Genomic DNA, 226,077 nt, shown 5'->3' with positions numbered 1-226,077 from the left:
TTGCGTTCTTCTTCTTCATCCTCCTTTAAATATGACCCTTCCATGACTCCCTCAGGCTTACACTTCAGTCTAATTGCCTGGGAAAACAGGAAATTGTGGTTCTGGAAAAAGAAATATTTATTCTTTGTTCATGTTTGCATAGAACCCTTTCAACTCCCAGCTCTTAATATTCCTATTGGATTTCATTTTTTTATTTTTCTTTAACTAAGGGGATTTTTCTAACTATAACCCTAATTTTTTTTGTTTAGGTTAACCATGGACTTACCTCTCTTCGGCCGCAGTAGCATCACTGAGGAAATCTGAAAGCATACATCTAAGACTGATTCTGTCTGATGTGTGAAAAACCCACTTCCACTGAATACAGCCCCATTTACACTACAATTTAAAACAGTGCTGAGATCAGTCCTAGCCCGCCAACTAAGATAACTGTTGAGTGTAAATGGCAAGCAAAATTGAACCGAACCATTCTGAAGTAGTTCATCAGTAGGGCTCGGCGCGGGTCAGATAACAAAGAGTGCATGAGCAGACCGTGTCATCTCCTTCAAGTCAGCCTCCGTAATCATGTAATTTCAGACATTCATAAAAAAACTAGCTTCCCTATAGTGCAACATGATTTCCAGTGATTATTCTGCCTAGCAGTGTGTTGAACCTCAACTCTTATCATTGTTTTCTGCATCTGTAAGCCCTGATTAGACTAGTGTTTGTCGTATCAACTTACCAAAAGCCGACATGCTGCCTTTTTTGCCTGATGCTCCGCAAACAATGAAATATCACAATTATAACCAAACTTTCTGAACGTTAGGCCATGTTGATTTCATTGTTTCCCTCTAGAGAGCAGTAGCACCGTAGATCAACTCTAGGAGGCTAGGAACCGTGCTAGCGTGGTGTGTAAACGGTCGTAAGCATTTTCGCCACGGTTAACTGATCCGAACTCGGTCTGATTTCGGCACGGATCGGTTTGAGAGGATAATGTATGGGTCTTATGTTAGCTCAAGATTTGCCAGCTACCATTACCTTATGTTATCTATACAGTACATATAAAAGTGATGCAACTACAATAGTTTGAGTTGGCAATTACCCTGCAGAGCACTTCCTTTTTTGGTCACCCTACCCTCCACTCCTCACTTCTTCTTTCACTGTTATGTCTGCAGTTTCTGAGACCTGCTTATTCTTTTACTCATTTCCCTCTTGTAGTCTTCATGCAAACCCCCATCTTCTAACCCTCTTATTGGTGGGATCTCAGCCCACGTCCCAAGGCTACCTGTAACACGACTGCCCAAATATCTGAACGCAGCCATCAGTCATGCCGCTCCCTTCCTCTCCAAAGCTATTGCTCTGGCCTAAAATCCTTAGTTCACATTTCAGGGATCACAGACGATCTGCATAGTTTCACACAGTGTTTTGTGGATATGTGTGTGTGTGTTGATGTCTTTGTGTGAATGATGCACAGAGACAGAGCAGGGTAATGTAATCTCTGGACATCTCAACTGGCTGAACTTTGCTTTTTTGTCTTTGAAGGAAGAAAAATGGCAAACAGTTAAAGACATCTGGAGCCAAGTGCACCAATACAAGATGCTCAGAGTTTGTTTCTAAATCTGATCCAATGCCTTCCTTTTGATGCCAAAGTTAGCCTGTGAGCCTTTCAGGTATCAGTTTCTAAAGTGCTGACAGTTCCATAATAAGAAGACAAATTAATGCCATGAGAGTTAACAGTAGGGTTTCTGGTTTGTTTTATTAATGCCGAAAAGGGATTATGGGTAGTTTCTTTGGACCCTTTTAATATGTTGATCCCACACATGCTGAAAATGAAAAGGACTTGATCCAAATGCAATATCTGTCATTATTAAAAAACAAAAACAAACACACATTAGCAAACAGATTTTGTGCAAAATCCTCCTCCTCCTTTTGAAACAAGAGACAGAACAGTAGGCCTGTGCAAACTATGAGTTCACACTCTCAGAAAAGCGTTTAATAGCAGTATTGATGTAACTCAAAACATAGGCAGTGTTATGTAGGAGTGAAGTGGTGCTAAATAACGAGCTTAGATAAAGTATCTATACTTCCTTGCATTTTGAAACAATATATCTACAAACTTCAATGTATTTTATGAAAGACGTCAACACAAAATAGATTTTTTTAAGTGTGTTAAAATGAAAATGGTTCATGGTTTAAAGTGCTTTTGTGTTTAGCCCAGATTGCAAAATTCACCAGAACCAGTTTAACATTAAAAATCTTGGGTCAGAAAATTCCATTGCAGGTCTCCCTGTAAGTTAAGGGTCATGATACACATTGCATAGATCACGCCGAACAATGGAGTTAAAAAAAAAAAAGGTTTTATAACGTTTTGATATTCAGATCGAAAATGTCTTCATTATGTGCAAAGTAGAACTGAAGTTAAATTCTTTGACTAGGTGCTTGAACTTGTCAAATAAAACAAATTTAATTTACTTATATATTTTTTAAGAGGTGGAAATGTGTGCAGGGGAATTACTGTGGGAGGAAGTTAGAATAAAATTTCCATGAATCCAGACTATGAGCATCTTTAAAAAGTTGTTTGTTTTGAACTTAACAGGTTTTATATGGAGGATTTTTTCTGCCAAAAATCAAGAGCATGAATTTTCATTTTGAGAGCAGCAGAAGATTTCCTCTTCTTGCACTAAAAACTTGTAATGCTCTCAACGCTCTGAAACATGCAACACACATTTTTAAGGTTCTGGACCAGTGGGCTACACAAAGTCTTCCTCATCATCCTTCATTTACTAAGCAGGTGAAAAATCCTCAATCTAATAATATCTATGTGTGTTCCATGATCACCAAGATCCATTTGCTCCTTATGCATTCTTCAATAGGGCTAAATTCAGCTAGCTGCTACATCCTGACAACTGCTCTTCTGCACACCTGGCCCTGTCCCTCAGGTTGTCTAAATAGCGATCACTAAATTGTTTTAGTTTGTTTGTTTTTTTCTGTGGTGGGGTTATACATTTAATGTAGACCTAAATGTAATATTTATTAAAAAACAGTTGGAAGATGAATGAATTTACACTGAAATAAAACAGATTCACTTATAAAAGTTTGATATGATGGAATCTATCATGGCCTTGTATAACAGACACAATGTTGTGCTTTTATATGTCGGTCTGTGACACATATCCATTTACTGAAATGAAGTATATCAACTTGACACAGCAATATTCAACAGCTTCTTTAGAATATGTTACCTCAAAGGAAAAACTTGTTTATTTAGGCCACTGGATTTAATTTAGTATTTAAACTATTGAACTTTGGCTATCGAATTACTCATAAATTTATTTAACTAAAATGTGCCCTCACTTCTGTTAAGTGTAAACTTGAATAAAACAGCTAAAAACGGATGGGTTGGAAAGCATCAACTTTACTTCAGGCAGGTATTTTCCCATGTTCCACTGATGTCTAGTAAATGGCGTGTGGATACATGATGGTCCCGTGGTTCCCTTGGATTTGCATACAAATTCAGAGATTCTTTTTTTTTTAGCTCAGTGGGGGAGGGACAGATGAGGTTTAAGTGGTTGCACCAAGTTGGTTTATGCAGTAGGTCATGATTTTAGTCTTTGGCAAAAGAAAAAGCTATCATTAGAAGCTTAACAGGCTCATGGCTTCTGCACACTGATGACATACCAGTCTGCTATGGTCTGATGCAATAAAGCAGCTCAGTGAGTTTGTTTCCAGGTAGAAAACGCAAACATAAAATCTTTTCTTCGTTCTCCTTTAGAAATATTGTACAAGTACTGATTATAAGGCTTTGTAATAGAAAAAAAAACATGATATGTCGAGTTAATGCCTGACACAAGTCCAAAATAAGACAGAATTTGTGATCATGCAGGAGATTAATCTTAATATTAATCGCTGGATTATTCTTAATCCAGCTCTCCTGGAACTGGTGGGGTACAAAGATTAGTAACGCTGACAATGTCTGAAGGAATTACAACAACAAAACAAAAACAATGTGACAGAGTTAAGGATATATTACCAAACATAAACCTGAAATCCAAGTAAAACTGTAGGAACCAAGGAGCAACATCATTAGTAGCTGTGTTTCCATCAGCTTTTTCTAATGCAAAGGCAAAGACACTTAAAACTAAAAAATAATGCTCATTGGTGACAGGCTAGTTGGTTGATTTAATGATGTACTCCTTTTACAAATAATGTCCAGAATAAATCCTGTTGTTGATCCTTCTGAGGAAAGGATAAAAGAGTCACTACATACTGAATGAGAAGAGGCCTTTGTTGTATGTACAAGTTCATTACAGTGTATGGATACAAGCTGCATTGCCTCCTACCACGCAGAAGGAATTGCTGTTATTCTGTCTCTGTAATGATCTCAGAATGTTGGTTTCAGAATTCCAGGTGAGACAGGCAGTGGGAAAGTTCAAAGCGTTTATTAAACAAACAGGTATGCGGGGCTGCTCGTCTGCTGCGGGGCGGATCTCTGCTGGGATGGGAGAATACAGGTCAGTGACTGGATGTGGAGCTGAATACGACTTGGAGCTAGTCACTGACCTGATTTAAAGTTCAGTCCGGTTGCGGAGAACACAGCAGAATCCAGGAGGGAGGTGTGATCGCAGTTGCGGCGGACAACGCCCCCAGAGTTCCTAGGGAGCGAGCGGAGCGGGCGCCAGCCGACGCTGAGCAGCAACGGAGTCAAGGAAGGGAAATCCAAGGCCGAAGTCAGAAGACAGTTCCAGGTTCAGAAGCCGGTAGAATCCAAGAGCAGATAAGGCAAACAGAGCAGACAGGGGCAAGGCAAAAACTAAATCCTCAGGGCAGAAACTGGTCAAAATCAGGAAAACAGACAGACTACAGAATGCTAGCGAACGTCTCACAAAAACACACGAATAACCTGGCGCTAATGGGAGGCAAACACACAACCTAAATAGTAGAGGAACCAGGTGGAAATGATCGGTGATAATCAGCCGCAGAACCAATTAGACAGGGGAGCAAGGAGCAAAGAAAAAAACCAAACCATCAGCGCCAAGATCCTTCAGGCCTGTGGCCTCATGGTAGCTCACATTATTGAAACTTTAACAGTTTTTTTTGTTTCAGTCTCCCAAGTAAAAAAAGCCATTGTTTTCTTACAGACCTATAACCCATTCCTACTGGCCGAAAAAAAAAAAAAAATTTAACCCAGGAACAATCGACTTTTAGTGGCAGTGGGAACAGCTCATTGACCTGTGTCTACCTGGGTCAAATGACTTGCCAAGCAATCTGTGTTAAAATCGCTTCACCTCTGATCGGCATGCTGCGGGATCACCAGACCCGGTTCGACACGTTAATTTACACGATACCCTTGAACACAACATACGGACGTCAACACGTTGCGCCAGTCATGTCTGATCTAGCAAGCTGAAAGAAGTATGTTTACATTTGATAAACATAGCACAGCACTGGTGATAGGGGTTCGGACAGATAATAGTTTAATAAGCTCAGAAGGTAGGACCCAGAATTCGAGATGAGACAGACAGTGATTGCTTAAAAGGTGCTTATTGAAAAACATGAGACTCAAGGAGCTATGGATCTGCAGCGGCTTTGGGGGGAGGCGGAGCACCGGCCATCAGTGCCAATTCTGGTTAGAAAGAAAAAAAAGGTAGGTGGCCATGATAATCTGACAGAAGATGATTATCCATGTGAGTCACTTACCTGGATTAACAGTTAAGTCAGTCTCCTTAGAGTGAGGTAGGATCCAGCTTATAGACTGCCAACGAGATGCGGCGGGCGGTGAACAGAGTGTACCAATGCAGCAGCCCCAGTGAACAAGCAGGAATCTGAGCCAGGTCAGGGAAACAGTGCAGAACAGGTAGGCGCAGAGATCCAGCAGTCCGTAACCAAGTCTGGGGTTCCGATCAGAACAGGAACAGGCAGGTCCAAGGTTCCAGGAGTCCATAGAGAGTGCAGGCAGGTTCAGTGTTCAGATGGGAACAGGAAAGCTCAATAATTAGAGGTAGAACAAGGCAGGATATCAGGAAAATTAAGGTGCATTAAAGCTTGCTCCCTCCACTGAGCCAAGACCAGGAACAGGACACTCTCAGTGGAAAAGACACAGGGCATGATCAGGAACACCACAACAATAATAAAAACTTCTCTCACCACTAGCCTTGAGGGTCAGACCTAGCTTTTTTCGCCAGCGGGAAAAGAGCCAATGCCGATTGTATCCGGTCAACCCGTGTTTGAAAACCACAGGTTAACCTGCTAATTTCAAATCCGAAGTACATTACATTTAAGGTGAAAAATAAATGGTTTTAAATACCTTTATGCTCACTTATAGCGGCTTTGATAGTTTCCCAGTCATACACATGCTTTACACTGGAAGGACCCAATGCACTCAGAAGCTGTTGTCCCAGCTCACTATAATATTTGCAGTGCTACACATACAGTGTCACTATGGCGAGAATGTAGCCTTGGCATGAGGCCAGTCTGACTAAAAGTCAGTTTCTAAATACAGAGACATAGAGGTGCTACGGGACGGCAGGCTACTGTATGATGTATACTTCCTACTAGCTCATTACACCATACCCAGACTGGCACTGGGAGTATTCCCGAAGCGCAGGCCTGGGATTGGCCTGCTGGCCTGCGTCTCTTTCTCTCTTTCGGTGTGTGCAGCTAGCGAGCAGTGCAAGTGAGGACAAGAAGCAATGGACTCTGTCCTAAAACGTAGAAAAAGGAAGAGGGACGGCGGCGCAGAGAGGGAGAGGAGCAAAAAAGAAAGGCACTGGCTGGAGGAGCACGGAGCCAAATGCAAAACAGTAACAGATTTGTTACAGCTGTAAAATTATTGTAGATTCCAACCTTAGAAATTACAGTAGGTCCCTCTAGATCAGTGTTTACCAACCTTTTTTGACTTATACCATGAGTCCCCGTTTGAGTCATAAGTAGTGAGGATTGTCCAAAAGTGGAGCGTACAATAACTGAAATTAAGTTTTTTTTTATACCTATTCTATTTAATTTTTATAAATGTATGCTTTCCTTCTCAAATAAGAAAAAAAAAACACCTAAATATTTAAACTTGATGAATTGGGAGGCTAGAGGAGGACTGGTTACATGACTGACTCCTGGCATGAAAACAATATCGCAGTCCAGCCCTTTATAACGCTGGGGTACAGTCTCAGCTTGCTTTGAAGAGACATGTTTACATTCTGCCAGAACATTTTAGATTTATCAAATTACAGATAACATTCTTTATGATCTCAAATTACAGGATAATTGTATACTTTATAGATGCGTTTACAGTCAGAGTCCCTTGTGGTCACACATTAAGTGTGCTGCGTCTTTAGTGGTAGCAATCTGTGGTGTGTGTTTACGTTTACATAGATCTGTGTGCTTTAAAGTTTGCATGCTAAAGGAAATAGAGCAGTGGGTTGTTTCCTGCCCCATCAGCACCTTTATTGCTTTTCTGTTTAGGATCTCAAGAGGGGTTCAACCTCATTGTTGGCTATAAACATAACAAAAAAGGTCTCAGCCAGGCCCCTTCCATGCACACATTTCATGGTTAAACACACACACGCACACACACTAATTGGAGCAACTCCATTTAAATATAAATGTACACTATTATGCGCTGCTAGGTAAAATGCATGATCCATTAGAAAGAGCATTCTTATGTCTCCTTTAATTACCACTTATCTTTGTCTTTCTTGCTCCCTGGCTCTTTCTAGGCTCTTATTGCTTAGTGAAGAATTTTTCCTCCACGAATTTTAAACTGTATCATAATAATCAGTGGCATGGTATTAAATTAGCCTAATCTGCAGTCATCCTTTTTGTAAGAGAAAAAACAAATCACAATTTATTATGAGCATATTATAAGGAAACTATGTTTAAGAAATGACCTGATTAATATTTAACAGGTTTTAATGCTCTGCAGCATTTCTAAGTTGTTTATAAAATTAAAATCGGCCATTCCTAATTATAAAGCAAAACATTAATGATACTTATTTAGGCAACAATATTTAACAATCAACCAACTTTTGTACCTCATCATTTTTAAAATAACTAGCAAAACAAACTGGAAAAAATTTATGACAGAATTAGTCAAATCTAAAAGTATGATTTAGAAAAAAACATGTTAAACTTAATAGAGTATGTATATGTCTTCCCTAGTAATCAAGTTTGAAATGTGTGAGAATGTGTTATAGTAGTATAGTTTATTTTGCAAGTCTCCATGCCCTTGGGAGCTGAATCATTTGCTTCCTGCTCAGCAGCATTGTGGGCTTTTTTATCTACCTTATTTGACATGCACCAGCAGCTACAGCAGATAAAAGGACATATACCATATGTTGCACTTATCTAAAAAAAAAACGGTTGTTATTTCTTTATTTTTTATGTTTTATCTGTGTCGATGTTTTCAAAGTCTTTAAAGGTGGATGACCTCCTTGCCATCCTACTAATATAAATACTAATATACTATACAAATAAAAAACATTCATTTGTTTGGGGAAGTTTGTTTTTTAAATAAAAATTCTAAATCATGTATACATTATAGCCTGTAATATCACAAAATATAGGAATATGTTCTATTCCACTCATGGAGTGAAGTTGGTTTAAAACAGGATTTTAACACAAATACAAAGCAATTACAGAGTTGATGTTTGTAAATACAGCTAGCATGTTAAGCAATGCTTGCACTACTCCCACAGCAATCTTCAAACATACACCTTTAGTATTAACTCTTTACACTAAGATTTCCATAAGGCTGCCAACATTTTCTAAACCAAGCATTTTTTATGCAATCTACAGCCCAAATATTTCTCTTAACATCATCAAGAAAATAAAGTTCCCTTTTAGATTGCCAGTTAAAGCTCCTGTCATTTTCAAATGTTTTAACTGGTATAAAAATAATAAAAACTGAGTTGATGTGCATCAATTAAAAATCATCTAAAACTATAGCTTAACAGAATACAGTGATCCTGCTGAAAAAAATTGTTTTTCTAATAACTAGTCATCTCTTATTATGCTGAAGGACTAACATTGTTAGGTCATTTAGGCTAAAATAAGTATCAACTAAACCCACTATATAGCAATCCTTCATGACATAAGGAATAACCATTCTAAGGATAAAATATATAATTAATAAATATATATCATATTATAAGATCTAATTAATAAATATATATCCTATTATCAGACATTTTTTTGTTTTATGAATCTAAGTCTAAACAGCTGCAAACATTTCAAAAGGTTCTCTGCCAGCTTAAATTTAATGGTATGATATGTTTACAACATGCAATACATATGCTTTAACTCACACATATAAACCACTGTTAAACCTACACAAAGATCTAAGCAACCCCTGTTATCCTTTATTATAAATAATAGCAGAAGTAATTTCCCTCTTAAGTTAAAGTTTAATCTCAAAACTTCCCTTCCTGCTTAAACAGACTGAGCCCTTGAGCACATTCTGGTGACAATCCCTGACAATTTCCTTTCAGAAAACCATTTGTTTACTTTTTACTTCAAAACTCTGTTTTATTTTTGCAAGCAAATTGCAAAAATGTAGAAACGTAGAATTTTAATTAAATAAACCCAGTTTAAAATTAAAATAAAATAAGACTAGTTTAAGAAATCAAAAGCTGGAAATATTTTACATGTATGTAAAAAAAAACAAAAACATGACAGCAGTTCATTTTAGAAAATAACAAGCATTAGAAGTATGAGCAGTTTAACAAGAGAGCACAGCTGGCTTGTGAGTGTAATAGTCCTGCTTGAAAAGCAGCGTGAGTTTTCACCCCCAAAAACCTGAAACACATGTAGAGTTTGTTTAGTGAAAAGTTGCTGTGACTAACAAAATCACTTCGGAAAATGCACTCCAGATTCTGAAAATTTCATCCTGGAGAAAAAAAACCTTCATCTTGCAAAAAAAAAAAAAAAAAAAAAAAAAAAAAAAAGAACTTAACACTGCAGTTGTAGCCTTTTCTCTCAGACTGACATTCTCTGAATATACTGACAGGAAAAAGCAGTTGAGTTATCTCCCTTAAAGCACCAGGAGCTGTGCAAAAATGGCAGAAATGTGTCACTTTTATGTGAATTGCATTTCATGACACGAATAGTTGATGACCGGCAACAGTTTGGACTACGAAGCTGACACTTCAAAGAGATCTGCTTTCCTCGCTCGTTTATTTCCAGTTCCTCCCTGCAATGGGTTTTTGGTGGTGTGAGGTTGAATGAAGAAGGAGGGGAGGAAGGAAGACACACACACACACACACACACACACACACACACACACACACACACACACACACACACACACACACACACACACACACCCAGTGAGCATTTAGACAGAGTGCTTGCACTTCAAACAAATGGGACTTCATCAGTGAACATCAGTAATGGTTCCAGGCTGCCTCAACAGCTCTAATCATTTCCAGAGGGAGACCCTGAAAGAGAGACATACGGAGAGACAGAGCTTTTTATTTATTTAGTTTTATCTAAAAGCTCACTTGCAAAAAAAAAAAACTGTGAATAAAATGGTACAACATGTGCAGTAATAGAATAAATCCCTAAAGAAAAACAGATGTTAAAGACATGTTTTTACAAGCTTCCCTGAATGTGCAACATTGACATTACCCGATCTAACTTTTTTATTTAACTTCATACAGTGCTTTGCAAAATTTCTACCACTGTCATTTGTGTACTTCGTCAATCATCTGAAAACAGAAAAAATATGAAATAAATTCATACTCTCTTATTCATGACCTGCCATCTTAGTAGACAAGGAGAGCATTAACTAGATAAATCTCCAAGAGCTCCATGGTAAAGCTGCTCGCCCTGTAGAAATAGGAAATAATAGAACAGATGATAGTCGACCACACAACAATTCTGCCCAAGTCTAAAACAAAGACATAAAAAACATATTTACAGTGTAGCTAAAGCTTTCGTTTAGCATACAGAAACAGCAGATGTTCTTGATAGAAGAAGCCAAAAATTAAAGTTTCTGACAACATGTAAAATGGTGTTTGCAGTGTCAGAATAACCCTAAAAAAATAACTTTGGTATTGTGTTTTGGGATATCTGCACCATGGCAGGTGAGAGATGGGTGGATGCAGCATAATGCTGTGAGGATGCTTTTCAGCATAATGGACCGCAGATTTGGTCAGGACTGATGAGGAGATGGTTGGAGCTAAACATCAACTGGGATGAAAACCTTTCGAAGGCTCCAAAGATTAGCAACTAGAATCCAGATCTATGATGTAGTGGTTTACAATAAAGTAACAAGAATTGAACACTGACCCTTAGACGCTCTTGTTCCAGTCTGACATGATCTGAAGTATTTTACATGGGAGAATGTCTGAAATCTCTTTCCCAAGATAGAGACTACTGGTAGAGACTAACTGCTGGAAGATTTGGAGGAAAAATAGGTGCACATTTCTCAGGCTATATGAAAAAAAACATCATCTAATCAATAGCTACGTTTACATGGACACAACTAATCGGATTGAAGGCCTGATCAGATCAAAAATGTTTCATGTAAACATGTCAGACTGAAGATTCTAATCCGATTCGGTCCGATCGGAAATAAATTTAATTCCGAATGAGAGAGGTGGTTTTTGCCGATCGCCATTCCGATTGGCGTCCATATAAACACCCATTCGGATCTGAAGAGTAAAATGATCTTCACTGCGCATGTGTGCGACGTCAGCGTGACGTTTTTCTGCCTTGTCAACAACAGGAAACCACCGGTCGCTCTCGCTCTCGCTGTGAACGCCATGGCGGGAGGAGTCTAGGAACGCCGACTTATACACTCAAGTTCATTTAAAGCTGCAGGAAGCAGGAATTTATCCTCCTCCTCTTCCTCTTTTCTCTCTCCACAGCCCACTCGCTCTCCCACGCCGGTTCAATCGCTCATTCTCTACATTTTCTCTCGTACATTTCGCTGCCAAGCGCTTTTTTCCTCCTCTCTCCTTTTTTCTTTCCGCTCGCTCCGAGCGCATCGTTTGTCAGGCCTCCCAAAAACCAGACGCAGACAGTTTGGCAGGAAGTTCTGCGCATGCTTAAAAGATTTAATCTAATCCAACGCTTGGTACATGTATACACACGTCATGATCGGATCATTTCATTTAGTGTCCATGTAAACGGAGATTTTGAATTTCCGATCAACCAAGGTTCGGATCGGATCGGGGAAATTTTGCGCATGTAAACGTAGCTAATGTCTCTCCACTTCTGCAGCATGAGACATTAGCCCCATTTACACTACCCTCCGCTGAGCATAGATCAGTTAACACACCTCGCTAGCATGGTTCTTCGCCTCCTACTGACGATCTATGGTACTGCTGCTTTCTAGAGGTAAACAAGCAAACCAACGCGGCGATGTCCGTAACATTCAGGAAATCTGCAGAGAGTCAGGCGAACAAGGCAGCCTTTGGTAAATTTACTTGACAGATTCAGAGTTTTGGAAGTGGATACGACAAGCGATAGTCTAATCAGGGCTTACAGACACAGGAAACAACAACAGGAGTTTAGGTTCATCACACTGCTAAATAGAATCATCAGTAAAAATCATGTGACACGGTAGGGAAGCAAGTATTTTTATGAATGTCAGAAGCTTTATGATTACGGAGGCTGACTGTAAGGAGATTCCTTTTTTTTGACAGAGTCTGCTCATGCGCCCTTTGTTATCAGAGGACCCTGCCAGAAATGAACAATGCAGAGCCTTTCTGATGAACTAGTACCATGTTAAAAAGGTTCCGTTGTGTCTGCCGCGGTCCGGTCCGGTTGTGCGTGCCATTTACAATCAACAGTTATCTCAGTTACTTTGCTCAGACCAATCTCAGTTTCAATTCAAAAGGGTAGTGTAAATTGGGCTATTGTGACTAGGTTCAAAGGGAATAAGGAACACTTTTGCAAGGCACTGCAATACCCCATAATTATGGTAACCAGCAGTACATCAACCAAGATATTAAAATAAAGAGTGGTTGCAATAAAGAAAAGAAAAAAAAACAAAAGAAAAAAAACAAAACAAGATCTGCATGCGTGCAGCTTGGAACAAAAGCTTAGCAGGTTTGCCCTGAATGGCGATATTTCATCAGTAGGGATCTGACTGAAGCCAAGACGTTCTTTACTTTATGTCCAAAACAAACAGGCTGTTTGCTGTTGCTCGGAAGGTTAATGCAGTGTGAATATCCAGAGCAGGATTGCTGTATTTAGAAACAAATGAAGCTGAAAATGGCCAGGTGCTGTCAACATAAAACACAAAGCCATCAGTCGGGTCAGCGCGGGGCTGAAACAAAGACGGCAATGATGTTTGTGCACCTGTGGGAAATCTTTTCAAAGAAATCCAGAGTTTTTTTTTTGTGTCAATTTTAAGCAAAGAGGAAACTCTTTTACATTTTTTAGGAAATAGGTTCTATGACCATCTCCTGCATTCAAGGAACTGTGTGACGCTCAGCAAGCACTGGATTAAACCACTTGGTCATCTCAACATAAAGAATGCCTTCCATTGTAAAAAAAAAAAAAAAAAAAAAAGACCCTCAGAACATTCTGATCAAAAGATTGTGACGAGAAGTGGAACATCTTTTCCCTCTCAGATGATAAGGATAAACAGATGAATTGTTTTCTTTGACACATGGGCATATTTGAGAAAGAGTGGGGAGCATGTGTGGTGACAGTTGGTCCATTCATGTGAGGTCCTGTTGGCAGACTGCAGGGATATGGGAGTGGTGGTTGGCTGGTTCTCATTGCCAAGTCACCCTGGATTGGATGGTGGGCAATGGCACAGACACACCTCTCTGCTTGGAAGCTAATCTTTAGGTGACAGCTTTGCAAAGAGACAAGATAGGGTTTAAGAGTGTTTCCTTTGTATATCCGCATTCACCGTTTCAAACTGTAATATAAACACACAAACAAAGCAATCCCTAATGACGCCAGCAAATCCTGACTCGCTCTGCTCACTATGTTTGCACAAACAGACACACTAATGTTCATACCCCGAAACACTGATGGAAGCAGCAATGTGGGAAGTAATCCATAGCTGAGATTCCCTGTGATCATTTTGGTCACTTTGCATTGACCTTCCACCACAGACATCTGACAAAATACATCCTTCCATGATGCAATCTAAAAGCAGATTCCAAACCCTGACACATAATTTGTGGTTCCAGCTTTATCTTGTCAACAATCAAAACTTAGAAGTGTTCTTGACAGAAAATTGATGCTTAGTTTGGAATGTGGAAGAGTCTGCTCTGCATCAAGCGAGAAATGACTGACTATAAAGCCAGAGAAATAGTTAATAAGAATTGGATTTCTGCAGATAAAAAAGAGTCAATTTATAAACAAAAAGTTATGCTTAGGTTTCCCTTGTAGAATATTAATTATCTGATCTTTTTCACGTTTGCTTGCATTATTACCACATACCTCTGTAGCCTGGTTTTATGCACATTTTGACTTTTTTCACAAATAAAGAAATTGAAAAGTGAGGGATGAATTAACATTAATCCTCCCTGATCCAATACCTTGCAAAATAACTTTTACCTTCATCAAAATTGCCTCAAAATGTTGGAGACTGGCATCCTGGACCAAGATGCACGCATACACTTGGAAGTAGGGTTGCCAACTTCGTGAAAATTAAATAAGGTGGTGTCTTCCCCTGTATCAACACTATGAATATATATTTCCTTTACCTGTGTGTGTGAATTTATTTAGTAAACATTTAAATCAACCTGAATTTTATTATTTATTACCTTATTTGGTTTCTTAACATGGGAGAATTCCTTTTCTTAAAGGACAGTTGGCAACCCTACTTGGAAGCAGCATGGTGATGTAAAGGATTGTAATAAAAACAATGACAGTAATATTGGAAACAGAAATGGGTGCAGGATGTAAATACAATAAAACCATCGACAACCAAAAGCAAACTCACGGCCTAAACAGAGAACAGATGCAGTCTAAAATTGAGGAGACAAAAGCAAATGGGATCTACAAGGTAACTGGTGGAGCAAACATAACTGTAACCAAACAGAGCTACAAATAAATACTCTAACTGAGAAATCTAACAGGACTCCAAATAAAAAAAGAACAAAAATAAATAGAAAGCTGTGAGCATGTAAATGCACAAAGCCTAAAAAGAATTAAAGTTAAGATGAGAAGAAAACTGATAAGACAAAACATGAATAGCAAAAATTAAGGAATATGGCAAAAACTATAAATCATACTAAACAGTAGGAAAGCACTAAAAAAAAGAAAGATTATAGAACCATTACCAAAGACCTGGGAAACATTATAGAGTATGCTGTTTGAAGAGAGGTGTATACACTACATGTTGGGATCTGGAGATTTACCACCTTTCTCCAGCAGAGTGCGCTGTGGGTCTCCTGGGCTTGAGCCCTCCAGCACACCTGAAGCTCATCAGCCCATCAGGAGACCTTCCTACATGAGCAGCAGCCAGACCTTCCTTCAATGCCGCAGTGTTGACCAAGTTTGGTTAGCGAACCTGAGCCTCTGTTATTCTGATAGAATCTTAGTTGTCTCTAGAGAGAAACCTGATTCTAATCTGCCTCTGTCTTCTTGCTCACAGGAAACCCGTCTAAGTCTAAAGCTCTGGATGAGCTTTGCCTGTAAACCTGCCTGCCTGCCTGCCTAAGGGAGCCAAACCTGAAGATCTCAATCTGGACTCCTCCTGCTGCTCTCAAGGAAGAGCTGGAATCTCAAACCAAGGTCTGCCACTCACAAGTCAGAATCTAGATGCTGCTGCTGCTGAGCACTCTGCTGAACCAACAGTCTCTGGACCCAACCAGTTCCCTCTCTCACAAAGATCAGTCTTGACCTCTTCAAGGTATATTCTGAATAATCTAAATTCAACAAACCATCTGACTGCCTGGCTAATCAAACTATCCGTCTCTGCAGACATCAGTGAATCCAGTCCTGGACCAGTGCCTGAACCAGTTCATGTTCTTTGTGTGAAAACCTTCAATAAACTCTGTTAAACTTTTACTCTGCTTCCAGTGGTGTTCTGAATGTGGGTTAAGTCTCTTAAGCCAATCATGACACTACAGGAAAGTCAATTGGTCCAAAAGCAGACTTTATGTTTATTCGTTTGGTATAGTTTGCTTTTACACGGTACCTTTTGCAAGTGGAAAAAAAAAAAAAAATGAACCACACTACACTTTGTAGACTAGATTTTGTTTCAGGATGTACAAATCTGTACTAAAGATATATACAAAGAAGAGAAACTGGTTTGCATTCTAAATGTGTCAGATGTTTAAAAACTCCATTGTGAGACAAATGGCCGTGCTTTATGAAGACATTATTTATTTTCCCATTTCATTAGAAATAAGGCATTTCAGGCCTGTCATATACGCTGTGACATGCTAAACAGGCTTCTAATATAGCAGGCTTGTGCTACTGGCCACAATGCTCTAATGATAAGGCCAGACCCCTGGCTATATGAAAGACAGGAGGAAGACAGACAGTTGAAGGCCGTTTCCTGAGAGCAATATTGATCTGATCATCTCCTCTTGCGCTCTTCTTGCTCCCTTCTCACACAGACCTCATAGGAAATGAGTGATAAAGACAAAGAACAGGATAGACACTGAGAATAGTGGTGGAGACAAGGAACAGATTAGAGTCCCTCAAGAGCATTTCCCATTTTTTAGTGCTGTACAGCAATACTCGACGGATTAATAATATATCCACACAACCTGCTGAGACTCTAAGCTCTTCATCATAACCACAAATGCACAGGCTTCAGTAAAGCACTTTAGTGAAAAATCCTTTGTAATGCTCTATCTGTCCATCTAAAATGCAAACCTCCCATGCTCAAGTTCATTGCCATCAATCAAAAGCTATTAGCTGCAGTGGTGGGGGGGAGGACACAACAGGTAAAACCCTTGCAGAAGTGCCTCTTAATTGATGCTCGGTCCATTCTTCATATCCCTGTGGTACAGAGCTGACGTGATCTACAAGCTCATCAGGAGGAAATTAACCAACTCTACAGCCAGTGTTTCATCCTGTGAGATCAATGCAATAAATACCCTAAAACCCTCTGACTGCTCAGATAACAGCACCCAGCCCAATTCCTCATACTTTTCCTACAGCCTAGGGGACATTTAAATCAGTCTACATTTTAGAGCTTTAAGTGTCTACATTTTCACTTCTCTGTTGCTCTGCTGCTACTGCTTTAAGTGATTGGGGGCAGCACAATGATATATGCTGAGATGTCATTACGCACACAAAACTATTTTGGTCCTATAAGGGGAAGGATGTTGACCTTTATTCCATTTTTTCCCCCCAAATGGTACGTTTTTCTGCCCTTGCTGGTATTTGCACTAGTGTTTCCTCATTGGTGGTGTAATAACAGCTATACATAGAATCAATCAATGAATCAGTTATTAAAGGTCCTATATTATGCAAATTTCACTTAATACACATTTTGTAAGTCATAAGGGTCCTGAAGCCTGTGTATGAGGTCCACAAATGAAAAAACACACTCCACTTCTTAGCTAATGTACTGAAAACGCTCTGTTTAAAAAGCATTCCCTTTTATGATGTCATAAGGCGGAATGAGTTATTCAGAAAGGTCTGTAGCAGCCGATTGGTCAATCTATGTCCTTCATCTTAGGTATTACTCCTTGCCCCTAGGCTAATTCTGACTGAATTCTGACTGGTTGTTATGGTGGCGGGATGTCGGGGCTTAGCCTGCAGAAGAAAGGGGTCCTTGGAAAGCTAAAATAGCGTTTACAGATGAGGGCTGGATAAAGAGATTTTTGGTAAAGGTCATCTTCCTAATCTGAGAGGAATTTTCTTGCAAAAACTTGTTCTGGGGGCCTCAATGATAATATCTTCAACTTTATATTATATTTAAATATTTTCAAACGTAGAATAATATGGGACCTTTAATGATACTGTATAGTTCAAGATTAAAAGAAATAAGCATGGGTGAATTGAAGTATGTAGGTTTTCATCAAACTAATATGCATGCTCTCCATCCATCCATCCATCCATCCATCCATCCATCCATCCATCCATCCATCCATCCATCCATCCATCCATCCATCCATCCATCCATCCAACACACTGGGCCTTAGAATCTCATTTTAGCTCAGAAATCTTCTGTTTAAGAAGTATTTGGACATCCTTAGATTCTGATTTCTTTTCTAATGCCCTATATCATTATTGTCATCATTATTGGTTAGGGCATTGCGCTTGCAATCCTGAGGTTCATAGTTCAAGCCCCACTCTCACGGACTTCCACTCTGGGTCCCAGGGCAAGACCCTTGACCCGCAAACTCCTCTCCGATTGCCACACAGTGGGAGCCCACTGCTTCCCAAGGTTAAATGCAGAGAGAATTTCTTTGCTCTGCACTTGTGAAAGTGTAATGACAATAAAAACACTTGAAATGCAAAATCAACTTTTTAAAGCTCGTACTCGTACTCTCCCGCTTTATCCAGAACCGGGTCGCGGGGGCAGCAGACTAAGCAGAGACTCCCAGACTTCCCTCTCCGCAGACACCTCCTCCAGCTCTGTTGGGGGAAGCCCTAGGCGCTCCCAGGCCAGCCAAGAGACATAGTCTCCCCAGCGTGTCATGGGTCGTCCCCTGGGCCTCCTCCCGGTGGGACATGCCTGGAACACCTCCCGAGGGAGGCGTCCAGGGGGCATCCAAAGAAGATATCCAAGCCACCTCCACTGACTCCTCTCGATGTGGAGGAGAACCGGCTCTACACTAAGTCTCTCCCGAATGACCGAGCTCCTCACCCTATCTCTAAGGGAGAGCCCAGCCACCCTGCGGAGAAAGCTAATTTCAGCCGCTTGTATCCGGGATCTCGTTCTTTCGGTCATGATCCAGATTTCATGACCATAGGTGAGGGTAGGAACGTAGACCGACCGGTAAATTGAGAGCTTTGCCCTTTCACTCAGCTCTCTCTTCACCACGACAGACCGGTGCAGCGTCCGCATTATTGCAGCGGCCGCACCGATCCGTCTATCGATCTCCCGCTCCATTCTTCCCTCACGCGTGAACAGGACCCCAAGATACTTGAACTTCTCCACTTGAGGCAAGGACTCTCCTCCAACCTGAAGGGGACAAGCCACCTTTTTCCGGTCGAGAACCATGGCCTCGGATTTGGAGGAGCTGATTCTCATCCCGGCCGCTTCACACTCGGCTGCGAACCTCCCCAGCGCATGCTGTAGGTCTTGGCAGGAGGGAGCAAGCAGAACTACGTCATCCGCAAAAAGCAGGGACGAGATCCGCTGTTCCCCAAACCAGACCCAGACTTTTTAAAGCTTTTAACTACATTATAAGGCTATGCACACAATTGTATTTTGCTTGATTTTATGAATCTTTGGTTACTCATGAGTTCTGCTGTCTGGGCGGCAATTCCTTTCTGCCTAACCAAAAAAGCAGTTGTAAAATATCTACGTAAGAAGGCTCTCTCCAGGAAGCAGCCTCTTTCACTGGGCTGTGCTGGCACTAGAAACAAACGTCCAAATTCTCTGATCAGGCACGGCTGGATCAGGGAGTGGGTGAACTGAGGCAGAGTGTGATAATTCATGTTCAAAGTTAAGATGAAGTGGCTCTTTTAGGAGCTAATCTGCACAGAGGCAGCAACTTTTCTTTTTTTAGCTAACGGCTAAGTCATAAAAAAAAAAAAAAAATCAGTTTTAGGACCAACAGAGGTATTGGGCTTTGTTGAGCCTTCAAAAGTGGTGTAATATGGTAAAACCATGCAGACAGACAGCACCCAGACAGACAGGGAGAGGCAGCTTTGCTTTGAAGGCTAATGTTTTTCTTTCAGGTTGGAAGAAAACAACTGTATTTCATAACAACTTAATACCCACTTAGTTCTAAAAGCATTACATGATATAGGACCTTTAAAAACCCATATTTACCTTCAAAAGATAGGTCATCAACTTTAATACCCTAAGCTCAATCTGAGTGGAGAGAAACAGATTTTGAAGAACTTTTTCATATAAAAATATGAAATCTCTGGTGTGCACAGCATTGAACCACCTGCAGTAAAGTTATGCTTAACTGTTTACTAAAGCCTCACAATCCTTGATGTTAGTTTTGATCCCTCTTTGTCTTTGTACTCTTCATCTACCCCAGACTTCCTGAAAACATGAGTATGTCCTCCTGCTGCAACAGGCATACACGCTTATGGCCTGTAAACAATTACTGAAAGCACCTTTTTACATTTCATGAGGTGAAAATGTATCGTTCATGTCAGGCGGGAGCAAACGTTGAACTAGAAAGACAAAGCAAATTGAATAAAGGACATAAATTGGGCAAAAGACATTTGAAAGAGATTTAAAGGAACAGTGGGATCTGTACATTTGATAGCTGACATCCCATAATTCAGGAGCATATCTTGGACACTGATGCTGTTGAAGCAAGATGAGATGACCTGAAATAGAGAAGAAAAAAAAAAAACACTGGAGTGATGGGTGGTGGTTTCTTTGCTGGGACCTACCACCCCCTTAACTGACAGCAGTGCTTGGTGTAGTAATTGAAAGTAATGATAATTAATATCACCCTCTTAATTGCTATGCGCTATTCAGGGAACATGCCTATCGCACTATTTGCTAAGAAAAAGTGAATCCCATTAACCTTTTAGTTATTCTAATCCGGTTTAATTTTCAGGAAACAGAAAAATGTTTCCTGAGAACGGCAGGATGGTTATTAATGAAGATTTGAATAGAATAACACAAAATTACATCCAAGTACTTTTCCCCTTCACTGAACTGAGAATTGATCTCAAATCTAGATAAATTGGAATTTATGTCAAGGATAACAGATTAGTATTAAAACAGCCAAGGCTCCTTATAAAATCAGCCAGTAACAATCATACGGTGGAGCATTTGAGAGGCAAATTAAGCTAGTCAAATATACGGCAGGAGATAAGCAGGGTGCTATGACCAGGAACAAAGTAGGCTCTCAATTTAAGGCTGCATCTGTGTGTGGTGATGCATCAAACCCTGCTGATATTTTCAGAGTTTCAGCCGAGTGGTAAGAATGGTGTCAAACTTAGAATAAGTGGATGCATATCATGAATATATAATCTCTTTTTGCTGGATATTTTATTCTTTAGCAGAGGAAATATGAAAAGACTTTAGTCATATTATGGATAACAGAGGGCAAATTGGGTAAACTTAAGCATTGGGGCTAACCTCGCAAACCATTTTCTGTATATTTCCCTACATCAACTGTAGAACCTCTGTATACCAGAAAATCTGCAGCATATTGAAGGTGGCCCCTCAGGGATGGCTTAGAAGACAAACATTATTCACCTCATACACCTTCTCTGGGAAAAAAAAAGAAAAACACAACCTATAGTTATTCACTCAGTTCAAGTACAATTACATGCTTTTCAATTGCAAATCAGAGCAGAGCTGTGAAGCTGAACAGACAATCAAGTAGGGTCGTTTCCATAAACACAAGCTCCATGTTAAGCCAACTCCATATGGACATATGGAGCCAAAGGACATATGTAGCCAAATTAAAGCGAGCACCCAGGGGACATGCAAATGTGAAGGACCTCCAGCATGACTTACGTTCTTTTCTTTTTGTCATGCAAAAGGTAATGTGATAAGATTTGTGTGAAAAGTATAGGGGTTTTGGTTTTGGTGTTATTTTTTTTTTTGCTGAAGGGGTTATCAAAAGCTTTTCTTAATAATATGCAACTCCAACTTTAGTAACAACAAAAGGATTAATTAAATTGTCCTGATAACAGTGGCTGAACTGGAGAAACTTTAAAACAGACATGGTGAAAATAAGAAAGATAATGTGGAATAGTCTAATTGTCCACTCCTTTTGTCCAGTTTATAGCTGCTATGAATAATAAGGTTCTTTTGGAGCTCTCAGAATGAAAAAAGGTCAAACTTATTAAATTTTTTTATTCCATTTTAAGCTTCTTATCATTCGCCGGGAGTCTGTTTATGAACAGAGGAAGCCACTAGACAGATTTGAATGGCACATCTCTTATTTGTCCAAGAGGCTATGACTAATTGAAAATGCTGCACTTATAAAGGTAAAAAGGAAGTCTGGTTAGTGCGGTTTCTTTCAAAAGAATAATTCATTTTCAATGTGTTTTTTTTTTTTTATGATAAACCAATACAAACAAGTGGTTAATTAGGAAGTGGAAAGATAGTGGATGTTGAAACGTGAAGTGTTAGGTTGTAGCAGGAGTAAAAAGCAGAAAGGAAATCAGAAGCAGGATGATAAATGATTCATTATTAACAAAAGACAAAATTACAGCAAGGACAACACCAATAATACAAGAAAATAAGCATGGACTGGAAAATGGCACAGGTACCGAGGAAAAGCATATGTTGCAGTTTATGAGACGAATCCTGCAATGAATAGTGAAAACCAAAGAGCTTAAATGCTAAGAGAAGTGTGGAAAATGACACTGAATGCAGAGAAGTCTGTCAAGATAATGTCAGCCTGTTGCGATAGAGTGAAAGCAGGGAAAAAAGGAACAAAATATATTGAAACTATTTAACAAGGAAAAAAAGACTATTAGTGACCAAAGGAGGAAACATCACATATAAAGGGAATTGGACATAGCAAAGGTCTAAGAAACCAAACACAAAGGGTTGAATTAGTATGGTGAAATTCATCTTGATTCCTGTAACATTCTTATACCGCTTTTTTATACTTTATTTGCATATTCCAAAATGCACTTTTGTTAAGTGGATGGTTGCTTGTCTGTGTGCAGCAGAATCTATGGGACTACATCTAACATAGAAAAACACAACATAAAACTTGGGATCTTAACAAGGCAGAGAGTAAGTCAATTAAATTTCACATAATACTTCTTTTAAACATATTTGATTCCATGTAATAAAAATTACATGGAATATCAAGGCATTTCCTGGCCTGTCACAGTCCTTTAACTTTTCTAACATTTTGCTGCACAACATTTCCATCATCCCTAACCTGCACTGCAAAAACAATCTAGAAATAAGTAAAGATTACTTAAATTAAGTGTATTTACCCTTAATTTGAGTAGGTAAGTAAGAGGATTTGCCAAATAATGAGTATTTTTACTCTTAAAATAAGATAATTAGATAAAATGCACTTGAAATAAGACAATGCAATAATTTTTTCTTATTTTAAATGTAAATTGTCTTGTTCCATTGGCAAAGTGTCTCACTTACCTCCTCAATCCAAGAAAAAATGCACGTATTTTAAGAAATAAAGACTTATAAAGATTCAAATTTTTTGCAGTGTGAACCCTCTTACCATCCTTCATTCCCACTTATTTCTCCTGCAAACTCACACCCCCTTTATTCTTTCTCTGTTTCAGACCACCCAGCCTGCCCCCCCATAACCCCCCAAACCACCACCACACACACACACACACACACACACACACACACACACACACACACACACACACACACACACACACACACACACACACACACACACACACACACATACTCCAGCTGTTTCCCTGCTGTGGCTTGAGTTTGTGTTACTTTGTTTCCGCATGGCTGTGACTGAAGCAACCCCCTCCCACCCCAGCCCTTCCAGCTTTATTTCTTTTCTCTAGTGCGATCCTTCACCATGTGTTTTTGCCTCTCACTGCACAGCTTCTAAAAGAATGGAAGAGGGGCTGCTTTTGTATCCAGCGCAGGTGCCTTTGGTGGGTGAAAAGGGGCTGCAGAGTCTTTGGCTGTCCACCATCAGGGGGTAAACTTCGGATCTCCCCCACACCTGGGGCAGGTCTTGACCTACAGGAGTAAGCAAGTCATTCCTGAACTAAGGAATCTTTGTTTCTGATTGTCATGTTTTCTGCAGGTCTACAAACAAGATCCCATTGCACTACTACAGTGCAGCTTCCTACTTTTGAGATGATTATCTTTTTTTTTTTTTTACATCCATCACAAACGTTACATCATTTATCAGTTTAGCATTAAAATTGGGGACACAATTGGTGAACAGTGAGATAGTGAATAGGTACAATTGCTTATCTATCAAGATATAACAAAGGTACACCTCTCTTTGAATTCTGAGGCTTTTTTTTTTTCAATCATCCTAAAACCACCATATATATTTCTTTTCACCGCTAAGGGAATACAGCCTCTAGCAAATTAAGTACATATTCCGTGTCCTATTTATTTTCTTGATGTAATCAAAACGAAAGATGAATGAATAAAACAATGGACAGGTGAGGAGGTAATTTAGCTATTTGGTTCAGATGTGTTGGTTCAGGGATATATCTAAATGTTGAGTTTGACAACGCTTAAGAACCGAAAGAACTCTCGCAATCTGCTGGAAGTGTGGCGATTGGAATCTTCCTTATTTCTGTTCAACTTGCAACTTTGGCAGGTATTATACGGTAACTTGTAGCGTTATCTTCACACTTGAGACTATTTTTTTTGTTTTTCTTTGAAAAAAAATGAAGTGGTTCTGATTCGTTGAGCTAAGAACACATACCTCTCATTTACATTGACTGTTTTTCGTGTCTCCTCCATCATGTCTTCTTCCTGCTAATCCAAAGTAGCTAGAATAGCTTCTATTTGGGATGCAGACCAAAACTCATAGATATTAAGGTGTGTCTCAAAGAGGAGTTGCTGCACTGAATAACTCTTCACCAGTGATTTCAAATAAAGATAAAGTGACTGACTAAACATTAGCTGCTAAGAGCAGGTACAAATTTAACCTGGGAAAGGTTAAAATATAACTAAGAAATATAACTAATGGAAATGGGATTGAGACAGGAGAAAGACATGCTGCATAGGTTTCAATAGTTCGATACTCACACCCAGGGATAAAGCTTGGTTCTTGCGCTCCAACTTTGCTGCATCCCATACAGTTTTACTCTTAAAATGGTGTAAAGGCTTTAATAGAGAGCTATGTTTGAACCTCAACATTAAACCTTTTAAAATCTACGTCTTCTTGAAGTCTGCCGTTGCCCAGGTTAAAAGCAGATCAGCTTCAAAAGCCTGGTGAACCCAGGTGAACCTGGGAAGATAGACGATCATTAGTGGATCACAACATGAGCCCCGAGGGCAAAAATTAGGGCAGGCCATTCCTTGACTCTGATTCCTTAGACAGTTTTTCCTTTAACTTCCAGGTTGGTCAACTTGGGGCACAGTTAGTAACATGCCCTCAGGACAACGTAACATTGGAGCCTGAGGGCATAAATATTCATCCTGTTTGTACTGTTGCACCACTCAGTCTAGGAAGTAGATTTGCACTGAATGCGAAATTCACATTGTGAATAGAATCTGAAAACATGTGTTAAACATGCATTGCATATCTCACAATTCGCACTAGTTTAAGATTTCACAAAGCTCTTTCTTTCTCTGTCTCATCCTTAATATTTGACAAACCAACTATGAGCGTACACAGCTGGTACCTGTCTTAGTGCAGCTGGGGATTTCTCTTGCTGAAGGTATCCAATTATCCACGGTGGTAGATTGGGGACTTTCAAAGTCCCTTCAGAAAGGGGAGGTGTATGTCTATGTGTGTTGGAGGGGCCTCTGAACAATAAATTGTGTTTGTGATCCCAACGAGTCCCTGAACAGCACAGAGGGCGAGGTGGGAGACGGGGGGGAGGTTAACTTTACTTTAATGAGTACTTCGAAGATTCAAATTTCAGCTGGGGTTAACTCAAACCAATGCAACCTCCAAAGTGTCTGTCATCATCCACTCTAGGGCAAAAAACATTACAATGTACTGTGATTGCAAATTAATGTAATTAATAATAAAGTGATAAATAAATATCCTTTTGAACCGGTTTTCTGGGTTGGCTCTGTTTAACATGCCTTGAATTCCTTTCTTATACCTTAAAAGTGTCTTCTTTTCTTTTCTTTCCTTTTATTTATTTATTTCTTTAAATCAATATACATGCACTCGTCATATATTTTAAGAACACATACCAGGAAATGCTTTCCCCGTTCTGTCATGTGGTCTGTCATAGAGCCTAACTTCATCCTGGAACATGTTCTTCATTTAGTTTATATTTAGTGTAAACTTCACCGCATTGAGTGTAAAAAAAAAATAAAAAAAAGACAACTTGAGTGTGAAGAAAAAATAATGATCATATCGTTCTATTTATGGCACTCTATTTGGATATTTGAAGTTGATTCCCATTTTTTTTATTTTTTTATATATCATACCGTAATAACAATGCTTGTGACCAAAGAATGCAGTTTGGCTTCAAAAATGGCTTAGCTCTTTTACCCTCCAGCTCCAAGACAACAGTCCAGGGTACAATGCCAGATGGGGTTTTTGGACTCAAATTTGGTTAGACATTGAATACTTTTGTCAATTACCGGGTAGATGTTAGCTCACTGGATTCATTTTAATTACATTTTGTTGACTTGACGGCTTTTTGATGTTAACAATGCTTACTTAATGTTACCACATCCTCCTGTAAGACTTCCTCAAATGAACTCCACATAGAAATTATACCTTCCTTATAATACAGACTCAGTTAATTATTTCTCTGTGGTTCTTTTACAAATGTAGAGTTACCTCAGTTATGTGATTAGATGTGGTGGCTCATATCTAATGACACCAATCGTATTGATTAATTAACCTAACCTAAAGTAGAGCACTGCATGTCATGTGGTGCTCAAGTCCTGCAGACGTTGCTCAATACACCCAGTAATGCACCTTCCTTTCTTCCATTACCTCCATTTATTTATAGGAGATAATGGGAAAAATGGTCCTGTGAGGAAATTTTAAATCTGCCAATGACCATTTGGATGATCCAGATGAGTCATGGACGAAAGTCATGTGGACAGATGAGACCAAAATAAAACTCTAACCTCTAAAACTCTACAAACTGGGGATGTTTTTCTGCACATGGGACAGGGCGACTGCACTGTATTAAGGAGAGGATGCCCGGAACCATGTTGGGTCTTCCAAAATGACAATGACTTAAAGCATATCCAGGATAACCAAGGAATGGCTCTGAAAGAAACATATGAAGGTTCTGGCGTGGCTTAGCCAGTCTACAGACCTAAACCCAATAGAGAATCTTTAGAGAGAACTCAACCTACGTGTTTCTCAATGACAGCCCAAAAACCTGACTGATCTAGAGAAGATCTGTGCAGAGGAGTGGGCCAAATTCCCTCCTGCAGTGTTTACAAACCTGGTGAAAAAACTACAGGAAACGTTTGACCTCTGTAACTGCAAACAAAGGATACTTTACCAAATATTATTATTGATTTTCTCCAGTGTACAAATTAAAAAAATAGTTAAAAAATCATATTTGATAATCGATTTGACAATTTCAGACTCCTACGTGATTTCTAAGTGGGAGAACTTGCATCATGGCAGGGTGTGTCTTTTCCACCTTTTCTTTACTATTTACAGTTTAAACATACCACCATATATTTAATAGTCTGCACTTACAGGAGTGAGCTGTAATAGCCAGAGTTATGGCTTCTTCATCCACCCACAGTATCATGCAGAGCTAGTTAAATCCAACCCTGAACCACATACTTCTAACCCATCTTATCGAACTATAAACATTTTTTATGAACCTAGTTTACAACAAGTTTAACAGGAATACAATAAAGTACAGACGGAAGCCCATTATTTGCTTTGTGAAAGACAAGAAGCAAAAACAATTATTCTTTGTCTGGTGACTTTTCTAGGCTTGCTTTTTTTTGTCTGCCAACATTTTAAGACTTTCGTGAACACTTAATTGCAAATAAATGCTACTTGTAGATGTGTCTGAGCTGTTTTAGCTATAAATGTGTAGTGAAAAGGGATTTGCTTTAAAAATTTACAATGTAAAAAAAAGGAAAGAAAATTAAATTTAATATGTATCTGAACTATCAGTATCCTAAAGAGTTTGAAGGACATGGTATATTTAAATAACTGTTGTTTTGATTTGGGATCTCAAACTGGTTCAGTAATTGATGGACGGAAGAAAAATGACATGATAGAAGGACAAAGATGACCATTGGACCCCCTCAGTACTGCCTCTGTATATGGGAGATGTCATATCGGGGATATTCAATTATACTGCCATGCTGGGAAAGCCAAAAATGATCTGCCACATTTATAACAAAATCAAAACCAACCCATAAAAGGACATTCCTTGCTCAGCATCCCTCCAAGATAAGCCATAACAAAAGGAATCAATAAAATACAAACATATTCCCGGTTACATAATATAAAAATCTGTTACCAATACTGAGGAATGATATTCCGAATTACTACTAGTATCATTGATCTTTCTCTCACTGTCTTGATTGCAGGAAGTGATTTGGTATTGATGCTTGCCTCTGGCACCTGCTTGTAGCAACATTTGGTGTAAATTTTATATTTCCTTGTGTGTTTCATCTTTTTTGTTTATTTTATTTTAAGTAAACAAAGCCACCTAACCGTTCAACAAGGGTATTTAAAGACAGATATGCTGTTGTTCCTGTTTCAAAATGAGATGACTGTTTTTATAAAATGAACGAGTAAAGAATGTCCAAAAAGAACTTTAAACTTATAAGATCACTTTTAACCTAAAAAGGTGTCCAAATACCAGAAATGAAATATTAAATACAAAAAGGTGACATGAAATTGTGTCCTTCCATGTAATGGTTCCTTTTTTTATATCTTCACCAGATGTTTTGATGAAAGCTTGATTTATCCTTTCATTTTAGGATTTGTCCTTTGGGTCTATTTCAGCATGTGTGTCCAGTATTCAATCTTTCAACATTAATTTGGGATTTTTTTTATTTATTTTTTAATGTGCCAATACCCCTCCTTCCCTCAAACACATGCTCGCAAAATCACATCCTGACTCTCCCCTTCTTGGCTATCGGACATCAATCTAGGTAGCACCGTCTGCTAAGCCTCACTGGGCAATTAACCGCATTGAGAATGAAAGCTCTAATCAATCCCTGGCCTTCCCCGTCACATAAACACAAAGCACACACATATATACACATGAACACCTTAAATGGTGCAAATTATTCTGCCATTTATGTAGTCCAAACAGCACTTTAAAAAAAAAAGAAAAACTTCTGGCACTTTAAGGACAGACTCAAGCAACCCAGACATAAATACAATCTGTCTGCTGTTCTCCTGCTGAGATTAATTATGAATAAAACCTAATCTGCAAAGTAAGCCCTAACTTGCTTTACACTAAAATGTTTACAGCTCCTTTTATGAGCATCATACAACCTCCATTTGCCAGTAAATTAAAAGTGTTACAGATCTAGATAAATGATTAAAGCTCTTCAATACTAGTTTTAAATTATAAAAGCTTTACTAGGAGGATAAATCTTACTTAATAAAGCTTAAAAGATTCTTTTTTTTTTCTTTGACCCTGTAAACTATTCTGTCTGTGTTTAGTATGAGCTAAATGTGAGCCATGTGGGGGGCTGCTGCAAAATTAAGGCACCCCACCAAAGCTTGTTCCATTGATTCATGTGGGCCTTAATGTCAGCACCAGCAGGGCAGAAGGCCTCTTGAGAACGCAGGGTGATGAGGGACTAAAAGCATTATGTTCTGTAGCCTCATCTTAAAACGGCACAATCTACTCCTGATGCTGCTAAAACAAAAATTGCAGATTTACCAAAAAAAAAATTTAACAGAAACATTTCAGAGGTTGACATCTACCCGGCATTTTCTTCCCCCCCCCCGGAAACATTTATTTTCTAGTACAATTTATCTATTCTTCACGTGCTAAATAAACATGTGTGATAGATACTTGGAATTATTGACCTATGATCTATTGATTTGACATTTTTGTTCATGCATTCATGGGTAAGTTCAGTGCTTTGATCATTTGGTTGAGCTATGCTAAATCTACATCAAACACAGAAAAGAAATCAATAGCTGCTTGTAACATGAATGAGAATGAAATCAGCATGGTTGGGGGGTGATTATCACATATATGCTGCTTCTTTTTCCTTTCCATTTCTTGCTAATGCTTGTGTACTAGTTTCTTTAAATGCAATTCTTATCAATAGATGTATTTATATGTGAGCTTTCTTTTTTTAATCTAAGAGCATGCATTTTAAATTTGAGAGAAATATTCATTATTTTCACTCTCAGATGCAAACTCAACTCTCACAGTCCTTCAATCCTAATCTCAAATTCTGCTACTCACATTCAAAGTGCACTGATGGAAATGATGCTCATAGCACTTTTTTTTCTATTATTCTGTTTTCTATTATTAAGGGGAGTGGAGGCCTAGTGGTTAGGGCATAGAGTTTGAAATCCTGAGGTTCTGAGTTTGCACCCTACTCCCACAGACTGCCACTCTGGGTCCCTGAACAAATATCCTTAACCCCAAACTGCAGCCTGGGCGCCTCACAATGGCAGCCCATCGATCCCCAAAGGTTAAATGGAGAGAGTTCCCTTCATTGCTCTGTACTTGTGAAAGTGTGATGAAAATAAAAAAAATCTAACTTTTTAAACTAAATTTTGGTCCCATCCTTACAGCTGACCGGGGCAGCATGTTTTGCATTGTGCGCATGAAAACCAAGAAAACAACAAAAGCAGAAGTAGCTGACCAAAATGAAGTTACAATGAGTAAGCTGCATCCGGGGTCAAATCTTGATAAAATTCAGTGAAAGACATTTTGCTGACTAATACTTCCATCTCAACCATTAATCAACAGACTGAAACTGTGCAAGTTTTACTACATTCCTGTCATCTTTTTTGTAAATTTGTAAGATTGGCTGCAGAAGATCAGAGTCAATGCCTGCATCATTTCTCTATGTGCAAAACTTTGTAGCTGTCACCCCATCCAGACAAAACCTGGTTTGGGTGTATGTAACAAGCTTCTTGGTTGCTTAGGGGGTCACATCACAATTAAGCTTTAAACCAGCTCCCGGACTGGGTAAGTTGGATACCCCTATCCTAAACTCGCTAAATACTGCCCTTGCTTGTGCACACAAGCCAATTGGTGTGTTTCCATCAGCTTTTTCAGATGCACATTTAGAAGCATCACATGGAAAAAGCTTGATGGAAATGACATTTGACAAAACTTCCTGGAATAAAAATGTTTTATGCTCTCTTGAGGTTGTTTTTTTGGCTTCTGCGAAAGAGGTCAATGTGAAAAATGGTAGTTGGAAATATATGAAGTCTGACATAGTGCACTTTTACCTTACATGACTGATCACCTATTTCTGTGGTCACCGTCTTCGGGATGGTCCTATTATGCATGCAGACATGGCTTGAAGCAATGCTGCTATTATTAGCTGACATGTTAATGTAAGAACAACTTGCCTAATAGCAATTATTCAATATAACTTTCTTCAGTTGTTCATCTCTGGTCAGTGCTAGATTGCAGCCTCTTCTTCCTGTTTATTACAGCCACGCGTAATATCATAGACTAGAATAGAGTCCCCTAGGGGAAATTTGTCAAGGACCCAATTGCGCAGTGCGTACTTGTAGCTGGCATTAGAAACAATAAATACAAAGGAAAACAAACACCAGCTAAAAAACGCACACATAAGCTACATACACACTCATAAGAATTAAAAATTAATGAAAAAAATAAATAAAAATAAGGAGAGCTTGTTGGTCCTCCCCATCACTTTCATTGCAGTCTATACCAGGCGCTGCAACTTTGATTTTGACTGTGTGGAGAGATTGCCGAACCACAGTGTGATCCCATACCTGATTATACTCTCCATCAGTACATGTTAGAATAAAAACATGATGTTCTGATTGACACCGAACACCCTCAGTCTACGTAGAAAATCTAACGTGTGAAACGTATGATGACGATATGCATTGCCGTGCCTGGTTAATTCACTTTAAACAAAATGGAAAGACCACAAATTTGCATTTCCTTTTTTTTTTTTACTTTTAAGAGTTTGCTTAAAGTTCAAATTCTGTTGGATGGAGACATGCTAGTGTAGTTCTAACCACTTTTAAAACACTTGAACTGATATAAAAAATAACAAAAGTTTTTCTATTTTAGAATCTATGTTTTAGATGCTTTTGGATATTTTGTGGACTTCATCCCTTTCACATCTTACTTAAACGTTACCTCTACTGCAGTTTCAGAGGGTTTCATCTTTACACAAAAGCTTTCTGTGGTGACATTTACCGTAATTTGAATTCCTGTTTTTTGTAGATGAAAAAACATGTTTATATAGAGAGATGACCGAGGCTCCACAAGTAGTGAGTGTAGAACCCACAATGAATTCTGTAGCTTCTGAAACTTAGATTCTAAAATAGAACTGCTACCTTGAAGTCTGCCAATGCTGTTGTTTGCATCAGCACATGCGCATTAAGGGTGGGTTGGGGCCACGTTTACTCTCATGTGCGCCAGCATGTAGCTGGTAATACGTATAGGGGTATCATGTTGGAGACATTAAATGGAGCAACTTCAAACTTATCCATTGGGAACTGGTTTCAAATGCAATAGGTTTTGTGGCCCCTAGGTCATAATGGGAGCCCTGACTGACAAAAGAGTTTGTTATATACACTTAAACAATGCTTTGTCAGAGGAAGACATAAGAGAGTTTGTTCCCACATCAGTGTTAAGATGCAGATTAGAGGTTATATCAACAAACTGTAGATATGCCACAGGATGTCTTAAAGCCAATTTGGCAAGTAGGTGTAATATGGGGGGAGTGTTGAACCAGTGGTGCTGGTCTTGTCATGATGGCTTCATTTTTGTAAGTACACGTGTATCATTGCAGGGCTAGGCATTCTTAAAGAACTTCAGCTGAATGATTGCTTCCATTGGTACTGACATCTGACCAGGGACCCAGTATCAGGATCAGCTGTACTGCATCAGGGTTATGAATCAACCTCTGGTAAATGTTTTAACTTAAAAAAATTCATCCTACATCACAGACACATCAAGTCCCTGACTGATGGATACAAAGGGAATTGACAGAGGTGTCCAGATTGTTCAACCACTGCAAAATTGTTCATGTGCTCTATCTGTGCATCAATCCCGTCTACTCCTAGTGCCATTTTACATAGCATGTTGTCATACAACTTTGCTATCTATGCCTGTCACCATGCAACTTCCCTATATGTGCTTATCGCTCTGCCTCTTAGCTTCCCATGTGTCTACTCCAACTACTTCCAGCGCTGCTTCCCTTTTTTTTGTCAAATTGCATCATTGGCATCGCTCAAAATGCTTCCTTTACACCGCCAGTCATTTTGGCAGTCCTGAACAGGCCTTAACCTAGGGATAATGATACATAGGGATCCACTCATGTTTTGAGTGAATGTACCTTTAAAGGTTATTTGTAAAGAGATTTCTCTAGTCCAGTGACCCCCAAAGAGCTGTACACTTAATTTATGATTCACCTTTTCACACATGTATTCACACGCTTATGGTGGAAAGCTGCACTGTAACCACAGCCGCCCCAGGGCACGACAGAAGTGGGGCTGCCCTAAACAACCACTAGCAGGCCTCTGACCACCGTTGTTGGGCAATGCGGATAAAGTGTCTTGCCCAAGGACACAACCATTGAGAATACCCCTTACCTATTGGCCGAAAAATCTTTTTAAATCCAGAAACAATCGGCTTTAAAGGCACACTATGCAACATTTTTCAGTTAATTAGTTCCATAACGTTTTGGATGATTAAATGAGTCATTTCAGGTTGAACAAAGGTATTCTCGGCCGCCCTGGTGGTCTGTGGGGGAAATACCGCACTTGCAATTGCAGGAGCACCGACCCGCACCCACAGGCTCAGAAGTCTCGCGAGAGTCGGTCTTGCTTTACGGCGAGAACTGCTACACCCCCCAGTTAAAAGCATGCTCGTTGCTAGCACAGTGGCGATCTTTGTGCAGTGCTGCTTTCACACCGGACGCAGCCAAATCTCGTCTGCTGCTTCATTTTTACTGCTTGCACCAGTTAGTTCTGACGCGCGGCTGAAGCAGCTTTGCTGCTCTGGCTGCGCGGTCCAAAAGTGTGTCTGACGTGCGTTGGGCGGAGCTTCACTATCCTTTCTCTCCCTTGCAGCTATATTTGCTGTGATCAGTGGGAATAAAGTAGTTTTAATATGTTTTTGAGTGAGAAAATACACCTGAAAACGTAATCGGTGCAGTCAGTTCATTCAGATTATCATCCTGCCTTACACATACCAGCCGTGCGCCGACAGTAGGAATCACTTCATCAGCAGCCTCTGGCCGGGTCGCCTCCTCGCGGTTCACCACGGCAGCTGGTAGGTGTTTTTCATCTAAATAATCCAAACTGCAGGCAGCAGGATAATAAAAGCGAACATATTCTGCCGGCAGATTTCTGCATTTCAAGTTAATTTAGGCGTCAATAAACTGTTTAAGAGGAGTCATCATAGCGCTCTGATCAGAGCTGTGTCTCTCTCCCTGCCAGCTCCCAGATCAGCTTCTCTGATTGGTTGACGCGGCGCGTCGAGCAGCAAAAATTCAATTTTTCCATCTTGAGCAGCAGCGCGTTTGCGGCGCGTCACGCGCATCAGATGGTCTGCTAAGCTCAAAACAACCGCGCCTGGCTTGACGGAGAAACCAGGAGAACAGCTGTGCATATTTACGACAGTGCACTTTTACTTTCGCCCTCTGGGGGGAGCCTCGCTGGAAAATCAACACCGGTTGCATAGTGTACCTTTAAGTGGCAGTTGTAATGGCTCACTGACCCATGTTGACCCGTGTCAAACAACTCCGCAAGCGACCCATCTTACAAACGCCTTCAAACAGCTTGCTGAGAAAATTAACAGGTCATGAGAACAACGTATGGATGTCAACACATCGCGCCAGTCACTTCTGATCTAATGCTAAATTTAGACCGGACGAAGCAGAAGGAGCAAAAATACGCATGCTACTTCATTTTTGATGCCAGTACAAGTTTAGTTCTGACGTGAGCCTGAAGCATCTCTCTGCTCTAGCTGTGTGGTCGAAAAGTGGATCTAAACCTCACTGGGTGGAGCTAGCCTATCCTTTCTGTGTTTAGTTGTAGAGATCGGCTTTGCTCTATTTTCTGTTATAAGTGGGTAAAAAGTAGTTTTAGTCCGCCTGAAAACTTCATCTGTGCAGTAAGTTCATCCAGATTACAATCCTGCCTTCAAATATCATTTAGCTGTCGGAGCCGCTCAGACCCCCCCGTACAGCTGCGGTTCTCTGTCACTGGGAATCCCGTTCAACAGCAGCCTCTGGTCTGGTTGCCTTTGTGGTTTTTCGCTACTGTTCACGGTTGCTGGATGCACTGCTTCAGCTGCTCAGACGCGCTGAAGGACCTTTTTGCTGGGCCTTGATGCGCGTCAACCATTGACTTTACATGTAAAATAGCTGCTTCTGCAGCGTGCGGTCTGAATGTAGCTTAACAAGCCAAAAAAAAAAATAAAAATCTACTTACATTTGATAAACATGGCCCAGCACTGGTAAAAGGGATTCCGAGGGGGGGAAAAAAACTATTTACTACGCCCTGGCTCATTTCAGTGTAGCTTTCCATTGTTTACTTTCCTGATTTTAGTCCACTGGTGACATCATCAACGCTAAAACCCGGCGTTTCACTCCAGTGGGCTTCGTATTCCCCTTCTACTGGTTTGGCTTCTGGATAGAGGAGTCAGAGCAGCTCCATCCCAGTGCGGAGCTGAGTCTGACGTGGTTTTTAGTCGTACAGTGTGAGCAGGTAGCCTAAATCGCATCAGAGCGTCGGTCCGAACATAAATCGTGAGCTGTGAGCTCTCACTGTACGACGAAACCCTGCGGTTGGCCGTACAGTGTGAGCAGTAGCTGCATGCAATGACTGAAAAGAAATCACACAGTGTACGCACGGCTTTACCCAGCTGATGGGTCACCACACACCTAACAATGGGGGGGCAGAGGCTGCCCAGGGTCAGAACCAGCATTTGTTGCCAATGGAAGGGAGCCAAATGTCGAATGTTTGCCGGTTGACCCATGTTCGATAAACCTGCGTAAACCCACTAATTTCAGTGGTATGGAGGCTAGACACTAGGGGTGTAAATCACATCCATCATGGCGATTCGATTCAGTATCGATTTCCTGAACCAACGATTCGATTATTTTCGATACTCAAGAATACACCACGATTCGATTCGATTAATCGATTAATCGGTTATTTTTTTTATTATTATTATTTTTTTTTTTTACACCTTACAGGCTAAACAAAGTTTCAAGTTTGAAATAAATCAATGAAAGCTGTAATATCATTATGCATTTTCTTTAGAAACAACAGCAAATAACAGAAGTAGAAAAGTTGCATCAAAAAATACTGCAAAAATACTGCACAATATCAGTGTAATGAGTTCAATGCAATACCTCGGCTCCAGAGAAACTGTCCAACATATTTTTTTAGAATGTAATAAATATACTCAGGAAAGAGAGATGTTGCGTAGAGAGTTAGACAGGAATAAAACTAAACTAGATATAAGGAAATTGTTTCAAAGGTCATCTGGGGATGTAGTTTTTGGTAGTATTTTTAATTTTCTAAGAAGAACGGGTATTTTAGGGAGAATATAATAATTTGTCTGGTCCATACTCCATTCTGGAAGGTGGCGGTAATGCACCTATAAGTTGTTTGCCAACCGCCATTAAATAAAAGAAGAAGAAGAAGGCTCCAGTGTCGACGTCACCGCCCCCTTGAGAGACGCTGCACCTCTCCCAGATTGTAGCTGATTGCAAACAGTGCCGCAGACAGGAGGCCGGCTTGTTTTGTTTTTATGACCGAAATTGCGGAAAACAACTCGTGAAGTTCGACCCGCTAGAAGAGCGAGGTGCGCGAGACCGCTGGGACCCTTTTTCCAGCTGAATCTCCGCTCTTTTTGCCCCATTGTCCCTCCGTCGTCGGACTAAACTCGCCCCCACTTCCTCATCGCCTCGGCCGTATCTAGACCCACAGCGTGTAGCCCAGACCACGCTTCAATACTGAGCATAATTTAAAAATGTCTGTGTCAAGCTTGCTGCAACAAACTGCTGTAAGAGTATAACCAGGAAGAGCGGTAGGAGGGCATAATAGGTTTAGCGCCACCGCAGCACGGGAGGGGGAATTACACCCAGGAGCAAATGGATAAAAATAGACCGGAGGAAAAAAAAAACATGAATCGATTCTCTTGCGGACGTGTCGATGCATCGGATCGTCGGCTTTTGGATCGATGCATCGATACAAAACGATTATTATTTACACCCCTACTAGACACAGAGCTGGGTTTTAACTGCAACTTTCCAGTTTTAGACAAACTTATTTATTATGCTACACGTCTTATAATAATATGACAAATCATGGTGATTAAAAACTAGAGAATAATGTATTTAGGCCTATTTCAAACTATTAAATTGTTATTTATTTCACCAAAAGCGTGTTGTTCAGGGATAAAAGCATGCAGAGCAGCTACCTGAGTGGTGTCCTCAGTTTACTCTCTTAGAATTTTAAAGCTGCCGCTTGGAGGAGGGCTGTTATTGGCTGAAATCTGGAAGAAAGGAGCTGAGCTCGCTCAGCAGAGCAGTGCCGCTGGAGAGCTCTCTTGACAACGCAGGCTCCAGCTCAGAAACAAACGCGACGCCAAAAGCCTTTTATTTGTTTCTTTTTTTTATTTATTCATTTTCTCCCTCCGGTCGCCGTTACATTTTAAAACAAAGATGTGACTCGGCGACATTTCAACCCCTATAGTGGTTTTTATCTGTAGAAGCCGAGCCATTCGGGCGAATGGAACTTATTGTTACGCGTTTGGTTGCTTTTTTAATTGCCTCCTTTTCTTTTTTTTGTGAAGAGTATGTTCTCTCTGAATGACATCGGCTACAGTCCTGCACCCATGCTATTCGCAGACGCTTGAATCTTTGGATTTATACATAAACCTATAAGGAAAAGGAAGGATTCTGCAAAAGCCAGCTTTTTTCTTTTTTTTTTTTTCCTCCCAGAGCCGGGGATTTAAATAGTCAGTCGGTGGAGCCCCGGAGAGAAAGAATAGAAATTCATGTGGCCATTCTCTTTATAACCAAACATTTAACTTTAGGAGGATTGCATAATGACCAAGGAAAGACCCAAGAGGAATATCATCCAGAAGAAATACGTAAGTAGGACTGATCTATTCAAGTTTGCCTGCGTAAAAACGCATAAACTTTTTTTCCCCTCTTTTAATCATAGTCTCTGCAGGCTCCAATCATCTGTGTGAAACAGTTGAAACAGTGATGCGTTTGCGATTTAACGAAACTGTTGTTTATTTAGTCCCAGAGCTCCAGTTGGTTTTTAATCGACATCAGACATGTTTTCGTGCGCTCTGCGGCGCTTTAAGGTGGACTCTTTCTATTCGTTTCCTCTCTACTAATGAGGTTCCCTGCTTTTATGTGTTGTCATAACGTTTGAAAATGTTTCAAATTAACCATGTTTTATAAAAAAAAAAAATAAAGCTTCATGTCCGTTTTTTTCTGTTTTTTGTTCGCTCCTCGCTGATCGGAGAAGAACCAGTCGGCCATAGCTCAGCCTTCCATGTTCGGAGCGTCTCTATCTTCACAGCGATTTATTCACCTATTAAATACAATCTAATTGCAGCAAATTGCACACACATATATTTTTTATTTTATTATTTTTGGAAGTTAATGTATTTATTTATTATTTTTAAAAATATTGACTTGTTTTCCCGCTGCAGGGGCGACACGTTTCGCTATGGCTCTTTAATTTCTCCGCCATAGCAGCAGGAAAAGATACCATTCTGCATATTTCCAACTCTTTAGCAGAATGAATGCCCATGCTTATATTTCCTCTGTGAGGCTTTTTGTGGTTTTTAAAACCCCATAACGCTACCATGCTCCGTGTTCTTCTCCCATCTTCTCTGTGTGACCTCTGTGGAGAAGTAGATATTGCAGCAGCACTACTCCATTTTTCTTCACCCTGTAAAGCTACCCAGAGACAGGCTTAGCTCACCGGGGTCTGGGCCGCACATTTTAACGAGAAACTGGGCTTTAGTCGCTCCAAATGCTTTGAACGCTGTGTTCTTTTGTAGAAACCGAGGCTGTGTTCGGTTCAGTCGCATTGCAGAGGCTTATGCACGAAGCGACCATTTTCTTTCTGCTGCTTTTTATGGGGAAGGGGGTCTGTGAAACGGAACTATTCCGCCCTGTGTTGGCTGTTTTTTTACTCTTATTTCCTGCTCTTTTAGGACATAAACGTCCTTTAATCGATTTCCACGTTGCAAAGGCGAATATATCGACATTTTGTTGCAGCGCCCCTCCCTCCGGAACGGAAGATTTAAAGTTTGTAACACTTGTTTTCCTTTGAACCAGACCGACTGGATACAATGTTGCATCTATGTGCAGTAGAACAATTCATTCACGGATTCGAATCTCTTAATAGAAATGAATCATAATATTGCTTTTTATACAAACAAATAAAACTTGTTTTAAAAATAAAAGCTCAATGTTTTAACACAAACGCATCATGTTTTGCACATCTTTGTTTAGAAAGGATACAAGACCTTAGTGTTTGTTCTTCTTTTAAAAAACAGCCACTCGGATGTTGTGAAAGATGCTTAAACATGAGCCTCAGGTAAAGTTGTGGCCTTCTTTGTCCACTATAGGGTGGTGCTGTCCATAGAATGAATTTGAGATATAATCCTTATACAGTTGAATTTCTTTTTCAACCTTTTGTGCTACAAAGGCAAGGGGCAGTCTTCCTCAAAAAAGTCTATGGCTTTCCTTTTATTTATATTTTGCTGTGTTTTTGGTGGCTTCACAGAAATCAGATGGTATGAATTGTTACCCCATTTTTTTATTCCTTATATAGTGGCCATACCCAGTTATGCCAGCTTGAAAAGGGTGAGCAGAAAAACAATGTCTCACAACAGAGGTCTGCTACTTTCGATTAAGAAGTTCTTCTTTTGCAGCCTGCTTTGCTTGCATGCTGCAACAGCCTTAACCCCATCCCATATGTAATCCCCATTTCTTCTTGATTGAAATCTGGGGTCTAATATTGTGTCTTCCTCCTTGCAAATGCAGAGTCATCCTCTTGCACTGTGTTTGGCGAGCTTCTGCAAGCTTGGAAGTATCTTGCCACAAGTTTGCCTTTTTTTTTTACTTAGACAGCAAGTACCTGTCTGCAATGTTTGTATCAGCAATACAAACTCCCCTGTAAAATCTGAAACAAAAAAGGGGAAAAAAAGACCCACATTTTAATAATGGCTTTCTGCAACCAAAATGTTTGTCCTCCAGACATTAAAAACCTCTACTTCTCATTGGGCTTTCTTAGCCGAGTGTCTACAGCTGAGATAGCAGAAAACTGTTCAAAGAACCGCAATCATGCTATCTCAATCTCATATGTAAGAGAAGCATGTGCTGCCTGCTAAATTTACATCCATATAGTGTCATTTGAAGTGTTTCTGAAAAGGGCCAGATATAACAGGATGTTGCCCCTGGGCTACAGAAGGTTTAGGTGTCTTATCAACAAGGAATGGCCACTTTTTTGTATGTATGCATTCAGTACCATTTGTTATGCTGTTCTTTTTAAATATGCAGCTAAAATTGGCAAATTGATTGTTTTGTAAAGCAAAACTCTTTCATTCTGAAAGGGGGGGAAAAAGGTGTCAATAATATCAGTAACTGGGCTGTCATTGCTGAGTCAAAGGAGGCTCGATTGAACTGTTTGAAAATCTCCAAATCTATAAATTAGTAATGTGACAATTTATGTATTTTATTATTTTTTTTTGCGGGCATCTCTGCTACTGAAGAATCTACACTTTGCTGGAGTTGCGTAATCAGGTTTGGTTATGCACATTTGGTGGGACCTGTTCAATATTTTTCAAAGGAATTTAATTATTGGAAGCAGCCTCTATGCAAATGTACAACACAGACTAAGCAATGTAGTGCACGCACTTTCCTGCCATCTGACAGTTGTGTCCATTTCTTTTTTCATTTTAGTTTCAATGCTATTTAAGTAAGGCCTCCATCCACAAGATGGTTATTCATTGAAAACTGGAACATTTATTCTATTTTAATACATCACAATTGACTGTTTTAATCCCAGTCTAAGTGCATAAGACACTGGTAGAAATGGTAGCGGTGTAACTTCACTGCCACACCACTAGTTGGCGATATGTCCTTTAAAACTCAGCAAAATGCCCATGCGTACAAATAATATCTGCTTAAAAATTTGCAGGAAACTCTTGGATCTACTTGAAGGATCATGTAAGAATGCTGACTGAAACGGTTATTAAGTTGTTGGAAAAATTGCATATAGTTTCACAAGATAATCTTATTATTATTCTATTAATTTTATTTTGTAATAACGATATAACCCTACTTGTCAAAGCAGTTACTGTAATCCTTGTCAATTGCAATAGATTTTTAGCAGGGTAAACAACATTGGTGCTTATAGGTCCTTGACTTTATTAAAGCGTGTTTTTAGAAAGGTTTTTATGCTACAGATCAACTACAGTCTAATATTATCAATGTCAGATTTGCACGTGTGCTACCTAAAAAGTAAACATCACAACAGATATTCCCAAAATAGCAACCTTTTCTTTAAATATTACTCGCAGCCAGAGTAATATTTTCCATATAACTGTTTTGCAGTTTTTCCTCCCCAAATAGTCAGTAATAAAAAAAAAACGAACTGATGGTTTAAAGTTCCCTACATATAGTTTGAATTAACCAGTTCCTTTTTTTTAAGCAAGTGTAAAAAATACTATCTTTTTACAGGGATTTAACACATCTGTATGCATGACCTCTTATGGCCACCAGATGTTTTTTGTTTCCTTTCAGCACCTCGGTGTCAGTAACACAATGTGCTGATGTATCGGCCTTTATTGGAAAGCAGCACAAATGTGGGGCGACTTGAAGGAGACAGATGTTTGGAAAGGCTGACATAAGAGCAGCTTGATCTTTAAAAAAAAAAATCAGTTTTAGTGTCGTCATCTGATACGCTAGAACTAAAGCTGTCGACTGAACAGTTTCATTCACAATAGTTGAGATTCAACCTTAATTAAGCCTGGCTGCTGTTTGTTAAAGGAGTGGTTTAATAATAGCGAAGATCAAGTTTTTAAACGGGCCAGGTGTGTAAATCTTCCCTTCATCAATAGAAACCGGATGTATGAGGAAACGATGAGTCACTTAAATCCATTTTTAACGTCATCCAGAATAGAATAACTATTGTCACCTTTTCTATAACAGACACTTTTTTTTTTCTCTTAAGCTTCAGACATTTTTTTTTTCTTTTTTTTTTGCAGCTGTGGTTGATTCAGTCTCAGAGTTAAACCAAAATGGATCTAAAAATAAAATGAAAAGCTTTCTGTTTACATCAAGCTTGTGGATTCCTGTTCCAGGAGTCCCTTTGCAGATTTTCAGATGTAACTTGTGGCCCATACGGATCACTCCAGCCCTGCTCCCTCCCTCTGCCTTCTCCTAATTAGCGTAAGACAATTATAAATGCTTGGCTTAACCATTTCCCCTGAAACACAAGTGTGAGTTGTTGCCCCTTCACCCCCACTTTGTGCTCCCAACAAACACTTGCTGTCTGCGACTGATATTAAAATTTAGAATGATTTAAAATATAATTAAGGCAAACAGGGCTTGGCCATGATTATGATTAGAAACATTAATACCCCCTGAAGTAAAATGCAGAGCCAGATTAGCAAGTGTTTCTGTCGGTTCATAATCTGCACTTTTTTTTTTCTTTTTTACATAAAAAAAAGGAAAAAGCATGTGGTTAAATAGTATAAACTTTATCATAAGATGAATCAAGGACTGATACTAACAGAACATGGCACATATTGTGTGCTGAGTCGTGTGAGCTAGAGTTGCAGCGAAGCGCAGCTCAGCATGGCCAGGGCCATTTTGTGCCGAGTCGGCTCTTCCTGTAGGCCTTAGCTCGGGCTACGCCTCCGAGTTAAATCTTGTAGTGCTGTGTGTGTTTGTGTGTGTATGTGTGTGTGTGTGAGACTAGCCCAGCTGCTGCAGGGGCCTTTAGAAATGTAAAGAGGCTGTCAGTGTTTGTTTCATCAGGGCCCACAACTGATGAGGATGAAGTTGAAAAATCCACTGCGCTGCGAGTGCGTGTATGTGCACAAAAAGAGGAAACAAAAATAGTGAGCAGAGGGATTGCAAAAGCGCAGACTTAACCTCCCCCTCTCTTCTCCTTTTTCCTCTTTTTATCTCCGTGTCCCTCTGTCTCGCTCTCTCGTTCTTTGGCCTGTCCAAATGAAATGTGGGCCTTATGCGGACCCATGAAAGAGAGGGTCGCAGGGTTGTTTTTTCACCGTGCTCTAGCCTCGGTGCGCTTCATTTAACCTTATGTTTCAATGCAAATTCTTCCATTATAATCTCTCTCCTCCTCACGTGTGCAACATGGCAGGGTTCACTTTGCAACCCCTTTGTCACTATGGCGACTGGGGCAAAGCTGAGTGCACTTTGGCAGAAGAGGTGTTTTACAGCCTGTTTATTTTACTGCCATACAATCACTATGGTTACTATGGCACACGTGAAAAGTGGTTATGAAATAAGTGTCATCCTCGCACGCCTGTTTTTGCTCAGTCAGTGTTCACATTGCGGTGTCACATTTGTGAGGGTGAATGAAATGGGTTACCTAGAAGACTTAAATCTGTTGAGTGCCAGAGGATTAAAAAATAAAAGTGCAAAGTAAAGCTCAGAGGTAGCGAAACAGCTGACTCTTCTTATTTAGCTACTACTGTTTAATGATGAAATTGGTCCGCATTGTGAACATCACTATTTTCACTTCATATGAGGAAGCAGCCTTCCCACGCTGCAGGCCCAGGCTCTGTCGCTGCTGGTGAGAAAAGATGGCCTGCTCATAGCTCCAATATCCTAAAAAAACAAAACAAAACAAAAAAAATAATAATTTAATTTAGATATTTTCTGAGAGTGTATAAGTAGAGGAAATGTTTATATCCTACTCCATTATCTTAACCATAAAGATCCCATTTATCACAAATTCGTATTTAGATTCTTTTTATTTATTTTTCAAACAATGAAATATGAGAAGGAACAATTTTAATCTAGTTCTCTATCAGAGATGGACAGTTTATTTGCCCAAATATCTTAGCTGCTGAACAGGTTCAAGTATATTTATATATACATTTATATGTAAATTTCATTTTCCTCTAGAAACGGTAGACTTTGCAACTGAATTGTAACGTCTTGTACTTTGTATTTCTGTAAATGACAGTTATTTATACAAAGTGTTGTATTTTATTGTCAAGGAACTCCTGAGAACAAATGGCATCTATTTTCATTCATTGTGCATAGCTCTTTTGAATAAATGTGTAAATGAAAATAAAGGTCAACGTTTGGTTTAAAAAAAAAAACACAACTTCTGCATATTTTTATTCTAAATCATATTCTAGATTGAGAGGTTTTATTTAATTTTTGTTTTGTTTAAAACAATGTGTTATTACACAACAGAATCAAGCATACAGCCAGTCAAATGGATCCATGTGAACGTTTTAATAGCTCATATACAGATTCTTATAAACCTGTCAGGAAGACCTAAAAATTTAGTTTGGAAAAATTTGCCATTTTGAAGGGGAGTTAGTTAGGTGGGAGTTGGCTGGATTCCTTCTGCTACTCTGAGCCTAACGGCTTCGGTTTGGAAGGCCAAAAGAGTTTCATTAACACTGAGTACCCTTTGCTCTCCAAGTTGTCCGCATTATGTAATGCACAGCCCAGTCTCCTGTGATGCAATCCATCAGATGATGACACACGCAGGCATAGGTCAGTAAGTGTGCAGCCTCAGTCAGTAGGGTAGATGAATAGACTTTAAAGTCAACTTTACACCATGTCACGCATATGTGAACAGAGTTGGCTATTTGCAGGTGTAATGCTCTAAAACTGGGCGGGACTTTCTTTGTCGTAAAACGTTTTTGTATCAGATTGCATATGTTGGGTTGACTGCATATGCTCCAGTAGATAATGCAAGGCAAGTTTGGACTCAGCAGTGTAGGTTTGTGTGTGTCACACACAGCGCTTGTGTTCCCCCTGTGTGCGTCTCCATTCGAGTGATTTATATCCTCCAGCCTCCCGTAGCTCTGGATGGGGAGGGGGTGGACAGCTGGTCAGGCTCTGAAAGGCTGTTTGCATGTGTTTGTATGTCTGTGGACACGCATGCTCACGTGTGAGTGTGTGTGTGTGTGTGTGCGTGTGCTCGTGTGGGTGGTTTCTGCTGCTTATCCGTTCAGTATCCTCGTGAAGCTGAATCGCCACTTTAGGTTTGTCTTTGCTGTGGCCTTGTGGGCCTTATGGAGGCCTTTAAAGGACAATTCAGCAATTCTGGGGTCAAATGAGAAGATCTTTATTTTAACAGTATACTTAAAAGCGCTGCAGGCGTTTTATTTACCCATCTTAGAGGGAAAAAAAGTTGGATTCAAACATTATTAAGCTTTAACTCATGTCTTGGCTTGTTTTCTAGCCTTTTTGTATGGCCATGCAGTTGCAGCCTAGACCAGTAATAGCTGTTAATAACCATTACAGTCGTCTTTGGGACAACGTCGTAAGCGATCTCCGCTCACCTTCACTCACACATCCTCGTCTCTGCGACATCGGTTTAATAAACACAACTCACATTTTCATCCCTTGGTCAATCCCATCTGATCCCCTATTGTGACTGGCTCGTCTTTAAACATCCAGCGAATTAAGCCTCCAGGGATGAAGCACAAGAGCAGAGGCTCAGTGGAGTATTGATCCCCCTCTCTTACACGCTTTCCTCTGTGCCTAAAATGTCACAGATTTGCTGTCAAACCCACGCGTCTGCTTATATGTGAAATGTTTAACTGTGCTTGTAAGATCAGGAAATCCCAGCAAAGTTCTGGCTGTGATAAATGCTGACTTGCTTTGTTTTCCATGAAGATGGCTGAGTATACAGAATCAGGAGTTCAGTGGGGGAATCGTCATAATCTTACTATTTAGAGCACAGTCAGAAAGGCTCTTGCTATGCGTTACAATCTGACAAGCTTTCTGCTAAGAGCAGTAATCTATAAATTACTGCTTCTATGATGGAGCAGTTTGTCCCTTACCACTAATAACCTGATATTCAGTTTAGTTTTGGCACAGCTTTGCTCTGGCTGACAGATCAAATTCAGGTTTTAAGGAAATTGACGCAATATTTTGTAAATCTCCTTTTATTTTATTTTACAGATTACAATATCTTGGTGCTGAATAATAAAACCAATCTATTGATATTTTCAGCCAGTTGTGGCCTCAAAGTCTTAATGGTTAGCATGCCATTACATTTTTCTTAGTAAAGAAAACACATCTCTCACATTCATACAGTGTATTTACTAATTATATATGCTTTCATAATTCAGGTTTAATGAATTAAAGCAAATTTAGAGTTATCTGACTATTATTCTACATAATATCCATATGATGGATGCCAGCCTAGATCGTAACATTTGTTAGCCCAATGTTCAAGTGACTGTTACATATGTTTATTGCAACATAAAATGCTTTAATGCTGCAGATCGCAATGAAAAATAAATCAGGTGTTTCTGTAGCTCATTCCCCTAACAAAACAATTCCATTGCCCTACATGAACAGAACTTAAAAAATTCCTTTGCACTCATTGTTTTCTTCAACTGCTCCTCTTCAAACTGACAAAATCCCACACAGATTCAATTGTTTTTACTATAAATTAGAAGGAACAAAGGGGAGAAAAGGCTGTTTCTTTTTGCCTGTCCCTTCATTTTGGGCTCATTTACGCTTTAGGGTTTTTAATTTGCTGATTGAGATGAAAAAGGAAAAAGAATCATAAAGTAAAAGGTCCGTCTCATAGATAAGTTGGGACTAAAAACTGATTTTGCATCAACTGCCTCAATCCTATTTGTAAAAAACGTTGTTCCACTGACCTACTATATTCTTTTGCTATATTTTAGATGAACTGTAGCAGTAATTGTAAAGGCACCAGGGTATGGTTCTCTGGTCAATGATTGGTTTCTGGAGTGAGCGATACTATTGTTAACACGAGTGTTTTGTTCCAAAGGTTTGATGCCAATTCACTGTTGGTTAACAAATAGATGAGCTCAAAGATGTCCTCCTTTTCTACCCGTCTATATATGCATATATTTTCCATACCCAGCCTATCTGGTTTTCCTGTGTTGCATGGAGTCAACATGATGTGCTCTTCCATCAGCTTTAATGGTTTTAACTATTAGGATTTATAGCTAAGCTCTAAGTATTGTTTTATCCTTTTTAGATGGAAGGTATTTAAAAAAATGTAAGAATTGGCCAATCAGACTAGCAGTATTGATTCTTCTGCTTCCCTTTTTGCCTATTGATTTCTTTCTTCAAAGCAATAGGTAATTCTTAAGCATTTCCACAGAGAGGTGCAGACTTGGTGTAAAACGTATTGTTCCCCCTGCTTTAACCGCGGTTCAATAGATAAGAGCTTTTTTTTTTTTTTATTCTGTGAGCAGCGTAATTTCCTCCAGGCCTCACAGCAGGGAGCTATAGTGCAAGCTGCTCCGAGGGAAGGGCGCCAGGGCCTATGCTTGAATGTCTGGCTGGCCTCCTCTGGCCCCGGATCAAACATCACACGGCCCCGGGTAGGGGTGTAAATCACATCCATCATGGCGATTCGATTCAGTATCGATTTCCTGACCCAACGATTCGATTATTTTCGATACTTAAGAATACACCACGATTTGATTCGATTAATCGATTAATCGGTTAATTTTTTTTTATTATTATTATTATTTTTTTTTTTTACACCTTACAGGCTAAACAAAGTTTCAAGTTTGAAATAAATCAATGAAAGCTGTAAAATCATTATGCATTTTCTTTAGAAACAACAGCAAATAACAGAAGTAGAAAAGTTGCATCAAAAAATACTGCAAAAATACTGCACAATATCAGTGTAATGAGTTCAATGCAATACCTCGGCTCCAGAGAAACTGTCCAACATATTTTTTTAGAATGTAATAAATATATTCAGGAAAGAGAGATGTTGTGTAGAGAGTTAGACAGGAATAAAAATAAACTAGATATAAGGGAATTGTAAGTTGTTTGCCAACCGCCATTAAAAAAAAGAAGAAGAAGAAGGCTCCAGAGTGTTGACGTCACCGCCCCTTGAGAGACGCTCCGCTGCTCCTCTCCCAGATTGTAGCTGACCGCAAACAGTGCACCAGACAGGAGGCCGGCTTGTTTTGTTTTTATGACCGAAATTGCGGAAAACTACTCGTGAAGTTTGACCCGCTAGAAGAGCGAGGTGCGCGAGAACGCTGGGAGCCTTTTTCCAGCTGAATCTCCGCTCTTTTTGCCCCATTGTCCCTCCGTCGTCGGACTAAACTCGCCGCCACTTCCTCTCCGCCTCGACCGTATCTAGACCCACAGCGTGTAGCCCAGACCACGCTTCAATACTGAGCATAATTTAAAAATGTCTGTGTGAAGCTTGCTGCAACAAACTGCTGTAAGAGTATAACCAGTAAGCGCGGTAGGAGGGCAAAATAGGTTTAGCGGCACCGCAGCACGGGAGGGAGAATTACGCCCAGGAGCAAATGGATAAAAATAGACCGGAGGGGGAAAAAAAACATTAATCGATTATCTTGCGGACGTGTCGATGCATCGGATCGTCTGCTTTTGGATCGATGCATCGATACAAAACGATTATTATTTACACCCCTAGCCCCCGGGGTTGTGGGCCATGCCTGGAATTTGCAGATCGCTGGGAAGCACACCCGGAGATGACGGCGGTAATCGAATTAAGCAGCATCTCGTGTGAAATATCTGCAGTGACGACATTTGTATAAGACGTACCTTTAGACAGTCGCCTCAAAGGCTGATGTAATGCTGCAGTGTATTGAGGTTTAATTGTTCTAGAGTGTGAAAAAGGAAATGATCTAACCGCTTATCCACCCTAACCAGCTGACTATCGCACATTAAAACTCATTTTTTTTTTTTTAAATATGATAGATAAAAATTAATTGCCTGCTAAAATATTTTATACTTAATGTTTTACAGTAAGAGTTCCTCTCTGCCTAATGTCGCCCGTGTGAATTAAGGTACTTTTATGCTCCACCGACTCACTGGTTTGAATGAAAGACAATGTATGTTGATTAGGTTTCTTAGTAGGTAAACATCCTTCATCTTCTGCATGAATTTTTGTTATTAGATTAAATGAAATTCTTCAGAACTCCTATAAAGTAGGGAAAGTTGTTAGCAGAAAACAGAATGTCTGATAATTGGAGAAAATCATCCCCTTTCAGAGAATAGAAAACGCATGTTTTGCCAATACGGCTCTTCGTTGAGTCACCGGTTTTCCTCGTATCGCCCAGATGTGACGAATTTTGAAAGGAAACCGAATTAGTCATAAGAAAGTTAACTTTCGCAGTTCTCGACGGCGCATTGTTTCCTGACAGTGAGCCTTTTGATTGAATTTGCCATTGTTGACAATGATTTTCGATCTGAACAAGCTGCCTCATTGTTTAAGAGGTAGAAATTGAGAGTGGAATTTCAGATTAGTCATAGCGAAAAGTCACACATGACGTTTTTTTTTCCTGTTTTTTTATTTTTTTTTTATTTCTCGTCATGTTCCATTGGATGGGAAAAACAAAAACAGTTGGGTTTTACAGATTGAAATGTAAATCAGCTAAATCTGAGAAGTAGATGATGGTTAAATGGTGGCGAGTAGATGTCTCTTGACATTCGAGTTCTTTGTCTTTATGACTGGTAGATCCAGGGATGAGTTTCCTGTTTGTATGTCGGTAAACAATTTAAATCATTCATTATGACTTGTGTCTTTTGAGTCAAAGCATCTTGTCCGAATTACTTTGCAACCCCAGACTTAAAAAAGAAAGGGGCGGAAAAAAACCCATATGATAAATGTTGAGTTTCGCTTTTATCTCTTGAGACTTTTGGGGGGGATTAGTCCCTCTGTGGCTTATTTTTTGATGTTTTGAAAAAGAGAAAACCCCATGATTTAGTCTTGTTTAGTGAAACATGGTAGATGTAGTGGCACTGTTTGTAAGATGACTTGTTCTTTGTGAGCATTTACACACTATTAGCCATTTAATCCAGGAAATGCATCCAGTAATGTTTGTTGTTTTCTTCCAATTAGCAACTAATATCATGCCATGCAGACTTAAAATCAAACTAAAGGCTTTGTTTTAATCAACTAGCTAAGCTAGCATTGCAGATTAAGGTTATTTTAGTTGAATATTGACAATTCATCAGATATTATTCTGTTTTAGTCTGAAAGTAACGCAGTTTATTTCCTGATTCTTGCTTCCTCTTTGGTCATCATCCCCCAGCGCTAGTAGCTACTATAAAACAGGGAGGGAATCGGTCTTGTTTTGCTCCACGGATGCCATCTAATTGCCCCGCATGCATTAACTTCGTCCTTTGTCCCCACTGTATCAGAGCTGTTATTAATTACCTCTTTCTTAGCCTCCTTTGCTTTCTGTTCTTGCCCTACTGCAAGCTTCACGTTTGAGTTTAAAAGCCTCTTTATCCTTTCGGTGTGTGCCTCCTTTACGGTTTGCTTTTCTTGGACTATTTAAGTAATAAAGCATAAAATTTTTCATGACTGAAAATTAAATTGGTGGAATAAAATGCAGGATGTGATTCCAAACTTCAAGCTAAGAAATGATTTGATTATTTCTTCTGTTCCCTTAGTGCAAGCTTCAATGGTTATCATAATCTGGAAGTGTAAGGCCTCTTGGCTTTGCTTCCTAAATGTTTTTGTCTGGAATAAAATCTGCTTTTATATAAAACAATTCCTACTGAGACAGAAGCTTGATGTTTGATGCAGAATACAAAAAACTGCAGGATCCAACTTAGAAATTCACCGACCATAGATTTAAACTCTGCCTTCTCTAATAACTTATAGACAAGGCAGATAGATTTCTGACTACTGAATCATTTTAATTTAACATTTCAAACAAACTTTAGCATCCCAGTTTTTTAACGGGTTTTAAGACATTTTTAACCGTAAACATCTCTTCTTGTTCCCTCGAGAATGCAGATTTCTATCTCGTAATATTTCTTAAGGCTGCCTAGTTTTTCAAAGCAATGATTCTATAATGGAGGTTAACAGTTTAAAAGGATAAACCAAATCCACTTTGCTTCATAAAATGCACACTTCCTGTTTGGAAATATTTGTCACTTTGCATCTTTGACCAGTTGAAGACTTCAACAAGGCAGGTACACATTGTCCTGTAGCAGATGGCTCCTTCAAAGGCGAGACATTTCTACAAAGGCGATTGCTGAGGTAGCTTCTCACAACTAATTTTATGATAAAACATCCCTCTGCTTTTTAAACTGCAAGTTTGAAACCCTCAGTAGCATCTTCTACCTAGAAGGGTAGTGCTGTCTGTGAGCTTGGGAAGCGTTTCACTTGTTCAGAGGTTGGAAGATGAGTATTTTTAAGCTTTGCAAAGCACCCTGCATCCTATTTTTTAGACTTTATCTTGATGTATTGTTAGAACCTACAACTAGGTGAGATGTTTAATAAGTACTGATTTTTGAATTTTAGTTTTTATTATTTGTTACCATTTTAGATGATAGTTTCAGGATTAATTTAAACTGTTATTTGTTCTACATAGTTTCTGTCACTGCAGCTTGCTGCAGCTGGGTTAACCCCTGAAACTGTACTGTTTTTAATCATGAGCAGCACCTTCTTTAGCAGTTTTCTTGTTCTGTTACTTTCTGTGTAAATGCATTCATCTCCTTGGAAAAATAATCCACTTGAATAAAAGAACTTGTGGTGTTCTTGTATTTATTTGTTTTTAAGTACATTTTTGGGGACGTTTTAATGAACAGATCTTAGCCGTGTGCTTGAATCTAACCAACATGGCTTTAAATAGAGGAATCTGTGGCTGTGCATAACGGGTCTGATTGCTAATGGTCCCCATTCTGTGCTAACCCCGAGTCTCCTGGGTGAACGTCCTGCTTCAGCTGCTGTCTCTGGAAGCTTCCATTAACCATTACACTTGGTGGTTAATCTTATTTCCCTCACAATCTCCATTAGCCTCAGCCAGCCTCCTGTTGACCTTCAGAACACCACTTTATGGACCATAACTGCTGTTTCGGTTTGGAGTTAAAATTGGTCTTATGGGGTTAAGAAGGCAAATCTTTGTTCAAGCTTTTGCATATGCTAACTCATAATTAGAAATAAAAGGAAATCTTTTGCTGCCTGATATTTCCAAGTTCCCTCTCCCAGCAGCCCATTTGGAGACAAACAGCCAAGCATGCTTGCAGGCTCTGATTATCGCCTTGAAATCAGCCTCCCTCCCTCTGTCTGTCTCGCTCCCACTCCCCTTTAATTTTACCCGGCCGCAATATCCTACCTAGAACCCTGATTGTTGTTTTTCCGTGAGTGGGAATGGTGTTGTTGGGACATAATCATTTAGTCTCCCTCCCATGGCTCTGGCAGACTGCATGCTGAAATCTATCCACTGTTCATTTTCATGGGGGGGGGGATTTTCCGAGGCTGTGACTGCCGCTGGCTCGCCTTTAACGCTGGATTTGCTTCAGTGGATGACAGAGATTGGAGAAAGGGAACATGCTGCAGTCACATTTTGGTCATTCTTGCAATGTTGATTAGCAATTTTTGTAAATGTTTGTATATTGGCATCGATGTAGCTTATGCAACATTCTGCTCCCTGATCAGCTGCTTGATCACAAGTCAGGCCAGCAGATTGTTTAAGTTTTACCCTGAACAGTCCCTGCATTGTCCAGTACTGGAAAAACATAGGCGTCAGTTCTAATGGGTATTACTTTAAAACTTCAACTCACTGACCCCGAATGGTGGAGGATTCAGCTAAGCTAGTTAACCTGCTGCCTTATTCTTTCAAATGGAGCTAGTAGCCCAGGTGGTAGATAAACCAGGCTTACTCACTTCCTTTCTTTTTTTTTTATTACCGTTTTCATCCACACACTTGTTATACTCTTTTAAGTCTCACTTTGCAGATCTCTGGTGGATAACAATGCCTGCTACTGTCTTTTACATGCATTGCTGTAACTCCTACTGAATTGTTATTTTCCATGTTCTGCAGAAAGGGTCACCTACATGTGGAAACTGATTGATTTACTGTACTCAGAGGTGCACATGGGCCTCATTACATGATGGGGATTAGATATTTATTGTTTCAGATCCAGAGTCAGCAGCTGACATGAGGCCCAGAAGCCTTGACTGTGCATGTGCGCCCCTCCCACCCCCCCTCAGCTGGTTCTGCTTGTGTAATAGTGGGTGTATTTTTTTGTGTGTATAATTGAAGGCGACATTTTACAATATCTCTGGCAGTATTCGTTTTTGTTTAAAGCCAAAACCAGATTATTCCTATTATACAAAGTAATCATACATGTTTTTTTCTTTTCTGTTACAATTGTTTTATTTTTTCATTTTGGTGCACAGATTTAAGCAAGTGTATACATCAAACACCCACCAACTTTGGTTTTATCTTGAAAGTACTTGCATTGTAGGATATATTGCATAAATTCTGTTGCACTTACATCACAAGTAAAAATGTTAACAAAGTATTCGATATAACCAGTTAGTGAGTAAAAAAACCCCCAAAAAACAAGACATGTACAGATCTTAAAAGAAGTTGTAAGAAATATAAAAGCTGAAATATGAAGGTGTTGTGCATAGGGCATTCGCAGTTAACTCAAGTATAGGAGGGCAATGTAGGCTGGTTGATTAGTCAGGCTATCTGCACAGAGTTCCTCCTATCCACACTGCTTCAGATGATGCATCGATTCATTTTTCCCGATATATCGGCCGAGTGCATCGGCCAATACTGGGTACCCATTTGATACTAACATTGAATGAATTATTGACTTGTTTATTCTTCAAATGTGCTGCAAATGATAAATGCTTGATACCAGTAAACAGTCCGTGCCTAAGCTTACACAATTTTAGAGCTCTCCTGACTTGTGAAGTTCCACATTCTTAAACAGTGTTGGCCAAATTATTGATCTCTATGCTTTTGCTTTGCAGGTTTTAAAAACGATCGTGTTTGTGGTAATAAATTTAGTCCAAGCCTGGCAGATATGTCCTTGACAGGCAGTTTGAGAAGGATTTCTATAAATGAACTTGCTGATGTATGAGTAACCTGTCGGAAGGATTGATGTTTGAATTCGGCTCCCACTCACTGCCACAATTTGTGACCATGCCCAGCATTAAACCATCATGATGTGACTCCCTTACTGACTGATATCAAAGTATTCTTTCTTTCTTTCTTCTCTGTCTTATAGACAATTTCTTCTTATTGTAGAAATGCAACAGTTCACTCTGAGGAGTTTTTATTTTCATTTTCTTTCAGTGTTTCCCTGATTTTTTTTTTTTTCAACATCTCTACAACATCTTGCTGGTAGGTGTGATCAGTGCAGCTGTCAGGGCTTAGAGTATAGGAAGGCCTCTGAGGCCCTTCTTAAAATGGGCACATGCTTTCCCTCTGTTTTGGGCTTCCTGTATCACAGCTCTGTCTATGTTTTACTGCAAACCTTTGTACATCTGGGAAGCACTTCTCTTTCCATGAGAATATTCAGCAGGATCCATTGCAGGTGCTTCAGTAGCATAGTTTAGACTTGCAGGATTAGACTCCATAGTGCTTCTAATTAAACCACAGCTGCCTCCTGGTTATAGCTCAAAGTATTACTTGCAACTACAGCTTTTACCTAATTCCACAGTAGGGGGATCCATCATCCACTTAGAATTGATAAGAGTAACTAAAAAAATACATGAAGTGTATATTTTTCAAATCCAGATTTTTAATTTTTTCGTTCTCCATGTTTTTTGACGTGCCCCTTCTCCAAGACATGGTTAATTTAAAGTCAGCATGTCATTCTGTGGAGCCCTTGAGATCTGCATTTGGACACTCAAGAATGGCTTCTTTTTAAACTCTTAAAGACTATACTGATGTTATGGTTGGTAAATGTTGGAGTCTGAACCGTTTTATTGCATACCGATTAGTCAGAATTTCTACTTTCTGTTGATGAGTTTTATTGAGGTGTTGAGGTTCAACTTGAGAGGCTGGTGCTGCAAGCTGCAAATCAGCTGGCTAAAACTAAGCTGCTGGACTTTAACTTGCTTGAAACCCCCCCCCCCCAAAAAAAAAAAAAGCGACAAACTCAGCTGTTCAGAGAGGTTCTGGTCTGAAGTAACCTAGACAGTGGTTTTATGAAAACCAAAGGCACGCATCATAACCCTTTACTCTTGAAATAAACAGGGTGTTTGGCCTGACAAATGAACCAGCTAAATATCACTTTGTACTTGTGCTTTTTCTTGTAATAAGAAAAGACCTTAAGGTTTAATTTTAATCACCTCTGCAATTAAATTAAATTATAAAATGATTTATACGTTCAAAATTATTCCTTCGAAATTCAAGCCACTTTTACTCTTTCAACATTTTTAATATATCATGTAAATAACTTTGAAAAAAAAAAAAAAAAAATAGGAGGAACATGACGAGAATATATATATATATATATATATATATATATATATATATATATATATATATATATATACATACACACATTCAGAGAGCTACTGTCATAAAAGTGTTTGTTTTTAAGCTTAATTCAGTCTAAATTTTATATTTTTTTCAAACTGACTGAACTCAAAGTTTAAAAAGTGCTAAGTTGTTAATTAGAAATGCTTCCTGGTCATTCCTCTCTTTCATTCATGCGTTTATTCTTTGCTTATCAGTCACACATTCAAACAAGATGGCTGCTGAAGCTGGTTGGTTACACCACCAGCTTGCACAAGGGGAACCTTTTTTGTAGCCATTTCCCTGTGAAAATAGAAGGAGGCGGGGCTGTGCGGATAGGGGGCCCCCTCTTGTTCCTGAGCCCTTGCATTATGCAGTAGAGCAGCAGCCTTTATGGCTGGCTCCCTGGCTGAGTTTATATGGAGCGTAAGCGGACTCTGCTTTTGCCTCCGAGTGACGATAAAGAAGTAGGTCAGCAAAGAGACCCCGCTCAACCCGAGCTGAGCTGCTAATGCGTGTTTAAGTGCAGAAGTGTGCGTACACATTTTGCACTAGTGAGGATATTAGGCACAGCGTGTCGATGCTTTCCTTTTCCCTGCAGCGACTCCGACCTATCAGACGTCAACGACAACAGCACACAACTGGGCTTTTTTTTGTGAGCGTTTGGGTGACAGCTGAAGCAGTGGGAGAGCTCTGTCAGCAGTCGTATACAGACTGGCGAGTGAAGCAGGGGGAGGAAAGCACTTTCTGAGATGGAACAAGTGTGCAGGAGAAATGCAGAGGGGAAAACGGAATGGCTCTGGCACGGGTCACAAATCAAAACTGAGGAGAAAGAAAAAGGGAAAAACTAAACGCTGCAGAGGATGAAACTGGATGAGTGAATTCTCTCCATCGCTTAGACTCATTTCACAGATCACTGCTGTTGTTAGGAAAAGGCTTTAGCTGCTCCACCCTATTTCCCCCCATGAACCAATCTACTATCTTGCTCCTCTTCATGCTGACTTCTGATTGGTGGGCTCTCTGAGCTAAAAGGAACGACACAGGATTGATGGGTAATCATGGGACTGGAGCAGGAGGCAGAGTGGTGGGAGCTCGGGGCAGTTCTGAGGTTGGCCCAACTGATTTATCGAGATTGTCCCGGGGCTAATTGTGGTGAAAAAAGCATTTAGGTTTCATTATTTTAATTCAGTCTTTTTCTTTAATATGCCCCTTTCACTCAATGAGTCGACTACAAGTTCCAGAATATCTTTCTTATAAAACTCAGAGTTTTAATTTCTAAACTTTGTATTCCTCTTTTATTGTTAAGATAAGGTGAACAAAAGCTCTCTTTGAATTACAGAATGAACACTTTAGATATGAGCGTGCTAAGTCACAGTAGCACTTAACATTCAGACCCTTGGATACAAAATGGTCTGGAAACGCAAAAATCATTTCATACTTAAGTGTCTCTTTTTTTAAAAAATTTTTTATAGCCAGCTACGCAAAAAAATTTCAAAATCCATTCTTTCGTAATTTTCCAAACTACTCAGAGGAAACCAGAGTTAACTCTCGTTTCTTAATTCATTAAGGAAAGATGCACAGTAAGCTTCTCTTAAAAGAATCTCAATCATCATTAACCGTTTTTTTTAAAAATCGCTCTGTTTCCTATTAAGATAGTTGAACATGTTCAGGATAATTGTTTCATTCAAAAAGCAAAATGTCAAACAGGTTTACAGCAAATAGAAGGGAATATAATAATAATAATTGTTATTATTATTATCATCTCATGCTGGAGAAATGTACCTCTGCATTTAACCCATCCCCTTAGGGAGCAGTGGGCTGCCACTGTGTGGTTCCCGGGGAGCATTGTGGGGTTAAGGGCCTTGCTCATGGACCCAGAGTGCAGGCTGTGGGGATCAAACCAGGTACTTGCAACCTTCTCAGAGCACAAGCGCACTGCTCTAACCAGTAGGTCAACACTCCCCTCAAACTAGTCCAACACCCCCCTCTATAGGGTCTGAGAATGCTGACATATGTGTCAGGTCCTTTAGGAGGCCACCTGGCTGCACAGTTGGCCACTGTCATGGTTCCTAATGGCTAATGGGAAGTGAAACCACGACTGGAGATTACTCTGCAATAGCTTCTGAGACATGTCCTGTTATTCTACACCCATGAAAATGGGTTGGGACATACATAAAGAGAGCTGTATAAGTTTAAAAATTTAAATTTTTAAGTTTGCAATCAAATAACCGTTAAAATGCCTGATAATCTGTCTAATTGGCTAAATTTGACTTTGTTGTATTAAAGAGGTAATACCTTTAGCTGACTGACGGTATGCAGCACCAGGAGGGTTAGTTGCAGCATAGGGTTACAATCTGAAATGACATCACATACAATAACTCATCACCAGTAAAACTAATTAAGAGGTAATTTTGGTTTTGTAGAGCAACTGCAGGTCAGGGAAAACCTTATTTTTTTTTTTCCAGCTTCATAAATCAATGTGACACTTTTTCAACCCAATGTAGCTTATTTTAAGGACTGCCTTTCTTCCTTTCATCTAGACCGTCTGCTACCTTGAAAACTTCAATGTGGGCTGTAAAAAGATCTCATTCATGCTCGTTGAGTTCGGAAGACTTTCAGAAGCCATTTACTGTAACTGTTTCACAATGCTTCCCATTACCACTGCATCAGTTCTGCCCATTTCTCATCATTTCTGCATTTTATTTACTCTTAACCCGTCATGGAGGCAAAAAAAAAAAAAACAAGAAATGCGTACATAATTAGCAGAAATCCCCATGTTTTTGGGTAACCAGGAAAAGATCAGAGACGGTGTGCATCATTCTTTCTCTCGTGTCTTTTCTTATTGAAATGACACAGTCGCCACAAACCACAGACTTTCACTCTCTGGAGAGAGGAGAAAGTGTGCACCGTGCCTTCACACAGCACTAGCTCTATGTTTTCAGACAAAATAGGAAGGCTTTCAAAGGCGAAAGTCTACGGTTTACCAATTAAGAAAAAATACTAGAGGATAAAGGGATCCAGAGTAAATTTTTTAGACTAGCATTAGATAGGCTTAGCATCACCTTAGAGGTTGAATAGGGGCCTCTCTGTCAGCATCCTGCAGTTTGGAGATTTATGCTACTAAAAACTTAAATGTTATTGATATCATTGGTTGCATAATCAGAATATGCATCTCTGAAGGATGCTTCACGTAGTTTTTAAATCCATGTCATCTTTACACTTTCCCCTGCACCGCCCCCTCCTCCTCCTCAGCTGTACTGACAGGAAGGCTACCTGATTTCAAAAGAGTTTCAAGATGACAAAGCCGACAAGAAAAGGCCTCCATCACTGAAGAGCATTGAAAGCTCACAGAAGGGGAAACTTGCGATGATGCTGCTGGTTTTCCAAAAGCAAGTTGCATGAGAAACCTTCGGCATTTTTATTTTTTGGCAGAGGTCCTTAGAATGACACAGGAAACAAACCTCTGCTCAGTTTGTTTAGTAATATCTAATTGGCATAATGGAACTAGGTTTTTTTTTTAAACATGTGGTGCAGGGCTTTCAAGAAACGGGGAAAAAAACTGTCATTTTCTAGTTCTAATTCTGTTTTTATCATCTTGATTTTATAAAAAGCGCTCTGGCCACCTCTTGTTGTAAAGGGCCATATAAACAAAAGTCTTTTGATTATGATGGAATATGAGTTAAACGTAGAAAACTGCTCAAAACCGGCAACCATCAAAGTGAGGATGAAAGGTCAGTTCAGCATTCTGTGACAATTTGGATTTGAAATTACTGGTATTAGGAAGGTGCAAAATAAACAGTGACAGGTTAGCAGTTAGGAAAAATTAAAACGTGTGTGTTTTCTAAAACAAAAATTTATATTGTTCTTGTGCAAATGTTTTTTGGGCCATTTTTTTTTCTGAGAATATCCAACCAGCCTGTTCACTTTGAAAGTTTACAAATATGAAATTCTACATTGTATTTACTAAAGGCTCTTTTTGCCCTAGGCTGGGGCTTCAAAGGCAGCGGAGGATATTTTATTTTGGAAGATATCTAAACTACTACTCCAGAAAATCCTTTTCAAACTTGGCAGAAATTGTAACACCAGGCAAGAGTTTGTCAATGCATCAAATGTATCTCAGATTTTATGAAAACTGTGCTGATCTGTTATATTTTAAGGGTTTTGCCAGGACTCCACATCTTTCTATTATACGTGGAAAAAAAATTGCTTAGGGTTATAAGTTCACAAGAAAACAGTTTGCTAAATTCAATCATATCGATTGACTTGTTGTGAAACTGATGTGTCTTTTTGAGGAAAATATTCAAGGCTAGAAAAATTTGGACAGGAGCAGCATTTGTATTGTATGCCGGAAAAAAATGTGCAAATGTCACTATTTGTTTTGGTTAATCATGATATTCTGGTTGCCTTTTTGCTGCAGAACAGAAAGGTATAGTTAGTTTTATTGACCTTTTGCAGAAGTGCAGATCACATGCAGACCATGTACTGTGTGTGGGTGGCATATTTCTCACAAAGGCCTCAGTGTCTGTCCTCGCTGTCCACGACTCACACAGAGAATTATTGGATCTTTGTGAGAACACCTTGTGAGGGAGCCAAGATGGTCAGTGATTATGTACTAAAAACCGGGGGAGCATTTAAAATCGTCAAATATTCCACAGTTTCGAATTTAATGATCTACTTTGGGGAAAACGGGGAGGTCTCGTGAGATTTGCATCATACGTCAGTTCAAGGGAACTTTGTGACTGCTTGTGGGAAAGTATTCTTAGGGAAAGCGAGGACAAGAACAAAAGATCTAAAGGAAGCATTTTCATGTTGTTTGCATGCACACCAACAAGTCAAATAAGCTTAACCGCCACACAAACCATAGGTTTACACAAAGCAGAAACAAGACTTTGGTGGTGGAGCTGTTGGCTGAAGCAATCTGTCAAAGAAAAATGGCAGTGGAAGACATTTAAAAGAAAAAAAACTTTGCAGGGAGACATATGGTAGGAGCAGGTGAAGTGAAAAAGCCAATACACCAGAAGGAAAGAGGAGGGAGATCAATGGCTGTTCTCTAAATTAACGGATGTTTGAGGGGCGGGAGCTCTTTGCAGCGTCTTCCGCAGTGTGCAGACACTGGCACTTAACCTGTCACCAATGCACAGCAGCATTTCTCTGTGCAAAACGAACACACATAAAGACATTCCCCTGTGGCCCTTCCTGTACTAATTCTGCTGCTTTTCCCTGTGGATCTGGTTAGACACTTCGTTAGCTCCAGACTCCTTGACTCCCCCTGTGGTCAATAAATCCCCAAGCACCTCCTTGGACTGTTTTTAGTATGTCAGAGTAGCTTTACACCCCCAGTTCAGCAAGTGTGTGGATTTCATGCCCAACTTGCCTATATTGGCTTAAAGCTACAGTGTGTAATTTTCAGCGACATCTAACGTCCAGACTGCAGACTGCAGCAACATGAACGTCTCCCCCCCACCGCTTCTCCCCCCCAACAGTACGGCGAGCGTTACGGGACAAAATGTCTTCCACGACGTCGGAATCACCTACCTTCTCAAGTGATGAGGTTTGTTTACATAGATAATTTTACAGATAGTATTTCATTAGTCTGTGTAGGGTATAGATTTCATGTAGACTTAAGATAATAAATATACCCGTTATTTTTTCTACATCGTTGTGACGTTTTGGTGAGCTGCTTTGCATGGTGATATAAACAGACGAAGGAATTGTAGTCATTAGTTTAACAGCGAGATTGTGTTCGCTGGAAGAATATATATTCCCTGTTTACAGAGTCCAAGTCTTGTTTGTTGCACGGGGGTTACAAGGCGAGGAAGAGGAAGAGGAAGAGGGCGAGGGCAGAGAGGCCGGGGTGGGCGTGCAGCTAGGGCCAGGCGAGGGAGGGGTGCCAGCGGGGTGAGAGCAGAGGAAGAAAGGCTTGAAGATCTCCAAAGGAGCCGGAGAGAAGTAACCGAGGTATATATCCAGAAAATTATTTTACAGAAAATTACTGAATCATTACTTGTGAAACGTCAGGGACGTTGCTGAATAAGTATACTGGAGAGTAACAGCATCATCACGCAGCATGTTATTGTCTTAGACAGGTCTGAGCATCCTGTACTCCAAAAACTGCAGTGATATTAGACAATTGTGTGTGTAGGATTAATTACCTGTCCAAGAGAAAACTGGCAACTTGAGCGTCACTTTGAAAACCTTTTTCCTCCATCAGTGACTTCCATCGTGTAAATGCCGTGCCAATGTTGATCCGTGTTTTTTGTCGTTTCTTGTCACGCTTGCGTTTATTCTCGTCGTGTTTCCGCTTCTTAGATGACGGGGGTTCGGTGTCCGCCGCTTTTCGTTGTGATACAGAGTAGGCATGATCCTCCATTCGTCTGATGTTTGGCCACACAGTGCCAAACAGTTTGCAAAGTCACTCACGCCTGCCGCCTTGTTCACCTTTCTTGTTACTGAGGCGCAGTATACCTGCTTCTTCTTCTTCTTTGGTTTCAGGCAGACTAAACGCTTCTCAGGCATAATACTGCCATCTACTGTTCAGTACCGTCTCAGTTAATCTCTCTCAACTTGCCGTAGTTATTTTCGAGCGTAATGGGAGATCTCGCAATCGCTAGTTTGTTGGCTCTGCGCTTGCCGTAGCGCAAAGATGTCAGCCTCCATGGCTGCGAGACCCGCTCCTATGTAATTATAAATAACGAATTCTAAGGCAATGCAAATATTATGGTTAAAAGGCTGAGCTCATAGGTGATGATAAATAACATAGTTATGTATAATATATTAAATTTCTGACTTTATATCCCTGTAATTATTACACACTGTAGCTTTAAGTGTGAGTAGCACACGTGTGATGGTTTGTGTTTAGCAGTGATGACTCTTATTAGATTTAAATGCCTTTTTTTGTCAAATTTTCCTCCACTGCTAATATTACTGTGGCCTACCAAATATCTTAGCCATGGGAATTCCTGGAATGTCTAAACAAACACATCAGCACACACCTATTGCTACGTCATTCTCTCAGAAAAATGGCTCGTACATGACTTAAAACATCCTCCGAGCATGCAGGGTACAGTGTTTTCAGGAGATTCTAATGATCAAGATTACATTTTACTGTTATGTCTCTTTACTATAACATCAGTTCCTTTTGTGCTTACAGTTGGTTACATTTTTAGCAACATTGGTTCATGTGAAGTTTTGCTTCTGTTGAAACTCTGAATGAACTTGTATTTATTTGATGTATTTCTATTATAAATGGTGCACAACTTTATAACCAAGACTTTCTTATTGTACAACAGTATAGTTTAGATTTGCCTGGTCCATATATGGCTGTTTTTCTGCCTATCAAGAGGTGTTAGATGGGTTGCCTTGTTTGATTTTCGTAAATGGAGTAAAAGTTTCATGAATGAGTTTAAATTATTTCTGGTCAGTGTAGTAAAGGTTAAGACATAATGAGACTTAAAAAGTCGCTCTTGTTTTAACAAGGACAAAGAAAAATGGGGAAACTGTTTCCTTGATCAAATAAGAAATATGAGAAAACCAGTTCAATGACAAATAAAGGCAAATGTTAAATGAAAGGTGGAGCAAGAGATGGAATTAAAATACTTCATTGAACATTTCGCTGTTTTTTACTTTGACTTTCTTTACGTGTAATGGTTCACTGTTTTTCTGATGAGTTGAGTTAACCTAATGATGGAGTTGTCAGGCGTTGCTGTGGTTATTGTGTTTTTTTCCCTCTGGCAGACAAAGATATTTCCAACAATTGTGCTGCGATGACGTGTAGGTTCATACTGTGACGTGACCTCTAATGAGGCGCTTTACAGATGAACTTGATAAATATGAAACCAATGCTTTGGTTAAAATGCCTTTTCTGGTTTCGATATTATAAACCCTGCGGTTTGACATTGTGGCTTAGACCGTCCTCTTGAATATTCCCAGCTTAAGATGAGTAGTAGTTATGGTTAGAAGGGGGGGACTCTGATTGGGTGCTTTGCAGAAGACAAACCAGTGTAGAGATGCAAGTTGAAGCTCATCCCTAGATTTTTGTTTGTATCAAGGAGCTTCGCTCTGTGGTCAATTTTAAAAAATCTCTTTTGCATTTCAAAGTGCTTCTGTCTCTTGTAACTTGTCTGAGTCACAACAAGCTTTTTTCAGATTGAATTGCAGAAACACCACCTACTATTAGTCACACAAATGACTACTTGATACAGCGATTTGAAAGACAGCGAAAGAGGAATAGAGCGAGGGAGGGGATTACTTCAACATGCCTTTTACTCTGGTCTCGGTTGACATGCTGTGCTTGTAGACCAGACAGCTCCCCCAGTGTTGACTCAAACCTAACCTCAGTTTCCACTTCTTCTCTCACTCCTCTGAAAGGGGAGGCTATACTTAGTCACTGGTGATGCGGAATACGTTGCGGTGAAGCGTCACACCAGTTCTCCTCGTTTCAGGAAGAGCCCCTTCGGTCATAAAGCCCAATAAAGAGGTCTTTAAATTGGATCAAAGGGGTTTAGTGTAGTTTGAATGTGACTTATGAGACGGTGCTCTTTTAATTGCTTAGTTTTTGTTTTTCTATGCTTACCTCTCCCACTCTACCTACAATTTCCATGTGGTAGAAAAGGTGGGTGAAGAATTGCCGTAGAATGGGTTGATAACGTGTTGGGATGTCTGTACATTATCTTTACCATATTCAATGGTCTTCAGTTTGGTTTTGTTAGCTTAACCAAGATTAAGACTCTTTTGTAGGAAGCTATTGTTAAGAAAAAAATTGATTCCATAACATTGAGTCTGGGGCTGAATTCGGAGTTTGTTTTCCTTGTTTTAAATTTTGGGACAGCATGGGGGAGTAACTGGAATGCAGTCGACACAATGACAGAGAAATCACGATGCTCTTATATGGATTTATAGCAGGCAGCAGAGCTCTAAGCGCATTTATGGAGGATTATATGAAGGCCTCACGTTAGCTATGGGAATGTAAAACAATGAAAGTTAATTCCCCTAAAGACGGTTGAATCAGAGTTCTTAAAAAATAGCTGGACTATATATCCATTGACAGGGCAGAGGCAGATACTTAAGGATCAAACTCAATTAGAGGTCAGAATATCAGAGTTTAGGATTCCTTTCACAAGCTACAAAATGTGCATGTTGTCCTAAGCATAACTTATTGATGGGCCAGCAATCAACCAGTCTATGATGTTCTGCTCCTGCTTCCTAGTTCCTTCTGGGAATGGACTCCATGTAAGGATCAGGCAAATGTTAAAAATAGACGGATATAGACTACTCCTTCCCTGCTGAAGGAATTGAGACATTCAGGCTTAAAAAAATCATTACAATAATGTAAGAGTGGGTAAAAGGGCGAACAAGTAGGTATTGTGCCACAGAGCATGATGAGAGCCAGTAATCGTAAGATTAAAAGATACACCAGTTTTATTGATTTCTGCTTGACCTTCTGCCATTGTGCTCTGTGTTTTTATGCATGCCTCAGTGAGCATATCCGTCTGACAAGTTATGTAGTTGGTGTGATGAAGGCACATTTGCTGGCTGCACATCAAGATCACTTTTCCCTAACTCGGCCCGGATTCCTCTCTTTGTGCCTGCTCATCATCCTGTCAGTCTGAACCACACAGGTCTCCGGCACAGATGCCTTGGCTAGCTTTCCATGTGGGGTAGCATGTTTGAGCGAATGTGTGTGTGTGTTCACCGCCTGCTAGCCCTCAGCAGGACTGCCAGTCAGTTTGTGACTCCACTCCCACACAGCTCAGTTATCTCTTGTTTTCTCACCAGTTCTCTCCTTCCTTTTACTTGTTCTTTTCTGCTTTTATGTTTACCGTCTTTTAGATCTTTGACATTGAAAAACTGGAAAGTTAAGACTTGATTATGTCATTCGACCACCAGTGCATAAAGGGCTAGTATGTTGAAGACATTGGTGATAGTTTAAGAAATACTGTATATGTAACACAAGGTCCGTGCTCCAATTATTAATTCTTTTTTTACAAAAGCATAATTTATGATGAATCCAGCTATACTGTGAACTTCAGGACAAAATGACCAGTTTTTGAGTTGTAAAAATCATTGATGTATGGCTGCCTTATGCATTATGTGTTGTCTGAAATGGTTAAAACATTTTCCCCAACACATTGGCAGTCATAGTACTCTAACTTTGATTAATGAAAGTATTGCCACAGCCTTCAGTATAATGTATAATATGTACAGTACGCAAAAGGCTGACTGCTACATGTAACACATGTACTACTACATCTGCTGCTAATGCTGGTTTATCCTCTGGTTTGGTGATTGCGGTGGTTTACCAACTTGCTTCTGGGAGACTAAGTGTGAGCATTTTTCAGGCTGTGTAGGGTGTTTTTGGTTTTAGGCTCAACCACATGATATAATATCTGCCAGACGGATAAAAGGAAACCAAGTAAGCAGCCAGAAAGGTATATTTTTCTAAGGGTAGGAAAATTGTGCTACTTATTTATGTCTCACAGATACTCTTCACTAGAACACAAAAAATAAGACAGGACTTTGTAACCAGACAACAGCAGGCTTTGCTTGACCCCCCCCCCCCCTGGGTAATGTTCTATCGACCTTCTCTGCTTTGCAGAACTTGTGTTGACCGGAGGCCCCATCCTGCTAAGTACAGCAAGTATACGTGCATGCAGACTGTGACCGCACTGACCTTTTCAGCTCACAAAACGAGACTTGATTTCCAATATGGCTTTGTCTTCTAGCAGTCTGCTCCATCCTTCCTTCCTTTCTGCATCCTTCCTCTAGTCAGTGTTAATGTGATTAAGCGTGTATGCCTGCTTCCCGCATGCTGTTTTCTTTTGTCTGTCTTTCTCTCCCAGTTATTTTTCCACTGTCCGCCTCTTCAGGCCTCCTTCCTCCACATGCTGTCAAAGATGAGGTGATGTCTCGCTGGGGTTCTTTGCTGTAGACTCCTGCGTTGAACCAATTCACCAAGTCATTTGATCAAAGCTCCATTTTTATAGTTTTGCTCTAGCGTTTTCCTTCAGTACTAAATCCAATCATTCCCAGAGTATTGCTCTTTCCTCTGTGAACACATTGTCATTTTCTGTCTAAAATGGATACATTTAGCAGGGCTGTGGCTGTCACAGCCTAATGAATTGCAGAGCCTACTTAAGCTGGAATATAGGTTCAGCAATTAATCGTGATATGTTTATATGCATGAAAATGAATCATTTGGTCACATTGTTCTTACTTCATCAGAAAGTATAAACCTGTCACACTCTGCCAAGACCATCAATGTTGTCAGGATTTTTTTCTTTTAAACTTGGCAAGCCCTGTTTCACCACATGTTTGAGCTCACCTTTTAAACTCCTCAACTTATTTAATTCCTCTATACAAGGAAAAGCCACCAGCTGCTTCTTGTCACGGCATTTATCAAAAACCCACGGCTACGAAATTTGAAAGTGAAAATAAGTTTATTGAAATAGAGATTGCTGATTGCTTCGGCTGTAATGCTCAGTCGTCCTCCTCCAGCGTTCCCAAATCTCATTAAGCAGTGGATGGGCCCCGTAGGGTTTTTTTTGGTGCTGGTTTTTACAGCTCTAGAAAAGAAGGGGGTGGAGAGAGCTGATCATAAATGGCTTCAGCTTATATTTATGTTCCATCATCCTGGATAGAGGGGCGCTGACTGAGATGTGCATAAAAATGACAACTTGCTTAGGATTTGCTTTGTAGAGGAACCCTGGAGCCTCACTGTTAACTCTGGCCCTCAATGCTGGGATGTGTTCAGCTGCAAATGTGTGAAACTCTACATATATTCGGACCATTAATTCAAAGAATGGCAGACTCTGGGCAGATAGAATGGCAGGAGGTTGGAAAATGGTTAAAATGTCTCATTTTTGATGTTTCTGAGTCAGTAAACTACTTTCCTGTTAGAGTCAGCAGGCCTGTTTGGCCAAACAGATTTGAGTTTTGTACCCCAGCCAGCGCTGGCTGCCTGCAACAATATTTACAGCTGTTTTTTTGGCAGGTGCGAGTCATTGAACAAGCGATTTGTTATTTGGCATACAAGTCTTGACTGCCTTGGCTGTAAGGCTGAATGAATGAATGCTCCTCGTGCTGTCATTTTTAAGGGGTTGCTAATTGGACCACATTAAAACAGCAGCTGTAATACCCTCAGATGGTGCTTGGTATTGCCGGTGACAGCGTGACTCAATAATTTTGCATATTTATTTCACATCTTTATCGACTAGACTAATTAAAGGTTGGATTTCAGTGACCAGTTTTACAGAGCTATGCAGATGCTGACTTTTGGCCATGCCAATGTCTTTTGCAGAACTAGAATTGATAACTAACTCATCCACAAAGAGAAAATATATGTATATTTTAAAATTTCATTATTTTATAAAATAAAAAGTGAAAATCTGGAAAGCAATAGAAAATCTGTGAGGAAAAACAATTGCTTGATATTTGAAAGAAAAAGCCCCTATTTACTGTTATAGCTTTGCAGACAATTTAATAAAGTGGTTGTTGGGGTCTCTAAAGAGCCCTTATGTTCATATGCATAGTCCCCATATGTCTGAAATGGAAGCTATCCATGCCATTAAGCTGCTTTCTTGGTCAGCAAAAGCAATTCTTACAAACATTCATGAATTCCAAACAAAACAACAAGAATTTTTGTATTGGTCTCAACCAATATGCAAGAGAACAATGCATTTGCAAAATAACTGCTGTTATACGGAACCAAAAAATCTCAGACAACAGGGATAAACCAATCTCTGATATCTTACAATGGCACTGTTAATTACTTAGTGAAGACAAAGAGTTTATATACAGGTGCTGGTCATAAAATTAGAATATCATGAAAAAGTAGATTGATTTCAGTAATTCCATTTAAAAAGTGAAACTTGTATATTATATTCATACATTACATACAAACTCATATGTTTCAGATGTTTATTTTGTTTAATTTTGATGATTACAAATGACAACAAATGAAAATCTCAAATTCATCATATCAGAAAATTAGAATATTACTGAAGACCAATAAAAACAAAGGATTTATAGAAATGTTGGCCAACTGAAAAGTATGAACATGAAAAGTATGAGCATGTACAGCACTCAGTATTTAGTTGGGCCTCCTTTGGCCTGTATTACTGCAGCAATGCGGCGTGGCATGGAGTCGATCAGTCTGTGGCACTGCTCAGGTGTTATGATAGCCCAGGTTGCTCTAATAGTGGCTTTTAGCTCTTCTGAATTGTTGGGTCTGGTGTATTGCATCTTCTTCTTCACAATACCCCATAGATTTTCTATGGGGTTAAGGTCAGGAGAGTTTGCTGGCCAATTAAGAACAGGGATACCATGGTCCTTCAACCAGGTACTGGTAGCTTTGGCACTGTGTGCAGGTGCCAAGTCCTGTTGGAAAATGAAATCTGCATCTCCAAAAAGTTGGTCAGCTGCAGGAAGCATGAAGTGCTCTAAAACTTCCTGGTATGTGGCTGCGTTGACCCTGGACCTCAGAAAACACAATGGACCAACACCAGCAGATGACATGGCACCCCAAACCATCACTGACTGTGGAAACTTTACACTGGACTTCAAGCAACGTGGATGAAGTGCCTCTCTTCTTTTCCTCCAGACTCTGGGACCTTGATTTCCAAAGGAAATGCAAAATTTACTTTCATCAGAGAACATGACTTTGGACCACTCACCAGCAGTCCAGTCCTGTTTCTCTTTAGCCCAGGCAAGACGCTTCTGACGCTGTCTGTGGTTCAAGAGTGGCTTGACACAAGGAATGCGACAGCAGAAACCCATGTCTTTCATACGTCTGTGTGTGGTGGTTCTTGAAGCACTCACTCCAGCTGCAGTCCACTCTTTGTGAATCTCCCCCACATTTTTGAATGGGTTTTGTTTCACAATCCTCTCCAGGGTGCGGTTATCTCTCTTGCTTGTACACTTTTTTCGACCACATCTTTTCCTTCCCTTCGCCTCTCTATTAATGTGCTTGGACACTGAGCTCTGTGAACAGCCAGCCTCTTTAGCGATGACCTTTTGTGTCTTGCCCTCCTTGTGCAAGGTGTCGATGGTCGTCTTTTGGACAACTGTCAAGTCAGCAGTCTTCCCCATGATTGTGTAGCCTATAGAACTAGACTGAAAGACCATTTAAAGGCTTTTGCAGGTGGTTTGAGTTAATTAGCTGATTAGAGTGTGGCACCAGGGGCCATCAATTTTGAACCTTTTCACAATATTCTAATTTTCTGATATGATGAATTTGAGATTTTCATTTGTTGTCATTTGTAATCATCAAAATTAAACAAAATAAACATCTGAAATATATGAGTTTGTATGTAATGTATGAATATAATATACAAGTTTCACTTTTTAAATGGAATTACTGAAATCAATCTACTTTTTCATGATATTCTAATTTTATGACCAGCACCTGTACAATGGAGGAGGCCTGAAATGCTTGGATGCATATACAGGTGCTGGTCATAAAATTAGAATATCATGAAAAAGTAGATTGATTTCAGTAATTCCATTTAAAAAGTGAAACTTGTATATTATATTCATACATTACATACAAACTCATATATTTCAGATGTTTATTTTGTTTAATTTTGATTATTACAAATGACAACAAATGAAAATCTCAAATTCATCATATCAGAAAATTAGAATATTGTGAAAAGGTTCAAAATTGATGGCCCCTGGTGCCACACTCTAATCAGCTAATTAACTCAAACCACCTGCAAAAGCCTTTAAATGGTCTTTCAGTCTAGTTCTATAGGCTACACAATCATGGGGAAGACTGCTGACTTGACAGTTGTCCAAAAGACGACCATCGACACCTTGCACAAGGAGGGCAAGACACAAAAGGTCATCGCTAAAGAGGCTGGCTGTTCACAGAGCTCAGTGTCCAAGCACATTAATAGAGAGGCGAAGGGAAGGAAAAGATGTGGTCGAAAAAAGTGTACAAGCAAGAGAGATAACCGCACCCTGGAGAGGATTGTGAAACAAAACCCATTCAAAAATGTGGGGGAGATTCACAAAGAGTGGACTGCAGCTGGAGTGAGTGCTTCAAGAACCACCACACACAGACGTAAGAAAGACATGGGTTTCTGCTGTCGCATTCCTTGTGTCAAGCCACTCTTGAACCACAGACAGCGTCAGAAGCGTCTTGCCTGGGCTAAAGAGAAACAGGACTGGACTGCTGGTGAGTGGTCCAAAGTCATGTTCTCTGATGAAAGTAAATTTTGCATTTCCTTTGGAAATCAAGGTCCCAGAGTCTGGAGGAAAAGAAGAGAGGCACTTCATCCACGTTGCTTGAAGTCCAGTGTAAAGTTTCCACAGTCAGTGATGGTTTGGGGTGCCATGTCATCTGCTGGTGTTGGTCCATTGTGTTTTCTGAGGTCCAGGGTCAACGCAGCCACATACCAGGAAGTTTTAGAGCACTTCATGCTTCCTGCAGCTGACCAACTTTTTGGAGATGCAGATTTCATTTTCCAACAGGACTTGGCACCTGCACACAGTGCCAAAGCTACCAGTACCTGGTTGAAGGACCATGGTATCCCTGTTCTTAATTGGCCAGCAAACTCTCCTGACCTTAACCCCATAGAAAATCTATGGGGTATTGTGAAGAAGAAGATGCAATACACCAGACCCAACAATTCAGAAGAGCTAAAAGCCACTATTAGAGCAACCTGGGCTATCATAACACCTGAGCAGTGCCACAGACTGATCGACTCCATGCCACGCCGCATTGCTGCAGTAATACAGGCCAAAGGAGGCCCAACTAAATACTGAGTGCTGTACATGCTCATACTTTTCATGTTCATACTTTTCAGTTGGCCAACATTTCTATAAATCCTTTGTTTTTATTGGTCTTCAGTAATATTCTAATTTTTTGATATGATGAATTTGAGATTTTCATTTGTTGTCATTTGTAATCATCAAAATTAAACAAAATAAACATCTGAAATATATGAGTTTGTATGTAATGTATGAATATAATATACAAGTTTCACTTTTTAAATGGAATTACTGAAATCAATCTACTTTTTCATGATATTCTAATTTTATGACCAGCACCTGTAATCAGGGTTTTTAAGGACCTTATAAAAGATGTCAGAACTCTTCATATAAATAACAAACTTCTGGTGACTTTCAGCCAGTTACAATAACATAGATGACCGACCGTTATTGATGATGTTCAGGCCTCATTTCTTCCATTTTGGATGTGCCTAAACTGACACAATCGTTAATAACACTAAAAATAGCCATGTTGAGTCTTTCCTCCTTGGTTCCAACTTTTCCACTGAGGTGTGTTGTTGTTTTAGGGTTTAGTGAAGGTTCATTACCTGGTTGGAAAACTGGTTTCGATATTTTGACTGCCGCAACTAATGGGCATCTGTTGCACATCTGAATCTTTCTTTGTTTCCATGGAACATTGAAATGCTCTTCTTTGGTTTAAATGCTCTGCATTTGTCACTAAATGATGTTTTTTGGTGTTGTATATTTTAATGTATTTTTTTAATCAAATATTTTAAAAATGTTATACGCTATTGGAGGAGTTTCATAAACACCGCAAAATAAGTTTGTATAGGCCTATGTTGTGTATTCTTGGCAGCCCTTCTGAGGCTTTTATTTTGTTAATATCAATAGTGAAATGACATCATGGCGGATTAAATTGAGGAACGTATCAAACTTCTAAGTTAAAGCATAGAACTGAAGATTAGAAACTCCCTGAGTTTTACTGATTTTTCGTGTTTTAATGAAGAAAAAGGATGGAAGCTTGCTTTCATTTCAATTCTAATTTTAGAGTGTAGAATTTTCTTCAAGGTAGGGTTGCACTGATTCCAGGTTTCTGGCCGATCACAGATTCCTGATCTCTGAAAAAGCTGACATGACAATTCTGATTTTGATTGATTAAGATTTTATTATAACAAACACTCTCAGATGTTATAAGATAAAAAAAACTTAAATAATTTAATGTTTTCTCACTGAAAGGCATTATTCAGTACATGTGAAACATTAGAAACTTCTGAAAATACCCCTGTCAAGTATAAATCAAAGTTTAGAGCATTGATTTCAGACCATTGCAGAGTTAGAAGACATCTTTGGAAAAGATCAGTTTCAGCCGATCACAATACTTATACATAAAATCGGCTGGTCGATCACATAGTGCGCCCCTACCTTATGAAAGTGTTGCGCACGACTTTTAAATCCAGCATTTTAGCACAAAATTTTCCTAAATAAAAACTCCACTTTCACCTCCTTTTCTCTTACCTTAGTGTACACTTTTTTTAAATTCCCTCATATATTTTAACACAGTGATTATTTCATATTGCTGTAGTTTTCAGCGCACCTTTTTGTTAAAGTTGCACAAAAGCAGAATTCATACTAATTGCAAGTGCGATATATATTTATGTCCATACATTTCCTCTGTTACTGCTCTGTTACTGCTTACTCCCACCTCTCTTTTTCCAGTCCAGTCCTATAAACGCCAAAGAAGAAATAGGGACGCTGACAGTTTCTTGCTGAGCTACTACAGTGGATTGATTGTGAGCTTTTGCTTGCAGAACATCAGCTTAAATTAAATGGCACATTTTATAGGAGCTCCATAAATCAGCCCAACTTTGGCCAAGTCTTTAAAGACGCAGTAAGTTCAAACACCATGTTGGATACAATTAAAGGTACTCTAAGCTGTTGTTTTTGGAAAGATGCTGCAGGTAGATGAGGAAATTAATCTTAGAACTGCTCAAGCTATTCAGGTAGTGCTTGACTCAGCAGGTTTGTATAAAGGAGTCAGGTTTCTATTGGTGTGTTTCATGGTAAAATGAAGCGTCTTTTGTGGAAAGCCGTGTTTCACAGACAAAGGGAAATGAGGACAGGGTGTCACTGTGCCATGAAGCCGAGAGGCAGTATGAGGAAACAGAGCCAAAAGCAACAGCTGACCCACACTGCTCACAAAGAGCAACACATTCTCTCTCTGCTAGCAGCACAGAGAGCACGCTTTTCTGCTGACTGCCTTTTCACATGTACGTCTACATCAGCTGCAACTGCTCCTCAACCCACACAGTGCATTCTGTTCTTTCCCTGCACATGTGTGTGTGTGTGTCCTGGAAGCTGTGGGACCTAAAAAAGCCCCAAGTTGTTTAGCACAGCTTGTCTGCTGATTTTATGTGACAGGTGCATTCTACTGCTGAAGGTCAGAGCTGGAGTCTTTATTATTATTTTTTCCTTAAGTACATGAATCAGACAAAAGCCAAATTTTGATGACGCATGCATACGCATACCTAAAACCAGTTTAAGTAATGAGCTCAGCAGCAGAGGCCGGAATCTTAACCGATGGTGCGCCATGCATGGATGGGTGTCGGTTACCAGGCTGTCTGAAGATAAGTCGGGCAGTTTAGTAGATAAGTGCGCATCTGGGTCATAAATGCAGTTTGGGGAGCTGAACAGGTGGAACTGGAAGGTCTTGTTTTTACATGCGGCTGTTATCTTTTCAGGAGTCAAGGTGGGTTTCCAGAGTATGTGTTCCTGGTCACAAGCAACGACATGTCTACTTCGTTGGCAATCAGAGCCATGATTGCCACAGTTAAATGGGAAATGTGTAAGGAGGAAAAACTTGAGCTGTATTTGCTATCTGAACGTTCCTTCCTTGCTTCACATGTCGCACCCCATAGAGATATTAAGGATTCTTGAGCAGCGTAAAACATTTCTGCTGTAAATTTTTGTTTTCATTTTTCAAACGGTATCTAGTGTGTGGAAATGAACGTCTCTGCTGGTCAAATATCATTAAGATGGTTTTCTTTTTCAGAAAAATGGGAAGATTTCTTTTTTTTATTTATTTTTTTTTTTACCATGCTTTAAATGCACAGACTCAGATGCTGAGGGTATGCACACTCTTGCACACACATTGAGCCCACCCCTCCTCCTTGCAGACTCTGTGGCAGGTTAATAAAATAAACATACATCCACCAGTGGCAGAGGAAGGCATGTCAGGCTCCCTTAGCTGTCATCAGCTAGCTGTTATTTGATGCATGCGTGCGAGTCTATTTCCAACACGGTCTGTCACTTTCAGCCGAGGGTTGTCTGTCAAACACCAAGTCCCCCCGCCCCCACCCGAACCCAACCACCTTCCTCTTCCTCTGTTAGCACCAGACCCTCAGGACATGTTGAAGCACAAATCTAACTGTGCCTTCGCTCAGCAAATTCCATACCGGTCCAGTTAGAGGGTTCATCACAGCCACTGGATGGTGTAGTTGCAGTGATAGGAGACCAGTGCTAATGTTATATGATGGCATTATATTTTTTAACGCTCTCTTTTCTGTAAAATCACATTCACAGTCTTTCTTACAGTAATGATAATGTTAATATTTTGGATGTTTGGGGTAAGTAGTGAAATTACTTGGGCCTTTTGTCAAACATTTCTATCTCTCACTGCCAAATTCAGATTAAATTGATCAGTTTCTTTCACTACTCTTAGTTACATTCTTTAGAGATCAAGTATTGCCTCGAAGTAACTGTGTGTGTTTGTTTGGTGGTGAGTGTGTCTCTGTGTGTGTGGGGCTCTTGTCCTCTAAAGGCTTTGTGGTATAGGCCAAGCACAACACAGCTGCCCACCCATCCAATCTGTCTCCCTCTCCTTCCCTCCCGCACACACTTATGCGCACACACACACACACACACTCTGTCTTTGAAGTTTGTCCCAGTCCAGTAGAGTGGTGCCGGGTCAGGATGGAGAGGAGGATTAACGAGGCCCCTGGTATAGAGGGATGAAAGGATGGTTGGATGAATGGTCTTTACGAAGTGTTAGATGAGAGGAGGGAAGGCCAGGTGATGATGGCGACTAGACTTTGGGCCTCAAGCAGACATGGTGATAAGAGAGCCCAGATCTAAGGTTTAGATTAAAGATGGGATCAGTTTTGATATCGGCACTGGGTTCAAAGTCTCTCCCTCGCTGTGTTTATAGCAGTGTCTAAATGCTGCTGTTCCGTCTCGGTCTACATCTCTACAGGTCTGAGGCACAGCTTGTAGGATTGAGGAAGTTACATGTATCCAAGTTTACAGATGGTTTGAAAAGTTGGGCTTTTTAAAACCGCTCCTCCTTGCTGCTTTTGTGATGAAATTGTTTAAGTGACTAGAATTTTGGTCGCAGTGTGGAGAATAAATTATGCACTGTTACCCCTCCCCTACCTGTTGCTGTGAAATGTAAGAACAGTATTATCCTTTATCAAATGTAGACAAATTAGGCTGCTTAGAAATATTTTGGGTTAAATAAAGCATAACCATGTGAGTGTGCCATGTATTCTTAAGATTTTGTTTTTCTTACATAAGGTTATCATACTTTAATAGTCTCATATCCTCCATGGCTAATATTTTCTTGGCTTGTGAACAAACTTGGCCATAATCCAATAACTAAATGCTAAAAATATATATCTCTTCCTTTTTGTTCGTCTTCCAAGCCCATGAGTAATACTATGTTGAATTTTCGGATAGTAAATTAGCTTTCCATTAGTGTTTCTTAACATATAGAGCAATAAACAGTACAATTATGACACAATTTGTCTTGTTTATTATCAGGGTTGTGTATAATTTTGTGAGGAAAAGCCTAAATTGGCTAATTCAGTATTGACAAAGGTTGAATATCAGAACTGGCCTAACAAAGATACCTCTGCAAAAAGTGCTTATCCTGGTTATTTAATCATTTTAGCTGGTTTTATGTTATGGAAAGAAGTAGGGTTGTCTTGGAAAGAAATGACATGAGGTCTGTACTGTTCACCAAACCAATCCTTATATCGAGCATGCACTGCTGTGAATATATGCAACATACCATCCCTCTGGGTTAAGCCTTCGCCCCTCGCTGCGTCTGCGCTGTTCAGCATTAAACAGACAGTGATTGATCCGCACTGTAATTGTTTACTCTGCCTCTCTGTCTGTGATGGATGAAGATTTGTGTACGTTTGAGAAGTCGGTGTGAAATATGGTGACGAGCAAAGGCGCGGATGCTGAAGCTGTAATGCCTGCAGAACTGTGGGCCGACCTTTTAAAATAGCTTCAGCCTTTATATTCAACGCCTTCCTGCAGTACTGCGGAAACCTACTCACTCTATCGCCACTCTGACGTTCTTGCAATTATTTAGCATTTTTTCAAAATGTATTATCCTCCAAGGTTATTCAAGAACATCGACATCCGTTCAGCGGCTAATGTGGCACACCTCTTTGAAGTGTTGCAGATTTTTTTTGGATTCACTTGGCTTCTTTTCCTGTGCAAATGCCAGCTGACTGGATTCCTTAATCATTACAAAAGAACCAACATACGAAGCTTCCCTCTGTCTACATTTGACAGCAGTGAGACATTTCTGACACCCTCTTAGGTTACCCTCTTCCCAAGAGGCCAAAAATGAGACATGGTGAATGAATAGAAAAGGAAACGGGAGACACAATACCTACCTGTTCTCTCTTTCTCCAATCAACTCTCCGGTGACATCCCTTCATTTCCCCACCTTTTTTTTCTCCCCAACAACTTTAGTTTTTAGATTTGCTTTCACATGGGCAGAAGACTCCAACTATGAGTCAGACTTTCAGGAAAAAATCAAAACCCCAAAACCTCAATTGTTTTCATTGTGCTAATACATTCCCCTCTTTTCCTTTTTTTTCTCTTTCAAAATTCTTCTGATGGGAACTGATGTTTTGTTGGTGTGCCAGTGTTTGCAAAAGCATGTTTCCCCCTCTACATCTTGTTTCTCCATTTCATAAATGCTTCTTTTCATGTACCAAAAAACATCTCTCTGAGGCTGGGCTCATTTGAAGACAATGGGAGGCGTTTTATCCTGTCCTCTTGTCGTCGAGCTCACAGCTGCAGAGTTGGTCGTAATGCACGCAGTACAGTAGCTTAGAGTTCAAAGCAGCTAATCAAATCCATCTATACACTGATCTAGTGTATAATGTTTGCTTACATAATGCTCCGGCTGCCTCGAAATAAGGTTATTTTAAGGCCTGCAGCTAAAACCTTTCAGGATTGTAATTCATAGATGATAAACAGTGTTTCAGCTTTTCAGCCATGTCCATTCATGCTGGTTGTACTTTCAAAAACTGCATATCAAAGCATCTAAAATTCCTTTTTCACCTTTCAGTTTTAAATAAGAATCATGTGACCACAAACTCTTATGGTGAAGGGGATTTGCTTCACATTGGCAATTGAAAGAAAGGCCTTTCTTTCCCTCTCCCCCGTGCCTCCATGGCACTTTGTCATGTAAAGAAGCCCTTATCTAGCTCCGGTTGGGGGTTAAAGGAGCCGGAGAGAAATGGCTCGCTGGATCCCAGGGGGACAACAGAAATCAGCTTGCGGTAAATAAGTGACTGTGACTGACGGGTCCTTTTGAGAGGAGCAACTAAGGCCTGCCCACCAATGTGCCCGTCAGGAGGTCAACTTTGACCCCCCTCCCAACCAGCTGTCCGCCCCCAATCTTTGACCTTTTTTTAGCTGGACTTCCATCCTGAAAGGTCTAGAACTAGAGGTCGATAGGTGGTACACTGAGCCAAATGGTGAGTGAGTGTGGGCCAGGGTAGAATCCCTTCTATCTCCTCTAGAGCATAAGAAAGTTTAAGTCTGTTTTTTCAGGAGCAGAGGAGCCTTTCACTCCAACAGAATCCCCTAGGCTCCAAAGAGGCTGAGAAAAAAATTCTAACTGAAGACATACCGGGCTGAAAAATTCCCAAAGAAATATTCTCATGTCTTCATAAAATGCAGCTGTTGCCTGATTTAAGTTGATTTTTTGTCGTTTGTGGCCTCTAATATAGTTCTTCAGTGATTTATTGCAGTATTTTTTAGGCAAACATAATTCAAAGCACCCTGGTCCTCAGAACCCACTGTCCTTCAGGTTTTGGATTTGCATTTGCTCCCTGACCTGAATCAAATGATTGCCATCAAGGACTCATGTTGCAGGAGTGTGTCAGCAGTTCCTCAAGGTGAAGCAAGTTATGGACTGGCCTGCGAGTTCCCCAGACCTGAATCTGATTGAGCACATCTGGGACATCGTGTTGAACCACAGACTGTCAGAGTTGGCGGTTGCTTTAGTCGAGGTCTGGGAGGAGATCCCTCAGAAGACCATCATCAGTAGCATGCCCAGGCATTGTAGGGACGTCATACAGGCACATAGAGGCCAGACACAATAGTAAGCCTCATTTTGACCTGTTATAAGGACTTTATATCAACGTTTTTTTTAGGCTATAGTGTATTTTTCCACTTTAATTTTGTGTGCGACTTCAGATCCAGGCCCCCATTGATTAATACTTTGATTTATATTGATGATTATGTGATTATTTACTTATTGGTTGCACCCTGTTGGAACTGTTTGCATATAAGAACCATTTAAGTATGACTGTAGCTGAAGTTCTGTGAATAGAGCTTGCACTGATTTTTTTACTTTTTTTTTTAACCTTTTTTTCCTTCCATGAATAGTTATTTATTGATAGCAAGAAGCTGGTTGCTTTGTCTGGTGTGTCTAAAAGACTTACCAAAAACACTTTTGTCCTATAATCCAAATTTTGACTCTAGTATCCAGTTTGTATTCATCTCAACAATGAAAAGATGACTGAAGCCACTCAGTAAAGATTTAACACACCTGCGGTGTAACCCTCTTTTTTATATGTTTTTATAATTCTCAGCACATCAAATGGTATTGACTGGCGTTCGCTGCTGAATTCCCAGAAAAGACTCCTGGATGCGTATCTGGGATGGGGAAAACCACAGAACCAGCATTTTGTTGAAGCAAACACTTGGTTAGCTCTGTCTCTGTTTGTGTGTGGGTACATAGTGAAGTGTTTGCACATGTATAACCAGCAGGAAGCCCCACTTGCTCTGCAGTCTGTCATGTCTGACACATGTTTTCTCCAACTCCAGTTGTTCTCAATTAATGCAACTTAGCACATGTGGGTTTGGGATTAAAATGGTAGACTTTATGGTGCTGTGCGTACACTCAGCGGAGGTGAATGTCATGAACATGACTGGGAGGTTAAGACAGTTGCTCTGTCGGTGCCACACCATGCAAGTAATTATTTGCTTTTTAAACTTGTCAAGTTTGTAGTAGCTTATACATGTACGGTATTAATAGGTGGAAATGGAAGATGATATATATTCTTTAAAATACAGTTTTTATTGCCTTTATCACTTTCTAGGATTGCTCTCATCACCGCGGACGATAAGAGCTTAAACTACTGATCCAGTCTTTTTACAGTCACTGAAACGGCATTGTGAAGAAATCAATTTAGAGTTTTAATTTTACTGTTTTACACGGGTAGATATGGCAATATGTTATACTTGTATGTGTCTATTTATGCATTTAAGGTTATTATTCATACCCTCTTGATAAAATTTGACCTAACCGTTTTTCCTTCTTTGACCAAAAATGATGCTGAATTTCCCCCTAAATCTAGTGAGACGATGTACAATTTGGAAGGCATTGCTGTTGGGGTAGGTTACTTTCTTTTCAAATGTAAACGCTGTGGCATTTTTAAAAGTATTCATGCCCCTCAAGAATCATAAGCCCCAGAAACATTTGATTAGATTTTCATGAATAGACTTCGGTAAGTGAATTGAACACTTGTCTGGTTTTCTGGGTGTCTATTGCCCAGATAATTAGAACTCTGAACTTTTCTTTTCTAGATTAACACCAGTTTAATGAGCTGATATTAACTGATTAGTCAGTCTATCTGCTCAGGTAGCATGCTTGCACACATGGCACTTGGGTGTTTACTGATAAAGGTTCTGGATGATGACTCTTAAGTTTCCATACTGGAACTCAATATGTTTTTATCAGTCAGAAAGCTTTCTAATCAGCTGCTTTGGTTCTTTTATAAGCAAACAGATGGCTTAGTAGCCTTCTGTCAGCCAGCTGACCGATGGTCAGCAGTGCCGTGCACCATTGGTCTGGTAGTCAGTGTCTGGTCAAATGCTGGAGTACCTTTATTTCCTTAACAGCTGGAGAAACCCTGCTTCCTTTTTTGGTATATCGTTGAATCACCTTTTAAACTGTATAAACTTAATGGTGGTAAAATTAAACAATTGGTTATAACTTGGTACCGATATCGGCCAAATTGTGCCTTAAGCTAATATTTTGGCTCTCTGTTGCAGTTGTTTTGTATTTATACAGATATATCTGGGAAAAGTCTGCTTCTGAAGTTAAGTTACCTTTTAAACCATTTTCTTTCTTTCTGTAGCTAATTATGAAATTTAATGTTAAAGGCTGTGACTTTTGGGCTACATTCACACTGCAGGCCTTGATGCTCAATTCCAATTATTTTGTGAAATCTGATTTTTGTTCTTGCGTTGACGTTTCACAATATATCCGACTTGTATGTGATCTCCTGTGTGAACTGCATTCAAGCATGCGCAGTAGAGGACGCAATTATGTCACAAGCAAGCATGCTCTGTGTTTATGGAAGTAAACATGGATGGTAGTGCTGGAATGCACCTAGCGATTTTTAGACTTTCTTAAATTGTCTTTGTACTGAATTGTGCTATACAAATAAATAAATAGATTAGTTATTACATCTTGGCTTTAAGGCATGATTTTACTGTGTGTTTTCTGACCAATATTAAAAAGTTACGCATGTAAATAATTAAAACTTAATCTACATAAGTATTATTTTGAGCATTTATTTTTTTATCTTGCAAGATGCAGTAAGTTGACATTTGTTGCCGTTCATGGCTTGAGTTTTAGGTCCCGCTTACTTCGTTGCTATATGATGTGGACCCTGTTTACCAATGCAGACAGTTGTATCTAGATTTCACTCGCTCACTCAGGGTATGCGTGCAAAGTTGTCTTAAAGTCAGACCAACCCTTACGTGACTGTACAACAAGTGTGGACCTGCTTCCAGGCCAACGGAGGGCAAACCAAGACATGCAAACCTATCCAGAAAGCGCCGCCTGGTTAGGTGTTCCCCTCAGTGCCAGCCTGCCAGTCTACCAACAGTTGGGTTAATATTGCCACCAGCTGCATCAGGGTGATGCCAACAGGCCCAAAGTGGCGACACAAGGCTCCCTTCTCATCTAAAATCTCCCAGGCTTTGTATATGCACTCTGAATCCAGGCCAGTTCTGGGCCCTGTTCCATTTCTGTGAACACTACTGCTCATTTGTTGGATACAGGCATTTTATGTCCAGTCATAAACCACTTTTTGTCCATTTTTATTGGTCAATTGTCTATTTATTTTTCTGGTAGATTACTTTCTGGGTTTTTGATGTTTTTTAAAAATGGTAGCTTATAATTGAATGTCTGCGTGAAATATGATATAAAATAGAATTTCTTGCTGTACTTTTTTTAAGGAAATGCATCTAGAAATGTTTTGTCATCTGTTGAAAACAAACAGTTTTAATGGCACATATGTAGCACAGTAGACAACCAACAGTAGATCACTTTTGATCAGTTTGATAATCTTTAACTCTTAGATAAAAGCAGTACAAATGATCATTAAAACTGAACACACCTGCAGTATAAAGCACTAACCTTTCTGTGTATTTACAGGTTTTTTTCACGTGGGTGGGGCGGCAGTTGTGCTCTTGGTCACTGATTTGTGTTTGTGGTGTAAAATATGCACGTTTAGCATTATGTAACCTTGCGGTGAATAAACATGGTTGACCCCAATGCACCTGTGAGGCATATATGCTTGTGGTTCACGTTTGTCATAATCCTGATACCATACACAAGCTTTCATATTAATTAATACATTTTTTTAATCAAGCAAGAGCCGAGCTGGAGCATTTGCTGATGGTTGTCTCAATTTTAGACTTGTTTTGCTAAAGTAGATGGTTGTATTTATAGTAGCATGGGAACTGCTCACATTTTTGTTCATGACAGTTGAAACAAAGATGCCTTTATTTTATTTGTTTTTATGGAAGTGAGATGGAAATAAATATCGAAATGTTAGTTGTTTTTTTTGTAAAATTCACTTTAAGACCAGTTTGTGTGGACACTAAAGTGATCAGACAGTTGGAGCTGGGTGAATGTAATAAAATAAAGGGGTGGAGAATGCTTATGTAAAGTTATTCATGTTCTTTTACCCCAGTTGATTTCCCCCATCCCTGGTTTGCTGCGTTTACGCCAATGAGGTGCGATCCCCTCAGTGAAAACCCTGCACAGTATTCAGCTTCATTGATTTATTGTCCTCACTAGACCAGGCGGCAACTAGACTGCAGCAGTAGCAGCACACAAACACGTAGAAGGCTGCTCATTGACCTTTAGAGAACTAATTGACTCACACTATTGCACGCCTTTTGAGCTTTTCTAATTATAAGACTGGACATATTTTGGTTGTTAGGAGCGTAGGAAGAGTTGGAGAGATCCGAAGATAAGACAGGAGAGGTCTCTTTTTTTTTTTTGTGGTATGTTTAAAGAATTAAAATCAAACACAATGAAATCACTGTAATAACTGTGATGCTGTTAAAGCAAACAACTAATAATTTTTACCTTGCTCCTTGGTTTATAGTGTTTCTCATTATCTGCCTTGCTCCTTTTTCCTGTTTTCCCTTCTGATTCTGAATGTCCCCTTTCTGCAAACATCTTCAGTGTACTGGCTACAAAAATAGGACTTAATGAGGTATTCTAGGGATGCAGCACAGACTGTAGGTGCCTCTGCAGAATGTGTTGGGTTTAAATGAGTTTATAGCCCCAGGCCCCAAGTTGCAGGGGTTATTGTTATGGTAGTTATTGTTGTATAAGTGGGGCTGACTGCAATGCTGCTTGTTTACCTTATTCTGACTTATTATTTGCACCCTAACCTTAACCTAATTCCAGATGGAAACGTGCAGTCTGCTGGTCCAAGGCTAACGTAAAGGCTTTGTAGAACCGCCCCCCCCCCCCCCCCCCCCTCCTTCCAGGTGTTATCTCGATTCCGATCAAATAGCTTCTTTCCCTTAGAAGCAGCAGATGCCGTATAAACTGACCAGAGGCTGTTAGCTTTCAGTGGGTTCTAGCAAGCCTGCAGGCTGTTCCTGACAGACAAGGCACGAGGGTAATGAGGTTACTCAATTTCCTCTTTTGGTCTTCCTGTTCCCTCCTCCTGTTTGTGTGTGGGGGGAGGCTTCAGCTCTGCGGCTTTATGCACATGACAGCATAGTGTCTCCCATATGTGTATGTGCTTTAAAAAGAAATGTCACATGGGACGTCATTTGCAAAATAATCATTTTCATGTTCTGGTTTATGCAGGTTTAGGTCTTAAAGAGGAATGCCGTGTATTTACCCACAGTACAAATTCTGCATGTCTTTGACATAATATTAAAAAGCAGAAATCTTTTAAATTATGTATTTTTTAAATGTTAAATTTTTAATGAAGTGTTAATATAATTTGGATTTAACATTAAACATCATTGACTTCTGATAACAACCCAGTCATTCTCTGGGTATTTACTTGTTCTGTCAATCACATGAATGCACCATCAACTGTTTTACTCGGAGCACTCAAAATACTAACTTGTTTTACAGAATACTCCCTCAGTGATTTTAATATGACACTTTTATTAGGTGCTCTTTGTCTTTTTCTCATGTCACATTAAAGCATGAATGAAAAAGTGTGATTGCAATCTTGGCAAATAAAAGTCCTGTCAGACATTTATGAAAGCATGAGATGCAAACGCCTTATAATCAAAAATCATGCAGAATATTATCCCTGCAGCTGCATTACTTATTTAAACCTGTAAAACCTCTTTTGCTTTTTTTTTTTTTTTTTTTTTTTTTTTTATTAAGTCTCTGAAATCAAACCTTTCTTGTGTGGAGATGGAATGTAGATTTGGTAAGCAGGGTGAGCAGCATCTTTTAAGAACCCAGAGATAGAAGTGGGCAGGGTCTATAGAGCATGTCTGGGTCCATCATCGATCACATTTTGCATTTCATGCAATCATAGATATAAACAAAGTGAAATGATGTAGAAAGACAGAGCCATAGAGTCAATTGTCTGCTCTGCTCGACATGCAGCCCATGTAAAAACTATCCTGTGACTGAGTTGGAGGGGTAAGTGTGTTCAACAAGGCAGTTTATTATTGAAAGGGGCCCATTTGTTATGCAACCTGTCGGCGCAGAGAGGGGCTGCTTTATAGCATATTTTAGCACGCGGCTCCTCCATGAGGCATGTATTTCAGCCCACTGTAAGACCAGACGTGGCTCAACTCCCTGAACCTGCCAAATGCAACTTCGCAGTGTGAGGGATTTTTCTCAGCTGAGCCCTAAAAACCATGGCAACAAGACTCTAAAATCGAAACCTACCGCCACAAAGCCAAAGCTGTACTGTTGCTGTAATGTTCCGCTTTATGAGGAGCACTTAAAATTCCCGCAGCAACAATTCTGTGAAGCTATCCTTGGCTGCTTGGCACTGAATAAGCAGGAAACTGTTGCTTTGAGCCCTCTGTTTTGTGATTCTTCTTTTGGTGATATGTGGCAGGCAATAAGACTTATTAGCCTGTAAACACTGCCTCTGCTCTATTCTGTATGATAACATGATTAACTGTACAATATAGATGGGTGTAGAATATTAGCCCATTAGGTGTTTTTATCGAGGTTATTCTAAAATGACACCGAAAGGTGGCGTTATTCTCTAAATTGATTCCAATTGTAAAGATTTAACGTCTCAGAATAAATCTAATGACTCAGTTTGGTTATATATTTCTACCAACTGTCACATGTGCTTCACATATATTGTTCTGGCTAAATATTTTATTTAGCAGAGTATTGTTTTTAGAGATGTACCAGTTATTCGTGGCAGGAAACCCAACAGTTATTTATTTACTATTTTATGTATTTTGCCTGCAAATTAGCCAATTTCAACTTTTGAGAATTACTGTAAAAGAGAACAAAAGAGCAGTGTTTAATACCTTTCTGCATTTAATATGTTTTCCCAGCAGTTCAGAACAGGAAATAACTAAATAAACATCTAATTTTATATCTAATATTAGAAATTGGTACTAGTGGGATTGTTAGCATCAGTATTTGTAATTATCTGCTTGAAAATAGAGACCCTTTTCCATGACCAAGATCTGAAATGGAGCAGCTTTGCTGCACAACCTTAAGCCTTCCCGGAATGTGCTTTTGTCAGCTAATGATCAGTTTGTTCCCTCATCAATTCGATGAAATGTCACCATCAGGGTTTATAACAACATCTTGTGGCAGATTATTCAGTTTCCCCTTAAAAATAGATTTTGTTTCGAGTTCCTCCATTTCTTCTTATTGTGGTGTGGAAGGCCTGCAGAAGTGAGCCGAGATCAAACCTTGTCAGTAATGTTAATGTCCTCTGCAGTAAAAGTGCAGTAGCTATAAAGTTGTTGACATTTTTTTTTTTCTCTTTCTGGTCACAAAGGATGTTTATTAGAATCCCAGTTCTTTGATCTCTGCTGGTTCTGCTGGTTTTACCAGCAGTTCTGTGCATTCCACTTGGTCGGACTGAAAGCTAGTGTGGTGCCCCTTCGTTGGGAAGCAGAAATGTTTGGCTGGGTGGCAAATGTCTGTGTAACGTCTAGATAATTTTTTTGTATACTGTGATGCATGTTTTCAGGGAACAGTATTGTTTTGCAGCTAAATATGTGATTGCATTTCTATGTGTAAAAAGATGTGGTTTGGCTTGTTTAATCCATTGCAGCAGAGGACCCCCCAAGTCTGTAAAGCTTTATCCTCCTTGTGTCTGCTGCTCATGGAAAAAGCTCTGCAACTGTCTGGGCACTTCAAGCACAAGTAGTGTAAATAAAAAGGCCCCGTAGCTGCTCACATTCCAAAGTACTGAGCTTTTCCGATGCAGTGAGATTCTATAGGGCCTCTTGTCCACTGTAACCCTAAAAAACCTCGTTCCATCTGCATATTCCCCGAGCGCGGAGCTGAGCTAAGCATCCGGTCTACTTGATGTTGTGAGAGCTTTGGGGGGGGGAACCAGGATGTAGTTAGGATTGGAATGTAAATTTCTAGGGGTAAACGAGTGCATTGTCGGAGGACGCTTGCCTGGCTTTAGCAACTTCCTCAGATTATCCGGACTATTCTGGATTGTACTTTACCAAAGGAATCAGTTCTTCTTTAAAATGGAAAAGAGAGGCGATCCAAGAGGATCCCATGTGCTCTAGGCTGAAAGGAAAGGCTGTTAATGTTTAGGCAAGCGTAGATAATAACTTTTGCACGTGTTTTTGTTTTTTCACTGAGCCATAATCAAGATGCAACAAATGTTTTTAATCTCTAAACGCTTGGTCATGACCTTTACAGCGTTCTGCTTGGGAATGAAGTAATTAACATCTTGCCATCATCTGCCTCGCTTATGAACTCCTTGCAGTTGTGTCCTCACAGCTGGTCATATGGGGCCCATGTGTTGTTAAAAAGCTTATGTACAGCAGAGATCAAGATGTAAAGGAAGACGGGTGGGAGATGTGACCGTCATGACTACTGGATATTATAACGCTAGCAGCTTGGTTAGAATAAAATTTCTGCTCCACTCGTCCGTTCCTTCACCTACCCCTCTGTTCTCTCTCCAAGAGGAAATGTGTCTTAGACTAACAGATTTTGCTGCAGTTTTTGTAGAGCAGATCACAGCTGGCTCTCGGCCCACATTCCTTTGGTGACGTCCATGCAGTAGCGCTATTTTTAGGCCATGCAGTGTGTGCGTGCAACTACACACCTTTTGCAGACATGGAAAAAAAAAAGCTTCTATGGCTTATCCGAACGTTACTGAAATGCAAATATACAAAGCACAGTAGTCTTGGCCAAATATGGAAATACTATTTTTCGGTGATTGTCACTAATTTTGTATGTATAAATGACAAAACATGTCTGGAGGAAATGCTGCTGTGAGATCATAGGGTTTATATTTGCGGTACCATATGGTGCTGTTGGGTGTTTCTGCAGCACGCAGGTTTGGAACACAACACACAGGCTATGGGATCCCCTTAAAGGCACAGAGCACTTTCATTTCAGAGAAATTTGATATTTAATGAAGAAAATATTGGCACAACATTGCTTCGAGTTTTTGTGGTCACTGGTATTGTTGTCTTAGTGTTTGATGTATTAAATCTTAAGTCTTCAGAAGGTATAAACTTGCCAAGCAGCTCTACTGTCACGCAGCTTCAGTAAACAGTGGTTTTAGCCTTTCAGACCATCATAATTAGCTTTTTAGCTGTCTCAATTGTCCTTCTCCTTACACCAAAGAAAATCAGGTGTTCATTTCATGTGTACTGGGATTTTCAGCTGCAGCACTAACCATAAAAACCCCTATCTTAGAATTTTTCCCCCTCTAATTCTTACTAGGTATTTTTTTGTTGTTGTTTTTTTATGATGGCACCCCAAAGGAGCAGTGAATGTGACTACATGATATTGATCCAACTAGTTCCAGTCAAACAGATGGATCCGGATGGTCCTACAGTGAAAGGAATCACTCTGGTCACAGTGTAAGCAGCCAGATTTCCATACATGGATATTCCCACATTTTGTCCGCAATCTTTGCTCAATCTTCAAGACTTTATGTCCTAAAATTCTACATGCCATCTCTGTAAAACAGCTGCTTTTTACAGCTTCCCTGTGTGTTTCAAAGAATTTTGGTTTCAAGTTTGCAGAGCGACTGCAAAAGTTCACAGCGTTCCTGAGGCGCCTCCCGGTTGCGGGTTGGCGAGCCACAAAGATCCCGGCACCCATTAGTTGAAATCTCGTCACCTTGTGGGAGCTGGCTCAGGGTGTAGATGCGTGTCACGGCCAGGTGGCATTCGCTGTAAAAACTTTGTGCAAAAGGAAATCTGGCATCATTTAACTGGAAAAGTGAGGTGCAACACGTTTTTACGCCATTACTCACTCATCTAGGTGCTTGCCTTCTTCAGTCCTGCCCTACTGTCTTCATGAAGGTGTGTTTTCTCTTTAATCAATGACCTAAACTTGATGTCATGGTTTAGACTAAAGAATTAGAGGAATTCCTTGAGAAAACACTTGCCCTTCACAAGTTGGACAACTTTGAACAGTCTTTTGTTGGTTTTTAAAGGAGAGTATCAGAGTACAGAAGCTGCTACTGTTTTTTTTTCTTATTTTTTCCCTTTAGTTTTTATCCACCACTCTTTGCCGTGTGTTACAGTGCAGAAATATCTGTGGCCGTCTGCCAACAGCTGTGAGGAAACCACAGAGTTTGTGAGAGAAAAAAAAAGAGACCTAGAAAAACTTTTAGGTCAATCTATCGACTTTTTCTTTCTTCTTCTATATTCATCTGTATGCCGCTGTTAGAAAACCAAGAGATCTACTGTCGGGGTGTGTGTGTGTGTGTCTGTCTGCATGAGAGAAGAAGTGCTAGTGAGCTGTCTGGGTAATTGGTGCCTACCTGGCAGGCTTTTGCACACACAAAGAATGGATTAGATGACATTAACTACAGGGGGAAATGGCATAATTGAAGTCTTGCTCTGCCTCCCTTGCTAGTGAGCATGTGTGCACGCACACTCGCCAACAGCGGCACTTTAAGAGGCCGCATATTAAGCACAAAACGTACCCCTTTTTTGTCTTTGTTGGAGGCTAAGAAGCATCACTGTGGTGAGTGCTTTTGCCATTTTGTGTCCTTTTGGATCCTGGGAGTTTGTATTCAGGCAGACATGGCCGCCACAATCAGGTCCAGGTCTTATGATATGATATTGAGAAAAGAATGCAATAATGTGGTGATATAGATACTTGTGCTATTTAAAATAATAATGGAACCTTGCTGAAGTGTGTCTGCCTTGAGTTCACTTCAAACATCCGACCCAGATGGGAGGTTTTATTAAAAAACTTGCTTCTGTCAGACATCTGAAACATCAGCCGTTTCCTGTCTTGAGTGCTTTAGTGCCCTTAAGCAAATATGATCAGATTTATTTCGGGGAACAGAGAGAGCCAGACAACATGGTGCTTCAAAAATTAGCCACTTTGTATTGGAGTTCAGGAAGTTGTTTTGTGATGAGTCATATTGTAATATTGATAAATTGGTGATTATATTACGAAGCACTACTTTCATTATCCATTATCTAATCTGCAGCTAACATAGATCTTGGCAACAAGATCAGAAAGCTAGGGAACAGTGATGGGGAATGTAAACACGGAGAAGATTTGTTTTAATCATAATCAATACTTTTTTTTCCTAATGTAATGCAGCCTTACACTACATAAAACTATTCACTCTGGAATTAAATACTTGCTCAGTATATATTGACAGAAACCCTTATTAACTGATGTTCCATCATATTTGTCATCCATCCGCATTCTGACACAACAACCCCCACAGACATCATTTATGTGTCAAACCCGCTGACACGTTTGTACACACCCTGTGGCGAAGCTGCTATAATTAGCAGCGACTTGTCTGAACTGATCAGGTTTTTGAGTCTGAATAGACTATCAGCAGCACTACCGGAAAGGTGCTTTGGTGACGTCCATATTGGTGGCAGTGTGGCTTTTGTTGTCATTCTCATTTTTGTCATTTTTTTATTTAAGTATCCTACAAGTTTTTAGTGCTTTCATTCAGCTTCCTTGGCTGCCATAAAATACTATCTAAGGATCCCACAATATTGCGCACTGGAATGCTTCTCCTTAAAAGGGCGGCTGATCTGAGCAGCTAAGTACTGGAAAACACTTTACACTTGGCTGGAGAGAAATTGGAAGAAAAAAAAATCCTAAATTTACATTGAGAGCTGTTGGGATACGGTTTCTCTGCTTTAGCTGATTCTGATGATTGCAGTTCAGCAAAAACCTGTTAATCAGCTATCAATGAAAATAAGCTTTGCTTGAGCAGGGGCACCTTTAAAACCTGCAGGACAGCGGCCCTACAGGACCGACTTAGGGCATACCTGTTTCAAACCAGGGGATATTGAGGTCTAGTCAAAGTCCAGACCTCAAGCTAAAAAAATGCTTTTATTGCAGTAAAAAGGGAAAGCATTGATTGAATAGTGAATCATACCATCTTTGAAAGATTATTATTTATTAAATAGATGTTGAGAAGTATTATTTTCTACTCTACAAGCACACAGTATTTTACGTTGGTGTATCAAATAAACCAGAAATGGAATAAATTCCAAGTTGGTGGCTTTGGTGCGACTAAACTTTTTTGTTTCTGTGATCCTTCATGTTTTAATAAAAGTAGCAGCAGGATTTCATTTGAATTAAGGCTGCAACTAACGATTTTTTTGCTAATCGAGTAATCTGTCAATAATTTTTTCAATTTATAAGTACTCGGATAGCCAAAGATTCTATGAAATAAAACCAGGTGAGACTAAATCTTTTCCACTTGAGGAGTTCTGGATGGAGCATATGGACTGAGGTCTATATCTCTAATGTAAAATGATTATATGTATATATAACTTGCAATTTTGATGTAATACCGCACCAAAGGGGGTTGCTCTAGCAGCTAAAGGCATGTTTTATTCTCTAAACTCTGGTTAATGATTTAATCGAATACTGAATTAGTTGACGATTATTTCAATAAACACGATCAATCTGATTGTTTCAGCTCTAATTTGACTTCATGCAATCATTGCTGGTATCTGAGAGCATTTTTGCTGAACCGACCAGAGATTGGAGTCAGCTGTGCATCCAGAGTGCTGTTGTCTTCAGATCTGCCTCTTGCATTATTTGGCTTGCACTGAAGATGATGCGTTTGCAGAGATAAGTGGGCATGATCAAAAATATTTGAGGATTTTCAAGTGAACTACATTTGTTTGCTCTCCAGTTGCTTTCTGTTCTCAATCTCACCCAACAATCCTCTTACTCCATTTCATCTCAGGGAAATCTGCTTGCAGTCTCAATTACCCCCCTAATAACTTTCTGTAGCCTGGGTCCGAATCCAATTTCCTTTTGTCATTAGTGTTGTTAAACATCAAACAGATCAGAGTCATTGAAAAGAAAGTAAATGGTAAAGGGGAGCTAGAAATATTGTGATTGTTATTTGATGCGTTTTGAAGACCCTTTTGTAGCTTAGCTCTCTCCGTCTGGATGGTTTTTAAATGAGCTGTTAAAGCTCAATAAATGAGGTTTTTTTTTGTTTTGTTTTTTATAATTTGTTGCATTTTATAAACTTAGGAACTGAGGGATAAAAAATGTGATGCCTGTAATATGGTATTATACATTTTTATAGTTGTTTCTGAACTGCTTTTTTTGCAAGCATGCAGCAATCATATTATCATTCTTTAGTCTTTATTGAAATGCACGCTGTGTCTTGATATGCTCATGAACCAACATGCATCAGAGATGAGGAACAATATTTAAAGGCATTTTTGTTTATACTCAAACTTTGTATTTTAACCTTGTCTAAATCTTTTATAATAGCTCCTATATGACCGTGTTATTTGTCCCGTATTTTATCCCTTTCTTGGCAGCCTGATGCATAATGTAATTTTCACACAGCTGCAAACTAGCTGCAGTGCTTGTAAGCAAATATTTTTTCCCTGTCTCATTATATTGTTTACAGAGTGTATAGGAGCTACATTTCAGTGTGCATGTCTTGGCGTGGAGATGAATCAATGCAGTCGGGGTTATTTCGTTAAAGTCTCACTCGCCCTGCAAGCATTTCCTGACTTTCAGTTTTTCCCTGTAGGGCAGTAACAGGACAATAGAAAGCAGAAATTCTAAAATTTGAACAGAATGATTCAAATTCTACATGTGGTAATGATTTTGTAACCTGAGAAAAAAATGAAAGGGGGACTTTAATATTGTTTGTATTTAAATGATTCATACTGACCTTTTTTTTCTTTTTTCTCTTCACAGGATGACAGTGATGGCATCCCGTGGTCGGAGGAACGGATGATGCGAAAGGTGCTTTACCTCTCCCTGAAGGAATTTAGGACTGCACAGAAACGGCAGCTGGATGGCGATGGAACCACCAACTCCAATGGTGAGTTCAGAGCTGTCAATGGAAGGGTTTCTTAGGGGACCATTTATTTAGATGGATGCAGACAAATATTTTTATAGTGGTAAACAAACCAGTTTGTAACAATTTGCTTAGTTGTATACCAGCTTACTTTTTTTTAATGAATTAACGTTTTGATGAAGCAATCTAGAAAATATAATTTATAAACGTATAATCATTGTTATAACGCCAATTATTAGGAAAATTATATATATTTTAAATCCTATTCTGGCAATTTGATAGACTTTTCTTTTAAGTTATTAATTTAATCACATTAAATTGTGATTAATGATCCCCTCTTAAGCCAGTTAATAAATATCTGAAGCTGTAGTTCTTAAACAAGATATGAATTGAATCAAATAGTTAAACATATCTCTTTACTGTCCTTTAATAGTTTATTACAAAGTAAAAAGCTTACATTCATAATTTATCCAATCTGATGTAAAATTGCTTGAAAGTGGATTGTTTTATAGACAAGCTTCCCAACCAACATACCTTTATTTAGTATTGAAAGCTTCCCAGCTTTTCAGGCTCTTCTAGCATTCCATTCTACCACCATGGATTCAACATGTACTTACAAGTACAAAAATATTTTGTCTCATTATCCTCCCAGTTTAATAATGTAGTCTGTCAGGAATTAAAAAAACACCTTCTTTTATGATAAATACATGAGAATGTTGGAAATGATTAGCAGACTGTGCTCGGTGGGGAAGCTAAAGCAGAAATACCCGTTGAACTGTCCTCTAAGTAAGTTTTGTTAAATCAATGTCCTCAGGGACTCCAACAATGGATTTTTCTCTGACAACTACTAATATGCATTTCCAATAATTGCTTCTGATTGAAGTTGTGTAGTTGAAGCATTTCTTTAAGATTTTGATGTGTTACTTTTCCAGTTTGCTTTGGCTGCTGACTTTGCTACTGAACTTAGCCAGCTAGTCTGTAATCCAGGAGAAACTAGGGCTGTTTTTTTTTTATTTACATGAACCCGAGTATGGACTCGTGTCCTCGCCTAGTAGGTTCTTGAGAAGAACCCAGGAAAGTGTGGACTCGGGGAGAACGCAGCGTAAATATGGGTCAGTGGGAACAGAAGCGTACTCATGACGTCACCACACGCTTGCATACTCTGAAGCTGCATTTCACCTCCTGTTATTAATAGTCTCTAGATGATGATGCATTCTGAGTTTTTTCATTTTGTGGGGTCACAGTCAGATAAACACAAATCAAACGAACATTTTGCCAAATAAAAAAACTAAAAAAATCACCATCAGAGCCAGTCTGCTATGCCGGGAGAGGGCTGCTGCAGATGGGCTCGGATTAGACCTGGCTGCCGTTACCCTCAGAGGTCCGCTGGTAGCCGCGGTCCTCTCAACTTCGGAAATGGTTTTTTTAAATCATGCATTAAATCCATAAATGGGCCATATGGTGACGCTTAAAAGTATATGGTTTTCGCCTCAAATGATTTTAAAACATACTTTTATTGAGCAACAGAAAAGAGAACTTTTTAATTTTCAATGGAGCACTTCATTGAAAGCCGCTGCTGCCGCAGTGCATGCTGGGACAGCCGTCAATCTCAAGAACGGACAAGTCTGCTCTGATGCATGCTGGGTAAATAGGGAGGGGCGAGAACAACATCCGGGGACTTTGTCCGTTCTTGATCTGTTGCTGTTGTGAATTGGAACAGTACTAGGGCTGAGGCTGATGACGTTTCACGAGCACCAGGCACATGAGAACGCACAAGTACACATATTGAGAAACGGCTTAGAATTCAGCTCTGTTTGGTTTTTCATATTAACCAACATTCAACAGAGAATCACTTTAATTTACTTTATAAAGTGAAAATTATTGGCACATGATTAAACCTATTGCGACATGAAATGACAGTTGAAGAAAGAAAATGACCAGCACCAAAATGCACACTGGCAGAACAGGAAGCTTCTTGCAATTAGCTGGCATGTTCATCAAAGAAACCTGCTGCACAGAGCCCAACAAGAAGCCTTGGTGACCTTATTTATAGCCAGTCTGTATCAGACTAGAGGCCGTCATGATCTGCTCTGTCCTCGGAAGTGATTCAATCTGTGAGCAGCAGTTGCACTCTTGCTGAGGTCTAAAATCTTCTGACGTATTATAAAACAGTCTAAAATCATCACTATGAGGTAGGTTTCCAACGAGCGTGAAAACACTCCCCCTGTTTGTGGCGAGGGGGGAAAAATCTAAACCACTTAGCACAAAGTATTTCAAATATTCTTTTGCGTTTTCTCGTCGACCTGCAGATCTGTCTCTATGCAGCGGACCAGAAACATGTGGTCTAATCCTTTCCAGCTTGGACAGTTTCAGCCTATCCAGGGAAAAGACTTATTAAACTCCTGTTTTAGTTCCTGTGAGCACACGTTTTAATATTTGAAATTGCTTACATGCTCTGGAATCTGTCTCCAGGTGGGATCCCGCTGCTTTCACTGTTGGAAAGGAGGGGTTTTAGTGTGTTTAGGTGTGCAAAAAACCTGAACTAGAGAGTGCATGGGGAGATAAAAAGCTTTCTTGGAAATAAGAAGCCATGCATTTTATTCTTTTCTTTGTTGACCCCAACTTTTTTTGCACCACAAATCCCTCCATCAGTCAGCAGCAGAGATTTGAGTTTGTCTCTTGGCTATTCTCAACAAGTCTGATGCCGAAAGAAAGAAAGCAACTACGAGGAAAAAGAAAACGCTGACAGATGGCATTCTGTTTTGGAGCTTTTCCATACAGCAGACATGGAGACAGACTGATAAGAGGCAACTTTGAAATATGTCAGTCTTTGTTTTTGTTCTTTATAGCCCCAAAAATTTTTTTTCTCTCTTTATTTTATCTTGCACGCCTTCATTTATTTGCCGTTTCCCCATCGTACCACCTGCCTCCTCCCTTTCCTCGCCACTGCTTATATTTGTCACTCGGGGGTCTTTTAAGCCTCTGCGGGTGTCTGACCTTATCACCTGAATAAAAATGAGTCATTAAAACGTTAGCAGCGCGTCACATCGGAGGTAACGGCAGCAGCCCTGCGCCGACACAAAAGAGGGAGCTGTTGCTGAATAGACAGGGGGCCCCTGCTGCTTTAGAGCACCCTGGGTTAGCGTGGCTTCAGGAGGCAGCAAGAGCGTCACCGTTTCCATGTCTCTCATACATATTGTGGTGAAACTGTCGGCCATTTTGGAGGATCACGCTCAGCATGCTTTACATCCTGAATGGGCAGCTCCTGCTGTTTTAGAGGACTGCAGGTTGGAGTGTCTGGACTCATGTTGAGGCCAAATGTGTTGCAGGTTTTAGTTTTTCTCAGCTCTGCTGCAAAACTGCCAGCCATTCTGAGGGGCAGGATCTGGTTTGATTGGACATATTACACCTAATTTTGATCATTTATTTTACTGCACGATTAGGCAATGTCACACATTAAATTTGTCAGTAGCAATAAGACTTTAAGATGAATAAAGTAATATATAAATAATAGTTTCTGATGAAGCAATATTTCAGTTCCTACGGTTAACTGTTTTTTTTTTTCTCTTGGGCGGGCATTCTAAGAGTAAGAAGATGTAAAATGGAAGTCATTCATATCTTTACATCATTTTTCCTAATAAAATTCTAAATCATTTCTACTTTTTATTGGAAAAATGCAATATTACATAATAATCACTAAAATGCAGCTGCAGGAATAATAAGTAAATAATAAGTTGATTATGGCCAATTTCCATCTTTACTCTGTATATTGACACACATACTAGTCAAATCAAAACCTATAATATGAGTACTTTGAGATGCCAAGTACAAATCTTGCATTTTATGCATTACATCGTGTCTGTTACATACCGAGAGGAATATGGCTTTTTGCCCAGGGTGGCATGTTGATAGGGCGTGCCAGAGTGCAAAGATTAGTAGATTTTCTTTGCTCTTCTTTGTCCCAAATTGGTGGGAATGGGCCCACCTATTTGGACAGAAGAAGTGCACAGAAAGCCGTTGAATCTTTTTTTCCCCCCCTTTTTGGAACAAAATGTGTTACATTTGACCATCTCAAGTTTGGATAACCACGTTTCTTCTGAGCAATGTATGTTTCATCATTGAATAGTATTGGGATTTCAGAAGTGGACTGGTGATAATGACTGCAATGAATTGTTATAATAATGAGATTTATTTGTTTCTTTAGGAATCATCTGTCCTTCTTCAATTCTACAAATGTGTAATATTTTGTAGATGTTTAAGGTTTAGAAATTCTGTATTTTAACTCATGTTAATTTTTTACATTTTAAGTTACTTAACCTTTTATTCTTTAAACTAAAAGCTGGCAAATGGTCATTATTATGGAACAGAGTGAAAACTGAGTTCCTCTTTTAAGTGCCCATTGTTCCTGCATAATTATTTTTAGGTTGATGAGGTCTACCTTTGTCGTCTTATGTATTTCTCTCCTCACCCACTCATTGCTCTTTGTCCACAACTAGTAATCCCACCATCTTCCCAGCCTCCTCACCTTTCTTTTGGCAGCGATCCGTCTCCATCACACTTCCTGCCTCTTGTGCTCCTTCCTTGCATTATTTAACAAATTACATTATGGCCCTTTTTACATCCCATCCTCCACTAATTCACCCTAGCATCCTCCCCTCCAACCACATGGCTCCTCTCCTTTTCTCCTCCCCTATTTTCCTCCCTTCGCTTGTCCTTCCGGTTTGCTCTCCCCCGATACAGGGTTTCGTTTCACATCAATAGGACTCCGGTTTCTGCCGTCTCTGCCATCTTCCGTGTTCTCACAGTCTCCTCCATTATGTACATCCAGATTCTCTTCTCTATCGCCTGCTTCCTTCATCTGTCAGTGTCTGTTTTTTTCCCCGTCCTGTTTTGTCCTCTCTAACCTCTGCCCCATCTGTCTTAACTACCGTTACTGTCATCCAAACCGTCCCTCCCTCCTCCTGCATTTGTCCTCCATCTTCGCATTTCTTTTCCTCAGTTTTTATTTTTTATTTTTGCTCTTGCCCTCTCTAGCCGTCTGCATCTTTTTATATAGCTGTGCCTCTTCTCACCGTATCTCTCTGCTGTATTCTTCCCTACATCTCCCCTCAGATCCTTTCCTCCCTCTCCATTTTCCTAAGTGCTATTGATGGAGGGGCTGGCTTTTGGCCAAACACAATGAGGTGCTGAGGAGAGGGCTCCCTGTTCAACCATTTCTTTGGCCTGTCTCCTTCCTTTCTTTCTGTTCCTGCTGGTCTGCATGTCTCGGGTCTTGCTGTTCTCATCATCCTTCCCAGTCCGTCTGCTGATGCTGTTCATTCCTTTTTCCCGTGCTGCCAGCTGTGGCAGCTAAAACCAGACCTTAGTTCCTTTCTCTGATGACTGTATCACTTTATGGAAGAGGACATGAAAGTGTGCTACCTCAGAAAGGAGGTTTGGTGGGAAAATAAAGAAACTGAAATATAATACCTGGGCGAGGATGAGTTCAGTTGTTCTATCTTGCAGGGGAAAGAGATTACATCTTTTCCACCCTGGCTCATGCTCTCTCAATAAAAAATGAACACATTTTTGCCTTTGATGCTGCTGATTTATCTTTAAACTGTTGCAAAATACCTCATGTTTGTCAACTGCGTTGTCTGGCTTGCATTAAATCATCATATTTTGTGGTCTGGCTAATCTTGTAAAAAACAGCTATATATTTCTAAGCAATTTAGACAATTTTACCAGACATTCAGTAACAGTTTATGGTTCTGCTTTAAAAAATGTGTGGGAATGAATACAGTGGAGGACTTGTTCTTTTTTTAATGGTGCAGTTTTAAGCACATGCTGGCTTGAAGAATCCCTAGAACAAAGAATACCCTAGAGTTTTAGATTCACTTGTTTGCTAAAGGGGTGAATGGGGATCAAAGGGATGTTGTAATGCAAATTATACTGAACAAAAACATCAAAAGAGAATAAAAAGTCATCAATTATATTAATGATTACATGTGATGTCCGTTGTGTAGATCTGCTGACGAGTCTCATTCGATGAAGTGACAAATGTTTGAACCAGAACTCTGACGTATACATCGCTTTTTTTTTTTTTTTTATCCTCTGTGCACCGTTTTCTTGTATGGGAAATTAAAATTAGACTACATTACTTTAATCAGAGCAAGGATCTTGTTCTTTCCTGCAAAACTCTGCTTCGATTCTTTTTAAAAAAAAAGCCTTTGTTACTTTTTGTCAGCTTTAGAAACTTTTTCTGCTGTCAGATTTGATGCCTCTTGCTCAAACTGTACTCAAGCTCAATGTAGCTGCTTGCGTTTTTGATTCAACATCACTGCCGACAAGGTTCCTGTACTTCTATCCTGACAGAGCATTCAGGAACAACTCAGCAGTTAGGACCTGTATATTAGTACTTTACCACAAAACCAAAAGGTAACTTTGCTCTTATTTTCTCATGTTGAGAAATGCCATAAAGAACAAAAAAAAAAAACCATTCTTTCCCTAATTGATAGTTACTCTTTTAACAAACCAGCTTTAGCTCCAGTTATTACCGTGGCTTCCACTAATAGGCTCTCTCAGCTCTGTGATGTGCCATGTTCTGCTACGTACCTCTGATTATACTCCCTCTTGCTCTCTCTCTCGAGACTCAGAGGTGAACATAGCATAACGATGGGCTTAGTTAAGCTCTCCTAAATCTGATTATTTGCTGGCATCATATCTCTGCTCCAGGACATGAAGGGTAGGGACCAGGCTCTCCCTGCAGTCAACCATCCCCAGTCCTCTGCTCTCCCTAGATTCCCAGGTCTGCCTCTCAGATGGGCAGTCATGTGCAACCAGCATATGTCGAGCAACTCTATGGAGAATGGCAGGAAATGGATGGACGGATGTAGGGGGTGGAAATGAAGAGCAGGCTGTTGAAACGGGCCAATTTTTGTTTGTTTTTGGTTCTCTTGGGATGCCATGTGTCAGTCATTTTCTGAGCACAATTAAACTTAATGAGCTGTTTTGCTTTTTGAGCTGATGTTCATCAGCAAACCCCTGTCTGAAGCGGAGAAGAGACTGTTTACACCCAAATCAAACATGCTTTAATGAGATACCTCAAATGGTTTTAAACTTTCATACCTTATTTTTTTGTTTGTTCTAGTTGTTTTACATCACTGTTGATATGCACTTAAAAGAGATTTATTTCTCCACTGTAAAAATGTTAATTGTTTTGGACGCAGTTTTGCAGGACAGGCTTGTTTGTTTTGTAAAAGTCACTGAAAATAAAATCTGCATGGGGTTTTATCCAACTTGGCCTCAGACTAATGCATAGCCCTATATGCTTCTTTCATCTTGCTGTCATGTCAGCAAAATTAGAAAATATCAGATGCTATATGAGCCCTAAAATTACTAAGGTATTAATTAAATTAGTTGATAAAATATTTTAGTTTTGTATTATAATTTCAAAACTTTTTATGCATCTTGGACAAATTATCAGATCTTAAAATCAGGTAGCAAGGGATGTGTTTGTAATTGCAGAAGATGACTGAGATGATTGATTGTCATTTCACAGTGTACTAATTTAGGATATTAAATTTCATTTGAGAGCAACTAGTTTAGCAACACTGATGTTTATATCATATTAATGTTTTTTTATGGTCCAAGGGATGGTGAAACATTGTTTTATGAGTCACGATTCAAATCTGACAGTCTGTGACTTGTTTGAGATGGCTTACTTTTTGTTGTTGTTAACAGTCGAACCACAAAAAAGTAATTGCTTTGTGACATTCATTTTTAAAGCCAAATGTTATCTAGGTTTTATAAAGAAAATCCTAGAATCTGTTTTCTGTTTCCACTTTTATTGTCATCTAATATTACATTTCCCTTGAAACTTAATTGTGTGTAAACAGGCTGCTTTTACTTGAATTTTGCCTCAACATTCAATGAAAAGATCCTTTTTTTTGCCATTGACAAAGATCTACAAACACGTTTAATGTTGATTCATGAAAGATTACAGAACCTTTCGTGCCAAGAGGGAATTGTAAAGCAATGATTCACCCTGGCCTATAGACTTAGTGGCTCTTTGGTGCCAACATAAAACATTTGGAGCGATGCAATAAACTTACTCATTACCCTTGCTCTCTTTAACCCTCTGATGTATTTGATGACTCTACCTCCGCATTCAGGTACTGACCTGCCCTGCGTGTGTGAGCTAACCAAATAGTGTTCATGGGGCAACGGGAAAGTGCTTTCGTGTGTATTCATTTAGCCCTAAGCAGATGTATAACAGTTAAATCATTTTAACTTTGAAATCTTTTTGTCTCTTGTGTCGTTTTATCTCTTTATCCTCTTTCCCATCTATCAGATGAAGCGATACCCAGGCTCGTTCGGCAGTAGTAACTTTATCGACAGGATGTCACTTGAATTATCCTCATGCCAACCTTTTCTCCGCTCCTTTAATCCATCTTTAATTTGCCTTTAACTCCGGTGGTTGGTGAGACCAGCTGAACTAGATCTAAACAGCAGTAGAGAGTGAGTGTCTCATTCTTTTATCAGCTGAATGGGAATCAGTAGGCGTTTTGGGAACCCATGATGCCATCTATTAGTGACTGTGAAAGTCACCTACTGGTACTGAGGTGTTTGTGATCGAACTAGATTGAGTTTTAAGTCAAGAGTGGGAGCCGGTGAGTCATTGTAGCTCTTTGTTAAACAAGCATGAATAAGTTAGAACCATCATCCCTGTCAAGTCAAACACCATTACTGCAAAGAAAGAAATGAACTGTCTCATCTGCTTTTTCAACTCTTAATGCCAGAAAGTATTTGTCAAATATGCCAAAGTTTTTTTTTTTTTCCTTTGAGGGGGGGGCTTTTCTCCATCGTACCGACTATTTATCCAGTCCTCTTTTCTTAATGACCTCAGGCTGACCTGTGAAGTTTTCGCATCTAGAATGGATACCCCAACATTCCTCACGCCAGCAACATTCTCCAGCTAAGTCTTGTGAATGTCAGAGCTTTACTTGGCCATGAGAGAAATGTAGTCATTAAGTCTATTAGGCACAGGGTCTAACCTAGGGTTTCAAAATCTGGTTGGTCACCAAGAAAAAATCTCAAACTTGATATGGATAAGAAAAACTTATAGTGTTGATTCTGCAGCAACCATTTTGTGAATAATAATAAAAAATACAACTATTTGGAGAGTGTTTACGTTAATTATCTTGCAGTTTTGCCAAAACCCCACATTGCAAATTGCTTCTTTTTTTTTTTTCTTTTTTAACCTTCTGCGCTAACCAACATATACCTTTTGCCAGGTTAGCTCTCTTGTCAAGAGTCCATTGTTCCAGGACTTTGCTGTTGACTGGAAAAGTGCATGGATGGATTTTCACGCCACCTGCATCCATTTCTTCATTTCTGTTTGGCAGAAAACCGACTTTGAGCATGTTTGTGCCTCTTATTAGCCTGACGTATTCCTACTCAATTCTAGTCAGAATATGAGTCTGATACTGCTCCATAGAGCTGTGATTATGGGACGTGTTTCGAACAAACCAGGAAAAAAAATGCCTCTGCACTCAATTGGATAGACCTACAACCAATAAGAGCAACGGAGTGCGTGACGTATGTTAAGCGAGGCATAGTTGTTGTCAACAAAAATCAAAGCGTTCAGTTGCACGCCTAGAATAAGAAGATGAGCCTTGATCGCGTTTCCTCTTTTAAAATTAATTTGCTGTCGATATCTTCTAGAACAGACCTAATAGCAGAATCTACACACCTCAACTCTCCAGCAGCAGCCATTGTTGTTGTCACCCATGCGCGCTTTGGTCACGTGGTTGATTACGTTACTGATGATCATCTGTCCATCATCGTATAAAGCCCGCCCTGACGATTTGATTGGCCCGCCAGATATTGTGCGAGCATGCTCGCGCTACTACTGAGCAATGCCAGACCGAACTTCCCGACCTCAAACGTTGTGGGCGGGACTAAGTTCGGAATGGCACCCAGGCTAGCCTCTTATAGGACTTTAGTCTGAAAAGTTAGTGTCTCACTCTAAACGTAGCAAAACCGAAAATCAATTGCTTCTACAATTTGGAAATTTAATTTCTTTTTTCAAATGATGATTTACATTGCAAATGTATTGAACTGTTCAGTCCTACTTTAAGCCTCTAATAAACCAGACATTTTACAACAGTTTTAAGTCTCACACTGTTCCTAAAACAAGTGGGTTTCTTAAGCCGAGATAACTGTTGAGTGTAAATGGAACGCAACTGAACTGGACCGTACCGGATACAACCGAACCATACTGAATCTAGTACCATTCAACAGTAGGGCTTGACGTAGTTCACATGAACGACACCGCACCATAACATGTTTAGCAGGTTTTCCGGTGTGTCCGGCTTTGCAATTCACAGATCTCTTTACCTATTCACAACAAAAACTTCTTCTCAGCTTAATAATAACAAATGGCATCAAAAGAGCGTTGTGGGACGATGGAGGATGCGGAGACCGAGGCTCTAATTGAAATTTGGGCAGAGGACACTATCCTGGCACATAAGTTCCTGAAAGTTACTGGGGCTGCCATTTTTGTTTGTGTAATTCCTGCCTAGAGAGCTGAGGAACCGTGCTAGCATTGTGTGTAAATGGCTGTAAGAACCACATCAGATTGGGTTCAGAGGGTTAGTGTAAATAGGACATTCAAGGATCTATCTCTGAGAAAATGATTACTGCAGAATTCCACTCTGTCTGATTAAAGCATCCAGTGCCTCATGTTGGTTTTGATTTGTGTAGATCCTTGTTTTGTTTGATTGAGCTTCTAGTTAAATATTTATATTTGGGACCCTCTCCCTCTGTTGAAAATTGAATGTCTGGCAGAAGCCGTCCTTTTCTCACACTGCCTTTGGCTTACAATTACCTTAATTTGCCATCATAGCGAGAATGTCACCTCTTTGCCAGGGTAAGGAAAAGAAGTTGCTTTTCCTTTCTTCAAAAATGTATCCCTTAGATGCTACAAAACGTCATATGAGGTGCTTTCTGGCTGCCTTAGGAGATCAGTAATTTTTGAACTGTTAGGATTATTTGTGCTTTCTTTCTGTCAGCCTCTTTCAATCATTGTCGTTCCCATTTACTCTCAGCTAAAGCAGATTTACTATAATCTCATCAAAAGCAATGTTTACTGTCCTCTCTCTTTATTGCATCATCTCAAAGAGTAAAAAAGAGCTTTATTAACCCTGGCAGAGGAAAATGATGAAAACACTGTTTATCCCCTGATGATTCAAGACTTGATTTAAAAGAACATAGGCATCCAGGATATGGTAATTCATAAATAATTATGTAAGGAATTGAAGTCTGAATAATTTAACAAAGTGGATGATGAGATAAATATCTAGAGTATAAAAATCACTGTGCTTCTCTCTCTCAGGTCCTCTTGCCAATGGGCAGCTGAATGGCGCAGTGCTAAACGGCTGCCACAAAGAAGACGGATCCTTGCGCTCTCAGGGCCTCCATGGGAGCAACAAATATGGCGAGGACAGTCCTGCAAAAAAGAGGTTGGTGGTTTCATCAGTACTTCATGTTTTATTCTTGAGAATGTATGCCAAAAATAGGAAAGTATCTGGAAAGCAATTCAAAAGAGTCAACTATAAAGAAATCAGTTTTATATCGATGTTTCACTTCAAGTTGGTCTGGATTACATTATAGAGAACATTTTGGCTTTCTACTTCATTTAAAATCACTTCAGTTTCTTAATGTTTGTGGTTTAAGTTCATTTATTTTAAGGTCTGCAGCACTCTTAATAAACTAGGGCATCAGAACAGCTAGTACTTTCCTTTGGAGCCATTCTAGTCTTTATATGCTGCTGTGTGTTGGATTGTCTTGTCATTGAAAAACAATCTGAAATGGGTAAAAAAATGTAACATAATTTTATTTACACCTAATTTGAGAAGGTAAATAAGACGATCTGCCAATGGAATGAGTATTTTTGCTCTTAAAATAAGATAATTAGATGTTTTTCATTTGAAATAAGACAAGATTATTATATCTTATTTTGAATGTAAATTGTCTCGTTCCATTGCCAAAATATTTTATTGACCTGCCTAATAAAAATAAAAAAAAGCGTTTATTTTAAGAATAAAATACTTCGATTTAATTTTTGCAGTAACTTGATTTGAAAAAAGCTTCTGCTAATTGACTCTGCATTAAATGAAGGAGTTCATGGCTAGGTCAAAGAGTAAATGTTAGCCCAATCCTGGGGCTTTAAGTTGGTTAGAAGGTCCAAATAATCAGCCCTCCACATTGTAGTTGACAATAGCTATAAGGGTGTTGGTGCAGATGTTTGCTTTTCATCAGCTATGGTGCAGGCATTAAAGGAATAGTACACCCAAAACATGATTAGCCTTCATTTTCTACTCACCCCCATGCTGAACAACACCCTGGAGTACTTTTTTGATATCTCAAATGCATCTGGAGATCTGGGAGGCTTCTTGCTGTCTGCTGACATTCAAATAATGGAGGTCTATGGTGTCCGAGACAGAAAGGTCCATAAAAGTCCACAAAAAACGTGTCAATATTCCTCCATACTGCTCGTCCAATGTATTCCAAGTGTCCTGAGTGGGTAGCATCCAGAATTTACTCGAAACGAAGTCATTTAGAATGTTTTTAGAGCATAAACAGTAGTGTATAGGATTTCCTGAAAGCGCGCACATGCGCGTTCACGAGCCTACGGAAGCCGGCAGACCAAACCAGATGAAAGTGCGCATTCAGCGTCTGCTCTGCCAAGCGTAGAAGAAGAAATGTGCTGTTTACCTGTGCAAAGAAAGAAACAACGAAAGAAAAATATCTGAGGACTTCAGTGTTGAGGAAGAGCATGAGTTCTTTGCCGAGCTGAATGCGCTGGTTTGGTCTGCCGGCTTCCGTAGGCTCGTGAACGCGCATGTGCGCGCTTTCAGGAAATCCTATACACTACTGTTTATGCTCTAAAAACATTCTAAATGACTTCGTTTCGAGTAAATTCTGGATGCTACCCACTCAGGACACTTGGAATACATTGGACGAGCAGTATGGAGGAATATTGACACGTTTTTTGTGGATTTTTATGGACCTTTCTGTCTCGGGCACCGTAGACCTCCATTATTTGAATGTCAGCAGACAGCAAGAAGCCTCCCAGATCTCCAGATGCATTTGAGATATCAAAAAAGTACTCCAGAGTGTTGTTCAGCATGGGGGTGAGTAGAAAATGAAGGCTAATCATGTTTTGGGTGTACTATTCCTTTAATAGCCAGGTTTTGTGGTTTCAGTTTGTGGTACTGTTTTCCTTATTTTAAATGTGAACCTCTTGGTGTCTCTAGATGGTTACAAGTGTTGCTTATACAACCTTAAGCAAAAAAACTGCCTCTTTTAGCTACTCATATCACACACACATGTTTATCTTTCCTTTTTTCCTCCCCGATCAAGCCACGCTTTATCTAAATTTATTATCTCCTTCTCATCCTAACTCTTGTAAATCCTCTGTTAAAACATCTCCAGGAAAATCGATGTAAAATGTTTTAGTGCAACAGGCGCCACTGCACTGATTTATCAACCAATCCTCCTTGTCATATATCCCCTTCTCTCTCTGGCCCTTCTCTCCACTGAGGTTGTAAATGGAAATGTTGCAAATCTGGCTTCTTTAACACCAGTGTGAGTTAGTCTACACAGAACTGCAAATATTACAAAGCAAATTAACACCTAAGCTCCCTCCCCCCCGGCCCCGGGACGTTATGACGTCTCATTTTGTTCTGCATAATTTTACTCTACACGTTTATGTGTTAACAAAACCAAACATCTTGTGCCTCTTTAGAATCAGGCAATCCTAAAGAAAAATATTATCAGCTCAACTATGCTCGACAAACACCAACACCTGTCATTAAATTAGAATTCATAATTTCAACTCTTGCCTAGTTTTCTTCTTCTGGTGTTCCAAAACATGCTCTATCCTGGCAAAAAGGGGCTCAAAGAAGTAAAAAAGTTGATAAAAGCCAATTTTTTGTATTTCTATGGACCTGTCTACCATTTTAGATGATTTACGTTATGTTGGCTTATTCACCAATGTGTTTTTCCTCCCTATATCAAACATAAGTGAACAATCAAACTTTGACATATTTTGTTAGTTTATGAGATAAGCTTCTCAATGAACTATTGGAACTGTAGGTGTGGGCTGTATGTATGTGCATAAGAAGTGAGAGGAAGCTAGAAATAACTGGATAGGCACAGAAAATGCATGGTCAAAGCTTTGAAAGCTGAAACTTTGAAATACTATAAAATAAAGTAATTGAAAGAAAATTTGTGTAAAGCTACATGTAGAGCACTGTTTTTTTTTTTTTTTTTATTGGTCAAATTACAGGTGCTGGTCATAAAATTAGAATATCATGAAAAAGTAGATTGATTTCAGTAATTCCATTTAAAAAGTGAAACTTGTATATTATATTCATACATTACATACAAACTCATATATTTCAGATGTTTATTTTGTTTAATTTTGATGATTACAAATGACAACAAATGAAAATCTCAAATTCATCATATCAGAAAATTAGAATATTGTGAAAAGGTTCAAAATTGATGGCCCCTGGTGCCACACTCTAATCAGCTAATTAACTCAAACCACCTGCAAAAGCCTTTAAATGGTCTTTCAGTCTAGTTCTATAGGCTACACAATCATGGGGAAGACTGCTGACTTGACAGTTGTCCAAAAGACGACCATCGACACCTTGCACAAGGAGGGCAAGACACAAAAGGTCATCGCTAAAGAGGCTGGCAGTTCACAGAGCTCAGTGTCCAAGCACATTAATAGAGAGGCGAAGGGAAGGAAAAGATGTGGTCGAAAAAAGTGTACAAGCAAGAGAGATAACCGCACCCTGGAGAGGATTGTGAAACAAAACCCATTCAAAAATGTGGGGGAGATTCACAAAGAGTGGACTGCAGCTGGAGTGAGTGCTTCAAGAACCACCACACACAGACGTATGAAAGACATGGGTTTCTGCTGTCGCATTCCTTGTGTCAAGCCACTCTTGAACCACAGACAGCGTCAGAAGCGTCTAAAGAGAAACAGGACTGGACTGCTGGTGAGTGGTCCAAAGTCATGTTCTCTGATGAAAGTAAATTTTGCATTTCCTTTGGAAATCAAGGTCCCAGAGTCTGGAGGAAAAGAAGAGAGGCACTTCATCCACGTTGCTTGAAGTCCAGTGTAAAGTTTCCACAGTCAGTGATGGTTTGGGGTGCCATGTCATCTGCTGGTGTTGGTCCATTGTGTTTTCTGAGGTCCAGGGTCAACGCAGCCACATACCAGGAAGTTTTAGAGCACTTCATGCTTCCTGCAGCTGACCAACTTTTTGGAGATGCAGATTTCATTTTCCAACAGGACTTGGCACCTGCACACAGTGCCAAAGCTACCAGTACCTGGTTGAAGGACCATGGTATCCCTGTTCTTAATTGGCCAGCAAACTCTCCTGACCTTAACCCCATAGAGAATCTATGGGGTATTGTGAAGAAGAAGATGCAATACACCAGACCCAACAATTCAGAAGTGCTAAAAGTCACTATTAGAGCAACCTGGGCTATCATAACACCTGAGCAGTGCCACAGACTGATCGACTCCATGCCACGCCGCATTGCTGCAGTAATACAGGCCAAAGGAGGCCCAACTAAATACTGAGTGCTGTACATGCTCATACTTTTCATGTTCATACTTTTCAGTTGGCCAACATTTCTATAAATCCTTTGTTTTTATTGGTCTTCAGTAATATTCTAATTTTCTGATATGATGAATTTGAGATTTTCATTTGTTGTCATTTGTAATCATCAAAATTAAACAAAATAAACATCTGAAATATATGAGTTTGTATGTAATGTATGAATATAATATACAAGTTTCACTTTTTAAATGGAATTACTGAAATCAATCTACTTTTTCATGATATTCTAATTTTATGACCAGCACCTGTAGTCATAAAATTCCGATCATCCTGTTTGGCACTTTTGGTATTTTTTGGATCAATTGTGCCGAGGGGGCCTTTTGCATATAAGAAAGGTCACAATTTCAAAATGCTTATGACTAGAGATCTGCGCAGTGAGTTGGAGATTTTTAAAGTGACATAGCTCAATTTCTTTGAAACTCACAGTATTTTGTGCACAAATCTCCAGAAATGACAAGATCTTAGTTTTCAAATGAGACGCATCGCAAGCATGTGAGATTTATATTATTATTTTACTGGCATATGGATATGCAATTTATTTGTGCACAAGTTATAAAAAGATGGAGGGAGCCAAGGGGTTAAGCGAGCTGCATGCTGATGTTTAAGAGCAAATTCAATCGTTTATAATTAGCCTCTTAAAAGATCCCTGACAAGCATGTTCAAATAAATATTTAAAGAACTGAAGTAGCTCACTGTCAGAGTACAAGATGCTGTTAATTTCCAGCCTACATATTTTTGCTAATTTCTTTTTTTTAAACGGTATTCATGTAATGCATAAATAATTGACATTTTATGAAAAGTAATGATTTTTATTTTGTTTCTCAAATTTGCATAAAATCACAACTTTTTAAATTGACACCACTGGATAATTTGTGTCAATCTGTGGAAAAGCTTTTAGTTCATGCAGCTTTTAGATGGTAATCTGGAAAATGAGCTTTAGTGTAAATTATGATTTTTATATGATGAAAGGCAGATTTAAAATGACTGCTGTGACTTAATGCTAGTGTGTCTCCCTTCAGTCGTTTAGCCGTACCTTATTTTTCTACTGCTTACCCCTTAAAGAGACGACATTGGGTGAAAAATGTGTGTGTTGGTGTTGATGTTGTGCGGGTTGTGTGTGGCTCGGTCCCTCCTGCACTGTGACAGGGTGTCCAAACATCAGGGTAAAGCTGGACGTGGGTCAATGGAGAGGAGTGAGACTTGTGGGCGAGGAGGGGGCTGGACTGCAGCAGATGTCTCTCTGTAATGAGCATACAGGCTCCATTCACTGCCTGCGAAGCACCTGCTCAAGTCCTCAGAGCTGTCATTTGATACCGACGCTTCAGAATCTCAGTGTGGTCATTACAACCAACACGTTGGTCTTACCTGACACCCAAACAGGTGTCCAAAGGCCTGCTTGATGATTCATCTCAGGAGGAGCTGAAATTTTAAAAAGTCCCTGTTGGGGTTCTTAATGCATAAAAATTGTAAAATATTAACAGCTAAATAGATTAACAAGAAAAAGGCAAGGGAATGGTTATTTTGCAGGATTTATCAGTTAGATAGTAAAAGAGACGAAGCCTGATCATTGTTCTGGTTAGAAATTGATCTTTTATAGCTAATCATGCCTCCAGAATTCATTAAGTTTAAGTTTAAAAAATTTTTTATTATTCTTTTATTAGTCTTTTTTTTAGGCCACACAGGTTCAAGTCGACCTGCTTTTTGTAGCCATTAGTAATCTTCTGGCATAATTCTGTGTGGTTCACAAATAGGACAGATCTAAACTCTTTGATTCCAAAGCCAGTTTTAATGCCTTGATGGTCATTTAGCTGTTTTTGTTTTCATCTCTGCAGCTTGTGATTAAAGTTGCATTAAAGTTCAATAATTATGACACCAGTTTTGACCACATATTGGAGGAAAAACGTATCCGGATTTCTGCACTCGCATATTGATGCACCTGATGAATGCGTATAATCTCTTGCTTACTGACTACAGCAAACAAAGGGCTTTGAATAAGCAATCATTGACAGTGAAACTAAAATTAGACCTGTCTTTACACAGGAAGGACAAAACGTTTTATTTCACTAGCACTAAAATGTTCTTCTTGTATTGCTCTGCTGTATGAAGAGTTTGCTTCACACAGGCATATTAAAACAAGATGACTCTAACAAAAGGTTTTCTATCTGCTTACGGAACAATCTCTGGTTGGAGATTGCCATTGCCTTTTGCTCTTTTTCAAAGTCTTTTTAGGCATTGTGCTTTGATCAATCTGGAGCTGTGGGATAGTCGCTACTTGCTCTGTTTTTAAGCAGTGCGATGATGCCAGGGGTTTATTCATCTGGCAGTGGCCTATCTGTGGCTTATCTGTGTCCAACTCTGTGTGAAAAAGAAAAACTTTTGGAAAAGATGAAGGGATCAAGCGTAGGCTGCTTTGTGGGGCAGCAGAGAGAGACAGAAGGACAGGTGCAAGTGATTTTTGGCAGGAAGCAACGCCACCCCCCCCTTTATAAGTCTTTGAGATCAACTCTGTGTTTGTCTTCCCATGCTCCTGAGACTGCTAAAATGACTGGCTGCACTCACTCTTAAACATGCCAACTTATTGTAGCCGTCTCACAAGCATCACTTTATTCTCCAAACGGGTTTCCCCTGCCAAGCTTTGGCACTCCAAACCCACATCCACCAGTCATCACTATATTTCACCTTGGTTTACTGACCCAGTTAAAGCCCAGCTCTGTTTATCCATCAGTATTAGAATAAAGTTCCTGTCTGAATACATACATTTTTATTTAAAATGTTTTTTTGTTTTTTTATTGGCATTCCCAATACAGTATTTGATTAGTCTAGCTATGAAATGCACCGCTTTTAAAGTAAACGCTTCTTTAAATAGCGTCCTAATTTTCACACTTAGTAATCATCTGAGAGTCTGAGAGAAATGAGTCAGTTTTCAGTAATGATTTGTATTTTAATTATCTCTTATTGCTTTTTCTGAATAGAGTATAAATGGATTCTAAGAAATCCTTGAAATAATGAAAATATCTAGGGATGTTTTGGTTTTTTTTTTGTTTTGTGAAGAAAGAGTTTGAAACGTTGCCAAAATGAAACTGTTAGACTTTTGACAGATTAGCAATACAAAAGTCAGCATGGTGACATCATAGTGTCTAGTTTCAGATCTGTATCTGATAACCAGCCAGTTTTATTTTCGACCAGTGATAGAGAGGACACATTTAATATCTCAAAATGGAAAACACCCACCATTCTCTCCTCTTTGAAGTCCTCATAAAAGCATAATGTTCTTCAAATATACTTTGCTTTTAGTTCAATGAGAATAAAATGAATGTTTTTAACATAATTTGACGCATAAACAAAGATATTTTAGCTTTGTTGGTTTTGACCTTGTACTTTACGACCACTTTGCACACAGAATGTATGCAAAACAAAATTTGTTTAGTACAGGTTTTCAGACAGTAAATGAGCAACTACTATTAGTTGCTTTGAGTTTTAAAACTTAAAGTCTAAACTATAAGTTTGTGAAAGAGGATCAGAAATTTGCTGAACATTAGATAAAACTTTGACCAACCAGTGTTTGGACAAATTAGCTGCCATTTATGTTGCATTAGGATCAAATTTGATTTTGCACCATTTGAGAGAGGAAGCATTAATATATTGGAACAGAGACACTAAATAGTTCTATATTTTAAATATGCTTAGCACCTAACACGGCGTGTATACATTTATTTCTTAAGTAAATATTCATCTAAACCCAGCATGTAAGAGTATTGCCTTCCTGTTATCTACTGAAATTATCACTCTCTCCAGCAGCCTGCATGTATTGCATTCCTCAGAAGAGAATTGTGTAGCCTTAGGTTTGAGTTCTTTGAGCACATTTTATGTTATTTAAGGTTAATCAGTTCCTGGTTAATGGACCTAGAGATATTTAAAACTGTTGTCTTGGTTAAAGGAGGTTTTAAGACTTTTGAGGTACTGTTTAATTATGTTTGGCATATAGTTGTGTTAATCACACATTGAAAGACTCTCTTGGATTTAACTTTTTTGCTGCTTGCCTCACTTTTTTTTTTTTTTTTTTTTCTCCCGCTCACTTCACTCAACCCCACTTTGGACTCTCTTTGAATCTGTTCTCTCTGTTGTCTGTGCCAAGACACACTCAGCTGCTGTGGCTTGTTTTGTTTCAACTTAATGAATGCACGCTCGCGCACACCCACACACACTTGTCTAGCGTTACCAATGACTAGTCAGTAATACATAATCACCTTTTATGAGGCATTATGTGTATGTACTGTTGGTTCGCTTGCAAACACACACTGTGGATGTGTTCTAGGGCCAGTAATGGCCTTAATGCAACTATTGATTTCTCGTAGCTTGCTTTGCATGAAAAGCTTATACAGTGCGACACCTTGTTGTAGTACAGACACCTAATGGTTAAAAAAAGAATGCAAAGCATAGTGCTAATGTACAACACAGACTGCATGTTTAACAGCCAATGTGTTTCATAAACATCAGTCCTTCATGCGCCTCTCAATGATGTAAAGAAAAGTGAAATTGTCTCCTCGGAAGGTAAAATGGTCAGGCTTCTTTTTGAAATAAACCACAAACAAGTGTATAATATTATTTTCCTCATGTACTCTCTGCTCTGGGTAGAGGGGTCTGGGTATCCTCTGTGTACACAAACCACCTTCATTTAAAGGAAAAGCTTGAAAAGCTTCTACTTCTTCATAATGATTAAATTAGAAACACGTGCTTGAACGTATGTCTTTCCTCAAAACACACTCTGTCGTTTTCCGTCTGCTTTGGATCCGACCGAGAATTGAATGCAGGTTTATTTATGCTGGCGTTGTTGTCAGAAAAGGGCTGCTTGCTGTTATGTGCAGAGGCTCCTAACAAACTGATGCAGATGACGACATCTGCCTCCCACAGGCCTTCTGATTGAGAGCTGGACAGAAAACCATGAATTCTCCTCAACACTTCCGGAGCGCACCCAGTTAGGCAGGACTCGACCAGAACTCTGCAAAGGCTTAGAAACGGAGGCATTTTATCTCTCATTCTGAACTATTTAGCCAGTTATCCGTCTTTTGGGTGCTAAATTTATGTTTTTACCAAAGTATAAGAACATAAAAACTAATATTCCCACCTTATGAATGTGTTTTTCAACTAAAACAAAATGGCTTCAGCCTAATTTCTCTGGAGACTTTGAGCTTGAACCATTTTTTTCCCCCCTTCAGTAAGTTAGAGTATTTCTGGTTGCAGCATTTAGCAGAAATCCTGGACCACTCATGCTAGCATTTATTACAATAGGAACAATGTCTGACTTCTATCTGACCTAATATAGCATTTATATATTCTGAAATCAATTTCAATTTTCAATTCAATTCAGTTTATTTATATAGCGCCAAATTCACAACACATGTCATCTCAAGGCACTTTACAGTTCAACCAGATCATACAGTCAAATTGATACAAAGTTTTCTGTCTAAGGAAAACCAGTTGATTGCATTGACTCATTGACTCAAATACAATCCCTCACACTAAGCATGCTTGTAGCGACAGTGGAGAGGAAAAACTCCCTTTTAACATGAAGAAACCTCCAGCAGAACCAGGCTCAGCGTGAGCGGCCATCTGCCGAGGCCGACTGGGGTTCAAGGAGACGGAAGCAGAGACACAAAAAGCAGCTGTAAAAGGCGGCCCCGTCCAGGAAACACACAGCCAGGCAGACGAGCTCCGAGTCAGCTCCCATTCCAGAGGACGAAGAGAGCACTTCCACTCAGTCACGGTCAGAGAAACAGGACCACACTGGAAAACAAGCCGATCTCCAATATCTATAAACAAGGGTGTTGATGGAAGCAGCACAGCTGATGTTTCTTTCCAGGATGACGTCACAGCCAAACAGGAACAGACGAGGCAATGCTACTCTGAGGAAAAGCAGAGAGAGCAGAAGGTTAGAGATTGAACTAACAGATTCTGCAGAATAGAAGAACAGAGAGAGAATGAAGCAGAATGATGAAATGGGGGTCCCTATGTCCTCCAAAAGTCTAAGCCTATAGCAGCATAACTATAGAGATAGCTCAGGATAACCTGAGCCACTCTAACTATAAGCTTTATCAAAAAGGAAAGTTTTAAGCCTAGCCTTAAAAGTAGACAGGGTGTCTGCCTCACGGACTAAAACTGGTAGTTGGTTCCACAGGAGAGGAGCCTGATGACTAAAAGATCTGCCTCCCATTCTACTTTTAGAAATTCTAGGAACCACTAGTAAACCTGCAGATTGAGAGCGAAGTGCTCTGTTAGGAACATAAGGAACAATCAGATCTCTGATATAAGATGGAGCTTGGCCATTTAAGGCTTTATATGTGAGAAGGAGGATTTTGAATTCTATTCTTGATTTAACAGGAAGCCAATGAAGAGAAGCCAGGATAGGAGAGATATGATCTCTCTTTTTAATTTTCATCAGAACTCTGGCTGCAGCATTTTGGATCAGCTGAAGGCTTTTAACTACAGTTTGTGGACTTCCTGATAGTAAAGAATTACAATAGTCCAGCCTTGAAGTAACAAATGCATGGACTAGTTTCTCAGCATCACCCCTGGACAGGATATTTCTAATTTTTGCAATGTTCCTCAGATGAAAGAAGGATATTCTAGAAACCTCTTTGATATGGGATTTAAATGACAGGTCCTGATCAAAAATAACACCAAGATTTTTTACTTTATTATCTGAAATCAGTTTAATCCCATCCAAATGAAGTGACTGGCTAATCAGCTTCTTTTTCAGAGACTCTGGTCCAAAGACTATAACTTCTGTTTTGTCTGCATTCAGAAGCAGAAAGTTAAGAGTCATTCAGGTTTTTATGTCTTCAAGACATGCCTGTAATCTATGTAATGGGTTAGCTTCATCTGGATTTATAGACAGATATAGCTGGGTATCATCAGCATAACAGTGGAAATTAATCCCATGCTGTCTAATAACTCTACCAATTGGGAGCATGTATAAAGTAAAGAGAATTGGTCCTAGCACTGATCCCTGTGGTACTCCACAGGTAACCTGTGAGCATGAGGAAGATCTATCATTAACATGAACAAACTGAATTCGATCAGATAGATAAGATTTAAACCAGTCTAGTGCTGTTCCTTTAATTCCAACAAAATATTCAAGTCTTTCTAAAAGAATATTATGGTCAACTGTATCAAATGCAGCACTAAGATCTAACAGGACGAGCACAGATACAAGTCCATTATCTGAGGCCATGAGAATATCATTAGTGACTTTCACCAGAGCTGTTTCAGGTCAATATGATTTATTTTCAGCATGTGTTTCCCCTTCATCTCCTTATCGTTTCTCTTCATTCACTTCACAATAAAACTGTGGGGTAACAGGATTACATTACATTTACATAAACACAGTTGGCTTGATTATAGGTCTGCTTATAGGTGAGATTGCTGCTCAATTTCTACACAAAATGTTAAATCATTTAACTGTATATGTTATTTACATCACCATGCTTGTTGGTGTGAGCTGTACTGGTTAACATCCCAAGTTTCAGCTAAAAATGGGGGGAATAAAATAGGCTTGCAACCTAGGACCCAATTTTCATGTGAAAATCAAGCTAAATTTTTAAATAAAGACCTTTAAAAATGAACAAATTTTTATCATCTTTCAAGTTTATTAGTGAGTTTGCATTAGGGCTCTTCTAATACCCAGCTGTTATAGTCGGAAAAGCTCTTAAGTGACATTGAATATGTTAAATTTTACTTTTAAATTTTTATTGTTAAATCACGTTTCATTCTTCCTTTCCAATTATTTTTATTTTATTGATTTTTCCATCTTAGCATCTTTGCTGAAAATACAGCAGCTCGTTTGACCTGAAGACAGCCTGGAAGTGCTGACTAACGACTGTTTATTTGTGTCTGCTGTGCACATACTCGGCGTATATTTGACCCGGGTCAATAGGTTGGATTTTTTGCATGTGTGATGGCCACAAAGGTTGTCGGGTCAGCTCACTAAAGTACGATCTCCTCCCTTTAATCTTTACAGACAGAAGAGCAACAAACAGGTTAAAACCGTAGGGCATCCAAGCCCGTCATCCAGGTTTTATTTCACCTTCCTCCATATATTTGATATTTTCCTAATTTACCCACGTCTTAACCTTCTCTTGTAAAACGTACATTTTTAGCCCTAAAATGCACCAAGCTTAAGAAAAATCAAGTATCTGCTGATTTATGAATGGGTTTAATCTGAAGAGACACAACAATATAAATTTACATTAAACAGCTGAGTAAACGGTGGCTTTATTTAAACAGATGCGTCTTGTCAAGAGTAATACTCCCTTATAAACGTGCATACGCTCTTGTCCACATAAACACATGCATTTGTGAGGCCCTGGTGGGGATGAAATGGATCCAGGCACACACACGCATACGGAAAACCACGCACACATGCTTGCAAGGAGCCAGCTGAAGTGAGGTAGCATTTTATCAGGACCATGTGGGCCATCTGGAGCCAATTAATACAACCCCTAAGGTCCAGACTCTGGATCGGGGCTCCCCTCATCAAACTTTAACCTTTACCATGAGAGGGAATACAAAGTCTGATTGTAGTTCAGCCTCATGCCAGAATAAATCATACGGTATGAAGCTTAAGACTCTTCTTCAGTTATGTGGATCATATTTCTGTGAAAGACTTGAAAATAGATGCCAGATTTTCATTCCATAGGACAGTTTAAAGATTAGGTGGGTTTAAGAATAGTCGTTTATTTGGTTCTGTTGGCTCGTGTGCTACTTGACTTTCTATGTTTGGCTTGTACCTACTCCAGATCAGTCTGCTGTTTCTGCCCCATTGAGGGCGCTTTAATAGTGCCACAAATTGACACGGGGGCAAGTAGCTCATGTTCCCCCTTTCTGCCCTTATCTGAATATCTGGTTGCAGTGGAACCAGCAAAGGTTTGAAACCAAACCACTCAGGCTGACGCACATGACAGCCAGCTCTCTACAGCTGAAGATCCGGAGCGTTTCTTTATGGGATGTGGTGTTACAGTAGGCTGTAATGAAATATCAGAAGGTATTTAAGAGGAATGCCTTCAAGTCCTGATCAGTCATTTGTTAATAAATGTTTGGACATATAAAGTGTCAGTGTGGTACGTAGATGAAGTCGATGCCGTGTATGTTTGCAAGTGCAGCATCGTTAAAACATAATCTATGTTCAGTATTAGATAGGGTACATTAGTACGCTGGATGTGTCCAAACACCGGAATACACTTACCAAAGATGTTTATAACTCTGTTTTTATTGTTTTTGACAATACTTGGCCCAAATAGGAGATTCTTCTTGGCAGAGTAATGTTTCTTTAACATATACACTATATTGCCAAAAGTATTTGCTCACCCATCCAAATTATTGGAATCAGGTGTTCCAATCACTTCCATGGCCACAGGTGTATAAATTCAAGCACCTAGGCATGCAGACTGTTTTTACAAACATTTGTGAAAGAATGGGTCGCTCTCAGGAGCTCAGTGAATTCCAGCGTGGAACTGTGATAGGATGCCACCTGTGCAACAAATCCAGTCGTGAAATTTCCTCGCTCCTAAATATTCCACAGTCAACTGTCAGCTGTATTATAAGAAAATGGAAGTGTTTGGGAACGACAGCAACTCAGCCACGAAGTGGTAGGCCACGTAAACTGACGGAGCGGGGTCAGCGGATGCTGACGCGCATAGTGCGAAGAGGTCGCCAACTTTCTGCAGAGTCAATCACTACAGACCTCCAAACTTCATGTGGCCTTCAGATTAGCTCAAGAACAGTGCGCAGAGAGCTTCATGGAATGGGTTTCCATGGTCGAGCAGCTGCATCCAAGCCATACATCACCAAGTGCAATGCAAAGCGTCGGATGCGGTGGTGTAAAGCACGCCGCCACTGGACTCTAGAGCAGTGGAGACGCGTTCTCTGGAGTGACGAATCGCGCTTCTCCATCTGGCAATCTGATGGACGGGTCTGGGTTTGGCGGTTGCCAGGAGAACGGTACTTGTCTGACTGCATTGTGCCAAGTGTAAAGTTTGGTGGAGGGGGGATTATGGTGTGGGGTTGTTTTTCAGGAGCTGGGCTTGGCCCCTTAGTTCCAGTGAAAGGAACTCTGAATGCTTCAGCATACCAAGACATTTTGGACAATTCCATGCTCCCAACTTTGTGGGAACAGTTTGGAGCTGGCCCCTTCCTCTTCCAACATGACTGTGCACCAGTGCACAAAGCAAGGTCCATAAAGACATGGATGACAGAGTCTGGTGTGGATGAACTTGACTGGCCTGCACAGAGTCCTGACCTCAACCCGATAGAACACCTTTGGGATGAATTAGAGCGGAGACTGAGAGCCAGGCCTTCTCGTCCAACATCAGTGTGCGACCTCACAAATGCGCTTCTGGAAGAATGGTCAAAAATTCCCATAAACACACTCCTAAACCTTGTGGACAGCCTTCCCAGAAGAGTTGAAGCTGTTCTAGCTGCAAAGGGTGGACCGACGTCATATTGAACCCTATGGATTAGGAACGGGATGTCACTTAAGCTCATATGTGAGTCAAGGCAGGTGAGCAAATACTTTTGGCAATATAGTGTATGTGACTCGACCTTTTCAGGTCAAAGTCTCAACAAAGTTTGTGTGAGGTTGAATGTTGTGCTTTTGATTCCGTGCCCTGGGACTTCAGTTGCCTGTTTGCCTTACTTCCAGTCCAGCTACTGATAAATAAGGACTACTTGCTCCATGAAACCTAAAAAAAAGAAACAATTTAAATGTTCAGTTATCAGTTACTGAAAAAAAAAAAAAAAATTGTGCAAAAAATGTTTTTTTTTCTCAATTTGAGCCATGTGGATACTTAGAGGAAATTAAATAGTCTGGCCATAAATCATGTTGTAAAGTTGCCATAGCAATGTCTGTGGACATTGTTGGTAAAAAAACGATCTAGAACGTTCACCGATTGAGTCTACCTCTTGGCTTTCTCTCTTTCCTCAAACATTCCTCTCTGTCTTCTTCCTTTGCTCTGCCATTCTTTGCATGGATTATTTACTGGCAGGATCATCAGTTCTTGAGCTCCTATCTGAAGCTGGGAGTATGTGTATATTATTAGAAATGAAGACGGGAAGAAATGGAGTGAGGAAGGGGCGGCTGAATGGATTAGAAAGGCATAAGTATGGACATCCTGTTGTAATCGCCATTTTCTTCTCAATCTACTGGTTCTCCGTCTCCTCTCTCAGCGTTTTCTCCCCTTTCCTTTTAAATCAATGCTATCGGCCTAATTTTAACCCGTGTGTGTCTGGCCTAAGTAACCTGTAGTGAGAGCAAATCAAAGAATGTTGACAGGGATGCTCGGTGCAGTGGTACTTACTAAAAGGCTGTTTCACTACACATTGTTCTCATGCTAATTTCTCAGCTCTTGCTTGGACTCCATTTTTAGTAAGTATGTGTAAATTGGTGTCTTTAAAAAATAAAGGAAATGGGGTTTAAAGGTGTTAAATAGGTGTTACTATTGTTGTTTTTTGTGCTCCTCTTCTCCTCTCACATTAATTTTTTACCCGTCTCTGTCACCTTTTGAATAATTACTTGTTGCCGAAGCTGGAGTCTCAGAAATACCAAGCGCTACGGCTTTATTTATCTAATCAGCTGCTTTTATATTCTTTCCAAACCCTCGTATTATCACATCATCAGCGAAGCAGATCCCTCTTTTATTACCTTTTCTTCAGCAGACATCTCTGCAGTCGGCATATCATTAAAAAGGAGAGAGTGAGAACTGACGCTGCATATAAAGAAGGCAAAGGAACGGAACTCAGTCCGGTTTCTGGAGAGTTTCTAGGAAGTGTTGCCAGCTAGAACTAGAACTTTATTATTTATTTTTTGGAGAAAATAAAATTAACACATTTTTACTTGGGTCAGTGATTGCTGTCAAAGCAGGCTGTTTCAGTTGTGATTTTCATCCTTCGGTACATTTCCTCTAGCTTTTTGTGTTATGCTTGCTCTTTATTTTTGTTTTTGTCGGATACTCCCCTCCCTTCCAGAATCCCTCTTTTCTCTTTAAGCTGATGAATCCTGTTCATCTTCATTTGAACCCATAAAGAGGATTTTATGGAAAGCCGAGTTCAAACTCTTCTTTAGTCAATAGGAGCACCACAGATTCATTTTGATGCATGCTGTGCATTTTACATCCGCATTAAGCACACAGAGCAGATTTAATAAAAGATGTCGAAGCCGATGCAATCACTTAATTAGACGGAGACCTATGTTGCATCAGCAGCTAAGTTATACAAAGGGATATGAGTCGCTCTTGTCGGCCTGATCTCCTCCTGACCAGGCCTGCCGTACTGTTTGCCTAAGCTCCCCAGGACAGAAGGCAACAACAATGAACGTTCTAACAACAATTGATATATTCTTTATTTCTTTTTTTATAAAATAAAGGATGAAGGTTAAAAAAAACTGTATAAACACTTCAAGAAAAACACTAGTTGAGTCACTTTGAATAAACAGGACTACCGTATTGGCTAAAGAAAGCCACTGTTGGCACTGATATTGCTTTACTATCTAGATAAAACATGCATGTGTTCAATGTGTTGAAATGATGAGCGTTGCTGCAGATGTTTGTGGCTAACTATTTTCACATATCTTGCTTTCACTGTGTGTAATTCCCACCCTATTTCCTCTTCTTCCTCCTCATTTATCTTTAGTGCACACTCTCTGAAGTTCCCACCCTTACAGGCACGCAAACCTCCCCGCTCCCAACTTCCTGTCTGCTAGTCTTGCTTATGAAGCTCATCTTCTGTTTTCATTGTTTTACTCTAGCTTTGTCCTCCACTTTTTATTTACTTTCTCAGAGTACAGGGTTAGTAGCATTGATGCTGCATTGCTTCAATAACGTCCTATGTTGGACTTCCATCTGGGGCCTTTCTGTAACATAATAATAAAAAAATCCAGAGTTTTTACCTGTTTTATGACCCTTGTGGCAATAAGTTCTGCATCTGTAAAATATGGGTACAAATAAGCAAAAGGGGTAAATTTTATGCCAAAAAAAAAGCACTTATGTTTTTATTTTTCTTTCATTGCAAACGTGTTAGTGTTCAAATGTGAGGGATCTTGGGGTAGACGCAGTACAAACAGTTGTTTGGCCCTCCTAATGTTGAGGTTTGGACTATGCTTCAGCAATCATTTCTCAATTTCTCACATATTGAGTCCATGTCAGGGCAGGAAATTGACACGTTTTAACTCTGCACTGTTCTCTGATTGGAGTGTAATCGGAGCTCTGAACCTCTCAGCAGCTGCTCCAAATGCACCACGAGTGTTCTCCAGACATGATCCTATCTCCTGTTACCTTGGTCCGCTCCCCGGCAAATTGACAAATAACACCAGGATATCATATTGCTTCTGCTGCTGCTCCTCAACATTAATAGTATGACACACACACACACAGACACGAGACAGCACTAATCGATTGAAGGCTGCTCGCTGCTCTATGCGCCCCCTGATCGTCTGGGACGTTTGTACTTTGTGTAAAACCACATCCAGCTTTGTGAAGGAAAATTTGCCTTTTTTTTCCCAGCTACATGCTTATTGATTACCTAACTCTAACTCTTGGCTTGGCTGATGTACTAAACCAAGAAATAAGGAGAAAAGAAACCAGCAGAGGTATTTATAAGGTATTCTGTGCCTTAAAAAAACAAAAAAACATTATAAAAATAGAAAAAGAATACACAAGTGGAAAGAGATCAAGAGGAACAGTGAGCATGATGCTTTAATCCTCAATACAAAATAGAACTACATGGATAGAAGCTACAAGAGGGAATACGTATTAAACATTCTGTGTAAATATTAAGTAAAAAGTTTGCAAGTGTCACTAAGCTGGGATCTCCAAAACACTGGGTTCCTCATTTGCAATGTGACACATTTTGCATTATTGTTCTGTTTTATATCTCACCATTTGGTGCTGAGGGAACAGATTTTTTTTTTTTTTAGTTTTAACCAAGATTTCATTTGAACAAAGCCTATATTTAATTACCTGCTGAAAATGATAACTACGAGTGCTGCTAGCATGTCCATGTGGATTGCACAGTAAAAGGATTTGCTTTATTTCTAAAGAGAAAAAAAATCAGATTCACTCTCACCTGCTGGAATAGACCTGTTATCCAATAGAAGGACAGAAGATGGAAACCTCTCTGTCTTGAAAGTATTCATTGGTTGTCCTGAGAGTCGGTCAATTCCATCATCAGACAATAAGCGTCGTTCACCGCATGCTTTTGACTGAATTAGATGCAGGATGATAAAAGGGAAAGTATCAATGTAAAATCCTTTGGTAGAAATACTTGAGGTGTGGATGAATACTTTGCTATTCCAACAGCTGGCTCATTACAACACCTCCTGACTAAGCCTTTGGCTACTGCAGATAAGGTCGGTAGTTTTCTTAGTCATCCATAGAGAGAATTCGGTTCTGTGGGGTCTGAACACAGATTAAATAGGTAGGGAAAGTTAGTGATGCCTCGGTTAACCAGCTGCATTTTCAGGGGTGGCCATATTCTACCTCCTCAATAAGACCTCTTTATTCCTTCAATGGTCCATTAGTCTCGATTAAAAACTATAGTTATGCAAACTTGTTGGATCAAAAAAGTAATAATTTCTGTAAGAACTCTTTTGATTGCTTGTTTCCGCCTTAACTGTGTGAGATTTATTTTACCTCTGCACTAACTGCCCTACAAATAACAGCTTTGTGTTTTGCAACCATGACTATCCCATCTTTTGTCTAGGTCTTAATGTTTCAGTTGAAAGTGTTACTGCTGCCGATGTCTGTTTAGAAGGGAAACAGCTTGTTTATTTTGACCAAATAGAATCAACTAGTTGGGGTGGCCAATGATTGGCTGAGGGTGGCCATAGCAACCCCTGCCGACCCCTCATCTAGCTCTATCCCTGCTTCTAACTGAACAATAGCTATTGCTTTCTTCTTTTGCTAAGCTCTGTTTGGCTCCATTAAAAATATCTTTGTCATGATATGAATTCAGAGAGACGGCACTAAAGCTTGTATTTTCCTTCATCTGCATGTTTTCTGCCCCCTCAGGCCTCGTCTCCAGGCTCAGCGGAAGTTCGCCCAGTCGCAGCCCAACTCGCCCAGCACTACACCGGTCAAAGTGGCCGACACAGGCAGCCTGAACGGCAGCCTGTCCGCTGCTCCGTCAACGTCCCTGTCGTCACTCTCCTCTTCGCTGTCCTCCTCCATCCAGGACCTGTCTCGGCGCAAACCCAAGACGGAGGACTTCCTCACCTTCCTCTGCCTCAGAGGTAGGTCGCAGCACAGCAGAGCAGATGGAGACATGCACACCCACGACCAAGAATGCTGCTGAACAAGAAAGCTGCAGATACAGCTTGTTCTGATATTTCACACAGTTCCAAGTTGCAGGCCTCTGTTGGCAGGAGGCACACATTATGTCTGAGGGTTGACAACACTTTGTTGGCTGTTTGAACGAAGGGATGGGTGTGTTAGTGAATCAAACGCAATAATAAGACTGAAGTCTAGTTTTGATCGCCTTAGCCTAAACGTGCACACACACAGATCCATACAGTCAGTGATACTATCCATGCTGTTGCCTAAGGCTGAGATTATCCTGCATTTCATCGGCTTACACATCTTCCCCCTCCTACTTTTCAGCAACTGTCTGTCTCCTTAACACCCTGCCTATCACCCTCTACTACAGCAGCTGTTGGTACATGGGGTATTCACACACCGCCCGCTCTGCAAACACTACACAGGTTCACTGACACTATGGCACACCTTCAATGTCAAATGAACTGTGAGAGCCACGGCGTAGCTATTAGCAGCTGAATTAGTTTTCTCCCCGTTTGTGAGCTGCACGCTCTCATGCTGCAAAGAAGCTGATGTGCTTGATTGTTTTAACAAGAAGAACACGTTGACACCAGAGGGCATCGTTCACTGGTATCATGTCAGCAAAAGTAGCCCAGCCTCCATTAGAAGATCATGCTAAGTGAAACCCAGCCCTTATTTTCTTTAGTGATTGAAGGTGTGTTGCAGCTGGAGAGGATCAGGCTGTTCCCAGGATTTTGCAAAAACCAAATGTATTTTATGTAATGTTTTGCTCAATTCAGTACGAGGGCAATCTAAAGTGCTTAAGGTGAATTAAAGAATAAAATGGAAAAAGAAAAGGCAGAATAAAGCAAATAAAGATCAAAACATGATAAAAGCAGGTATTAAAGCAGGTATTAAAGCATGTAAAACACTTTGATCACAAACTGATACCTCAGTTAACTTTTACAGTCAAAGGCAGCTCTAATCTTATGGGTTTTTAACTTTAAGAACTCAGACTTTCAGCACTGTTACAGTCTTCTGGGAGTTTGTTCCAGATCAGTGGAGCATAGGAACTAAATCCTGCTTCTCCATTTTTGGTTCTAGTTCTGGGTGAACAGAGTAGGCTTAAGCTAGAAGACCTGAGCGGTCTCGGAGGTAGATACACTGACAACAGATATCTAATGTATTGAGGTGCTGATCCCTTCCATGATTTATAGACTAATAGAAGGATTTCTCAGAGCTACAGGGAGCCATTGTAAGGACTTCAGAATTTGGCTGATGTGCTCTACTTTCTTAGTTCTAGTGAGAACACAGGCAGCAGCATTTTGGATCAGCTGCAGCTGTTGCAGTAATCAGTAGAACTAAAGGTAAATGCATGATCCTAGATCCGACTTGGACTTTAATCCTTTAATCCTGGGAATGCTCTTAAATGTTCTTAAAACCTTTATAGTGTTCAATACATTTTAAAGAAGCCCTAAGAGCTTGTTCCATTTATAGTAAGTAAAAAAAAAAAAAAAAAAAACATATTTGAAAATTTAAGTATTTCATAAATTCAGAAAAACGAGATTCACACAAAGGCCCATTACATCATATGTGTGCAATTAGAACATCGTCACTGATGATTTTTCCTTGGCGATACATCGGCCCAATGATATTAGCATTTTTTCCCCCCTGATATCTATCTCAGAAGATGCATGCAGGCATTCACCACTTCTAAGTACATTCAGCAGCCATACCTTTAGATCAAGTAAGGCTCATGCATTGCTGCTCCCGCCATTTGTTATTCATTAATAAAGTGTTTTTGACTTGGTAATGTGCTCTTTAAATCTCAACTTTTAATAGTCGTTATTGTTGTGTCACTTTTTTCACGTTGATGAAGAGAAAAGATCTACCTTAAGAATCAGCCCCAAAAAATCAGTAGCATATATCAAGGATTGGTTAGACTGATGTCAGAGTAATCTGCATCAACATCGGCTTTAAAATAAATAAATAAATGTTTGCTAGTGTATCAGTGAACACCATGAGATCCAAAAAGCTCTCTGAGGCTTTCAGAAAGAAGGTTGCAGCAGCTTATCTTATCTTATCTGGTACTTTTAATAGAATTTACATGAAAAAATAGTCTGCAAAATGATTAAACAACCCTCTAAAACCCAGAATCATCCCTGTACAACTATCAATGGGTGGCAGAGAGTTATAGAAATATAAGAAATAGATATAAGAAATAACTGAATATCTCACAGCTGAAAGGAGTGAGAATTTCCATGTTTGTCATGTTTGATCTGAACTCTGTCAGACACTGGGGGTTGGATACAGGAAGCATCCCTAAGAAGTAATTTCAACAAAGAGGTAAAACTATTTCTGGACTCAGGTCATTTTTGTCATTATGAATATGTATATTTAAGTTTTTATTGTTTACCGTATAGTTTCTCAGTGTTTACCATAGTTTCACATTCAAACTTTCATAAATCCCTGAGAAAACTGTGTTATGGGTATCTTTAGAAGATTCACTAAGACTTTATATCACCTAAAAAAGATGGCACATTTAATCAAAAAAATGTTTTTTGATGTCTTAGTTGATTAAATGATCTCCAAATCTTGAGAAAATGCATAATCCTTTTGTTGCCAGTGTTTGCATTATCCAGGATTTTCTTTTTTTCAGATTAAATTGATTAAACTCTCTAAGTTCGCCTTTTGTGTAGGTGAAGGCATTTCAGCTTAAATTACTGAAATGTGTTGCGCACATGGAGCTGTTATAAGGAGAATGCCCCATTACTGGGCGTCATTTAACCTCAGAGGTCTCATTTAAGAACGTATAATTGCCGGTTGCTAAATCTGACCTAAATCTTTTGGTGCTGAGAACTTGAACCGTTTGAAGAACAGAGGCTGTGTGTGGAAATATGGGTCATCAAAATCACTTTTTTCTGTTTTACAAGCTCGCTTCTAGTCTAAACAATTCAGATTTGCATCTAGCTGACCATTTTTTATTGCTAGCTCTCTGCCTTGTATTTTTTATTTTTTTTTCTAGAAGTCAGTTGTGTGTTTTAGGGTTTTGTTGAGCTTTCAGTTTTCCACAAATGTCCTGCCCTCTTTTTCCTTTGGCCTCTAGTGACCCAATATACAGAGGCCCCTTACCAAGATGGAGGACATGGGAGAATGTCAGCGGAGCCTCTGAGGTTCAGCCTGCGAATTATGTGTGTTCTAGCAGGGTTGCAGCTGCAAATGTTGTTCTCCTTTGTGTACCCACATGGATTCAGCATATAAGTATATCTCTGGTGATCTTTTCGAAGGGATGCACATCTATGATGTTTACAGAAAACCCTCCAAATCCCCTGAATGATTCAAGATATCTGACCGGAACTTCTGTTAAAATCCATCTTCATCTTTTTAAATCTCTTCCATTTGATTCGTCCATTTTTTTTGGTAATGAGCTGCAATCCAACAAGGCAGGGACATTTCTACCCTGAAAAACCCATCAATGTTGAATTCTGGGATTTGTCTCAGGTCAAACGTTCACAGCAGTGTGTAAACACTGAAGAACCCCCCATACACACACACAACCACACCCCCTCACTGCGCTGTTTGCTTATCTTATCTGGCAAACATTACACATCCACCCGAAAAGCTTCCATCCATCACTCTGGCTGACGGCAACATAAAAGCAGTCAGAATGTGAAGGATTAGTTAGTGATAAAAGTAAGCAGCTAACTTTTTTTCCTCACTTTTTTTTGTCTGATCTGTGCTCTTAAATGTCTCTTTCAAGGTCTTTATCCAATCCCATGATGTTACTGGTGAAGGTTTCAATATTATATGACAAAGTCCTTTTTTTTATTCCTGATCATTCAAAAGGTAACATGTGAATAACCCCAAAGAGTAATAATTCTTGTACAAGGAGATAAACATGCACGCTTTCCCTCCTACACTAATAAGGGTTCTATTCTGTATTTATGTAATTTTTCATTTATTTCTCCTGTAAATACACACATACACCACAACTGGAATTAGTCCCTCCCCCTGTGGGCTTTGGATGGTGTTTATGTGTGGTCTGCGCCAGTAGCCTGCCTGTTTATATCCATTGAGAAAGCCATTTGGGTAGTAGCCAGACAGTCTGCCTCTGGCCCTTTTGGCCTGGGGTTAAAGCGAAGGTGCAGCGCTGTTGACGGCTGGGCAGGGGCAGCACTGAGTGGAAGGAGTTTATTTAACTTAAGGGAGCGATTTAAACATGACCAAGAAAGGATGCTGTGACAATTCTGATCATTTTACAATAATCTGGAGAGCAAATAAAAACCTCAGAGAAAGGTTTAAAGATCAGAGTGTTTTAAAGGAGCATTTCTGCTGTTGTTGCTGGTGCAGTTTCCTCTGTACAGATTGTTTGTGGCGTTCTGTGTGTGCACCTCTGCAGTGTTTATCCCTCTGCCCCACTGCTGCCTTCTCAGCTTGCCAAATCCCAGAAGGGTGCCTCTTAGGTTCAGTGAGGCCAACTCTGCTGCACTGCTTGCATAACCTTCCAGCACTGACCCAGTGAACCAAAGACCTCTAATTCCTAGGATCTGATTATACACTCCTCAAATGTGGACTTTCCTTAACAGAAGTATTATAGAAACCTTGAAAAAAGTGTTCCTACATTTGAACTTAAACATTGCAACTTAAGATAGGAGCAGAGGTTCACCTTCAGGCAGAGCAGTATCCAGAATAGAATGCTTTAGATCAAAGTATATAAATGTTTTTGAATGGCCTAGTCAAAGTTTAGACATAAAACTAATAGAATCTGTTGCAAAACCTACGAATTAAAGCTCAGAGATACAAACCATCTAATGGGACTCCGGTTAAGATACTTTCCTACAAAAAGAAAAAGTTGCTCGAGACACAACTTTAAAGAAATATAACCTTAATTTTAATGAAAGTTGGTTCTGCAGTGTTTTCACTAATGGGCCCCAATGCACATGTGCTGCACACTTTTCAGATTTTATTTCTATAAAAGTAAATTGATACCCAATATAATTATCCCTTCCATTTCAATTCTTTAATACTCTGAATTAGGCTGTCTCACAGGAAAACAATGAATTACTTTAAAGTTAGGGGTGTGTGAGAAGATGCAAGTGATATGAATTTTCTGCACCTACTGAAAATCATAAGGTTTCCTTTTCTTTGAACACACTTTTTTGCTGCTTGAAGTACATTTTCACTCCCAGGAATTGTGCAGCTCTTTCAAACACGAGTTATCGCTTTGACAACTCGATTCTCTCAGGAATAAGCTGCTTCTGTCCCGCTGCCGTATACGGATGCTTTTAGATTAACAGCTGGAAGTCGCATGTTTGCATACAGTAATGACTTTATTGTTCAGTATGACACTGTCCCTGGAAGTAGGGCTATTGTCTATGTAACCAATAGCTCTGCTGACAATAAGGAGGTAATTTTTGGGTGAAATCTCATTCTTCATAAAATTGATTGAAGTCGTTTTGGGTTTCTTTCTTGCTAGAAAGCCTGTTCTTGTTTTCTCTCTCAGTTCCTGCTCATGAATTCTGTTCTTATTTGTAAGTCCTCACATCTGCATGTTCCCGTTGTGGCTAAAACAACCTGATTGACTATTAAAATTGTCCTCATTGTTTCACTTCCAGTTAAGGGGACAAAGGAAGGATGGCGGGAAAAAAGGAAGGTTTTGTAATTATGCCACCCCACCCAAGAGCCCCGTTCAAAATGACAATCCTAATAGACTCTTTCAGACCTAATTATGACTTGTCTGACCGGAATGAGGTGGATGAAAAGCCGATGTAATTGGGGTATTGTGCTCAAGCCTTGCTTGAGACCATAAAGTAGAAATTGGCTTCTTTTTTTTTCTTCTTTATATTTTCCTTCCCCAGTTATAATTTTCTTTTCTGTGCATCCTCTGGTAAATATCAGTGGCTCAGGTCATATCAGTTCAAAAAAGGTCCTTTAAGCCCCATAAGAATTGCATCTACTTCCTTTGGTAGGTCAGCCGTGGTCAGTGTTGGACTGTGGGATGAAGCTGGGGTACCCAGAGAGAACACATACACACAGACTGTTGGGTAACTGGTCTATTTGTGTCACCCCAAGTGTGTTTGTCTGTGTTGTTCTGTGAAATGCTATCTTGCTTAACCCCTCCTTTTGCCCAATGACCGAAGGAGACAAACACAGCTTCTTTTTCTCTTATTTTCTAATTAATATGATAAATAATGTTAAAACTCTGATAACGTTGCAATTTAGCTGGAAGGTCATTTGATCACGTTTTATGAGAGGGGGTAACAGTCTAGGGCTGCAGCTAACGATTAATTTGCTAATCGATTAATCTGTTTCTTTTTTTTTTTTTATCTGATAGCAAGATTTTTGACAGAATAAAACCAGGTGAAACTAAAACTTTTACACTTGAGTTCTGCATAACGCATATTGACAGACAAAAAACCCTGTGCAATAACCCGTTTCTCTATGTTTTACAACCAGTACAATAACTATATGTATAAGTGTAAATATCCATCTATATAAATACCCATGTAAACACCTTGTGCAATAACCTCCTATAATAATCCTACTATCAAAAACGAAAAAATGTGGACGCACTGTTTATACTGTATGTAACCCATACACCTTTTTCTTTCTTTGGCCTTTGACTATTTGCGCTGATGTAACGAGTAAATTTCTCCGCTGTGAGATCAATAAAGTCAATCAATCAATCAAAAGTTTATTTTTATCTTAAATGCTATCTATATTAATATATATCTATATTTTTTATTACAAATATATCTACAAATGAGTCTCTGTACTGCATTAATCGATGACTAAATTAGTTGACGAATGTTTCAGTAATCGATTAATCTGATTAATTTTCTCAGCCCTATAACAGCCAGTTATGTTCTCTCTTTTCGTATATTTTTTTTGTGTACCTTTGACCCTGCGACCCCAGATGCCCCATGCTTTACCTCAGGTGGCCCTGCAGTCTGTTACCATTAGCCTGCTGACCTTTTTTCAGAGTGGTAATTTACAACCATTTAGTTAATGAAGCTGGTCATTAAAAGTTGATTGCACCAGTCTTGGTGCTCCTTTCTTGAGTATATTTTCAGTCTCTGTTTCACCATTGGTGTGTTTCAGTGTATTAGTGCAATGTTTGCCATTTTTGCACCTTCTGGATTGTTTGTCCTTCTAAAAAGAAATTAATGTTCAACCATGTCTTATTTTGCATATTATAGATTAAAGTACAAAGGAAGCACATACAGGACTTTAGTTCACACACACACATAATAAAAATAAAAAAAAATAATAAAAAAAATTATATATATATATATATATATATATAATTTTTATTTTATTTTTTTGCGTTAAACATATTGTTGAAGCTTTGCTATGAATTTAGAATGATTATCCTGATTTAAGGAATTTTTCAGAGGTCCTCATCAGGACTTCTGACAAAACTTCACTCCTAACACTCATTTAAGGTATTATTTATGGTGTATAAAAGTGTTTTGAACCTTAATAATTCTAAGGTTTCTCTAACATAAGTTTTAAAAATAAACACATCTATCTTATACATTCATGTTTACATTGAAAGTAAGACTGTATTGGGTGTTGCAGCTCCCAGTTTTTCTGTTGCGATTGTTTCTTCTAGTTAAACTTGGATGTCCCCAACATGGCTGTACATCGATAGAGTAAGGCACATGTTCCATTAACCAGGAAAAATACTTTTTCTTTTTTTTTTTGCAAGAGCTGTCCAAAGAATGAAGCCTCAAATTAGTGTTATGAATTTATGCCTCCAGTAGGTGGAATCAAATGACACAGCTGCAGCACAGCAGAGAGGGAGTTGAGGAGAGCAACACCTTTCATCCTCTGACCGAAGAGATGTGCTTAGATTCTTTCTATTTCTTTGCAAAGCTAACATATTGCTACATTCATCTGCAATTTACTTATTGACAAAAGTCAATAAGTAAATTATAACCGTTAAATTTAAACTCATGTCATCTTTCAGAAGATACATAAACCTGATACAAGCTTTGGTTGGTTTGCTTATTTTAAAGATTTAACTCTTCATATATATAGTTTTTTTTTTTTTTTTTTTTTCAATTTGCTAATTTTGAGGCTTATTTATATATTTATTAGATTTATCTCCTCTATAAGTAGTACAATTGTTCAATGATCTCAAATTGGGTTATCTTAATTGGCTTTAAATGTATTAAATGTGTAAAATCTAAGGCGAGCATTTAGTCTTCTCCAAAACAAGAATGCTAATTAAATAACAGGCTCAGTTCATTATGTGCTATTTTAAGTACTACGTATAGTTTAATACAGGCCAGCTGAATTCGGCCTATTTCTCAGAGGCTTAACAATTATTTTAATTGGCTTATAATCACACATTACTTTTCCATTAATGCGCTTTTAAACACTGAGACCCCCTAAAAGGGTAATAAAAACCACAGTAGTTTCTCCTGCTATGCTATCGATTTAGTCATAAAGGCCTCACAACTTCATAAAATCCACAGTTTTCTGCTCACTGCCAGATTTAATCAAAGCTGAGAGAAGGTTGCATAAAACACATTTTCTTGGGAAATACCAATCAGCAATCACAAACGAGTAGTTATTAAATTAGAAAGCAGGGAAGACTCTTTTGTTTTGCTGTTTTTTTTTATTTTAATAGAAACCTCTGATGGAGTTCCTTATATGTCAACCATTATCTTTTTTGTGCGTGTTATCATGTAAATAAGCGGCAGCATGAGAAATAAACTTGGAATCTGTGATTTAGCTTTTATTTTATCAATTATCTTAAAGTAAGACGCTTCTCTTTTTCTAACCTTTCAGTGTTTTTTACAATAGTTTTTTTTGTGGAAGTCATCTGCAGGAGCATTGGACTCATGTGAGGCAAAGGAGTTACAATGTTTTTGACCTGCCAGTAGATGTTTTGTTTTATCTTTGTTGCTTCTAGTCAATTTTTTGTAAAGCTTTATTTTTTTCTGTATTCGTCTTTAATGTTTGTTAAACTTGGTAAGCATTGAAAACAATAGATGTCCTGTACAGAGTCTGACATGAACTCTGGTGCTCTGTTTTCCTCTCCCATTTTCTCATGCTTGTCTCCCCTTTTATTGCACGGGTCATAAAAGCCTGAAGGACGCCATTATATTGAAATTCTTCTTAACGTCTTAAGCGTCATTTTTGTTAATCTTTAGGACTATAATCAGATTTCATTACTTACAGAAAATAACTTGTTTTAAGATTTCCTAAAAAGAGAATGTGTAGCTGAGGAGGGTCTGTGTTGTGGTCTTTTATGTCTATTTTATTTTACTTTCCTCCCATTAGAATAGATTTTTTTAGATGATCTTAAATGGATATCAATCCCTTAAAAAAAAATAATAAAAATGTTCCCTCTTGATGGGTGAAATTATATATATAAGTAGCTCATATATGCATCGACAGGATGGGGCCGCCTGTGGAGCTGGTATACAGTTGCCTTTTGTGTCCCTGCTTTTTAGTGTATGACTGCTTCTCTCTCCTTGAATCCCAGGTGGCCTCACTAACACTATGTATGGTTCTGCTGGAGGTTTTTTCTCTCCACTGTCACTACAAGCATGCCTAGTGTGAGGGATTGCATTGGAGTCAATGAATCGATTCAATCCACTGGTTTTCCTTTTGAATCAATTTGACTGTATGATCAATTTGAATTGTAAAGTGCCTCGGGAATTGGCACCATATAAATAAACTGAATTGAATTGAACATAAATGGTAAGTTAGACGAGTGAAATTTACAAAAAAATGTTGTTTGCCCACTGAATAATTGGTCCAACTATATGAGTTCTGTTGGAGGTGTGACCTTTTGTTTGGGGCTAAGTGGGGTAACATAGGAGGCCATCTGCTGCCAAAACAATTCACCTCTTTTCTCATACAGAGATTTATTTGTGAGAGACGACAGGGAAAGTTATGGGCTATGACACAAAGAGGAAAGAGGGGGAACATCGGCTTTCTTTTCCAATAGGCTTGGTAATTGACCGTAATCCTGTTTGGAAGAGTGAAAGAGACAGATTTGGGATTGGCTCTGCAGCAAGAGACTTTCACAAGTAATGTGAGCACATGTACGTAATGTATGTCTCAGAACTGTCAAAACGCTGGAGCCTCTGTAGAAAGAGACGGCTTATTGCGTACTACCGGTGCTCTGGATCCAATCCCAGCTATCAGTAGAAATGTGTTCTCCTTTTCCCTCTGCTCTGCATTGGGTTGAATTGCTTTTTATTGCAGTTCAGCTTTGTTCAAAAAGCAAGTTGGTTCAACTAAAATGCAAGAAAAAAAAAACAGCAGAAACAATAGGTGCTGTGAGTGTCAAATTAGAAATGTAAATTCTTCAAATGCAGCTTATCAGCAGCAGATTGGAAGGTGTTAGCTGTGCCGGCATATTCAGAAACAATAGAGCTGTCATCAGTCTAACATTGTGTCGTTCACGTCCTTGATTATGTTTGTGCATTTAACTGTGAGTGTAACAATGGTGCTGCTCCGTTCCGAGCGGCTGGGGGAGCATCAATGGGCCACCAGCCGGGATAATAACAGATTAAAAACAGCAGCACAATCAGCATTACACTTTAGCCTGTGAGGGACTTATTTTTATGGTAATATTCAATACTGATGTTGATCCATTTGGAAGATTTCAGATTACAATCTAAAGGGATGCCTTTTAATATACTAACAGCTGCATCATGTTTAACATTTTGGCTAAATCTTTTTTAAGGGAGATTTTCAGTTTCTCTCTCTGAGCTCTTGCAGATGCTGCTGTTCAAATTTGATAAATATGGTTTAACTTACTAAGCATGAAAACAAGTGTCTAGATGTGATTTGTCCCTCCAGATGTTCCCTTTTTTAATTTCACCTGGGGTTTTTTTCTGTCCAAAAAAACATCCAATAATCCGTTCTTTGATTTGTCCATCCATTCATCCATTAGTTTATCCATTCCATTCAATCTGTCCACCTTTTTATTCATAATATTTCTCCTTCAATCTATTCCTTTTTTTCCCTCTCCCAGTAGTCCACACCTCCATCCATCAGTACCTTTCTTTTACCATAAAAGTTTGGAAGTTGTAATTTCATTTTGCTGAATGGAAACACTGCAATTTTTAAAATAACTCAAGTTTTTACACTTTGACCCTTTTTTTTTTCACATCACAATATCTGTGGCTGAACATTAGTGTCTTGTATAAAAGAAGACGGGAAGTAGTATGAGGATGATGGCGACCCCTAAAGCCGTGGCTGAAATCTGGATATCTGATGTTAACATGCGCTGCTGCCATGTTGTTTTTGGCCTTTATCATGTACACAAATGTATTTAAATGCAAGCTTAGGTGTATTGCTTATTGAACAGGAATACAGCAATTTTGAAAAGTGCCAGAATATATGATTTGTTTTCTGTCAGTCTGTCTCTATAACTGCTCCATCTGTTCAGTTATTTGCTATGAAATAAAACGTTATTGTGTCTATTTTTGTTGCATTAAAAAAAATCAGGAATCCCTCTTATATTTTTTACCTTCTGCTTCTCTGTGCACAGGTTCTACTGCCTTGCCCAGTAATATGGCCTACTTTGGAAGCTCCCAGGAGGAAGAGGACCTGGAGGAGGAGGAAGAAGAGGAGGAGGAGGAGGAGGAGGTGCGGAACGGCACAGGAGTCCACACACATGGTGCGGGAGGCAGCAGCCAAGCCTCGACCTCCTCCTCTTGCAACTCTACACCTCGCAAGGGCAAACTCCCTGCCAGGCAGCCGCTCAACGGGCACGGTAAGGGCCAGAACTGGAGCTCGGAACGAAGCGCGCCACGTAGATTATGCCTAACAAAATGTTCAGCTCACATACCGGGCTGCATGTTTTTAGTTAGTGCAATGTACCACAGAGATCCTGGTGAGAGGAGTTAATGAAGGAGAGTCAGACTAGAGGGATGCAGGTGGAGAAGAGCTGGAGGATAAAATGCAGATAAAGAAAAGTGGAGAGAGCAACCTAGGCAAAGGATTATACACCTCAGGAATAACTAGAGCTGACCCCAGAGTTCAGAAGCACACAGTGGATCGTAGATGGACTAACAACTGATGTGTAGTTCCTGTCCTCATTTGTGTGCATATGTTAGTCTGTACATGTAAGCAGATATGCGTTTGCACTTCTGCTTTGAACCGTGGAGACAAGAAGCATGCTGCATAGAGCTGCGGAGCAGTGCATCAATTCTTTCCACCCCAATTAACACTTATCTCACTAAGCCCTAACAAGGTGTTTATGCACACACTGCAACAGCTGGTCAGGACCCCAGACACTCACATGCTACCCACTTCCAGCATATGTACACCCCTAGGGGGCATTGCTGGCATTCAGATGAATGCACACATGCAGCAAGGCATTTAGACAATTCAGTATAGGCAAATCTATGCTTTCTTTTTAATGATTTGGTTTTCAGGTCAGTTTGTAGGTTGAATTGGTGGCTTATGGTGTTGGCAACCATAAATATTTTCACATAATTGATGCGCCCTATTTGCTAATATGAGAAAAGTGAGCTGAGTGGAGAAATATGTGCAGGAGGGGCAGTGCTGCTTCATTTCGTGCTTTCATCGCACTTTTTTTGGTGAATGCAGTATCCTGCCAGGTCTTTTATTAGTGTGTTTTTTTTAAGAGAACCATAAGGTTCTGATGTGATCTAATGTGTTCAATGAAATGAGGGCCTAACTCTGTATTTCCTTCCTTTAGTGTGTAAAAGTTAAATCCTCTACCTCCCCCGTCCCTTGTTGGTCATCCTCTACTGGAATGTAGAGGTGTTGTCTGCAAAAAGATTTATGGGTCTAAGAAAGAGGTGAAAACGCCTTTAGGGGGATGTGTGTTTAAACTCTCAGAGACCCAGATTCTGCCTTGTCACTCGGATGCATACAGAATTCCTAGAACACATGTAGCTGCTGCCTTAAAACAAAACGGTACATGAAGAGCAAACAGGCCACTAAAACCTCCGTGAACGAATCCAGGCTTGCTCCTCAAACGAGAACAGCTTCTTCTCTTTCTCTTATCGTGCGCACAAAGACTGTTTGCAAAGCAACTTGGCGCCTTCCCTGTGATATGCTAAATAAATAGATAAGGAGGAAAACACGCAGATATGCTTTGTTGGCGACAATAGAGATGAGTGAAGTTAAGGACACTGAAATGGACATTGTTTGCCCAAGAGATTACGGCATTTAACGAGCTACAGCTTTATGTACATTTTGCTGAATTAGTATTTGTGTCAAACGGGACAGGTTAATATGTAGCTTGGGCTGCTTTCCAACAGGAGCGCTTGTATGGTCTCCTAGGGTGAGGAGGAAGAGGCCAAAAAGAGGAAGGTGCAAATGGAGGAATGGTTGGTGAAAGCTTGAGGGATGTTTCATTCAGGGAGGGAGTGGGAGACAGGAAATGCTTTATATTGTAGGTCATTCATCAGCGATTAGTGTTCCTACTGCTTTTTTTTCTTTTTGGCCTTCCGCCATGTTGACTCGGCTGAGTCAAACAGCTTTTAATGGTCACGGCGTTTTTTGCTGAGCTTACCTCTTAAAATGTCCAGATCTGTCTCTTCTTTCATCACACCAGGGGCTCCAAGAGACCTCCAGACGCTCGCAGGTATTTAGGAGTGAATGCACGCATGCACTGTACGCTCTCTGTACAGTTTCACTTCCAAAGGCTCACAGAATCCTGAAATGAAAGCTGGAAAAATGCTCATTTAAGGTGTATGTAACATTACCTACAGGACCCATCTGAAATATGTTCATTGATGAGCAGCATAAAGACCTCTTCATGCACTCTGTAAATCAGAGTTATTCTTTGCTTAAATGTTGCCACACTTATTCTTAGAAATAATTATTCCACTTGGTGCTGAAGGTTAAAAACTTTGATTGAAGAAATCTAAAGTTTAGCATTAATGACATTCTTGCTTATGGAACTTTCCACCAGCCCCCTTTTTGGATTAAATTGATTTGACTTTGCTAGTTTTACTCACTCCACCTGGTTTTAAAGGGACAATATCTTTACAGATGCTAGAAGGCAATTGGAGCTTTTTAAACAAACTTTTTCTGGCCTGTTGAATTTCTAGCTCTTCTTGTTTTAAGAGATTAGAAGTGCTCTAACACATCATTTTAAGGCCTGTTCATTTTTATCCCCAAGTGGATCTTTAAGAATCCTCTTGTTGAGCCAGTAGCATTTAGTAATCCAAACCGCTTTGTTTCTTTTGCATTTTTGGATTTTATGTGAAAGACCGTCACATAGTTGTGCAGAATTATTATATTGATAAAAAAAACAACAACGTTTTAATGCAAATGAAATTTGGCATCCTGCTCTAAGCAGCTGTTTTGGTGACTCTGACTAAAATACAGGAGTGTATTAACTATAATCTTGGTTCTTGATAAGATGTCCTTCTTCCTGTGAATAAGATGATTTTGGTATAAAAAAAAAAGACCTTTGGCCCAAATCTCTCACTGCTGGGGAAAAAAAAACTACACAACTTGCTAATAATGATCTCCATGAAGCATGGCGGTGGCAGCATCATGCTGCAGCGATACCTTTCTCCAGCTGATAAAGTAGTGTGAAGATTGTTTCTATTATATCCTTATAGAAAACCTCGAATCACTTTGACTGTATGATCTGGTTGAATTGTAAAGTGCCTTGAGATGACGTGTTATGAATTGGCGCTATATAAATAAACTGAATTGAATTATAACTTAATGTCATTCTGGAAGAAAACCTGTAGATCGCTTGATGGTGAAAAACTTCCTGCTCTAAAGGCAGCAAAGAGTTTCTGCTTAGTCTAACTGCTCTTTGCTGATTTTCACTTCCTAAAAATCTCAGATGTAGAAAAAATCGGTTCCTTTAGCCTTTTGGCATCTTTCTTGTTAAAACATCTCCTATCAAAGCATCTGGGGGCTGTAACCTCTGTTACCTTTAAAGCGAGGTTTAAAACATTCATTTAGTGCAAAGATTATATTTGCTGCTCACTCAGGGATACTTTAGTTCTGCTGTAACAGTGTTAGAGAGCTGGCAGATTTCTACTCGGCACCGTAGCCTTAATTCTGCTCTCTATGTGCTGAATGTATTTCTACCTTGTTGTTTCTATCATTAACTTTGTCATTTCTTCTAGCAGGTATCCCAGCCGTAGAGTTTTTGTTTTTGTTTGTGTCTCTCCTGCCCTCCAAACCCCCCAACTGGTCAAAAGCAGATGGCTGCCTACCCTGAGTGTGGTTCTGCTGGAGGTGTCTTCCTGTTAAAAGGGAGTGTTTCATCTTGATTCTCTATTGCCTGTTTCTCAGTGCAAGCTCAGGATGGGGGATTGAATCGAATAAAGCGTTCGATGCAATCCGTTGGTCTGCCTTGCTTCTGCAAGGCTGCTAATAGAAATGCAATTATATGGAATTGGATTCAAGCAAATTGAATCAAAAATGTGTTCTATTGGGTTGAACTGAATTCGACTGGATGGATTTGGACTCATATCGAACCTAATCGGAACCTCAGTGCCTTGAGCTGACCTCTGTCTTTAATTGGAGCCTTAGAAAATAAACTGAAACGATTTGAAAGAGTTTGTCCTGTTGCTGCACTCCTAGAAGAGTTCTGGTTAAACTCCAGGTCTCTTCATGTTCGTTCACTCATGCCTCTTTATTTACCAATAAATCAATGTCTTTATTTTGAACATTATTAGCAATTTAATTAGCTAGAAATGCTTAAAGAAACACCACTGATCAGTTATTTCTCAATTACTTTCCAGTTTTTAACAACCACAGCAAAGCGGGGACCAGGGAGAGTCCGAGGCCGAAGGCGGGTACACACAGCAGGGACACCCCCGCTCCTCCACTCCCGCCTCCTCCACCGCCACCTCCACCTCTTCTGAGGGAGCGCAGCGAGCGGGCGGAGGCTCGGGAGCACGCAAGGGAGCTGCAGGCCTTGGCTAGCAGTCGAGGCACCGCCAACGGGCTGCAGTCGAGGAGAGCGGTGGAGGAGCTACGGATGCAGGTAGTTTAGATGAAAGCATTGATGCTTCTACCTGAGATGGATCTAACAGGACGGTAGACATGGCGGTCTTATCAGTTTGACGCAGACTGTTTGACCTGGAAAAGGGTAGAACTTTGTGATACTGCTGCTTCCCAAAACTTGAGAATAAACAAAAAGTTTACTTTTTTCAGCTTAAATATAAACTAGATATATTTATCTAGTATATTTATTTAGTATATATTTATCTATGAGTTTATTTTAGTTCAACTAAACTTTTCATGAGACAATTTTCATTTAATCAGAAAATATGACTATTTATCAGTGTTCAACAGTCGGGCTCTTTTAGCCCTGGTTGTCTACTGGTCAATAGTTAAAAAGTAAATCATTGCCATCACAATTTTTCTGTTTGTATCTAAATTGATATCATGCAAAATGTTCCAAATACAGCTTGTAGGGCCTCAGCTATGGTTCAAGAATGGACCGAATTTATCCCAATTGGATGCAACATGCTTGTGATATTTGAAAGAAAGACCTATATCACACTTTGGTTGATGAGAGAGTTAAATATGAATATGATAAACTTTATTTTGAATCCAATAAAACGTGGGAGACTTTTTCACTTTAAGGTTTTGGATGTGTTTGCAGACCCCTCTTCTGAAAACTGAGACCTCTTTGTTAATTTTGTAAAAATGTTGCTTTTTTATCTTATTACTTAGAGGTGCGAAATTTGAAGATATTAGAGTAAAATAATAGTTTTTTTTTTTATTCAAATTTCTTATTCAAATGGGATATTGTATTCTGGTATAACTTTCCTAAACAACAACGAAAAACTTCACTCATTTAAATCTAAATCTTATGCGTTTCAGCTGAATTATTTAGTTGTTGACCATATTTAGATTTATTGAGGCACACCTGACCACAATCATCAGAGGTTTTTTTTTTTTTGTCAGCAGCTCCTAATTTCTTTTATCCTCCCATCTGCTACATGCTCCGTTCATCTCCCTTTGTGATTTAGTCCAGCTCTTCCTTCCTTCTTCCTTGGCTCTGTCTCTTCCTTCTTTTTCTGCATGTTCTATCCCACCCTCTCTTCCGCCTCCTCTCCTTTTTTTCTCCTCCTTCTCTCCTCCATCCATTGTGTCTGAGAGAGTAATGATTGTGTTTTGGCCTCCCGCGACTGCGGCTATATTTAGTAGCTCTGGCAAAGAGCTGTGAAAATCCTGCCTCCCCTCTCCATGGCACTTAGCGGGTTTCAAGGAACCCCACAAAGTGAAAATGCAGAAAAAGGCCTAACGAAAGCCTTGGTCCAAAAAAAACGGCGTTGTCTCATCACATTGGCTAATTAAAAGCAACTGTCTGCTAAGGCTCTTTGTTTTGGCTCGCCTTTTTTCTCCTCTCCACCTTCTGCATTATGATTTCCCAGCCTTTTAAACGCCTGTCTTCATCCGGTGGTGTCCACTGTTTCATAGTGCAGCTGCTAATGCACACTCGGACTCGTGGTTTATGTTTTAAAGTGGTTGGTATTGTCCAGTAAGAGCAGCAATGAATCTTAATGAGAGCGACTTCCTGCCAAGAAAAACTTTCTACTCTGTTCCTAGCAGCCTGTTGGCACCCAAGTGATCTTTTGATTTATTTTACTCCGTATTCTCTAATTCATCTCTCCCTACCTCCTCTGTCTTCCCTCATCACCACTTGCTGCCCTCCCTAAATGAGCATGAATACTAATCATGTTGATCATGTGAATTAAAAACACATACCAATATTTTTACACACCATGAACTGTGAAAATACAGGCTCAGAGATACCAAAGGTTAAACCAACACCAACTTTTCTTCCTTCATGAAAATTCTTCATAACTTCTTTGATTATATGTTGACTTACAATTAGCTGGATGTCATGGGGTTCTGTATCGCTTCACACAAGGAAGCAGTATGTTTGAGGTCCATTTAACATCAAATGTTCTTAATCGCCTTACTTGGTGTATGTAAACTTTTTATTTTAAAGAGAGCATTAAATAATTTTCTTTTTATGCAGTTTATTCTAATTTCTGTTTTCAGATGCATATAATTGCTATATCATTGTGTGAAATTTTGATAGCACAAAAAGGCTTTCTGTGAGATCTTGTTTTTGTTGGGTAGAATATTAAAATTACATGATTTAGCTCTTTGCTTGCTAGGGAGGTAGTTGGCCTCCTTTTGTAGATGTCATACAGCAGTAGATGCAGACACCTCATACAGATGATGGTGCAAATGATAGCGAAGATTAGCGTTAGAAAAATTTATGGACAAAGGAGAACGAAAAGAACGATAACAATTGAATACTTTTTGCATAGATAATATAGGCAATCGCATTTCAGTGGCTGGATTTCCTATAATCATGCTCCTCTGGTGTGTGTGCATGAAAGCTTTTGATTTTACTGTAGAAAAAGTTTTAAAGTGCATCAAAAAATCTGTTTAGCAAAAAAAGAAAAGAAAAATCCAATCACCGTCCAAACGAGCATAACTGCTTTAAACATTAACCGCCGCACATAATGAATAGAAAAACCACCATATTCATTTGACTGTCAAAATATAAAGTTTCAAGGCAGATGGCATTTTTTACACTATTATCTAGAAACATGTGAACTTGAAACCTTTGGAAGCTACATGTTGAAGATTAAAACAGATCCAGTGTGTACAGTGACCTGCTCACATACAGGTATGCCGTTATTATTAATTATTGGTTCAGTTACTCTGACAATTATGTGCTACTTTGATTTTTGTCTATCAAATACATTTTTAAATGAATTAAAGTTTGTTTGTAATGCTACACGCTTCCAAAATTTCAAGCAGTAATAAAGCCTTTCCAACGATCGGTATTACAGTAACCAGATCATCAAAAAGGAAATGTTGAGCAAAACTGCCATTAAAACAGACATTGAAGAGGGACAGACCAAAATAATGCACCACATTAAATATCCTTATTAGCACTGGCTTGTTTTTTTATTCATTTTATCTATTGAAACTTGGAACTTTTTACATTATTTGACTTTTTGGTATTTTTATTCAGAAATCCTTGATTCAAACAAATGATTCATTGAGAATTGCATGAAAGTTAGAAGACCAAAAACATTCAAACACAGTATAACTAATTAACATTAGTAAGAGACACAAACTTGATCTGCAAAATGTTGTCACCTACAGAAACATGTAGGAGTTTCTAAGGAGATAACATTTTAATGTTGAGCTTCCCTCATTTCCATGGTTGAATTTCTTTTCTTTTTCTATTCTGTCTGGCTTTCTCTCCTCACCCTTCTCTATGCATCCCCTCCGTCTGCTCCTCCTCTTTGGGCCAACTCCTGCAGATGTTGGCTATAAAAAAAATCTTCCTATAAGCCCTCAGCTGGGCTATAGCAACACATGATGTCATTTAGACCCACCCCCCTTCTTCTCTCTGCCTCTCACATGCAGCCCAAAATCCTTTCTGCTCCAGTTTGTTCATAGATCTTTCTTTTTACTCTTGTCTTGGCCTTGCTGTCTCTCTGAGTCCAAGATTTATATTGCTTTGTGTCCTTTATGTGCTGCTTTGTTTCCTCATTTTCATGCTTTCATACCTACCTCCCTTTCCTCCTTATTTGCCAGACACTATAATTACAGAGAGAAAACAGAGAGCTGCTAGACCTGATCAGAACAGGTCTACTGAGCCACCTTGTGGTGGCAAGTAGAACTGGCAGTGTCCCTCTGATTTGTCAATAAACTGTAGCTTGTTACTTAAAGGGTGTTCCGAACAGGTAGCGGTTCAGTGCTTTCAATATAAATACCAGAAATAGAAATAAAAATTTGGTTTTGTATCTATTCCATAAAACATTTTCCAAAATATCAGGCTAATCTATTAGATACTAATTCAGAATGCTGATAAATCATATCCTCTGTTTAGATTTTTCAACCTTCATCTCACACCTTTTTAAGCACTCCTGTCGTCTTTCCTCTTTCCTTTTCACCCTTTCTTTCTCATCCATTGTGTGCATGTGTGTTAGGAGGAGGGGGAACTGATTGACGGAGGTGGGTTAGGTTTCAGCTCGCCCTTATCTTTTAATGGCCCAGTCTTTGTGTTGGCCCCTGCCACCTGAGACGAACACAATACAATACATATTCGTTCGTGCACACACACACACACACATTTGAGTGCAACGTAGGAGCTTTTCAAAGGATAACCTGTCAAAGTGCCTATCTGTAGCTTACCTCCTGTGGCGCCGCAGCTGTGATTGATAACTCCATCTTACCCCTCATCCTTCTGCTCAGACTTGTCTAAGCAGCGCTACATAAAGACATTATAGACTATTTGCAAAGACTCATAAACTTTTCTTCTTTTTTTTGTTTGTTTCCAAAGTATTCTTACTAAGTATTAGGTCTAGAAAAATAATCTGGCAAAGTTTCTTTTGCAGTATTCTAGTCACAGGGCAACCTACAAATTGTGTTTCTATTGGTTAATTATTAATAATAAGCATTACTGGAGTCAAAATGGCTCTGAACAAATCATATATAGTATAAAACGGAAAAACAAAACAAATTAACTTTAGCTCAATATCATCTGCATAAAATGTAAATAAACTTCAAAGTATTAATTAACTGTAAGTCATTAAAACAAATGTGAAAGGCCAAAGATGTTGATGGCGCATTTCTACTCGACCATCATTAAGTCTATCATCTCCTCCTCTGAAATCATCTGGTACGCTGCTGCCACCACCAGGAACAAGGGCAGGCTGCAGAGTACCTTTCATTTTGTAGAGTGGGTTATTTCCTGCAAAATTTCTTCTCTTTAGGAACTGTATGCTTCCAGGACTTGGAGGCAAGCAGGAGCTCGTCTGAAAAGGCTAGTTCAACTATACAAAATGGTTTACGACTAATACTTGGTTTTATCAACACAATTAAAAATATCAAAGTTCTTACGACTTGTTCATACAATGTAATTGAATCGTAAAAGGGTGAAAGAAAGGAAAACCCAGAGTTGACAGGAAAGCCATGTTAAAAAAAAAAAAGAAAAAGAAAAAAAAGGGGGAATTATGCCTAAGGTTTTATATAGAAGGAAGATGAGAGAAAAAAAAAAAAACTAACAAAACCAGCAGGGTAGAAGTGGCTCTTTGGGGCAATTCCAACCTCTTTTCCCTTCATCCAGACTGGACATAAGCTACCTATAACATTCTCTGAACATGGAACAGGACAATCATTTTTATTCCCCAAACTCTCATTCAGGCACTTTCAAACACACATTCAAGCAAAGGAAGTAAAAGGCTATTTTTGTGCAGCCAAATGGGAATTTACCCAATTCCAATGACCCCACCTCCCACCTCATCCTGTCTGACCATCTGTTTGTCAAAAAACCTGTTTCTCAGTTCATGTTTGCCATGTCCTTTCTGTGTTGTCTCTAAACAATTTTTATCCTCTCGTGCTTTGGATTTGTCGTTGTATAAATCATAAAATTGACAGTAAATGGGGGAATACAACAGCCGATTTGATTTATTTCAGACTTTGTTTGCCGAAAAGAGCTTACCATAAATATCTTGATCTGATCAACCAAACATATCAATATGCAGATAAAACTGAGAGTTTCTTCATTGTGAAAACCGATGTTCCTACAGTTGTAATTTAGGAAAATAATATCGGTGTTTGCATTTCTATGTCTGTGCAGTTCTATTTTAATCTAGGTGACCTTAATTATTTGCCCTATAACAAAGAAATTGCTTATTCAGACTAACAGTACCTTAATTTTTGAAAAAAGAAAAAAAAAACTCCCTAATGCTCAGCTAATCTTTTTGCTTTCCTTTCCATCCATCTTAGGTCTCAAAAGTGAATGGGATGACGCGCGCTAGCTCGGCACAAGCTGTCAGTGGTGCCAAAAAGAACCACGACTTACGACTGCCGTCCAAAACTGTGAAGAAGTACACAGCCACCGTGTCCAAGGGCCACGTCACATACACCAAAGCCAAACAGAAAGAACTGGGCAAGAAAACCAAACTCAGCAGCAGCAACAAACACAACAGCGCCGCCTCGGCATCATCGTCAGCGAACAATCAAAATCAGCACAGCCAGCCAGCAGCCAGCAGTAGACTGGCCAACTCAGGAAAAGCAGCGGCACCAGCCCACCACAGCAATGCAAAAACCCGCAAACAGGTGCTACTATCCAACGGGCTGCACAAAGCGGCGGCCAATGGCAGACCCAACGGCAAGCTGAACGGGCAATGGCACAACGCCTCGGCCAAGGAGGAAGGACAGAAACAGTGCCAGCAAGGCCACGGAGAGTGCCCGGGTCGAGAAGGACTGCGAAACTCCAAGCGCCGCCTGGAGGTGGTGCTTAACTCTGTGAGTACAGGGGTTGTTGCTCAGAAAGCCAAAATAAGTGGCTCTGAGGCCAAAAAGGCCAAGCTTCAGCCTACACCATTGGAGACGCGTAGCAGCAGTAAGAAGTTGGCCAATGAAGAGAAAGCGGCAAAACAGAAAGGCAACCCTACCACTCCGGTTTCTAATGGACACGATTCAGAGAAACCTACCCCCCCTAAACAGACTCAACTTGCTACTCCACTTCCAGCCACTACTCCTACCCCTCAACAATCACCACCTCCTACTACACCAGCAGCCAATGTGGAGCCCGTGAACCAGCGACCCAAGCGTGCATCAGCTGGCAAACTGATGTTGATACGACAAGCACAGCAGCAGCAAAGCAGGTCGCATAGTCGGAGCTCCTCATCCTCCCCCTCAGTAGGACACAATACCGCACCAAACCCAAGTCGAGCCAGCACTACCTCAGACCCTCAACAAACCTTTGTCTCCTCCCCCTCCTCCTGCAACAACTCATCCTCTCTTCCTTCCACCAACCCGCCAGGGCAGATCAAACCAGCAGCATTGCGGCTTGCAGACCGGGACAAGGAGTGGGAGCGTGAGAAAGAGCTGACACGGCAAAAGGAACGTGAGCAGGAGAAGGAGCGGGAGCGCCAGCGGAGCAAGGCAGAGGGCTGGGCGGCGTTGGGCGATGTGCCTGTCTTCCGGCCAGCTCAGAGGGAGTTTCAGGACCCTCTGGTATACTTGGATGCAGTGAGGGAGCAGGCAGAAGTGGCTGGCATGTGCCGGGTGGTGCCACCACAGGACTGGCGGCCAGAGTGCAAATTGAATGAGGAGATGCGCTTCGTTACACAGGTGCAGAGGGTCCACATGCTGGGTCGACGCTGGGGCCCAAATGTGCAGCGGTTGGCTTGCATCCGCAAGCATCTTAAATCTCAGGGCATTACCATGGATGAGCCACCTGTCATTGGTAAGTAAGGCCATCCCATTAAGATTGATAAAAGGGTTTTGGATTGAGTTATAATCAGGAAAGCACATGTTGTCAATTTTTTAGCATTAAGGAGCAAACATCCCCTGCAGATAGCCGAATAGGAGATGAGCTGTTGATTCTATAGAAGTGAGTTAGACCATGACCGTGTTCTCTAAAAAGTGAACATATTGCCTTTTTTAAATTTAATTATTAAAGAAGATTGTATTTAAGTACAAAATAAAACAAAGAATCTTGATAATAAGCAATCTACCAGTTTTTCAGCTGCTCAGCATTTGGAGTTGCCTATTGTTTGAATCTGGTGAGCGTTTTTGTGGTTCCATCAGCTTTCAGGTTGCAGTTTATAGTAGACAATAACAATATGCAACATTTCTACAAGAAAATATGTCCAATGAAACCAGACTTTACATTACCTATAAAAAAAAATTCAACAGCTGTTTCTATACATGCTTTATTTTCTTTTTTTACTAGAGTGTGTTGTGCCATTTATATAGAGCTTAGTTTAAATTAGCTCAGTTTATTGAGTTTTTTTTGCAGCTGTTAGCTAGAGAGAGAGAACTGGCACCCATTAGGACGCATTTGAGTGTCTTCCACCAACCAAAACATCTTGCTTCCCAATGACTTCCTGTAGCATTGCCAATGTACCAGTTCAGCATCTAGAGCCGTTTACATAGCTTTTTGGCATTGTGACACATTGTGACACAGCTTTTTTCTTTTTTCTTTTTCTTGAGTGTGAATTAGCCAAACATAGTGATGTAAGATGATGTGAACTGACAATGTGGAAGCTGGGTCTGATGCTACTGTTTTTAGCAGAGAGTGCATGTTTGAACCTTATATTAAGTTGATTGGATTTCGGTTTGGATTCATAACCAGCGGGAACACAGTAAAGATGGCGCTGAGTTGGCTTTATTTATTGTATATGTTAACAAACAACATTTTATAGAAGTCTTAGCTAGCCAGGCAAAGTTAATGTGGAAAAAAGAGGTGATTGTCAATTTGTCAAAAATGTAGAGATGCACCAAAAAGGCTTATTTGGCCAATGTTGGCAGAAATAATCTCTTCATATTTCTCATTATGAACAACAAAGAAAAAAACGTATATTATTTTCAAGTTGTTTTGCATAAAGTAGGTTTTTAACGTCTGTCAATGGGGTGCAGGCAGCATATGGTGTTGAAGAGAAGGACGATATTAAGATATCAGTATTTCCCAATTGACAAATTGTCTATTGCAGCTCTAAACTGTTAGGATCATTAGAATTGTTAGCTTTATCGACTATAAACCATATATCTTCATATATATTCCGTGGAGAATGTCTAATCCTTTATCTTAATGTAAGGGTTTCAAATCCATCCCATTTCCTGACAGAAGATAAAAGCTCACTCTTCCGTAGCCTTAATAAATCCCTGTAATGTTGCTGTATGTATAGTTTTTAGAAATGGCTCCTTGGATATCTAGAACACTGGTGACTTCATTTTAAATCTAACTTTTAAACTTTGAGTCATTTTATAGTGTGCTGCGGTGCCTGAAGGGAAACAGTCAGTCAAGAGTTAATATCTTTGGTGCATTTATTGTCCCAGAGCCATTAGACTAATATTATGCATCATAATCAAATTCAGTTAAACCATGTTATGTTATAATTTTTCATTCTGAACAACAATAGCATCCTTAACAACCAGGCACAGAAATGTATTACTTAAAGGAAATTGATCTTGCTATTATGAGCATGCAGAACTTTATCCAGCTTCCTTCCTTAATATGGGGCTTTTATACATGATTCACTGCAGAATGTTTGATTTCACTCCAATTCACAAAATAACATTCAAAGTATGTGTCTGCTTTCTCTCTAAATATGTCTGAAACTAGCAAGTTTTGCACTCCATTGATTGTTTAGTTGTTTTTCTGCTTACAAAGGCGAGATTTTGTAGTTTCTGGTTTTGATAAGTGCAGCTGAAATGTCGTACTAAACTTCAATTTAATGAGTGGTGGTGGTTGCATAAAAGTTTTTTGTGAAAAAAATAATTAAAAATAACTGTCAATAATTACTAATTTCATTGGCATGTTTGAGAGGAGGAGAAATTTTACTATGAATGCTAGATTTATTTTAGCTAAAGAAGGCTAATAGTTCCGCAAACGTGCCGCTAGATTTCATGCTAACCTAATTTTTTTTTTCCCCTTATGCAGGTGGCTGTGAAGTGGACCTGTCACGTTTTTTCCAGCTCATCAATGACATGGGTGGCATGCAGCAGGTGATGGACCTGAAGAAATGGACCAAGCTCGCTGACCTCCTGCGCATCCCCAAGTCAGCGCAGGATCGGCTGGCCAAGCTGCAGGAGGCGTACCTCCAGTACATCCTCTCCTATGACTCTCTTAGTGCTGAGGAGCGACTCCGGCTTCTGGGCGATGTGCTGCAAGAGAAAAAGAACCTGGAGTCCCGGCAGGGCCCCTTGGAAGGCCTCTCGGATTCTGCTGCTCACGCTTTGCCACGTTATGAGCCCAAAAATGGGCTAGTGGGCGGGATCGTCGGAGGGACGCCCGGGAACCACCGCACCAACGGAGTGTATCACCGTCTGAAATGTCTGAAGGAGCTGGAGGCTCAGGTCAAAGCGGGCCGGCGCCGGCTCTTCGCTCAGGAAAAACAAGGCAAAGAAGACAGGCAGAATGGAGAGCAGCAGGTGGAGGACGAAAGGGGCATTCTCAGTGACCAGTACAAATGTATTTACAAGGTGAGGATGGAAACAATGCTCTCCTTTCATTCCACAGCATCATATAGAAAAGAGGCATGGAAGAGCATCTTTTTAACAATTCTGCTGTTCTTTCTCCTAAATGCAGATAACAACTCTTATTGTCATTTAAGGGGTCGTTTGTTGGTTTGTCATCAGTAGCAGTGCAGCATGGAAGCATCTGTGAATCTTGCTTCCTTACTGCCACAGCCTTAAGGTTTCTCTTGTGTAACTTGTAGCCAGCTGAAATACACATTTGCGTTATTGTAGCTAATATCCGGTCGGTTTTGGCCACAAAATTAATCTCTGAACAGTACAAAGTGTGTGTACTGACACAATGAGACGCTTTATTAAGCAAAAACGTTGACCTTGGAAGTCCGGGGGCCAAGACTTCATTGACCCTCCCACTTTAACGACCAACCTCGCTTTTGGTCTCGTACACACCCTGACAGATAGGAAAACAGAAAGTCACTGTGATAAAACTGCATTTTCTGTCTGAGTTTTATACTTTACCTGCCTGTCTTTTTGTCTTTACTGAATTCTTCATCAGGGAGGAGCAGCTGAAGTGCTGCTGTTATCTAATATCCCTGCATTACTCGTCAGAGGTTTGGTTTCGTCAACGGGCAAGAAATGCGACATACGGGATCATAACACTGTTAACCATCTCCCATTTCAGTGCTTTTTAGGTTTTATCCTACAAGTTTAAGGCATTCGTTCATTAATGGGGTATCAAGCTCCAGTTATTAGGACCATATCAAGTTGGAGTTATTTGATGAATCTGAAATCTATGGTTGGCCCACATTCTGATTGGGTTTCAATCGGGCTCAATGCTGACTCATTATTTTACTACAAAGATAATGGCGACTACTTAAGTTCTGCACAATTAAGAACCAGTAGTCATTATAATGGCATATATTGTTCCTATATTTCAATCTATAGAGAATTTTCTCTAATCCACCAAGATTCAAAGTTACAAATACAGGTTCAAAACGCATTCACTGATATTTGGTTAAATGTCCCTGAGTAAGTTGCAGAGTAACCTCATGCTTATAATATGCCTCAGCTCGCTTGTGATATAATTCAGGCTGAATAACTGGCCTCCCTTCTTAGCAGAATTGATTTCAATTCACTGTTTTCCTGCCACACCTGACTTTTGGGTGAACGCCAAAAATGACTGCTGCACCACTACAGAGTCTTAATGCTAGACTGCCTCTTCCACCACAAAACCTGTTTGAAATTTTATTTGACATCACTGTCCTGATAGAACCCACTATGCTTTACAGTTTTTATAATGTCCCTCTCCTAAATCCTCCATAGATTCATGTCAGTTTTATCTAACAACATAGTCTTTGTCTCAAATGAGCTTAACAATTTTTCTCTAGAGGCCATTTGGTCTGTTTATATAGGCAGCAGCAAATTTGGCATAGAACTACACATTTCCACCTTCTGTTACCTTCATATCTAGTGGTTTGTAAGTTTATTGTCATTCTTAGCAATCTTTTTATCTGAGGTGGACATGGGGTCCAAATAGGGAATGGGATGAAAAATGGGACCCTTCTGACTGCCTATGTAGGATTAACAACTCTTTAGTGCTCATTGTTCCCAATATGTTTGAGAAATTTAGATTCTGACTGAAAAATGGTTTGGGTTGGATAATCCAGACTAGCATTGGGGTTCTGTGTGGGGTTTATGTTAGAGACGGCTCTGTGCTAACTAATTTCAACAGAAAGGTGGTCAACTCTCCAGCCAGAATCTTCCACAGACTTGTTGATGGCTACAAAAAGTGTGTCGTTTGTTTGCAACTTACAAAGAGGCACTTAACCAGATATAGTGGGGTGGATATATGAACCTGTGTGTCTAACTGACTTTGTGCAAATGAGAGAAAATCTACAGTAAATTCCAACTTGTGCTCCCATTTCTTGATTATTTCTGTTTTGGTATAATTTCACCCCAAATGCAAAAGGTCTAATATATCATTAAGTTTTCATGGCATTCATGGCGATGAGTGAATATAAACCTCTGGTAACTATAGCTTCCAGTCTTCAGTCTCCCATTGTAGTTTTACGCATTCTAAGGGCTACAGTGTACACACTGTTATTGTGTACAGATAGACCCACTATTCCCACCGCTCTCGAAATGTAGGTCAGTTAAAAAAAAAACATTCCCCTCACAAAGTGTGCCATTAGCAGCTCTACCCGTCATTGTTAGTCTTCTTCAGCAGGACCGATTACACACTATGTGCAAACATTTATTGGTTTTGTAAAGGTAAATCAACAGTTCTTCCACACATGAAGATAACCTTTGCTTTAACTTTTACAGTGCAGCAAACTTCAATCATCTCCATCCTGGATCTCTTTTCATTTATTTCTATCCACCCTTACTTCTAGTCCTTTGGTATCTTCATCCGCCCATATCTGACCTTTTTTTTCTTCTAAAAAATCCTGTCAGCAGACATGATACAATAAAGTCAGCTTATTAATGTGTAGCTGTTGATTTTAGGGGTCTTTAAATTGAAGATTTCATTTTATTCATTCTCAAAATAAAAAAGTGCCTGACAGGAGTTTAACTATGGTTTCTAAATGCATTGATAGCATTTCTCATTTTATTTTTAATGAAAGTTTATTATTATACTATAATTTGGATTTCGAATATTAAGATTAGATTTGGAAAACCTCAAAAGCTGAATATAAGGTTTATTTAAGCATAAGGGTGAGACTAGATGAAGGTATTCTGCAGGCGGATTTATACTTTCAACATGCTCATTAAACAGACAAAAATGGACATCCGTCTGTAAACATAACCACAGTTTTTTTTATCCATTCTTTGACTTGTGCAAACATGACGTTTGGAATAAAAGCATTCCTTTACTCATCTTTGATTATATTTTTTCCTTTTGGTTAGCATCTCCTTGGTTTGTTTTTCCCCATAAGTGACACACTATCCCTTCCGATAGATAATTAGTCTCTTTTTGCAGGGGAAATCGGTGTCCTTGACCAACTTCTTCAGGATAGCCCGGAACACCATGACAATGTGCTTTAATAAAGAACCTGGTGCTGCTGAGGTTGAGGTAAGCCTTCAAAAACATTACATGAAACAAGGCAAGTTAAGTGAACAGGATTTAGTGGTTAGATTTTACCTGTATCTGTTGGTAAAATGAATGTCAAGCTGCTAAATGGAACCATTCATCGCTTAAATGTAGGCCTACACATAGTATCCTGGCTTCATGCATTCCTTAGTCAACACTTTTTCCTTTTTTAAACAAATTGCAGCAAGAATACTGGAGGATAGTGGAACAGAGAGACGTCCACGTGGCCGTCCACTGTGGAAAAGTGGACACCAGTACACACGGCAGTGGTTTCCCAACAGGAAAATCAGAGCCATTTTCTAAGTAAGCCTTTGTGTTTATTATCCTTAACATTTGGCTGAATGAGAGTGAGCTGCAAAATGAGAGACTTGACACGTTAAAGGTAAAGTGGAGGATGTTCTTTTTCCGGGTTGATCATCAAAATAAGTGATCCTCCTAATCGTCAATCATTCTGATGATATGTTTACGTAACGCCGTCCTACATGCTTGTCCCTGTTTTCACTATCCGATGGTGAGTCGGATATAGTGGATAAATTGCCAATCTTCTTTTGGAAAGTAAGCTTGTATGAGCAATACAAACAGCAACTTTTAATGAGAGCGTGCACGAGGAGAAATGGGCTCGTGCATGCTCTCACACACGTTTAATAGGCGTTCCTTCTCGGTAGCGGGTACAGGGTTGTGCATGTGCATTTTTTTTTTAAACCGGAGAGGGGAGGTCTTGTAGAAAATTTGCAAAAATCCTCCACTACACCTTTAATAGATTGATGCTGATAATCCCATGGCCTGTTTTAGCTTCTGTCAAATGCATCAGAAGTACAAGTACAACATGAACAACATTGAATAAAATATGTACTCCACACCAACACATATATGCCTTCTAATGCAGAAAAATTAGCAAACTTTTTTAAATAACTCCCAAGCATTACCTTCTTTCTGCCAGATTATAAATTTTTTATAGACTCATCAGAAAACTGTCATAGCTCTAAGACTCCATGCGTACTGCACATGTACAAACACTGTATTGAGTCAGTCCAACTCAAATACTAATAAAACCTTAATGACCTGGTAATAACTTTGCTTCATCTCATGTTTTGCCATGCAGATGCTCTGCAACTATTGAGAAGGATTCTGTTACCTCAGCATGACAAATACATGCAATGCTTCTATAAAGCATGCTCTGGCATCCTTAGGGGCTGCACATAGATTTGTTTAAAACATTAGGATATTAGATTCAGGTCCTATGGGAGGAAAAAGTGAAACTAACCTTCAGTATGTCATGATTAAAGTCTATGAGTGGAACACTATGAATTTTACGTCCCATCTTCAAGGATAATTTGCCAAAATGTCTGAATATCCTAAGGTTTAGAGCTGCTTAAAATGTTTTTTTTTTTATATTCCATATTGCACAGCTGAATAGGAAGCAGTGTGATAGCAGCTCTGTGCCTCTCTGCACATTAAAGAAAACCAAAATTAATCTTTGAAATTATTCCCATATTTATTTCATAGGAAAATATTACGAGGAAATAAGTATTTAATCAGAGCAACAGAATAAATGAAAAAAGGACTGAATGGATGCAATATCTGGTTGCCTTTTATATTTATGGTGACATTCCTTCCTGCTGTACACAACAATAAGAGAGTAGACCAGCTGAAAGAACTTTAATGAGATGTAGTCACCTAAATCTGAAACATAGAACACTCAGTATAATGTAATGATAGAATCATTTTAGAAAAAGTTTAGTATCAACTATGAGCTTTATAAATGTATGCTTTCCATGTATTTTTCAACTTAATAAAATAAACTTTACAGCCTATCAGCCATTAGTATACTACCTAGTAATATATATATATAAAAATATTTAACTGCTGCGCTCCACAGTCAGCTATGTTTAGTCTCTGCAAGGAAAGATTGTTTCTAAAGAAAGAGAACCTTAGATCTTACTCTGCATTCAGTGCTTTAATAGACCTCGCAAAGGACTAACTGTTGCATTCATTCGATCATTAAAATGTCTGTAAATTGTGATGCATTCTCTCCAAGTCTCTGAGTGTGACAGGAATCCTCATAAAGAAATTTGATTTAGGAGTTTTGACAACAGATAGATCCCTCAAATTTAATTTTTCCATCTTTTTTCAGACATGGATGGAACCTCACTGTCCTCCCCAATAACTCTGGATCCATACTGAGGCATCTGGGTGCTGTGCCTGGTAAGCTCTATCCACAAAAATATAATCCTATCCTTTCAGCTTTATTAGCTTCATCTTTGCAGAAGTTGTCTATTCCTTGTTTTGCCGTCTACTCAACAGTCAGTAATACTTATTATTTCTTTCTGTTTTTTACAGGGGTGACTATTCCCTGGCTAAATATAGGCATGGTCTTTTCTACCTCATGCTGGTCTCGAGACCAAAACCGCCTTCCATATATTGATTACTTACACACTGGTGCTGATTGCATTTGGTAAGCATCACTGGCCTGTCTTTAAAATTCGCCATGTCATGGTAATCCTGTACATTTTTATGGATAAATGCTGTGTTTTCTGGTAGGTATTCTGTCCCTGCTGACGAGAAGGCCAAGCTGGACAAGGTGGTCCATACACTGCTTCAAGCCAATGGCACCCCAGGACTAGAAATGCTGGAGAAGAATATTATGGTGAGTGCTGTCAGTGTGGCAGGAGTTTCTTAACCTTGGTTGGTAAAGCACCTGTGTATATATTTGTGGAAATTGTGAAGCACAGTTATTCCTTTAAAAAATGAATCAATCATCTGGGAATAGATTTTAGTTTGTTGGAGATATGAATAAATATGTGTTGCTTCTATATCTTGTTTTGAACAAGTGTTCTGTCTGTCTTTTCTTTAACCCTCCAGATTTCTCCAGAGGTGCTGTGCCGCGAAGGCATCAAGGTTTACCGTACAGTCCAGCGGAGCGGTCAGTTTGTGGTCTGCTTCCCCGGTGCCTTTGTCTCTAAAGTGTGCTGTGGCTACAGCGTGTCTGAGACCGTGCACTTCGCCACACCACACTGGATGAACCTGGGTTACCAGGCTGCAAAGGTCAGTCCATTAAGCAGGATGCACACAGTAGAAATATATATATATATATATATATATATATATATATATATATATATATATATATATCAGATTTGAACAGAGATGCATAGTTGCCTGTTTGTTTGATCTGAGGAAATCGTTCGAAATGAAACATTAGCTTGTTCTGTTCATAGGCTTCATTTATGAGCGTTTACACTGGAGTCAATCTGCCTTCGTCTGCAAAGTATTTGGTTTGCAATCACGATTTTACCTTATTTAGACTAATCCAATGTCTTAACACATGGATGAGATTATATCCAGATAAGTGCTAAACACAAGGATTAGGATCAATATTTCTTTTCTAGAAAATATTTTTTGTTCTCTTAAAAAGATTGCAATAACATTCCCATCGCTTGAATGTCTGTCAAAGGTGACATTTTCACTAAGAAAAGTTCCTTTAGATCAGTACAATAAAATGTGTTCATTGGAATTGATATATATAATTGACGCTTATCTTATTTTTGTCCAGGACCTGAAATTTCGTTGTATAGCCAAGCCCTTCTCCATGGAAAAGCTACTGTATCAGATCGCCACCGCAGAGACCAAGAGGGACAACGGCCTTCTCCTCTCCACCATCTCCGCCCTACTCAAAGACCTCAGGCAAGATGATACACAACCACTCCGAATGCATCACAGTGAAAATATCTCAAAACAATTAATGACCCCTTAAAAGGTGTAAAATAAAGAAAAATAAGGTTAACATGTGAGCATATAATTGGATTGTGTGCTAACTTATTATATAATGGTTTAAGTACTTTTATCAAGATTTTTTTTTATTTTTATTAAAGCTATGTAAACATGTGACTAATTAAAAGAACAGTTAATTCCACTGAGAAGATAAGATAGACTTTATTGATCTGGAGAAATTCACTTGTCACATCGACTCAATAGTGAAACAATGTGCCAAAAGGAGAAAAAGGTTTGTGGGGTATATACAGAGTTATTTTACAGGGTAATAAATAGGGATTGCACATAAGTTATTGCAGTTATAGTGCCGCATCGTAAAGTCTGAGGAATATCAGGTGAATTTTCCTTCCATTATTACAGCTGTAGTGTAGTTTTAAGATGTATTTATCATTTAATAAATAGACTGAGTAAAGAAAAAACAAAATTTATGATGCCATATATTAGATAAACATGAAAACCTTCTGATATTCCATTAAGAATAGTAAAACCAGTAGAAACTGTGTAATGGAGAGTTTTTATCAGTGTTGAAGCTGCAGCTGTTGCTTGTAAAGACCAGACAGAATGTGTGTATTTTCATCATTATCTCATCAAATTATAATTTGAATATATTTAAATATTTTGCAACTACTCCTAGCAAATGTCCACCTCCTTCCTGTTCGCTCAGCGAGGTCTCATCCAAACATTGTCTGATTCTTCTCTGTGCTGAACCCGTTTACCTTTCATCCTACAGGAACATAGAGTTTCACCAACGTCAGGAACTTTTTAAGGCGGGTCTGTTATCCTCTGCCAGGTATGGCACACATGATGGCAACTTTGGGCCTGTCGATGGGCGCAAGAAGCCCCGTGGGAAATGGCTGGCACTGGAGTCCTTAGAGAGACGCTGCCAAATCTGTCAGCACCTGTGCTACCTGTCCATGGTAAGATAACATTTTTTTTATTTTAATGTGAAGGTTGGCAAACCTTCCTGCTGCTCCTTGGTTTGTTTTCCTGGTGACCATATTGGTCTTATCGTCCATCTCTGCAGGTGGTTCAGGAGACGGACAATGTGGTTTTCTGTCTGGAGTGTGCACTACGCTATGTGGAGAAGCACAAGTCCTGCAGGGGCCTGAAGATGATGTATCGATATGATGAGGTAAGATGTTCTCTCCATGTCCACAAGAGGGCAACATCAACTTAAGAATTTGGAAGTGAGAGCAGGGATCACATGCGTTTTGTGTTTTTTGAAAGCTTTGTAGGTTTATTACAGACTTATTTATCATTTTATTATATTTTTAATACTATTTATTTAATGTACACTATATTGCCAAAAGTATTTGCTCACCTGCCTTGACTCACATATGAGCTTAAGTGACATCCCGTTCCTAATCCATAGGGTTCAATATGACGTCGGTCCACCCTTTGCAGCTAGAACAGCTTCAACTCTTCTGGGAAGGCTGTCCGCAAGGTTTAGGAGTGTGTTTATGGGAATTTTTGACCATTCTTCCAGAAGCGCATTTGTGAGGTTGCACACTGATGTTGGACGAGAAGGCCTGGCTCTCAGTCTCCGCTCTAATTCATCCCAAAGGTGTTCTATCGGGTTGAGGTCAGGACTCTGTGCAGGCCAGTCAAGTTCATCCACACCAGACTCTGTCATCCATGTCTTTATGGACCTTGCTTTGTGCACTGGTGCACAGTCATGTTGGAAGAGGAAGGGGCCAGCTCCAAACTGTTCCCACAAAGTTGGGAGCATGGAATTGTCCAAAATGTCTTGGGATGCTGAAGCATTCAGAGTTCCTTTCACTGGAACTAAGGGGCCAAGCCCAGCTCCTGAAAAACAACCTCACACCATAATCCCCCCTCCAACAAACTTTACACTTGGCACAATGCAGTCAGACAAGTACGGTTCTCCTGGCAACCGCCAAACCCAGACCCGTCCATCAGATTGCCAGATGGAGAAGCGCGATTCGTCACTCCAGAGAACGCGTCTCCACTGCTCTAGAGTCCAGTGGCGGCGTGCTTTACACCACCGCATCCGACGCTTTGCATTGCACTTGGTGATGTATGGCTTGGATGCAGCTGCTCAACCATGGAAACCCATTCCATGAAGCTCTCTGCGCACTGTTCTTGAGCTAATCTGAAGGCCACATGAAGTTTGGAGGTCTGTAGTGATTGACTCTGCAGAAAGTTGGCGACCTCTTCGCACTATGCGCGTCAGCATCCGCTGACCCCGCTCCGTCAGTTTACGTGGCCTACTACTTCGTGGCTGAGTTGCTGTCGTTCCCAAACACTTCCATTTTCTTATAATACAGCTGACAGTTGACTGTGGAATATTTAGGAGCGAGGAAATTTCACGACTGGATTTGTTGCACAGGTGGCATCCTATCACAGTTCCACGCTGGAATTCACTGAGCTCCTGAGAGCGACCCATTCTTTCACAAATGTTTGTAAAAACAGTCTGCATGCCTAGGTGCTTGAATTTATACACCTGTGGCCATGGAAGTGATTGGAACACCTGATTCCAATAATTTGGATGGGTGAGCAAATACTTTTGGCAATATAGTGTATGTTTAGGGCTTGATGAAAAATCAATTATTTGGATGGTTAGGATTTTACATTTTTAATGTGGAAAATTAAACTTTCCAAAATGTGTCCCCCTTTGTGGCCTCAACACTTGATCAGGGTTTATTTTGCTCGACTTTCTGTGTCTCTGAGGTGTTAAAGCCCAGGTTGCTGTGATGGGAGCAATTAGCGCTTCTGCAGTATTGGCTCTGCTTCATCTCCTCTCCCTGTTCCTCATGTTGACAATACTCCATAGATTCCTGTAGGGGGTTCAGGTGCTTTTCTAATGAAGTTCAATGACACCATGGCCTTTAATCATTGTATCTTGTGAATTCTCCCCCTAAGCTCTACAGGGGATTTTTTTTTTCGGAATTCCCTAAAATCCTTTCCGCTGCATGTTTTCCTTCCACTAACTACTTATTATGCTATGCTGAAACACCCCACCAGGGACCTTTACTGGCCTACACCTTGTGAAAGGCATCACTGACTGACTGCTGGACAACTGTCAGGATGCTTCAGGAATGTGCAGGCCCTAAAATACCTATTTAAAACAAGCCGTTCTGATGCCCAGATTTAGATTTTAAAAAGCTTTAAGAGATGTCTCCATTTGCACTTCATCATTTTTTATGCATTAAAAGACCAATTTTCTGCCATTTCTTTCCTGCTCAGGAGCAAATCAACAGTTTGGTGAACCAAGTGTGCGGACGGGCCATGTTAAAGAACGGAGGAGTCGGCATCGGAGGAGGAGGGGCCGTCATCGTCGGCGGAGGAGGAGAAGGGGGGGACTCTTGCCACACGCTAAGCCCTGCCAAAGCATCACCAGCCAAGCGGGGCCCCCGAAAGCGCGCCACTGTAGAGGTGTCCCTGGCCCGCCTGTCCTCCATCCACATGCCGAAGGCGGCGGCCGTCTCCTGAAGCGGAGCGAGGTTCTTCTCCAACCTTCTACTTCTGTTTAGTTTCTACATTAAGAAGGATCACTATCAGCCCCCACCCCCACACCCCCCTAAACTGAGCTCAGTCTCCATTTCACTCACCTCTCTTTTAGTGACAGCTTGTTTCTGGAAACAGGAAAATAAAAGCAAAGCAAGATGTCTTTTTTGCACTAGTGTGAAAGAAGAATTAGTTTTTATCTTGAGTGATATTTTCTTATTTTGTTTTATGTAGTCACCCCCCAATCCCCCCACGAACTCGCTCAGAATCAACAGTACAAGCATTAACATACAGAGAAAGACTCAGCAGGGCCCCATTTTTAACCCCTCCATCCTTAGAATTAGAATGGGTTTCATTTTTCTTGCATCACTAGATCTTGAGACTGAACCCCCCCCTCCCTGGAATGAAATTGACGCCCCTCCCCACCCTTTTTGATTTGTTCCTCCAGATGATCTTGTTTAGTAGTTACCCAAAGTTTCTCTCTCTGTCCTCCATTGTGAGGAAGACGAGTCCTATTATTGAATTTTCTGAGTTTTGGGATGCATTTCCTGCAGATTTTTCTCTAAAGGAGGTGATGCAAGGTTTAAAAACTTGAAAGACGATGTTGGTTGCTACATTTTATTTTTTAACTTCTATTTCAAATCTTTAGCTTTTGTTTTCTAGGTTTGCTTTTGTTTTTCCTTGTATTTTATTTTATGTTTTTTTTTTTTTTTTGTCTGTCGGTGGAAGTGAGCATAGCGGCGCTTCACTTCCATGTCGACGCAGAGGGATCTCCGGTCAGACGTCATCGGTGCCTCACTCTTGGCAAGGAGACCCCTTTTATTGGTGCTGTTGGTAAAAATTACTGTATAACAACGCAAAAAGTAAAAAAAAAAAACAAGAAAAAAAAAAAAAGTTTGAGGGGGCGGTTGGCGCCTGCTCTCCCCCTCTCCCTACAGGTCAGAAAGGCTTTCAGGCTTTTCTGGTTCTAGATGTGCAATCGTGTTAACATTCCATTCTTCCAGTCCTCTTGTTTCATCTGTACCAGTAAACATTAATTATTATATTATTTAGTTGTTTTTTTTCCCCCCCATTTGTTGAGCTGATGTTTTATCTCAAGTAGAGCCACTAGTTAATGAGTGTAAAATGTGAAATATACATTTTTCTTTCTTTGCTTTTTGCCTTTTGTTCCCCCCTTTTTTTCCCCCACCAGATACACAAGTAATTCTTAGAGAGAAGAAAAAGTCCAACACAAACAAACATCAACTTTTTTGTACATATATCCTGTAAATTTCTTTAAATACTTGAGCCTTTTTTTTTTCCTGAGGTTAAGTAAGAAAGAAAAGGAAGGAGAAGAATGCAGAAGAGAGTTTTCCAGAGAGGAGAGTGCTTGATGAAGAAAAAGCCTTACAATTCCCTTTCTTCATCTGTGTGAGTTTGATGCTTACAGGGTTTTGCTCTGGTAAATGTGTATAAAAATTTTAAGTGCTGCTTATATCATTAAGAAAGAAGATATCGAGTAGCCAATGATTGCCCCCCCCCCACACACACACACCCTACACTCACTCCCCTCCCATTCTTCTTGAACCTAGTTTTGTTTGTTCAGCTTTACTTTTTTAAAGAAAAGGGAAAAAAAGATATGTCGACAAAAAAGGGGTTTTTACATTTTCATTACTGAAAATTCAACAAAAATGTAGTAGCTACTCATGTTGCACTGAGCTTGCCAGTGGTGACTGTCAAGGAAAAATCCTATAATCCAGTTTGTCGGTATTTGTCCCTTGCAGAAGACTGAACTGTTTTAGGACTATTTAAAGAAATACCAAGGTGTTTTCAGCTTAAAAAGTGGTTGTCAAGTTTTTATGGCCTTACAATATATTTTATTCTTACGGGGTTTTTTTTTTGTTTTGTTTTTTGTTTTATTGCTTAGTTCTCGTTGGTTTTTCTTCCATTTTCTACAGTACAAACTACTTGCTCACAATGGGATATCTGGTGACTTAATTTATTAAAGCCGCTTGTCGGCCTTTCCTCTCATTGGGAAAGAGTTTCATGTTGGTTATATTTACAGTTTTTTACTTTTGCAGTTTGTACTTAAGGTTTAATAAAAACTTACAGACAATTCACTGTCAGTACTTTCCAACCTACCTGTGTCTTGGTTCTTTGTGTCGGGATTTTTTATGTCTAAACCGATTTTACTGCCTTCAAATTTTTATGCATCTGTTTGACGTTCAGCGACATTTAAATGGAGCCTAATATTCCATAATGACAAAGACATTCATATCTTCAAATTGAGTTTTTCTTGCTTAATTTAACATGTGTAATAAAGAAGGAAATCACAAACATCTGGATCATTTCATATGAAAACTGTCATTTATTTATGTCAAATGGCCATAAGAACCAAAGTTCATTAAATTACTATGATTAATCTTTAAATCTGATCATTTGAAATGAAGGTAATTGTTTTCTTACATTTATTGATTACATTTTTAAGTTCTGGAAGAAACTTTAAATTTGAATTGGCACAAACCTGCCTTTAAATCTGTGCTGCTGTTAAAACGGTGAAAGAATATAAATTCATTGAGGGCAGTTTAGCAAACCCTTACATTTGATAGGTTAACCTGTACAGAAAATCTGAAAATTCTGATTTTTAAGCTAATTTATGACTGCAGTGACAGTGAACTACAGGAGAGACCTTAAAAAAGGAAATCGGTTCAAAACACGAACAGATAAAAAGTTGCCAAAAACGTATATTTTGGTTGACAAAAGCTAAATAGTTAAAATGCAAAGACACTTGGAAACCAGCAACAAAATAGGATGTCCTCTTATGAGCTATAAAGTAAACAGAAACCCACTCACTCCATTAACATGCAATGTTTGTCAGCTGCCCCAGTAGCTCTTTAAACTTTAAAACGTACTGAGTTTCACTGTCGCACATCAGCTTTGACTGTTTACTATGCAAAATAAACCCACACAGAAACTTTGGGCCTCCAAGACGTTTACTCTGACTGTTGTGTTTGTAATAATGTCTTACATCTCTGGCGAAAATCAGAAATTATACTTGCACAGTAAAAAAAATTTGTGGTCTAAAAATTTCTGTATCCATTCATGCAAGACAGTCCATCAAATTAAAGGGGAGTGGTGCCCTACTTTAGGGCATAGAGCTTGCAATACTGAGATGTTAAGTTCGAAACCCACTCCCAGAGACTGCCACCTGGGTATATGAGCAAGACCCCGATTGATCCCCAGACGCCCCACGATTGCAGCCCACTGCTCCCCCAAAAAATGCTCAGAGGAAGCCTGATTCTCTCTTGAGCAGAAACCTTTATTAACAAGTCAGCAAAATTAAACAGAGGGAAAGAAAAGGAAGGGATAATGTATTTATGTTGCACAAATTTGAGCATATCTTGACCAAAAAACAAAACAAGGATTGGGATACGATTTAACCTTCAGGCTAATGTTCAGCACACAGTCCAGGATGGAAACTTGGTCCCACTTTAGAGGAAATATGTCAACAATTTCAGACTATGGATAATAATTTATCTGAGCATGTGTCCATAAAATAAGTGCAACATTTACAAGGTTGTCAGTAGTACAGTCACTGGAATACAAGTAGAAATTTGACACATTAAAATTGTAAACATGAGTCAGCTGATATTTAGATTTCTGTATAGAAAGGGAAAACTTCTTGTAACCCCTGCAGCTCATGAATCAGCTCTATTTCTCTAAATTAGACCAAAACTGAATTTATACCAGCACAGAAATGGATTTCATTTAATCTGTTTAAACAAAGGGTTATGGATTCTTTTACTCAATCGGGACACACATCCTGCAGGGATGAGCTACAAAAAGTAAAGCTGCATGTGGTGTTTGTTTTTACCAATTTATCAGCAAGGCTGTAGATTTGTCTTTAAATATAGGTGATTAAGAGAAATATGGCTTAGCTCTTTAAACTAGTTTGATTCTAATAAAGGAAGTTCAACATTTCACAATTCTCCTGTGGCTTTAAGTAGTTTATTTCATTAAAACACAGGAGGTAAAAACACTGTTATATACTTAGTAAAAGTTCCAACAATGAAAGAACAGCTTCAGGATTTATACACAATAACATTACCTTCAAGCAGACATGGCCCTAGTGAGTTTATTTGCTTTATCAGGAGGTTTTGTTCACAGATGGAGAACATCAGGATTCTCACAAATCCTCTGATCCAGATTTCAATGTTATTTTGGATTTCTCTTGAAAGTTTTTAGAACATTTAAGAAAAGGACAAAGCAAGGTTTTGATTGGGGGGGTCCTATTGCGGCTATCAATTTCAGAATCTATATTACTTAGATTTTTGAAATAAAAGTAGTTCTATTTAAAGCATCATCTTTGATCATTTCTGCCTTTATTCATTTTGTGATTTTACTTCCATCTTCCTCAATTTAAGAACCACTGTTGTGTTAAAATTGGTTTTATTCATCATGTGGTCTATGGAGATTCAACCACTAAAATACTGATGGCTAAAATAATGAATTTGTAAGGTAAGCAAATCAGAAACGATATAATCTAAAACTAGTTGCATCTGGAAAAAAAAAAATTAGTATTATGTTGAACTATAATATAGTTTCCTTTAGAGAGATATTAATTTTGTTTACTACTGTCCTCACTATTATTTACAGCTAATGAAAACCCAAAATAGAACTTCTGAAGATTGTAATATTAGATAAGACCAATACAAACCTGTATTTCACACAGAAATGTTTTGACCCCCAACCAACCCCCCTCCCTCTCTGTCTCTCTCAATATAATTGATAGATATGGTAATGGTTTAAATAGTGCTGGATCCAAGCAAATAACATTTAGTGGAAGGAAAAACTGCAGCAGAACATTTATAAATTGCAACTTTAAAAGGATCTTCTAAATCCCCCAGACGAATCTCCATCCATGCCACTGATACAATAATTGGTGCAAAATATACCCAGACGGAATACTGAGCACATACTCTGACAGTAGAGATATCGTTTAGTAGATGGCATTTATGTGATGGAGATTGATTTTTTTCTTTAAATCTTCTGGTCTTTAGTCTGTAGGAGTTTTCTAATTGATTTACTAAAACAAGGTATGCAATAGTTAAAAAGTTTATGCATTGAAATTCCAACAACTTGTTGATTCGGTTCTCTGAAATAGCCTGAACCATTTCAGTTTGTACTGAGTATTTTTTGGATGGGGGGCAAAAACCTCTTTAAAAATATTAAATCAGATTGAACTGGTCTCTTAAGGCAAGTTTATGTGGCAGTTAGTGCAACCTCAGTGTTACCTTGTGCAGGAAATGAACATTTTCTTGGGAAAAAGAGCCATAGAATAGAATATATATCTAAGTTTGATTTGGCAGCTGTGAGGGTTTACCCTTCAAACCGAGTCCAACTTTCCTCAAACCTTCTGCCTCCTCTCCTCACAGTCTCGATTGCTCTGATCATCCTCTCTCTCTACTAGTGCAGTGTCTGGATGGACCTCCTCTTCATCCAGGGTCACTACTACAGGGGCCTTTCTTCTCCTTCCTCCTCCTACAACACCCCCTCCTCCCTGCTCTGCCTCCTCCTCCTCCTCATCATCCTCCCCGGCCTCAGTGTCCTGGCTGGCTGAATCTGTGCAGGTGGATGACAACGATGAAAGCTTGTGTCGGAGTTCGGCCTGGGTGGGAACCTGTAGGCTGATCTCGGTTGTAAAGGACTCCACATCTGGACCTTGAGGATGATAGAATGATTAAATACGTAAGCTGTGACAGTCTAGAAACTCCTGCAGAATGAGTAGGAGAAGTTTCCTCTTTAAACAATTCAGACATTTAAAATTTGATTGGAGTAATAAGCATTATTCACTTTCAACCTGAAGAAGGGATATAAAAACAGTTCATTCTACCTAAATTATCTTCCATTTTGTCAGCGTAGAGCAACATCTTTATAATATTGTATGTGATTCTTTTAACAGAAATGGGTTCATCCTAAAAATACTTAGTATAGTGAGTGTTTGTATTCAGAACCTTTTTACTCTGCTACTGAAACATGAAATCGACTGCAAACAATTTATCTCCACAGGACACCTAATTGGTTAATGAAAAAAAAATAAAAATACATATCCCGCAGAGTGTTCAAGTTCTTATCCAAAAATACAAAGAATTTAGTACAAGACTAATTCTACCAATGTATGGCTGACCACCTAACTCAGGCATGCCCAAAGTCTGTCCTCGAGGGCCGCTGTCCTGCAGGTTTTAGAGGTTTCCCTGCTTCAGCACAGTTGATTTACATTGATATCTGATTAACAGGCTTTTGCTGAACTGCAATCATCAGAATCAGCTGTGCTAAAGCAGAGAAACCTCTAAAACCTGCGGGACAGCGGCCCTCGAGGACCGACTTTGGGCATGCCTGACCTAACTGATCGGCTGAGTGAGGGGAGCATTAATATGAGAAATCTGAAAAAAGTCATAAAGCAGACAGAGAGCACACATGAAGAGGAAAGTGCTCAGATAAAAAAAAAAAAAAAACGAAACAAAGTTTTATATGATGAGTAACATATTTTAGATCCTTCAAAAGCCTGGAGCCACCACGATCACCTTACAATTTAGGCCTAGTCAAAGTCAAGATCTGATAAACTGATGTTGAAAATGGTTTTTGAAAACTAATGCTTTTTATTTGTCCATCACAAAACAATTAAAATACCTAAAGTTTGATAAAATTTTAAAAAGGAAATGTTTACGAGTGTGTTGCATTGTGGTATATGAGAGCAACACATAGTTTATACTGTAGCATAATTTCGAAATATTTAGACTCCTGTAAAGTCTCCAAGTTGTTCTGTTTACCTGTGACGGGTGAGGCGGCGCTGTTGTCCTCTCCCCCAGAGTGCAGGAACACATCCAAAGCCTCATGATCAGACATGTCCATCAGATCCATCTGCTCCAGCATGTCCACGTTCACCTCCATGGATGACATGCTGCCTATTGGCTCTGAACACAACAGACCACAGTCAGACATCAGCAGCCATCAGAGCAGAGAAAATTCAGCAGCAAGGAGTCCAGGAAGAAAAGAGCTTAGCTCTAAGTTTACTCAACAAAAACAAATGCAGAAGGCACACAAAAGCTAAATAGTGTTTAAAATTGGAAAACGTATGATTTATAAAAAAAAAAAAAAAAAAAGAATATGCTGGAAGCCAAATGCAATCGTGCAGTAAATAGATTTACATGTGTGATGCTGTGTAGGGTGTTTTTTTTTACTATGAGGACAAGTAGGATAATGGCTTGTTACCAGAGTGGGTACTTGATACATTGAAAATGGTGACAAACATAGACCATGAAGAAGCAATTCATACGGATGACATTTTATTAGCTTCAAATTTATTTTCTTTTCCTTCTAAACTGTTTTCATTAGAAAATGTTGGATTTAGGAATATAAAATTCTATTGGAATATTATTGTTAATAGAAAATGGACCAAGATTAGGGTTACCACATTTTCATGTTAAACCAAGTATTAGTTAAAAGATGGATGGATGGATGGATGGATGGATAGATAAATTGTTAGACAGAAAGATGGATAGACTTTCAAACATGGAATAAATCAGGTGAATTCTATTTCTTTTTAGTCTATTCTCTAGTTTAAACATGTCCACAGAAAAAAAAACTTCTCTGGAGGCTTAGGAACCCTAAAGGTTTCCCTAGAGTAGACATGTAATCCAAAATTAATGGATGGTCAAAAGTGCAAAAAACAGCGTCTGCTGCCACCAGTCTGAAATGACCAGAGCTGTTTTAAGTGTTTTAATTTGATCCCAGCCCTGCTTTGATTTCACTTAGATTAGCCATGAGGTCAACTTAAGGTTCCCAAAGCTAAGAACTTTTAGGAGATTTCTACACCATGTGCAATCCAAAATGTTGGACATGCATGCACATTTCCAAACATTTCCAGACATGCAATTAACAGTAAGTAGTTAAGGAACAAAGAACATGTACTTATTGTTTGCAATAGTGGTTAGAATCAAGCTTCTCTTCCAATGTATAAAATAAAAATTATTAAAACAATGCAATCATATGAAAGAAAGCTTTTCTCGGAGCTTGTTTTAATACTGCTACACTGAAGCAGCTATAAAGAGTTATTATCACATCAAAGATGTAATTGCTTATCAATTTATGCCAAGGCTTCATCTGTCTATCCTCTGCTATCTGGCTGAATGTTTTCAGCAATCCAAATACCAGCAGGGAATGCTGAAAAAAACATAGATTTTAGTTTTTGCACTGTGACTTAGTGAGCTTCTGTAGAGAATAGCTCTGAATAAGCCAGTGAAGGTGACAAATTATGACAAAGTCCTGAAATATTCAAAGCTGTGACTTTAGCAGATTAGCAGAGTCATTAATATGATGTGTGAACTGCCTGGAAGGAATAATAGATTCTGGTAAAACACATAAAACTAACAGACATATGTGAAATTGAACATAGAATCATTCTTTACAGCTAACTCGCTCTGGGATTCACCACCTTGCAGGAGTGCAAAGCCCCCCCTTACCCATCAGGTTTTTATAATGGTTTAGCTGCATGCATCACAAACACCAAGTGCTTGCACTGGTAGGATGGGGTGGGGTGCAGTTAGCAGGGTAGGAAGGCAGCGGGGGGTAGCGGAGTTGTGAGCACAGGAGGAAGAAGCGAGATGATTGGCTGTTACAACAGGAGTGATAGAAGATGCCATTACCTCAAGGAAAAGGAGGAGAATAGAAGAGGGCAGCACAGGGAGAGAAAAGAGTAAAAAAGGAGAGGGGGAACAAGAAAGAAAAAGAGTGGGGGTGTTATTTTCAATAGAGGCTGCCTAAAGTCTCCCTGCCCTTTAAACTGTAGCACAAACACACAGTTATTACACCATAGAATGCCACAATGGATGAATTCAAATCACTATTGCATGCATATTGTCTTCCTTTACTCCATTCTTCACCAATATGATGTTTCTTATTAAGCATTTGTTAAAAGAAACACATCTAATTCATCCTAATAGATGCTTAGTATCTGGTATATGGATGATAGATTCCACCCTGTGCAGAGTTCCCAGCACTGGAGCATGGATAAAAACCAGGACGATTGGTAATGTTGAAAAGGTTTTGGTTCTCTCCACTGAATGCATCTTTTCCATGAGATAGCCCGCAGCACACACCTCTGTCAGCCTCGATACGACCTTCCCTGAAAGCGTTCTTCTGCTGGAATGGGCTGTCATTTTCTACAGAATAAATCTTTCTGTTTGTTGTACGACAAAGAAAAAAAATGCGAAGCGTAAAAATCCTTGAGTCTTGTTTCTGGTGGCTCTCTGGGTTCCTTCCATATCAGCTTCACAGACTCAAAGTTCCACATTTGGGCAACTTAGGGGCATCAGAGTAGAGGGGGGTGAACAGACATGCTGACCGAACTTTTTGTGGATTTTTGATTTGGAAAAGAAATGTGTTTAACTAATTTATTTATTTTTTTTACTCCACTGCTCAATTTTGTGCTTCTTTTTTATGGTCTATTAGATACTCCCCTTAGTACTTAGTATGGATGACAATGTATCTTACATGTTTAAATTGGTAGCAAAGAATCATTGTTTAGTTCGCTAAACTTCACCTTTATTTTCTTAAATTCTTTCAAGGCAGTTTGCTTAGATTTCACTTAGATGAAAAGAAGCACTTTACTAACAACAAGCAGCTTTTGAGTGACAGTGAAAAACCTAAACCCCACAGATTTCCTCCGTCCTTTATCCCTAAGTCTCTCTCCTCCGGCTCCATCTCTCTTTCCACGCTGCTCCACAATCTTAGTTCATAAAGTAGTTCCAGAGGATTAACGGAGGAGGATAAATGAGCAAAAGAGAGAGGAGAAAAATCACATTCCCAATCACAACAGAGTCTGCAACATCCTTTAACTCCGGATCTTTGAGGCTACGAGCTTCTGCGCTTTGGGAATTTAATCTGACTTTTGGTAGACAAATTTAGTGTAAACAGCAGTATGATTCTATTGCAGTCCTACAGCAAGCCTATATATTCATATGGTATGATGACAGTCTTCAAAAATAATGTAGACAAAGTCAAAATACAGTTTGCAGCAGAGCATAAATGATGAATTCTTTTTTCTTCTCACCTCTCCTCTCGGTGATCTGCAGGTAACCCGTAGACAGGTACTGCTCCATGTCTTGTTGAAATGCCTCCTCAAAGAACTTCTGTCTCTCTTTCAGCTTCACCTGGGGCGTTGGCACCCCTCCCTGTTCAGCTCCAGGGACTTTCTGTGAGTGCTCTGCATCCAGCTCCACTGGAAGCAAAAGAGAAGTCATGCAAGTCAACTATTTCTAACATGTATGACCTAGAAGAAAAAAAATATATTATCATAGTGCAGCTCACTCAAACTGGGGGAAACAGGAAAACTTAAGGTGTTATTTAAACATCTTTCATTACTCAGAGGAAGATTCAGGAATTCAGACTTTTTTGGGTTGAGGTCAGTCGGTAATGAAGCAGAACAATGTGAAGCTTTCAGATATTCTCTAATTCATCTACTGCTGGCTGCACAGGAGGGACCACTCTGACTGACGTCTGGAGTGAGTAACCCTCACTGCAGCAAACACTTAAACCCAGAGCAAGATCCTGCTGTGCTTTTCCTCTGAGGGGCGGAAACATCAAAACTCTGGTTCTGAATAGACTTAGACTTAGACTTAGACTTCTTTATTTGTCATTTTGTATGCACAGGGTGCATACAGAACGAAATTGCGTTACATACAGCTTATGAACGTTGCATTGATATTTCAAATGGCACGAGTTATAGAAAAATACAAAAAGTGCAGCAGTGGTCAAAGTGTGAACAGTGCAGAGGATAAGAGACAGTGTGCAAGTTGCAGTGGTTCAGTGCAAAATGGCATTTGTGCAAAAAATGCGTTATTGAAAAATACAATGAGATGAACAATTTAAAGGGCTAAAAGTTAAAAGTTCAGCAGCATTTGATGCCCGATAATGTGCAATAGGTGCAGAGTTCGGATTGTGGATCAAAGGTTCAACAGTCTGATGGCAGTGGGGAAGAAGCTGTTGCACAACCTGGTGGATCTGCAGCGGATGCTGCGGAACCTCAGCATCAGTATGAATAGAAACATACTGATGCTGTTGAACAGCACAGACATCTACTGAGGTGGTTTAACAGGCCTGGATACACATTAGCCTTCAGATCAGAGTTGTCTACCAGTAAATCACACTGAGCCTGGTTCTGCTGGAGGTTTCTTCCTGTTTAAAATTGAGTTTTTCCTCTCCACTGTCACTACAAGCATGCTTAGTGTGAGGGATTGCATTCGAGTCAATGAGTTTTCCTTAGATAGAAATCTTTAAATCAATTTGACTGTATGATCTGGTGAATTGTGAAGTGCCTTGAGATGGCATGTGTTGTGAATTGGCGCTATATAAATAAACTGAATCGAATTGAATTAAATATGGGAGGGGCTTTAATTAGCCCACTGGAATGTAAAAATATGCTTTGCTTTGGCTTTATGGTGTGTTCAGTGGGATGTGTTTTAGTTGTACCTCACATGTTATTTTGCATGCAAGTCTAATATTTTCCTGCATAGCTTATTGCACGCTGCAGATGGGACTTCTTATGGATTTCTTTTTAACCTAACCTTTCCATACAGGTTAGTTTAAGAAAGCAACAAAGTGTTTCCCTCACCTGAGCTGTAGATATCTGCAGCTTCTCCAAAGTTACCATGAACCCTTTGGCTGCTTCTCTGAAGAATGCTCACTTTGTACAGCCTGTCAGTTGGTGTGAGGCTCTACCATTCTCTGTCCTTTCTTGAGTGATTTTAACAGCACTCTGATTTAAAATTTTCAATAACTACTCCTCATCTATTGGCTAACGGCCAATAAGCCGTTGTTCACTTTTCTCCAAAAAATCACTGAGTCTTTCACAGAAAATACACATTGAGATTACACTTTCTACACAGAAGCCCTATTTACAAATCGGGTGGCATCAAAAGGAAATTGGCTGGACTGGATTTCATGAAGGGCTAGAAGAGTAAAATGAGCTAAATATGCTTGCAAAGCACAGTTTTGTATTTTAATACATAAATCTTTTAAGAAAACTATTAATTATATTATTGCATTTGTGTTTTTTCCCCTTTTAAATTAAAGTGGCACATATTATTGATAAATTTAGTTGAGAAATTAAGCATAGGGCTAAGTAACTAATGGGAGTGGGAGGAGGGATTTACTCTCCCTAATGCTTTGTGACACGATGGAAGCATGACTGTGCCAGTCGTGAGCGTCGGCACTGATGCAGCCTGGAGTCTTGGACGGGATGTCACTTTTTCTCTCTCAACTTTTCTCTGACAGACTAGCTTTACGTAAGACCACCCACTCACTGTGCTCTTTAAATGGTGTGTATATAAAAGAACATTATAAGACCCATACATTATCCTGATTTAGAATGGACCAAAAGATTTCAGAATATAGAGGTAACCTGGAGCCATGTGCATTTCCATTCTACAGTGTCCTCCTCTCTCATACTGCAGCATCAGGGACTGAACACCCTGACGTAGGACAGAGTCCTGATCGACCGTGGGCTGTAGCAGCAGATGGAAACACACAAAACCAAATAATGAGCCCCCATAAGATCCCCCACCAGAGTTCCTCAGAGAATAGCGCTCTTCTTTCTCTCTGTCACTTCTTACCCAGCGTCCAATTTATCTCATTCATCTGATGTTTCATGTTTGTCCCTCGTCTTTTCTCCATGACTCTGTCCTGCTTGGCTGGTGCGTCGGTGTGTGTGGCTCACAGAGACTGCTCTATTAGATTAAGGGCCTCAGGGAAGCTTTGTTAAGACTGTCAAGCATTGTGCAGGGTTAGTAGCAGCAGAAAGAGAAGGCATAATGGAAAAAGAGACCAGTGTGGTTATTTATAATTAGGGCTTGTTGACAGACAGTAATAACAGTAGAGTTGGATTCTGGGTTTGATCTTATTTGTCTGTAATGTAATTCTCAATCTTTCCTTCACCGACTATTTACTCAGGTCTTTGTTCATGCCGACTAAATTCAAACTTCTATTTATTTGTCTGCCAGTCTGCACCACATCCTCTTGTCTCGCATTAAAGCCAAAAGTTATGCTGTGGCTGTTATTAATTGTTTGATGCAACATCAATAAAGCAAAAAACAAAAGGCTAAGCAGGTTTTAACAGTTTATAGTAATATGTTGTTACTGATGACTGGGGTAGTAAAAAAGTTTTTTTTTTTGTTTCTATTGGTTCAGTTTGACCTGGATGTAGTCAGATTGATATGTGTAGAACTGAGTTGAGTTCTATGGTATGAATCTGGAATGGCTGATGTTCAGTCTGCATGTCACCCAATCAGCTCTTCTTGGATCTGATTGGGTGACGTGCAAGCTAGTACCCGCCTTCCATAATACACTTTCAGCCAAATTTCAGTGACAAAGGTTTTGTCTTTGTCGTCCATGAGAGGCACAGATGGGGTCACGGCGATCACAATAGGATTTAGCTTCTTGAGTGTTTTCACAACTAGAGGAATAAGTTGATAAATCAAACTTTTTCCAAATCCCTTCAGAAAAAAAGAACAGATATCTTTCCCTTCTACAAATGCACAAAGTGCTTCCCTTTGCTCCTTTTTTAAACGAGAAACTGTTGCTATTTTAGCTAAAACCGAGTCAGTTGGGGTAACGACAGGTAAGTCCTCCAGCGTAGCCATGTTTGCAATGCCCTGGCAAGGCCCTTCTGACTGTCGTCATTCCTGTTCCGCTCCGAAAAACACTGCTGGCGTGCCTTTGGTCCAACCTGCTAGTGGTTATGAGACGGAAGTATTAGCGATTATTTCAAGATGGATTTGTTGTGAGACTGAAAACTCAGATCTCGTGATAATTCGGCTTTGAGTGTAAGGTTAGATTCAGGTATGATCAGCCAATTTTTCTCAGATTTTGAGGTTTAAACAGGACTCTTTAGATTCTAAAGAGTCATATCAAAACAGAGAGTGTAGCCTATCTGTAAACAATGTATTATGAAAACTATTTCAGCAGATGCAAGTCATAGAGTGGATTGTTTGAAATCTGAAGCTATCTTTGTTAATTCAGAAATAAAAAAAAGAAAAAATCTTTTGGAAAAAAAAGCAGAAACAAAAGGATCATGAAAATACAGACCATATAAATACTGCTAAAATGTAGCATTTTAACTCCCCTCCAAAGCCTTTTATCTATCGGCACCTCATGATAAGATCATGTTAGTTCTTTACAAACCATATTTAAACTTTCATTTCTAATATTAACAGCGAGCTTCATGTACTTATTCCCTCCTTCCTTCCTTTTGCCTTAGCAGCATCACAAACCACACAGCTACGTACATCCTCCTACACATCGTGCTCTGGTCACAGGAGCTATTTTTAGTTTCCACCTATTTAGCCTAAAGTTTGTGCTGATGAATTTCAAATAAGAGCACAAGTAAGCTTTTCTCCAAGGTCCAAGAATTTCTGCAGATGTAGCTGGGCCGCAGCTGTCTTCATGTGTATATTTCTAATTTATACGAATTGTTGTAACCGCCTCCTCCTCATCATCACTGGGTCACTTGACAGTGTTATCGATTTGTATGACATGAGTCACGTGCGCAGTTGTGAACACGTGTTCACTGAGGAATACACATCTGAGGGTGATTCAGAGAGACTGGGCTGCATTGTTTTAGTCACAGCAGATGATGTCAAAACAAATCAGCCTGATTAAAGAGGAGAAGATGGGAGAAAAGAAAACGATCAGAAGAATTTGAACCGAACTGAAACAGAGGAAATACATTTTTTGATGCAAAATAAACATTTCAGTTAATCTAACATTATAAAATGGTTATACGAGTTTAGGATTAAATATTGGAGTACCTGAGGTTGTGCGTGATGTGGTGGGTGCTGCATTATTTCCAGCCATCAGGAAAAAAAGGAAGTAAACAGTACAGTATGTTTAACTTCGTCTGCTCACGTTGTCTGTTCTCATGTGCTGTATTGTAGCTGTTTTCAGCTGGTTTTGTGTGCAGCAAATGCAGGAAGCAGAAGCCACAGGAAGGGGGGTTGCAAGAGGGTTAACATGTGTTTAAGATTGTGCACCTGTTTTTACTGACAAACCATAATAGAAACCATGCAATTGCAGACACTATTGTTTTCTTTTTTTGGTCATCTGGATGAATATGTCGTCGGTAAGTCATCTGCTTTCATTTTACAAAAGCATAATATCGCATGACAGTAAATGTGCTTCCATTTATAGAGGTGCAGATGAGGTGGAGGTGTATTAACTGTGTCAGGTGACACTAAAAACACAGCGCCGATTCAAATGTAAAGCAGATCCTCTTTCAAAAGCAACTCGTGACTTTGGGATTCAACTGAAGCTTGAGATTTGACTAAATGAAGCCAATTTCTCCATGCAAATGGTGTTAGGGTTCAGATTTATACTAATTAAGTCATCACATCTCTTATCTGGCCTCACATTTCAAAGACTTTTTAAAACATAATTTTGCTGCAATTTCTAAAGCATTAAACCAAATTGGAGTGCTTTCAGAATCATTTAGAATTAGAGCGCTAACAGGCTCTATTTAAACATCTGCAGTAGCAGTGATAAGCAGCAAGGAGCCTGGCTTTTTCATGTGGAAATATAGAAATCATCAACCACAGATTTAAGTTTCATTTACTAAACAGCAGTTTCATCTACACATCACATGTAGACATATTAAGCTGTGCCTCTGGATTCTGGGTTTATTCCATATAGTTGTTCATTTTAACACATCAGCAATTCAAAGTGCAGTAGGCCTATTAATGGGAAGGAAAAAGATACATATTCTTTGGTAATTATTTTTCTTTTTTTACAAATAAAAATGCCAAGTGTAGTTTTTTTTGGATAAAGGATATTTTAGAATTAAAGCTTCAGTTATCTGACTCCAGCTTTGCACTTCAAGAGACTGAATTTTGCCTTTTGTTGTATTTTAATACTTTTATGTTTTAAATCTTCGCCCAAGTTTTTCAATTGGGTTTAGATCTGGATTTGAAGCATTCAACAAAATTAATATCTCCCAGAATAGTGAACCCTGTGTCTTCACAGGTGGAGGAAGAATAATCAAGGATATTTCATGGAAGTCCTTATTGCAGACATTCGTCTTGAACATGGGCGGTACTAAACAGTGGCCAGGGGCCAGTGCCCCTGTAAAACTAGTCACTGTTATTACCCCTCTGCTAAAAACATTTAAACAGAATTATATATTTTATAAAGCGTATTTGTTTTCTTGACTTGAAGAGCTAAGACAATTTGCAGATCAATAAGATGACTTGTGTTTAAAATAAGAAAAAAAAGTCTTCATTATATTATTTCAAATGCATAAAATTGATTTTGTTTCATTTTAAAAGAAAAACTGCTCATTCTATTTGTAGATCATATTATTTGCTTGCTCAAATTAAGGGCATATACACTTATTTTACTTTATTACAATTAAATACATATAGATCTGTTTTAGCTGTGTAATACTAAATCAATTTCTTATGATGACATACACTAGCTAAAGAAACTAGAACTGATTCGTCCCTTGAACCAATTTAATGTTTCATCTATCTACTTTAAGAGTTATTTTGAATTTACTGTCAGCTTTAAGTTTCAGCCGTATTAAGAAAAGATCACAGTTGTTTTTTTTTATTCTATTATTGTTATTATTATTATTATTATTATATTAAACAATGTGGTGTTACGCTGCTTTTTTTTTGCATGTGTTTGTTATTCTTTTGTTCAGAAGAAACACTGGCCCCACTGCGGCTCCTTAGGTGAATCTAGAACCGCCACTGGTATGAAGGTTCAGATATGCAAACTTTTTATAAGTTTGTATACCTATGTTCCCCTTCAATTGATATTTTTCTACTTTGCAGTTATATATCACTTTGCGTTGGTCTGTCACATAAGATAATTTGACAAAATGTTGAAAAGTTCAACACTTATTGACAATTTTGCAAACCCCTGTTTACTAACAATAATTAATACATGGCGAAACTGTATTTATCAATTAGGCAACTGATTTTACTGGAATCTATTTGGTGGTATTAGAGTATTTTTTGCACCACTGTGTTTTGGGCTCTGACTTAAAATCCCTGGATATTAAGGTTTCAAGATATGGACACTACTGTGGATGGACTTTTAGAAATATAACGGGATCTGCTGTCCAGTTTGTAGTTTCAGCCAATAAATCTTGGCTTGTAGCCTCCCTCCGCTATTTCTGTATTTATGTGAAAAAAAACAACAACACAAAACTATAAGCGACAGAAAGAGAAAGGGAGCGGCAGCTTTATGCATGATGAATGTTTTGTTGGAGCCATCAAAAAAATAGAAAAAGCCCCGAGCTGTTTGTTACATCTGCGTCATTTATGTTGCAGAATTTGACACTACATGGCACCAAACACGGTTGCTTCTAGGAAATAGAAAAAATGTTGACACAAATGGATCTGCCATCTATATTTGACGTACTGTTCTGTATCATCAAGGGTTTGTTGTGGTTTTCATCTAAAGGCCCCAAAATTGTGTTTTAATGCCTTCATACCTAGAAATTAGCCTCTTTAATCCAACTATATAGATGATAAAATCCCTCCTCGTTCCATCCTTCATTTAAATGAGTTGTCTAGTGACAGATGGATTTGTTTTCCTGCCTCATTTGAAATCTAAAACTGCACCAAGCAGCTTTCATGTCAAAGCGGCAGGGCCGACAGTGAGGACAGACAGCCACTTCAGCTTCCTCTTCTTTTTCTTAAGCCCTGCTCACTCAGCCGTGGTATTTATAGATTCTGCCCGCCTCGCTGTATCTCTCAAGTGCTCAGGTTTCCGCCAAAGGCACCCCCCATGCTGTAAAACACACACAAATCAATTTTCTTTCCCTTCAGCGCACTTACGCATCCTGAAAAAATTCCTTGCATGCTTTTAATCAAGTACACATGGCATAGAGATTGTGCATTTCAGACAATCTGAATGAAGTTTTGAGTAGTAGATTGCACTACAGGAATAAGGGGCTATTACTCTGGTAGCTGAAGTGGGACAATTTAAATGGGGCAATTCACTTAAATAGTGTGTAATAATCATAGGTCGTATGTCTATTTATCTTTCTCTTTCTACAGTTGTTTGTAATATTTCCAGTAACTAAAATCCTGTTTAAGAGTTTGGGGTCCATGTGGAAGTTATAATGTCCACAACACCTGAACAATAATGCATTCACTCATAACAAATATGTTAGAATGGTGCATTGTATTAAAACAAAACACTTACATGAGGGATAAGTTTGTGTTAAAATAAAGATGCCATCATTGAGAAGAGCCCTTCATTTGGAAATATTAACATCCGCTACGAGGTTAAAGCTTGGACACGAGGGGATCTTTTAATTGGATAATGGCAAGGATGATAGCAGAGAGTTAGGTAAGATAACTCTTCATTAAATATATGTCTGAAAAAGATGTCTAAATTTGTAAATGCGAGTCAATAAATGTGGACAAATGTCTAGATTTGTAATAGTTTCCTGTTTTCGGCTCCTGCATACATTTCAAAGCGAATGTTTTATTTGTGAGGATACATGTTCAGAAGTTACCACTTTGATCCAAATATGAGTAAAATCACAAATTTACGAGCATGAATCAAAGAAATTATGAGTATGAATCTACAAATCCTACAAAAACTATGTTCCTTATCAATTGGTGGAAGTACTGCACCTAAAAAGTTGTTTAAGAGTCTGCATTTAACAAGAAGTAAAAGACAAAAACAGAACTTATACTGCGTATGTGTTGAAAAAAAAAAAAAAAAAAAAATTTGATGTTTGATCTATGGTTTTGTTTTCCTCTTCGTTCTCTTCGTGTCTTCTATTGCTGGCCTGCAAAGATATCTTAGGTGCGTCGCTGTCACAGACTGGTAACAGCTTCATCAGAAGTTTCAGATTAGTACTCATAAATTAGGGATTCGAAATCATATATTTGTGATCCGGACCTGTTAATTGCTCAGTCTTACTAATTGATCTGTGATTTGTGCATTTAAATTTGTGATATTTACCTTTAGTTTTGAAAAGCTGTGACTTCTAAACGTTATTTTAACAGATTAAATATCAAATTTCAAGTAAAGAAATTGAATGAAATATATGTACATTGGTTGACTTACAAATTCAGACATCTAAGCATACATATTTATTGACATCTTATCAATACCAAAGTAGCACCTTAGCTAAAGGAAACAAAGGTAATGATTTTGAGTTTTCACCACAGAGCTCCCATTCAACTCAGATCCAACTGTTTTAGAAAAAATACTAAAAAAAAAAAATGAAAAATGAAAAATTTGAAAAAAAAAAGCAAAAAAAAAAAAAAATCTCTCTCTTTATTATTACTTTTATCAACTAAGAGAATAGTGTGACAAAGTAACATAGTGGGGGGAGGGGGTCGTCCGGTTTAAAGTGTACAGTAGGTGACTTTTGTTTCTACTTTTTTCAGATGTCGGCGCTAAGGAGGAGGCACAGAAATGTTTTTCCTCGTGGGCAACAAAGTGCTCTGCATGCTGTGTAGGTGATGAGCACAGTTTACCACACAGATTTTATGCTTTCTGTGGCAGCCCACAAGAGGAACTGCTTCTCCATTTTTTTATTTGCAATTTTTCTCCATCACCTGAACAAGACCTTTAAAGCCAGTGAATCATTATTGCAACATGATACTTTTTTATGTCAACAAAACAAACATTAGAAACCAGGAAATACAGTATGTGGAGGAAGAATTCAATTGTAACACAATCTTCAATTGCAATGAACCTAAATTTGGATTATTTTTAGCGCTGCAGCCCAACAGAAGTTGAACCTGTAGGGAGTTTTTTAAAGCTATTTAACACATCAGTATGTTTCTAGAATCTGGTAGTGTAGTGTGACAATAATTATATTATTTATTCATCTCTTATTTGCAGCTGACTGGAACAGAAGCTCGTTTTTACTGGTTTGAAAGCAAACAAATGCTTGTGATGATGTAGCAGCAACAGTCAAAAGGAATATGGAGATTGGGCCTCATCAGAAGAAAATTAGTGCAGGAAAAAATCTGAATACAGTAGGGATGCATTAGTTCAACTTTTATGTCAGCAATTACTGATTGGAGAAAAACTCATCTTAATCATTCACCTTCCAACAACAAACATTTGTTTTGTTCACATTTCTCTGCCATTAAAGCCAACTTCTTGAGCCTTAAGTTACTTTTCTTGGTTTCTCTGCTCTTCTTTGTGCCCGCGTCTTTAAATATTTACTGTTGTTCATCCCAAGTGATCTGTAATGGAACACGTCAAGGTTTCTTCACTTTCTCCGTCAGCGACTATTATTTCTACGGAGGGGGATAAAAACTGAATAAACCATCTTTCTAACTACACATGTAACCAGGCAACTGTACGCCAACATGTGAGCTGGAGCTTCGTAGGAGGGATTCTAGCCTCCTGCTTAGTAATTTGCGGTGAGAACACCAACAGAACATTTTTTGTATTCAAAATATGGCAGTTTATGGGACTACTCACAAACTGTACTCCACTATTAGAAAAACCAACATGATATGAATAATTCAGTTTGACCTATTCAACATAAACGCTGTATCACTCTCGTTTGGCAAAAAAAAACAACCTTTTATTATCAGTGATGGGGTTTACTATTTGTTAATTAGTGCCACACATAAATGAGCTGATGGATTGAGTGGCACAAAGCACTTAGACAGGTGGAAACATGTACAGATACCTGCAGGAACGTGTGCACACATCAACAGGCCACCATTGAGTCTTACAGCAAATCAGAAGTGTCAGCTGCTGTAGCAGCCCAAAACATTCACAGCTCAAGGATGCATGCTGGACTCAGGAATGTACCAAGTGCAGTGGGACAGGAGGGGGGATTAGAGGTCACATTTTTCAGCCTAACCTTGCAGAGGGATTAGAATTAAACAGTTCTTTCAGTCCCCTGTGTAATTAAGATGGAATTGTTTCGTTGTTGTTGTTTTTTTTATAATCAAAGCTGTTAAATAAACAGAAATGACTGAACAAATGACTACTTATCATGTCAATGTTAATTGCCATTCTATTTGTTCAAACTGGAAGTTTTCATTGAAAAATGTCAGGTATCAGTAAATTTACTATTTTCTATTCAAATAATTAGTTGTTTAAAGTTCATATTAGTAGATAGTTCTATGAATATACAAACTTGTTTTTAAATGTGAGAAAAAATGGCTGGTGTAATCAAACAATCATATACAATAGTTATTGGTGGAAAATAAAGTTTTGACTATGTTGTTTAAAAAAATAAAATAATTAATAGTGCTATAGCCATAGTATGAAATATGATTTGGAACAGAATGTTTATCTCATAGATTAAATATAATGGATTTAAAAACACTATAGTGGTGCATGATCACCTGAAATTCTTTAAGCTTTTTCAAAGTGTTTCATTATAGTTTTTCAAAGGTTGTGTTGAAATGACAAGATATGTTCTTATACATTTCGTCAGTTTTCACAGATTTACATGTTTAGGAAACTGAGGCCAGTTTTTCTGACGGGATAATTCTTGTGGCTGTTTTTATTTCTGATTCCTGTTAGACATAGGTCGTTGCACCATTTGACACAAAAGGTTATCTGATTTTGTGGGTTTGTCCTTAATAAGTGGGTAATGACCCTGAAACTGATAACTATATCATGACATCTAATTTAGAAGTAATAAAAGGGAATCTGGACTTAACTTTACTAATTTATGTAATAAAAATGAGATTAAATGTAGAAGTAAAATCCTTTCCGATGCTTGTTCGGTTAACAAACTATTAAGACAATTACTGCAATATATAGACTAGACACGCACTGAAATATTTTGGTATTGGAAACTTTACTTTAAAAAAATAGTTTTCTTACATACTTCATATGTAATTGAATTGATTGCATGTATTCTTATGAGTTAATATTTTTTTTTGGTATGGGAGGACCATAATAGGAGTTCTGCCACTGCACCCTGCAAAAACTGGCAATGTGAAGAAGCCGTTTTATTGTGTAGCAAATAACAGCTTTGTTTTAATAGAAGCAAGGCACCCAATGCACTACACTCTAGTTTTAATGAAAACAAGACAGAAAATGCAGAGAATGCTGCAGTTAGTAGAGGAAAAACTTTGTTTCACTGTTCATGACCTTTTCTTCTTAGTTTGGCTGTTTGGATCTACCCATCTCAGCCCTGCACAGAAAAAACACAAAGCTAAAGACAATACTTGCTGCTAAAAGACGTAAGAGCTAGTGGACCTTAAGGACTTTTTTTATGGCTTTAACCCTGACGACTGCCACTTTTCAGAGTCTTAATGCTGGAACTGGCAACAAAGGGATAGTCTACCACTGTTACAAAACACAAATCTCCTGTTGCTATACAGCAAACAGCTGCACTGTTTTCCCACTATTTGATATTTAGAAGCCTCCTCCTCTTAGTTTTGTTCTCTGGTTGGGAATTTAAAACCTAAATGTTGATTGTATCACAAGCCTGAAGGAAAAGCAGTAAGGCTTTCAAGTGAATGTACTTGATGAATGTAGTGTGGATGTTTTTCTTTATTTTTCATCCATCTGCCATGTGACATTTACAACACGTCTCCCTTGCTGCAAGGCATCTGGTCTTTTTTAACATGTGTATCTTTAGTTTAACATGTGCATGTTAGCATTGCTTCAGGTAGGTTGATAAGAGGCGGGCTTAAAACGGCAGGCGACAGATGGTAGAATCATCAGGGAGGAGAAGACAGTGTGTTTGAAGACTATAAATACAACTCAGCTCCTTTAGTCAGGCTGGTAAATCGCACTAAATGCCTTTTCATGTTGTTTAACAAATGTAATAAATTCTAAAATCTCATGTGAAAATAACTGGAGATATACTAGTTCTTGAAAAAAAGACAATTTTCAACAATGAGGATAAATTACATTATTATTATTATTTTTTTTTTTTACAAATTGATGCAAGCTTTACTCTTGCATCTTTTAGCGCTTTGCATAGTCGTAAGATTTAGATACACATGGACATTAAACTCTTTTTTTTGTGTGTCTTTTATACTTGTATGAGTAGTTGTCCTTTATAAGACAACACTGAATCAGCAAGATGCATCACTTTGAACTGCATCAAAAAACTCATCGGAACATACAATACATGCAAAAGCAAAGGACTATTTTGATGCAATATTTGTAGGAGTTAACTATTTCAAATGCAATACATGCAAATTCTGCATGACAATAGGCCTTTAGATGGAATTTCCCTGTCATTGATGAACACCCTGTGTGTATGTGACAGATGTAGATTCAAATCATTTAACAAAGAAGTCTGTTTGAGAAAGATATTTTACCTAAGTTATTAAAAATTTTTGTATCAAAGTATCATTTTAAAAAATACATTTATGTAGATGTTAATAAAAAAAATGGTCAAAACTTAATTCTATCTCTCTCAATAGTTAGTGGAAAAGTATTTATTAGAAATGCAACAAACAAAAACCCTTTTTACATTTGCTGAGAAGCTTTGGCATTTATTGTACTTATATACTTTGATGCTGGAAGGTTCCTTTGCCATAAACTGAACTTTAGATCCCTCTTCAGGTTAACAGGTTCAAGTCATTACTCTGTCTGGGTCATTCCAAAATGTTACTAAAATACATCAGAGGCTAAATTTAAACACTTGAACAAAGTATATTTTAACATTGATTCAATGGTGAAGTCCATGCGAAAGGCATATCTACCTCACAGACTATCATGCTCTTTGCCTTTTTCTCTTTTTACTCTCTGAAATAGAAAAAGATCTCTCTGTAATTGGCTAGCTTCACATTTTATGTACTTCATTTGATATATTTTGCAGCTCCGTTATATCCTGAGGGTAAAGTCCTCAAAAAACTAACCTCTTTGAAATCTGTTTGTACAACTTAATACATATTTATTTTGCATCATCATCAAGCAAAGCTTTGTAACATTTTTATTCATTATTAATATGTTCTGTGTTCCTTCAAGTAGCTGTATGTGGTTAAACATGGTTCTGAAACAGAAGGTTTGTCTATAAAACATAAAAAGGGAAGCCGTCACTTATCTGCCAGGATAGACAGACTTATGAGCTGAAAATGAGAGCATATGCTAGAGACAAAAAGGCACATTATGCTTTTCCTGAGTGGATTCTGATGTGAATGTTGGGAGATGCTCTGGGGGCTCATCATACTGAAAGTTTTTTTTCTCCCACTATAATCTTCCCACTTAGAAATAGGACATTTCTAAATTAGATCATTTGAAATAACCTTCAGCTTGACATCCAAGAGTCAAATAAATGTTTTGATATCTTTCAGGTCTTTAATCAGTTTTAATTCTTATAAGAGAGGGAATTTTATATAAGAATTTAAGCTACAATCTGTTTGGTAATGGTTTGCAGCTTAGAAATAAAAATGTCTTGCAGATTAGTAAGGATAAATTGGTTTATGTGAACTCTTAACGAAGACAACGCGTTAAATATAAAACATTTTCTTCATGTATGTACTTGTGTGGAATGGTGTAATTTATGCTTCAGATTGTTATCATGGTACTGGTAATTAGACATATTTAATATTTAACAATTGAAACTGGCTGCTTTTCCTTGATTTTTACAGAAAAGGCATTTAAAGTAGCAGATGCCCACCACACAGGAGTTGCCTGGACTCCCTTTAAACTATTATGATCCGAAATATCAAAATCACCTCAGAATAGGGAGAATAAAAGCCATCTCATGTAATATATAATGTAATGTATATTTACTAGACAATGTATCAGCAGTATCAGGTCAAGTAGCCCTTTAGAAATATGTAACTGCATTTTGTGTTTCTTATTTTTATGTATCTTTTAATTCTTAGAATTATTAAGAGCTTTACTAAAATGTCATAATATTATCTTAATCCCTATATTTCTTTTTCCAATAAAATGTGTGGTGGATGTTGAAATAATTATGTATGTTTTTTTCTTACTGACGTAGAAAAAAAAGAAAATATGAAAATAAAGCTAATGGAAATTTTATTAAATAAATTTTTTTTTTATTTTATTTATTTTTATTTATTTTTATTTTTTTTATTTTATTTTTTATTTTATTTTTTATTTAGTTTTTTTATTATTTTTTATTTTATTATTTTTTATAATAAAAATAAATAAATAAAAATAAATGCATACTTTTTGACTTCAAATGGTGTAGGTTTAAGACTTCTTAAACAGACAAAATCCTTTATTAACATATACTTTGACCTATTATTTTTGGCCACTTTTCGTTTTCTTCAAAACCTTTCCTTTATGCAGGATCTATAATAATAAAATACAGACTTTATTTTTTCTATAGAATAAATTATATTACACTATATGTTAAAATATATAAATAATGTATTTTGTTATATGCCTACCACATTGTGTAGCTTGGATTCAGCATCAGAGAAAGATGGTGGAATCCACAAAATAAATGGTTGTTTTATCTGACAACAGCTGACAGCAGGCTGTCAAACAGTTAGTCCATCCAGCAAAGGAGAGCAAACAGGGAGCCAGTTGTGTCTCCTAACTTATTATAAACCTGTCAAACTATCCCAGGATCAAAAACAATTTACCTATTTACTCAAGTAAGTAGTCCACACCAACCTGTTCATACGACACACAGAAAATAAGTGTAACTAATGTTAGTGGCATGGCCTGAAAATTAGGTTACACAATATGTCAAAATTAAATCCTTGTGCTAATCAGAATTTTGCAGTTGCAGCCTTGCTTCATTTACTGTTAAAATGCAGCTAAACACGTCCTTACAGATAGGGATTAAGAGTGTTTTACTGAATGAGCTTGAAAAAAAATTACACATCCAATATTCTTGTCTGTGCACAGAGATACGGAAGAAAGGCACATCCTGAATCAGTGATCAGCCAATTGACTCAGCTTAACCATGCCAGAGTTGGATTTATATAATTACCATCTAAAATGCTTCAGCTGCTCATAAAGCAGTGTCAAGCAGTAATGTTCAATGTAGAGGAACATAAAATCATATGACTCTCCGAGAGACAATTTAAAAAATCCTTATGTGCCAGAAACAGCCTAACTGAGAAATTGATTAACTGGTAAGAAGAGGGGGTAAGCTAATGAGAGGAGACATTTTCAGACAGGTTAATTGCTTGCCTTAAAGCAGAGCTTTACTCATGCTGATAAAGCAGCATCTTAATGACTGTGCAACAACCTGGCCACTCACAACAAGGAGAGTTTGGCAAGTAAGGTAGAGGGTAAAGAAAAAAAAAATACAAAATCCCTCCAGAAAAGTCCAATACCCTGGGGGTTTTGAACACCTTGGATATTTTGCTTTAGCAAAAGCAGAAGGTTTATGGTTCCTCTATAAATGGAATCAGATGAATCAGTTCAAGGACAATGAATTGTTACATAGATACCATTCAGACATTAACATCTGTTGAAGTTTTATGTTTTGAAAAGGTAAAAAGTGAAATATATTTGAAGTGTGTAATAGCTACCCAAACTATGATAAATTGGAAATCTTCTCTGTTGCCTATGCTGCCTATAAACCTATATTTATCTGCAAACACAATATTCACACTTTGCATTTTCATTTGTTATTCTATAAAAAAAAGTTTAAACAGTGTCAAAATCAACAGAAATATAAACTAACAAACACCTCATGCTGTTACAATTTATCGACTTATCCACAGTGCTACAGTGCGAAGAGAAAGTCAAGAGTAGAGGTGGCTAAAACCCACATCCCCAGAGAGTCATGCCTTTTGGCCTATTTCCAAGCCATCTCCATGGCTTGAGTTCCATGCCAGCTCAAAAATGTTGTTTTATCTAATTAATCTGGCCTTTGCCTAACTTTTTATTTCACCTTTAACAACGACATTCACCGTGACAGAGATGGTTTTGTGTCCCCCAAACAAGAGCCTAAAGTCAGACTCACTCATGAGCCTAATACATGGTGCTACAATCAGGTACTCAAAACCCTCTCTGAAAGTGAAAAGGGCTGCTCTCAGCTCTCTGGTGTCAGCAGAACACAACCCTGTGCAAACCACTTTTGTACCGAAGGGGGCAACATTAACGAGACACAGCTCATCATAATCAAAGGTAGACCAGCTTCAAACAGCCTGCAACTGGGAAATGCTCACTGATGTTGGTCAGCAGCTCGTATTTTCCTACAGAGACTATAACAATTCTCAGACTTGACATAACTGGTCTCCTATGAGCAACATTTTTCTTATTGGACTCTGTCTCCTTGGAGGATTTAGTGGATTGAGCCTATGAACATAAATACCTTTGTAATGTTAAGCTTGTAGCAGAGGCTGAACAGCATTGTTTGAAAACCAAAGTTCATCCTATGGAGGTTGGGTGCAGAGGGTTTGATGCATCAATTACTAATTGGCTGATAAAAGAAAAGGGAGTTGGAGGCAATGCCAAACGATCGGAGGTATGACAGAAGCAGATGAGAGGAATTAGTGGTTTTGGTTTTAGAGAAAATACCCCTGCTTTGCTCCAATGTGAAAAGCTGGTTTATAGAAACCTGCAAGGATCGATAACCTTTGCATGCTCCTCCTCTGTCTTGTAATAAATGGCAGAAAAAAACAAATAACCCTGGGGTATGCCACTGAAGATCTACCTATATATCAATACTTTTGCAGAGGCCATCATCCTTTATCAACTTAAGTTTATCCATTGGTTGGTGCCTGCGCAAAGAGGGGGCCTGTAAGCATCATGCTGTGTATAAAATAGACCAGAAACACTTGAGAATTGCTGCCTCCTTTAACAAAATCTGAAGATAAAACAAGGATTCTTGCTCCAGGACATTTTATTAAAATATTAAACTGGGACTTGATATTTGTTTAAATCTATCGCTAAATTACTCACGGATAACTACATCATTATCAAGACCTAGTTTTAATTAAACCCAAACTGTGTCACACGTAAGAATCTCAAGACATGATGCAGTATGCAGTTAACTGTGATGCAACACCAACCCAGTGAGAAAATCACATCAGTCATTAAAATAAAATCCTTCATTAAACATGATGTGTCAAGTCATGTTGAGGCACAATATGCAATGCCTCCTAGTAGAATATTCCATATATCCGCCTCTCTGACATAAAGATCTTTTTTGGTCTATCTACTCATGTATGTACAGATTGGCCCCTCATCTCCGAACATGTGCTTTGATGTGTGACACGGTTGCCTCACTGAGTGTAAAAAACCTCCCACACACATGTTCACTGTGATCAATGTTTCATCAGTCAGTGTCAGAGTGAGAACCAGAACGGGTGTGCAAGTGGTGCATGCATAGGTCTTCATTTGGAGAAGTCAATAAATGATAGATTAGTTTTAACACAAGTGGTCATGTTGAACTGGAGAAGGAATATAAAGCAGCTGCTCTACTGTATGCTCAGTTAGGCTGCTTTATTGTTTAACCTTTAACAAACATGTTTAGCTTTTTTTTCTTTTTTTTTTTTATTAATGCAGTTGATGCTGTTAAGTGATGAGCAACACTGTGAGAGCTTCTTATTTTGTACAGCACCAGTATCATAATATAAAGGCTTAGGACAGAGGTCCGGATCCACCTGCTGGATAATCCGGACCAAACCTGATTTAAAACATTTAAAAATTACCGCATGTTGTGTGACTACAGTGTCTAAATTCACTTGCTCTGCTTCTCCTGTTTGTACAGTAAAGCCCTCAGGAGCATTCAGGACCAGAATGCACATGATACAAATTAGCCAATGAGCTGTCAGTCTAGGTTGCTGCTGCTGCTACTTTCAGATACAGCAGGCAGACCTGTGGCAAGCCGGGCAACGGGAAAGAAGAAGGAGATGAGAAAAAGAGAGGAGATAAAGTGTGAACTGCTTGAAGAACTGCAGTGAACTAGTGTAAGAAAAATGAAATGGCTTGCTCAAAAATCACCCTGCACAATTTGAGTATGTTTAGCTCAACCTGCTGCTGTGAAGCAGGATTCTTCACCGTGAACATAATCAAAAATGAATCTCGATCCAGGCACAAAATGAGCACTTTGATATGTGCTTTGCAGAGATGGGAAGTAACGAAGTACAAATACTTCATTACTGTACTCAAGTAGATTTTTCTGATATTTTTACTTTACTTTACTACTTATTTTTATGGCAACTTTTTACTTCTACTCCTTACATCTTTACACAAATATCTGTACTTTCTACTCCTTACATTTAAAAAAAATTGGCTCGTTACTTTAGTTTTGAATCATTTCAATGGAGTTACCGTTATTATTTTTCACGTCATCAATACCAAATTCAATCTAATTGGATGGGAATCTACGTTGCATTTGACGCACCACTACAAGATGAATCGACAGATTCTGTGGTATTCATTCGTGCCAAATCATTGCAGCTTGGTGGCGGTGGCGTTAGCATAGTAGTATGGACAACGAGATGATTGAAAATGAACACAACGGAGATCTAGTCCTATTGGCAGACCTCCATTTAAAATGTAGGCAACGGCATGAAAAAAAGTGGTTTCTACTTTTACTTTTATACTTTAAGTAAATTTACAAGCCTGTACTTTGTTACTTTTACTTGTGTAAAGAAGTTTAATCAGTACTTCCACTTTTACCAGAGTATTTTTTAACATAAGTGTCTGTACTTTTACTCAAGTACGGAAAGTGAGTACTTTTGCCATCTCTGGTGCTTTGTCCCCATTCAAACCCAGTTTTAAAGCTTTGCAGGGTAGCGTGAAGCCTACTTCTTTCATTAAGCCATAAAAAAGAAAAGAAAACAAACAAACGGTTAGTTCAGGTATTTTATTAAATATCTGAGTCAGGAAATGGATTATATACCAAACTGAAAGATTGTTTTTCTCTATAAAAAAAAAACACTTTAGATTTAAAAATGAAAATTTGTTCTACTTTTTTTTTTTTATTCCATGTTTAACATTGATGCATAAATGCTTCATTTTATTAAATTTGAATAGAGTTAAATTATGTTTAAAGTAATAGATTATCAATTAAAATGTCTTTGGACCTTTAATGGTTGTTGATTTTCTTTATTTGGACTGATTTTTAATTGGTTACCCCTGTCTTAGAACATGAAAATAACATCATGACAAATTCCAAATTTTATCTAGGAAATAAAGTGGAATAAACACTTTGTTTAAAATGTTGTAAAAAGCTACATATAACGTTAACTTTTTTTCTCTGTTTATTTATTTTTCATAATTGTTGACCCCTGTTTTGACCCCGCTTTTGTCCCGTGGGATGGAAATGTAAATGTCTTTAGCACAGTCTATCTGTAGCCATAAGTAGTTGAATAAATATCTCATAAATATATTCTCATAAGACAGGCCAACCTAACATCAGTTGAAGTTGCCTTAAGCATTTCCCATGACAAGTGAAATTAGTTAAATTTAAGATTGTCTCAATGCAAATGTTTAAAGCTATAATGTATAATTTTCAGCGACATCTAACGGTTAGACTGCAGACCGCAGTGACATGAACCGTACAAAATATCTCCCAAATGTCCGCTTTACCTTTCTTGTTAAATTATGACAATGTTTATTTACATTAGATCACAGCATCAAAGCCATAAAATATTCAACGCTTGTCTCAAGTACATTGACAAGCATAAAAAGAACAAACTGACCTTAACACATTTTCCTGTACGGCTGTAAACAGCTCAGACTAGAAGCTGAACCTGTAAAATTGGCCTATATTAAGCCATCATTTTTTTGTAAATTACTTTGCCTCACACCAGCTGAGAAGCTTCCCGCTACTATACCAAGAGGGAGAGGAATGTATGCGTGCATAGACGTGAAAGAGGCAGCCAAGTGGGATAATTTAACTAATTGTAGAAATCTATACAAATGAGCTTCTTTCATGTTCCCAAGAGCTTCTGTGATGTAATATGACAGAGTCAATTGAAGGCAGAGCCTGAGATGTGTAGGTTTGTGTTTGTCCGTGTGGGATGTAACATTATGTATGTTCAAATACAACATTTTATAGTTAGAGCTAATACAGTTTCTCAGACATAATTTGGATGAATAATTTCACCAGTTTTAAAAACGGGGGGAAAAAACCTGAAGTCAAACCTCAGAGCTTCCTATGGTATCACACCTATTGTGCCTTGCAAAAGTATTTATACATCTTAAAACCACACATTGTATTGCATTGTATCTTATAGACAAACAAAGTAGTGTATCATTACAATAAATACCCACATATGATAGAGGGAAAATATTACTTTTATTTTTACAAATAAAAACTGAAAAATAGGATGTTTGTTTGCATAAATGCTATTAACTTGACCTACTACAAATCTTCTGTGTAGGCCATCACATTCCAGTTAAAGCAAAGGGTGAGCAGATTAGAAGCTAAGAGGCAGATGGCAGCTCTGGAGGAGCTGCAGAGATCTACAACTCAGGTGTGAGATTCTAATGGCTGCACTCGAATGTGTAAATTTGCCTTTCATTTACAAGTTGCAAGGAGGAAACTGTTTTGGAAAGAAACGCAACTGAAGTCCAGTTTTTTGTTTGCCACACATCTTGCAGTGGACTCAACATATAGGATACGCTTCTCTGGTCAAAATTGGGCCTTTTTGTGTGTATCTGCATTGGTGGACTTGTGACTGCCTATGACTACATTCAGCAGGTCTGACTTGAGATTATGCATTACTCCCATTTGCTATGCAATGATTTTTTGTTATTTGACTAATGTTTTTTTAACCTTTTATTTTTTATTTGTTTAATTGAGACTTGCATAATAAATTAGTATCATTGTGGCATTTTATCATGTAAATCGAGGAAGAGAAAGTATTATCAGCCTAAATGATCGTCCCAAAAAGCTCAACAGCACATAATGGGGATTGGTTAAATTAATGACAAAATAATAATTAGCTCTACTTAGTAAAAGCATATTCACCCCAGATGAACCTATCAAAGTCCAAAATTGTAGGCTACAGGTACAGCTAGCTATGATCACTCTGAGTGAATCGAATTTCCGAAGTTCTTTGTAAAGCTAAATAAAACAACATTTTAACACATGTAGCATCTGTAGCATTATGTAGCAGCATCAGGTTCTCCTGTTTAAGATCATAGCCATTCAGAGGTATTCTGTTTTGTTTTCATCCAAGAGAGTACAAGACAACTTATCACACCTCTGGGAGAAAAACACCTGAGTGAGTATGCTGCTCTGATTATCCATCTGTTGTTGTTGCACCTGTCTTCCTCACAGTTAGCTGGTAAACAGCAAAACAAGCCTCCCTCCCTTCTTCACACAGAGCCATACTGCAGTTAGGTTTGATATGTTGCTCTGACATCTACCTATTTATCACACAGCGAAAAATAAATCTGTCAAAGTGAAACGGCAAAAACTTTGCTGAATAAACATAGTCCGTGTAAAGAATAACAGAAATGTATTTGAACAGGAGGACAGGGAGAAAAATATATTTTATTTATTACCTTAATTCAAAAGGGAAAAAACACTTGATTTATTTCACTGAGCATTTTCATTTACTAAAGGTCAGAGAAAGGTTTCTGCAAAACAACATGTATACTGAAATACTTACTGTTCAGCAAAAATAAGATGCTTGACAATATCATACAAGACAGGCACCTGCTCTATTGGAGAAAACTGTATTGTTTGGATCAGCTGTATAATTAAACACATTAAAACCAAGGACAGCTTGGGTTTCTGTACTAGATATGAAACCTAATAAATGACATTCAGATTTGACATTCTGCTTTTTCTTTTTAACCAAAAACAGTAATTAGATTAAAACGTGTTTTAAACATAATAGTATTTCTTTGAAAATGGTTGGATGGTGGATTACTTTTATGTGGAAAAACACCTAAAGTCCAAAGAAATGTTCCTGAATACGAACTATTCAAGATGCTTCTGAGGAATTAACAGAAGTCTGGCATCTTCTCACTGAAATACAGCAAAATAGAGAGACTGTATACATTTGCAGAATACTGAAAATCTGTAGAATAGCTTTGTCAACATAAGACTGTAAAAGCAAAATTCTAAAACAGGGTCCAAATACAGAAATGTATAGCCTGCTGTAAAGTAAAACAAATCATCTCAATATTGTGAGTCTTGCTTTGTAGAGGGTTTGGTCTTAGACAGCATTAGAGAATCTCTGGCTGCCTTACCGCGCTATCACTGCTCTCATTTATCTTTCCCTCCATTTCCCAGAGGAGTAGGAGGAGAGGAGAGAAAAATCTGATACCCCACCTGCTGAGGTACTTCACACAGGGAAGGAAAACACAATCTGAACGCCATCTGTGACCATAATACACAAAACAAAAACATTGATTATATCTGCTCATATTCAGACTAAAAAGTAGAGGGGAGAGTTGGGGAAAATAACTTGTAGTCTGTTCACTTCTTGGATGGAATAAATCAGTGAATTTGTGGACATCTCTTTACATTCTTTACAGCAAGCTGCCATCTAAGTCCCCATTTAACACCATAGCCTGACACATTCGGGATGGTGTTTGAGACCACAGAACTGCTGAATTATTGTCTTTAATTTGCAATTATTATTATAAGTATTTGCTACACAAATACATCATCATGATGATAAGTAGCATTTAATTTGTAGTTGTTTCTCAAAAAGAAATCAGCAGGCAGTTTACACCTCATCATTTAATCATGATGACAGAAATAACATGTTTGAGGGTGAATCACTTTGATATGCATCTAAAGGTGGTGGGTTGGTGTGTGTGTGTGTGTGTGGGGGGGGGGGGGGGGGCATATATCCTAAGTTCCATACTTTGGAGCTTAGGATATTTCTGTAGATAGATATCTGCATTACTGCACTTCTGTATCCAGGTTTGTGATTATTTGGTCATTTTTCTTTTATCCAAGAACTTCCCTCATTTCTATCCTGCAATTTTGTATTTTATTTCTGAAGTCTTTTTATAAAGAGGTCTAAAGTATTTGACTATATAAAAAAAGATGATATGTGAACTTTGAAGATGCTATTTAATCTGGAAATTAAAAAAAGAAACTTATCAGAGTCCTTTAAAGCTCTCCTGCCTTGGCAGAGTCTGCAGATGTAGTTCTAAAAATATGCTACAGTAATATAAAATATGGCTTCAGGGGCCCCCCTGACACTTGGGTTGTGTTTACTCTTAGCTGGAGCGTTGTGTACATTATGATACTTGGTTCCTATAAAGAATGCAGGTTTTACTTGCTTTTCTGCAGCATGAAAACCCTTATAGTGTTTGTTGATTTGTTTGGTAAGGACTCCAAAATATGGTCTTAAAGACACACATTTTATTAGAATTTTATAGGAGCCATACACATTTCCAGAACGCAAAAGTTTACTAGCATTTGTGAGACCAAAAAAAGCCACATTTCAGGCTGAATGATTTTGCTCGACCTGTTAAACATTGAAAAGTCTAATTTTACACCAAAAAAGAACCATTTTATATATTGTAAATTTATATATTTACATTTATTGTGGATCTTTCTGCTCAGACAATACGTCTAGATATATACAGTAATATCAGTAAGATAAGCGAAGTCAGTAGAGTAGAGGCATGCATAATTTACGAGGCAACTTAAGAAGAAAAAATTTTCACATCCTAAAGGTGACCCCACCACTGCAGAAAAATTTCTATGTTTTTTTTTTTTTTTGGTCAGGTTATCAACCTCTGACTGTAATTGAATATACTCAACTACAAACAATGTTGGAAAACTTCCAGCTGAGGAAGATTGTTTTAACCATCTAGAATATATTTACAGGGAAAACATGTTAGAAGGTTCAAAAGCTCAGCTTCACCATCTACAAGATAGTGCAGAAGCCTCGACTCTAATATGAGCTTAAGTGACATACCATTCTTAAGCTATGGGGGTTTGCATTAATGTCGACCCACAATTGGCATCAGGAAGGCTGTCCACATGTTAAGGACTGTATTTATGGATATCTTGATCATTCCTCCAGAAGCACATTTGTAAGGTCACACACTGATGATGGACAAGAAGACCTGGCTCTCGGTATCTGCCCCAATTCATCCCAAAGGTTTTCTATTGGTTTGAGGTCAGGACTCAGGTCATTTAAGTTCATCCACACCAGACTCGGCCATCCATGTCTTTGCCTCGTGCCCTGATGCACAGTTATGTTGAAGAGGAAGGTGCCAGCTCCAAGTTGTTCCCAAACAATTGAGAGCATGGACATGTCTAAATGTCTTGGAATTTTAAAGCTTTCAGAGTTCCTTTCACTGGAACTAAGGCGACAAGCCCAGCTCCTAAAAAACAACCCAACACCATAATCTCCCCTCCACCAAACTTTATACTTTGCACAATCAGTGTTGGGCACGTTACTTTGAAAAAGTAATTAGTTATAGTTACTAGTTACTTCTCCCAAAAAGTAACTGAGTTACTAACTGAGTTACTCCACAATAAAAGTAACTAGTTACTAGTAAAAGTAACTATTGCGTTACTTTTGCGTTTCTCGCCCCCGTAACCCTCACCACCCGGCCCCCACCTTCTTGCCGTGTGTTTCCAAAGCCAGCTGAATAGAGCGGACGACAAAGACAAGAACCTGCAGAGAGTTTTGCATTTATTGCAACTCAACGTAAATGACATCAGGGGGGAACGCCATGTGAAGTTTTTTAACAGGGCATTCAGATCTGGTGAGTATACAGGTGCTGGTCATAAAATTAGAATATCATGAAAAAGTAGATTGATTTCAGTAATTCCATTTAAAAAGTGAAACTTGTATATTATATTCATACATTACATACAAACTCATATATTTCAGATGTTTATTTTGTTTAATTTTGATGATTACAAATGACAACAAATGAAAATCTCAAATTCATCATATCAGAAAATTAGAATATTACTGAAGACCAATAAAAACAAAGGATTTATAGAAATGTTGGCCAACTGAAAAGTATGAACATGAAAAGTATGAGCATGTACAGCACTCAGTATTTAGTTGGGCCTCCTTTGGCCTGTATTACTGCAGCAATGCGGCGTGGCATGGAGTCGATCAGTCTGTGGCACTGCTCAGGTGTTATGATAGCCCAGGTTGCTCTAATAGTGGCTTTTAGCTCTTCTGAATTGTTGGGTCTGGTGTATTGCATCTTCTTCTTCACAATACCCCATAGATTTTCTATGGGGTTAAGGTCAGGAGAGTTTGCTGGCCAATTAAGAACAGGGATACCATGGTCCTTCAACCAGGTACTGGTAGCTTTGGCACTGTGTGCAGGTGCCAAGTCCTGTTGGAAAATGAAATCTGCATCTCCAAAAAGTTGGTCAGCTGCAGGAAGCATGAAGTGCTCTAAAACTTCCTGGTATGTGGCTGCGTTGACCCTGGACCTCAGAAAACACAATGGACCAACACCAGCAGATGACATGGCACCCCAAACCATCACTGACTGTGGAAACTTTACACTGGACTTCAAGTAACGTGGATGAAGTGCCTCTCTTCTTTTCCTCCAGACTCTGGGACCTTGATTTCCAAAGGAAATGCAAAATTTACTTTCATCAGAGAACATGACTTTGGACCATTCACCAGCAGTCCAGTCCTGTTTCTCTTTAGACGCTTCTGACGCTGTCTGTGGTTCAAGAGTGGCTTGACACAAGGAATGCGACAGCAGAAACCCATGTCTTTCATACGTCTGTGTGTGGTGGTTCTTGAAGCACTCACTCCAGCTGCAGTCCACTCTTTGTGAATCTCCCCCACATTTTTGAATGGGTTTTGTTTCACAATCCTCTCCAGGGTGCGGTTATCTCTCTTGCTTGTACACTTTTTTCGACCACATCTTTTCCTTCCCTTCGCCTCTCTATTAATGTGCTTGGACACTGAGCTCTGTGAACAGCCAGCCTCTTTAGCGATGACCTTTTGTGTCTTGCCCTCCTTGTGCAAGGTGTCGATGGTCGTCTTTTGGACAACTGTCAAGTCAGCAGTCTTCCCCATGATTGTGTAGCCTATAGAACTAGACTGAAAGACCATTTAAAGGCTTTTGCAGGTGGTTTGAGTTAATTAGCTGATTAGAGTGTGGCACCAGGGGCCATCAATTTTGAACCTTTTCACAATATTCTAATTTTCTGATATGATGAATTTGAGATTTTCATTTGTTGTCATTTGTAATCATCAAAATTAAACAAAATAAACATCTGAAATATATGAGTTTGTATGTAATGTATGAATATAATATACAAGTTTCACTTTTTAAATGGAATTACTGAAATCAATCTACTTTTTCATGATATTCTAATTTTATGACCAGCACCTGTATCTATCTATCTATCTATCTATCTATCTATCTATCTATCTATCTATCTATCTATCTATCTATCTATCTATCTATCTATCTATCTATCTATCTATCTATCTATCTATCTATCTATCTATCTATCTATCTATCTAAATCTATACTCTGTGTGTGACATAAAATATGGATCTCCATCCCTGCCGGCTGCCACAAAGGCCATCAAATAATGTTTAAAATAAAAAATACAGTAGGTTGAGAAGGCAGAGTATCCATCCATCCATCCGTCCGTCCATCCATCCATCCATCCATCCATCCATCCATCCATCCATCCATCCAGATTTCTCCCTTTCTCCGTATAGGCTATCATTTCTGGCTGTTGTCAGGTTCATTTGATCGTTCACGCTCTCCATAGTTCTCCTGTGGCGCGAGCACAGGGCGACTGTTGCGCGCCTTTAGCGAGCATGCGCGTTTCCTGTCGCGTGTGCGGTGAATCGTGCCGCCTGCGCTGTGCGGAGATGCAGGGGAAACCGTATGTGATGGGGAAACGCAGCTCGACCTAACACCGATATTTCTATCAGGAAAACGCTGTTTTGCTGCTGGAGTCATCCTCACTCTCCATCTCTCTGTGTGTGCTGTGCGTTAACACCCACCAGCGGAGACACCCGCCTATTCAACTGACAGACGGAATCTCACTATACATCATTCAATCTCATCCTCCCCTCTCTCATGACAAGGCGCCCACCTCTGGATGACCTAAAAATAATCTTTAATATCTCTTAAACAAAAGTAGCACAAACAATATTTTTTTCAGCACAAATCTGCGCTAACGTTGCACTAACCATTCAGTCTATTTGCAGAGTTTTTTTTTTGACGTGGGTGGGGTGTCAGCTTCACGCAGCTGCGCACGAGTCTTATCATGAAAAAAGGTTCATTGTGCGACCTGAGTAACGCGCAGTAACGGGGTGTCTGCAATGGTAACTGCGTTATAGTTACAGTCAAAGTAATTAGTTAGATTACTCGTTACTAAAACAAGGTAACGGCGTTAGTAACGCCGTTACTTTCAACGCCGTTAGTCCCATCACTGTGCACAATGCAGTCAGACAATTAACCTACCATTCTCCTGGCAACCGCAAAACCCAGACGAGTCCATCAGATTTCCAGATAGAGAATTTGTTACTTCAGATAACGTGGCTCCATTGCTCTGGGGTCCAGTGGTGGTGTGCTTTACACCAGGCATCCTCAACCTCGGTCCCCGAGGCCCGCTGTCCTGCAGGTTTTAGAGGTTTCCTTGCTCCAGCACAGCTGATTTAATTGAAAGCTGATTAACAGGCTTTTGGTCTACTGCAATCATTATAATCAGCTATGCTAAAGTGGGGAAACCTCTAAAACCTAGACAGCGGGACTCGAGGACCGAGGTTGGGGATGTCTGTTTTACACCACTGTATACAGCGCTTTGCATTGCACTTGATGATGTATGGCTTGGATGCAGCTGCTGGATCATGAAAACTCACTCCGTGATGATCTCTCTGCACTGTTCCTGAGTTATTCTGGAGTCCACATGAAGTTTGGAGGAGTGCAAAGTAGGGCTGGGCGATAATTCAATAACGATATATATCGATCGATAGACGTGTGGCGCAATAGAAAAAAAAGGGGGTCGATAAAAGTTCGATAAAATAGAAACGCAGTTTTCCTTCCTTCTCATTGTAGCCTAGCATGTAGGTTTATGCTAGTCACTGCTTCCTCCCAACCAATCACAGTCGTGGACCCAGGCACGCCGTCACAAAACGCCGCCCTCTCAAACCACAACACAGAGCACATGAAGATGTCGCAGCAAGGAGAGTCGGAGGAAATTGTTTCAAAGAAGGGTTTTTGTAGTTCGGCAGTCTGGCAGTATTTCGGTCATGGCAAGTCAGACCAAAAACAAACCATAGTCATCTGTAAAATGTGTCGGGAACCAGTGAAAACTAAGTCTGATAACACAACCAACTTTTTTTTTTTTTTTTTTTTTTTTTTTTTTTTTTTTTATCATCTCAGCCGCTCACACCCGCAGGAGTACGAGCTGTGTAATCCCCGGCGCGGCTCTCCTCCGAGGAATCTTCGGGAATTTCGGGAAAATATATATATATTTTCAGTTCTGGGCAGTTTCCCACATAGTTCTAACAATTGAGATAAAAATGCTGAGGGGCCAGAAACTTCAAAGTAATAACTCAGGTTAAAGCAGGAAACGGGGGGGCATTTATTTATTTGTTATATTTATTTTGGTCACTTTTCTGGTCACTTTAGTTTATTCTTTGTCAGTATTTAATAACATAACTCAGGTCTCTTAAGTTATTTTTCTTTAAAACAATTCTGTTATTGTTAAAAAAGTTGGTTAAATAAAGATTTAATTCGAAGTCTGTGTTTGCGTTTTTATTAAAATTAAATCATTAGCAATATTATAAAAAGTCCAGGCAGAGCTGCACATAAAATATGGTTTCAGATCTTTTCAATAATTATCGATATCGATCAATATGCATTTTTTTTTATCGATAAGCTTTTTTTCTATGTCGCCCAGCCCTAGTGCAAAGTATGACTGTATTATACAGCTGACAGTTGACTGTGGAATATTTAGGAGTAAATGTTTGATTTTTCATCTGTGACCATGGAAATGATTGGAACACCTGATCCCAACAATTTGATTGGGTGAGCAAATTCAGGAAAATACTTTGGGAGGGAAACATGCATTTTTGGAAATATAGTGTATTTCCCTTTGAACAAATAACAATGTAGTTTGAGTTGCATAATATTTCTGGAGCAGATTTCACCTATCTCAGGCCTTCTTATCTATTTGAACTGATTAGAATGATTATAAAAAAGGGAAATATTTGGATGTAAAGTTTTGAATATAAAGTTCAAAATAATACTTGCAGTCTCAGAGATATTTATATATCCAGGCTTCGAGTATAATTATTTCTGTGACAAAGTCAAACATGATAATGTAATGCTAAAAAAAGGAAGACAAGGATGTGAAAAACCCATCAGATCTCATTTGAAAGCAAAATTACGCTGATATCCCTACTTATTAGGAATGAGTATTGTGTATAAAGCAAAAAGATGCTACACAATTTGAGGAAAATAAAAATGATAAAACCACAGCTTAATCCAAAGTGACTTAGAAAAAAATAAACTGATATAAGGTTCTAAAATGTCATTGCAGAAACCCAAAAGAGTACTTTGTAATTTTTTCTTGATTTATGATAAGCTTATTATGAGATGACAGACAATGTCTGGAGTTTTACCTCCTAGGCCATCACTGAGCTCCTGCAGAGTCTGATGAGCAAGTTGTTAATATTGGATGGACCTAACATGATATTCCACAGATGTTCTATATGATTTTATTCAGGAGAGCATGGAGGCCAGTCAACGGTATACATGTTGCAGGCAATATAACATTCCATAGCTTCTGTAGACCCTTTCACATATATCAGAGTAGCTCAGAATTAATTTGCTTTCATCTGTGAAAAGACCTGTGTACTGTTCAAATGCAAAAGGCAGTCGAGCTTCACTGGGTGACAACAGAGCCTTTTAGAGAGGGTGAGGTCATCAGGTCATCCTAATGAAGTTGGTTTCTAATGGTTTGGTCAAATATACTGTAACTAAAGGCCTACTGAAGGTCACTTTGTAGTATTCTTGCAGCACTCATCCGGTTCTTTCACTGCACAAAGAAAGAATTAGCCTAACCCTGCTGATGAGTTAAAGACCTTAAAAGGCCATGTATGGTACTCCTACAGTAACTGCCTGTCTTTTGGGATCTCCTACATGTTCTTACTGTACAGGGAGTTATAAAAAAACTTCCTGGCAATGGCATATAATGATGTGCCATACTGGTGTAGTTGGAATGTTTGTAGTTCCCATGCAGCCTCTACAGTGACAACAACACTGACCATACTTCAATGCATAAGGACTCAAAAGGAGTCAAAAAATAAAACATATAAACAAGCTTGTGGCCTCTACCTGCACAAGCATTCCTGTTTTTTGGAGATGTCTCATAGTTGCCTAATTAGTGCACCTGATTTATTTTCAGCAGTAAAAAGCTCAAACCTCCTCTCTGGCTGAACTGACCAGATCAGTATTCCTGAAGGTAAACTGACTTGATATTATCCTCTGACTGAAGAGCAATTCTGTTTATAATACCTCTTTTCCATTATCACCTATTCTTTTATGGTCGTCTCAGGTCGGTTCTGTTCTACATGGTTTAATTTGTTTTCCTTTATAACTCTGCAGCATCGTCAACGGCAGGGCTGCTCAGTCTACAATTGTTGTGAGACTCAGATGAAAAGAGGGGAGGGAGTGAAAGCTGTGGGCGAAGCACTCCGATTATAACAACAGAAAGTGGAAAGCCGTGGAGCATTTTCATCAAAGGGAATAGGCTTGAGGATGTGTAAGGGGAAGCTAACACTACCTAATACTAGCACGTTATAGTAGACATGTATACAAGTCATGTGTACAACCTTTTATTGATTTAAGATAATAGTAATTATAACACGTACGGCGTGCTTATCCCTTCTGATCGGGGACTTGTAGAAATGGGCCATTAGTGGCATGTTCAGGGATAGATGTAGACCTTCAACTGGACTCAGCAAGATGGCTACAGTACATAAAAGTCTAACAAAAATAATCAAAGTATATGTGTCATGTCACAAATGCTAGTTTTTTTTTATTCATTCTCATCAGGCTACATAATTTCAAGAGAATAATCTTTCCATTCATAGTATTGACTAGTATTTCCTATTCCTTATTATTCTAGTCCTTTTCTTGCAGGGACCACTGTAGCAACTAGCCCCATTTATTGTACTACTATAACTGCCTCAGCCCTTGAAAATACTTCTTTAACACAATTCTGCTTCTATAATTCATGAGCTACCGTCACCATCTGTCCCCTCACCTCTATCTGTTCCCTAATTTATCCCGCCTCCTCTACACTTGATGTTTTTTTCAAATTCTTTGTTTCACCGAGTTATATTGACTCCCACTCTGCTTCAACTCTCTACCTTTTAAGATCTTTTATCACTCATCTGTCTTCAGTTGTCTGCTCTCTGTCTCCATCTCGCATGGGCAATGTCTTTCTAGCACGCAGAATCCCAAAAGTATCTTTGGTCAGAGAACCTTCTTTCTGTTTGAGCTGATAGAAAATGATTTGTCTTGTCATTACAGTTCAGAAGATCTAGTAATATGAGTGCTGCGAAGGAGACATACTGTCCAGGGTTTGCCAATAACACCTGATGTGCCAGCTGTACACAGCTTGGAAAGAAGAACAAGACACAGAAGGAGGAAGAAGGAGACGAGAAATGTGGGACATGGAAAAGAAAAACAAACAAGGCTAGTCAGCCAAACAGTTAAGTTCTGAATGATTCCTTTTTGTTGAAACAAAGAGGAGTTGGAGATAAACAGCTTTGTAATTAGTACCTTTTGCATTGTCATGTATCACTGACAATTATTTCTCCTGAAAACCCAGTCGGCCTCAGCAGACGGCCGCTCTCACTGAGCCCGGTTCTGTCGGAGGTTTCTTCCAGTTGAAAAGAAGTTTTTCCTCCTCACTATTACTGCTTGGACACTTGGTGTGAGGGATTGCTGAAGAGTCAACAATAAAATGCATGTGAAAATCATCACTGCAGGCTCATTCTGGAGGAGCATATATTGCAAGTCAGTGATTGAATGCAATCAACCTGTTTTCTTTGTTAGAAACTTTTAACTAATCTGAGAAAAATGTCTCTGTTAAGTGCCATGAGATGACATGTGTTGTGAATTGGTTCTATATAAATAAACTGAATGGACAGTTGAAAGTGGTTGCTAGCATGCAAACAGGGAGAAAAAACACCCCTGAAACCAATATTTAGTGTTCTGATCACCACTTGGGTTTCCAAGGAACTGAGTAATGCTCAAGGTAACAGTAGACAGTTGCATCCTAGGGCCTTGACACCTATAAAAAGATGGCTTCCTTCACTGCTTTCTCAAAAAAGTGTTTCTCCTAATAAGACTCATCTGGAAATGAGTTTAAGCAAAGAATTTTGAGCTGATGTTTCTCTTCTATGCTGGGCCATACGTTTGGCCAGTTGCTGCTTTGTTTTCTCATTGTCTTACTGGTCAATTAACAGCATAAACAATGTTACTCTGTTTGAGCCAGAGGACTGGACCTTTGGGATGATAGAGTTTTTACCATGATGGGGTCTTTCCTTTTATAACATTGAAATGAGTCCATGAATAAATCTAAGGCAGCAAAGGAAATAGCATACACACAGTCCAGTGCTAAATGTCTTAAAATCCAAGTGATCACCAGGAACAAGACAATGGCTTTACAAATCAAATATTCAGGACACCTTTTGAAGTAGATGGATTGAAATAATTAAATGAGTTGCAATGTTTGTACATTTATGCAACCAGATTATTCCACGTTTGTAGTTAGTTTTTCTTATTAAAGATTTAGTTGAATTGTATTTGGCACAAGTCACGTTATATGAGAGAAAGCTTTGGATGTGCTTTATGGTGTGAGTATTCAACTTGAGAATTTTAAATGGGAGTAAACACTTTTACAAAATGGAGTAAGTCAATGTGGAATCTCATATAAAAATTAGGTAAAGATGTATTGTATTTTATTCTGTTTTAACATGTAGATAGATTTTTCATTCATTTAAAGCTACAGTGTGTAATAATTACAGGGATATAAAGTCAGAAATTTAATATATTATACATAACTATGTTATTTATCATCACCTATGAGCTCAGCCTTTTAACCATAATATTTGCGTTGCCTTAGAATTCGTTATTTATAATTACATAGGAGCGGGTCTCGCAGCCATGGGGGCAGACATCTTTGCGCTACGGCAGCGCAGAGCCAACAAACTAGTGATTGCGAGATCTCCCATTACGCTCAAAAATAACTACGGCAAGTTGAGAGAGATTAACTGAGACGGTACTGAACAGTAGATGGCAGTTTTATGCCTGAGAAGCGTTTAGTCTGCCTGAAACCAAAGAAGAAGAAGAAGCAGGTATACTGCGCTTCAGTAACAAGAAAGGTGAACAAGGCGGCAGGCGTGAGTGACTTTGCAAACTGTTTGGCACTGTGTGGCCAAACATCAGACGAATGGAGGATCATGCCTACTCTGTATCACAACGAAAAGCGGTGGAAACTGAACCCCCGTCATCTAAGAAGCGGAAACACGACGAGAATAAACGCAAGCGTGACAAGAAACGGCAAAAAACACGGATCAACATTGGCACGGCATTTACACGATGGAAGTCACTGATGGAGGAAAAAGGTTTTCAAAGTGATGCTCAAGTTGCCAGTTTTCTCTTGGACAGGTAATTAATCCTACACACACAATTGTCTAATATCACTGCAGTTTTTGGAGTACAGGATGCTCAGACCTGTCTAAAACAATAACATGCTGCGTGATGATGCTGTTACTCTCCAGTATACTTATTCAGCAACGTCCCTGACGTTTCACAGGTAATGATTCAGTAATTTTCTGTAAAATAATTTTCTGGATATATACCTCGGTTACTTCTCTCCGGCTCCTTTGGAGATCTTCAAGCCTTTCCTCCCCGCTGGTACCTCTCCCTCGCCTGGCCCTGGCTGCACGCCCACCCCGGCCTCTCTGCCCTCTTCCTCTCCCTCTTCCTCGCCTTGTAACCCCCGCGCCACAAACAAGACTTGGACTCTGTAAACGGGGAATATATATTCTTCCAGCGAACACAATCTCGTTGTTAAACTAATGACTACAATTACTTCGTCTGTTTATATCACCATGCAAAGCAGCTCACCAAAACGTCACAACGACGTAGAAAAAATAACGGGTATATTTATTATCTAAAGTCTACATGAAATCTATACCCTACACAGACTAATGAAATACTATCTGTAAAATTATCTATGTAAACAAACCTCATCACTTGAGAAGGTAGGTGATGCGGACGTCGTGGAAGACATTTTGTCCCGTAACGCTCGCCGTACTGTTGGGGGGGAGAAGCGGTGGGGGGGAGATGTTCATGTTGCTGCAGTCTGCAGTCTGGACGTTAGATGTCGCTGAAAATTACACACTGTAGCTTTAATGATTTATTAAATTACTAACAACCAACCCATCATGGCAGCAGGCTGAAAATTGAAACACTTAAAAGTTGGACTGGAGGGAGATATAGAACAGAAGTAGAAGGTCATTTATGGAGATGTTAAATTTTCCTTGACTTGACAAGGACAGATGCTGAAGCTCCAAATGACAAGAACATCTTTTTTTATACTAGAAATGTTGAATAATTCATGCAATTTCATTGGAAAATAAAATCTAATTATAGCAGTAAAAACTGTCCTCCAAATCATTTTGAAAAATGAAAATATGTTTTTGTTTGATTGCATTGTAAGCAAACCAAAATACCTCTAGACTACGAAGCTATTGTAAGCTCCTTGAAGAAAAAAATGCTGACAAATTAACACTGTCTTCATGCACTGCCGCTGTATTTACATGCTGTTTCAGTAATCTTTGTTTTTTGCAACCTACTGTAATTATCAAAGCTAAGTGAAGGATTTTACTTTATTTTACCCAAACCCAATCGATAAATGAATGCATGCATGCATAAAAATCTCTCTGGAAAAATGATATGTTAACAGAAGCAACTAGAATACTTTAAATGTTTAAACCTTTAAGCAAAAGTTAACATTATCTGCACTTTATCGGTAACTCCTCCTTCTGTATCCATTACTTTTTAATTAAGATAAGTAGCTTAAATGTTACTGAATTATTTTTCAATAAAATTGATAAAGAGGTAAAAGTTGGGATCGGATCAATTTGAAAAACAAACATTTGTTTTCAGGCAAAAGAGTTTTTGTTTCTCCTTCTCTGACATTAAAAGTTTTGCCTACCTCGTGACTTTAGCCATCAGAGGCAGTGGAAGAGCTAGTTACTCTATCATAGTTCAATAGTCCGGAACCCTCTTATTAAAGCAGCACAAAAGACTTATTATATCTGCAGTGCTTTGATTTACATGCAATTAAACTTTCATGGGAACCCAGATAAGGGAGATGAAAGCGTAGAAAAGAGAAGGAGGAGGACAGGAGAGAAGTAACAAGGAGAGGTAGTGGTGGGAAGAAGATTAAAGAACAGAGCAGCCTCTGGTAGAGAAAGAAGCAGATTTCTTAAAGCTGTATGAAAGGAAAAGAAAGAAAGTTGGTGACAGGGAATTGTGATGAGAAAAGAGTAGATGGAGCGGAGAGGAGAGGAGATGTGAGGTAAGCCATCATTTGGCAAGAGAAGTGATGACACAGCACATCCATCTCACTGGCAGGTGCCTGCTGTTACTCCTTTAGAAAGGCAAGGGAGAGGAGATCTGCATCACTGCTATCATGTGCAAATACTACACCCTGTCAGGCTCATCAGGCTATGAATACTGTTCTTTTTACTACCAGAAGAAGCAACTGTTTAGGTACATGTCTACTGAAATAACACCACAACCTAGGCTGCTACACGGGACTATTTTTGTATGCATATCTCGCAAACCTCTATCTTTAGTAAGTTGCATAATTTTTTTGAGCTAATAATAGATGAACAAGCTAATTTTAAACCAATACATGCAGGCAGGCATTTGATTACCTTTTAAATGATGAACCAAATCTGATCTGTTTCTCCACATGTGACTCGTATCCGACTTTTTTACAACAATTTGAATGACCCAGTTCTAATGTTTAACCGTCCACCCAAATAAAACTTCTGATTTGAGTTATACTCTTTATATGGCACTAAATTTCATAAATATCTGATAGTTTTCAAAGCATCTACAGTATGAATGGTCATTCAGTATTATATCTGAGTGCTACGTTACTTGGGCTCCCACCACACCTCAACAGACTTCTCTGCAGTAGAAAGAGAGATGTGTTTAATAGTTTAGCTGTTTGTTTTTCTTTCTTTGTAAATGATTGGGCCACAACACTCGCTTACTAACTGGCATTCCCTTTTACTTGTGTCCCAATGAACCTTAATTGAGCACTTCAAGTGTGTCATATCTATCATTGCTTTAGTAAATAGTGCACTACTGTGTAACCTCAACATACATCTTCTGTGCTGGTGGGTCGCTTTGATGTCCTAAGATTCATAGTGACATCTGATTACAGGCACATTTAATTCATATAAAATGCCACACCATAAAGATTGAATTTCTAAAATAATTTGGAACTGAGCATTAGGACCTGCTATATAAAAGTAGCCCAAGAGTTTTCTTTATTTTTTCTTAGAACTGCAGTCGGCCTCAACAGATGGCCACTCACACTTTGCCTGGTTTTACTGGAGGTATCCTCCTGTCAAACGGGAATTTTTCCTCTCCACTGTCGCTACAAGCATGCTTGGTGTGAGGGATTGGCTTCAAATCAATGAGTCGATGAAACCAACTAGTTTTCCTGAGATAGAAAACTTTGAATCATTTTGAATGTGTGATCTGGTTGATCTGTAAAGTGCCTTAAGATGACATGTTGTGAATTTGTGCTATATAAAAATAAACTGAATTGAATTTATAGATTTATCAATTGATTAAAAAAAACTAAATTAATCAATAAATCAATTACTGCAGTCATATTTAACAATTATTCAGAAAACTTTGAAACTTGAAAAACACGTTATTTAGCATTTTTTGGACACTTCTTAAGCTGCTCGGCTGTACCTTTCAGTGCCTCTCCTGACTCCTCCTCGTCCTATAGGCTACAGTTTTCCCAACTGCGATTTTCTCCCCTTTCACATTGAAACTAAAACCAAATTGGTTAAGCAGGCACATCACTTCCTTGATTTATTTATTTTTTTGCTATTGCGTTTGGTTTTGATCCATTTAGATCTTCCCCCCTGCAGTGGGCGACTGTACCTTCCTCTTTGGAACAAAAGCCTGGAATACAAACTATATTAAGTAATGAATACAAATAATTGTAATATTCATCTAACCCTGATTTTTATTTCCCTCCATAATAATATTGTGCTCTAAATCTTCTGTTCCAATTACACCACATAATTATGCAAATTACTGTAGGAGAAGATGACTTTTCTCATCTACAATCTACTTTCAACCAATCATTACTTTCCTCTTTTAGGGGCTGACTAGGAGCTGAATCAATGGACACTTAATTTAAGATGTTTATAGCTAACTTTTTATAGCAGGAGAACATTTTTCTAGGCGATTATAGCTTCAAGTTTTTGTAACGTTATATTTAGAATAAAAATTTAAAGTTATTCTTATTTTTAATTATCTTATTTTAGAAGATTGTAATAGTTTGATTAAGCAAACATTATTGGAGCAGTGTGTTAAGCCTGTTCAAAACAAACTCCAAGACAAAGTATCGGTCTTATCTGTACGGTAATATATAAAAGGAACTGGTTTTTAATGTTTTACAGTTGCTGAGTTTTCAAGCTTAAGCAGGCTAATGAGTTTCTTAACCTCATGAAGAATCACTCTGTGATTTGATCTGGCAAATGTCTAATTACCAATTACTAAATTTGATATGAGACAAAAACAAAATCCTAAGTGGGATATTGTTATTACGAATGTTTTCTAGCTGATTGAGAGTGGTAACAAAGATTTCCACAGCTACTTTCTGGATTTCTTAAGATGAAATTCCTTTCATTTTTAGTTGTTTATGTTTGATATTGTTTTTATGCAACTTTTGATGTAGCTATTTGTCCGTTTTAATCTCAAAGTAATATTTAATCATTGTTTTTTTTAAAGCTGTTTTGCTGAGGGCTGTTTTCTCAGCATCCAGATTCAGTTATGTAACTCTGTAGTTTGTAAGTCCGTAATCGTACCCAGGAGCCTCTTGGTCTTTCCATTCGAAGGCACTGCTCCGTGAGGTCATGTGATGGATGCATCTTGACGAGGAACAAAACGGCCAAGTGCAACGGGAGGGAACAAAAAAGAGAGTAGGTTCCAGCATTACTGAGTCACACAGCATAATGTCCAGATACTGTAAGATGAAAAAATAAAGCCTGTGATCTTTTAAACATATAAAATTAGCATCTACCTCTGGTGGGTGTGTCATTTGGTGATCATTAAAACATTAGCCAGACACCCAAACTGTTTGTGGGTGAGCTTTTCAAAAGTGCCAGGTCGTATATAACGCCCAGAAAATAACAGAAGGGTGAAAGAGGAATGAAGCTAGATGAGGGGGGAAGGTGTAATAATAACTAAAGCAATAAAAGGAAACCCATTTTCCCAGCTGTGATCTCTAGCTTTTGTACAGACAGTCATTGTGTTTACGCCTGTGAATGTAAGCATCTGTGAGTGGATGTTGGCGCAATATTTTTGTGTATATGTGCCCACTCAGCCCTCAAGTGAGTCACATCATATCAATCACGCACTTTACACTTAAACTCATATTATTTTATTGTAATAACAGCACAACCCAACAAATTTACTGCAAAGACTTATAATACACAATTTATAAATTCATGCTCACAAGCACATAATACAATATTGCACATTATATATATTTCTTTTTGAGCAGCTAGATAGTAAAATAAAAAATATATATAATGTGCAATAACTATACTAAGAAAAAAAAAACTGATTTCAAAACTGAGACTTAATTTAAGTTGATAGCAAACCAAACAAAAACTGATGCAAAGCTTTTCAAATAGACAGAACAGAATGACACCCGCATGTCATTTTGTTTTCAGTGAAAAGGATCCAGCTGGCTTGCATGTCAATTGATTCAAATCACCTTCCCAATAGATGTACAGTTTGAGGCGTTTCAGGAATCGTGTAATAAAAGCCCCCCCACACACACACATGTTGTGTCACAATATCCTTGTGGGGACCTTCCATTGACTTCCATTCATTTCTCACTAATTTATATGGCCTAACCATGACCCTTGCCCTAACCCTAACCATAACCGATACATACCTATCCCTAAACCTAACCTAAACTCAATTCACACCTTAGTCCTAAACCTAACCCCCACCCCAAGAAGAGAAACTTTCCTTATGGGGACCAGTTGTTGGTCCCCACAAGTACCTATGAGTCCCCAAAATGTAGCATATTCCTAGGAAATTGTCCTCACCAGGTATTAAAGACATGGCCCCACACACACACACACACACACACACACACACACACACACCCATACTCATTCTGCCGTAGTGAGCACCATGTGTTGACTCCCATTGACTTCTTTTGATTATCAATCATTTTCAATCCTTTCTATGCCCTAACCCTAAAACTAACCCTAGACCTAACCATTACCCATGCATACCTCACCATAACCCTAACCGTAACTCTAAACCTAACCATTAGCAAATAGCGTGGGAGGACCGTCAAAATGTCCTCACTTTGCATCAACTGGTCCTCAATTTGATGGTGAAATTGAAAAAATGGTCCTCGATCTGAGGGCTACTCACACACTCAAACACACACATGCTGATTTTCTATGTTTTATGAGGATTTTTCATTGACTTCTATTTGTTTGACCATATCCCTAATGTAAAAAGAATACACACATTAGCCCTATACCTAACCCCAAACTCCAAACCCCGGTAGATAGCTTTTTCTTCTGGGGACCATTTCAGAGGTCCCCACAAGTACCTGTTAGTCCCTATAATGTAATGAAAAGTGGCCTTATTGTCAGAATTGTCAGAATAGCATAACAAAATCATGTCCTCACACTCACACTATTTGTCTTGCTATCTGTACAGGAACTTTTAAATGACTTCCATTAATTTCCCTGTCCTTTCTATAGCCTTACTGAGTCTTAACCACTACTTGCACAAACATAACCTTAAACTCAGTTCACACCTCGGTTTAAAACCTGATCCCCAGTAAGTCCTTACAAAGTAGCATATTCCTGGGAAATTGGCCAGATGCTGTCCTCACAATGTAACAAATACACCTTTCACTCCACACTAACTTTTTCTTGTCTTACTGTATGTAGCAAAAAACAGGTTTTACTCCCATTGATTTTCAGTCATTTCTAACTCTCTCTATGCCTTTACCCTTATATATATTTCACCCTGATCCTGAACTAAACTCAGTTCACACCTTAAATACAATAAACATAACCCTTTGCAAAATAACTTACAAGTAGCAACACACTGTTCTTAAACTGATTGTGAAATTGGAAAAATCTAAAGACAGTGGCACACACATATACACTCACACACACATTCCACAAACAATTTTACAATATGCTGAATGTGTTTTCTTTGATGTTATTAACCATCATCACATGCACCTATATCTCGCTTTACAGATGTACAAGAATAAAATGGAATACAATATCATTGATTAAACAAATTCTTTTTTATACTACATAAGTTAGCCTACTTAAATGAATATCTTTGTACTGTCCGGTAAATATAGACTTAGCACTTCATAAGGGTCAATTTACATAAATTACTGATTAAAAGCAATGTGCTTGGAGGCTAATAACCTCTGGCTCCTGAGCTGTTAAGCATGATCAGCTTGTTTATAGTAGCCTGTAGCTCCATTGCATTGTTGGTCATGGTCTCTCTTTTCTTTTTTTTTTTTTTAAATATGCTCTTTGGATTATTAATAGAATACAATACAATACAGTAGAATAGAAAATACCTTTATTGTCAAACAATGGAGAAATTCTGGTGTTTACAGCAACAAAAAGATGTGGGGATCGAACTGGGCACTTGCAACCTTCTCAGATCACTTGCGCACGGCTCTAACCTAGTAGGCCAACACTCCCCACATGTGATAGTGTTCCACATTGTTAAATATGTAGTATCAAAGTACAATGATTCTTTTAGAGTTATTACAAAAACTGGAGTAAGATATACACTACGTAGGGAGTTAATTTAGCACTAATTCAGAGTGTGACCAAATGCACACAGATTGGTGTTAAATTGAACTCTTAAAGTTAACTGCAAAATTTACTGTGTGGATTTAGTGCTTTATTAGCTCTGATCTATAAGCATTACATTAAATAAAACAAATCCTTGAAATCTAAACATATCTTGAAATGAATTTCTGAATTCAGCAAAAAGATTATAGAAAAAATGGTCACACAAATGTGGACCTTACAAAAATGTATAAGAATAACATAACAGTGAAGAGTTAAAAGATAAACAATACAATACTGTACTATAAAGTGTTTTAACAATATAAAACTATGCACTTAGAGAATAAATAACAGTTATCCAGCTATGGACATTTTTACAGTAACGGATGTTTGAAAATAGCAGCAACATCAGAGATGTGCAAAATGACAGCAGCATGTTATATACATGAGTAAGGATTGAAACAGTGCAAAATTAGCATGAATATAACAACTCATTGAGGTTGTTGGGGATAGTGGTGGTTATAAAGTCTTACAGCCAAGGACGTAGGTTTGATTTTAACTTTGGTAGGGACACTATTGGCCGGGTGTCATTGGTGCTATGCAACATGCCCTTTTTTATGCTCGATGTGAGCATCCGTACTGATAAGAGGAATTCATTGTTAAAAGAGAAAAGCATATTTTTGCTACATTAATAAAAATTAAATAAAAAAAGCACTACACTCATTAGATGCTGTTCATCAATGTTTGAAGCATTAATTGATTATTTCAATAATCGTCAACTAATTTAATAATTGATTCATCATTAACTGGAGTATAAAGACTCTAAAACATAATATAAATGTAAAATGTGTCTTTTTCCAACAGAGCAACCCACTTAGATCAGTAATTATACCAAAATTGTAAAACTACAATACATATATATAATCAAAATTCTCCATCCAGAACTCCTCATGTGGAAATATTTTAGTTTCACCTGGTTTATTTGGACATCACCTGAAGCACTGAAGGGCCAGCTGCTGCACCTACAAGCTGCCCTGCATCATTATTACTGGATATCTGTGTTTCCTATAATCATATAATGTATAAGTGCATTTTTAATAGTAAAGGATTAAATGTAACAAAACCTTTTATCATTGTCCTATATTGCTTACTGTCTGACTGTTTAAATAGCTCCTTATGTCTATTTTCTTTTTTAGTGGCATCATCTACAAACACAACCCTAAGAATGAGCCTACGTTTATTCAAATAAAAAATCACTTTTAACAATTATAAAAGACATTATAACACTATCTTATCTGTAATTTAATAATATCAAAAATAAACAGCCATATTCCAGCATTTTTACCAGACATTAACACTAATTTACTTTTAGACTGTGTGGATATCTATGTAAGATAAAATCAATGTTAATATTCTTCCTCTGTTATTTCTTGTCTTTATCCTATTTCTAGAAGTAGAAATAGTCAATAAAATAGAACTATTATTATGTGGAACCCTAATTATGCTTTTTAAACAAAAAAATAGCAGATGTTTAGGCCCCATTTCTTGTTGTTATGCTCTATACAGTAAGAGAAATAACACCTGCTAATAATTATAGCTGAACTTCCTCAAAGAGTAATCAAAAAATGAAAACAGTAATAGCAACTAAATATCGGTAAAAAGGAAACCCTCACATTTTCTTTTTCAGTCAGCTGTGGCTAAGAATCAGAAATGTTCATAGCTTACAGCCTTTATTTGCCCATTTTTCCAGCAGTCTTCAGAACTCCTGGCTGACTCAGAATATTTCGTTTTATAAAAGAAAAAAAAAGGGTTTTGTTTTTTAGTGTAAATATATTCATTTTTTCATTGGGACTAGTTTTGTAGCCTAATATTTATTGTAGTAACCGCGGCATTCTATGTGAATAAATTTTCAATGTTGTGCTCCAAGCACACGCAGACTAGAAAACAGCCAATCAGAGAGAGAGAAGGCGGAACCTAAGGCAGAACAACCAATGAGAGTGGAGTTAAACAGCGCAGCACAGTTGCATGCGCTGCTACATGAAAGGGACAGGAGAGAGCAGGCAGAGGAGCTGCGAGAGGAAAAGAAGCCACTGCTGCAACAACTACTGCTATATATTATAAACATGTTGCTCAAATCCAATTATTGGTAGGGACAATTAGGTCGGTTAAAAATTTTGGTAGGGACATGTCCCTATGGTCCCTATGCAAACCTACGCCCATGCTTACAGCTGATGGGAGGAAGGATCTATGATAACGCCCCTTGGTGCATTTAGGGTGCAGCAGTCTGTTACCCAAGGAGCTCTGTTGGATAATATCCATCTAGAGGGGTTCATGTGGAATTTGTTCACAAAAAGGAGGGACATTCAGTACAATTTTTTTTTTGTTGAGTTTTTACTAGTGGCCCATTTTATGGACAATCGGCTGACAGGAAAGGGGGTATGAAAGGGGGAGAGATATGCAGCAAAGGACCACAATAGAGTTGAACCCTGGTCGCCCACGTCGGGGACCAAGGCCTCCCTACATGGGTCATGCGTGCTAACCACTGTGCCACTAAAGCACAACCACAGTTCTTTAAGCTGATTAGGTAAATAACCGAGTTACTCCTCCCTCTCATGTTGAGCTCTTAGCCAATTGAAGCAGCAGTAGCGGCTAACTTGTCACATTCTTGATTTGTTTTACAGCTAGTGGAGTTAACTGATAAATCAATCAACTCCCATCAAATCTGGTCAGGAGGAACTCATTAGTTCAAAACATTTCTGTATTTGAGGCTTGTGCATATATTGGCTTCTGGTAATGATATGTTCATGAGGTATCATTTAGCATATCTTCCCATTTGCAAACTGCATCGATACTTGCTGAGTTCAAATTCAGCGGCTATGTCCTCTGAAGGCCTGATTTGTCGGCCGATTATGTCATAGAGTGGTGCCTGAGCCCTGTTCGGATTGGGAGACTCCTCCGTTAAATCCTAAACTGCTCCCCAACAACTAACTATTAACTATCACTTTTCACTTGCAATAAAGTCACACCATCAGCTGTGGAAGGTGCATTGATTAAAGGTGGGGGGTATAACGAGAATGGGACGGCCTCTTCCCTCCAACGGAAAAAGAAAGCAGTCGTTGCTAAGGCAACACAGTGCAGAGGACCTTCCATTTCAGAATTAATTGTGTTGTTTTCATATACTTAACTTGTGATTTTTTGTCAGACGAAGATTCAGCAAACCAGCAGAATTTACATTTGGCGGAACATCTTTCTCTAAATGTCACCACTAGGCTGCTGTTACACCTGCATGTATGTGTTTTGGGATGGCACTTAATGTGGCAAATGAAGGGTTAGTGCTCAGGGTTAGTGCTTAGATATAATATAGTGACGGGTAGACTTGAGGGACAAAAGTTACCTTTATGAACGTGTATGTCCCCCCCGGTTCAGAATGGGCATTCTACAAACAGATTTTCGACATGATGATAACAAAATCACACGGCATAGTAATCTGTGGTGGCGACTTCAATGTAAGATTAAACATATTGGAAGACCCCTCTTAGCAGAATTTGATTAATAACAACATGGGTAAAATATTAGGAAGTTAATGTCAGAGTTGGGGATAGGTGATGTATGGCGGTATTAAACCCTCAAAATAGGGGCTACACATTTTACTCACTGTTTGATAGTATCAGCATTTAATACCATTGGTCTTTTTTGTTTAGATCCTTATACTGATTCCACTTTTCCAACAAATTCTTACATGTAATTCAGGAATTGGTAAGATTAGGATCAATGGAGAGGTATCGGGGGGGAAATAAAAATCAAGCAGGGTTAGACAGGGATGTTCCACGTCCCAATTATTATTTGCAATATTTATTGAAGCTCTAGCTAAATGGATTAGGCAAAATACAAAAATACATGGCATTAAGATAAACCATAAGGAAAATAATTTAGCCTTATTGGCAGACAATATCCTAATCTATTTGGCAAAACCACAGTAATCTCTCCCAGAATTATATAAATCTTTGATGGGGTATGGGAAATTTACTGGTTATAAATTGAATTCCCACAAAAATCCCTGGATTTAACTTTGAAATATTTGCCTATTGATTATATCTAATATCTAAAAGAAATTCAAAATTAATTGGAACATGGAATCAGTTGTAAACCTTGGGGCTGACCATCGCTAAAGACAAAGGAGAAATTGTCTCTGCCAATTATGACCCTCTAATGATCAGGTTTAAAGATGACTTATCTAGCGCTTATGCAAAGAGGAGAAGCCATCAAAATGATAATGTTGTCATACATTTTATACTTTTTTTAGATGATACAAGCAGATCCAGCCACATCGATGTACCAAGAAATTGATAAGTCGTTATCTACATTTATTTGGCAAGGGAAACAGCCAAGGATTAGAGCTGGCTAAAAATAAGTAAATAAGTTTTTCACTCCCTGACATGAAAAGCTATTACATAGCAGCGCAAATAAATCCATTAGTGGAAATTTGTGATATACTACAAAATGAAAGCCACTGAAAGTACAAACAATGATACCACTTTGTAAGCAATAATTGGTAATGTAGACTTTTTCAAACACTTTAAAAACTTAACACATGCTCAGAATCAGCACTCAAGATCTGGTCAAACCTAATAATGAAATGGACTGCAAAGGGCCTGGTGAAATATTCAGATTTTTATTACAAAGGCCACCTGAGGAAATTTCAGGAAATTAAAGAGAAATATGGTTTTGATAATAAAGATTTCTTCAGTTTTCTATTTAGAAAAAAACAAAGAGGAAACAGGCACACCCTTTATTGTTATCTTAAATATTTTTGTAAAGTCATACCAATCAGCCTCCATTTACAAATTAACATCCAAAATCAGAGTGCGAAATGCGGGGGGGTCCGGGGGGTTCGACCCCCCCCCGATTAACCCATGAGCCCCCCTGAAAGCCTCAAAAGCAAAATTTAAAGGGGGTCTTAAATTGTGTCAAAAAAAATTTAAATAAAATGTTCTGGCTCCTTATGAAGCCATTGCTCATATTTACATATTGTATCTAAGTTATATACTATAAGCTGTCTTATGTATAATATTTGATATAGTCGTATTTTGAAAGCACCGGAAGTTGAGCAGTTGGTATCTTCCTTTTTAACGAGTAAACACTGCACAGCTACATCGGGGCCGTTTCTCAATATGCGTCCTTGAGCGTTCTCGTGTGCTCGTGTACTCGTGACACGTCATCAGCCTCAGCCCGAGTACCGTTCCAATTCTCGAGAACGCCAGATCGAGAACGCACCAAATCCCCGGATGTTGTTCTCGCCCCGCACTCTTTATCGAGCATGCATCAGAGCAGACTTGTGCGTTCTTCAGACTGACCGCTTCCCCAGAATGCCCCGCGGCCACAGCTTGATTCGAGACAGCGCTCACAGTGTTTAGTTAAACATTCCCTTTTCTGCTGCTGTTGTTCTTCAAAAGAACGTTTTGAAATCGTTTGAGGCGATAACATTATACATTTAAGCCTCCCTGTGTGGCCTGTTTACAGAGTTAGTGCGAAAAAAAAAAAAAAAAAGTCAGACGTTGAGCGGACCAGAGTGACCAGCAGACCTCCGAGGGTAACCGCAGCCAGGGCTAATGTTACCCCGTCTGTAGTGCTCTTCTCTCGGTCTAGTTATGTGTGAACTACCGCTCGTTCTGATGGCGGTTTTTTGCGGTTCTGTAATTTTTTTAAATGTTTTTTAAGCTTTAGAAATGAAAAATATTTTTTTCAAAATGTTTTGTGCAGGGAATAAATAGTTTTGACTGTTAAAGAAATGCTAAAAAACGTTGCATGTGATGACGTCACGAGTACGCTTCTGTTCCAATACACATACGTGCTTGTCAAGTCCGATCTTCCTGCGTTCTCGCCAAGAATGGTCTTGACGAGAACGCGAGTACGTACTCGCGTTCTCGTGAATTGAGAAATGGCCCTCTCTGTGCTGCGTTTTTGGCCAGTACAGCATGTAATTTAATGTGAAGGGTGTATTTCGTTTATGTACATATTAGGGCTGCAACAACGAATCGATAAAATCGATAAAAATCGACTTTTAAAAGCGTTGGCAACGAATTTAATCATCGATTAGTTGTGTCGCGTGATTAATGCGTCATCCGCCGCCGCCGTCATCCCGGGGAAGAAAAAAAAATATGGCGGAGCGAGTCAGCGCCGCAGTTGCAGTGTTGCCAACTCAGCGACTTTTCAGACCCCTCCAGCGACTATTTTTTTAAAAAGCGACTAGCGACAAATCTGGCGACTTTTTACGGTGTCACTGGCGGCTTTTGGAGACTCTTACGTGAAAGCATGTATCGTTCCTACTCTTGTCCTCCAGCGGCAGCTGCTGCCGTGGGGCGCCTCCCCCATCCCAACGCCTTTCTCCCTCTCCCACAGAATCCCTCTCAGCGTGCAGTCCGAGCCGCAGGATTTTAGTGAGGAGTTTACCCTCAGCGTCCAGACTGCAAATGAAGCGCGCATGCCCCGGGATTGACGGCGCAAATTGATCACAATAATTAAAATAGCCTGCGCTTTGTAAAGTGAAAAAAGTCGTAACATGCAACTTTTGTAAAAAACAAATGAGCATGGCACGGAAGCACCACTGTTATGACGCAGCACCTGAAAAGAAAACACGTTGGAGCCTTCAATGGCAGTGAAGATAGCTCATCAGCAGGATGAGTAACCATGTTTGTTTCATTTTAAAGTGGGGAAACGTAACGTTAGTTTCTCAGGTAGCTCATCTGATGCTTTCCTTAGCTTGTTAGTAGGTTACAGACAGTGATAAGGTTGGCTTCTTATTTTACTTTTAATTTCATTTGAATTAGCTTAAGCAGCGTTTATATTTTCTTTATAAATAAATTAATTTGCAAATTATGAGGGCAAGGCTTTTAAAGTTTAAATCTTCTGGCAAAGATAAAGTAAAGAAGATCCTGCAATTTATGGAAGTAAAGCAGAATAAAATCCAGCAAGATCAGTAATATGTCAATTAATTATCTGCCACATTCCCATGTAAATATCTGTCTTTGGAGGATGTGTTTTTTAGCACCCCTAGTTCTCTCATTTTTATTCCAAATACAATTTATAATTTGAATCACAGGGCTATTTTTATCTCTATGGTTTAGTATTTTCTCAAGTAGCAACTTTAACTGCTATACTTTCCTGTCTTAAAAGGCAGAACTCTTCTAGTCTAAAAAAAACTCATTTGTTGAAATGGGGGGGGGCCTATTGTTTGAACCCCTTAGGGGCTTTTAAAAACAAAAATGTCTTTTTTTGCGCTTTATGAAACAAAGTATCCTATATTTTGTGGATGTACAGCTACATTTCTCATGTAAGTTTGCATAGTTTTAACACAAACATTTATTTTTCATATTGCACCAGTACAGTTAATGAGAAACCTGTACGTGTGTGCTTGTTTGTTCTGTCTAAAATGTTTATTTTGGAATAAAGAGGTTAATATAAAAAAAATATTTTGTGTCCGATTCATCGATTAATCGAAAAAATAATCGGCCGATTCATCGATTTTTAAAATAATCGTTAGTTGCAGCCCTAGTACATATAGTACTATGTTTCATGTTGTGTTTGGAGGTTTATTGCAAGAAAGGTCACCGAGAAGAGAAGTTTAAAAAGACGCTAGCATACGCTCTAACTAGCCGCTAGCGATGCCGCTAGCTAGTGGCTAATGTTAACATGTTGTTTGTGTCATTATGTGTTTCTGTGCATATTCAGGGAATATGTTGAGTTTATTATTTAGGAGAATTGTGCCTGTTTATTTGGAATTGTGCCTGTTTACACAAAAACTTATGCACATTATTTCTTTGTTGCAGTTTTACCATTCATTCATCGATCCATACCAGCCAATAAATCCAAAGAAAAGGCTTACGGTGTGGAAATTGGAAATGATGGTTATCTACCTGCTAAGCTAAGAGTGAGGGCAGGACGTAAAATAATTTTTTGTCGCTAATGCTTACTAAAATGTTTTTAAGCTCAACATCTCCAGTATTAAAATTCAAAACCTTTATTTACAAATATGCTCTGTTTTTTGCGAAGTGGAGCCCGCCAATCCTGCTCGCGTATGCAAATTAGCCATGTGCTTTTCCGCAGTTAATAACACGGGCAACGCGGAACGAATGCGCAAAGACAGCAGGTCTTCACTCCTGTTTGTGGACCTCAACGGACCTCCTCTGGACAAATTCGACCAATTTCCATTCGTCAGAAACTGGATTAAAGCAGGACATGTGCGTGATTGAAGGAGAGAGACAGACAGACAGTCTTTGTGCGAGTGTGTTTTCATAGACTGACTGTCTATTCAGGCTCTTGCCTGCTGCACCAGATTCACAGAAAGCTTCATCCACTAAGCTGTCAGGAAGCTGAGCCCCCCTCAAAAAAAAAAATCTCCTGCACTACTATTAATACTATATCTATTTTAAGTTATTTTGCACTGTTACTGTTACAAATGATATATCTTACATAATTGGTAATAATAATAATAATTTTTCTGCTGCCATTACCATCTGCCTTTTTGCACTTGCATAAGTATCACATATTTTATACATTTTTGTACATTTTATATTTTATTGTGAAATTGAATGTTTAAATTTTAGTATTAGGAACTGATCTTATCTGTTGTGCCTGTGCACTTTATCGGTTTCACTGTTGGTGAATGAGAAATGAACGTCCTCTCGAGTCCTTGTATGTCTGGTAAATCTGAAGAATTGACATTAAAGCTGACTTTGACTTTGAAATGTCATATGCCTACTGCATATTGAGAAAATTTATATCGGTATTGCGCAACAATCGGGAGATGGGGACCCCCCCAAATATTGATAGGTATTTCGCACACTGTCCAAAATGTATAATGAATCGCAAAACCTGGAGAGTTGGGATACATTATATATTAAGGAGAAATGGGAGGAAGGCAAATGTCAGATCCAAATTATTGACTATAAATATTTTGAAGAACTGTTCCAAATCATATTTATCATCAGTGTTGGGCAAGCTATTTGTCCAGTGTAGTGAGCTAAGCTATCAGTTACTCAACAATAAATTAAGCTTCACTACACTAATATGTTAACAGTAGCTTAACTACATCAGAAACTACTTAACGTTGTACCAAGCTAATGTCAATTCAAAATTAGTCTGACACACTAGTTAAAACATTTATTAAAGATCAGCCAATGATCTTTAATAAATAACACAGTGTATACATTGCTTTATGATCAGCATATTAAAATAAAAACTGAAGTAATTACTAGTAGACAAACTAGTAAACAATCTGCTGTTATTAGAACCAAATTAAAGGTACTTTGTAGTGTTCTACACATCGAGACATGGCTATGAGTTTACATTCAATGGACATCTCTAGGGAAAACAAAACCCTACAAAAGGCATCTTATTTCTTTAGGGTCTCCCTTAGAGAAAACTTCTTCAGACCTCAATTAAACAGTCGATTCAAGTAACAAATAAAACTGTTTACAAAAGAAGGTGAAAAAATAAAGAAGCTAATTAAGTGATACATACATTTATGTCTCACCATATAATTTTATTTCTACCTACATATTTATTCATTGTATTTTTGGGGTCAATTAATTGAATGCTTATTTATTTATTTAATAAGAATTTATTTATTTATGTATTTATTTTATATACGGTAGAGCTTTGTTTCTTCTCTCAGATTTAATGCTTCTTGCACAGATATTTTCTCATCTCGCTTGCCTCCTTCTCTTCGCACACAAACCGCGCTCTGCTAGAGTCTCAGATACGCTCGCAAACCCGTAGGCTCTGCTTGCGGATTTTTTTTGCTCTCTCGGATTGCAGTTGGATCGTCGCCTAGCAACCATTCCAGATAATAGAACGACAGCCTCGGAAAGGGTGCGCTTGTTTAACCCTACTGAGTGTGCCTGTGCTACTACGCCACTTACAAGAGCGTCAGCTGAAACTGCTATTTACGGTAGTTTTGTGGCTGATTGTTGTTTCAAAATAGAAAACCTGGTTTCATTTCTTAGTTATGCCCTGGATTTTGTAGCGTTTGTGGACGCTACATCGCTACTTGAACAAAACAATAACGTCGCTACAGGAAAGTTACTTGATAAATAAAGCTGCGACGCTAAGCTCAAGCTACTGGAAAATGTAGTTAAACTAATAGCTTCGCTACATGTAGCGGCGCTACTGCCCATCACTGCTTATCATATAGAGAATTATCCTGGGAGAATGTTATATGCTTCTTTAAAACACCAGCTCAGAAAAACAGAAATGCTGATAGATAAATGTTGAAGGATGGAAGAACTGATACTGCACAGAATCTGAACCAAGACAGATTTGAAAAATACTTGACTTCATGGTTGAACTTCATGAACAGCAGTTTAAACGGACAAAAACTAATCGATGCTCATAGTCCTCCTGTAGTTACTCTGTTTGTAGTGAACCATTGCACTGAAATATTGTTTCATTAGGTCTGTTTCTCTTTTGAATTTATTTGTTTTTTGTTTTCTTTTTTAATCCATCCATCCATTTTCCGTCACGCTTCTCCCAAGCGGAGTCGTGACGGGTGCTGGTGTCTATCTCCAGCTGTCTACGGGCCAGAGGCGGGGTACACCCTGGACAGGTCGCCAGTCCAGGGCAACACAGAGACAAACAGGACAAACAACTATTTACTCACATCTAAGGAGAATTTAGAAAAGACAATTAACCTAAGAGTCATATTTTCGGACTGTGGGGGGAAGCCGGTGCGCCCGGAGAGAACCCACGCGTGCTCAGGGAGAACATACTGTCCATTCAGAAAGACCCCGGGACGGGAATCGTCCCAGGAACCTTCTTGCTGTGACAGTGGGTAACAATGCTACCCACTTCTCCAATGAGCCGCCCAGCTTTTTCTAGTCTTTTGTTAGTAGTCTATAACTACTTTTATTTCTAAATTCTAAATCAAAATTCTAAGTTCTAAATTAAAATGTGAAATAAAAAGAAAATAAAATTTTTGAAAAAACATTCTCCAGAAGGGATTTAGAGATTTAAGCCTGTTTGTGATCAATATGACCCAGATGACTAAGAGGTATTTTTTGTGTTATACCTTTGTCTTTATGTTCTGACTACCAGAAAAACCAACTACCGCTGGCTTTCGGGCTGCTAACATCATTGATCTTTGTGAGTTCCTCAGTTGATGGAGATGGAGAAACTGGAAATGGGACGTTTTGGGTCTTTGGGAGTTCCTCAGTTGATGGAGATGGAGAAATTGGAAATGTGTCGTTTTTGGTCTTTGGTTCAAATTCTCCTTCATCAGATCTGCTGCTTTGTGGCTCTGGATGAACAACAGCACTTACAATAAATGTCCTAGGTGCTATATCTTCTTCGTCAGAGGATGAGGATAATTCGCAGTTTATGATTTTATGCGTTCTACGTTCCCTAGGCCTGGGTGAGGGCGAACGTTCGTTTGAGGCACCCTTCTGTGCTATAGTCCCTTCCACATGTTTAATCTCATGCAAATCATTGGGATTAACATCCATCTTGTTTGACATTCCAGGAATTTCACAATTTTCATCCTCAGGTAATAAAACTTTGCTTTTTAGCTCTGGGTGAAGGAGAGCCGGTACAGTAGAAGTCGCTGGTTCGAAATATTCTTCATCAGGGGATGAGGATATTTGGGAGTGTATTTTTTTATGTTTTCTAAGTTTCCTACGCCTTTGCTCCGTTTCCTCTGTTTTTTTAAAAGTCTTTGGTTCTGACTCGTAGACAGATGATGAGGAACATTGCTCTTTTTTTGGTGCTTCATGACTCTTATGCTTCTCAGATTTATTCGGCTCTGTTTTGGGGGTCGTTGCTACCTCTGGTTCCTTCCTCAGTTTAATGTCTTTCAAAAGATCTTCAAAAACATATTTGTCACCAATTTCTTCTTGTAATTTTGAAATCTGTTTTTGAAGGTCGCTGTTTCTTTTGGATAATTCACTAACTTTACGGGCCTTCGCTTCATTCTTCGCCCTTAGAGTCCTCAGGGTTTTCGCCTCCTTTTGCAGGCCCTTAAGCATTTTCTGTAATTCTTTTTCCAACAGAATTTCTGCTCTCTCTTGTTTTTTCAATAAAGTGAAACAATCAACCATTTTAAACTGTTTTTCAAGTTCTTCGTTGAAAATGTTGAGATATCCCATTGCGTGGTTATTATTCATACGCATATTTTTCAGGCTCACTTGGGGGCGCTTAAAAAAGTTGAACATTTTGAAATATTTCTCTACAGTACCTGCAGCAACCTTCACAGACGAATGTGGTCCAAATGACTGATATCAGAAAAGATCACTGTCTGCATAGAATGAATTTCTAGTGACGTCACGGGACTTCGAAGCCACGCCCCTGTCTGTCTTCAATGTCACGCCCCATTGAAGATACCTTCAGTGAGTGAGCGGTGGAATGCATTTTTCCTGCTTATTGCTTTGGTTCTGCTGCTTTTTAAAAAATGCACTAAAACTTCTACTCTGTGGTAAGTTACTCCATAGTTTTAGATGGGATCTACGGTGCTAAGTAATGACAGTTACATGAGGCGTTATGCAGCGTTTCGACACATAATTGATACTTTCACTGAATACTGACACCTGCTGGACATTTAAAATCACTACAGCTGCCTCTTAGACTAAACTGACACTGATTTGATGACCTATAATATGATTTAAGCCATTATTTGGTATAAAGTTTTATTTAATTTAATTTGAAAATATTATAAAATTTAAGTTAACATGTGAATAGGGATGTTTGTGGACTAGGGTATATTTATTACTCATTGAAAGTAAAGAACAGCAGACTATTAGTCAGTTTGAACAAAATTTGAATTCAGATTTGTTGAGAGGAACAGGATGACACAATAATAAAATAAAAATTAATATGAGATCAAAATGGTTCTAATCGGCTGAATCCTCTGTTTTGCCATGTGTGAATTCACAAATCTCGTGACAGTTTATCTTACTTGCAAGGCCAGAATTAGCAAATCAATATCCCTTCAAAAAGCGTGTCGGAATAAAAACAAATGAAGTTCTTCAAATATTTCATTCTGTTGGAGGTGGTATAGCATAGTGGACCATCTTTACCAGGTGCATGACTCCCAAAATCATCCCCAATTTTGGAAAACTCACTTGAAACTCAAGAAACTGGAACCTGAGTTAAATCCTTTAACATAAATTCTGATTAAATATATTTTATTAACCTTTTCTGACTTTATAATAATAATAATTGCAGTTTATTGATCTCACAGTGGGGAAATGTACCTCTGCCTTTAAGCCTTCCCCTTGGGCAGCAGTGGGCTGCCATTGTGTGGCACCCAGGAAGCAGTGTGGAGTTAACTGTTTTAGAAGCCAGAGTGGAGGATGTGGGGATCGAACTGGGCACTTGCAACCTTCTCAGATCACTTGCGCACGGCTCTAACCTAGTAGGCCAACACTCCCCACATGTGATAGTGTTCCACATTGTAGTATCAAAGTACAATGATGCTTTTAGAGTTATTGCAAAAACTGGAGTAAGATATACACTACGTAGGGAGTTAATTTAGCACTAATTCAGAGTGTGACCAAATGCACACAGATTGGTGTTAAATGGAACTCTTAAAGTTAACTGCAAAATTTACTGTGTAGATTTAGTGCTTTATTAGCTCTGATCTATAAGCATTACATTAAATAAAACAAATCCTTAAAATTTAAACATATCTTGAAATTAATTTCTGAATTCAGCAAAAAGATTATAGAAAAAATGGTCACACAAATGTGGACCTTACAAAAATGTATAAGAATAACATAACAGTGAAGAGTTAAAAGATAAACAATAAAATACTGTACTATAAAGTGTTTTAACAATATAAAACTGTGCACTTAGAGAATAAATAACAGTTATACAGCTATGGACATTTTTACAGTAACGGATGTTTGAAAATAGCAGCAACATCAGAGATGTGCAAAATGACAGCAGTATATTATTTAACTGACTAAGGTAGAAACTGTGCAAAATTAGCATGAATGTAACAATTCATTGAGGTTGTTGGGGATAGTGGTGGTTATAAAGTCTTACAGCTGATGGGAGGAAGGATCTATGATAACGCCCCTTGGTGCATTTAGGGTGCAGCAGTCTGTCACCCAAGGAGCTCTGTTGGATAATATCCATCTAGAGGGGTTCATGTGGAATTTGTTCACAAAAAGGAGGGACATTTAGTAAATTTTTTTTGTTGTTGAGTTTTTACTAGTGGCCCGTTTTATGGACAATAGGCTGACAGGAAAGGGGGTATGAAAGGGGGAGAGATATGCAGCAAAGGACCACAATAGAGTTGAACCCTGGTCGCCCATGTCAGGGACCAAGGCCTCCCTACATGGGTCATGCGTGCTAACCACTGTGCCACTAAAGCACAACCACAGTTCTTTAAGCTGATTGGTTAAATAACCAAGTTACTCCTCCCTCTCATGTTGAGCTCTTAGCCAATTGAAGCAGCAGTAGCGGCTAACTTGTCACATTCTTGATTTGTTTTACAGCTAGTGGAGTTAACTGATAAATCAATCAACTCCCATCAAATCTGGTCAGGAGGAACTCAATAGTTTAAAACATTTCTGTATTTGAGGCTTGTGCATATATTGGTTTCTGGTAATGATATGTTCATGAGGTATCATTTAGCATATCTTCCCATTTGCAAACTGCATCGATACTTGCTGAGTTCGAATTCAGCGGCTATGTTCTCTGAAGGCCTGATTTGTCGGCCGATTTTGTCATAGAGTGGCGCCTGAGTCCTGTTCGGATTGGGAGACTCCTCC

General features: G+C 39.0%; 2 protein-coding genes across 3 annotated transcripts; one reads left to right on the top strand and one right to left on the bottom strand.

The window, feature by feature from the left end:
• The first annotated feature begins 37,332 nt into the window (after positions 1 to 37,332).
• jarid2b (jumonji, AT rich interactive domain 2b) lies at positions 37,333 to 161,445 on the top strand. The gene is made up of 18 exons (XM_038287062.1): positions 37,333 to 37,909; positions 91,953 to 92,079; positions 103,433 to 103,559; positions 122,798 to 123,018; positions 134,562 to 134,786; positions 138,763 to 139,007; positions 144,800 to 146,267; positions 148,467 to 149,008; positions 151,980 to 152,072; positions 152,275 to 152,393; positions 154,225 to 154,295; positions 154,431 to 154,545; positions 154,632 to 154,737; positions 154,953 to 155,135; positions 155,644 to 155,774; positions 156,592 to 156,778; positions 156,886 to 156,993; positions 159,069 to 161,445. Exons 1-18 carry the CDS (start codon positions 37,865 to 37,867, stop codon positions 159,312 to 159,314), a joined length of 4,359 nt encoding a protein of 1,452 aa, XP_038142990.1. The 5' UTR covers positions 37,333 to 37,864; the 3' UTR covers positions 159,315 to 161,445.
• A 2,432-nt stretch (positions 161,446 to 163,877) lies between these two features.
• On the bottom strand, positions 163,878 to 174,280 carry dtnbp1b (dystrobrevin binding protein 1b). Of its 2 annotated transcripts, none has more exons than XM_038287055.1 (4): positions 174,173 to 174,280; positions 169,420 to 169,587; positions 166,139 to 166,282; positions 163,878 to 165,029 (listed from the first exon to the last, which is right to left on the bottom strand). In XM_038287055.1, exons 1-4 carry the CDS (start codon positions 174,216 to 174,218, stop codon positions 164,716 to 164,718), a joined length of 672 nt encoding a protein of 223 aa, XP_038142983.1. In that variant the 5' UTR covers positions 174,219 to 174,280; the 3' UTR covers positions 163,878 to 164,715. The 2 variants fall into 2 exon arrangements, with proteins under 2 accessions (XP_038142983.1, XP_038142984.1); XM_038287056.1 differs by having other exon boundaries at positions 166,139 to 166,273.
• Between the last annotated feature and the right edge of the window lie 51,797 nt (positions 174,281 to 226,077).

This window comes from Cyprinodon tularosa, unplaced genomic scaffold, assembly GCF_016077235.1.
Source record: "Cyprinodon tularosa strain WSP-4 unplaced genomic scaffold, ASM1607723v1 ctg234, whole genome shotgun sequence".
Taxonomy (NCBI): Eukaryota; Metazoa; Chordata; class Actinopteri; order Cyprinodontiformes; family Cyprinodontidae; genus Cyprinodon; species Cyprinodon tularosa.
Note: the sequence above shows the minus strand (reverse complement) of the source record. Positions and strands in the feature narration are given on the sequence as shown.

What these genes read in the sequence shown, in the direction of transcription:
- dtnbp1b (XM_038287055.1), bottom strand. Translation starts at nt 174,218, where the DNA reads ATGGCTGGAAATAATGCAGCACCCACCACATCACGCACAACCTCAG. An exon ending in CACATCACGCACAACCTCAG is followed by an intron (nt 169,588 to 174,172) that starts GTACTCCAATAT and finishes TTTTGCTTCCAG; the next exon opens with TGGAGCTGGATGCAGAGCAC. An exon ending in CGCCGCCTCACCCGTCACAG is followed by an intron (nt 165,030 to 166,138) that starts GTAAACAGAACA and finishes ATCATCCTCAAG; the next exon opens with GTCCAGATGTGGAGTCCTTT.
- jarid2b (XM_038287062.1), top strand. Translation starts at nt 37,865, where the DNA reads ATGACCAAGGAAAGACCCAAGAGGAATATCATCCAGAAGAAATAC. An exon ending in CACCTTCCTCTGCCTCAGAG is followed by an intron (nt 123,019 to 134,561) that starts GTAGGTCGCAGC and finishes CTCTGTGCACAG; the next exon opens with GTTCTACTGCCTTGCCCAGT. An exon ending in ACTGGTGCTGATTGCATTTG is followed by an intron (nt 154,546 to 154,631) that starts GTAAGCATCACT and finishes GTTTTCTGGTAG; the next exon opens with GTATTCTGTCCCTGCTGACG.